This window comes from Mustelus asterias, chromosome 16, assembly GCF_964213995.1.
Source record: "Mustelus asterias chromosome 16, sMusAst1.hap1.1, whole genome shotgun sequence".
Taxonomy (NCBI): Eukaryota; Metazoa; Chordata; class Chondrichthyes; order Carcharhiniformes; family Triakidae; genus Mustelus; species Mustelus asterias.
The window spans coordinates 94,360,327-94,648,684 of NC_135816.1; the positions used below are offsets into that span (position 1 = coordinate 94,360,327).

Sequence of the window (288,358 nt, forward strand, 5' to 3'; positions counted from 1 at the left end):
CTAACACTTTACCCCCAACTACGTGTACCTTAATCTTCTGCAGCAATCTTTTGTGAGGCACCTTATCGAACGCCTTCTGGAAATTGCTCCGGTTTCCTCCCACAGTCCAAAGATGTGCGGGTTAGGTTGATTGGCCATGCTAAAATTGCCCCTTAGTGTCCTGAGATGGGTAGGTTAGAGGGATTAGCGGGTACAATATGTAGGGATATGGGGGTAGGGCCTGGGTGGGATTGTGGTCGGTGCGGACTCGATGGGCCGAATGGCCTCTTTCTGTACTGCAGGGTTTCTATGACCTATGAATACATAACAACGTGCACAGGAAACGATTGCCCTGCGGTTGATCACATTTGAAGGAACGATTACCTCCATCAGCATTTCGGCTCCAAGCTGTCTGCGAATGTCCAGAAAATACAATCCCACCGACACATCCGACCTTCGGGAATTTCACTCTTCAATTAGATTTGTTTGGCTGCTGTTTGGATTTAAGTCTCTGGCACAGGACAACATTGAGCCTTCAACTGCTGGTGGGCAATTTGATTGTCCAGAGTTCTGCAGGTCAAATAGCAGTAGACAACATCAGAACTGAAGTCACTCCAGTGACTCCCTTTCCCAGGATTCCAAGGACGTTTGAAGCGTCTCAGAATTGGGAGTGTAGGGAAGACCAGGGTGTGGTGAATGCGTGGAGATTCGGATTCACAAGGATTGGCAGGGTGGGAGCGAAGCTCCGAAGCCATAGGACATAAAGGGGCGGAGAGTGGATGTACACTGAAGTATAAATGGGGCATTCTAATGGAGCCGACCAAGCCCCCTTTCTGACTGAGGTCCTAAACCGTTTATTTTCAGGATTCTGACTCATCTGGGCAATTCTCTGAAAGGCTAAATATCGCGGAAACGCGGGAAAGGTGCCTTAATTTGCCTCAAACGGCCATCCATCCCCCCTCCCCCCACCTTTACACACACACACACACACACACAGACACACACACACACACACGCACACACACACATGCACGCACACACACACACAAAAACAGTTTTGTAAATCGCATGGATAACTTTTATACTTGTTGGAGCATAAGTAGACTATTCGACCCATCGACTCTCCTGCGCTATTCAACTAAGTCATGACTGATTTGATATGACAGTTTGCAATTCAATTTTCTTGCCTTATCCACATAAGCCTTCATTCCTTACTGATTAAAAAAAACTTTAGTCATAGCCATTAATATACAGAACGTCCAAGTTTGTGCAAACCCTATGATAAAGAATTCCGCAGACACTGCCACTGAGAGAATAAATTCCGACTCATCCGGCTATCAAATTTGCGAATCCATACTCTGAGATTATGCCCTATGGTCCTAGACTCGCCAACGAACCTCCTCTCAGCGCCTGCACTTTCAAGCCGCCTGGGAATCATATGTGTTTTTAAAAAAAAATTCTCCTGTCTTTTTTCTGAACAACAATGTGTAGATGCCCGAGGTACCCAAACTCTCCTCTCAAGAAAATCCCTCCATTCCCGCGATCCACGCAGTGAACATTTGCTGAACTGCCTCCAAAATCAGAATATTTTTTCCTTAGACAAGGGAGGGGGGCGGGGGTTGGGGGAGGGGGGGAGGCAGAACTCTTTAGAATATTCCAATGACGTCTGTATATTCTACATTCTGTATTTAGTTTCGCCCAGACATTACTATTCTTAATTCTGTTCTCTTTGAAATAATTGTCAATAATCAATATGTTTTCAGAAGTAACTCCTGAATTTGCTTGCCAGTTTTTTTGTGATCCTTGCTCAAGGTCCCTGAACTTCTTCTGTGTTACAGTTTTCTGTTTTGAACAGTCTTCCTCATTTTATGTAATGTTTGACCTCCTCTTGCTAAAAAATGCATATCTTCATATTGTCTTATATTATATTCCATCTTTTGTACTCCCTTAACCTGTCTATATCAATCAGTGGATTCCACATATTATCCTCACAATTTGCCACAGTGTCATTAGTTTGCGTTACAATCGTATATTCTCCTCTCTCGTTCTATTAATTATTATATATTGTAACTATTTGCAGCCCCGGAACGGATTTCTGTGGCACTCCAGTGTTGCCATCCTGAAAATGCCCCTCCTCTACTAAAAAAATATTTGGTGGCGTTATCTCAGTGCTATAAGCTTTTTCCCTCATTCTTAAACTATGATCGTTAGTTCTTTCCTTCCCCATCATCGGGAGAATTCTTTCTGAATCTACCCTGAATTTTATGAGTTGTTTTGAAATCTCCTCTTACTCTTCTAAACTCCACTGAATATTATCGTAACCAACTTAGTTTCTGCTCATATTACAGACCTGCTCACCCAGCAATCAGACTGGTAAACCTTTGCTGCACTCCCCCCACAGCAAGAACGTCCGTCCTCCGTTAAGAAACTGAAAGGGCATACAAATGGAATTTTATGGGGAGGAGAGGGCATAGTTGTTTTATGGCTAGGCTACCAATCCAGAAATTCAACTAATGTTCTGGAGAATTGGCAAATGGTAGAATCCGAATTAAATAAAACAAATCTGGAATTAGGAATCGACTCATGACCATGGAACCCTTGGCGATTATCGGACAAAAACCCATCTGGTTCGCTGATTTCCTTTCGGCAAGGAAATCTACCATCCTTGCCCGGTCTGACCTACATGGAACTCCAGAGCAACAGCAATGTGGTTGACTCAACTTGCCTCTGAAAAAGGGACAACTAGGTATAGACAATAAGTGTTGGATTGCCGGATGTTTCACGAATGAGTAGCAAAAAACCATACTCCAGGCGTGCCTCATCAATGCCCTGTACAGTTGCAATGAAACATCGCTATCCCTATACACAAATCATTTCGCTATGAAGGCCAACAGACCAGCTGCCTTCTTTAATGCCTGCTGTCCCTGCATGTTTGCTTGAGGTGACTGATGGATTAAGACACCGAGGTATCGCTGAGTATCAACCTCTCTCAAATTACACACATGCAACTAACAATCTGCCTTTTTATTATTGTTACTGAAGTGGACAATCTCACATTTTTCCGTATTTTACTGCATCTGCAATGCAGGACCCCACATACTCAGCCTGTCCAAATCACGCTGAAACATCATTGCATCCTCCGAACAGCTCATCCCCCTCAGAAAAAAAAAATCACTTTTTATCATCTACAGCTTTGGCGATAATACATTTAGTTACCTCTTTCAAATCATTAAGATGGAATGCGAACATTTCGAGTCCTACCACATGTCTCTGCGGTACCTCACTAGTCACAGACTGTCAATCGGTAAACCGACCCAATTATTATAACTCTTTGTTTCCTGCCTTTAACTATGAAGAATGACGAAAAATATTTATAACTCATCTGCCATTTCTGTTTTCCCAATATTATTTCCTGTCAGAATGGTGGGATGAGGGGTGGTGGGGCGGGGGGAGGGGAGTGGGGGGCGGGGGCAGCACAGCTCGGTCCTCGCGAGATGAGAGTGGAATCTATGGGCATAAGAGAGCGGGGCTTGCGAAGATGGGAGAGTGGTGCGAGGGCAATTTGTGTGTCTACCTTTTGGGGAGGATGAGCGTGCATGTGAGTGCAAACGACTGTGTGCATTTCTGTATGTGATTGAAGATGGGTGCATGTTTGAGCGTGAGGATGAGTGTTAGTGTGAGGATGAATGTATGAGTGCAAGAGGGATGAATGAGTGGTGCGTGTATATAGTAAACAGCATTCTTTCCATCTAAAAAAATTCTCACAGTCCTAAGCACTTTAATTTTACCGAGTGAAAACTTGTCGAAAGTCTTCTGAACGTGCAAATAGAACAGATGCACTGGTTCTCTCTGATGAACTCTACGAGTTACATTCTCAAAGAGTTCCAATAGATTCTTTAAAAAAAAACCGTTTCCCCTTTGTAAAATCCATAGTTTTTCTGATTATACAACAGCTTTCCAGATGCAGAGCAACATAATACTCAATAATGGACGCTAGCAAACTCCCCACCACTGGCGTTAGGTTCACTGTAGTTTCCTTTTTTTCGCTCTCTTAATTTTTGAATAACGGGCTTAATATTAGCTACTCTCCCAACTATCGGAACCAGTCCAGAGTTCAAATACGTATGCAAAATGCCAAGAAAATGCAGTGGTGGGATTAATCTCAAGTCCCCGTAACAGTCGCTATATTGCAGAATTGAGAACACATCAGAGATAATACAGGTATGCAAAAAGGAAATATATTTATCTTGGCTGAATTTCATCTTCATATGGATGGTGGCGATTAAATTGGCAGAAATGGACTTGAATGAAAATTAATAGAAATTTTTCAATGCAGCTTCCTCGTAAAGGATTTAACAAGCTTTTCTTACCACTTAAATTATTGACTTCTCAAGAACACCGAATGAACTACTGAGAAACATCAGTGTGTTGAAGATGAAAACGACAGAGAAGAGGATTATTTTTCATGCGATAAGAACAAAATGTGAATGTATGATTTCTGAAATTATTTTTATTTCTTATAGGTGTACATTCACTTTATATATATTTTCAAAAATATATATGATTGAAAATACGCTTTGTACCTACGTTATTCATTTGCTGCTTGAATGATGGTTTCCCTCACACAGACTCAACCTCACAAATATACATACACCACCCACTCATCCCTCTTTCAAACATACACTCATCCACACACGAACACTCATCCTCACACTCAAACACTCACCCATCTTCAATCGCATTCAGACATACACACAGTCATTTGCACTCACATACACGCTCATCTTCCCCAAAAGATAGACACACATATTACTCTCGCACCACTCTCCCATCCTCACAATCCCTGCTCTCTTACGCCCATAGATTCTACTCTCATCTCGCGAAGACTGACCAGTGCCGTCCCCATCCCGCCATTCCGATAGGAAAAAACATTGCGAAACCAGAAATGGCAGATGAGTACTTTTCGTTATTCTTCAGAGTTGAAGACCGTATCAGCAATTTTGAAATGAATGATCAACGGGAAAAGAAGGGGGGAAATAACTACATGAATGATCACAACGAAATATTACCTGATAATCAAATGGGCCAAAATCCCTGTCAGCTCCCGAGACTCGATATGTTGTTTCCTATGATATTAATGAGAATTGTTACAGAGGTACTGAAGGCACGAATCGGAATCTTGCAAGAATCATTACATTTTGGAATACTCCTACAGCATTCGAAAGGTATCAATGCAACCATCTTATTCAGAATATGAGGGAGACAAAATATCAAGCCAGTTAGCTTAATATCTGTGATTCGACACAAAATGATACAGTCCACTATAAAGTATTTAGACATGCATATAATAATCAGGCAGAGGCTTAGTGAATGGAAAGTCAAGCCTGAAAAAAATATGATAATCACTTGAGATGGTAGCGAGCAGGATAGACCAAGGAAACTTCTAGTTGTAATATATGTATATGAATGGATTTCCAAAAAGCGTCTGGTAAGATACCACACGAAAACGTCAACTTAATAAGGCAAGAAGCATGGTGTTGGGGAATATATTAGCATGCATAGGAGGATTGGCTATGTATTAGAAGATTATTTTTTTAGTAGAAGAGGGGCATTTTCAGGATGGCAACACTGGAGTGCCACAGAGAGCCGTTCTGGGGCTGCAAATATTTACAATATATAATAATTAATAGAACGAGAGAGGGGAATATACGATTGCTACACTAAACGAATGACACTGTGGCAAATTGTGAGCATAATGTGTGGAATCTACTGATTGATATAGACAGGTTAAGGGAGTACACAAGATGGAACATAATATAAGACAATATGAAGATATGCATTTTTTAGGAAGAGGAAGTCGAACATTACATAAAATGAGGAAGACCGCTGAAAACAGAAAACTGCAACACAGAAGACGTTGAGGGACCTTGAGCATGGATCACAAAAAAACTGGCAAGCAAATTCAGCAGTTACTTCTAAAAAGATATTGATTATTGGCATGTATTTCAAAGATAATGGAATTAAGAATAGAAATGTCTGGGCGAAACTACATACAGAATGTAGAATATACAGACAACATTGGAATATTGTAAACAGTTCTGCCCCCCTCCTCCCCCCCCCCCCCCCCCCTTATCTAAGGAAAAAACATTCTGACCTTGGAGGCAGTTCAGCAAAGGTTCACTGCAACGATCGCGGGAATGGAGGAATTTTCTTGGGAGGAGGGTTTGGGTAGGTCGGGCATCTACACATTGTGGTTGAGAAAAAAGACAGGAAATCTTTGTTTTGAAACACCTATGATTCCCAGGCGGCTTGAAAGTGCAGACGCTGAGAGGAGGTTCGCCCTCGTTGGCGAGTCTAGGACCATAGGGCATAATCTCAGGGTATGGATTTTCAAAATGGAGAGCCGGAATGTATTCTCTCATTGGCAGTGTCTGCGTAATCCTTTATCACAGGAGTTGCTCAGATTCGGACATTCTGTATGTTAATGGTTGTGATTAAAGATTTTCTTTAATCAGTAAGGAATGAAGGCTTATGTGGATAAGGCACGAAAAATGAATTGAAAACTGTCATATCAAATCAGTCATGACTTAATTGAATGGCGCAGGAGAGTCGATGGGTCGAGTAGTCTACTTATGCTCCAACAGGTATAAAAGTTATCGATCCGATTTACAGGAATATGTGTGTGTGTGTGTGTGTGTCTAAAGGGTTGGGGGTGGGGGGGAGGGGGGATGGATGGCAGTTCGGGGCAAATTAAGGCACCTTTCCCGCGATTCCTTGACATTTAGCCTTTCAGAAAATTGCCCAGATAAGTCAGAATCCTGAATTAAACGGTTTAGGACCTCAGTCAGAACGGGGGCTTGGTCGGCTCCTTGAGAATGCCCCATTTATACTTCAGTGTACATCCACTCTCCGCCCCTTTATGACCTATGGCTTCGGAGCTTCTCTCCCACCCTGCCAATCCTCGTGAATCCGAATCTCCACGCATTCACCACACCCTGGTCTTCCCTACACTCCCAATTCTGAGACGCTTCAAACGTCCCTGGAATCCTGGGAAAGGGAGTCACTGGAGTGACTTCAGTTCTGATGTTGTCTACTGCTATTCGACCTGCAGGACTCTGGACAATCAAATTGCCCACCAGCAGTTGAAGGCTCAATATTGTCCTGCGCTAGGAACGTAAGTCCAAACAGCAGCCAAGTAAATCTCATTGAAGAGTGAAATTCCCGAAGGTAGGCCGTGCCGGTGGGATTGTATTTTCTGACATTCACAGACAACTTGGAGCCGAAATGCTGATGGAGGTCATCGGTCCTTCAAATGTGATCAACCGCAGGGCAATCGTTTCGTGTACACTTTGTTATGTATTATTGGTTATACTGCATCGAGCCATCATTAAGCGCAAGCTATTTCATCTGCGCCGCCATTAAATATAATGACATTATTTGTATTTTATCACCGTATTGATAAAGGTAAAGCTTTAACTTCCTTCAATGGGTTGAATGCTGGCCGGTTCTGTGCGTCAGGTACAATGAACATTTTAAAATAACGACTGTTGCAAGCTAAGCAGGTAAAACATGTGTGGTGATACAGGCAGACAGTTTGCCCCATATAAGAATCTCTTGTTCGACGAATAAGTCCATATTTTCATCGTAGATATATGCTTATGATTGTGCCAAAAGATATAATTTCGGTGATATTAACTACAACTTGATAGAAGTTCCCGTTAACATGGAGAGTGAAGAAATTGGACCTGAAATTAGGGGACTAAGACTAAACATAGGAAACTATGAAGGAATAATGCGTCAGTAGACTTGTTTAGATTGGGGAAATTTATTTGAAATTTATTTGAAGACATGACAATGGATAACGCAGGACAGTTTTGTCTTGTTAATATTAACATTTAATTTGACGTTTAGTTGGAGTACCTGTCTAAAAATCACAGTATGTCAAACCAGTATGACTTCATTCTAATTTTGTGACACAAACTCATCACATGACTTGGCCTTCGCATCACTCCTAAAATTGGCAATCGAGTAAGAAAATCATATCGCCCTTGAAGCTTCTGACGCAAGGCATCCCGATTGAACAATTACTGGTGTCAAACTGTCCACATCCCTCCCAATTTGAAATTATGAACTCCATTCCCAAAATTCAATATACTGCTATGCAAATAAACCAAGAATTAAACCGTCATCGGTGTGCATTTTAACTGAGATACTTAGAGGAAGCCACTTGTAAAACTTCATTTACCCATCTTTGACACGGCATGTTTAGATTTAATCAAGAAAATAACTTACACATTTACCCAATATAAAAGAAAGATGCATTAACAATTCTCAGCAAAGCGGAATCCATTATCCTTTCGAAGAAAACGCGAATGTCAAGAGGAATCGATCAACCACTGTCCTGTCGAAAGGTGGAGCAGGCCAGAGGGACCGAAATGCTACCTCCTGCTCCTATTTCGTATGGTCTTATGGACGGTTGAGACTATGGTCAACCGACAACGTCACTGAATAGAACGGTTCTCATGTTCTGGGGACACCTCAGTTCTGCAGACATGGATTCAAGTGCCATGTTGGCAGCTGGTCGGAATTGAATGAAGTATGTGAGATAGACATTAAATGTAGGGTCAGTAATATTATCCATTGGACCTATCAGCTACAGTTTTAAAATCAAACGATCTCGCTCACTAACGCCTTGTTTGAAATAAAGGTTGCATCCTTACTGTGTTTGGCATACAGGAAGAGGATAGTTAAGGAAAGGATAGGTCCACTCAAGGATAGTGGAGGGAATTTGTGTGGAGCCAGATGTGGTGGGTGAGGTTGTCAACAAATACTTTGCATCAGTACTCACCAAATAGAAGTGTATGGTGGATAGTGAGTGCAGAAAGAAGGATGTTGACATTCTAGGGTATGCTGAGATAAAAATGGAGGATGTATTGAAGGTTTTGAAAAACATTAAGGCGGACCAGTACCAGGGCCAGATAGGGTCTATCCCAGAACACAGAGAGGCGAGGGCATTAATTACAGAAGCCTTGGCTGAAATCTTATGTCCTCTTTAGCTACGAGAGAGGCACCAGAGCATTGGAGAGTAGCTAACATTGTTCCTCGTGTAAGAAGTGCAGAAGAGACAATCTGGGAAATTAGCGGCCTGTGAGCCTTAGATCAGTTGTCGGGACATTATTAAAGAAGATTCATAGGGAAAGGATGTATTAGATCTGGAAGGGAATAGGCTTATCATAGAATCCCGACCGTGCAGATGGAGATTATTTGGTCCATTGAGTCTGCATCGAACACAACACCACTGATGCCCTATTCCTGTAATCCCACAGATTTAACCTACTATTTCCCCTGACACTAAGGGACAATTTAGTACGGCCAATCAGCCTAGCCTGCAATATTTAGAGTGTGGGTGGAACTGGTGCACCTGGAGGAAATGCATGCAGACACGAGGAGAACGTGCAGGCTCCGCTCAGACTGTGACCCGAGACCAGAATTGAACCCAGGTCGCTGGCGCTGTGAGTCACTGCTATCCACTGTGCTACCATGCACTTATGCCGCATTTACAGATAGACAACATGCTTTTGTGAAGGTGAGGTCATATCTCACAAACTTGATTGAGTTCATTGCTCAAGTGACAAAACATTGACCAGCACCGGGCAGCGGATAGTGGACATTAGGGTTCCTCATGACAAGCTGATAAGGAAGGTGAATTCATATGGGATCCGAGGTAAGCTGGTAAAATGCATACAAAGCTGGCTTGGACACAGAAAGCAAAGAGTAGCAGTGCTAACTTTGCTAACTGGAGGTATGTGATGAGCGTTGTTCTACAAGGATCAGTGCAGGGGGCTCTGTTGTTTGCCATGTAAATATATGATCTGGAGGAAAATGTAGTTGGTCTGATTCGTAAATTTGCAGTTGATACAAATAGAGGGGGACTAGTGGGTAGTGAGGAGGGTTCTCACAGCAGGACATTAATCTGCTGGTGACCTGCACCAAAAGATGATAGACCGAAATTAAACCCGACAAATGTGAGGTGAAGCGATTCGAAGGTCCAATGCAGAAAGAAAGCATAGAGTAAATGGTAGAGCTCTTAGAAATATTAGAATACAGAGGGATCGAGGCATGCAGATCCACAGTTCCCTGGAGGTGCCAACTCAGATTGGCAAACTGGTCAAGAAAGCGTCTGGCATGCGAACGTGCATTGGTCCAGCTGCTGAATATAATAATTGGAAAATCATGTTGCAGCTGCATAAGGCTTCGGGTAGGCTGCATTTGGAGTATTGTGTACAATTCTGACCGCCACACTGCCGGGAGGATGTAGATGTTTTCGAAAGGGTTCAGAAGAGAATTACGAGGTTGCTGCCTGATCTGCAGGATATGGACTCGGAAAGAAAAAGTTAATCAAACTTGAATTGTTTTCATTGGAGCGTCGGACGATAAGGGGAAATACGATAAATTTTACAAGATTATGAACACGCTTGGATGGAGTGGATAGTCAGCGTCTTTTTCCCAGGGTCGAAGAGCCAATTAATGGAGGGAATAGTTTGAAAGCGACAGCGGGAAAGCTTAACAAAGATGTCCGGGGCAAGTTTTTCGCACAGAGGGTAGGAAATGCTTTGGACGCGCTGTCGTTGGAGGTGGTGGAAGCAGATTCTATAACAGCATTCAAGAGGCATCTGGGTAGATACATCAAAAGTGAGCGAATAGCGAGATATGGGACGTAGTGGCACGAAAGTATTAGAATAGAGAGGCATCTGATTCGGTACAGACTTGGTGGGCCGAAGAACCTGTTCCTGTGCTGTACTGTTCTTAGTTCTTTATTGTTTATTTCATTACAATACAGCAATGTCGCTATCGCTTTCCTGATCGCAGTCATGGACGACAAGGACATTCTGCTCCCGAACAAAATAAGGATGGACAAATCATGGCATTGTCAGCGGCGTACACAAATTAAATTGTTGAATATTGCAATGCATCTGTTAATGGGAAAGAAATTCATTCGGCCACTCTGCTAATTGTTGTACGTGGAAATATTAACATTAGGATTTAAAAATACATGGATTTTACACTACTTGCACACCTTAATATTTTATTTTATTTATGCCGGGTTGGTCTTTCTATAATTCTTTAATTATTTTTGCTTGGGCGATCAATTTCCTTTGGTGTTGAATACGTTTCATCATTTAGGTTTACAAACCTCCTTCATCTTACATTTTAGCGTTGCTTAAGCTCGGTTAATCTGCGAATGAAGTGCAGACTCAACCCTAACGTTAACAAGGCACATTAACATATCAATAACCTTCCCAACGACTCAGATTTCCTAATGTTTCTGGAATTCTCTGTCTGAAAGTGATTCAATAATTAAATACACGATGAAGTGTGTTTCTCCGTCCCACCGCACAGATAAAAATATATAATGCAATTCAGCAACATAGGCTTCATAAAACCTGGGGAAATGGTGGTCAGCGCATCAGAGTTCTGTGGTTTGTTAAAAAAAAAGTGATATCGTTGATACATGATTTAGGTCTTCAAATTTTGAAAATTGTTGAACAGAAACTCTCAATTGCAGCAGTTCATTATGACAGAATGGATGTAAGTTAAGAATTGCTACTCTGTTAACTGGTAGTGCTGATAATAAGCTGTATTCTATAGAAAAGCTAAATGCAATAAATGTTCACCTACTCCGTGGCACATGAGATAATTTTTGCAATTTATCAAACTACACCACTCTGGCGATGTTCCAGTCGAATGCATTGAGATAAGAACTTTGAACACAATAAATCCTCGACTCTTATCTTTAGTTGCTGCTCTTAAAGTGAAGTTCATGTGGCTTGAGTAAGTTAGCTGCGTGTTCTGCAATCAAATAGACGTGTTGTTAAACTCACCCTAGTTAAAGATCAGTTAATCATATCAGTCATGATTTCGACCTTCAGACACAGATAGAGCGTAATTCTCGGCCCTGTTATCCATTGAAAATGTCAACGCCAATTACACATGGCCTCAAAAATTGGGGCAAAAAGAATGATTTGGTATTTTTTGCATTAAATGAAATATTGTCCACTGTTATTATATGTCGGCTTCTCCTTCCATGATTGCTTAAGATGTGCCCTTATCTAAATTTCGTTGTGTAATGGCAGTTAGCTCCCTATCAATCATTCAGTTTTATTGCTGACCAGAAATGCTCTTTATTATTGACTGTAAGGAGTACTGATGGAAAGAAACAAAACGAAAAAAAAATAAGCTGGAGCATGTAAACCAACTTTTATCTTCTGCCTTTAAATTAGTAAATCAAATATTTTCGTGTTAAAAAAAAACTTGTTCCATAGCTCTGTTGGTTGAAATGAGGTATTAAACATTCTACTTAAACGGCAATGGACCCAAACGGATTGCTTCTGCATCAAAGATTGTTTGGATTGGCATTCTTTTTCAGAAGCAAGTTAATGGTCTGTGTTTGTGTGTGGTGGGAGGGCCAGAGAAAAGAATGAAAGTTGTCCTAATGTGACAATCGTGGGCATGATACTTTTGAATGGTGGAGCAGGCTGTAAGAGTCGAATGACCTACTGTACTCCAGTACCCACCATTCAAAGGACATATTCAGATCCGCCATTCCCAGTAGCGAGATTTGCAGGCATTTAAACAGAATCACGTGTAAATTGTTTAATTAGTATGAAACAGTTTACTTGAACCACGAATACACAAATTGAGGTACACACATGGAAATTTCTAGAACCAATGAAGTTGAGAGATGAAGGGAGCTAAATAAACGGAATGAATGATCAAATGGAAAAAACAATGGTATATATGCGAGCACCCTCAGAAAGTGGTTGAGCAATTTAGATCTCATGGTTTATATGTAAGCGCCTGAGCGGCTAGTCCACAACTCACGGCCAGTAGGCCAGGCCAGTATATAAGACTGGACGAGGAATATAATTTCCCAAACCAGGTGGTCAGCTCTGTACTGTGCAGTATCTATAAACTGCATTTCACAGATAGTTTCATTTCATTGTTCAAGTCCTTGTTCAAGATTCTCTTACGTTAACGTGCAGGTTTAGTCGGAAGTTAGGATGGAAAATTCAATGTTAGCATTCATGTGAGAGGGCTAGAATATAAGAGCAGTGATGTACTTCTGAGGCTGTATAAGGCTCGGGTCAGACCCCATTTGGAGTATTGTCAGCGGTTTCGGGCCCCGTATCTAAGGAATGATGTGCTGGCATTGAAAAGGGTCCAGAAGACAGATCCCTAGGAAGAAGAGCTTGTCATATGAGGAACGGTTGAGGGCTCTGGTTCTGTACTCGTTGGAGGTTAGGGGGATGAAGGGGGGTCTTATTGAAACTTATTTGAAACTGTGAGGCCTGGATAGAGTGGATGTCGAGAAGATGTTTCCACTCGCAGGAAAAAACAATTAGAACCCGAGGGCATAAAGTCAGGCTAAAGGGACGATCCTTTAAAACAAAGATGAGGAGGAATTTCTACAGCCAGAGTGTATGAATCTGTGGAACTCTTTGCCGCAGAAGGCTGTGGAGGCCAGGTCACTGAGTCTTTAAGACAGAGATATATATGTTCTTGATTAATAAGGGGATCGGGGGTTATTGGGAAAAGGCAGCAGAAAGGGGATGATAAAAATATCAGATGGAATGGTGGAGCAAACTTGATGGGACGAATGGCCTAATTCTGCTCCCATGTATTATGTCTTATTTGGATGCTGCTTGGGTGTGAAATGCAGTATCAGACTCCCAAGTAGTATTAAGGGGTGGAGGTTTTGTGGAAATATTTTTGACCAAGGAGTGATTTCTACATAATCTGTGTGTGTGTGAATTTAGTGACTTGCGTTTGTACGTACCTTGAACATTGTAGTCCTCTTCCTGTGTACTTTTCTTCGTAAAAAAAAATTCCTGAATACTCTGTAATAATTGCTATAGAATGACTGGGTTGGTTATTCTCACTGGGACTTCATACTGCCTCCTCACTCCATTCCACAAACTAAGCTATGCAACACCACGAGCCAGCTTTGCAAGTTGGCATACCGTTGCAGTAAACTTTACCATTGTTTGTGACACTTTTGTCTCTCCAAACTTGGGCAACAGCATAGAGACCATCATATTCCCTCTCACGTTCACGAAGATTGATGGGCCCAAAATGTTGAATGTCTGCTTTTTTGGCATTATTTTGGGGGCCAATCGTTTATTACCTAGGAAGTTGATCATGGAGGCAATCCAGCCAACGTGCACTGGCTCGGGAACATCCCAGTATCCAGCAAATTCGTAAAGCTACATTGTTACATCGTTTGCTTGGACAGTAATGTTTATTTTGCAAAGGGTCTCAAATTCCAGTTTTCAAAAAGCACTACTTACATACATTATAATACATATATTCTCGTCGAAATGTTCCTCAAACCCCACTAGAAACCTTAACATTCTTTGTTAATATGGGATTGGTTTGTATCTATAAAGGCATGAACATTTAAATATCTTGGGTAGAGATTAGTTTAGCTGGGACGTAGTTTGGTTTGGCAATGTGATTAGGAGGGGTGGTGAGTGGGATGCGCAAAGTGGGTACTTTGATTGGCTGCACATTACGAGCAGCATTTTGTATTAAGTTTAATTCATTTTTTAGGGATTGTGTATCAGGCATTGAGTAAAATGACCGACTGAGGCCTGTTTTCGCGTCCAGCTGCGAAAAAAGCATTTAACTTTTTGTAGAAAAACACTGATCCTATGAATGGTTAAGTCTTAAATCTTGCAATGTCTCTGTATAGGTGCATAAAAATTAACGATTGATTTTTCCCCCGTGAGCCATTAAAGCACTCTGAAAAAGAATCAAAAGGACTTCCGTTGTTAATTCTGTTTCTCTTCACGGATGTTGCCAGACCTGTTGATGTCTTCCAGGGTTTTCTGTTATTATTATTTTCAGTAAAACACAAACTACTTTCCATGCATGCAACTTTATAAAAAAATAGCTGCTTTTTATTCGGAATCCACGGAGTCTAAACGAGAATGTATAGTGGGTTCACAGTTTCCACCAAACTGTCACCGAAAACTACATCAGCATATCTGGTCTCGTTCCCCAGTCATAGGGAATAGCCCTCGACCTTAATTAAGCACAACCTCTTAAAAGGGACATGTTTTGTTAATAATTCATCCGAATACTTCACCATTTTCTGCATGAAATAAATGTTTTTTTTGTATAATCCTATATAATATTCTGCCGACAGGAAATGGAAATTGCACTCTGCGGTTGGAGTCAGCTCCACATTTAAAATTCGATTTTTCTTATCTACATAGATAATATGGGACTATGACAAAAACACACAGATGGCAAAGGGCAAACCTTGCTATCTGGCAGTTTGGAACAAATGCCACAGGAAAGCATAAGGAGGAAAACTTTATTTACCAAGTAAATTGAGATCAATTTTCATATTAATACTGTTCTGAATCCCCACTGGAGCTTATATAATTTGGTAATCTATCACATTGGGAAGTAAACAAGACAGCCAGAAGGAGAGGTCATTTTTCCCACCATGCAAAAAACCCATAACGAATCACAACCACGAATCTATCCATCCATTTTTTTTTCTTTTTGCACAACCGCTAAAACATTGCGGAAGAAAGTTGCATCTTTCTAAGTTTTTAAGCATAAAATTGGCATAGCCCAGAGAGATGCTTTGGACGACAGATTTCCAGGTGTTGGTTGCAATCTGTGTGAATGTGCCCTCTCAATGGATATACGGTCTGTCCAATTTTCTACAGCAGGATAAAATTAATTATCGATATTTGATTTCTAGAATTACACCGAATATTGCACGCAAAATTAGATATTTTTCATATTGTTTCTCAACAGCTGTTGATATTTCTTATAGATTGCCCCCAATTTCATGAGATTTAAGCAACTCATGAGGTATTAGTATCTCTTAATCAGTTAATCCTCTGTCTAATTTCCTTCCAAAACAGTCCTAACGTCATGGGTTTGCACAGTGACTTTGGAGAGAGATTGTGCTGGAAACCATTTGATAATTTCAGTACACGCCAGTGTATCTATCTGACACTGCAAGCTACTTCTCCGATGTCAACTTTCGAAGTTATGTCAAACGCATTGTTTAAGTCTATTATCACCCCACTCCAAGGCAGTGTATATTAGGAAATTATTACGTGCTGAATAATAGAACTTTTCATCATATTCCTCTTGTTCAGCCTTCAAGTTGCATTACCTAGACTTAGGTTATCATAAATTTGAAAGTTTACATTTTTAATATTTTAAAGTATAAAGTTTATCGATTAGTGTTTGAAGTAGGCTTACGTCAATACTGCAATTAAGCTACTGTGAAAATAGTTTGTAGTCGTGTAGCATTCTTTTTCTTCAAACGCTAAGGCTGCTAAAATACCAGCCATGCATCGCCAAAGAAACTTTCAGCCAATCTCAATTCATTGTTTCATTCCGCATATGCCTCTCTGCACCCAAAGTAAAACCCTCACATACTGCGGACGTGACTTCACTAGCATTGGACTCAATTCTGTCGTTGTCGCCTTACCACAATTTTAAGAAACTTGATGCAAGTACTCAGCTTCTATTCCCATTTATTCCATTCATAGCCAGACATCGTTATACATTGGAATTGCCACCTCACTACGTTTTGTCACCTACAAAACATTATGTGCATGTTCCTTCCTGGCTCTTCTGTCCCTGGCATTCTTTAGAACTGTGTCAGTATGGAGGCATTGTCTCCCCTATACTTTCTGTCATGTTGCACTGCAGTGACATAGAAGAACATGTTTTGGAGAATGGTGCCACATTTGCACTATTATTTTCTGTTATTCAAATATCAGGACAACTGTACTATTTTGGAAAGCATATCTGCTATCTCCAAATGTTTTGTTTTGCACCTTCAGATACAACGTTTCATGACTGTTTGAGTTATTAACTCTAAGCGTAGCTGGGATCCCTATTAAACTTCGGAAATTAATTCCACCCCATCCATTGCTACTGGCATTCTGCGTCGGCTGGACGTTTACCGACATTTTTTTTTCTTCCAAAACAATGGTACAGAAGGTTTCATTAAACGTAATCGTCTTACACTCTTAAGCTAATGAGAATTTCCCCTGCTTGTTCAGAGCAGAATCTCAACTACCACTTACTGCACATTAGACGTTGACTGCTGGCGAATGCTTGTGATTGTTTTTGATGTGATTTACAAATCTACTTTCATGTGCTGCCTCTGCCAGTTTTATTTTCCCCTTCTGTTTTCGCCCAAAACGTGTTTTACTTTGCCTACTTTCCGCTTGCAAAACGGTCCTCTGGCCAATCGTTGTGTCATGGTGATATTTCCTTCCATTATATGTGAATACACGATCAAGGAGCAAAGGTAGGGCATTCGGTCTTTCCAGGATGCTCCACTATTTAATAAAAGTTATGCTTAATTTGATACTAACCTTATGTCTGAAACTCGCCCACATTCGCTAACCTATCGCCCCTTTTACTAATCGAACAAACATTGACTTCTGCCTTGAACATAATCAAGGACCCTGCTTCAACCACGTTTCCAGGAAGTGATTTGCAAAGCCTGATGAAATTCGGAAAGAAAAAGAAAGCCACATTTCTCCTTCATTGTGCCAACGCCTATTTCATAACACTGACATCGAGTTCTAGACTTTCCTATAAGAGTATAAACCCACTACGTGTTAACCCCTGAAGGCCCCTCCGGAACTGTTATGTTTCAATCATGTCACAACTTATGTTTCTAAAGTCCTGCGTATATATTAGTCAAGCCTATCCAACAATTCCTCATAAGCGAAAGCGCCCATTCGGGATATTAACCTGGTACACATTATCTCAACTGCCCTAAACGAACTAACGTTTTTCCTTAACGGGACCAAAACAATATATCGACTCCAAATTTGCTTTCTTTGGTGCTCTGTTTAACTGAATCATGACATTGAGGTCTATCCAGTGCCACTTTCAGTAACAGTTAACGATTCTATTATCGTTTTGCGGTAAATTGTCGATACTGCATAGTAGCCTTTTTTCCGATTTGTGCACTACGATAGCCAATCCCTATTCGTCTCAGAGCTCTACGATCTCCCACGAGTTAGCTAACATGCTTCTCGTTCATTCTTCCAGCCAAAATCGACAATTCCTCATTTTCAAACGTTACACCGAATTCTACAGTTCATTAACACTACATAAGAAATATTTAAGATATTTGGACGTCACTGGCTAAGCCAATATTTATTGCCCATCCAAAATTTCCCTGGAAAAGCTGGTAGTGACCTCACTTGTCCAACGGCTGCAGGCCCTGTAGTCACAACCACAATAACATTTGGGAGGGTTATTCAGGATATCCATCCAGAGATCGTAAAGTAAAGGGTACATAGCTCTCAGCCATGATGTTGAGTGCTTTGAAAATGACTTTGCAAGAAATTATTTTCCAATACATCTGCTGCCTTGGCACTTGTAAATGGTAGTTCTCGTGGATTCCAAAGGTGCTGTTGAGTTTTGGCAGTGTATCTTTCCTGATGAGGCAGACTTCTACGACTCTTCTGCCGTGGTGGCGAGAGTGCATTTTGAGGAATGCGTGCTAATCAAGCCGGATGTTTTATTCTGAAACGTATTTAGCTTCTTGAGATTTGTCGCATCTGCACTCCTCCAGACAAGGGTATAATTTTCTACTATGCTGCTGACGTGTGCCTTGTAGTCTATAGACATGTTTGGCGAGTTAGGTTGTATTTTAGTCTCTGCAGAATTCCTATTACCTGGCGTGCTTCTGAAGACACTATTATTATAAGGCTAGTTCTGTTGAGATTTTCATCAATTGTAACCCCAGGATGTCGATAGTGGGGGAATGAGCGAAGGTAATCTCATTCAATTTTAAGGAATAGAGCTTGGATTCTCTGTTGTTGGGCAGCGTCATTGGCAGGTCCTTGTAAGGTGCGAATTTTGTTGTGCACATGTCAAGAGATGCTTGGACATTGTCCACATTGTGCTCTATTTGGACATGGACTGCTGTAATGTCTGAGGATCCGCGAAAGCCGCTGAACATAGTGCAAACATTAGATAGCATGACTGCTTCAATCTTATTATAGAAGGAAGGTAATTCATGATGCACATGAGTATAGTTGGGCCTACGACACGTCCTGATGTACCACCTGGTCCCGTACGCTCAACTGTTTCATAAGTAATCCTCCATCTTGAGCAGCGCATGAAAAAAAGTATTAAGGGGCGGGGAGCGGGGAGCGGGGCGGGGGGGAGGGGGAGGGGAGACGGTGTGGTTGGGCAAGGATGAAGAATGCTGTATAGATTGAGAATTGAATGTTTATGAGTAAAAATGGTTCTTCTACAGAACAGGCTGACGGGGGTCCGAAAGACATCGCTGCCATCTGATGTCTGCCACAGGTGGTCAGCTAATCAGCACGAGGGATAAACATACTTAAACACGTCCTCATCAACCTGAATGCTTCAAATGCATCAGTTCATGATAGTATCGTTAGTAATGCACATTGCATAGCCATGGTGGAGAGGAAGTTCATTCTTGACATCGAGGATATTTTCTATCGGTTGTACGATAATGCCACTATGCTCAGTACATCAACGCACAAAAAAGGCTGAGGCATTTGTTGCAATCTTCACCTTGAAGTTCAGAGTGCGTGATCCACCTCGGCTTCCTCTAGAATTCCCCAGCGTCACAGATAACAGTCTTCAACTGATCCTTTTTACTCCACAAGATATTGTCAAAATAATGAATGCACTGAATAATGCTCCGTTGACTTAAGACCGCAATAAAGCTTGTCGATACTTTGTTTAAAATAAGGTTTTTTAACTAACTAGATAACGGAGTTGACCAAGAGCGAAACTTAATGAAACAGAAACAACAATGACTATTGAAACAGGAGCAAATAGCACACAGATCTTGCTTGCAGAACATCTCCTTGCAGACTGAAAAGCACGCCAAAGCCCACACATTGTTAGACTGCTCATCAGACGGCAGTAAATCAATTACATTGGAGAAAAGTCTTGTAAGAGCACGCTGTTTTAGAAATGACATACGATAACAGCAAAAGGCTGAGCATCTAAATAATATTCCATTATTTGTACTGAAGATGAGGGCTGCAGTATCCTTAGCTGAGTTTTCATGGGCTGCAGTATCCTTAGCTGAGTTGTTTCATTACAGCTGCAACTGGCAGCTGCAATTGTCGAGCGGTGTTCATTCATCCGTTGTCTTAGCGTCTGGTACATTGGGGAAACCATGCAGACGCTACGACAACGGATGAATGAACACCGCTCGACAATCACCAGGCAAGACTGTTCTCTTCCTGTGGGGGAGCACGTCAGCAATCACGGGCATTTAGCCTTGGATCTTCAGGTCAGGGTTCTCCAAGGCGGCCTTCACAACATACGACAGCGCAGAGTCGCTGAGCAGAAACTGATAGCCAAGTTCAGCACACATGAGGATGGCCTAAACCGGGATGTTGGATTTATGTCACATTATCAGTAACCCCCACAGCTCGCCACAGCTTTCCCCTGATCTTGCATAATATCAGTAGCTGTTCTGTCTGGAGACAATACACATCTCTTTAACCTGTGTTTAATGTTCCCTCCACCCATATTATCTGTACCTTTTAAGACCTGGCTGACTGTAGAGATTTGCATTCTAATTAGTATTCTGTAACTTGATTTCTGTGTCTGTGTACTGTTGGAGAACCGATAACTACTCCATCTGACGAAGGGGCATCGCTCCGAAAGCTTATGGTATTTGCTACCAAATAAACCTGTTGGACTTTAACCTGGTGTTGTGAGACTTCTGACAGTAAAATGTACAGCACCATTCACAACTGCTCGGACACAGAACTAGTTAATGTAACCAAATGCAGCAAAGCCGAGGCAATATCCAGGCGTGGACTGAAACGTCACACGTAACACGAGTGCTGTATAAGCGCCAGCCAAGGAGCACCTCCAACAAGAAAACATCTAACAATTACCCCTTGCTTTCAAATGCATTACGACTACTGAATCGTCCTCAACATCCCGGGCTTTCCATTCAGCGGAAAATGAACTGAACAAGCCATATAAATACTGTGGCTACAAAGGCAGGTCAGAGGCTCAGAAGCCTGTAATGAGTAATCCATCTTCTGTTTCCCCAGTGCCAATCCACAACCAACGAGGCACAAGTCAGAGTTCAAATTCAGTCCTCTCCAGTTGACTGGATGAGCGCATTTCCAACAATTCACCAAAAGTTTGATAAATGTTAGATTTAGCAGTGGGCTTGAGTGTCATCCCTTCTACCTCCCATCTAATGAATAGTGCAGCATTAAAGGAGTTCGTCAAGGTTCCTTAAACAGCACTCTCCACGCCCTGGCCCAAAAGCATCGAGAAGGACAAGTGCAGCAGATACATGGGAAAGCCACGACCTCTAAGATCAATTGACAATCACCCACCATTGTTACTTGGAATCATATTGCCGTTCCTTCACGATTAGTTGGTCAAAATGCTGGAAATCCATTTTTCAACAGAACTGTGGGTGTATCTAAAACACATCAAATGCAGCGGTTCAAGAAAGATGCTCACCAAAATGGGCAATAAGTATTGGTCGAACTGGCGAAGCGCACATTCGACGAATGAATTGAAAATATGAAATGTATCTTCCTATTTCAGCATACACTACCCCTTCCCCAATGTTTACTGTTCGCTCTTGCCTCATCTGTATTCAGTATTGTGAATCAATGGCCTACATATCTTCAACTGGCCGCCATTTTCTGCTTCTTCTAATGCTACGTGACCATTTTAGCGTGACGCCCATCATATGGTCATTAAGAATCCTGATCATTTTACAAAAAACACTGAGGCAGTTACTTCAATCACTGCAGGCTCTACGAGTGCCCAATTTTTACTTCACTGTGGGGATGGAAATGCATCCGCATTACTTTCTGACCATCTATTTATGGGCTCTATTTCATGTTCATGTTTTCTTGCTAACAGAATTGTTATTTTTCACTGATTCAGTTTCATGTAAATCAAAATTTTAGACACTTCCAGTGGATTATGTTTAACGTTCCACGCCAGCTTTGCCGTCTAAATTGATATTCAATCAATTTACTCTGTGCCGAGTGTCACAAGAAAACAATTCACAAGATACGGCTCCATCATTTAACCCATCGAACCTGCAACGCTAATGCCATGAATGGGTGGGTTGTCTTTTGAGGAAAGACTTGGTGAGGTTAGGTGTGATTCCACTAGAATTTAGGAGAGTAAGATGCGATTTCATCGAAATGTTAAAGATCCTGTGGGATATTGACATGTTGAATGTGGAGCCGATGTCCGAGAATTTACAACTCGGGATTAAAGATTAAAAATAATTGATCGCTCACTTCAAAGAGGTAAAGAGATTTTGTTTTTTTCTCAGAAATTCGTGAGACTCCGTAAAATGCTTCCTCGAAACACAGTGGAAGTAGAGTTTTTGCATATTTCTTTGTTTAAAAAAGAGTTAGATTACCCCTTGATTAACAAGAGGGAGAAAGGTTATCAAGAGCATGCTGGAATGTGGTATTGAGGTTAAAATTCGATCATTCCTGACCTCATTTAACAGCACAGTATGTTGAAAGGGGAGAGTAGCATTTTCCAGTAAAAATCGTCCTTGTTTGTTCAAAGTATGTTGTTTTCCGATACGAGACCAGTTTTCCTCCGTAACCATTCCACTACTTAACTGTCATTATCAATCTCTCCTTAAGAAAAAAATATCCTCAGATATCACTGCAACTCTTACTCAGCAGGTAACATTTGTGTTCATTATTCGTTGAATGTTCAGCTCAGTGATCTGCCTCATTTGTTGTTTCTTACGTAAATGTCACGTTACTTTACCCTTCCATGTAATGAACTGGCAGCGTCCTCAGTTATAAAATAAATAATCCCAGTTTCTTCCAAATAACCTGGGAACATTAATCCCCTCTGAACGGAACCATCTGGCAAATCGCCTATGCAACCTCTTGAGGAAGCACGGATCTTTTCTGAATAATGAAGACGAGAACTTGCACAAGGTCTCGTCAGAGATAGGATGTACGCGCATTTAGAAAGGAATAAACTCATTAACGAGAGTCAGCATGGTTTTGTGAGAGGGAGGTCATGCCTCACTAACCTGGTGGAGTTTTTTGAAGAAGTGACCAGAATGGTTGACGAGGGAAGGGCCGTGGATGTCGTCTATATGGACTTTAGTAAAGCGTTTGACAAAGTCCCTCATGGTAGGCTGGTGAAAAAGGTTGGATCTCATGGGATAAAGGGGGAGGTGGCTAGATGGGTGGAGAACTGGCTTTGTCACAGAAGACAGAGGGTGATAGTGGAAGGGTCTTTTTCCGGCTGGAGGCCTGTGACTACTGGTGTTCTGCAGGGCTCTGTATTGGGACATCTGCTGTTTGTGATTTATATAAACGATCTGGAAGAAGGTGTAACTGGGCTGATCAAGAAGTTTGCGGATGACACAAAACTGGCAGGACTTGCAGATAGTGAGGAGCATTGTCAGAAGCTACAGAAGGATATAGATAGGCTGGAAATTTGGGCAAAGAAATGGCAGATGGAGTTCAATCCTGATGAATGCGAAGTGATGCATTTTGGTAGAAATAACGTAGGGAGGAGCTATACGATAAATGGCAGAACCATAAAGGGTGTAGATACGCAGAGGGACCTGGGTGTGCAAGTCCACAGATCCTTGAAGGTGACGTCACAGGTGGAGAAGGTGGTGAAGAAGGCCTATGGCATGCTTGCCTTTATAGGACGGGGCATAGAGTATAAAAGTTGGGGTCTGATGTTGCAGATGTATAGAACGTTGGTTCGGCCACATTTGGAATACTGCGTCCAGTTCTGGTCGCCACACTACCAGAAGGACGTGGAGGCTTTGGAGAGAGTACAGAGGAGGTTTACCAGGATGTTGCCTGGTATGGAGGGGCTTAGTTATGAGGAGAGATTGGGTAAACTGGGATTGTTCTCCCGGGAAAGACGGAGGATGAGGGGAGACCTTATAGAGGTGTATAAAATTATGAAAGGCATAGATAGGGTGAACGGTGGGAAGCTTTTCCCCAGGTCGGTGGTGACGTTCACGAGGGGTCATAGGTTCAAGGTGAAGGGGGGGAGGTTTAACACAGATATCAGAAGGACATATTTTACACAGAGTGTGGTGGGGGCCTGGAATGCGCTGCCAGGCAAGGTGGTGGAGGCAGACACAGTGGGAACGTTTAAGACTTATCTGGATAGCAATATGAACGGAGTGGGAAAGGAGGCATACAAAAGAATGGTCTAGTTTGGACCAGGGAACGGCACAGGCTTGGGGGGCCGAAGGGCCTGTTCCCGTGCTGTATTGTTCTTTGTTCTAAGGCCTACTTTAGAGTATTAGTGGATCTTTAGATATCTTGAGCAAATATACCCTGCTTTCCTACTTGATGAAACTATTCAGGAAGCCCATATCCCATATTCTAATGAATCTCAATATATTTCGCAAAACGCCAATGATTTCTGCATGTGCATCTCCTTCTGTTCATTGTAACTCATTCATCAGGTTCATGTTTTCTGTCCTGGTCACTTCTTTCAAAACGCAATAAATCCAGTACCTCTCTATCTAATTGTATCAGCCAAATGCGTTCTGTTTCCTCGCCAATTTAGGTAACGTTGCAACCCCCACACTTTTTTTTAATACCGCTAAGCTTGGTATCCTCAGACATAACGGAGTTTTACTCTGCATTATTCAGAGACAAATCCGCCTTAATTGGAAAAAAATGTTGAGGTTCCAGCAGTGAGAGGTTAGGAGCACCAGAGTCTACACAAATGAAACGCCATTTTAACGTGGTGAACAGTGACTCCCCCTATTCAGAAAAGCCTCATTTGTTTAGCCAGAATTCTTGTCAAGAATTTTCATAAGATAATGAATTATCACTTCCGCCACGAACTAGGGCCATTCTCCCTTACTTACACATTCTACAGTATTTTAATATCTTTTGTTTAGGTTAGGGTCCAAAACAATCAATTGTTTCTCCAATAATCTAATCATTATTCCATGTGAAGTTAACATAATGCCTTTACTTTCATTTCTTCTTCACATTCACTTTTCTAATCGAAAGCAGGTGCTTCCAAATTATTCGACTCAGAACACTTAAACACAGATACGCAGCAATGGAGGAAGAGAGACCCGAAACAATGTCAACTGGAACTGCCGCAGGGATTTCGTTCTGTTGGCATCAAACTGATCCAGTGCAGAGCTGTCTATGCAGCTCAAGACCCTGAATTCCCACTTTGAACCGTCCAAACTCCCCAAACTCCACGCTCCTCATCACCAACATTTCCTTTTACGTTTCATTGGAAAGGGAGTTACCAATATTTTCAGCTCCATTTGCTATTTCATTTCCGATATTCCGCCATGCGCAGCCATCCCACGCAAACCTCTATCACCAAGGCATTGGCGATTTTTTTGCTTCCCCCTTAATTCTGTCACTTCATATATTTCCTGTTTCTGTATTTCATTGATTACGTACGTACCCATTGTACACATTTTCTATTCACACATTGAAATATGATTAAAATTTCGTCGTTGATAAAAATATTGTCCCGTTTATATTTGGTTAGGTTAATGCAAATACGCTGAATTAATGAATTACAGCATTGCCAGGACTAAGGCAGATACACAAACACATTTTCTTTCCCTACAATCGCAAAACAATAGTTCACCATAAGAATTGATTTCGATGTTAGCGACTTATGTTATCCTGGCGAAATCTTGAATCCTCTAAAATAAATCATTTTATTCAAACTTTAATTTATTAGGTATTGCGCTTTTATTTTGGGTTAATTGGTTTGTGACCACATATGTTTGCATCTTTCCTTTCATTTTCCAAAGTTATTTTCGAAAAATTATTTTCTGTTGAACACACCTATAATAAACTGTTCAGGAAGTTTCCACAATGAGCTAACATTTTAAACACATAAGTAGTATTGGAGTCATGGAGTCGTAGAGGCCCTTCAGCCCAACTTGTCCATGCCGCCTTTTTTAAAAGAATAACTAAGCTAGTCCAAATTTCCTGTGCTTGGCCCATATCCCTCAATACTCATCTTACCCTTGTAACTGTGTAAATGCATTTGAAGAAAAAAAATGTACCCACCTCTATTGCTACATCTGGCACCTCTTTCCAGATCCTAACCACCCTCTATGTGAAAGCACTGTCCCTCTGGATCCTATTGTTTCTCTCCCCTCTCACCTATGAACTCTAGTTTTTGACTTCCTACCTTTGGGAAATGATATTGACTATCTACAATACCTGTGCTCCTCATTATTTTACAGACCTCTATAAGATCACCCCTAAGCCTCCTATGCTCCAGGGGGAAAATGTCTCAATCTATGGATCCTCTCCTTATAACTCAAACAACCAAGTCCCGGTAACATTCCAGTATCTTTTCTGTACTCTTTCTAGTTTAATAATAGCCTTCCTATAATAAGGTGACCACAACTTCATACAGTATTCGAAATGTGGCCTGACCAATGTCTTGTACAACTTCAGCAAGATGTCCTAACTTCTGTATTCAATGTTCAGGCCAAACGAAACGAAGCATGCCGAATGCCTTCTTCACCAACCTATTCACCTGAAACACCACTTTGAAGGAGCTATGAAATTGTAACCCTAGATTTCTTTGTTCAATAGCTCTCCCCAAAGTCCTATCATTAAGTGAATAAGTCCTGCCCTGGTTCGATATACCAAAATGCATTACCTGACCTTTATCCAAATTATACTGCATCTGCCATTCATCGGCCCACTGGCCCACTTGATCACTTATTCACTATGCACTATGCCACCAATCTCGGTGTCATCTATAAATGTACTAACCATGATTGCTGACTTCTCATCCAAATGATTAATATCAATAAATGATTAATATCCATCTCCTATACCTGAGGCACACCGCTGGGTACTCGCCCCAGTTTGAAAAACAACCCTCTACAAACATCCTCTGTCTTCTGTCATCAAGCCAATTTTGTATCCAATTAGCGGCCTGCCGCTGGATCCCGTGAGATTTAACCTTTTGCAACAACCTGCCATCTGATACTTTGTCAAATGCCTTGCGAAAGTCCATGCAGACAACGTCAACTGCAGTAATCTCATCTACATTCTTGGTTACTCCTTCAAAAAACTCAATCACATTCGTCAGACATGATTTGCCACTCACAAGCCACGTTGGCTGTTTCTAATCAGTCCTTGCCTCTCTAAATGTTTGTAGATCCTATCTCTCAGAACAACTTCAAATAACTTACCCACTACACATGTTAGCGTCACAGGACTGTAGTTCCCACATATTTCCTTGCAGCCCTTCTTGAACAAAAGCACATTGGCCATCCTCCAATCTTCAGGCACCTCACCTGTGCCTGTAGGTGATTGAAATATCCATGCAATTTCGTCCCTCGCCTCCCACAACGTCCTGGGACAGACTTAATCAGGTATTGGGGATTTATCTACCTTGATGCGCTTTAGGACTGCCAGAACCTCGTTCTCTGTAATATTTACGCTCCTCAAGACATCGCTGTTTTTCCCCAGTTTCCCTAACATCCAGCCTTTCTAAACAGTAAATACTGATGAGAAATATTTATTTCGGATGTCATCCATCTTTTGTCGATATGCACACAGATGACCTCGTTGATCCTAAGAGACTCTACTTTCTCTCTACTTACTAGTGTGCCCTTTATGCATCTCTGGATTCTCCTTTGCTTTATCCGTCAAAGCAATTTAGTCGAATATCTGTTCACAGAAGCTGCCTCAATGAGTTTACATTTTAAACACATGATTTCATCAAAACGTTTTAATGGAAATTGTTGCACTGATAATCGATGATTGCCACACTGTAATACAATAGAACATAATAATTGTGCTCGTACAATCCAACTCCTACCTTCTGCCACAGCGTGCAATTGAGGATCAAAATCTTCTGTGCAAATCAGTGTTCTGACTCGAGCTGCTGAATGATCAATTACTGTGTAAAGGTAAATTATCACATATAATTATAAAGGCGACTTTCAGACTACTCTGTGAAGCAACTCTTCGCACACCGGCAGCTTTTATTGATAACGATCTGAATTAACCACATCCTCAACAGATAGACTTTTTTTTAAACAACATTTTCATAAAGCACTATACCATTCGGACGGAAGTGCACAACATTGTTATTCTCACTTGAATGCCCGATTAATTTGAAACTGTTTTAAACTGTACCTGCAGTTCAAACCGGTTCCTAACTTCACAGAACCTGCATGAGACATTGTAAAAGTTGTTTATTAACCGACTGCAAAAAAGTCACAGATAGCAAGGGAACAAAGATTGCTCTTGGTTTATTTCACAAAAAGAAACAACCATCCCATTTTAAATTGACAATGAACAATCCGAATTGTTCACTCAATTATGTTAATTGATTTACTTGCATTTGTCCTGCTTATTCATCAGGATAATTCCAACTCTGAAAACTTTACATTTTGGGAGTTGGGAAAATGTACACAAGGCCAGTTCAACCTTGTTTCCCCTTAAATATCATCATGGTTAAACTGTCGCATTATTTTGCTTTTTCGTCGAATTCGTTCCATGATAATTGAGTTAATTTCCAAACAAAAAAAATGCTCATGAGTCTTGAACGGCACTGTATGACAACGGGAAAAATAATCTGGTCGAAAGATTTCAACAATTGTTTTCGACTTACCTTGTAAGATATGGCTCTAGTCTTAATATGAGGACGATGCAAGGAGGCTTCACGGTGAATTAGTAAGGTGATTGAGTGGGCAAGCGCATGGCAAACATTTGGCTAAATAAGAAGCAATACAATTTGTGAAAGATGAACCGAAGACTATTCTTTAAATGGTGGAGAACTGTTGATGTGTAATGGGGTTTCGCTTTCCTTTTGGAGCTGTAAATGAACATGGAGAGGCCGATGCTTCAAACATTTTTTTATTCATTCTTGGGATATGGGTATCGCTGGTCAGCATTTTCTGCCTATCACTCGTTGCCGGAGGGCAGTTGAGAGTTAAGTGCATTGCTATGGCTCTGGAGTCACTGGTAGGCCAGGCAAGGTAAGGATGCAGGATCTTGTTCCCGAAAGGATTTTAGCTCAGAAGTAAGGATGTCTTACTACAATTGTATAGGGCATTTCTGAGCGCACAGAAAATCATAGAAAATCATAGAAACCCTACAGTGCAGGAAGAGGCCATTCGGCCCATTGAGTCTGCACCGACCACAATCCCACTCAGGCCCTCCCCCCATATCCCTACATATTTTTACCCGCTAATCTACACATCCCAGGACACTAAGGGGCAATTTTACAATGGCCAATCAACCTAACCCGCACATCTTTGGACTGTGGGAGGAAACCGGAGCACCCGGAGGAAACCCACGCAGACACGAGGAGAATGCACAAACTCCACACAGACAGTGACCCGAGCCGGGAATCGAACCCAGGTCCCTGGAGCTGTGAAGCAGCAGTGCTAACCACTGTGCTACCGTGCCGCCCTAAATTATTCACAGCTGGAGTATTGGGCGCAGTTTTGGTCTCCGAACAGGAAGGATATACTTTACTTACAGCGAGTGCAGCGTAAGTTGACTTGGAGATACTGAGGTTGGCTCATTTGATCTCGGAGGATAAATTTGTTCATCTGGATCTGTATTCACTGGAATTTAGAATAATATGAGGAGAACTGATTAAAATGTATACCATTCAAGAAGGACTGGTCAAACCAGCTGCAGGGCGAATGTGTTCCCTGTTTGAGGAATTTAGACCCGGGGACACAGTATCAAGATTTGCGATAGACAATTTGGACTGAGATGAAGAAAAAACATTTTAACTCAAAGGGTAGTGAACATATGACATTCTCTTCAACAGAAGGCTTTGCAGGCCAAATCACGGAATATAGTCAAGGAAAAGTAAAATGAATATTTAGATTGTATTGACATCAGAGCATATGATACAGAAAACAGGGACCTGGCATTGAGATCGATAATCTGCCATGACATTCAATGACAGAGTAGCCTCAAAGGGCCGAATGGCCTATTCCTCTTTCAATTCTCTATGTTGTATGTTTCTAGGAAAAGGTGCATAGATGTGCAGGTAAATCAGTGAGTAGGTAGTTTATGAGCTACGTGGGTGGGTTGCATGCAGTAATTGGTCAATTGTGTCGGGTAGGTTAAGTTGGTAGCTGGTTGAAAAATTGATTATCTTAAGATTGTAGGTGGATTGACTGGCATATGGCTGAGATGATCGATTTTTAGGTTACCAAGTTGGCGACGTAGTTGGTGGATGAGTCAGTTGATGGATGAATGCGAAGTGATGCATTTTGGAAGAAATAATGTAGGGAGGAGTTATACAATAAATGACAGAGTCATCAGGTGTATAGAAACACAGAGGGACCTAGGGGTGCAAGTCCACAAATCCTTGAAGGTGGCAACACAGGTGGAGAAGGTGGTGAAGAAGGCATATGGTATGCTTGCCTTTATAGGACGGGGTATAGAGTATAAAAGCTGGACTCTGATGCTGCAGCTGTATAGAACGCTGGTTAGGCCACATTTGGAGTACTGCGTCCAGTTCTGGTCGCCGCACTACCAGAAGGACGTGGAGGCGTTAGAGAGAGTGCAGAGAAGGTTTACCAGGATGTTGCCTGGTATGGAGGGTCTTAGCTATGAGGAGAGATTGGGTAGACTGGGGTTGTTCTCCTTGGAAAGACGGAGAATGAGGGGAGATCTAATAGAGGTGTACAAGATTATGAAGGGGATAGATAGGGTGAACAGTGGGAAGCTTTTTCCCAGGTCGGACGTGACGATCACGAGGGGTCACGGGCTCAAGCTGAGAGGGGCGAAGTATAACTCAGACATCAGAGGGACGTTTTTTACACAGAGGGTGGTGGGGGCCTGGAATGCGCTACCAAGTAGGGTGTTGGAGGCAGGCACGCTGACATCGTTCAAGACTTACCTGGATAGTCACATGAGCAGCCTGGGAATGGAGGGATACAAACGATTGGTCTAGTTGGACCAAGGAGCGGCACAGGCTTGGAGGGCCGAAGGGCCTGTTTCCTATGCTGTTCTTTGTTCTTTGTTTGTTCTAGTGGTGCGTCCTTCGGGGCTGAAGTGGGTGAGATAGTAGGTCGGATGTGCGCTGGATTGTAGCGAAGGCAGATAAGTGTCAAATGAGGAGCAATGTGGATTTGGGATAGTATCATGACAAGGTCTATGGAAGAAATCATATTTTGAGAGCGGGCCGCTTGTATCAGTTGCCAACGGAAAGGACTGAGGCATTAGCATGTGATTGGAATTCAGTTCTTGAGTATCCAAGGATTTAGACTATGGATTTCCTGTCTAACCTACCCTATCCAAGTATTAAGCTAAGTTGCAAGGGACTGCGTTAAGTCTTCGGCTTAAGCTCAGTGCCGGAGACTTATGTGGAGGCCAGGATGAAGCATGGAAATTGTCCTTCATACTTTCAAACTTACTGGGCAATTATGAAGGTGGTCAGCCCATTGTGACGTCCACAGCATGCTTGTTTGCAACTTGGTTGTTTGTCTGCTCGCAGATGTTTGGGAGATCAGACAATCGTGGCATGAAGGGAGAAAGATAGGGAATATTTGAAAGTGGAAGCAAGTCTACTGTTTAGGTATGTCGGAAGTGATGATATAGCACATAGCAAGAGATCGGTTTTTAGTTTAAAAACATTTCACATTGTTTAAAATGGTAAGAGATACTTGGTCAATTATTATGTTCATCTCTGAACGTTGCAGAAATTTACTGGGCCAACCGTTGAAGGGGTTACAATAAAACTGTTGCATGCATCTATGTCAACGATCAGTTATGATTTCATTGATTTGGTAATAGATTCAAAAAAGTAAATGGTCTCTTAATTTTGCAAGCTTTAATTAGAAAAAAAAACCATATAATTCACAGGGACCTAAAGAAGAATAAATTGAGTATTTACGAATGAACTGAAGTTAGAAGTGAATTATTTGGCACACATACTTGCAAACGGAAATGATTGTGCAGATGTTCCAATTTATGAATAAAAACCACCGAATGTGACACTGAGCTCTTGAAATATAACTCATGGCAAATATAATGTACGTTCTGAATTAGTGATTTGCTTGTAACTACCTCTTCAGATGGTGAAAGGTTATCCGTTTTGCTGCTCTGAATCCCAAAATCTCTTGGTGCACCGAGCTGACGAGCAATAGAAAGCTGGAGTTCTTTACCTCATTTTTTCCTTGCTTTAATATCGTAATTCGCGGTAAAACTGAGAGCATATTTTGATCCGTTGTCATTCAGATGTCGGTTGACAGGCAAAAGGATCTGAACGGATTCAAAAACTCAAAGTTTTTCTTCACCAATTCATGTATGTAACTCAGTTTCTGACTGTATTTTGATTTACTCGCCTTGTACATTATTATTTAATCTGAAAAATCTGCACTTAATAACTTAACTTCATGAACACAATCAGAAAGTATAAAATATTGATTTATCAGATTATCAAAGCGAGTTGCAGCTTTTCCGACTGCATTTGGAAAGATGCACATAGGGCCGGGTCATAAAGTGGCTACAAAAGCAGATCAGTCACCAGGCATTCGCTGGAAATAAACTCATCATTTGAGTCCCCCAAATCTGCACACGATTTGCAAAACATATGTCAGGACGATGGAGGAATAGTCTGGGTGCGATCAGCAATAACACAAGAAACTGGCACCACCCTGGAGAAAGCATCTCGCGGAATTGGCGTCTTACCCAACACGTTAAATATTCACTCCGCTAGATGGACATCATCAGGTATGTATACCATTTACGTTAGCGCATCATTCGGCAGCAGCTTCCAAACTAATGACTCTTCCACCGCGTGCAATCACGACAGCGATACTAACACCAGGTATATCCTTTCCAAGTTGCGCAGTGGCCAGGCATTGACGTATATCACCGTTCACTGTCAATGGGTCAACATTCAGAAATATCTGATTGCTAACATCGTTGATCGAGTTGTGCAAACAAAAGTGTTGCAAAGATCCAAGAAGGTGGCACACGATCAAATTTGTAAGGCCAATTTCCGATGGGTAATAGATGCTGGACCAGACAGAGATGCCCAGAAACAGTGCTGGCCGAGACAGAAACACCTAAAATTAGTGAACAAACTTAGAAGGAGAAAAACACACAAGTGCCCCCATCACAATCCATATGTAATTCGTCCACCCAAATATTCATTTGGACATTGCATTTTTCTTTGTTTCTCATCTATGTATTCATTCAGATATAATACGGTACATAAACACGTTGCAGTCGCTGTTGACGTTGGATGGCACGCGATTGTCTGATAAGCGTCTTGTCCAGTTTTGTTATTCCTAACCATTTCCACGTTCATTTAGCAGTATTTACAAGTAAGAATATAAGAACATAAGAACTAGTAGCAGGAGTACGCTATCTGCCCCTCGAGCCTGCACCGCTATTCAATAAGATCATAGCTGATTTTTTCCTGGTCTCAGCTCCACTCACCCGTCCGCTCAAAATAACTCTCAATAACTTTACGATTCAAAAATGTATCTATCCTTGCCATAAAAATATTCAACGAAGTAGCATCAGCTGCTTCGCTGGGCGGGGAATTCCACAGATTCACAACCCTTTGGGTGAAGATGTTCCTCCTCAAACCATTCCGAAAACTGCTCCCATATTTTGAGGCCATGCTCCCTATTTCTAGCTTCACATGCCTGAGGAACTAACCCCCGCTTCTATCTTATTTGTTCCCTTCTTAATTGTATATGTTCCTAAAGTTCACAGCCCATTCTTCTAAATTCCAATGAGTATAGTCCCAGTCTACTCAAACTTTCCTCAGAAGCCAAACATCTCAACTCCAGAATCAAGTCAGTGAATCTGCTCGGCATCCCCTCCAGTGCCAGTACCTCATTTCTCAAGTAAGGAGACCAAAACTGTGTACAGTACTCCAGGTGAGTTCTCACCAGCACCTGATACAGCTGCAACATAACCGACGTATTTTTGACTCCATCGCTCGAGCAATGCAGGACACAATTCCATTTTCCTTCTTAATTAACTATTTGCTTTGGTTATCCATGGGACATTGTATATACGCATGTGGGGCAGTAAAAAAAAATGCCATTGCGGATTATGATTCCGCTGTCTAAATTTGTGCAAAGGTGTGCAAAGAGAAAAAAAATGACAAAGTGAATGCAGACCTCTTATAGTAAGAAACGGGAGATTTTATAATGGGGAATAAAGAAATGGCCGAGGAATTAAATTATTACTTGGTTTCAGTCTTCACAAAAGATGTCATGAATCATGTGCCAGAGGTACAAAAAGAAACAAGTATTAATGTGGAGCTCAGGAAATAAGCATTAGCAGAAAAATCGCTTTGGGGAAATGGATGGGATTGGAGGTAGATAAATCTCTAAATCCTGAAAATCTTAATTCTTCGATCCATTGGTGGTTAGTTTCCTAAATTCTTTGCAATCTGAACGAGTTGCTACAGATGTGAGGGTAGCTAAAGAAATCCCGCTATTCAAAACCGGAGGTAGAGAGAAAACAGGGGACTATACACCAGTGAACCTAACGTCAGTTCTGCGGAAGTCACCAGAGTCTGATATCAAGGATTTCATAACTCAACATTAGGAAGGAGATGGTATATAAAGACAAGGAATGCATTGATTTACAGAAGGAAAATCATGCTTGACCAATCTAGTGGAATTCTTCAAGGTTGTAACTAATAGATTTGACTAAGGAGAACCAGTTGATGTGATTTATTTAAACTTACAGAAGGCTTTCGACAATATCTCACCGAACAGACGACTATGTAAAGTTGAAGCACATGGGATTGCATGAAATGTCTTGAGATTGATAGAGATCTGATGAGCAGATGGGAAGCATAGAGTTGGCATAAATGGTTCTTTTTCACATTGACAGCCAGTGACTAGTGGGTTCCGCATGGATCTGTGCTTGCATCCCAACGATTCACGTTATATATTAACGTATAGAAGATGTCTTATCTCCAAATTTTAGAATGATAAAAAGTTGGGGGGAGGGTGAGCTGTGAGGAGGATGCAAAGATGTTTCAGCGTGATTTGGACAGGCTGCATGAGTGGGCATATGCTTGGCAGATGCACTATAATGTGGATGAATGTGAGGTCATCCACTTTGGTAGCAACAATAGGATGACAAATTATTACTTGAATAGTTGTACGTTCAGAGATTTGGGTACTCAGCGTGTCCTTGGTGCCTTTGTGCATCAGTCGCTGAAAGTAAGCATGGTGATACTGCAGGCAATAAAGATGGTATGCTGGCCTACATAGCGAGAGGATTTGAGTATAGGGATAGGGATGTCTTGCTGCAATTGTGTAATGCAGTGGTGAAGCCACACCAGGAGTACTGTGTACAGTTTTGGTGTCCTTATCTGAGGAATAATGTTTTTGTTATAGATGGAGTACAGCGAAGATTTACCAGGCTGATGCCTGGGACGATAACTCTGTCATATGAGGAGACGTTGTGTTCGTTAGGAATATATACACTACAGTTTAGAAGAGTGGGAAGGGATCTCACAAGAACATGTAAAATTATAACACGGTTCGACAAGGTAGATTCAGAAAGAATGTTCCCAATATTGGGGGAGTCCACAACTATGGGTCATAGTGTGAGAATAAGGGGTAAACGTGTTAGATCTGAGGTCAGGAAAAATGTCTTCACCCTCAGGGTGGTGAATGTGTTTAATTCAGTACTACATATTGTAATTGAGTCCAAAACCTTGCCTGATTTCAAGAAGAAAATACATATATCACTAAGTGCTGAAGGGGTCATGGGATATGGGCGGAAGTTGGGAATCAGGATTTTGAATTCGATGATCAACCCACCTCAAACTGATTGGCGGTGTAATTTCGAAGGGCCTAATGGCTTACTCCTGCTTCCAGTTTCTATGTTTCTTTGTTTAATGGAAACGAAAAGTAGGTGGATGTTTAATCTGGCAATTTAAGTTTATCACCCTATTCCTGACGCTGACACGTTAAAGTAAGCACAATGTTATATCCATTTTGGAGATTGCTATTTTTCGAAAATGTTTATATGAGCTAACCTATTCGGTTTCCTTTGACAACAGCGCATTTAACAAACAAAATTCGAGACGAATGACACTGGAAACAGTCTCTCATTATCAGGCAACTTTTTTCAAAGCAAATTGAACATTTCTAATGTTTGCAACCGTTTGGTGGATTTAGGTCCTGACTGTGCGGCTGCTTTGAAAATAAAAATGTAATTTGTGTTTTATTTAGTGGTGACTTGCCGCCCATGACTGTATGGCCACTTATATAAAATGAATGAGTATTTTCATGACACATACTTTTGTTGACTCAACTAGTCTGGAAGACATTTTAACGACCACTATTGGAGACAGGTCAAGTCGAAAGTCTTAAATTGATAACATTGGAGAATAAATAAATAATCAACTGATGCATTGGGGAGGCTGCTAATTTAACGTCGAACACAAAGTCTGTAATTGTTTATGTCATTACACCTAAATAAGTCTTGATTTAAAATGAAACATTTCATATACCATTTCATGAACCATGACAATTGTAAAAGTGTGCCTCGGCTGCCAGCCCGGAGAGAACGTGTGCTAATATAGAAACCTTGGCGAGTTGCATTATGGTTCCGAAAGAATCAGACATTATACAACGTTTTTTTGTTTTCGAGTAGCCCATTATATGAGACCAACATAAGGTAAGTGAGTCAGACGTCAATTGTAGAACTGCAGACAGTTATGTCAACAAATTTTTGTTCTACGCTTTGACTAATTCGAAAAAGGACATTTTTGAAGGGCAAAAAGCGAAGGTATTAAGTAAGCAGCCATTCTTTGACAAGTGATTCAACTTTTTTGGTTACAAAATCATTCTTCGGCCTGATCGCCGAATATCAGTTCTGAGCAGTCTCTTCAATTGCTCAAAATAAGCATTCGCCTCTCACTGTTAGCACATGCAAATTACTTGTAATTGTCATTAGGTGAAACACGCGCTGAAGGGAACGAAACACAGCACAATCAGCGAACGTAGCTCCTTCTGACCTTATATTGGAGAGGGGATAGTGGGCGAAGAATCTAAATATGATCGGGAGTAGAACACTTTCAACCAAACTCCAGCAGCAATTGCCTAATGACCATATGATTGATCTGTAACCGTAACCACCACCTGCCTTGATGCAAGGCAATTCAACCCCGGTGGCCAGAAAATGTTTCACATCAACTCGAATTGAATTAGTTCAGCATTATTGAAGCTGATCACCAAATGGTGTTTTATGCAGATTTTGCATCGTTGCCTTCGACATGTGCCCTATGCGTCTGCAATTGAATTGCAGCACGCCATATGAATCTTACTCTACATTCCAAAATTGTCCGGAGAGCTTGAAATTTCGTGCACATATAAACTGAGACGGTCTCCATTATTGCATACAATGATTAACATTGCCTTTTGTTCAAAATTTTACTTTCCAATTGTTCACTTGAAGTCTTGTCAGTTATATTAACTGAGATAGTCTGAAATAAAGTGTCGAGGGACCACGAGATATCCACCTTCTATCTATCTTTCTATCTATCTATCTATCTATCTATCTATCTATCTATCTATCTATCTATCTATCTATCTATCTATCTATCTATCTATCTATCTATCTATCTATCTATCTATCTACCTACCTATCTATCAATCTGTCTGTCTGTCTCTCAGTCTGCCTCTCTGTCTTTGTATCTGTGTGCCTCTCTGTCTCTGTATCTGTCCATCTGCCTTCCTGTCGACCTGTTTATCTTTGTGTGCCTGTCTGTTTATCTGTCTGTCTATCTGTATGCCCATCTATTGGCCCATTCTAACATAGTTATGATTATGATGATACATGATAACGTAATCAATTGATTTTAAAATATGAACGTATTTCAATGAGTAGCTGTGGAACCTGCGTTACCTCTTGTGAGCACGATTAACAACAAGATACAATTTATAAACATTAATACCAGAACATCAAGCAAATGGTTGAATATAATTATGTCAGCAAGTGGAGGTGAGAATTCACACCTGACAACACAGGATTTCGTCGAGTGGAATAAAATGCAGGCTTGTATATGACTCAAGTTTACAATATATAGTAGAAAGACTTTGGAGACTTTTTCGAATATATTGGACGTGAACCATTGCAAAAAAAAAACATGAACAGAATATGAATTCAAGAATAGGCGAATGAATCCGAATAACCTAATTATTCCGTCCAAATTACATATTTTCAAGCGCATTTGTTTCCTTTGTTTCCTTCTTCATACCATAATCAAATCACTTGCCCTGCGGCGAAGCAGAAAACAAACCCAAGCAGAACGGAATCGGAATGGAGGTCAAAATATTTGCAATGGGAGCGTCATTCCACAGAACGTTTACCAAAGAGCAGCAAATGATATTGTGTTCAGGGGAAATTTCGCGAAATCAAGAAGATCCACAATCAACAGTCTGATAATTCAGAATCATTGTTATCTTAAAAGTAATTGTTGATAAAGAAAGACAGGATGACATCAGCGACCATATGAAAACTGATTCTCTGTTTTGGGGATGATGAGACCGAGTTGGTATGCATATGAGCACCATTGTCTCTTTGAGGGAGGTAAGGCTCATTAATTCCACAATGGTCAGATAAGCCTATGCAAGTGACCAAATTACTATGCCTAGATGGACAGGAACCGAAGCAGCCACTGCAGTGCCAGGACATCAGATGACAGTTCAGAGTAAAGCATCTGTAGTCAAAAGTTTCATCTATATCATATATGGCTATAAGGAAGATGAAGAATAGCCAGTCGGTGAAACAGTCAACAACATAACATCTGTGCCATTTTAAGAGGCACTTCCACATCGCAGCAGGAGATGAAACTAGAGTAGAATGTTCAAGTAGACATATGGAAGTGCGGGCTTTGGGTTGGTAAGAAACGTCAGGCTGAAAACAGTCGGAAAGGAAAGCGTTTTTATAAATTGGTGACATTTGCTAGAAGGATTGGATGAGAACTCTTTGAATTCGACTAGTGCCAGGATTGTAGATATAAATCAGTGATGGTACCTCAGGATATTCCAGTCTCCTCACCATTTCTCCGATAAAGGGTCATCTAGACTCTAAACGTTGGCTCTATGCTCTCTCCACAAATGCTGTCAGACCTGCTGAGATTTTCCTGCATTTTATGTTTCTGTTTCAGATTCCAGCATATGCTCTTCTCATGACCTCCCTCGCAGACCATGCATAGAAATTACAATTCACTGTGATAACGCGATTTCAAATTCTAATTTAAAATGCCTGTTCTCAGGGTAAAATTGCTGCTCGGCCTTTCAATATAAAAGTTTCAGTTTGGGCTCTCTATGTAATTGAATTTTTCTAAATCACTAAGCACAGAAAAAGCAGCACATTTTAAGGGGAACACGCAAATACTTTTCCACCGAGCATTTTACAATTTTCGAATTATACAAATACCAAATTCTAACATCTTACCACCCAACACCACAACACTATCTCGTTCACCAAAGTCCTGTTTGGAAGTAGGCCGACCGTCTTTACTCGATCTGGATTACATCTCACTCTAGAAACATTGCAATTTCGTGGACGATTAACTGACCTCTGCAACGGACCAGCAAACGATTTGTTCAAGGGAACTTCAGGATGCATAACAAATAATAGCATTGCCAGAGATGTAGAAGCCCAAATTCACTTTGATGCATAACACGACAAAACAGTTTTCAGTCATTCATAGGAACAGATCCAGTTTGATCATTCTCTTTGTTGCAGTATGTGCAAATATTGACATGTAAAATCTGAACTGTTAGGTTTCTGCTCTTTTTTGCTCTTTACTTCTCTGAATACATTGCACGTGTTCCTTTAATTTTTCTATAATCTTTCAAGCCATTTCGAGGAACGTTTTTTTTTGTTGATATATAGTTTGGATCGACCAGCATCATAAATGTACCTTCTCTGTACATTTTGGCGCAGCGTGACTGAAATGGACCTTTTGGTTTATACTGATAAAAATAGATGGCCAGCAATACAAAAACCAACACATGAAGCATAACTTCATGAAATAAATGTTCTATTTATGAATCATCTTAAATTGATGCCCAAATGAAGAGCTGACTCAAACACCGCATCAACAAGTCACATGAACCAGTCAATGAAGTGCCCAACGGCGCTCGGTTACATATCTTTTCCGAGATTATCTGTCTGAAAATCATTCAAAAGTTCAATTGTCAACAGTAAGATAAAATGTCACTATGACCCATCGGAAAGAAGGTACAGTATGAAACAATTCGGGAACCCGGACACCCAATAAACTGAGAGAAATGTTGGCAACCACATTAGCGTCCAAATGTAATGAAAAAAATAAACATCCCAGCATTTCATTTTTGGAAATTATTCAACTACAACTACAAATAATAACTTAGAGGTGGGGAGGGCTATAAACAAGCAAATAATGGATCCGTGCAAAAACGGAACGGCAATAATCATGGGGAATTCTAACCTGCATATTGATTGGTCAATTCAAATTGGACGTGAAGGGCTTGAGGAAGAGTTCTTAGAATGCTGTCGGGATAGTTTCATTGAACAGTATGTTACAGAACTTACGAGAGACCGAGTTATCTTAGATCTGGTACTGTGTAATGAGACAGGTAGAATTAAGGATCTTCTTGTGAGGGATCCTCTTGGGTTGAGTGATCATAACATGGTTGAATTTCTGATACAGATGGATGGTGAGAAAGTAGGGTCCCAAACCAGTGTCCTCTGCTTGAACAGAGGGGAGTACGATAGGGTGAGGACGGAATTGGCTAATGTAGACTGGGCGAGCAGACTGGTAGGTAGGACAGCTGAGGAACAGTGGAGGATTTTTAAGGAGATTTTTTAAAGTACTCAGCAAAAATATATCCCGGTGACAAAGAAGGACTGTAAGAAAAGGGATAACCAGACATAGATAACGAAGGAAATAAAGGAGAGTATTAAAATAAAAACAGATGCGTACAGAGTGGCCAAAAATAGTGGAGAATTAGTGGATTGCGAAAGCTATAAAAAAAACAAAGAACGACTAGGAAAGCGATTAAGAAAGGAAAGATAGATTATGAAACTAAAATGGCTCAAAATATAAAAAATGATCGTAAAGGTTTTTACAAAAAGGAATAGAGTGGCTAGAGTGAATGTTGGACCCTTGGAGGACGAGAGGGGGGATTTAATAGTGGAAAATATTGAAATGGCTGACACTTTAAATAAGTTCTTTGTGTCGGTCTTCACAGTTGAAGACACAAATAGTTTACCGAATATTAAAGATCGAGAGTTGGTGGGAGGTGAGGTCCTTAATACAATTACTGTTACTAAAGAGGTAGTGCTTGGTAGACTAATGGGACAAAAGGTAGACAAGTCTCTGGGCCCGGATGGAATGCATCCCAGGGTACTGAAAGAAATGGCTGCGGTAATAGCAGATGCGTTAGTAGTTAATTATCAAAATTCGCTGGAGTCTGGGGTCGTGCCGGCCGATTGGAAAACAGCTACTGTTACACCGCTGTTTAAAAAAGGAAGTGGACAAAAGGCGGGTAACTACAGGCCGGTTAGCTTAATGTCCGTAGTTGGGAAGGTGCTGGAGTCCATCATTAAAGAGGAAATAGCAGAGCACCTGGATAAGAATGGTTCGATCAAGCAGACGCAACATGGATTCATGAACGGAAAGTCGTGTTTGATGAATTTACTGGATTTGTATGAAGATGCGACTAGTGCGGTTGACAGAGGGGAACCAATGGATGTGGCGTTTTTAGATTTCCAGAAGGCATTCGATAAGGTGCCTCACAAAAGGTTGCTGCAGAAGATTGGGGTACACGGAGTTGGGGGTAAGGTGTTTGCATGGATTGGGGATTGGCTATCTAACAGGAAGCAGAGGGTTGGAATAAATGGGTGCTCATCTGGTTGGCAGTTGATGACCAGTGGCGTGCCACAAGGATCGGTGCTGGGGCCTCAACTGTTCAGCATTTTCATAGATGATCTGGAGGAGGGGACTGAGTGTAGAGTATCAAAGTTTGCTAATGACACGAAGATGAGTGGGAAAGTGAATTGCATGGAGGACGCGGAATGTCTGCAGAGAGATTTGGATAGGCTGAGCGAGTGGGCGAGGATCTGGCAGATGGAATATAACGTTGGCAACTGTGAGGTTATCCACTTTGGAAGAAATAATAGTAAATAGGAATATTATTTAAATGGAGAAAAATTACATCATGCTACTGTGCAGAGGGACCTGGGGGTCCTTGTGCACGAATCGCAAAAACTCAGTCTGCAAGTGCAGTAGGTGATCAAGAAGTTGAATGGAATGTTGGCCTTTATCGCGAGGGGGATAGAATATAAAAACAGGCAGGTCTTGCTGCAACTAGACAAGGCACTGGTGAGGCTGCAACTGGAGTACTGTGCGCAGTTTTGGTCCCCTTATTTGTGAAAGGATATATTAGCCTTGGAGGGTGTGCAGAGAAGGTTCACCAGGTCGATACCGGAGATGAGGGGTGTAGCTTATGAGGAGAGATTGAACAGATTCGATTTGTACTCGTTGGAGTTTGGAAGGTTGAGGGGTGATCTTATAGAGACATAGCGGATAATGAAGGGTCTGGATATAGTAGAGGTAGAGAGATTCTTTCCACTTAGAAGGGAAACCAGAACTAGAGGGCACAGCGTCAAAATAAGTGGGGGCCGGTTCAGAGCCGAGTTGAGGGGGAACTTCTTCTCTCAGAGGGTAGTGAATCTCCGGAATTCTCTGCCCATTGAAGTGGTGGAGGCTACCTCGTTGAATACGTTTAAATCACGGGTAGATAGATTTCTGATCGATAAGGGTATTAAGGATATGGGGACCAGGCGGGTAATTGGAACTGATTCGCTTCAGATCAGCCATGATCTTGTTGAATGGCGGGGCAGGCTCGAGGGGCTAGATGGCCTACTCCTGCTCCTATTTCTTATGTTCTTATGTTCTTCTGTTTAACTCCAAATTGAAGATAAATTTTTGATCAATTGCATGTCGGCTTAGAATTGACAATATTTTAAGGGACAATGTTGGGAACAGATTAATTGTCGACTAAAATCATTGCATGCAATTGTCGTTGATTTTGTCCATGGCATATTCGAGAACGGAAGAATGTTGTTGACATAATGGCTAACTAGCTGGCGGTTTTCGTGGATACAATAAGCCAAACAGTTCGAAAAACCTATGTTCCAGATTTGTTGCTATTGTTGTTGCTCCTGCATTTGAATTCAGGGCTTTTCATTTCTTTCACATTGTACGTTCAAATTTTCGGTGAACGAATCGTTAAATAAACACTGGGTAAGGTTGAGTTCACTTCACAGTCATAAACGTGACCTTCACATTAAGCAATCACATCGGTCCCCACTCAATAGTCATTGGCACAGTCATTGAGGAAGCATTTGAAGATGGTTGGGCCGTGGAAACTACCCTGAGGGACTATTGACGGAATGTCCTGGTGCTGAGATTAATGACACTCGGCAACCACAACCACCTTCTTATGTGTCAGTAATAACGCCATCCAGCGGGGAGATTATCCCTTGGTACCAATTCTTCTGATGCTCCTTGATGGAACAATCGGTCGAAAGCGGCCTTGAAGTCAAGGGCTGTCACTTTCTCCTCAGCTCTGTTATACAGCATTTTTTGGCCATGTTTGAACCAAGGCTGCATTGAGGTCGGCAGCTGAGTGACCCTGGCGAAATCCAAACTGGGAGTCGCTGAGCAGGTTATTGCAGAGCAGGTGCTGCTTGATGGCACTGTTGATGGCCCCTTCCATCACTTCACTGATGATCGCGAGTAGACTGATGTGGAGCTAATTGGCTGGTTTAGATTTGTCCTTTCTTTTTGTGCACAGGACATACCCAGTCAATATTCAACATTGTGGGATAGATGACAAAGTTGTAACTGTACTGGAAGAGCTTATTCCGGGGGCAAAAGTTCTGGAGCGCAAGTGTTCAGCACGATTAAATTTAATACATTTTCCACTAAAAAAACATATATTAATCTCAGGTTTTCAATTAGCAAAGACCCAACATAAACTTTGCTGGAGCGAATTTCAGATCTGTGCACGCATTTAAATTAAAGATCTGCTTTATGACATTGATCATCGGTAAATTACCTTAATGTCTCTGCAGTGATGGTTGTTTTACATGGTGAATAATGATATGAATATACCTATAAATAACAAGTGCTACTGCACTTGCCACGTCTTCTTGCATCACACAACCTGATTGCAGTTCAATCGACCATAAACGTAATGAAATCGCATGCAACAAATTTACTCTCGTATTCTTCGAATTTCTGATTGGGAGGATGCAATCCCTCTGTCTCAACTAATACCCGTTTGAGTAGCGTCTACAATGTTTTTTTTTTCTCTGTGAATTAGAATTCCGTTTTTTAACTTAGAGTGTTCTAAAAACCCTTGGATTATCTATGGGCACGTTCAAGTTTGAACACAAGTGAAAACATGTCGCCCACATTTATTCTGTCTGACTGTTAATCATTGTACATATGCCTGTCATGTCACCTCTAATTATACTATTTTTAAGCGGAAATTGTTTAATGTATGTCTACAGTTATAATCTATCAGATCTGATAACACTTTTCTGTATTTCTGCAATTAATTATCAGGCTAATGAATAAAATGTAGCTTCAGAGCTGCAAGTAGAATTGGACATGCGAGGGTGCCAGAATTTTCTGGCACCCCACACGCTGACCTAACAAGGGGAATGTAGTCTGGGATATTGAAATGCCTTGCATAATCTAGGACATAATTCCTTAAAATGCTTCAAATATGTTGCTAACTGGACATTCAGATAATATCAAGGTTACGCAGCGAGTAGAGTGTCAGAGCAGCCTATAGTTATCAAGGCCTTAATAACAAAGAGCTTCTAGATGATTACAATAACACGGTGCCCAAATAAATTTGGCTGTCAGATTATTCAATGCTATTCGTTGAATAGGGTCAGATATGAGGAACTTAAATATTTATAGTAAAAGTATATAATCCTAAACATAATGCCGTGACATTTTGGATTCTAAATCATCCAGAGTACATTCTGATACTTTGCCTATGAACGGATATTTGGATAAAAGACGGTCTAAGTGCACAGATATATGAAAAATGTGTCAATTTGTTCAGTTAATGCTTGGTTTAACTCTGGCTATCCATAGGCCAGGCGCTCTGGACAACCAGAATGCATGGATATGCTGTGATACTGGTCCTTTTGACTTGCTGGATATTTTGGCTCATTTATCAGTCAAAGGATGCACTTTTCTAAATCCAGTGAATCTGCAGAATTACATGGCAACTAAGATAAGATCATGTACGTGGCATTTTTGGACGATTGACGGGAAAATATAGATGACAGAGTACGTAATCTCTTTTACGTCCAGGGTTTTTGCATCGCATAGACTTCAAAACTGTGAATAGCGATGTGTGATAAATTTGGATGAGGCTAACAGTAAACTTCACATTTTGACATATAAAGTGCTGGGTAAAACTGACCTTTTTGCCTGGACAGGTGTATGATGCAGTGGTTGTTTGATAGTTTTGCGTTTGACAGTACCCTGAGCTCTTGGCTCTAATAAAGCACATATTATCGGAAAGCCAGTTGCATTAAACTATCTTTGAGCTTCTCAGTCCATGAAGTGTCTATCAAATTATCGTCAGAAACAGAAACGTTCCTAGTGCCTTTGGTTTTAGGACCATTAGAGCAATAGACATGGTACCCACCCAGGACCAGTGAATGAAGGTCGCATTTTAAGATGTGGAGTTCTCAAGGTCCAAACATTAAGTTATTTAAGGGGGGTCACCCAGTCTGTTGAATTTGCCATGCAATACAATATCCTGCAGGGTGCACAATTTCAGAACGCCTTGTTCTTGTGCTTGCAGGCAATCAGTGGCTGTATTATCCTGAGCTGGACAACAAATTCTGAATCACAATGCAAAATATGCAGGCATGGAAGATATTATAAAATATCCTTTTAGCTTGTCTAGCAATAAGGAACATATTGGAAACCAAGTTTAACGGCAGACTCTGTCCCCTAAGTAGGTGACATATTAGTGCACCCCCCGTGGACAAGAGAAACTGTCATAAATTGATGAATATAACTTTCGATAAGAAAATGGGAACCCGTTCATACCTCAGTCCGAATCATCGCAAATTCATCGCGCGCCCCTTAAGACAATTGGGAGAAAAAGTCTCCTCATCTTGTCCAATCAAAATGCGATAACATCGCTGAACATACAGTGCGTTCTGAATTCGGAAGAGATGTTAAGTAGCGGCTTTCACTGACCAAGTGAGCCATCGCCTTTGAAAGTGACGTGTGCAGAATCGGACGTAAACACCAAGAAAGTGGTGAGGGGGATATAACAGCGACTGAGTACCAAATTGTGTTCAGAGATTAAACAGGAAGCATGAATCATACGACGTCAGTGTACTCATGACCTGTTTTCGTGCGTATTAATTACAGCTGAGAAGAGCTCCAGTCCGAAGCTCCCAGCTACTGGATTTGAACTCTGCAGCTATCAGGAACGTTGTTTCAGCGTATACCCAAACAAGTCCCTACTGAACGTTGTTGATTTCAATGAATTCGCCTCTCCTTCGAAGTAATATAATATAAGCCCACATTATCTAACCTCTCGGCATACAACAGTGATTTCATCCAGGGAGATATCTAAAGAACCTCCGGTGTAACGTTTCCAATGCGATTTTTTTCCTCAGCTAAACCTTGAAACCAGCAGTGCACGTCGTCTTCCAGATGAGTTCACCCCAAAACCCTGTGCCATTGCTGCACGTTTTGTTCTTTGGAATTCCCTTAAAAGAAATACGTAACTTGCATTCCTAATCCTTTGATGCACCAGCAAGCTGAGTATCTGCATTATTTGTACAAGCAAACTCAAGTGACTTGAAGCAACCATTTTCTATTCTATTAGAAGATTAACTTCGTACTTTCGTAAACTGTACCCCATCTGCTACCTCCTAATTTAGCCTGCATTTCTCTTCTTGAATTCTCTCCATGTTCGCCCGTCAGCTTAGTTTCCGAAACAAAAATAGAAAATGATGGAAACACTCAGTCGGTCTCAGCGCATCAGTGGAGAGTGAATAGAGACAAAGTTTCGAGCCTGCATGCTCCTTTGTCAGAGTTTAGGAACGGTAATCCGGGCTTCAAACTTTGGTTATATTCTCTCTCTACATCTGTGTTGGTCACAGTGAAATGTTCCAACATTTTCTGTTTCATATTCCAGCATTCGCAATAGTTTTGCCTTGAGCTTAGTTGACCAGCCAGCTTTGTATTGTCAGCAAGGTTTGATGCATTATTTACTCTCCTTCCGTGATCATAATTTTTGACTGTAATGAACGGAAACACTGGAACGGATATTTGTGGCGTTTCATTATTCGCCGCCTGCTAATATAAACAGCCAAATACTATGTTTCATCCTGTTAACCAATCATACAGCATTCTCAAATGTGACCCCAGATCAGGAGCACATAAGTTGCTCTATTTAAGCTTCTAACATTGCTACTGAACAGAAGGATGCCATTCAGCCCATCGAGCCTGCAACGACTCTCTGACAGAGCATCGTACGTACTTCCACCACCACCCCACCCCACCCCCCCCCCCCGCTCCCCTCCCCCCCGCCCCCACTCCCTGTGCCCGTAATCTCGTTTATGTACCACGCTAATCCCCCTGCCTTACATTTCTTGGAACAAAAGTGTCAATTTAGCAGGGCCAATGCACCTGATCTGCACATCTTTTGTACTTATTGAATAAAATTTCGAAATCCAGCTCTCCTATAGCTACCAATGTCCTTTCATCGAAACGAGTAGCTACATCATCAATCAAATCCAATACATTGCAAACCAGGCTTCCCTATTATCAAAATCATGAAACCATGCTCCAATTAGGCTATTCTTTCATGAGTGAAGATCCAATAATTCCTTAAGAATTAATTGCAGCGTTTTCCCAAAAGGTGCCCTTTGCCAAACCTATACACAATTGGCGATGTTCCCCATTTTAGTGAATGATGGAAAATCGCATTCGGTGCAACCGTTTCTTCAGATGCAATGTCTCACAACACCCAAGGTAGTGGAGTAACTATTTCACGGATTTCTTTTCGGACTGCACTCCATTAATGTTTGTCAATAACTTTTCCCGTTGATAACGAGCCCCGCTTAACTTTTTTAGGGCCCAACATGTTTTTGAACTCGATCTCAATGCATTTGTTCATAAAACTTACCACAACATGTACTTGTATACAGCTCTACTTTATTAGGGGACAGAGGGTAGTGGTCGAAGGGTCTTTTTCCGGCTGGAGGTCTGTGACCAGTGGTGTTCCGCAGGGCTCTGTACTGGGACCTCGGCTATTTGTGATATATATAAATGATTTGGAAGAAGGTGTAACTGGTGTAATCAGCAAGTTTGTGGATGACACGAAGATGGCTGGACTTGCGGATAGCGAAGAGCATTGTCGGGCAATACAGCAGGATATAGATAGGCTGGAAAATTGGGTGGAGAGGTGGCAGATGGAGCTTAATCCGGATAAATGCGAAGTGATGCATTTTGGAAGAAATAATGTAGGGAGGAGTTATGCAATAAATGGCAGAGTCATCAGGTGTATAGAAACAAAGAGGGACCTAGGTGTGCAAGTCCACAAATCCTTGAAGGTGGCAACACAGGTGGAGAAGGTGGTGAAGAAGGCATATGGTATGCTTGCCTTTATAGGACGGGGTATAGAGTATAAAAGCTGGACTCTGATGCTGCAGCTGTATAGAACGCTGGTTAGGCCACATTTGGAGTACTGCGTCCAGTTCTGGTCGCCGCACTACCAGAAGGACGTGGAGGCGTTAGAGAGAGTGCAGAGAAGGTTTTCCAGGATGTTGCCTGGTATGGAGGGTCTTAGCTATGAGGAGAGATTGGGTAGACTGGGGTTGTTCTCCTTGGAAAGACGGAGAATGAGGGGAGATCTAATAGAGGTGTACAAGATTATGAAGGGGATAGATAGGGTGAACAGTGGGAAGCTTTTTCCCAGGTCGGAGGTGACGGTCACGAGAGGTCACGGGCTCAAGGTGAGAGGGGCGAAGTATAACTCAGATATCAGAGGGACGTTTTTTACACAGAGGGTGGTGGGGGCCTGGAATGCGCTGCCAAGTAGGGTGGTGGAGGCAGGCACGCTGACATCGTTTAAGACTTACCTGGATAGTCACATGAGCAGCCTGGGAATGGAGGGATACAAACGATTGGTCTAGTTGGACCAAGGAGTGGCACAGGCTTGGAGGGCCGAAGGGCCTGTTTCCTGTGCTGTACTGTACTGTTCTTTGTTCTATTTCTTAAGTTTATTTGTTTCAGTATTTTTCATGTTGTTGGTGCCGCTCTGTATTAACTCTGTATCAATATATAATCCTTGCTATCTCGAGCGAACTACGATTATTATTAACTGCTAAATTTTGTTCATCTTGTAATGCATTTTGTTTAAAATTTGGATGAGCTCCCTCCCGCACACTGCTCCTTTACCTCCATGTATTTTAGTCCGTTTCTTCAATTGACTACAATCAGTTCTCCACTCATTCTTCTATAGTTGGTGTTATTCATGCTGCTGCTTATCGCTTTCAAAATTAATATGGATTTCACGAGTGTTTGAAGCACTATTCTCAAATGGATTTTTATATTCCCCCATTGGAATATATGAGCTAAGGCACATTAATGCTTGAAAGTTTACACTACTTATTTAACCAAGAAACTTCCATTAAATAATCTGCAATCTCATCACCGAAACCAATTTTGCCAATTCCGTTGTCATGATTTATAAATATAGGCTAAATTTCCCCACGATTAATACATTTCCATTTGTATACGCCCCGATAAACTCCTGCTTGATAATCTGTAAAACAATATAACTATAATGAGTGGGCAGTAAACTACTACTAACTATGGTTTTCCAACTCTTGCTGTTCTTATTTTGCAAATTCATTAATAATCACTTTGAAACCATGCCAGGAGATCAGGAATTAATGATCAACAGACAATACCACAAAAGCATGTCTTCTAGAGGGGAACAGATTTCGGAATTGATCTGTGATGCACAGCAGTCCAACGTGCTTAAGGCGTTTGAAAAGCGGTAGGCGTTTCAAATCGGTAGCCGTTGCATTCCCCTGTGTTATGTGGGACGACTGAATCATATGTTAAATGTTTGCTTCACGATACTCAGAAAGTTTGGGGCATTGGCGTAGTATATTGCCTGAGAATGCCGTTAACATTGTGCACATGTATATTCAGAGCAACCTTGTCTCTGCAACAGCTCAACAAAATCGCAGTTGTTCAACATGCGCAGTGCCCGAGATAAGTGATGCTGTCCTTGCATCTGGTCACGCCTCACTGGGGACACTTCCTAGTGCATGTTTCTCTGTAAAAAGACAGAACATTGTGGGTTAAGCGGGCAACCAAATTGAGTGTGTTCTCCTTTCAAATCAGCATTAAATGACTTTCGTCCAGAACAATCGAAAGCAAATCTTACTAGGCTTCTAAGCTTCTTAGCGTCAAATGAATCAGAGTTATTTCGTAATAGGCTGATTTTCCGTAGCTGGAGGAACAAACTAAATGTCTTTTAATATATATTTTCTTGTGACACTCTGTTGGTCAGTCTTCGAAATTAAAGGTTAAAGAGGCAAATGTGGCAGCATTATACAGACTTGTTTCACTGCTCTTCATGACTCTGCTAAAAATACTGTCCTTCATTCTGGTAATATTACCGGAAGCATTTTGTTCTGCTAAGAAGGTAGATGTGATCTTACACAAACATATCAGAGACAATGGCACTTCAGAAAGACCACGGCTGTATCCATATTGTGGTGAAATGAAGATATCCCTCTTGCAATGTATATTCCTACAATGGAATGGTGGTGAACTCGTCTCCGAGACACTTCGGCTACATGAAACACAGAGGTGCAATCTGGGCAACGAAAGGTCGGTGCAAACCCATTATGACCCCCCAACTGTTACTTTAGCCTCTCGCGGAAAGTGGCGATTGAAGACACCAATCTAAATACATGATTGTACTGAGTTGTGCACATATGGTTATATTCTTTACAGTGGAAGAGTATTTCCCTTCTTAAAAAGGGCAAAACAGATGGAACAATACGCGCAGGAGTTCTGGAAATAGCAATACAGCACCAAACACATCAACCCTTTCAACACGAAAGCGATATTTGATTTTTTTTCTTCAGCACTGAAGGCGAATATATATTTAAGAGATAAACGGGGAGGTGAGGACGTAGACCACTGAATATTTGAGTAAGGATGGAACGAAGAAGATGTTAAGTCATGACATTTATTTTGGACAATGGACAAATATACTGCTAATGATTTCTGTGAAGCAGAAAAGCTCTTGTGCAGAGCGTAGATGTTAGCGTACAGAGGACCATTGTCAAAACGCGAAACAAAAATAGATTTGAAGCTGAAGGCAAGAAAAAAAAGTAAATGAAATGTGGAACGGTTGTCCTGGTCTGTAATTCTTTAATTCGTTTCTAGTCAATAAACTTCATACTGATTTTTGGGTAGTGGAGCTGCTATTCCTTGTCGATGCATTGAATATCACTGCAATGCAATGGCGTGTTGTGGGCAGAAATTTAAGGACGCGTTGACGGCAGTGGATTAATTTCGCATGAAGAAGGCATTTCTGAATCAGCTTTGGACGCAGCAAAGCTATTTGAGGACTTTTTTAAACAAACAATATTAATTCATCTTAATGTAGCTGAGAGGAAATTGCAAGTAGCAAATGCAGTTCCGTGAATTAAAGTGTAAAGTTTACTCATTGCTTCACATCAAATTAATGTGTGTGATCATTCGCTGCGAAAACTTAGGAGCGGATGTGGAAAGTGACACAGCTCCTGATAATGCACGGAAATTAGACATGGTCCTTGGACTATGAAGCAGGTTATCCTAAAGGTACTAGTCCTTCGGAATTGAAAGAGGGTATGGGAAGATGTGTTTTGTTGTTCCATGGTTCAGGTACCGCGGTAAGTGGTGAAAGTTTTTTTTTCACAAGTCGCACACTGTTGGGCTGACATTTTTCGACGTAGGTGACATTATCGATTTTTTCATAAAAAAGGGACAGAATGAGAAGCGTAAAACAAAGCAAAGAATTTTGCTTTGCTTTTGGTACAAATCCAGTCGATGATATGAACAGACGGAAATATTGCATAATGGAACCCTCGCTCAAAACGTAACTTCTACTTAATTGACAAAATGAATGGGAAGAATCACAAGATGGTTAATATGATTTAACAGCAAGAAAATAACGTAAAAAGCTATGATACAATACTCTTATACTTCTCTTTTTAATACACAAATGCACACGAATTTAGAGGTTAACATGAATTGCAAACTGTTTCTCAATTATAATTACAAACTTTTGTCCAGGATGAATCCAGCAAGCAGTTGTTTCCCTTGCTTCCATGGAAAGTTAAGTCAAACTTGTTTCAACTATACTCAATTGTAAATGTTTTACAGTACATTAGGAATCCCAACAAAAACAATGCTTTCTTTGAAGAAACATGGATTCAAAGAAGTGGTATTGCAGACCATTGCATTGTCAAAACACATGGGATTAAGATGAACCAATTTGACTGATATAATGGAGAATTTACAAAACATAGATTGTGAGAAATTGTAACCGAGGTGGCAGGGGGCGTCACTGGATTAATATGATAGGCATTTGGAAGGCTATCCTCAGAGAAGCAGAGATAGAAGTCTCTGAAGAAAAGGGGATTGTCGAATGTAGACGATGCGATTGTAAAGAATTCTGTACAAATTGGAAGCTATTTGAGTTATTCAAGTATCAGGAGCACAACGGAAAATACACCGATCAGTTAATCTGAAACATTTTTTTGGCCAAGTGGGACTTTGGTCAAAATCGGTGAAAAGAAGAATACTCCACTAATCATACCACTAAACAGCCATAACTAATATCCAGGCTGCTACTTGTAGAGACATTTTAATATAGAAGAAATAAGACCATCTAAATAACAAATCTCCGATGAGATAGCACATTATGTTAGATGAGGGCGAGTGCTGGTGAGGGAGGGGGTGAAATTTGTTGGGCCTCTGTTCAAGGACCTGTAATTCGCAAAATTATGTCAGCACTGAAACTGGTCAATCAACGATATAATCGGTTTTCCTTTCAATGTTGTTTTAAATCATTAACAAAAAATATGGCTTTGCACTATTTTAATCTCGCTTTACAAAGACATTACATTATCCATTCTGTGTTCAGATTTCTGATATATACATCGATATCGATATTGCAACGATGTTACATATATTAAAAGATTATTTCAAATAATTATAATCCATCAGACAATGATATCGGCAGACAAATGATTAGTAACATTTGCGTTATCACAAATTAGCATTAACATTAAATTGAACAAACAGTGCCGAAATGACAAGATTCCTTGACGAATTCTATCAAACCGCTCGATTAGCTCAACTCCATTGCAGCACTTCAAAATTGTTATATCGTCCTTTCCCAATTATCTTCAGTTGTGGAAGGCGACAGGAAATGTTAAACCTAATTTACGGCTCTTGTACGTTGAGACAAAATCGGGAAATGTAACTTTGTTGCACAAGAGCACGACATTTACAGCGCTTTTTGAGAAACCTGAAACATTGGTCACGGTCTCAGCTTACTGAGCGATTGCAAAGTGCCAAATCAACAGTTGCGCCGCTGAGACTTTCACATTGATTGAACTACTTTCTAATATACAAGGTTGTGACTGGCATGGAATCAGCAATTAACTCAGCAACATTTCGCCAATTACATCTTTGGTGTCCGGGCATCTCAAGAAGATCTTGCCATGATCAGAAACAAAACAATGATAAGGAAATCGAAATACTGGCATATTAGTTTTCCAAGTTATCTGTGTATATGTAGCGATGTACAATTTTAAGGATTGGAGTCAACATGCAAAAGTTGCATCTAATAAGCCTGCCAGACTGTGTTTATTGTGTAACTAAAACTAAAGTATCCGATAAATGGAACGACTTGAGAATGAGTTGTCCTTCTGGCGAAAATTGATTGTGAATCAACCTGAAATATATCGTTGCAAAATGATTAATGAATAAATATAGAGTCCATTCTAGTGATTATTCTGAACAGTGATAATGCTGTATTTAAAATTGGTATGTTCATTCTTCTTTTAGCAGAAAAGCTCGGCAGTGAACTGATGCTACATTCCCTCGTGCATTGTCTTCGGTAACACCTTGACAAGTCACGCGGCTCTTGTCAACCAGTAACCACTGTCCTCTCATATGTTATAGATTTTTGTTTACTGTGAATTGCACATTCTTGTGAACTGGTGCTGAAGAATGCAAGGCGAGAACCTTCCACAGCACACAGCACATCTCATACCTCAACAATAATGAAGTTCATAACTAGCAAGCAGGCGTATCCACTTGTATATCATTTATTTCATAATTCCACTAATACAGAGTTACAAATTAATTAAGGAGTTGTTGATTACCTTGATTGCCTGCACCTAAACTCTTCCTGGCAGGATGATGCATTGTCTCGTCAATTTTCCTCTCATACACAAACACCAAGAGTGGAAGGGCGAAAAAACCTCAATCTCATCAATTAAGCTTTAGAATTTGCAGTTTCCCATAACATAATTTCCGGGAGAAACGGGCGTATGATCCATGCCTTATCGATGCCCTTTCTCGTATTTTCTGTCACTGCCAACTGACAAAAAGGGAGAGACCAATAGAAGCTGTCACAACTCAAAACTAAGAATAGTTCGCGTCTTATTGTCTATTGATTCCGCAGAAATTTCGTCAACAAAAATGTGAATGTCTCAGTCTCCAGAGGTCTCACAGTATAGATTTTGTCACCAAAAATAGCGGTGACACACATGTTTGTCTTTTGCTCTATTATTCCAGACAATCAAAGAAATTAGGAGATATCCCAATATGAAGGCTATGATCATAATTTTTCTGATTTCAATTTTCTAATAGTGCATCCGTCGTAACTATAGGCAACTGGTATATTTAATGCATAGAGAACCATTGAATCCCAACAGTAATGAAAGAGGTAATTCTGCCCAACGAGACTGCACCGGTGTTCTCGAACAGCACACTTCTTCGGCCCACCGTTCTGCGCTATCCTGCAAACTGACGCATGGATCATTGCCAACGCCCCTATCCTGCATATTTGTTGTCACCAAGAGGCAATTTAGCACGGTAAATCCACTTAAATTGCAAATGTTTGACCTGTGGGAGGAAGGTGGATGACTCTGAGGAAAATCACGTAGATACGGGGAGGATGAGCAAACTACACACAGGCATTCAACCACGGCCAGAATCAAACACACGTCCCTGGCGCTGTGAGGCAGCAGTGGTAACCAGTGTGGCCCTGTGCCACCCAACACGAGATTTCATAAAAGTCTCACCCGCAGTCAGTACACTAACTATGAAGCAACTACAGTTACATAAATGGTGAGTTAATATTTTAGAGATTGCAGCCTTCGTATTGGAATATCTCCTATTTTCTTTGACTGTCTGGAATAATACAGCAAAAGCCAACCATGTGTGTCACCACTATTTTTGGTTACAAAGTCTATATTGTGAGACGTCTGGAGAATGAGACATTCATATTTTTGTTGAAGAAATTTCTGCTGATTCAATAGCCAATAAGACGCTAACTATTATTAGTTTTGAGTTGTGAGAGCTTCTATTGGTCTCTCCCTTTTTGTAAGTTTGCCAGTCCTGGACAATACGAGAAAGAGTATCAATAAGGCATGGATCACACGGCCGTTTGTCCCGCAACTTTTGTTATGGGTAACTGCAAATTCCAGAGCTTAACTGATGAGGTTGAGGTTTAGTAGCCCTTCCACTCTTGTTATTTATCTCCCCACTTGCTGACGTTCCAGTCAGGTAAATATGCCATTACAACTGAACCAGAACGTTAATAGCATGATGCACATTAGCATTTCCTATTTGGAGGTAATATCTGACATTCAACTAGAAATTTCCGCTCCAAGCATTGTTCCACAGAAATGCGTACTTATCAACTAATATAAGGGAACAGTCCTGCAGTGGTATTGTAATTAGACTGGCTCCCTATATGACCAGAATAACACTATAAGAAGACAAGTTCGAGTTCCACCTTGGAAGCTTGGAAGTTCAAATTGAGACCTTACATCTGCAAATTCAAAGCTAGTCACATTCACAGGCATGATAAAACTATCATCAATTTTGTAAAAAGCCATCTGGTTTGCGACTGTCCTTAGGGAACAAAATCCGTCTTCTTTCCCGTAATGGCCTATATATGATGCAAAATCCGTATTCTCCTGAGTGCCCGCTGAAATACTCAAGGACGTCATTGCGTTCAGTAACAATAAGAAATGGGTAAAATGCTGACCTTGTAAATAAGAAAGACATTTCACGAAAATAAAACAGGTTCGAAATATTGCATTTGTCGATGCCAATGCCAATGTTTCACCAGATAGCTGGCTAATTCATGGGAGCATCATCAGCTTGCCCTCCCTAATCACCACAAGTGTATATGTTAGCACATTTGTTGGGACTGAAATGCAAGTGGTTCCGGACATAACCCAGGTTTGGAAATGGTGGACATTTGTACATTCGTTATATGATCAATTTCCTTAGATGGTTGTACCATATGTTCAGTGAGTAGTACGGTTATCTGTCTAACTGTTCATTTATGAACGTTTTGGATAGTTTTACTTCTTTGGGGACAAGCACCATTGCGTTACAGAAAATTTATTAGTGTCTCTAAAGATTTATCTCGTCAGTTTGCATTTGCGGCATTGATACAAATAAATGTTAAGCTAGGCTAACTGTATGTGAGGACAGATTGCAGGACTCTGTCTTAAGTTATGCAACACGATAGCGAGTGCAGATACCTCATGGGGTACCTCCCATGAGGGAAAGTATTAGAACAGTGAGTTTCTTGTTTTTTTTTTTGTTTCGAATAACATGAAGTGCTCTGATATTTTTCTTTATGTTTCAGAACTTCACGTTTAATTTTGTTTTTATTAATTCCAACTTATTTGGTGTGATGCTATCCCAGAACCACTGCACCTTCAAGTTTAGTCAGGCAGCATTAGCACTACGATCTTCATCCGGTAAGCAAATTCATCAGGAAGTAATGGAAATTTCTGTCGAAAAGCTGGAATGATCATGAAACAGAATATGATCGAGTTTAGAACAGCATGGAAATAACAAATAGGTAATGACAGAACGCACCTGATTTCTTTGAGAACCGCGTTATTCTGGCTGAGCCCCTGCAGTGCAGAAATACATTTGTCAGTCAGCAAGTTAGCCTGTTCGGCAATCGAACTATCGTTACTCAGGTCCAGTTTTATCAATGAACGGTTAACACGGAGAGCAGAGACCAGGTGTTGTACACTGACATCTGTAAGTTTGTTAGATTTCAACCTGTTGTGAAGACAGAAACATTTATTGGGTTTTCATCAAGGACAAACTCAGGAAAATTTTATGGTATTAATAAGTAATTGTTTTGAATTTGGAAAAATCACAGGAAAATGTACATATTGAGCGGACATTTTCTTCAGTGTCTAAATAATTGCTGTCCTAATGTAAACCAAGAACAGTTATTCTGATTTATTCATACGGCCGTCTATTATTTATTAAATCGTATTGATCAGGTACTGTATTGGGCTTCTGGAATTTAAAAAAAAATACTCACTCTAGTATCTGCGTTTTGCAAGCCTCGTTTTTCAGAGCAGCAGAGAGCATTTTCACTCCTGAATCTCCAGTTTTAGTTTCGTTCAATCTGGTCATAAATTTTTTAAAAATCAAAAATTAAGGATAAATAAATTCTTCAGTTAAATTTAACAAAGGTCTGTCATCCAGAAGTGAACATAATACTGTAACTCATGCTGATCTATTAATCCACATAACGTTCACATCTTTGGACTTGAGGAGGAAACTGAAGCACCCGCAGAAAACCCATGTATTCACGAGGAGAACGTGCAGCCTCCTCACAGAAGAATGGCCGAAATTGAACCCAAGTCCCTGGAGCTGTGAGGCAACAGAGACAAGCAGTGTACCAGGTGCCTCTCATCTTTGTGAGTATGAAGAAAATATAATTTCCTTTATCAAGAATTGAGCCATAAAGATCAAGGTGCAGGGTCTAATTGCTTCGATATGGCACTTTAACTCAGGGAATATTGTTCGTAGGGGAATTGAAAGTAATGACCCTCAGTTTGGCTCATTTTAAAAGTATGCATGTGTCCGATTTTGTGAGTAAATTGAGTTAAGATCTGGATACGAATCAAGGGCTGATAAATCAGACAGGGGATGAGATGAGCTCTGAAGATGTTTGCGAAAATTGTAAGCTGTGATCTCAGATGACAGCAGATCATTAACTCGCAGGTTAGATATTATTTTTTCCACTGTCAAAATTAACATAATACGTTACCTTGGCGCCCTCGAAATTAAGGTGCAGCTCAACTAGCATAAGGGAGTTAAATGCAGGTCACAGGGATAAACCTGAGACTTACTAGGAGTATTAGTTCAGAACAGCTGTCAATTTTGATTATTGGCATATATCAGGTACCAAGCAAATTACATAAGAAAGCAACTGATTTACATATTAGATCATGAATGACAACGTTGCCCTTCTCCTTTCAATCGATTGGGATATTGAGGGCCTCAGAACACGGCGGGTGCCTTCGAAAACCATGTTTAGCACATGTGGCATCTGTACAAAATTCTTTAATTCTGAGGCAGCGTTTCATACTCTGAAGAAACATTGCCGAACTTCAGTTAAGATCGTTGTTCACGAGATTGTACTTTTCTTGACGAAGTTACACCACGGACAACTAAACATTGTAATCATTGTTTGGCAAACGTATGGAGCAGCTGGAAATAGCTTACGTTCGAGGCAACTTCGGGGTCATGTGCAACTCTCAATCTAGCAATCAGGGCGAGGTTTCTCTGCGAGCGGTTGTGTTCTGAAGAGGTATAGTCTAGCCCTAAACAGTAATGAGTGAGATAGTGTACAGGTACGAAAGAATCGGAGTAGGGAAGATTTCAGAGAAAACAGTTAAAAATCAGTGGTTATGAACGATGGCTCTTATGGGAACGAACAACCATTTTGTGTCCGTCATCGTGAAAACATTTGATCTGCTACCTCCTGAGTACCAGGATTCATATCAACACATGTATTGCACTGAATATTATTGGAGGCAAGGCAGTGATGACAAAGTCATGCTGCACGGCATATCTTACTTAAGGAGAGAATTTATGCCGTTGTTCAAAAATCGCATTTTATGGAGCTCCCCAGGAAGATAAGAAATGAAGATTAAGGAAAAAATACACATCAGTCTCTTGATTACGTCCATTGCCAGACAAAACAGAGACTAAAATATCAATATTAATATGGCAGTGTGTCTCCAGATGAATGGTGTAGAAAGAGTGCCAAGATGTTCAGAAAATCAGAATCGGATCTCGCACAGGAGTTATGGAATGCAACTGAACATTAAATGACCCAAGCTGCGCACAGTGAAGACCACGAGTGTGAATTCTGAATGATCACATTTGCAAGCGACGCAGGACCATTATATCGAAGTCAAATAGAGGAATGCATGGAATACGTGAATGGGACTGTTGAGTAGTATTTGATTAGCAAATAGCAGATGTACACGGGGCACGATAAGAAATTGAAATACATATTTTCAATGAATTAACTGATAGACGAAAAGTGATTGTTTTTGAGGGATTAGAAGAAAAACAATTTGGGTTACTATTGACCAGAAATTCAATTGGGCTCACGACATAAACACAATGGGGACAGAGGTCAGAGTCTAGGAATACTGTGGCGGCAAACTCACCTCTTGTATCCACAAAGCCTATCCACCATCTAAAAGGCACAAGTCAGGAGTTTGATGGAATGCTCCCCACTTGCCTGGATGGGTGCAGCTTCAACAACACTCAAGAAGCGTGACACCATCCAGGACAAAGTACCCCGTTTGATACGCACCATATCTAGCAGCATTCAATCCCTACACCGACAAACCTCAGTTGCAGCAGTGTGTGCGATCTACAAGATGCGCTGCAACAATTCACCAAAGATCCTTAGACAGCACCTTTCAAATTCATGACCACTTCCATCCAGATGGACAAGGGCAGCAGATACATGGGAACACCACCACCTGCAAATTCCCCTCCAAGCCAATCACCATCCTGCCTTGGAAATATATCACCGCAGTGGCAGGGTCGAAATCCTGGAATTCCCTCCCTAACGGCATTGTGGGTCAACCTGCAGCACGTGGACTGGAGCGATTCAAAAAAGCAGCTCACCACCACCTTCCCGAGGACAACTAGGGATGCGCAATAAATGCTGGCCAGCCAGATTCGCCCATGTCCAACGAATGAGCAAAACAATAAAAATGTCTACAAATACGATTTAGGGCAATCTCTAAAATAGGTGATACACCAAAAATAAAGTAGACAATAAAGGTTCAATCTTGTGATGAGTTCGGTCGAGAGCTATGCCAATGGAAACTTGGGAGACTCGATACTTGTTTTGGAAATGCAAAATATCGTTCAGAATTGCGTCGAGAAAAAGAGGACACGACTCGAGAAATCCTGTATTACTCGGTTGGAAAAATTATATTTTTCAGAGCGAATCAGCTGTGATATCAGAAATCCTCTCGGGGACATTCACAGTGGTGATGAATAGACATGGTTCATTTCCAAATATCGATCCAAATCCTGCTATGGCAAAGTGTCTGGAAGATTAAGATTTCCCTCGATGTGCCCAAGAAAGCTCATTTCACCAATATATTATTTTTAAAGCGAAAAAAAAAGAGTGTAAAAAATAATTGGGGCTGGGAGTTGATACAAGCGAACTGGATAATAAGGCTATGAGGGAACATTCTGTTAACAAGTGAGTTGTATCATAAGGCTTCGATTGAAGTATAATGGAGCTGGTTAAAAAAATCAAAGTAAGAAATTGGAGGTGCAGTGAATTCAATATGGAAGGCCGTCATTCAGCATGGTTAAAATAGAAATACAACTTTGCACAATTCCTGATATTCGGACGGGGAAGAAAAGTGATTGTGGCACAGGACATGTTTCAACTGCAGGTTATCGAGGTTGTAAAGCACTATCCTTGAGGAACTTGTAAAAATCATTTAGATAGATACATGGGTCCGATGGGTCTCGAGGGATATGGGCCAAATGCGGGCAATTGTGAGTAGATTAGGATTCTTTTTTAAAGGGCGGCATGGACAAGTTGGGCCGAAGGGCCTGTTTCCATGCTGTAAACCTCTCTGACTCTCTAACTGTAGTCGGTATTCACTTAATGATGGTGCGGCAAAAAATATCCTAAATCAGCAAAAAAAGATCAGCCAATAATAAATTCAAGGAAACCAACCTCAAAAGGAATAACCTTAGAAAGGAGGTGAACCTAAAAAATACAGCAAAAGTAAGAACAGTAAGTGCTTATATTTGGGAAAAGCATAGCTCCAAAAGCATGGTGATGTAAGACCAAAATAGAATGCACAATGGGGTATTTTCATTTTGATTTACAAGGTAAGATGAAACATAGTATCTGTAGAGGCAGAGTGCGAACAGATAAGGGGGGGTGGGGGGCGGAACAGCAGAGAGGAATGTTGCGCTGAAATTATTTTCTTTCCCTTCACAGAACACGTACAGCATTCAGTCTGGCTTACTTCCGGTGTGATTTAAAAAGCTCTGAACTTTGAGGCCACCGGCCTTCTTACAATTTTCCCCGAAAACAAAGTATTTGGAAGAAGCAGAAATATTTATTTTCACGAATGTTGTTAATACAGTTGCAAGGATTTAACGGCCTCTCAGTGCAACTACGTTTTTCCGTGACACATGTCAGATATTACTCAGTGGAGAACACAGTTCTAGTTCCACAACTTTCGGTTGATTAATTAATGATCTGCCTTCTATCGTAAGGACATTAATGGGGACGTACATTGATTATTGCGGCACGTTCTGACACTGAATCTGTCAAATATTCAGGCACAGTGCACAATTGGCAAATAAGAGTCAGATCACACAGCTGGCAGGTATTTAAATTCTCCTGCAAGGGAGAATCTACCCATGAAACTTTCTGACATTGTCAGTTCAGAATAACCCACTAACAACATTCTGGCCGTTGCCATTGATCAGGAACGGAACTGGACGAGCCAGATAAATGAGCGGCGGAAAATAGCAGATGACAGTTTAGGAATCATGTAGTAAAAACTCACTTCCTAACTCCAGAGATTCCTTCCACTGCCTACAAGTATAATTCAGGAAAGCGATAGAAGACAGGATCAGAATAGATTCAAGAGTACTTAAACAAGTTATGCAAATTGAGCGGCACGGTGCCACAATGGCAAGCAATGCTGCCTCACAGGGACACTGGTTCAATTCCGGCCTCGGTTTACTGTCTGTGTGGAGTTTGCATGATCTCCCAGAGTCTGCATAGGTTTCCTCTGGGTGCTCTTGCTTCCTCTCACAGTTCAAAGATGTGCGGATTAGGTAGATTGGCATTGCTAAAGTACCCCTTTTTGTCAAGGTGACTGGCAGGGTAAATACGTAGGGTTAAGGTTAGGGCCTGGGTGAGATTTTTCTGGGTGTACGTTCGATGGACCCAAAGGTGTCTTTCTGCATTTAGGTTCTGTGATTTTGTCATCAAGGAATAACGCACCCGCTTATTGGTAACTTGTCCACCAATATTACGCCCTGTACAAACGATGCAAAGTAGTAGCAATGTCTGCCATCAACAAGAAGCACGATAGCAACTCAACAGTACTCCTTCGAGAACAAATTCAGAAAGAACAATCGTTAACATCCCGAACCAGACCAACAGACACATGTGAAATCATTTCCTGGAATTATGCTCCGCACCTGCCACTCTCCCGAGTTCGAAAAGCATTGCCATTCCTTGACAGTGGTTTAAATAAAATCGTGGAAGTCCCTCACCAACAGAACTGTGGCTGTGTCTACAGGATCTGCATGGCAATGTTCAAGAAAGCAGGTGACTACCACTTTGTGGCAAGCATTAATGATGGGTAATAAATGCTTGCCTATCCAGAGTAGTCGACATTATGGGGAAGAAATAAACAGATCTGTAGTTGGAGCAGTTGCAGCACGTGAAAGATAATCAGTATGGATTTATATAATCTGTATGCTGTTTGAATGAGTTACTTGTATTATGTCGTGAAAGAACTTCAGGAATCCCATAGACTAACGGGCACTTGCAACCACTGTGCATATGGCCGAGCAACTTCATTTTCTGGCCAATGTTAACGGCCAAAATACTTATAGCTTCGGATTCAGCGAAGACAATTGCAGTCAATTTCACTTTGTCAGCGTTCTTCAGACAATGTACCGCCTCCATACTAGAATCGTCCCATGAGCATTTCAACAAACTCATCTTGAATCAGCTGCTATTGCTTTCCTTGGATATGGTGAAAAATGAGTGCAGATATTGTAAAGTGGAAATGTAATGGCAGCTTTTGATATAGTAAATCCGGAGACAGTGTTCCGATGAGTTGATTCTTAAGGGTCAAGTGTGCACAAATTATTGTTTTTTTTCTATGGGAATGTGAAGTAGAAGATCGGTCTCCGACAAGGAAAAATTATGACCTATAACAAACTTCTTCCCTGTCAAGGGTCGATGACTCAGTCAAAAGGAATTAAACAGTGAGGTAGAGATAAAACAAGACACTGTAGACTACTGAGCCTAATGTCCGTTCTGGGGAAGACGCAAGTTTTTGCTATCAAGGATTCATAACTTGGCATTTGAAAGGCAGTTATATAATCTGACGAAGTCAACATGCAGTTACAAAACGGAAATCATGTTTGACAAATTTATTGGATTTCTTTGAGGATGCAACCAGTAGAGTTGACCGAGGAGAACCAATGGATGTGATTAATTTAGACTTCCAGAAGGTTTTCGACAAGGCCTCACACAACAGACTGGCATGTAAACTTAAAGCATATACGATTGCAGGTAATGTCTTGAGATGGATAGAAAGCCCGTTAGTAGATAGGATGGAAAGATTTGGCATAAATGGCTAATTTCCTGTTTGATAGACAGTGACTAGTGGGGTTCCACAGGGATCTGTGCTAGACCCCAACTATTCACATTATATATTCATGATTTGGAAGAGGGAACTGAATGTATTGTCTCCAAATCTGCAAATGATACGAAGTGGGGTGGGAGGGTGAGTTGAGAGGAGGATGCCGAGATGCTTCACAGTGATTTGGACAAGCTGAGTGTGTTGGCATGCGCATGGCAGCTGCAGTATAATGTGGATAAATGTGAGGTTATCCACTTTGGTAACAATAATCGGATTACAGATTATTACTTGAATGAATGTAGATTGAGAGAGGTGGATACTCAACGAGATAATGGAGTCCGTGTGCATCATTCACTGAAAGTATGCACGCAGGTACAGCAAGCACTAAAGCCGATTTGACAATAGGGATATTTATATTCTGCTGCAATCGTATAGGACATTGGTGAGGTCATGTCTGGAGTATTGAACACAGTAAGAGTTTTAACAACGCCAGGTTAAAGCCCAACGGGTTTATTTTGCAGCAAATGCCATTAGCTTTCGGAGCGCTGCTCCTTCGTCAGATGGAGTGGATATCTGCTCTCAAACAGGGCATACAGAGACACAGGATTTTGTGTCTCTGTATGTCCTGTTTAAGAGCAGATATCCACTCCATCTGACGAAGGAGTAGCGCTCGGAAAGCTAATGGCATTTGCTGCCAAATAAAACTGTTGGACTTTAACCTGGTGTTGTTAAAACTCTTACTGTGTTTATCCCAGTCCACCGCCGGCATCTCCACATCTGGAGTATTGAATGCAGCTTTTGTGTCCTTATCGGAGAACTATATAGGGAGTACAATGAAGATATACAAAGCTATTTTTTGGAATGGCAGGTATGTCTTATGACGAGAGACTCAATCGGTTAGTGTCATATTCACTGGAGTTTCGAAGAGTGAGAGGGAATCTCAAATAAACTTACAAAATTCTAACAGGTTGAGACTTGATAGATTCAGAAAGATGTATCCAATGCTTGGGGAGTCCAGAACTAAGGGGCATAGTTTGAAGATAAGCGGCAAACCTTTAAAAATTGAGATGAGGAGAAATTTCTTCACCCAGAGGGTAGTGAAACTGTGGAATTCATTACCACAGGATACAGTTGAGGCCAAAAAGTTGTCTGATTTCGGGAAGAAATTAGATATCGCTGTAGGGGCTAAAGGGATCAAGGGATACGTGAGAAAGGGGGATCAGGATATTGAATTCGATTATCAGCCATGATCAAAATGAATGATTGAACATGCATGAAGAGCCGAATACCCGATTCCTGTTTCCAGTTTACATGTTTTTAATAAGCATTTTATTGAAATAAACGTCGCTAGGAATAGGTAACGACAGATATAAGCAACTTATTTGATTGAATTTAAGAGCTGACGTGGAAAATATGGAACAAATAATCTCCTTCGGAGCTTGATGAATTTGTGATTGCGATTTTGGATGGTAGTTTCTCAGTTTATGCCGTGACATTGTAGTTTGAAATGCTCTATCTGAAAGTGTACTGTAAAATCATTCAATACATTTTGAAATGCATTTGAACGAATGGCCGAAAGAGGAAAAGTTTATTTGCTGTGGAAACACTAAATGGAGTAATACCTTCAATGTGCTGAAAAGCACAGGATTGATTGCCTCCGTCTGGGCAGTCGGAGGCCGCAATTCTGCTATATACATGTTTTAAAATAAATTCTAATGTGCTTTGATTAAGGCAAAGTGGAATACATAGCAGTTTTTTCCAAAGGTACATGGGACATAAATATACACAAGATTCAGAAGTGATGTTCCCAACATGCAATCAGCTATGTTAAAAATGGGTGAGAGTTTCTTCAGGTATTATTCGAACATTCACGTTGATGTATGTTCTTACCCTTCAATTTAGCAGGAGCTAGCATGGCAGAAAATATCACAAAACCGGTAACACAGTTATTGATTAAATGTTAGTTAGCTGAATTACCTGAGATTTTTGATTTTATGCAGGACATCTTTTAGCTGCTTGATACCCTCGAGGTTTACATCACAAGTGCTGAGGTTAAGCTCTTCAATGATGTCAATGTCCATTAGTGACCTTGACAGAGCTGCATAATCAAATGGTTGAAGGTGACACTTTGTGAATTGCATACACTTTAACTGTGATAATGCGCCAATCGTCGTATTTCTCTCTCCAAATTCAAGAAGACAATGCAATAATTCTAAGAGCATTAATTGGCTTCGCTCATCTTGCAATTTATCTTCTAATTGTTTGCAGGTTTCTTGGAGCCAATTCGACGTAAGCGACTGTATTTCAACGGGCAAATCATTCAAGGGAGTCTCAAAAACATGAACAGAATGCCATGATGAGAGAGCAACAAGAAAGCGTAAAACCACCTGAAATCTGTCGTCGGTGCAATTTTGCCAGTCCTGCAGCAGCCGTATATGGCTATTTCCTGTTGCATTTCGAATTTTCATTAGTGCCGCAAAAAAGCCCTGCAAAACGGAATGTGCGAAAGCATACACAAAGTTACCTGGATGTTTGCCTGGAATCTGTATCATAATAACTGGGCTCAAAAGAGAATCTTGGAGATTGTGCTGCTTCAGTTGTCCTTCTTGAAATACAACAACAGTATTGCAAATTCCTTCGTAGGCCAATTCCCCAAATTTTAGAAATTCGCTCCATGAATCCTTTGTGGCATAGCTGCATCTCTCGAAAAGGCATGTGATGAAGGAGGAGAATACCTGTGCACTACGTACGAGTGGTGGCGTCGCAGCTCCTTTTGGCATGGGTTTTGCTGGTAAAGAACAAAGGAATGTGCAGTATAGAGGATTGAAGCAGAGGGCGTGCAACATTTCGTTATTCTCAATAGATTTCAATACTTCTGCAGCACAGTGTTCATCGCCAAAATACCGTTGAACAAATTGCGTTGTCTCATTGAAGCTGAATCCAAGGATTTCGGCAGTTAGATTTATTTGCGCCTTTGCTAACCTTTCTAGTTTCCAAGGTTGACTTGTAACCAGCATTGAACACCCTTTCAGCAACTGCCCCTTTAGAAGGCAGCGAAGGAGGTCAGATATTTTGCCATAGCACTTTGGGTGGAAATATTGATTTTGGGGATCTCTATCTCTTTCTGCATCGGTAAAATCGATGGTTGGCTGAATTTCATGAAAGTCATCAAATATAAACAAAATATTTCCTGGTTCGGACCACACATATTCCAGTTGGTTTTCCAAGTACGGGAATGAATTAAGTATCAGAGTATTCAGACATGTTTTTTCATCAATTGAATTCAATTGTCGCAGCTTAAAAGGAAAAACAAATTTATATTGTTGGTATATTTTCCCAATGGACCAGTCATGGATAATCTTCTGTAACATAGTACTTTTCCCAATTCCGATCGCACCAAATACGAAGGTGATGTCAGAGCATTCCGTTTTGGAGGATCTACTTCTCATTAACTGAGAGAGCTGAATTTCTTCGAGATCGTTCTTCAAGTTAACCTTCTGCAATTCTTCACGTTCTCTCCCTCGGGCTCTCAGTTCATTTTCCATAAGTTTTTGCGCACGAAGTGAAGAAACAATCGTGAGTTTAGTATACTTTTCATCTAAGAAATGGCTTCTGAATTCTTCTGTTCCTGTGGTTTTCATGATCATGATTCTGTTCCTTTTGCGAAGGCAGTATCTGTGCATTAGTTCTTCATCTTAAATAAATATAAACAACGTTATTGGTCTTGGTATGCTATTTTTAAAGAAAGAAAAACATCAACAAAAGTCTTCTACAGAACAAGCAAATAACATTGCATAACAAATGTTTAAAGCCATTTGCAAAAAAGAGGACGAGAATATGTATTCATCACTGTCTGGCACAACGTGCCAAAATAATATGGGCTATTGTAGTATTTGGAGTCGATGGTAGCCATGATGTGGAGATGCTGGCGTTGGACTGGGGTGGGCACAGTAAGAAGTCTCACAACATTAACTTCAGACTTACCTGATGAAGGAGCATCAGTCCGAAACCTTGTGATTCCAAATAAACGTTTTGGATTTTAACCTGTTGTTGTGAGATTGCTTAATGTACTATTAGGAAGCAGTGTTTTAATTTCAACGTATCATTTTTAACATTTCAGAATCAATTATTGTATATTACATAGCATAGACACAGGGAACCTTAGTTTCTTAAACAGGCCTAACATTGTTACAGCACGGAAATGCAATGGAACTGGAATACTGAAGATGATTGAAAATCCTCCATTTAAATCCAGAGACTGCGGGTAATTGTTGCATTTTATCAGCACCCTCTCTAAAATGAACGCTAGTTTTGAAAGAAAACGTTGGCAACTCTTGCAAGTGCTTCCATTTTCCACCATTTTTGCGTACTAGAAAGATAACATACAAATGAACGCTCATAAGCAATTATTACGATTGCAGAATGATTTCTAAAAATAATAAGAATACGTTAGAAATAGTCAAACTAGTTATTTTTTAACATTAGTTGCGGAGTAAGACATAAAGTTAACGCGTGTGCTCTATTGAACCTTCATCACAATAGTTAAACGTTTGACGTGTCATAGGTTTGAGAATATAAAAGGGGCGACAGTAGGAGGAATCGAACGGGAGAATCTATGAAAGCGTGGGATGCAGAGCGTGTAACTGACAAACAATTCCATGTGCAATGCCAAGTGTTCCGTGCTATAAAAGTTAACAAACAGCATGCGTGCCTGACCGGCAGTAAAGCAACATCCTGAGTGCATGGTATTTGAAAGAGAAAAGAAGGAAGACGACAGAATAGCAATGAAGGAATGAAATAGGGGCTGATAACATCGGTTTAAAATCACGAAAATGGGCTGAATTCAGAAATGATAGTGTTCCCAGTCGAATTACGAAACATTCCTCGTTCCTTAAAATCGTGGCAAAGGAATACGTGGAATATTTCACCAACTAAAGTCAGAAAAGAGAGGAAAGGAAGCATTTAGGGGTGGATATGAAAGGTAGGATAGCTCTAGGATCTGTAGAAATAGTAAAGGAAAGAGTTTATAAAGGCAGACGTGAGTACAATATGGCAGGAGCATATGCATCGTCAAACTTGGCATTACGTTTATGGAATTAATCCTGAGATAAAAGTACGAATTTAGTAGAAGTCTTACTTTGACGTTGGAGCTCATTGCGGGAAGATCGGCCAAGAGACAATACTCCTGAAATCCCTACAAAGAATAATCCGATGCTAATTAGTTGGGTCACGTTCAAGGACTGAAGTATGAGGTGGGAGGAAGCATCAGAGAGCACGCTCTCTGCATCTCCGAGTTAGAGTTTGGCATATCAGTCCGCAATGGCATTGCCATGATCAACATGCGTCACGATGATAATGAGAGGGGTTGAACTGGAAAACGGCAGTGAACTGTCGTTCCTTCACTGTCATTTTGCCAAGCATTTTGTAGCATGCTTCTTAAAAGCATTCTCGAAATAACTGCACCAGGCGGGCTGCAAACGGTTCTACTATGGCATCAAGGAATGGATGAATGTATTTCTTTAAAAAAAACGAAACATTGGAAGCATTAGAAACGGCAGCCCACCATGTTAGAATGAACAGATCGGGGCCAACATCGCTTGTTATGAAGGTTACATAACTATTTCCACGAATGTACATACACATCCGTCAGTAACAGAAAAAAAGTCCTTCAAAGCCGACATCCCAGGACTTTCCTTCATCGGTGAAAAAGAGTTTCCCGTTTTAGCGCTCCCCATTCAGCTGTAACATCGTCCCGCTGAAGCTTCCAGGACTAATGGAGCCGCTGGCCAGTTGGATTGCCCTGCTTTAGCAGATAGCGGGATCTCTGCACAGTGTGATGAAGCCTCATGCGCCCTTCCGTGCTTAAACGTCGACCAGTCGATTTCCTCCTTCCGGATTATTTTTTCTCATGCGACATTCGTCAGCCCCGTTGCCCTGCTCTCAGTATTGTTCAAGACAGGAAGTGGAAGGTCGTGTATGTGAAAATTCACCGAAACGGCAAACATTGACAGCAGTGATAGGATAGAGGAAACAAAGGCAAAGAAGGATTCAAATAAATGCGAGTACAAATTATCTTCCATACGTGCAACGGGATAAAAATATACAGAAAATTGTATTTTTTAGCGCTTCGTCATTAAATGGTATGTTGATGGGAGCAGGTTTCTTTCGACCAACTTATCCCGACTTTCATCAGCTTTCTTTTTCCAGTGATGCATCTATTAACCTATGCATTGCCAGAAGCCCCACAACGCTTTTTCAAACTAACATCCTAACAAACGTGTTCAATATTAGGACCTTCCTATAATGCGGTGAGCAGAATTGGATCCAGTATTCGGGTTTAAAATAAAATCTTGTTCACTTGTCGAATAATCCCGCTTTCGTGTACAAAAACATATATATCGGAAATGTAAGATCACGCACACATTGGTAACCGACATTTGAATATGTGCTCTGAAAGAACTGTGCAGATGATGCCCGTTCAGTCTTTCCTTACATGCTCATATGTGAATTATTATTTATCCATTTCCGGTCCCTTCCGTTCGACAATGTGCATTGCAAGGCACATCGCTGGAACGCATTCAAACATATGCATCATTCCCTATCTTCGACGCTGCATGATATTTTGAATATTCACAGGTGGAATGTGGCAAAATGACATTAATTGTCCAGCCGCAGTTGCTATTGAGAAGGTCGTAGTGAGCTACATTCTTAAACAGTAGTGGTCCCTAAGGTGTCTGTACACGTTCAGTGCAGCGAGGGAAGGAGGCCCAGACGTTTGAACCTACGGTATTTAAGGAACGGTGTTATGTTTCGAACTCAGGAAGATGAATGACTTGGAAGGGAAGCTCCAGGTGGTGGCGTTCTCAAGGATCTTCTGTTCTTGTCGTTCAAAGTGATAATGGTCGTGGATTTTGAAGGTGCTGCCTGAGGAATCTTGGTGAATTCCTGCATTGCATCTTGTACATAGATCATAGAACATAGAACATAGAACAGTACAGCACAGAACAAGCCCTTCGGCCCACGATGTTGTGCCGAGCTTTATCTGAAACCAAGATCAAGCTATCCCACTCCCTATCATCCTGGTGTGGTCCATGTGCCTATCCAATAACCGCTTAAATGTTCCTAAAGTGTCTGACTCCACTATCACTGCAGGCAGTCCATTCCACACCCCAACCACTCGCTGCGTAAAGAACCTACCTCTGATATCCTTCCTGTATCTCCCACCACGAACCCTATAGTTATGCCCCCTTGTAATAGCTCCATCCACCCGAGGAAATAGTCTTTGAACGTTCACTCTATCTATCCCCTTCATCATTTTATAAACCTCTATTAAGTCTCCCCTCAGCCTCCTCCGCTCCAGAGAGAACAGCCCTAGCTCCCTCAACCTTTCCTCATAAGACCTACCCTCCAAACCAGGCAGCATCCTGGTAAATCTCCTCTGCACTCTTTCCAGCGCTTCCACATCCTTCTTATAGTGAGGTGACCAGAACTGCACACAATATTCCAAATGTGGCCTCACCAAGGTCCTGTACAGTTGCAGCATAACCCCACGGCTCTTAAACTCCAACCCCCTGTTAATAAAAGCTAACACACTACAGGCCTTCTTCACAGCTCTATCCACTTGAGTGGCAACCTTTAGAGATCTGCGGATATGGACCCCAAGATCTCTCTGTTCCTCCACAGTCTTCAGAACCCTACCTTTGACCCTGTAATCCACATTTAAATTAGTCCCACCAAAATGAATCATCTCACATTTATCAGGATTAAACTCCATTTGCCATTTTTCAGCCCAGCTTTGCATCCTATCTATGTCTCTTTGCAGCCTACGACAGCCCTCCACCTCATCCACTACTCCACCAATCTTGGTGTCATCAGCAAATTTACTGATCCACCCTTCAGCCCCCTCCTCTAAGTCATTAATAAAAATCACAAAGAGCAGAGGACCAAGCACTGATCCCTGCGGCACTCCGCTAGCAACCTGCCTCCAATCCGAAAATTTTCCATCCACCACCACCCTCTGTCTTCGATCAGACAGCCAGTTACCTATCCAATCGGCCAACTTTCCCTCTATCCCAAAACTCCTCACTTTCATCATAAGCCGACCATGGGGGACCTTATCAAACGCCTTACTAAAATCCATGTATATGACATCAACTGCCCTACCTTCATCAACACACTTAGTTACCTCCTCAAAAAATTCTATCAAATTTGTGAGGCACGACTTGCCCTTCACGAATCCGTGCTGACTATCCCGGATTAATCCGCATCTTTCTAAATGGTCGTAAATCCCATCACTAAAGACCTTTTCCAGCAATTTACCAACCACCGAAGTAAGACTAACCGGTCTATAATTACCAGGGTCATTTCTATTCCCTTTCTTAAACAGAGGAACAACATTCGCCATTCTCCAGTCCTCAGGCACCATCCCCGTGGACAACGAGGACCCAAATATCAAAGCCAAAGGCTCTGCAATCTCATCCCTTGCCTCCCAAAGAATCCTAGGATACATTTCATCAGGCCCAGGGGACTTATCGACCATCAGTTTATTCAAAACTGCCAGGACATCCTCCCTCCGAACATCTATTTCCTCCAGCCTATCAGCCTGTAACACCTTCTCTTCCTCAAAAACATGGCCCCTCTCCTTGGTGAACACTGAAGAAAAGTATTCATTCATCACCTCGCCTATCTCTACTGACTCCATACACAAGTTCCCACTACTGTCCTTGACCGGCCCTAACCTCACCCTGGTCATTCTTTTATTCCTCACATAAGAGTAAAGAGCCTTGGGGTTTTCCTTGATCCGACCCGCCAAGGACTTCTCGTGTCCCCTCCTAGCTCTCCTAAGCCCCTTTTTCAGCTCATTCCTTGCTAACTTGTAACCCTCAATCGAGCCATCTGAACCTTATTTTCTCATCCTTGTAGCTAACACACACAGCTGCCGCGGGCGGTTTGGAGGTCCTGCGAGTGATTTTGTTTTGTAAAAAAGTAGCAATCGAACGGGCAGCTTTGCACTGGATTGTGTCAAGCCTCTCGAGTTCTGCTGAAGCTGCACTCATCCAGGCAAGTTGACAGAAGTCCATTACACTACTGAATTGTGCCTAGCAGAATGTGGAGAGGATTTGGGGAGTCAGAGGTTAGTTACTCGCTGCAGGATTCCGAGACATTGACCTGCTCTGGAAGCCAGACTGTTATATGGCAAGATCAGTTTAGTTTCTTGTGAATGGAACCCGCAGGATGTTGATGGTACATAACTCATCGATTATAATGCCACTGCATGTTAAGGGGTTATCGTTGGATCATTACATTTCGGAGATGGCCGTTGCATGGACATGTGCGCCCACCGTGAATGTTAAGTATCACTTGCCACTCCGTACCAGGCTATTGTCCAGGTTTTGCTGCATTTGGACATGGATTGCTTCAGTATCTAAGGCGTCACGAATGATATTCTGCTTTGTGCCATCATCAGCGAATATTTCCACTTCTGATATAGCGTCATCGATGAAGCAGCTGAAGATGTTTGGGTCCAGACCACTAACCAGGAATTTCTGCAATGATGTCCTGCAGGTATAATGATTGGTCTCCGTTTACCACAAACATCTTTCTTTGTGTCATGTATGACTCCCATCAGCGGAGGGTTTTTCCACCGAAACCAATTGACTAGTTTTCCTAGGGCTCCATTCGGTAAGATGATGTCAAATGTTGTTTCGATGTCATTGACATTGACTCTTACCTCACCTCTGGCATTTAGCTCTTTTCTCAATTTTTGAGGCAAATCTTCAGTGAAGTATGGATCTGAGTGACACTGGGGGAAGTGAAACAGTACGTCTTTGTGCAGTTTATTGCTGAGGAAATGTTTATAGCATTGCTGATGACTCTTTCCATCATTTTCCTGATGATCGAGTGTAGACTGATTGTGTGATAATTTGCCAGGTTGCATTCACCTGTCTCTTGTGTACATTAGATACCTGGACAATGTTCCACAATGTCGGGAAAATGTCACTATTGTCGTTGTACTGGAACAGCTTGGTTAGGGGCGTGGAAAATTGTGGAGCACAAGCAGTCAGTACTGTTCCCGGAATATTTTCAGTTTCCACGGGCGTTGTAATATCCAGAGCGTTCAGGCGTTCCGATATATGGTGTGGAGTCAAGCAAATTAGCTGAAGACTCACATCAGATCCTAACTGCATATGATATGGGAGCAGACTTAGGTCATTCGGCCCATCGAGCCTGTGTGACCATTCAATCATGGCTGATAATTTCTCAACCACATTTTTACGTTTTCTTTACCCCTAAGCCATGGTGCCTTCGCTAATCAAGATCCTATCTTCTCTGTCTTAAATTCATTCAATGGTCTGGCCTCCACAGCCTTTTTTGGCAATGAATTCCAAAGATTTACTATCCGCTGGCTGAATGAATTCCTCCTCATCCCAGCTCTACAGGGTCATCCCTTTTCTCTGAGGCTTTGCCCTCCAGTTCCAGTCTCTTCGACTAATGGACACATCTTCACAGGCCCACTCTATCCAGGCATTTCACTGTTCTGTAAGTTTAAATGAGATCCATGCTCCCTCCATCTTTCTATACTCCACAGAGTACAAACCCAGAGTCCTCATATGTTCCTGATACGTCAAGATTTTCATTCCTCACATCATTCTTGTTATCCTCCTCTGTGCATTATCCAAGCACTGCAGAGTTTCCTTACATACGCCAAAATGCTCGCAATATTCTAAATGTGGTCTCACCAGAGCCTTGTAAAGACTAAGCAGTGCATCACTGCATTTATATTCAAGTCCACTCAAAATGAATGTTAATATTGCATTTGCTTTCCTTACTACCACATCAACCTGCAAGTCAACCACAAGGGAATACTGAGCTGAAACTTGCAATATCCTTTGTCCTTCCGATTTCTGAATTCTCTCCCTTTTTTTTAGAAAATATTCGACGCCTCTATTCTTCCTACCAAAGTAGATTACCTCATACTTTCCAACACTGTATTCCATCTGACACTTCATTGCTCACTCTCCTAATCTATCCATGCCCTTCCGCAGCCTCTCCACCTCTTCAATATCACCCGTCCATCTACCTGTCTTTTTTATTATTTGAAAACTAGCCGCAATGCCCCCAGCTAATTCACATTGATCATCCATGTAGAGTGAAATGTTGTGATCCCAACACTGACCCCTGAAGAACTGCACTAATCACCGGCTGCCATTCTGAAAAAGAACCATTTATCTCCACTCTACCAGTCAGCCAATCTTCTATCCATGCTGGTACCTTGCCGTTGACACCATTGACTCTTATTTTACTCAGCAGCCTCCTGTATTGCACTTTCTCAAAGGACTTCTCGAAATTGAAGTAGGTAACACCCATTTACTCTCCTTCTGCTAACCCGCTCGTTACCTCCTCAAATAATCTTAAACGACCTGACAGGCATGACTGCCGCTTGACTTCGTCCCATCTTACCATGTACTCCCAAATATTCTGAAATCTCATCCTTAATAATGGACTGTAAAATCATACCAACGATCGACGTCATATTTACCAGCCTCCAATTTCCCGTTTTTTAAAAACCTTTTTGTCTTTTATCTAACATCGGTGTTACATTAATGAGTATTCAGTCCTTTGCGACCCTCCCTGACTCCAGTGATTCTCGAAAGATCACCACTACGGCCTCCACTATAGCTTCAGCCATCTCCTTCAGAACTCTGGATTCAGAACTCTGGAGTGAAGTCCATCTGCTCCTGGAAATTTATCCATCTTCTGATCATTCAACTTCCCGAGCAACTTCGCCTTTGTAATGGACACCATGCACAATTCTGACCCCTGAATCTCTTGAAGTTTTGCGATGTTATTGGTGTCTTCCAGCGTGAAGACTGATACAAGGTACCTATTCAGATCCTCCAGTATTTATTTATTCTCCATTATTAGCTCTTCAGCGTCATTTTTCAGCGATCCAATGCCCACTCTTGCCTTTCACAAAGCAGGTCCCTTAATTATTTTTTATTTGTCCTCTGTTGGTTTTTATAGGCTTCCGATTCCCCGGATTTCCCAGTAATTGTCGCTACAATGCATGCTTTCTCTTTTGCTTTTGTGTTATCATTGGATTCACTCGTCAGCCATGGTTGCCTCATCCTCCCTTCTTCTTCATGGGATAACATTTTGCTGTGTTTCCTGAACTACTCCTTGAACGTTCGCCATTGCTATTGCACCGTCTTCCTGCTAGGCTTCTCTCCCAGTCAAATCTGGCTCGCTCCTCCCTCATTTCTCTGTACTCGCCTCCAGTCAACTGTAACCTTTTACATCTGATTCCAACGTCTCTTTCTTAAACTGCAAGGTTAATCCCATCAGATTATGGTTATTACCACCCAAGGGAACGTTCACATTAAGATCCCTTATCAAGGCTGCCTCACTACACATCAGCAAATCCAGCATTGCCTGTTCTGTAATAGGCTCCACCACAAGCTGCTCCAAAAATGCATCTCGTTTTCATTCCAGGAATTCATTTTCTTCGGCTCCACGAACAGCATGATTTACCCAGATCACTTTAAACATGCATTTCTTGCACACATTTTTTACCTTCTGGTTCATCTGATGCCCCACATCCTGAGTACTGCCTAGTGGGGCTGCACATAACTCCCATTGCGGTATGTTTATCTTTGCGGTTCCTCAACCTTACCCACACCTTCTATTTTCTTTTTTTTGGACCCTACAATGCTTATTGCTATCGATTTCAGTTCATGTCTTACTAACAAGGCAACCCCACCCCCCTGCCCATCTGTCTGTCTTCGATAGGAGGTGTATCATTGGATGTTTAGCTACCTGCCCCGATCCTCCTGCAGCCACGTCTCTGGGACGCCCACAACATTGTACCTGTCAATTTCAATCTGTGCTGCCAGTTCGTTTGCCATATCAAGCATATGATTGGAAATGAATTATTATGTAAACATACAATTTATTGTCCTATCTTGGCTCTTGCACCGTACTTTAAGAGAGTTCAAATTTATTGCGCTGTTCTGTAATTTTCGAAATAGGTGTGTTACTGATAGGTATGAGTGTGATTTTGAATTCACCGGGACAATGAGGCTTTTTATTTCCAAAAATGCCAAATCTCAGTAATCCATATGGTTAGCCTGCAACCCTCAATGTTATTGCTGGCGAGGTTAACCTGACAAAATAATTGTAGCAGTTTTATGGCCATCATGATACCCATCCCATTGTCCAGACTGTGAAGAATCCATCGCAGATTTTTACGGTGTTTAAGTAGAGGAACCTGCAAATGGCAGGCAGTGAATACGATATCCAAAACAGACATTTGAAGGAAAATTAATCAGACATTTTAGAACACATTTGAAATGTTAGAATTCAGACAGTTGAACTTTAAAACGCATTTCATATAATCATGTTAAGGGGAGCCCTTGCAATGTCACCAAGAGAAACTGTTCAATCTTTAGATAAAAAGAACAAGTAATAATGTTAGCTCTGCTGTATGCAATAGATAATTCGTTTATATTTTCTCAATGTTGTCTATTGGTAGTTTCTAATCAACAAAAATATTGCTGGATAATGTTTGTTTTTTGCTTTAATTTTCAGTGGAAATACTAAAGACAATGGAGGCTATCGGATCGTTATGACTTCCAATTTCATCGCAGATTTTGTGTCATGACGTCAAATTTCTCCTCAGGTTTTGTAGGAAAAAAGGTTATGGACTAGAATGGTGACCATCACACCACCTCGCCTTGGAGACCGACGCAAGGGACATTTGTTATCGGGAAAATTACTCACTGCGGACACCATAGACATCCAGTGTTCGTTTCCAAATTATCACAATAAACAAGTGTTTTGTTTTAATTGAACAGCCCAGGGAATCAACAGATAGATATATTTGTGGAGCAATAAACGGGCTATTGTTTTGAGAGGAGGATGATTTGCTGTGGTATTCACAAACAAGCTGCGTGTCAGAGTTAGTTTTTGTTCTAAATCAAAGATTGCAATGGAACGGGAATATTTCATATCTGAGGAGCAGAACAACATAGTTGTGGGCCTTGCTGGTAATAAACACATATGATGTGCTAGGGTTAGGGGATTGATTTTCTGACCACAGAAAATGTTAAACACGTTTGGCATGAATTGGTTAATCTGGTGGGGAGCCACATGTAACTCTGGACCTGTTCTTGCGATGCACCCCTCAGTGACAGCATGTGCGGATTAAGTGCATTGGCCATGTTAAATCGCCCCTTTTTGTCCGGGGATAGGTAGGTTAGAGGGCTTTTTGCTGAGTAAATGCATTTGTTTGCGGGGATAGGGCCGAGGGGGGATTGTTGTCGGTGCAGCATCGATGGGCTGAATGACCTCCTGCTGCGCTGTAGAGACTTGGGAGCTACTTCTCGATTGTGCCTGCCGATCAATGCAAAAGCAACCTGTATTTCGTTTGGTGTTCCATTTTAATTAATGTTTAATTTGTGTGAAAATCAATTGATTCCTTGCTGAATATGTCCTGTAACGTTAAGTATTGAGCTGTGATATTTTTCTTCCACAGCGGAAGACTTCATCCATTTATAAAGCTTATCGGTTTTTCTTCTATGGTGACATCAAAAACAATTGCAAATACATTTGCGACTGTCATTTTCCTGTGAAATCTGTAAGATATTTCGCAGTGGGCCAAGATGTGTTCGGCTACGTGCAGGGTTTTACTGTTTAACAAAATGTTTCCCCATGCATAACTCAATTCCTAATCTGCATTTCTTGAATTTTCTGAAATTCACAAGCACTGTAGTTTTACTGACAGTACATCGACAAATTGTGTATCTGTATGAGCAAGGCATTGATATAATTCACGTGGCCGAGGCGTTCATACAGTTTAACGCTCATATCGAGCATGCACAGTATTTTACAGTTAATCGTCCTACATGTAGATTTGCACATTTAAAACATAGCATGGTTGGGTGCATAGGGTGATCGGTTTAAACTCAAAACGTCTCGCAATATGAATGATGATAGTTTCGCTTTGAAGTAGATGAACACATAATGAGATCCAAAAAGAGGCGAGGCTAATGAAGCTGGGGCTGTTTCCCTTCGATCAAGAAAACGGGTTTAAGAGGAACCCGACAGAGCTGCACAAAATTATAAGCGACGGGCAAAGGGTAGATGGGACGAAATAGTTATCTTTAGCAGTTGGGTCAAAAACAAAATGGCTTCAATTTGCGATGAGCGATATGGTATTTAGTGGGGGTTTTAGGAATGATCCTTTTCACTTCCCGGTTGATGGGAAACTGGAACTCGTTGTCTGAAATTCATGTAGGGGCCGGAAATCTCACAACTCTTCAGAATCACTGAGCTGAATACTATAAACGGTATCACAACAAGGCTACCGACCAAGTGCTGGAAATTAGGATCGGAATGCATAGGCGATTAATGGAAGGTGCAGACCCGATTGGCCACAGTGCTTACGTTTGTGCTGTAAAACTCGATGACTCGACGACTCTAATGCAAAGGGCACAAAATATTATTCCACCTCTCCAGTCACATTGAAATATCGGAAGGGAATCTTAATTTGATCACATAACGGAGAATCGTGTGAAAACACCACTTATGAAATTGACCTAAAAGTGAATTGCTTTTTTGATTGCTTATAACAAGTCCTATCGAATATTCATAAAAGCAAATTACTGCAGATGCTGGAGCCTGAAAACAAAACTGAAAACGCTGGAAAATCTCAGCAGGCCTGGAAGGATTTAAAAGAGCTGGTGCTTCGAGACCAGATGACTCTTTGACACAGCTGAAAGGCATAGAAAGTGGAAAAACTTTATACCGTAGGGTGAGGGAATGAAAGATGCACCTTCACCACAGAAAGAAGGAGAAAGGCTACTAATGGGATTCCATAGAGATTGTAGAAGGTGTGAATGGCCAAACGGCAGAGGAACTGAAATTAGAGGGTAGGCTGTGACCGATGAAGATGCTGCGGAGGTGGGGCGGGGGCGGCGGGGGGGTTAGATGGGTGGGAGAGAATTACAATTTACAAAAAAGTGGAAAGGAGAAGCAAAGGGAGGGGAAAGGTAAGGGAATTGGGTAAGATGGGGGAAAGAGTGGGGGGGGGTGCGGAAGTAGAGAAAGACAATAAATAAACGTAGAAAATAGTTAAAAATGAAATGAAATGAAAACAAACTGTTCGAGATGAGGTGGAGCTAATAGTTTGAAGTTATTGAATTCGATGTTGAGACCGGAAGGCTGCAACGTGCCGAGCCATGCTCCTGCAGTTTGCGTTGAACATTGCAGCAGGCCAAAGACAGACATACGGGCATGGGAATAGGATCGTATTTTAAAATGGCAAGCAACGGGAAAGTCAGGGTCCTGATTGCGCACAGACCGAAGGTGCTCAGCAAAGTGATCACCCAGTGCACGTTTGGCCTCTCTTATATGAAGCAGAACACGTTGGGAGCAGCAAATGCAATAGACCAAACTGAAAGAGGGGCAAGTGTAACGCTGTTTAACTTGGAATGAGTGATTTGGACCTTGGATGGTAAGCATGGAAGAGGTAAAGGGACAATGTTACAGCTCCTGCGACTGCATGGGAAAGTGTCATCGGTGATGGGAGAGATATTGGGTATTGTGGAGGAATAGACTCGGACTGGACATCGAATATTCAGTGGCACGTACTTCAATGCATTTTATGTATTCCTGTTGCTACTTTTTGGTTATCACATACCGCTTTTCTCTTCTCCTACGTCATATATTTCGCGCAATGCAGCATTCAGTTGTGGTTTGCTGATCTGCCATTCAAGAAATATTCTCCAGATTTTTCTTTGTTCCCGAGGTCCCTTTTCCAACAGCGTATTGAAAATAAACTGGCAAACCTCTTTTCTTCGATTACGTCCAAGAAGTTCACGGATTTTCTGAAGATCAAAGATATTATTTTCGTGATTAGAATAATAATGCAGAAATTTGAACCGAACAGATTCTCTCTCTCTTTCTCTTTCAATTTCTCTCTCTCTCTCTCTCCCTCTCCTTCTCTTGCGCTCAAACTCTCTCGCTCCCTTCTTCTCATTTAACGAAACATGAACAGTTAAGCCTTGAGGATACACCAACCATGTTCAAAATTCAGGAAGAAAGCAAAATCATAATTGATTTACTTATTGAGATTTTAGAAGATATGCTTGTATGTTTTATACAACTCCAGATTTTTCATGCATTGTTTTGTGGGCATTTTTTACTTCTGCTCCCGATAATGCCTCACTATGTTCTTCAGTCCACTGCACCTTGCTGCTTTCCTATCAATGCTAGGATTTCGACAATAGCTCCATTCATATGTTTGCATGCCCTTCTGCTTTCAGAGGCTGAACAAACTGAGACACGAATCACTTCGGCTTTAACGGGTTTGCCACCTTTCGATTTATTATTTTTAGTAATTTACACCTGTGGTCTGGCCACCATTCATTGCCCATCACGAACTGCGTTTGGGAAGATGCTGAGGAACTGTCTTCTTGAACCGCTCAAGACTATGAAATTTTGGTATACCCACGAACAGTAAGTCTCGGTGGATCTCCGAAATGTCCACACAGCGAAGCTGGAGGAACAACGATGTATTTTCAAGTCAGGATGGTGAGTCAATGGGAAGGGAAGTGACAAGTAGTGCTGTTTTCAAATATTGCCTGCTCTGTCCTTCGAGAAAGTAGTTGTCCTGGGTTTGGAAGGTGATATCTAAGGAGCCTTGGTGAGTTTCTGCAGTGCTGTTTGTTGATAGCGCAAACAAGCGTTACTGTGCATCGACCCTGGAGGGAGGGCATTTTTGAGAAAATCAGAGGTAATTCTTCAGCTTAGCTCCACAACTCATGCAAAGTTATTTCACAAATGATGCTGCCATTAATTCTCAAGAAGAGCTCATTAAACATAATCAGATCAATACTGGGGCGGCACGGTGCAATAGTGGGTGGCACTGCTGCCTCACAGCGCCAGGGGCCCGGGTTCAATTCCCGGCTTAGGCCACTGTCTGTGTGGAGTTTGCACGTTCTCCCCGTGTCTACGATTTCCTCCTACATTCTGAAAGATGTGCTTGGTAGATGCATTGACCCGAACAGCGGCTGGACTGTGGCGACTAAGGGAATTCTACAGTAACTTCATTGCAGTGTTAGTGTAAGCCTTACTTGTGACGAATAAATAAAATTTAAAACTTTTTACTGTTATTTTTCCGTTAAAAAATCACGGACAAAAGCAATTTATTGTTTATTGGTCCAAGCTGGATTGTTTTGTCACAATTGAAGTACAATCAGAATGTGTAGTGTGATGTGTTCTATTTGTACAGACACCAGACGTAGCAACATGAAAAACAAGCACTCGTTGAAGGACGAGATTAGAATGATCAATGGATCCCGAATCAGAGTTGATATTTCAACCCAATAGTAGTTCTTCAAAACTTAATTGTGCATGGTGATGCGCGATTAATTCACTCGGGAGGCTGGATCGTACCCGGAAAATAAAGGCTTTTATTTGTAACAAGAATGGAGCATACGGCTTAACAATACAATGCCAGACTAAAGGGTCACTAGGCAGTGCAGTGACCTTTATACTCCTGTAGGTAGGCGGAGCCAACTGGAGTGTACCACAGAACAATACCAACAGGTGGAACATCCCTACCCTAACCCCAACAGTAACAAGAGTAACATATGTACAAGTTCCCATAGTGATAACCATCTATGGTTCACCACACATGGTATATGATCTTTCGTTTCTGGTTGAAAAAATATAGGGCGTGATAGGGAGAAGATAAGTTAAAACCATGTCGAGGTTGTAGTCGGTTATAGTGTATATGTGGTTGGATGCGGGGTCAAAAATCCCATGGAATACGTCGAAAATTGAGCAACTATAGTTGTTTCCAGCCGCAAAGCATTCTTCCATAATAGGCGTTAATAGCCACCAGAATTAAAATAGCAGAATATGTTAATCATCACCATTTCAAAGTTAAACTGAGTCACAGAATTGTTAAGGTACAGATGGAGACCATTGGGCCCATTTGATGTCGGCTCCATCTCTTCCAAAGGAGCATTATGATTCAATGCCATTCCACTGCCTTTTCCCCTCAATCCTGAATACTTCTCAATATCGGGATTGATGTCCGAATCCGAGTATTTACCAGAGTGTCTGGGGAAGTTTAAACATAGATTGGCAGAGGGATTCTAAACTATGCAAGCTGACACGGGACAGAGAAACAATGACAGTGATGAATGTGAGAACAAAAAACGCAAACACGGTAGATAGGGTGATCAAGAGAGAAATGTGAATAGTGTCACAGTGCAAAGGAAAGTTGAGATGAATACAAATTGTGAAAACGAATGAATAAAGGCACTGCATCTTACTGCATGAAACATTTGGAATAAGGTCAAAGAACTGGCATAGCAAATTGAGGTAAATGATACAATCTCATCGACACTACGGAGACATGGCTTAAAGAAGATAAAAAGTGGAAACTTAATATCGAGGTACATTTGAGCATCTGGAAGCTCAGGAATGAATGAAAAACGTGTTGGACAGCACTGATGGTGACAGACGAACTTAGGTCAATTATGCCAGATGAAATAAACTCGCATGACGTGGAATCAATTTTGTTGTGATGATGAACAGTAAGGGATAAAAGAATCATAATTAACCCCCAAACAGTAGCCATAATATGCTAAAGTGGATAAATCAGCAAATAATACGGGCATGAACAAATAACTGACTGATACATATCGTTGACATTAATATTCATTATGCTTGAGGCAATCACGTTAGAAAGGGTAGCGAAGGTAACGAATTGAACAAGTGCATTCAGGATAGCCGGATAGAGCAAGATTTAATGGAGCCAACAAAAGAACAGACTAGATTGGAACTTGTAATGGTTTCTGAGACAGGTTTAATATATGGCTTCAAAGTAAAGGATCATCTTGGAATTAGTGATCGTGACATGGTACTATTTAATACAAAGCTGCAATTGAGAAAATTGCGTTAGAAATAATTGTGTTCAATTTAATTAAAGAGAATTACAATGAAATGTGGTTAGAGTTAGCTAAAGAGGACTGAGTGGATAGCATGAAAGACAGTAAGCAACCAGTGGCAGATATTTTAGGAGGCAATTCGCGACTCTCTACTAAAAAATATGCCAAAGAAAGAAAGGATTGTAGGAGAGGTAGAAACGAACCATAACTGAATAAAGAAGTAGAGTATGAATTTGAAGAAAAAATACTTATGTAGGAATAGGTCAGTGATATTCCCAAAGACTGGGATGAATTCAGAATCCAGTGAAGCAGGACTGAAAAGATATTGAAGGGAGAGAACATAAATTATGAGGGCAAACTACCAAGGAAAATTAAAAAAAACTGAACATAACACCTTATCTCATATATCCAAAGGAACACAGGGAACACACCCCATTAGAGAATCGATCTGTGGGAGATGGCCATGGGGAAACAAGTAAATGGCAGAGAGGTTAAATAGACGTTTTGCATCATTCTTTACGGTCTAAAATACTAAATTATATGGGGAGGAACTGAGTTACATAACCGTCATGATATAAGAGGCATTAGACAAACCGGTGGGGCAAAAGGCAGCTAAGTAAAGTGGCCCTCATGACTTACATCCTGAAACCCTGCAAGAAGTAATGCCAGTGATAATGGTTGCATTCGTCGTAATTTTACAAAATTCATTGAGTTTGTTTTCGACACCCCTATCAAAAATGGAGGGGGGCAAAAACTGCTAACCGGAGGTCGATTATGTGAACATCCATTTGCTTGGAAATGTCGAAATCAGTTGTTGGGGAAGTAATAGCAGAACAACTGGAAAGTCATAATCCAATCAACAAAACCAGCATGACTTCATGGAAGGGAAATCATGTCTGACGAATTTGTTCGAGGTTTTTTTGAGAAGTTTCAAAGAGTGAGGATAGAGGGGAACAAGTAGATGTGTTGTATTTTGACTTCCAGACGCATTCGACAAGGTGCATCACAATGGTTCAGTCATATAATAAGATGCTATAATGTGGAAAGTAATACAAAAACATGGATGGAAAATTGACACATGGGGAGGAAAATATGCGCGTGATAAGTGGACCTTTTTCAGGTCGATGAACTGTAACCACTGCGGCTGCACAAGCATCTGTATATGGACTGCAATTTTTTACAATATATATTAAAGACTTGGCAAACGGAAGCAAATGTACTGAAGCCAAATTTGCGGATCATATAAAAATGAGAGGAAAGTCAAGCTGTGAGTGGTACAAACGGATTAAAAATGGATATTCATAATATAAGTTGGCAGGTAAAAGGTTGGCAAATGAAATATAATGTGGCGAAGTTTGAAGTTGTTAATTGTAGAAGGGAGAATAAAAGAGCAGGTCATTTTTTTAAATGTAGAGAAACTGCAGAAAGCTGCATCTGTGCAACACAGGGAGACTTTGGGGCATTGTGCGAGAAACACAGAAAACTAGTCATCAGGGGCAGCAAGTAATCAGGAGGGCTAATGGAATATTGACCCTTATTCCAAGGGGATTGGTGTATAAGAGTGGGAAAACCAAGGTACTGTACACGATACTGGTGAGGCTACATGGAGAGTACCGTAAAAAATTTCGTGCCACTGTTTGAATGGGCCTATGTCGCATTGAGTTGACGTTTCTCTGCACGCTAACTCTGATTGTAACATTACATCCTGCACGATCTCCTTTCCTTCTCTATGAATGGAATGCTTTCGCTGGATGGTGCGCAATAAACAATATTTTGCACTGTATACTAATACATGTGACAATAATAAATCAAATCAAATCAAATTTAAGAAATGTACTCTTTTATTAGAGACCGTTTCAGAATTTCACAAGGATATTCCTCGGTATGGAGCAATTGCATCATGAGGAAAGAATAAAGAGTTTGGGATTGTACTGACTGGAATCCAAAGAAATGAGAAGTCATCGCATTGAAAAATATTTCATTTTTCAGGGGTTTGACGGAAAAAATGTGGAGAGAATGTTTGCATTCTTTGGAGTGTATCGGACCAAAAGGCATAGTCCTAGAAGAAAGGAGATAATTTTAAGAATGAGATGAGGAAGTATTTTTTCTCTCAAACGACTGTAAGTGTTCAGAATTCTTTGCTATGTAGAGCTGTGGGAGCAGAGTGTTTGTCCATATTTAAGGCTGAACTAGAAATATATTTGTTCAGTAAAGGAATCAAGGATTACGGAGTAAGTGCAGGAAGTTTGATTGAGGAATGTCCAATTAACAATGACATTTCTGAATGGCGGAGTAGGTTAGATAAGACGAACGGTCGACATTCGTTCCTCATTTTCTGGCATTATGGTATCGCACAAGTAATCATCTGATGCCCTCTTAAATGCTTCAACTGACCCTGCCTCCAACACATTTGCGGGCAGTGTATCCAAGAGACAAACCACTGAAAATGAGTCAATTTTCTCATCTGTTATTTGGTTCCTTTGCAAATCATTTTAAACATGCACCCTTTCGTTCTCGATCGTTTAACGAGTGGATGTTATCCCCATCGCTATTGCGTTCGGCGCCCTCCTGATTTTGAATCTATACATCAAATCCCTTCTTATAATTCTTGGCTGAAGGGAAACAGGCCCAACTTTTGACTTCTTCATCAATATGGCCCCCTCCAAGGATTGTAACTTTGTTGTTGGTGGAGGGGCTCGTGCACTTCAGTGCACACTCGTGATATGTTGACGGGAACATTGTGTCTCTCTTGGCGTACTGGACTGAGAGAAGAGACCAGACATAAAGCGATCCAAAATAAGCTGCCATGCCGGTTCAGTTAAATAATATTTGAACCTTACCAGGGAGCTCTGGGGGCAGACCTGCGGTGTTGCATCTGTCGGGGAAGGTCTACTGCCTTGACCAGCAATGAAACCCGTCCAAGCGCTTCTGACATTGCGATCTGGAACCAGCATGTGGGTTCACCACTCGCAAAGCGAAAGCGTGGGGGTCGGGTGTGATGTCATTTGCGCGAAAGACATGCACGGGAGAGATTCAGATGGACTATAGATTGACAATGGAGATTGGCTTTAGGGACGTGGAATGTCACAGTAATGGTGGGGATTGATCCGACGCTGTGTGGATGGTGGAGAAATGCTGAAAAGGTATAGTCTGTCTCACGTGCATGCACAGCCTCGGATCTGGAACTAGACTTCGCGATCGGAAGAATCCTCTCTCTTGTGCTTGAGCTGCCACTCGTGAAAGGCCCGGAGGGGTTGTGTGGACAGTCACAAGCGCGTGGCATGATGCAGTACATAGAACATAGAACATAGAACATAGAACATTACAGCGCAGAACAGGCCCTTCGGCCCACGATGTTGCACCGACCAGTTAAAAAAAAACTGTGACCCTCCTACCTAAACCAATTTCTTTTCGTCCATGAACCTATCTACGGATCTCTTAAACGCCCCCAAACTAGGCGCATTTACTACTGATGCTGGCAGGGCATTCCAATCCCTCACCACCCTCTGGGTAAAGAACCTACCCCTGACATCGGTTCTATAACTACCCCCCCTCAATTTAAAGCCATGCCCCCTCGTGCTGGATTTCTCCATCAGAGGAAAAAGGCTATCACTATCCACCCTATCTAAACCTCTAATCATCTTATATGTTTCAATAAGATCCCCTCTTAGCCGCCGCCTTTCCAGCGAAAACAATCCCAAATCCCTCAGCCTCTCCTCATAGGATCTCCCCTCCATACCAGGCAACATCCTGGTAAACCTCCTCTGCACCCTCTCCAAAGCCTCCACATCCTTCCTGTAATGTGGGGACCAGAACTGCACACAGTACTCCAAGTGCGGCCGCACCAGAGTTGTGTACAGTTGCAACATAACGCTACGACTCCTAAATTCAATCCCCCTACCAATAAACGCCAAGACACCATATGCCTTCTTAACAACCTACCGTTGGGGTTTGTCCCAGTGGATGCGAGTGTCGCCTCAATGTGACAATGAATTGTACAGAGAAAAACTTTGACTCTTGTTTGTGCATATGTGCCAAACAACTGTTCAGATTATTTTGACTTCTGAGAGAGAGTGGGTGCTGTACTCGATAGAATGCCGCCTCCTGCCTCTGTAGTCCAACCGTGAAACTTCAACGCTCGAGTGGGGAATGTTACACATGCGTGGAGGGACATCATTGCCAGAAACTGTCTCCCTGACCAGAAGCCGAGTGGGGAGTTGTTATTAGACTTCTGAGCCGAGCATTAATTGTCCATAACAAACACAATGTTCGAACAAAATGGGACTCACAAATGTACCCGGTATCAGAGCAACTTGGAAGAAGATCGATGAGTGACTTTGTGGTGGTGTAATTGGAGCAAAGGCAAATATGGACATTTTGCACCTGTGTTGACAATGTAGGATGAAATAGGGTGGTGCACTCTTATACAATTGAACGCATCCGCATTCGCAGGTCGGTGATGTCAGTGATTTTAGCGTGAATCGCCAGGAGCTGTATTAAGAAAGGCAGGAGATTGCAGGGTGTCTTATGGCAATTTTCTAATCCAGTCTGGCCGCAGGAGAGGTGATAGAGGACGGGCGCACATGTAGTGTGGTTTCATTATTCAAGAAGGAAAGTGTGGAGAAAACAAGGTCATTCAAAGCCATCAAGGCTAACGTCAGTGGTAGGGATGTTATAGCAAAACAATCTGATTCGAGCAATTTCCAATTGGAGAGGCAAGGATTAATCAAGGATAGTCATGGCTCTGTCAATGTGGTGGTGGTGGGTAGAGGCTGAGGGCAAGAGCTGTGATCATGCCTGCCAAATTTGATCGACGTTTTCAAGGAGGTGACAAGGTATGTAGGTGAGGGCGCTGCAGTTAATATAGGCTTCATGGACTGTAGTATGCTGTTTCACCATTGGAGACTGATCAGAAAGGTAAGAAGTTGTGGGATCCAGGTCAAATTTGCAAAGTGGACCGAAATTGGATAACTGATGATGGTCGAAGTTTGCAATCTCAGTTGAAATCCTGTCTCACAGGAACTGGTGAGGGATCCCTTCCTGATTGCAGTTTCCATCAGTGATCTAGTCTTGAATGTGGAAATGTGATCAGTAACTTTGCAGATGTCATGAGAATTTGTGGTGTTACAAATAATGAGGAAGAAAGTCTTACATTACAGGACAATATAGACAGGATGTTCATATAGGCAGAATAGTGGCAAACATAATCTAAATTTTGAAAGTTGGAAATGACGCTTTTTGGGAAAGGGGACAAGGGAAGGGAATGCGTATTGAAAGGTACAAGACAAGAAAGGTACAAGAAAACAGGACCAGAATTACGTTGGTGTGTATGCCCACAGATCGCTGACGGCAGCAGGGCAGATAGGCCAATATGTTAACAAAGCAAATAGGACACTTGCCTTCATTTTGATTTGATTTGATTTGATTTGATTTATTATTGTCACATGTATTAACATACGGTGAAAAGTATTGTTTCTTGCACGCTATACATACAAAATATACCATTCATGGAGAAGGAAACGAGAGAGTGCAGAATGTAGTGTTATAGTCATAGCTAAGGTGTAGAGAAAGATCAACTTAATCCAAGGTAAGTCCAATCAAAAGTGTGACAGCTGCACGGAAGAAGCTGTTCTTGAGTCGGTTAGTACGTGGCCTCAGACTTTTGTATCTTTTTCAGAAGGAAGAAGGTGGATGAGAAAATGCCCGGGGTGCGTGGGGTCTGTAATTATGCTGGCTGCTTTGCCGAGGCAGCGGGAAGTGTAGACACAGTCAATGGATGGGAGGCTGGTTTGCGTGATGGATTGGGCTACATTCACGATCTTTTGTACTTCCTTGCGGTTTTGGGCAGAGCAGGAACCATACCACACTGTGAGACAAACGGAAATAATCTTTTCTATGGTGCATCTGGAAAAGTTGGTGAGAGTCATGACTGGAGGCAGAGACTATAAGAACAGGGGGCTTATGATGTAACTGCAGCAAATACTCCGAGGCCACAGCTGGAGAATTGCGTTCAATTCTGGTTGCCACACTATAGGAAGGATGTGATTGTCCTAAGTAGGTTACACAGAGGAGATTCATCATTAAACCAAGGATGTTGTCTGTGCTGGACCATTTCAACTATGAAGAAAGCGTCCTTGGACTGTTTTAGTATTCATTAGAAGAGAAGACTGAAGGGAGATTTGACTCTGTTCGACAAAATGATGGGGGACAGGGATAGGGTAGACAGGAAGAAATATTTCACCTTAGACGGGTCAATTACCAAGGGGCATATGTATATATTAAGGTTCAGAAAATTTAGAGGGGAATTGTGTAAAACCATTATCACAGAGAGGGTGTTGGGAATCTGGAACCGATTGCTAGAAAGGTTGGTGAGACCGAACCCCTGCCGTAATTAGGAAGCATTTAGGCGCCAGGGTGTGGCGACTCGGGGAATTTTACCGTAACCTCATTGCAGTGTTAATGCAAGCATTACTTGTGACTAACAAATTAACTTTAAATGTGTGTTCATGTTGTGTATTGGTATGCAAAGAACAGGAACCTGTTTATTCATATATCTAAATTTCAGTGCATAGAAAGAAGCCACACTTCGAGGCTGACTGAAGATGTTAACTCTGTTGTCAGCTTTATTCACACTCTGAACTAATTAGCAAATATGGACCAATCACGGTATTACGTCTAATTCTGCGCATTGTGCTCTAAATTATGCACACAGGCCGATTGCTTAAGGTGCCAGCTCACCCCGGTCCCTGTATATTACGACTGCCCCTGGAACTGAAACTTTTTCGACTAAAATGGCCAGATGTTTTTACAATGATTCTTATACCATTCTCGAGTAAGAGTGCCAGGATTGCCCTGTCCGATAATCTAGCTCATGCTCATTATCTAGGGAAGTTTTGAGATTCATGGCACGTCCTCTCGTTTCTTTTTTCACGTCCACGTCCTTTATCAGCATCGGAATCCAACTGTCCTTATGAGTTATGCACACAAGAGAAATATGCATGCTGTTCAGATCATCGTACCAATTAATTTTCTTTATTGCCTTCTTGCCGGACAACAGTCGTACAGCATCCTCTTTGTCAATTAAGATCATTAGGTGATTCCTAATAGACATTCGGCAATTGATCCATGCCTTTGATATGGCAGAATATATCATCACTAACCAACGTTAAGCGGAATATTGGCATTGATTTTCAATTTGCATTCGGATTTCAGATTATTGATTTCATTCCAATATCAAATCCCATTCTACTTAGATAATTTCCTTGAACGTCGTATTCCCCTCTTCACTTCCTCTTTCAAGTTTTCTATTTGTTCTGGACATCGCATGAATCAATCACCTCAGTGGCATGATGCGTTTGCTTTCCCTATTTGAACATGTTATCCATCTCTGATATCATCCAACAATTTATTATTTGCACTCTAGTCCTGATTCCTTCTAGAAAGATCACTTCTTTGAATTGAAACATGTCCTGCTTCAGTCAGCAATTGATAATTGTTTCAATTTCAACCAGGTTTTCGCCCCTCTCATGCTGGTGGGGTTGTTTCAGTCCCAAGCTAAATTGTTTCATCGAGATAGATTTTGACGTTCTACCATTTTTTAAGTATAAATTTTAAATGCAAAGTCTTCTCTAAAGTGAGAGTTTGATCAATAATACGCCGTTGAATTCCTTCAGTTTGCCAAATCATCACTAATGATTTAACACATTAACTGATGTATTGCGGGAATCACTGGCTGGGCCAACATTTATTGACCAGCCCTAATTGCACTTGGCAAACTGGCAGAACGCTGCCTTCATGAACTCATGAATTTTCGGCGGTTCAGAAACATCTATAGTACTGTTGGGATGTGAGTTGCAAGATGTTGAACAAGCGGCAATGATGGAACGGCAACATAGATTCAAGTCATGATGGTGGTTGGCTTCGGAGTGGACAGCCAGTTGGAGTTGCTTTCATTTACCCGATGACCATCTTTTACCAAATTATATTGGCCTTGGGTTTAGAAGCAGCTGCCGAAGAATAATTGGTGAATATTCCACTGCATCTTGTAGATGGCACACACTGCTGTTATTGTGTGTTGGTGCGGAGGGAATTAACGTTTGTGGATGGGGTGCCAGTCAGTTGGAATGTTTTGCCCTGGATGCTGTCAAACATCTTGATTGTTCTTAGAGCTCCAGTAAACTCGGCAATTCATCGGAAACGAAAAGATATTAGTTAGAATCGCTTTTATCAGAGAAGATCATTGTCTGCCACGTATGCTGGCGCAAATATCACTTGTTTTTCCTCAGCCGAAGCCTTGCAATTGTTGAGGGCTTGATGAATTGTGGCATGTGCCGTTTCAGTACTTGTGAAGGTGGAAATTGTGCAGAATATTGTGTATTCATAGGTGAATGGCCCAGCTATGACCTTTCCATGGAATTACTTCTTTTGATGAAATAGTTAATGATGGTTGTTTGGAAAACGTTTTCCTGGTGAACTCCTGCAATAATATCCTGTGGATGCAATGTACGACTTCCAGCAAGCACAACCATCTTCTATTTTTGCTAGTTATGACAAATCAATGGAGGGTATTCCCACTGATTCCCGTCGATTTCAGTTTTAATATGAATCCACTTTCCCAGCAAATTCTGCTTTATGACAAATGCACTCAATCTCACATCACATCTGAAATTAATCTGATGATCAGATGATGTTGGCAACAAGGCTGCAATAAGTTAAAGAGGTGAGTGACTCTTTCAAAAAGCAAACGGGGTTTCAGTGCTTCAGCTATTGCTACACAATTGTCCCTTGATTGCAGAGTGGATGACGCTTTCTACCACGTTTGTGATGATCAATAGTAAACTGCTAGGGCGGTAACAAACTGATCCAACAACCTCTTTTTTGTGCACACGGCAAACCTGTGCAGTTGTCCGTATTGCCGGCAAAATACCAGTAAATACTGAACTAACTTTCTCCAAGATTAATCGAGATTATACTGGTCAAGTAAACTCCTACCCATATTTACCTTTTGTTCCAATATTATACCAATCGTCGCTGGCAAGTCAGCGACTGTAAATCTCACCATTATTTGAATCTCGTGCAATATCTTGTGTCACCTGCAAATTTGCTGTTCTACTACTCTTACTTTTGGTAGACATATTGAATAAACACATCAACGTTATCTTTCCCATTACACTTCACAAGTCTAAATTGATCAGAGACGCGTTGATGTATCTGGAACGCCATGAAACTATTAATGCAAAGGGATCAAATCCCAATATGACCCCTAGTCTAACTTAGATTTATATAAATATCAATAATGTTAGTCATGAAACAATCCTATTTGGCACTCATCCAGTGCACTGATGCCCTTCAGTGAATGGAACCTGCTGCATTACTTGCTCTGTCCCACACATTAATCTAGACAAATAGCTTTGTTGATCACTTTAACATCCACTTGAAATGGGCGAGCGCACTACTCCGTGGCAACTGCTCTAATGTCTAAATGGAACGAAATATCCTGGACCATAGCGTTCTGGGAACGCCAAGAACAAATCCTGCACTAATAACTCTGCAAAGTCCGTCCTCCGTTGTCCAAAGTTGGTTTTGTCAAACAGACCATTTAGGATGCATTGTGACAGACTCTTACGAAGTTGTATCTTTTGCAGAAAATGTCCCACTCAAAGCCATCAGCAAGACATGCCGTGACTCTCTCAGAATGAATGTCCACGAGGTGTGGAACCAGAGCAATGTGTAGTTGAAAAACAATTGGTGTGATTACCCTCCATTCGACCAAGGTTTCTTCGATTTCTCATGGCATCAGGTTAAGACCGGGGAAGTAATAATTCATTTTTGTCATCACTTACCCATTTGGATAAATATTTGCTACTGCTCCACGTTTAAATTTGGGAGTGGAGGTGGCACAGGAAATCAAGTTCCATCACTCAAAATTGCTCGGTTGTGTCGACGGAGCTGACTTATACAAAGAAAGGTGTTTTCTATGAAACTGAGAGCTCGTGTGGAGACCAAAATGTCGCAATATAACATATATGCCGGTGCACTCGGGAATCGACCTGCTGCATTTGTATCCATCCATGAGCACAATTCCTATGGCAACTACGTTTTATTTATTAATTTCTATTTCTAAGGGCATTTAATAGTCAAGCACACATAGACCATACCCGGTGACAGCAGCATATTTCCTTCCCTAAAAGGCATTGGTGATGGATTATTACAGCATTGGACTTTTAATTCCAGCTTATCTTGTTTTAAGATACAAATTTCACCTCTGCTCTTTTCTGGTGAGATTTGACCCAAGTCCCCAGAACATTGCCTGAGTCGTGAGAACTTATCATTACACTACTGCCTCCACGGTATGAGGCAATGGTCTTTTATTGAGCATTCCATCCTTCACTTATATGCTACCGTCACTGTGCTAAACAGGTTAGAACTCACAACTGGCCACAAATAAGATGCTGTTGTTCATCAGAACGAACATGTTTTAAATAATAATCACTATGTCCAGCTTTGCATAATTCCAACCTTTTACCTTCCATGACGATCATCAAGCCTCAATAGATTGAAATTGCTGTACAAGATGGCAGGCACAAGAGCAGATATGAAAATTAGAAATTTGGCTTCGAAAAAAACACCATTAGACCATAATATATAGGAGCAGAATTAGGCCACTCAGCCGATCGAGTCAGCTCCGTATTTCAATCATGGCTGATCGTTTTATCATCTCCATTCTCCTGCCTTTTTCCCCTTAGCCCCGAACTCCTTATTAATCGATAAACGACATATCTCTGTCTTAAAAACATTCAATGATCTGACCTCCACAGCCTTCTGCAGCAAAGTCTTATACAGATTCAGCACCATCTGGCTGAACAAATTCCTCCTCATCTCTGTTTTAAAGGATTGTCTCTTTAGCCTGAGGTTGTGCCCTTTGGTTCTAGTTTGCCCTACTAGTGGAAACATCCACTCGACGGTCACTCTATCCAGGTATCACAGTATGCTCTAAGTTTCAAGAAGATCCCCCTCAACCTCGAATGAGTACAGACCCAGAGTCCTCAACCATTCGTCTTATGACACGCTCTTCATTCCAGGGATCATGCTTGTCAACTTCCTCTGGCCCCTTTCCAAGGTCAGCACATCTTCATTCTTACGGGACCCAAAACCGCTCACAATACTCCAAATGGGCCTTGAACAGCCTCAGAATTATACCCCTGCTCTTGTATTCTAGCCCTCTCGACATGAATGCTAACATTGCATTAGCCTTCCTAACTGCCAACTGAATCTGCACGTTAATCTTAAGAGAATCTTGAACAAGGACTCCCAAGTTCCTTCGTGCTTCTGATTTCCTAATCAATTCCCCATTTAGATGATAGTCTGTGCCTGCATTTCTCCTTCCAAAGTGCATGACCCTGACACGTTTCCACATTGTATTCCATTTGCCACTTCTTTGCCCACTCTCCTGACCTGTCCAAGTCCTTCTGCAGCCGACCACACCCCTGCTTCCTCAATACTATTTGTCCCTCTACATATCTTTGTATCATCTGCAAACTTCGCAACAGTGCCTTCAGTCTTTCTTCCAAATCGTTAATGTATATTGTGAAACGTTGTCGTCCCAGCAACGACATCTGAGGCACACCACTAGTCAGCAGCTGCCATCCTGAAAAGACCCCTTTATCCCCACTCTCTGCTTTCGGCCAGTCGATCAATCCTCTACGCACGCCAAGATCTTACCCTTCACACAATGGGCTCTTAACTTGTTCAACAGTCTTCTATGCGGCACCTTCTCAAGGGCCTTCTGGAAATCTAAATCAATGACGTCCAGTATTTCTCCTTTATCTAACTTCCTTGTTACGTCCTCAAAGAATCAGAATGCATGCATGCCAAGCCATTAAGACAGCATGAGAATCAGAATTAAGCAATCCAACAATCACAATTTCAGGCTGAAGCTCTTCAATTCTATCACATATATTCATTACTGACGATGAACAATTAAACAGGAAAGGGAGATCGATAAACATCCTCTACAACATTGATGGGGAGACCGTCAATTTGTCATAAAAGGCAAACCTGGATTATTTGCAACCATTCAGGCATAAATGAGAGTTAAATTACTTGTCCGAATCTCTTTGGGGTTTCATTATCACATATATCAGCCTTAAACCAATTCTATTAACTACACCAATACAAGGCTGAAGGCATCAAAAGCTCCAAACTATGTGGCTTTGACAACATATCTGCAATGTTGTGAAGACCTGTAATCTAAAACTAGTTGTCTCCATAGCCAAGCTGCTCCAAAACAGCTGCGGTGCCCGCATTTATACAACAGGTGTTAAATGTCGTAGCCTACACAACGGACGCATCCAATTCAGCCGACGAGCACAGTGTTGTCTGCTCACAATCATCAAAGCAAATGGCAAGACATGTCATGAATTAGCCACCAAGTGGCACTTATTCAGCAAACACACGTCGTGGAAGCTCCGTTTTCCTTCCAACAAGCGAACCAGTTGTCAATGCAATTGGAAAATTGACCAAAAGATTGATAAAGTAGAGCCAAAATCAGTAGGTTTGTTGCGAGTGATTTCCATGACATGATGGCATTATTTTACAGGCTCTGACTTCAAGGAGCTCAAGAGAGGCAGAAGTCAACGGGAATAGGGGAAGGTGTTGGCATTGTTTGATTCATGTCGAGAAGGATAGAAGATGCCTGATGTTGTTGGACTTCAATTAAGCCGGTTCAGGAAAACAAAGTTCAGGTTTTACTCGTGGCAGAGCCATTGGCTCACCCAAATTCACCTATATGAGTTGTTGTCCCACATAAATTCTGAAGTGGAAATGTATGGCGAAGATTTCACAAAAATGTCTACCATTCCAGATTCCACAGATAATGAATCAGTCTATGTCCATATGCAGAAAGCCCATGGCAATGTTCATGTGTGGGCTGATACGAGGCATAAACGGATAACAGTGATGGGCATCGCACTCAACAAACCTCAACCTTCGAAGATCTTATTTTCGCTGCATAACTAAAACACCCTGTGATTGAACGCTTACCACAAATGAACAGAAACAGCCACAAAAATACAGCTGACATAAAGAAGATCCGACATGAGGAACCATGATGTGGTACCTCAATATTGTTCATCATCTACAAGACACAGGTAAGTGATATAATGGAATATTCTTTAATTATCTGGAATATTACAGCTGCAAAACACAAAATAAAATCCAGACCATTGAGGGAAAATAGTGCCCTCAATTGAGAACTCAAGCACCACCTTCACATTCAATCAGGGCACCACAGACGCAAAATAACAACGGTGTTCAGTAGCTGAAAAATGCACCGCAAATGCGCTTGTAAGTTTCCAACCACATCGCACACACAATTCTAAATCGGAGATAGATCTTCACGTCGTTGAAAGGTATACAGAATTGAATCAGGGTCCCTGGCACTGTGAGGCAGCTTTGATAACCAGAAGGCAATGAATACAATAGAATGAACGGATGCAACATAGTGGAATGCACCACCTGCCTGATCCATGAATTTATCAGTGTTACCTCCATCAGACTTGTGATTGAAGTGGAACTGGCAGCTTGGACGTTGACTCGGACTTCTGGTTTGCATTTTTTTAAATGTCACCATCTATTCAAATTATGGGGTTAAGCGCATTGCGTTCACCTGGGAACCACATTATGTTGCTGTTATGGAAAAATAAAATGCCATTTAGTGCCGACTTGTGCCCCGAAGACTTACGCACTGAACTTCTACGTTTTCCTTGGGAAACGCTTACAAGATTAATGAACACATTAACTTCAAATTAAAGAACACATGTTTTTGCATGAAATGTATCGCAAAGGACTGAGGCATATTCTTAATATTCGCAACGAATGTATGCTATGCTTCAGTCTTCAATTAATATCAGTATAGCATAAACGTTGACGACACTCTTTTTTGGTCAAAGACGACATTCGGTGTAAACATGCAATCATTTTGTTTGTATATCAGTATATAATTCCAAAATATATATAACATACCTCATTCTCTGCGTCAGTAAACACGGTTGCATCGTTAATCATCTGGCTGACATCCTCTACAATGTCTTCAATTGACAGTTCCAATCTTTGCCGATGGCGATCAATGATGCTGTGCAGCTGTGCATCTGTGCAGCTTGCGAGATCCAATTGCAGTTTGATATCTGCGTTTTCTGTCAAGTTATAAATCACAGAATCATAAAATCGTAGAAACCCTACAGTGCAGAAAGAGGCCATCTGGCCCATCGATTCTGCACCGACACAATCCCACGCCGGCCCTACCCCCATATCCCTACACATTTACCCGCTAATCTCCGCATCTCAAGACACTAAAGAGCAATTTTAACATGGCCAATCAACCTAACTCGCACATCATTGGACTGTGGGGGGAAACTGGAGCATCCGGAGAAAATCTACGCAGACACGAGGAGCATGTGCAAACTCCACACAGAGAGTGACCCAAGCCGGGAATCGAACCCAGATCCCTAGAGCTGTGAAGCAGTAGTGCGAAGCATTGTGCTACCGTCACGGTAGCACATGAGAACTATTTTAATTAAATCCATTAATTAAACAGTGATTACTCTGATGAAACTCTTTTGATAATAGAATAGTTTAAATCTTTCAAGCTGTGACAAAACTAGTGAACCTTGCAACGGATGAATTCAATATGAAGATTGCATCTTCTTGGCATAGTAAGGTTAGATATTTGGGTCTTTCCGTCACTTAAACGTGTTACAAAAACATCAGTAGAGTGAAGCCGTTAGGAAGAACCTTCCAGACTGTCATCTTGAAACTTCTGACTGCTGACCGGAACACTTTATTAAACTTAGTGAAAACTTAAAATCGAGTGACGTAGCGTGGGAATAACAGAGGAATTGTGCAAAAACTGCTAACATCAAGCTTGGAAATATGGAGGCATTCATAACTGAGCATGACGAGTACGTTAATTACAAATAACTGGAACGAGGCAAGGATTTGTATTCATGCTGTCGATCTGCAATAACCTATAGATTCGTACAAGAACCTTCCAAAATGTCCTCCATCATTAAACAGAGCAAAGCAGCAGATGCATGGCAGTAACACAAGCAGTGTTTTACACCCCAAGATACACACAGTCCTAACTTGCAAGCTGAAGCGGTGTTATTTTGCTACCGCTATGTCGAAGTCTGGTTTCTTTCAATGCAACGTACCTCTCCGAATTGCGACATGAAAAAGAATGCAATACTTTAAGAATGTGGTGCACCATCACTTTTTCAGGAAGAAAAAGATATGGGCGATGGATACTCATCCAGAAACGAGGCCTGCATCATGGAGGCATAAATAAGAACTACTCCTTGAACGTTCGCCATTGCTATTGCACCGTCTTCCTGCTAGGCTTCTCTCCCAGTCAAATCTGGCTCGCTCCTCCCTCATTTCTCTGTACTCCCCTCCAGTCAACTGTAACCTTTTACATCTGATTCCAACGTCTCTTTCTTAAACTGCAAGGTTAATCCCATCAGATTATGGTTATTACCACCCAAGGGAACGTTCACACTAAGATCCCTTATCAAGGTTGCCTCACTACACATCAGCAAATCCAGCATTGCCTGTTCTGTAATAGGCTCCACCACAAGCTGCTCCAAAAATGCATCTCGTTTTCATTCCAGGAATTCATTTTCTTCGGCTCCACGAACAGCATGATTTACCCAGATCACTTTAAACATGCATTTCTTGCACACATTTTTTACCTTCTGGTTCATCTGATGCCCCACATCCTGAGTACTGCCTAGTGGGGCTGCACGTAACTCCCATTACGGTATGTTTATCTTTGCGGTTCCTCAACCTTACCCACACCTTCTATTTTCTTTTTTTGGGACCCTACAATGCTTATTGCTATCGATTTCAGTTCATGTCTTACTAACAAGGCAACCCCACCCCCCTGCCCATCTGTCTGTCTTCGATAGGAGGTGTATCATTGGATGTTTAGCTACCAACCCCGATCCTCCTGCAGACACGTCTCTGGGACGCCCACAACATTGTACCTGTCAATTTCAATCTGTGCTGCCAGCTCGTTTGCCATATCAAGCATATGATTGGAAGTGAATTATTATGTAAACATATAATTTATTGTCCTATCTTGGCTCTTGCACCGTACTTTAAGAGAGTTCAAATTTATTGCGCTGTTCTGTAATTTTCGAAATAGGTGTGTTACTGATAGGTATGAGTGTGATTTTGAATTCACCGGGACAATGAGGCTTTTTATTTCCAAAAATGCCAAATTTCAGTAATCCATGTGGTTAGCCTGCAACCCTCAATGTTATTGCTGGCGAGGTTAACCTGACAAAATAATTGTAGCAGTTTTATGGCCATCATGATACCCATCCCATTGTCCAGACTGTGAAGAATCCATCGCAGACTTTTACGGTGTTTAAGTAGAAGAACCTGCAAATGGCAGGCAGTGAATACGATATGCAAAACAGACATTTGAAGGAAAATTAATCAGACATTTTAGAACACATTTGAAATGTTAGAATTCAGACAGTTGAACTTTAAAACGCATTTCATATAATCATGTTAAGGGGAGCCCTTGCAACGTCACCAAGAGAAACTATTCAATCTTTAGATAAAAAGAACAAGTAATAATGTTAGCTCTGCTGTATGCAATAGATAATTCGTTTATATTTTCTCAATGTTGTCTATTGGTAGTTTCTAATCAACAAAAATATTGCTGGATAATGTTTGTTTTTTGCTTTAATTTTCAGTGGAAATACTAAAGACAATGGAGGCTATCGGATCGTTATGGCTTCCAATTTCATCGCAGATTTTGTGTCATGACTTCAAATTTCTCCTCAGGTTTTGTAGGAAAAAAGGTTATGGACTAGAATGGTGACCATCACACCACCTCGCCTTGGAGACCGACGCAAGGGACATTTGTTACCGGGAAAATTACTCACTGCGGACACCATAGACATCCAGTGTTCGTTTCCAAATTATCACAATAAACAGGTGTTTTGTTTTAATTGAAAAGCCCAGCGAATCAACAGGTAGATATATTTGTGGAGCAATAAACGGGCTATTGTTTTGAGAGGGGAATGATTTGCTGTGGTATTCACAAACAAGCTGCGTGTCAGAGTTAGTTTTTGTTCTAAATCAAAGATTGTAATGGAATGGGAATATTGCATATCTGAGGAGCAGAACAACATAGTTGTGGGCCTTGCTGGTAATAAACACATATGATGTGCTCGGGTTAGCGGATTGATTTTCTGACCACAGAAAATGTTAAACACGTTTGGCATGAATTGGTTAATCTGGTGGGGAGCCACATGTAACTCTGGACCTGTTCTTGCGATGCACCCCTCAGTGACAGCATGTGCGAATTAAGTGCATTGGCCATGTTAAATCGCCCCTTTTTGTCCGGGGATAGGTAGGTTAGAGGGCTTTTTGCTGAGTAAATGCATTTGTTTGCGGGGATAGGGCCGAGGGGGGATTGTTGTCGGTGCAGCATCGATGGGCTGAATGACCTCCTGCTGCGCTGTAGAGACTTCATGATTCTATGCTGAACAGCAAAAATAGTTGGGAGCTACTTCTCGATTGTGCCTGCCGATCAATGCAAAAGCAACTTGTATTTCGTTTGGTGTTCCATTTTAATTAATGTTTAATTTGTGTGAAATTCAATTGAATCCTTGCTGAATATGTCCTGTAACGTTAAGTATTGAGCTGTGATAGTTTTCTTCCACAGCGGAAGACTTCATCCACTTATAAAGCTTATCGGTTTTTCTTCTATGGTGACATCAAAAACAATTGCAAATACATTTGCGACTGTCATTTTCCTGTGAAATCTGTAAGATATTTCGCAGTGGGCCAAGATGTGTTCGGCTACGTGCAGGGTTTTACTGTTTAACAAAATGTTTCCCCATGCATAACTCAATTCCTAATCTGCATTTCTTGAATTTTCTGAAATTCACAAGCACTGTAGTTTTACTGACAGTACATCGACAAATTGTGTATCTGTATGAGCAAGGCATTGATATAATTCACGTGGCCGAGGCGTTCATACAGTTTAACGCTCATATCGAGCATGCACAGTATTTTACAGTTAATCGTCCTACATGTAGATTTGCACATATAAAACATAGCATGGTTGGGTGCATAGGGTGATCGGTTTAAACTCAAAACGTCTCGCAATATGAATGATGATAGTTTCGCTTTGAAGTAGATGAACACATAATGAGATCCAAAAAGAATCCGAGGCGAGGCTAATGAAGCTGGGGTTGTTTCCCTTCGATCAAGAAAACGGGTTTAAGAGGAACCTGACAGAGCTGCACAAAATTATAAGCGACGGGCAAAGGGTAGATGGGACGAAATAGTTATCTTTAGCAGATGGGTCAAAACAAAATGGATTCATTTTGCGATGAGCGATATGGTATTTAGTGGGGGTTTTAGGAATGATCCTTTTCACTTCCAGGTTGATGGGAAACTGGAACTCGTTGTCTGAAATTCATGTAGGGGCCGGAAATCTCACAACTCTTCAGAATCACTGAGCTGAATACTATAAACGCTATCACAACAAGGCGACCGACCAAGTGCTGGAAAGTAGGATCGGAATGCATAGGCGATTATTGGAAGGTGCAGACCCGATTGGCCACAGTGCTTACGTTTGTGCTGTAAAACTCGATGACTCGACGACTCTAATGCAAAGGGCACAAAATATTATTCCACCTCTCCAGTCACCTTGAAATATCGGAAGGGAATCTTAATTTGATCACATAAAAGCAAATTACTGCAGATGCTGGAGCCCGAAAACAAAACTGAAAACGCTGGAAAATCTCAGCAGGCCTGGAAGGATTTAAAAGAGCTGGTGCTTCGAGACCAGATGACTCTTTGATAAAGCTGAAAGGCATAGAAAGTGGAAAAACTTTATACTGTAGGGTGAGGGAATGAAAGATGCACCTTCACCACAGAAAGAAGGAGAAAGGCTACTAATGTGATTCCATAGAGATTTAGAAGGTGTGAATGGCCAAACGGCAGAGGAACTAAAATTAGAGGGTAGGCTGTGACCGATGAAGATGCTGGGGAGGTGGGGCGGGGGCGGCGGGGGGGTTAGATGGGTGGGAGAGAATTAAAATTTACAAAAAAGTGGAAAGGAGAAGCAAAGGGAGGGGAAAGGTAAGGGAATTGGGTAAGATGGGGGAAAGAGTGGGGGGGGGTGCGGAAGTAGAGAAAGACAATAAATAAACGTAGAAAATAGTTAAAAATGAAAGGAAATGAAAACAAACTGTTCGTGGTGAGGTGGAGCTAATAGTTTGAAGTTATTGAATTCGATGTTGAGACCGGAAGGCTGCAACGTGCCTAGTCATGCTCCTGCAGTTTGCGTTGAACATTGCAGCAGGCCAAAGACAGACATATGGGCATGGGAATAGGATCGTATTTTAAAATGGCAAGCAACGGGAAATTCAGGGTCCTGATTGCGCACAGACCGAAGGTGCTCAGCAAAGTGATCACCCAGTGCACGTTTGGCCTCTCTTATATGAAGCAGAACACGTTGGGAGCAGCAAATGCAATAGACCAAACTGAAAGAGGGGCAAGTGTAACGCTGTTTAACTTGGAATGAGTGATTTGGACCTTGGATGGTAAGCATGGAAAAGGTAAAGGGACAATGTTACAGCTCCTGCGACTGCATGGGAAAGTGTCATCGGTGATGGGAGAGATATTGGGTATTGTGGAGGAATAGACTCGGACTGGACATCGAATATTCAGTGGCACGGACTTCAATGCATTTTATGTATTCCTGTTGCTACTTTTTGGTTATCACATACCGCTTATCTCTTCTCCTACGTCATGTATTTCGCGCAATGCAGCATTCAGTTGTGGTTTGCTGGTCTGCCATTCAAGAAATATTCTCCAGATTTTTCTTTGTTCCCGAGGTCCCTTTTCCAACAGCGTATTGAAAATAAACTGGCAAACCTCTTTTCTTCGATTACGTCCAAGAAGTTCACGGATTTTCTGAAGATCAAAGATAGTATTTTCGTGATTAGAATAATAATGCAGAAATTTGAACCGAACAGATTCTCTCTCTCTTTCTCTTTCAATTTCTCTCTCTCTCTCTCTCCCTCTCCTTCTCTTGCGCTCAAACTCTCTCGCTCCCTTCTTCTCATTTAACGAAACATGAACAGTTAAGCCTTGAGGATACACCAACCATGTTCAAAATTCAGGAAGAAAGCAAAATCATAATTGATTTACTTATTGAGATTTTAGAAGATATGTTTGTATGTTTTATACAACTCCAGATTTTTCATGCATTGTTTTGTGGGCATTTTTTACTTCTGCTCCCGATAATGCCTCACTATGTTCTTCAGTCCACTGCACCTTGCTGCTTTCCTATCAATGCTAGGATTTCGACAATAGCTCCATTCATATGTTTGCATGCCCTTCTGCTTTCAGAGGCTGAACAAACTGAGACACGAATCACTTCGGCTTTAAGGGGTTTGCCACCTTTCGATTTATTATTATTAGTAATTTGCACTTGTGGTCTGGCCACCATTCATTGCCCATCACGAACTGCGTTTGGGAAGATGCTGAGGAACTGTCTTCTTGAACCGCTCAAGACTATGAAGTTTTGGTATACCCACGAACAGCAAGTCTCGGTGGATCTCCGAAATGTCCACACAGCGAAGCTGGAGGAACAACGATGTATTTTCAAGTCAGGATGGTGAGTCAATGGGAAGGGAAGTGACAAGTAGTGCTGTTTTCAAATATTGCCTGCTCTGTCCTTCGAGAAAGTAGTTGTCCTGGGTTTGGAAGGTGATATCTAAGGAGCCTTGGTGAGTTTCTGCAGTGCTGTTTGTTGATAGCGCAAACAAGCGTTACTGTGCATCGACCCTGGAGGGAGGGCATTTTTGAGAAAATCAGAGGTAATTCTTCAGCTTAGCTCCACAACTCATGCAAAGTTATTTCACAAATGATGCTGCCATTAATTCTCAAGAAGAGCTCATTAAACATAATCAGATCAAAGAACAAAGAACAAAGAACAATACAGCACAGGAACAGGCCCTTCGGCCCTCCAAGCCCGCGCCGCTCCCCGGTCCAGGATTGAATCCTGAATCCAGGATCCCCGCCCAATTTTCCAGCCTATCTACATACCAATATCCTATCCACCGAGCTGTCCCCCACAGCTACGATGCTTTGTTCATTACAACCTATTAACTCACCCCCACCCCCCCATTACAGACCATGTGATCTCCAGGGAGAGGCGAAAACCCAGAGTGAAAAACCCCAGTGCCAATATGGGGAAAAAAAAATCTGGGAAATTCCTCTCCGACCCCCTGAGGCGATCGAAACGAGTCCAGGAGATCACAATGGCCCTGATCGGAAAATGCTTCCCAACCCTAGTCATTTCCACTTCCCCGAGAAACAAGGAACAATTAGCCCGCGCCGCTCCCTGGTCCAAACTAGACCACTCTTTTGTATCCCTCCATTCCCACTCCGTTCATATAGCTGTCTAGATAAGTCTTAAACGTTCCCAGTGTGTCCGCCTCCACCACCTTGCCCGGCAACACATTCCAGGCCCCCACGACCCTCTGTGTGAAATATGTCCTTCTGATATCTGTGTTAAACCTCCCCCCCTTCACCTTGAACCTATGACCCCTCGCGAACGTCACCACCGACCCGGGGAAAAGCTTCCCACCGTTCACCCTATCTATGCCTTTCATAATTTTATACACCTCTATTAAGTCTCCCCTCATCCTCCGTCTTTCCAAGGAGAACAACCCCAGTTTCCCCAATCTCTCCTCATAACCAAGCCCCTCCATACCAGGCAACATCCTGGTAAACCTCCTCTGTACTCTCTCCAAAGCCTCTACGTCCTTCTGGTAGTGTGGCGACCAGAACTGGACGCAGTGTTCCAAATGCGGCCGAACCAACGTTCTATACATCTGCAACATCAGACCCCAACTTTTATACTCTATGCCCCGTCCTATGAAGGCAAGCATGCCATATGCCTTCTTCACCACCTTCTCCACCTGTGACGTCACCTTCAAAGATCTGTGGACTTGCACACCCAGGTCCCTCTGCGTCTCTACACCCTTTATGGTTCTTCCATTTATCGTGTAGCTCCTCCTTACATTATTCCCACCAAAATGCATCACTTCGCATTTATCAGGATTGAACTCCATCTGCCATTTCCTTGCCCAAATTTCCAGCCTATCTATATCCTTCTGTAGCCTCTGACAATGTTCCTCACTATCTGCAAGTCCTGCCAGTTTTGTGTCATCCTCAAACTTACTGATCACCCCAGTTACTCCTTCTTCCAGATCATTTATATAAATCACAAACAGCAGAGGTCCCAATACAGAGCCCTGCGGTACACCACTAGTCACAGGCCTCCAGCCGGAAAAAGACCCTTCCACTACCACCCTCTGTCTTCTATGACCAAGCCAGTTCTCCACCCATCTGGCCACCTCCCCCTTTATCCCATGGGATCCAACCTTTTTCACTAGCCTACCATGAGGGATCAATACTGGGGCGGCACGGTGTAATAGTGGGTGGCACTGCTGCCTCACAGTGCCAGGGACCCGGGTTCGATTCCCGGCTTAGGTCACTGCCTGTGTGGAGTTTGCACGTTCTCCCCGTGTCTACGTGGGTTTCCTCCGGGTGCTCCGGTTTCCTCCCACATTCTGAAAGATGTGCTGGGTAGATGCATTGACCCGAACAGCTGCTGGACTCTGGCGACTAAGGGAATTCTACAGTAACTTCATTGCAGTGTTAGTGTAAGCCTTTCTTGTGACGAATAAATAAAATTTAAAACTTTTTACTGTTATTTGTCGGTTAAAAAATCATGGACAAAAGCAATTTATTGTTTATTGGTCCAAGCTGGATTGTTTTGTCACAATTAAAGTGCAATCAGAATGTGTAGAGTGATGTGTTCTATTTGTACGGACACCAGACGTAGCAACATAAAAAAACAAGCACTCGTTAAAGGACGAGATTAGAATGATCAATGGATCCCGAATTAGAGTTGATATTTCAACCCAATAGTAGTTCTTCAAAACTTAATTGTGCATGGTGATGCGCGATTAATTCACTCGGGAGGCTGGATCGTACCCGGAAAATAAAGGCTTTTATTTGTAGCAAGAATGGAGCATACGGCTTAACAATACAATCCCAGACTCAAGGGTCACTAGGCAGTGCAGTGACCTTTATACTCCTATAGGTAGGCGGAGCCAACCGGAGTGTACCACAGAACAATACCAACAGGTGGAACATCCCTACCCTAACCCCAACAGTAACAAGAGTAACAAAAGTACAAGTTCCCATAGTGATAACCATCTATGGTTCAGTACCCATAGTGGTAACCATCTATGGTTCACCACACATGGTATATGATCTTTCGTTTCTGGTTGAAAAAATATAGGGCGTGATAGGGAGAAGATAAGTCAAAACCATGTCGAGGTTGTAGTCGGTTATAGTGTATATGTGGCTGGATGCGGGTTCAAAAATCCCATGGAATACGTCGAAAATTGAGCAACTATAGTTGTTTCCAGCCGCAAAGCATTCTTCCATAATAGGCGTTAATAGCCACCAGAATTAAAATAGCAGAATATGTTAATCATCACCATTTCAAAGTTAAACTGAGTCACAGAATTGTTAAGGTACAGATGGAGACCATTGGGCCCATTTGATGTCGGCTCCAGCTCTCCCAAAGGAGCATTATGATTCAATGCCATTCCACTGCCTTTTCCCCTCAATCCTGAATACTTCTCAATATCGGGATTGATGTCCGAATCCGAGTATTTACCAGAGTGTCTGGGGAAGTTTTAACATAGATTGGCAGAGGGATTCTAAACTATGCAAGCTGACACGGGACAGAGAAACAATGACAGTGATGAATGTGAGAACAAAAAACGCAAACACGGTAGATAGGGTGATCAAGAGAGAAATGTGAATAGTGTCACAGTGCAAAGGAAAGTTGAGATGAATACAAATTGTGAAAACGAATGAATAAAGGCACTGCATCTTACTGCATGAAACATTTGGAATAAGGTCAAAGAACTGGCATAGCAAATTGAGGTCAATGATACAATCTCATCGACACTACGGAGACATGGCTTAAAGAAGATAAAAAGTGGAAACTTAATATCGAGGTACATTTGAGCATCTGGACACTCAGGAATGAATGAATGAAAAACGTGGGACAGCACTGATGGTGACAGACGAACTTAGGTCAATTATGCCAGATGAAATAAACGCGCATGACGTGGAATCAATTTTGTTGTGATGATGAACAGTAAGGGATAAAAGAATCATAATTAACCCCCAAACAGTAGCCATAATATGCTAAAGTGTATAAATCAGCAAATAATACGGGCATGAACAAATAACTGACTGATACATATCGTTGACATTAATATTCATTATGCTTGAGGCAATCACGTTAGAAAGGGTAGCGAAGGTAACGAATTGAACAAGTGCATTCAGGATAGCCGGATAGAGCAAGATTTAATGGAGCCAACAAAAGAACAGACTAGATTGGAACTTGTAATGGTTTCTGAGACAGGTTTAATATATGGCTTCAAAGTAAAGGATCATCTTGGAATTAGTGATCGTGACATGGTACTATTTAATACAAAGCTGCAATTGAGAAAATTGCGTTAGAAATAATTGTGTTCAATTTAATTAGAGAGAAATACAATGAAATGTGGTTAGAGTTAGCTAAAGAGGACTGAGTGGATAGCATGAAAGACAGTAAGCAACCAGTGGCAGATATTTTAGGAGGCAATTCGCGACTCTCTACTAAAAAATATGCCAAAGAAAGAAAGGATTGTAGGAGAGGTAGAAACGAACCATAACTGAATAAAGAAGTAGAGTATGAATTTGAAGAAAAAATACTTATGTAGGAATAGGTCAGTGATATTCCCAAAGACTGGGATGAATTCAGAATCCAGTGAAGCAGGACTGAAAAGATATTGAAGGGAGAGAACATAAATTATGAGGGCAAACTACCAAGGAAAATTTTAAAAAAACTGAACATAACGCCTTATCTCATATATCCAAAGGAACACAGGGAACACACCCCATTAGAGAATCGATCTGTGGGAGATGGCCATGGGGAAACAAATAAATGGCAGAGAGGTTAAATAGACGTTTTGCATCATTCTTTACGGTCTAAAATACTAAATTATATGGGGAGGAACTGAGTTACATAACCGTCATGATATAAGAGGCATTAGACAAACCGGTGGGGCAAAAGGCAGCTAAGTAAAGTGGGCCTCATGACTTACATCCTGAAACCCTGCAAGAAGTAATGCCAGTGATAATGGTTGCATTCGTCGTAATTTTACAAAATTCATTGAGTTTGTTTTCGACACCCCTATCAAAAATGGAGGGGGGCAAAAACTGCTAACCGGAGGTCGATTATGTGAACATCCATTTGCTTGGAAATGTCGAAATCAGTTGTTGGGGAAGTAATAGCAGAACAACTGGAAAGTCATAATCCAATCAACAAAACCAGCATGACTTCATGGAAGGGAAATCATGTCTGACGAATTTGTTCGAGGTTTTTTTTGAGAAGTTTCAAAGAGTGAGGATAGAGGGGAACAAGTAGATGTGTTGTATTTTGACTTCCAGACGCATTCAACAAGGTGCATCACAATGGTTCAGTCATATAATAAGATGCTATAATGTGGAAAGTAATACAAAAACATGGATGGAAAATTGACACATGGGGAGGAAAATATGCGCGTGATAAGTGGACCTTTTTCAGGTCGATGAACTGTAACCACTGCGGCTGCACATGCATCTGTAAATGGACTGCAATTTTTTACAATATATATTAAAGACTTGGCAAACGGAAGCAAATGTACTGAAGCCAAATTTGCGGATCATATAAAAATGAGAGGAAAGTCAAGCTGTGAGTGGTACAAACGGTTTAAAAATGGATATTCATAATATAAGTTGGCAGGTAAAAGGTTGCCAAATGAAATATAATGTGGCGAAGTTTGAAGTTGTTAATTGTAGAAGGGAGAATAAAAGAGCAGGTCATTTTTTAAATGTAGAGGAACTGCAGAAAGCTGCATCTGTGCAACACAGGGAGACTTTGGGGCATTGTGCGAGAAACACAGAAAACTAGTCATCAGGGGCAGCAAGTAATCAGGAGGGCTAATGGAATATTGACCCTTATTCCAAGGGGATTGGTGTATAAGAGTGGGAAAACCAAGGTACTGTACACGATACTGGTGAGGCTACATGGAGAGTACCGTAAAAAATTTCGTGCCACTGTTTGAATGGGCCTATGTCGCACTGAGTTGACGTTTCTCTGCACGCTAACTCTGATTGTAACATTACATCCTGCACGATCTCCTTTCCTTCTCTATGAATGGAATGCTTTCGCTGGATGGTGCGCAATAAACAATATTTTGCTCTGTATACTAATACATGTGACAATAATAAATCAAATCAAATCAAATTTAAGAAATGTACTCTTTTATTAGAGACCGTTTCAGAATTTCACAAGGATATTCCTCGGTATGGAGCAATTGCATCATGAGGAAAGAATAAAGAGTTTGGGATTGTACTGACTGGAATCCAAAGAAATGAGAAGTCATCGCATTGAAAAATATTTCATTTTTCAGGGGTTTGACGGAAAAAATGTGGAGAGAATGTTTGCATTCTTTGGAGTGTATCGGACCAAAAGGCATAGTCCTAGAAGAAAGGAGATAATTTTAAGAATGAGATGAGGAAGTATTTTTTCTCTCAAACGACTGTAAGTGTTCAGAATTCTTTGCTATGTAGAGCTGTGGGAGCAGAGTGTTTGTCCATATTTAAGGCTGAAATAGAAATATATTTGTTCAGTAAAGGAATCAAGGATTACGGAGGAAGTGCAGGAAGTTTGATTGAGGAATGTCCAATCAACAATGACATTTCTGAATGGCGGAGTAGGTTAGATAAGACGAACGGTCGACATTCGTTCCTCATTTTCTGGCATTATGGTATCGCACAAGTAATCATCTGATGCCCTCTTAAATGCTTCAACTGACCCTGCCTCCAACACATTTGCGGGCAGTGTATCCAAGAGACAAACCACTGAAAATGAGTCAATTTTCTCATCTGTTATTTGGTTCCTTTGCAAATCATTTTAAACATGCACCCTTTCGTTCTCGATCGTTTAACGAGTGGATGTTATCCCCCTCGCTATTGCGTTCGGCGCCCTCCTGATTTTGAATCTATACATCAAATCCCTTCTTATAATTCTTGGCTGAAGGGAAACAGGCCCAACTTTTGACTTCTTCATCAATATGGCCCCCTCCAAGGATTGTAACTTTGTTGTTGGTGGAGGGGCTCGTGCACTTCAGTGCACACTCGTGATATGTTGACGGGAACATTGTGTCTCTCTTGGCGTACTGGACTGAGAGAAGAGACCAGACATAAAGCGATCCAAAATAAGCTGCCATGCCGGTTCAGTTAAATAATATTTGAACCTTACCAGGGAGCTCTGGGGCCAGACCTGCGGTGTTGCATCTGTTGGGGAAGGTCTACTGTCTTGACCAGCAATGAAACCCGTCCAAGCGCTTCTGATATTGCGATCTGGAACCAGCATGTGGGTTCACCACTCGCAAAGCGAAAGCGTGGGGGTCGGGTGTGATGTCATTTGCGCGAAAGACATGCACGGGAGAGATTCAGATGGACTATAGATTGACAATGGAGATTGGCTTTAGGGACTTGGAATGTCACAGTAATGGTGGGGATTGATCCGACGCGGTGTGGATGGTGGAGAAATGCTGAAAAGGTATAGTCTGTTTCACGTGCATGCACAGCCTCGGATCTGGAACTAGACTTCGCGATCGGAAGAATCCTCTGTCTTGTGCTTGAGCTGCCACTCGTGAAAGGCCCGGAGGGGTTGTGTGGACAGTCACAAGCGCGTGGCATGATGCAGTACCGTTGGGGCTTGTCCCAGTGGATGCGAGTGTCGCCTCAATGTGACAATGAATTGTACAGAGAAAAACTTTGACTCTTGTTTGTGCATATGTGCCAAACAACTGTTCAGATTATTTTGACTTCTGAGAGAGAGTGGGTGCTGTACTCGATAGAATGCCGCCTCCTGCCTCTGTAGTCCAACCCTGAAACTTCAACGCTCGAGTGGGGAATGTTACACATGCGTGGAGGGACATCATTGCCAGAAACTGTCTCCCTGACCAGAAGCCGAGTGGGGAGTTGTTATTAGACGTCTGAGCCGAGCATTAATTGTCCATAACAAACACAATGTTCGAACAAAATGGGACTCACAAATGTACCCGGTATCAGAGCAACTTGGAAGAAGATCGATGAGTGACTTTGTGGTGGTGTAATTGGAGCAAAGGCAAATATGGACATTTTGCACCTGTGTTGACAATGGAGGATGAAATAGGGTGGTGCACTCTGATAGAATTGAACGCATCCGCATTCGCAGGTAGGTCATGTCAGTGATTTTAGCGTGAATCGCCAGGAGCTGTATTAAGAAAGGCAGGAGATTGCAGGGTGTCTTATGGCAATTTTCTAATCCAGTCTGGCCGCAGGAGAGGTGATAGAGGGCGGGAGCACATGTAGTGTGGTTTCATTATTCAAGAAGGAAAGTGTGGAGAAAACAAGGTCATTCAAAGCCATCAAGGCTAACGTCAGTGGTAGGGATGTTATAGCAAAACATTCTGATTCGATCAATTTCCAATTGGAGAGGCAAGGATTAATCAAGGATAGCCATGGCTCTGTCAATGTGGTGGTGGTGGGTAGAGGCTGAGGGCGAGAGCTGTGATCATGTTTGCCAAATTTGATCGACGTTTTCGAGGAGGTGACAAGGTATGTAGGTGAGGGCGCTGCAGTTAATATAGGCTTCATGGACTGTAGTATGCTGTTTCACCATTGGAGACTGATCAGAAAGGTAAGAAGTTGTGGGATCCAGGTCAAATTTGCAAAGTGGACCGAAATTGGATAACTGATGATGGTCGAAGTTTGCAATCTCAGTTGAAATCCTGTCTCACAGGAACTGCTGAGGGATCCCTTCCTGATTGCAGTTTCCATCAGTGATCTAGTCTTGAATGTGGAAATGTGATCAGTAACTTTGCAGAAGTCATGAGAATTTGTGGTGTTCCAAATAATGAGGAAGAAAGTCTTACATTACAGGACAATATAGACAGGATGTTCATATAGGCAGAACAGTGGCAAACATAATCTAAATTTTGAAAGTTGGAAATGACGCTTTTTGGGAAAGGGGACAAGGGAAGGGAATGCGTATTGAACGGTACAAGTCAAGAAAGGTACAAGACAACAGGACCAGAATTACGTTGGTGTGTATGCCCACAGATCGCTGACGGCAGCAGGGCAGATAGGCCAATATGTTAACAAAGCAAATAGGACACTTGCCTTCATTTTGATTTGATTTGATTTGATTTATTATTGTCACATGTATTAACATACGGTGAAAAGTATTGTTTCTTGCACGCTATACATACAAAATATACCATTCATGAAGAAGGAAACGAGAGAGTGCAGAATGTAGTGTTATAGTCATAGCTAAGGTGTAGAGAAAGATCAACTTAATCCAAGGTAAGTCCAATCAAAAGTGTGACAGCTGCACGGAAGAAGCTGTTCTTGAGTCGGTTAGTACGTGGCCTCAGACTTTTGTATCTTTTTCAGAAGGAAGAAGGTGGATGAGAAAATGCCTGGGGTGCGTGGGGTCTGTAATTATGCTGGCTGCTTTGCCGAGGCAGCGGGAAGTGTAGACAGAGTCAATGGATGGGAGGCTGGTTTGCGTGATGGATTGGGCTACATTCACGATCTTTTGTACTTCCTTGCGGTTTTGGGCAGAGCAGGAACCATGCCACACTGTGAGACAAACAGAAATAATCTTTTCTATGGTGCATCTGGAAAATTTGGTGAGAGTCATGACTGGAGGCAGAGACTATAAGAACAGGGGGCTTATGATGTAACTGCAGCAAATACTCCGAGGCCACAGCTGGAGAATTGCGTTCAATTCTGGTTGCCACACTATAGGAAGGATGTGATTGTCCTAAGTAGGTTACACAGAGGAGATTCATCATTAAACCAAGGATGTTGTCTGTGCTAGACCATTTCAACTATGAAGAAAGCGTCCTTGGACTGTTTTAGTATTCATTAGAAGAGAAGACTGAAGGGAGATTTGATTCTGTTCGACAAAATGATGGGGGAAAGAGATAGGGTCGATAGGAAGAAATATTTCACCTTAGACGGGTCAATTACCAAGGGGCACATGTATATATTAAGGTTCAGAAAATTTAGAGGGGAATTGTGTAAAACCATTATCACAGAGAGGGTGTTGGGAATCTGGAACCGACTGCTGGAAAGGTTGGTGAGACCGAACCCCTGCCGTAATTAGGAAGCATTTAGGCGCCAGGGTGTGGCGACTCGGGGAATTTTACAGTAACCTCATTGCAGTGTTAATGCAAGCATTACTTGTAACTAATAAATTAACTTTAAATGTGTGTTCATGTTGTGTATTGGTATGCAAAGAACTGGAACCTGTTTATTCATATATCTAAATTTCAGTGCATAGAAAGAAGCCACACTTCGAGGCTGACTGAAAATGTTAACTCGGTTGTCAGCTTTATTCACACTCTGAACTAATTAGCAAATATGGACCAATCATGGTATTACGTCTAATTCTGCGCATTGTGCTCTAAATTATGCAAACACAGGCCGATTGCTTAAGGTGCCAGCTCACCCCGGTCCCTGTATATTACGACTGCCCCTGGAACTGAAACTTTTTCGACTAAAATGGCCAGATGTTTTTACAATGATTCTTATACCATTCTCGAGTAAGAGTGCCAGGATTGCCCTGTCCGATAATCTAGCTCATGCTCATTATCTAGGGAAGTTTTGAGATTCATGGCACGTCCTCTCGTTTCTTTTTTCACGTCCACGTCCTTTATCAGCATCGGAATCCAACTGTCCTTTTGAGTTATGCACACAAGAGAAATATGCATGCTGTTCAGATCATCGTACCAATTAATTTTCTTTATTGCCTTCTTGCCGGACAACAGTCGTACAGCATCCTCTTTGTCAATTAACATCATTAGGTGATTCCTAATAAACATTCGGCAATTGATCCATGCCTTTGATATGGCAGATTATATCATCACTAACCAACGTTAAGCGGAATATTGACATTGATTTTCAATTTGCATTCGGATTTCAGATTATTGATTTCACTTCAATATCAAATCCCATTCTATTTAGATAATTTCCTTGAACGTCGTATTCCCCTCTTCACTTCCTCTTTCAAGTTTTCTATTTGTTCTGGACATCGCATGAATCAATCACCTCAGTGGCATGATGCGCTTCCTTTCCCTATTTGAACATGTTATCCATCTCTGATATCATTCAACAATTTATTATTTGCACTCTAGTCCTGATTCCTTCTAGAAAGATCACTTCTTTGAATTGAAACATGTCCTGCTTCAGTCAGCAATTGATAATTGTTTCAATTTCAACCAGGTTTTCGCCCCTCTCATGCTGGTTGGGTTGTTTCAGTCCCAAGCTAAATTGTTTCACCGAGATAGATTTTGACGTTCTACCATTTTTTAAGTATAAATTTTAAATGCAAAGTCTTCTCTAAAGTGAGAGTTTGATCAATAATAAGCCGTTGAATTCCTTCAGTTTGCCAAATCATCACTAATGATTTAACACATTAACTGATGTATTGCGGGAATCACTGGCTGGGCCAACATTTATTGACTATCCCTAATTGCACTTGGCAAACTGGTAGAACGCTGCCTTCATGAACTCATGAATTTTCGGCGGTTCAGAAACATCTATAGTACTGTTGGGATGTGAGTTGCAAGATTTTGAACAAGCGGCAATGATGGAACGGCAATATAGATTCAAGTCATGATGTTGGTTGGCTTCGGAGTGGACAGCCAGTTGGAGTTGCTTTCATTTACCCGCTGACCATCTTTCACCAAATTATATTGGCCTTGGGTTTAGAAGCAGCTGCCGAAGAATAATTGGTGAATATTCCACTGCATCTTGTAGATGGCACACACTGCTGTTATTGTGTGTTGGTGTGGAGGGAATTAACGTTTGTGGATGGGGTGCCAGTCAGTTGGAATGTTTTGCCCTGGATGCTGTCAAACATCTTGATTGTTGTTAGACCTCCAGTAAACTCGGCAATTCATCGGAAACGAAAAGATATTAGTTAGAATCGCTTTTATCAGAGAAGGTCATTGTCTGCCACGTATGCTGGCGCAAATATCACTTGTTTTTCCTCAGCCGAAGCCTTGCAATTGTTGAGGGCTTGATGAATTGTGGCATGTACCGTTTCAGTACTTGTGAAGGTGGAAATTGTGCAGAATATTGTGTATTCACAGGTGAATGTCCCCAGCTATGACCGTTCCATGGAATTACATCTTTTGATGAAATAGTTAATGATGGTTGTTTGGAAAACGTTTTCCTGGTGAACTCTTGCAATAATATCCTGTGAATGCAATGTACGACTTCCAGCAAGCACAACCATCTTCTATTTTGGCTAGTTATGACAAATCAATGGAGGGTATTCCCACTGATTCCCGTCGATTTCAGTTTTAATATGAATCCACTTTCCCAGCTAATTCTGCTTTATGACAAATGCACTCAATCTCACATCACATCTGAAATTAATCTGATGATCAGATGATGTTGGCAACAAGGCTGCAATAAGTTAAAGAGGTGAGTGACTCTTTCAAAAAGCAAACGGGGTTTCAGTGCTTCAGCTATTGCTACACAATTGTCCCTTGATTGCAGAGTGGATGACGCTTTCTACCTCGTTTGTGATGATCAATAGTAAACTGCTAGGGCGTTAACAAACTGATCCAACAACCTCTTTTTTGTGCACAGGGCAAACCTGTGCAGTTGTCCGTCTTGCCGGCAAAATACCAGTAAATACTGAACTAACTTTCTCCAAGATTAATCGAGATTATACTGGTCAGGTAAACTCCTACCCATATTTACCTTTTGTTCCAATATTATACCAATCGTCGCTGGCAAGTCAGCGACTGTAAATCTCACCATTATTTGAATCTCGTGCAATATCTTGTGTCACCTGCAAATTTGCTACTCTACTACTCTTTCTTTTGGTAGACATATTGAATAAACACATCAACGTTATCTTTCCCATTACACTTCACAAGTCTAAATTGATCAGAGACGCGTTGATGTATCTGGAACGCCATGAAACTATTAATGCAAAGGGATCAAATCCCAATATGACCCCTAGTCTAACTTAGATTTATATAAATATCAATAATGTTAGTCATGAAACAATCCTATTTGGCACTCATCCAGTGCACTGATGCCCTTCAGTGAATGGAACCTGCTGCATTACTTGCTCTGTCCCACACATTAATCTAGACAAATAGCTTTGTTGATCACTTTAACATCCACTTGAAATGGGCGAGCGCACTACTCCGTGGCAACTGCTCTAATGTCTAAATGGAACGAAATATCCTGGACCATAGCGTTCTGGGAACGCCAAGAACAAATCCTGCACTAATAACTCTGCAAGGTCCGTCCTCCGTTGTCCAAAGTTGGTTTTGTCAAACAGACCATTCAGGATGCATTGTGACAGACTCTTACGAAGTTGTATCTTTTGCAGAAAATGTCCCACTCAAAGCCATCAACAAGACATGCCGTGACTCTCTCAGAATGAATGTCCACGAGGTGTGGAACCAGAGCAATGTGTAGTTGAAAAACAATTGGTGTGATTACCCTCCATTCGACCAAGGTCTCTTCGATTTCTCATGGCATCAGGTTAAGACCGGGGAAGTAATAATTCATTTTTGTCATCACTTACCCATTTGGATAAATAATTGCTACTGCTCCACGTTTAAATTTGTGAGTGGAGGTGGCACAGGAAATCAAGTTCCATCACTCAAAATTGCTCGGTTGTGTCGACGGAGCTGACTTATACAAAGAAAGGTGTTTTCTATGAAACTGAGAGCTCGTGTGGAGACCAAAATGTCGCAATATAACATATATGCCGGTGTACTCGGGAATCGACCTGCTGCATTTGTATCCATCCATGACAGCATTTATTGGAGTTATCTGAGCACAATTCCTATGGCAACTAAGTTTTATTTATTAATTTCTATTTCTAAGGGCATTTAATAGTCAAGCACACATAGACCATACCCGGTGACAGCAGCATATTTCCTTCCCTAAAAGGCATTGGTGATGGATTATTACAGCATTGGACTTTTAATTCCAGCTTATCTTGTTTTAAGATTCAAATTTCACCTCTGCTCTTTTCTGGTGAGATTTGACCCAAGTCCCCAGAACATTGCCTGAGTCGTGAGAAATTATCATTACACTACTGCCTCCACGGTATGAGGCAATGGTCTTTTATTGAGCATTCCATCCTTCACTTATATGCTACCGTCACTGTGCTAAACAGGTTAGAACTCACAACTGGCCACAAATAAGATGCTGTTGTTCATCAGAACGAACATGTTTTAAATAATAATCACCATGTCCAGCTTTGCATAATTCCAACCTTTTACCTTCCGTGACGATCATCAAGCCTCAATAGATTGAAATTGCTGTACAAGATGGCAGGCACAAGAGCAGATATGAAAATTAGACATTTGGCTTCGACAAAAACACCATTAGACCATAATATATAGGAGCAGAATTAGGCCACTCAGCCGATCGAGTCAGCTCCGTATTTCAATCATGGCTGATAGTTTTATCATCTCCATTCTCCTGCCTTTTCCCCTTAGCCCCGAACTCCTTACTAATCGATAAACTACTTATCTCTGTCTTAAAAACATTCAATGATCTGACCTCCACAGCCTTCTGCAGCAAAGTCTTATACAGATTCAGCACCATCTGGCTGAACAAATTCCTCCTCATCTCTGTTTTAAAGGATTGTCTCTTTAGCCTGAGGTTGTGCCCTTTGGTTCTAGTTTGCCCTACTAGTGGAAACATCCACTCCACGGTCACTCTATCCAGGTATCACAGTATGCTCTAAGTTTCAAGAAGATCCCCCTCAACCTCTAATGAGTACAGACCCAGAGTCCTCAACCATTCGTCTTATGACACGCTCTTCATTCCAGGGATCATGCTTGTCAACTTCCTCTGGCCCCTTTCCAAGGTCAGCACATCTTCATTCTTACGGGACCCAAAACGGCTCACAATACTCCAAATGGGCCTTAAACAGCCTCAGAATTATACCCCTTCTCTTGTATTCTAGCCCTCTCGACATGAATGCTAACAGTGCATTAGCCTTCCTAACTGCCAACTGAATCTGCACGTTAATCTTAAGAGAATCTTGAACAAGGACTCCCAAGTTCCTTCGTGCTTCTGATTTCCTAATCAATTCCCCATTTAGATGATAGTCTGTGCCTGCATTTCTCCTTCCAAAGTGCATAACCCTGACACGTTTCCACATTGTATTCCATTTGCCACTTCTTTGCCCACTCTCCTGACCTGTCCAAGTCCTTCTGCAGCCGACCACACCCCTGCTTCCTCAATACTATCTGTCCCTCTACATATCTTTGTATCATCTGAAAACTTCGCAACAGTGCCTTCACTCTTTCTTCCAAATCGTTAATGTATATTGTGAAACGTTGTCGTCCCAGCAACGACATCTGAGGCACACCACTAGTCAGCAGCTGCCATCCTGAAAAGACCCCTTTATCCCCACTCTGCATTCTGCCAGTCGACCAATCCTCTACGCATGCCAAGATCTTACCCTTCACACAATGGGCTCTTAACTTGCTCAACAGTCTTCTATGCGGCACCTTCTCAAGGGCCTTCTGGAAATCTAAATCAATGACGTCCAGTATTTCTCCTTTATCTAGCTTCCTTGTTACGTCCTCAAAGAATCAGAATGCATGCATGCCAAGCCATTAAGACAGCATGAGAATCAGAATTAAGCAATCCAACAATCACAATTTCAGGCTGAAGCTCTTCAATTCTATCACATATATTCATTACTGACGATGAACAAGTAAACAGGAAAGGGAGATCGACAAACATCCTCTACAACATTGATGGGAGACCGTCAATTTGTCATAAAAGGCAAACCTGGATTATTTGCAACCATTCAGGCATAAATCAGAGTTAAATTACTTGTCCGAATCTCTTTAGGGTTTCACTATCACAGATATCAGCCTTAAACCAATTCTATTAACTACACCAATACAAGGCTGAAGGCATCAAAAGCTCCAAACTATGTGGCTTTGGCAACATATCTGCAATGTTGTGAAGACCTGTAATCTAAAACTAGTTGTCTCCATAGCCAAGCTGCTCCAAAACAGCTGCGGTGCTCGCATTTATACAACAGGTTTTAAATGTCGTAGCCTACACAACGGACACATCCAATTCAGCCGACGAGCACACTGTTGTCTGCTCACAATCATCAAAGCAAATGGCAAGACATGTCATGAATTAGCCACCAAGTGGCACTTATTCAGCAAACACACGTCGTGGAAGCTCCGTTTTCCTTCCACCAAGCGAACCAGTTGTCAATGCAATTGGAAAATTGACCAAAAGATTGATAAAGTAGAGCCAAAATCAGTAGGTTTGTTGCGAGTGATTTCCATGACATGATGGCATTATTTTACAGGCTCTGACTTCAAGGAGCTCAAGAGAGGCAGAAGTCAACGGGAATAGGGGAAGGTGTTGGCATTGTTTGATTTATGTCGAGAAGGATAGAAGATGCCTGATGTTGTTGGACTTCAATTAAGCCGGTTCAGGAAAACAAAGTTCAGGTTTTACTCGTGGCAGAGCCATTGGCTCACCCAAATTCACCTATATGAGTTGTTGTCCCACATAAATTCTGAGGTGGAAATGTATGGCGAAGATTTCACAAAAATGTCTACCATTCCAGATTCCACAGATAATGAATCAGTCTATGTCCATATGCAGAAAGCCCATGGCAATGTTCATGTGTGGGCAGATACGAGGCATAAACGGATAACAGTGATGGGCATCGCACTCAACAAACCTCAACCTTCGAAGATCTTATTTTCGCTGCATAACTAAAACACCCTGTGATTGAACGCTTACCAGAAATGAACAGAAACAGCCACAAAAATACAGCTGATATAAAGAAGGTCCGACATGAGGAACCATGATGTGGTACCTCAATATTGTTCATCATCTACAAGACACAGGTAAGTGATATAATGGAATATTCTTTAATTATCTGGAATATTACAGCTGCAAAACACAAAATAAAATCCAGACCATTGAGGGAAAATAGTGCCCTCAATTGAGAACTCAAGCACCACCTTCACATTCAATCAGGGCACCACAGACGCAAAATAACAACGGTGTTCAGTAGCTGAAAAATGCACCGCAAATGCGCTTGTAAGTTTCCAACCACATCGCACACACAATTCTAAATCGGAGATAGATCTTCACGTTGTTGAAAGGTATACAGAATTGAATCAGGCTCCCTGGCACTGTGAGGCAGCTTTGATAACCAGAAGGCAATGAATACAATAGGATGAACGGATGCAACATAGTGGAATGCACCACCTGCCTGATCCATGAATTTATCAGTGTTACCTCCATCAGACTTGTGATTGAAGTGGAACTGGCAGCTTGGACGTTGACTCGGACTTCTGGTTTGCATTTTTAAAAATGTCACCATCTATTCAAATTATGGGGTTAAGCGCATTGCGTTCACCTGGGAACCACATTATGTTGCTGTTATGGAAAAATAAAATGCCATTTAGTGCCGACTTGTGCCCCGAAGACTTACGCACTGAACCTCTACGTTTTCCTTGGGAAACGCTTACAAGATTAATTAACACATTAACTTCAAATTAAAGAACGCATGTTTTTGCATGAAATGTATCGCAAAGGACTGAGGCATATTCTTAATATTCGCAACGAATGTATGCTATGCTTCAGTCTTCAATTAATATCAGTATAGCATAAACGTTGACGACACTCTTTTTTGGTCAAAGACGACATTCGGTGTAAACATGCAATCATTTTGTTTGTATATCAGTATATAATTCCAAAATATATATAACATACCTCATTCTCTGCGTCAGTAAACACGGTTGCATCGTTAATCATCTGGCTGACGCTGACATCCTCTACAATGTCTTCAATTGACAGTTCCAATCTTTGCCGATGGCGATCAATGATGCTGTGCAGCTGGGCATCTGTGCAGCTTGCGAGATCCAATTGCAGTTTGATATCTGCGTTTTCTGACAAGTTATAAATCACAGAATCATAAAATCGTAGAAACCCTACAGTGCAGAAAGAGGCCATCTGGCCCATCGATTCTGCACCGACACAATCCCACGCCGGCCCTACCCCCATATCCCTACACATTTACCCGCTAATCTCCGCATCTCAAGACACTAAAGAGCAATTTGAACATGGCCAATCAACCTAACTCGCACATCATTGGACTGTGGGGGGAAACTGGAGCATCCGGAGAAAACCTACGCAGACACGAGGAGCATGTGCAAACTCCACACAGAGAGTGACCCAAGCCGGGAATCGAACCCAGGTCCCTGGAGCTGTGAAGCAGTAGTGCGAAGCATTGTGCTACCGTCACGGTAGCACATGAGAACTATTTTATTTAAATCCATTAATTAAACAGTGATTACTCTGATGAAACTCTTTTGATAATAGAATCGTTTAAATCTTTCAAGCTGTGACAAAACTAGTGAACCTTGCAACGAATGAATTCAATATGAAGATTGCATCTTCTTGGCATAGTAAGGTTAGATATTTGGGTCTTTCCGTCACTTAAACGTGTTACAAAAACATCAGTAGAGTGAAGCCGTTAGGAAGAACCTTCCAGACTGTCATCTTGAAACTTCTGACTGCTGACCGGAAGACTTTATTAAACTTAGTGAAAACTTAAAATCGAGTGACGTAGCGTGGGAATAACAGAGGAATTGTGCAAAAACTGCTAACATCAAGCTTGGAAATATGTAGGCATTCATAACTGAGCATGACGAGTACGTTAATTACAAATAACTGGAACGAGGCAAGGATTTGTATTCATGCTGTAGATCTGCAATAACCTATAGATTCGTACAACAACCTTCCAAAATGTCCTCCATCATTAAACAGAGCAAAGCAGCAGATGCATGGCAGTAACACAAGCAGTGTTTTACACCCCAAGACACACACAGTCCTAACTTGCAAGCTGAAGCGGTGTTATTTTGCTACCGCTATGTCAATGTCTGGTTTCTTTCAATGCAACGTACCTCTCCGAATTGCGACATGAAAAAGAATGCAATACTTTAAGAATGTGGTGCACCATTACTTTTTCAGGAAGAAAAAGATATGGGCGATGGATACTCATCCAGAAACGAGGCCTGCATCATGGAGGCATAAATAAGAACTACTCCTTGAACGTTCGCCATTGCTATTGCACCGCCTTCCTGCTAGGCTTCTCTCCCAGTCAAATCTGGCTCGCTCCTCCCTCATTTCTCTGTACTCCCCTCCAGTCAACTGTAACCTTTTACATCTGATTCCAACGTCTCTTTCTTAAACTGCAAGGTTAATCCCATCAGATTATAGTTATTACCACCCAAGGGAACGTTCACACTAAGATCCCTTATCAAGGTTGCCTCACTACACATCAGCAAATCCAGCATTGCCTGTTCTGTAATAGGCTCCACCACAAGCTGCTCCAAAAATGCATCTCGTTTTCATTCCAGGAATTCATTTTCTTCGGCTCCACGAACAGCATGATTTACCCAGATCACTTTAAACATGCATTTCTTGCACACATTTTTTACCTTCTGGTTCATCTGATGCCCCACATCCTGAGTACTGCCTAGTGGGGCTGCACTTAACTCCCATTACGGTATGCTTATCTTTGCGGTTCCTCAACCTTACCCACACCTTCTATTTTCTTTTTTTGGGACCCTACAATGCTTATTGCTATCGATTTCAGTTCATGTCTTACTAACAAGGCAACCCCACCCCGCTGCCCATCTGTCTGTCTTCGATAGGAGGTGTATCATTGGATGTTTAGGTACCAGCCCCGATCCTCCTGCAGACACGTCTCTGGGACGCCCACAACATTGTACCTGTCAATTTCAATCTGTGCTGCCAGCTCGTTTGCCATATCAAGCATATGATTGGAAGTGAATTATTATGTAAACATATAATTTATTGTCCTATCTTGGCTCTTGCACCGTACTTTAAGAGAGTTCAAATTTATTGCGCTGTTCTGTAATTTTCGAAATAGGTGTGTTACTGATAGGTATGAGTGTGATTTTGAATTCACCGGGACAATGAGGCTTTTTATTTCCAAAAATGCCAAATCTCAGTAATCCATGTGGTTAGCCTGCAACCCTCAATGTTATTGCTGGCGAGGTTAACCTGACAAAATAATTGTAGCAGTTTTATGGCCATCATGATACCCATCCCATTGTCCAGACTGTGAAGAATCCATCGCAGACTTTTACGGTGTTTAAGTAGAGGAACCTGCAAATGGCAGGCAGTGAATACGATATGCAAAACAGACATTTGAAGGAAAATTAATCAGACATTTTAGAACACATTTGAAATGTTAGAATTCAGACAGTTGAACTTTAAAACGCATTTCATATAATCATGTTAAGGGGAGCCCTTGCAATGTCACCAAGAGAAACTATTCAATCTTTAGATAAAAAGAACAAGTAATAATGTTAGCTCTGCTGTATGCAATAGATAATTCGTTTATATTTTCTCAATGTTGTCTATTGGTAGTTTCTAATCAACAAAAATATTGCTGGATAATGTTTGTTTTTTGCTTTAATTTTCAGTGGAAATACTAAAGACAATGGAGGCTATCGGATCGTTATGACTTCCAATTTCATCGCAGATTTTGTGTCATGACTTCAAATTTCTCCTCAGGTTTTGTAGGAAAAAAGGTTATGGACTAGAATGGTGACCATCACACCACCTCGCCTTGGAGACCGACGCAAGGGACATTTGTTACCGGGAAAATTACTCACTGCGGACACCATAGACATCCAGTGTTCGTTTCCAAATTATCACAATAAACAGGTGTTTTGTTTTAATTGAAAAGCCCAGCGAATCAACAGGTAGATATATTTGTGGAGCAATAAACGGGCTATTGTTTTGAGAGGGGGATGATTTGCTGTGGTATTCACAAACAAGCTGCGTGTCAGAGTTAGTTTTTGTTCTCAATCAAAGATTGTAATGGAATGGGAATATTGCATATCTGAGGAGCAGAACAACATAGTTGTGGGCCTTGCTGGTAATAAACACATATGATGTGCTAGGGTTAGCGGATTGATTTTCTGACCACAGAAAATGTTAAACACGTTTGGCATGAATTGGTTAATCTGGTGGGGAGCCACATGTAGCTCTGGACCTGTTCTTGCGATGCACCCCTCAGTGTCAGCATGTGCGGATTAAGTGCATTGGCCATGTTAAATCGCCCCTTTTTGTCCGGGGATAGGTAGGTTAGAGGGCTTTTTGCTGAGTAAATGCATTTGTTTGCGGGGATAGGGCCGAGGGGGGATTGTTGTCGGTGCAGCATCGATGGGCTGAATGACCTCCTGCTGCGCTGTAGAGACTTCATGATTCTATGCTGAACAGCAAAAATAGTTGGGAGCTACTTCTCGATTGTGCCTGCCGATCAATGCAAAAGCAACTTGTATTTCGTTTGGTGTTCCATTTTAATTAATGTTTAATTTGTGTGAAATTCAATTGAATCCTTGCTGAATATGTCCTGTAACGTTAAGTATTGAGCTGTGATAGTTTTCTTCCACAGCGGAAGACTTCATCCACTTATAAAGCTTATCGGTTTTTCTTCTATGGTGACATCAAAAACAATTGCAAATACATTTGCGACTGTCATTTTCCTGTGAAATCTGTAAGATATTTCGCAGTGGGCCAAGATGTGTTCGGCTACGTGCAGGGTTTTACTGTTTAACAAAATGTTTCCCCATGCATAACTCAATTCCTAATCTGCATTTCTTGAATTTTCTGAAATTCACAAGCACTGTAGTTTTACTGACAGTACATCGACAAATTGTGTATCTGTATGAGCAAGGCATTGATATAATTCACGTGGCCGAGGCGTTCATACAGTTTAACGCTCATATCGAGCATGCACAGTATTTTACAGTTAATCGTCCTACATGTAGATTTGCACATTTAAAACATAGCATGGTTGGGTGCATAGGGTGATCGGTTTAAACTCAAAACGTCTCGCAATATGAATGATGATAGTTTCGCTTTGAAGTAGATGAACACATAATGAGATCCAAAAAGAATCCGAGGCGAGGCTAATGAAGCTGGGGTTGTTTCCCTTCGATCAAGAAAACGGGTTTAAGAGGAACCTGACAGAGCTGCACAAAATTATAAGCGACGGGCAAAGGGTAGATGGGACGAAATAGTTATCTTTAGCAGATGGGTCAAAACAAAATGGCTTCAATTTGCGATGAGCGATATGGTATTTAGTGGGGGTTTTAGGAATGATCCTTTTCACTTCCAGGTTGATGGGAAACTGGAACTCGTTGTCTGAAATTCATGTAGGGGCCGGAAATCTCACAACTCTTCAGAATCACTGAGCTGAATACTATAAACGCTATCACAACAAGGCTACCGACCAAGTGCTGGAAATTAGGATCGGAATGCATAGGCGATTATTGGAAGGTGCAGACCCGATTGGCCACAGTGCTTACGTTTGTGCTGTAAAACTCGATGACTCGACGACTCTAATGCAAAGGGCACAAAATATTATTCCACCTCTCCAGTCACCTTGAAATATCGGAAGGGAATCTTAATTTGATCACATAAAAGCAAATTACTGCAGATGCTGGAGCCCGAAAACAAAACTGAAAACGCTGGAAAATCTCAGCAGGCCTGGAAGGATTTAAAAGAGCTGGTGCTTCGAGAGCACATGACTCTTTGGTAAAGCTGAAAGGCATAGAAAGTGGAAAAACTTTATACTGTAGGGTGAGGGAATGAAAGATGCACCTACACCACAGAAAGAAGGAGAAAGGCTACTAATGTGATTCCATAGAGATTTAGAAGGTGTGAATGGCCAAACGGCAGAGGAACTGAAATTAGAGGGTAGGCTGTGACCGATGAAGATGCTGGGGAGGTGGGGCGGGGGCGGCGGGGGGGTTAGATGGGTGGGAGAGAATTAAAATTTACAACAAAGTGGAAAGGAGAAGCAAAGGGAGGGGAAAGGTAAGGGAATTGGGTAAGATGGGGGAAAGAGTGGGGGGGGGGGTGCGGAAGTAGAGAAAGACAATAAATAAACGTAGAAAATAGTAAAAAATGAAACGAAATGAAAACAAACTGTTCGAGGTGAGGTGGAGCTAATAGTTTGAAGTTATTGAATTCGATGTTGAGACCGGAAGGCTGCAACGTGCCTAGTCATGCTCCTGCAGTTTGCGTTGAACATTGCAGCAGGCCAAAGACAGACATATGGGCATGGGAATAGGATCGTATTTTAAAATGGCAAGCAACGGGAAATTCAGGGTCCTGATTGCGCACAGACCGAAGGTGCTCAGCAAAGTGATCACCCAGTGCACGTTTGGCCTCTCTTATATGAAGCAGAACACGTTGGGAGCAGCAAATGCAATAGACCAAACTGAAAGAGGGGCAAGTGTAACGCTGTTTAACTTGGAATGAGTGATTTGGACCTTGGATGGTAAGCATGGAAGAGGTAAAGGGACAATGTTACAGCTCCTGCGACTGCATGGGAAAGTGTCATCGGTGATGGGAGAGATATTGGGTCCTGTGGAGGAATAGACTCGGACTGGACATCGAATATTCAGTGGCACGTACTTCAATGCATTTTATGTTTTCCTGTTGCTACTTTTTGGTTATCACATACCGCTTTTCTCTTCTCCTACGTCATGTATTTCGCGCAATGCAGCATTCAGTTGTGGTTTGCTGGTCTGCCATTCAAGAAATATTCTCCAGATTTTTCTTTGTTCCCGAGGTCCCTTTTCCAACAGCGTATTGAAAATAAACTGGCAAACCTCTTTTCTTCGATTACATCCAAGAAGTTCACGGATTTTCTGAAGATCAAAGATAGTATTTTCGTGATTAGAATAATAATGCAGAAATTTGAACCGAACAGATTCTCTCTCTCTTTCTCTTTCAATTTCTCTCTCTCTCTCTCCCTCTCCTTCTCTTGCGCTCAAACTCTCTCGCTCCCTTCTTCTCATTTAACGAAACATGAACAGTTAAGCCTTGAGGATATACCAACCATGTTCAAAATTCAGGAAGAAAGCAAAATCATAATTGATTTACTTATTGAGATTTTAGAAGATATGTTTGTTTGTTTTATACAACTCCAGATTTTTCATGCATTGTTTTGTGGGCATTTTTTACTTCTGCTCCCGATAATGCCTCACTATGTTCTTCAGTCCACTGCACCTTGCTGCTTTCCTATCAATGCTAGGATTTCGACAATAGCTCCATTCATATGTTTGCATGCCCTTCTGCTTTCAGAGGCTGAACAAACTGAGACACGAATCACTTCGGCTTTAAGGGGTTTGCCACCTTTCGATTTATTATTATTAGTAATTTGCACTTGTGGTCTGGCCACCATTCATTGCCCATCACGAACTGCGTTTGGGAAGATGCTGAGGAACTGTCTTCTTGAACCGCTCAAGACTATGAAGTTTTGGTATACCCACGAACAGTAAGTCTCGGTGGAGCTCCGAAATGTCCACACAGCGAAGCTGGAGGAACAACGATGTATTTTCAAGTCAGGATGGTGAGTCAATGGGAAGGGAAGTGACAAGTAGTGCTGTTTTCAAATATTGCCTGCTCTGTCCTTCGAGAAAGTAGTTGTCCTGGGTTTGGAAGGTGATATCTAAGGAGCCTTGGTGAGTTTCTGCAGTGCTGTTTGTTGATAGCGCAAACAAGCGTTACTGTGCATCGACCCTGGAGGGAGGGCATTTTTGAGAAAATCAGAGGTAATTCTTCAGCTTAGCTCCACAACTCATGCAAAGTTATTTCACAAATGATGCTGCCATTAATTCTCAAGAAGAGCTCATTAAACATAATCAGATCAATACTGGGGCGGCACGGTGCAATAGTGGGTGGCACTGCTGCCTCACAGCGCCAGGGGCCCGGGTTCAATTCCCGGCTTAGGCCACTGTCTGTGTGGAGTTTGCACGTTCTCCCCGTGTCTACGATTTCCTCCTACATTCTGAAAGATGTGCTTGGTAGATGCATTGACCCGAACAGCCGCTGGACTGTGGCGACTAAGGGAATTCTACAGTAACTTCATTGCAGTGTTAGTGTAAGCCTTACTTGTGACGAATAAATAAAATTTAAAACTTTTTACTGTTATTTTTCCGTTAAAAAGTCACGGACAAAAGCAATTTATTGTTTATTGGTCCAAGCTGGATTGTTTTGTCACAATAGAAGTACAATCAGAATGTGTAGTGTGATGTGTTCTATTTGTACAGACACCAGACGTAGCAACATAAAAAACAAGCACTCGTTGAAGGACGAGATTAGAATGATCAATGGATCCCGAATCAGAGTTGATATTTCAACCCAATAGTAGTTCTTCAAAACTTAATTGTGCATGGTGATGCGCGATTAATTCACTCGGGAGGCTGGATCGTACCCGGAAAATAAAGGCTTTTATTTGTAACAAGAATGGAGCATACGGCTTAACAATACAATCCCAGACTAAAGGGTCACTAGGCAGTGCAGTGACCTTTATACTCCTATAGGTAGGCGGAGCCAACTGGAGTGTACCACAGAACAATACCAACAGGTGGAACATCCCAACCCTAACCCCAACAGTAACAAGAGTAACATATGTACAAGTTCCCATAGTGATAACCACCTATGGTTCACCACACATGGTATATGATCTTTCGTTTCTGGTTGAAAAAATATAGGGCGTGATAGGGAGAAGATAAGTTAAAACCATGTCGAGGTTGTAGTCGGTTATAGTGTATATGTGGTTGGATGCGGGGTCAAAAATCCCATGGAATACGTCGAAAATTGAGCAACTATAGTTGTTTCCAGCCGCAAAGCATTCTTCCATAATAGGCGTTAATAGCCACCAGAATTAAAATAGCAGAATATGTTAATCATCACCATTTCAAAGTTAAACTGAGTCACAGAATTGTTAAGGTACAGATGGAGACCATTGGGCCCATTTGATGTCGGCTCCATCTCTTCCAAAGGAGCATTATGATTCAATGCCATTCCACTGCCTTTTCCCCTCAATCCTGAATACTTCTCAATATCGGGATTGATGTCAGAATCCGAGTATTTACCAGAGTGTCTGGGGAAGTTTTAATATAGATTGGCAGAGGGATTCTAAACTATGCAAGCTGACACGGGACAGAGAAACAATGACAGTGATGAATGTGAGAACAAAAAACGCAAACACGGTAGATAGGGTGATCAAGAGAGAAATGTGAATAGTGTCACAGTGCAAAGGAAAGTTGAGATGAATACAAATTGTGAAAACGAATGAATAAAGGCACTGCATCTTACTGCATGAAACATTTGGAATAAGGTCAAAGAACTGGCATAGCAAATTGAGGTAAATGATACAATCTCATCGACACTACGGAGACATGGCTTAAAGAAGATAAAAAGTGGAAACTTAATATCGAGGTACATTTGAGCATCTGGAAGCTCAGGAATGAATGAAAAACGTGTTGGACAGCACTGATGGTGACAGACGAACTTAGGTCAATTATGCCAGATGAAATAAACTCGCATGAGTGGAATCAATTTTGTTGTGATGATGAACAGCAAGGGAAAAAAGAATCATAATTAACCCCCAAACAGTAGCCATAATATGCTAAAGTGTATAAATCAGCAAATAATACGGGCATGAACAAATAACTGACTGATACATATCGTTGACATTAATATTCATTATGCTTGAGACAATCACGTTAGAAAGGGTAGCGAAGGTAACGAATTGAACAAGTGCATTCAGGATAGCCGGATAGAGCAAGATTTAATGGAGCCAATAAAAGAACAGACTAGATTGGAACTTGTAATGGTTTCTGAGACAGGTTTAATATATGGCTTCAAAGTAAAGGATCATCTTGGAATTAGTGATCGTGACATGGTACTATTCAATACAAAGCTGCGATTGAGAAAATTGCGTTAGAAATAATTGTGTTCAATTTAATTAAAGAGAATTACAATGAAATGTGGTCAGAGTTAGCTAAAGAGGACTGAGTGGACAGCATGAAAGACAGTAAGCAACCAGTGGCAGATATTTTAGGAGGCAATTCGCGACCCTCTACTAAAAAATATGCCAAAGAAAGAAAGGATTGTAGGAGAGGTGCAAACGAACCATAACTGAATAGAGAAGTAGAGTATGAATTTGAAGAAAAAATACTTATGTAGGAATAGGTCAGTGATATTCCCAAAGACTGGGATGAATTCAGAATCCAGTGAAGCAGGACTGAAAAGATATTGAAGGGAGAGAACATAAATTATGAGGGCAAACTACCAAGGAAAATAAAAAAAACTGAACATAACACCTTATCTCATATATCCAAAGGAACACAGTGAACACACCCCATTAGAGAATCGATCTGTGGGAGATGGCCACGGGGAAACAAATAAATGGCAGAGAGGTTAAATAGGCGTTTTGCATCATTCTTTACGGTCTAAAATACTAAATTATAAGGGGAGGAACTGAGTTACATAACCGTCATGATATAAGTGGCATTCGACAAACCGGTGGGGCAGAAGGCAGCTAAGTAAAGTGGCCCTCATGACTTACATCCTGAAACCCTGCAAGAAGTAATGCCAGTGATAATGGTTGCATTCGTCGTAATTTTACAAAAATCATTGAGTTTGTTTTCGACACCCCTATCAAAAATGGAGGGGGGCAAAAACTGGTAACCGGAGGTCGATTATGTGAACATCCATTTGCTTGGAAATGTCGAAATCAGTTGTTGGGGAAGTAATAGCAGAACAACTGGAAAGTCATAATCCAATCAACAAAACCAGCATGACTTCATGGAAGGGAAATCATGTCTGACGAATTTGTTCGAGGTTTTTTTTGAGAAGTTTCAAAGAGTGAGGATAGAGGGGAACAAGTATATGTGTTGTATTTTGACTTCCAGATGCATTCGACAAGGTGCATCACAATGGTTCAGTCATATAATAAGATGCTATAATGTGGAAAGTAATACAAAAACATGGATGGAAAATTGACACATGGGGAGGAAAATATGCGCGTGATAAGTGGACCTTTTTCAGGTCGATGAACTGTAACCACTGCGGCTGCACATGCATCTGTATATGGACTGCAAATGTTTACAATATATATTAAAGACTTGGCAAACGGAAGCAAATGTACTGAAGCCAAAATTGCGGATCATATAAAAATGAGAGGAAAGTCAAGCTGTGAGTGGTACAAACAGTTTACAAATGGATATTCATAATATAAGTTGGCAGGTAAAAGGTTGGCAAATGAAATATAATGTGGCGAAGTTTGAAGTTGTTCATTGTAGAAGGGAGAATAAAAGAGCAGGTCATTTTTTAAATGTAGAGAAACTGCAGAAAGCTGCATCTGTGCAACACAGGGAGACTTTGGGGCATTGTGCGAGAAACACAGAAAACTAGTCATCAGGGGCAGCAAGTAATCAGGAGGGCTAATGGAATATTGACCCTTATTCCAAGGGGATTGGTGTATAAGAGTGGGAAAACCAAGGTACTGTACACGATACTGGTGAGGCTACATGGAGAGTACCGTAAAAAATTTCGTGCCACTGTTTGAATGGGCCTATGTCGCACTGAGTTGACGTTTCTCTGCACGCTAACTCTGATTGTAACATTACATCCTGCACGATCTCCTTTCCTTCTCTATGAATGGAATGCTTTCGCTGGATGGTGCGCAATAAACAATATTTTGCACTGTATACTAATACATGTGACAATAATAAATCAAATCAAATCAAATTTAAGAAATGTACTCTTTTATTAGAGACCGTTTCAGAATTTCACAAGGATATTCCTCGGTATGGAGCAATTGCATCATGAGGAAAGAATAAAGAGTTTGGGATTGTACTGACTGGAATCCAAAGAAATGAGAAGTCATCGCATTGAAAAATATTTCATTTTTCAGGGGTTTGACGGAGAAAATGTGGAGAGAATGTTTGCATTCTTTGGAGTGTATAGGACCAAAAGGCATAGTCCTAGAAGAAAGGAGATAATTTTAAGAATGAGATGAGGAAGTATTTTTTCTCTCAAACAACTGTAAGTGTTCAGAATTCTTTGCTATGTAGAGCTGTGGGAGCAGAGTGTTTGTCCATATTTAAGGCTGAAATAGAAATATATTTGTTCAGTAAAGGAATCAAGGATTACGGAGTAAGTGCAGGAAGTTTGATTGAGGAATGTCCAATCAACAATGACATTTCTGAATGGCGGAGTAGGTTCGATAAGACGAACGGTCGACATTCGTTCCTCATTTTCTGGCATTATGGTATCGCACAAGTAATCATCTGATGCCCTCTTAAATGCTTCAACTGACCCTGCCTCCAACACATTTGCGGGCAGTGTATCCAAGAGACAAACCACTGAAAATGAGTCAATTTTCTCATCTGTTATTTGGTTCCTTTGCAAATCATTTTAAACATGCACCCTTTCGTTCTCGATCGTATAACGAGTGGATGTTATCCCCCTCGCTATTGCGTTCGGCGCCCTCCTGATTTTGAATCTATACATCAAATCCCTTCTTATAATTCTTGGCTGAAGGGAAACAGGCCCAACTTTTGACTTCTTCATCAATATGGCCCCCTCCAAGGATTGTAACTTTGTTGTTGGTGGAGGGGCTCGTGCACTTCAGTGCACACTCGTGATATGTTGACGGGAACATTGTGTCTCTCTTGGCGTACTGGACTGAGAGAAGAGACCAGACATAAAGCGATCCAAAATAAGCTGCCATGCCGGTTCAGTTAAATAATATTTGAACCTTACCAGGGAGCTCTGGGGCCAGACCTGCGGTGTTGCATCTGTTGGGGAAGGTCTACTGTCTTGACCAGCAATGAAACCCGTCCAAGCGCTTCTGACATTGCGATCTGGAACCAGCATGTGGGTTCACCACTCGCAAAGCGAAAGCGTGGGGGTCGGGTGTGATGTCATTTGCGCGAAAGACATGCACGGGAGAGATTCAGATGGACTATAGATTGACAATGGAGATTGGCTTTAGGGACTTGGAATGTCACAGTAATGCTGGGGATTGATCCGACGCGGTGTGGATGGTGGAGAAATGCTGAAAAGGTATAGTCTGTCTCACGTGCATGCACAGCCTCGGATCTGGAACTAGACTTCGCGATCGGAAGAATCCTCTCTCTTGTGCTTGAGCTGCCACTCGTGAAAGGCCCGGAGGGGTTGTGTGGACAGTCACAAGCGCGTGGCATGATGCAGTACCGTTGGGGTTTGTCCCAGTGGATGCGAGTGTCGCCTCAATGTGACAATGAATTGTACAGAGAAATACTTTGACTCTTGTTTGTGCATATGTGCCAAACAACTGTTCAGATTATTTTGACTTCTGAGAGAGAGTGGGTGCTGTACTCGATAGAATGCCGCCTCCTGCCTCTGTAGTCCAACCGTGAAACTTCAACGCTCGAGTGGGGAATGTTACACATGCGTGGAGGGACATCATTGCCAGAAACTGTCTCCCTGACCAGAAGCCGAGTGGGGAGTTGTTATTAGACTTCTGAGCCGAGCATTAATTGTCCATAACAAACACAATGTTCGAACAAAATGGGACTCACAAATGTACCCGGTATCAGAGCAACTTGGAAGAAGATCGATGAGTGACTTTGTGGTGGTGTAATTGGAGCAAAGGCAAATATGGACATTTTGCACCTGTGTTGACAATGGAGGATGAAATAGGGTGGTGCACTCTGATAGAATTGAACACATCCGCATTCGCAGGTAGGTCATGTCAGTGATTTTAGCGTGAATCGCCAGGAGCTGTATTAAGAAAGGCAGGAGATTGCAGGGTGTCTTATGGCAATTTTCTAATCCAGTCTGGCCGCAGGAGAGGTGATAGAGGACGGGAGCACATGTAGTGTGGTTTCATTATTCAAGAAGGAAAGTGTGGAGAAAACAAGGTCATTCAAAGCCATCAAGGCTAACGTCAGTGGTAGGGATGTTATAGCAAAACAATCTGATTCGAGCAATTTCCAATTGGAGAGGCAAGGATTAATCAAGGATAGTCATGGCTCTGTCAATGTGGTGGTGGTGGGTAGAGGCTGAGGGCAAGAGCTGTGATCATGCCTGCCAAATTTGATCGACGTTTTCAAGGAGGTGACAAGGTATGTAGGTGAGGGCGCTGCAGTTAATATAGGCTTCATGGACTGTAGTATGCTGTTTCACCATTGGAGACTGATCAGAAAGGTAAGAAGTTGTGGGATCCAGGTCAAATTTGCAAAGTGGACCGAAATTGGATAACTGATGATGGTCGAAGTTTGCAATCTCAGTTGAAATCCTGTCTCACAGGAACTGGTGAGGGATCCCTTCCTGATTGCAGTTTCCATCAGTGATCTAATCTTGAATGTGGAATTGTGATCAGTAACTTTGCAGATGTCATGGGAATTTGTGGTGTTACAAATAATGAGGAAGAAAGTCTTACATTACAGGACAATATAGACATGATGTTCATATAGGCAGAATAGTGGCAAACATAATCTAAATTTTGAAAGTTGGAAATGACGCTTTTTGGGAAAGGGGACAAGGGAAGGGAATGCGTATTGAAAGGTACAAGACAAGAAAGGTACAAGAAAACAGGACCAGAATTACGTTGGTGTGTATGCCCACAGATCGCTGACGGCAGCAGGGCAGATAGGCCAATATGTTAACAAAGCAAATAGGACACTTGCCTTCATTTTGATTTGATTTGATTTATTATTGTCACATGTATTAACATACGGTGAAAAGTATTGTTTCTTGCACGCTATACATACAAAATATACCATTCATGGAGAAGGAAACGAGTGCAGAATGTAGTGTTATAGTCATAGCTAAGGTGTAGAGAAAGATCAACTTAATCCAAGGTAAGTCCAATCAAAAGTGTGACAGCTGCACGGAAGAAGCTGTTCTTGAGTCGGTTAGTACGTGGCCTCAGACTTTTGTATCTTTTTCAGAAGGAAGAAGGTGGATGAGAAAATGCCCGGGGTGCGTGGGGTCTGTAATTATGTTGGCTGCTTTGCCGAGGCAGCGGGAAGTGTAGACACAGTCAATGGATGGGAGGCTGGTTTGCGTGATGGATTGGGCTACATTCACGACCTTTTGTACTTCCTTGCGGTTTTGGGCAGAGCAGGAACCATACCACACTGTGAGACAAACAGAAATAATCTTTTCTATGGTGCATCTGGAAAAGTTGGTGAGAGTCATGACTGGAGGCAGAGACTATAAGAACAGGGGGCTTATGATGTAACTGCAGCAAATACTCCGAGGCCACAGCTGGAGAATTGCGTTCAATTCTGGTTGCCACACTATAGGAAGGATGTGATTGTCCTAAGTAGGTTACACAGAGGAGATTCATCATTAAACCAAGGATGTTGTCTGTGCTGGACCATTTCAACTATGAAGAAAGCGTCCTTGGACTGTTTTAGTATTCATTAGAAGAGAAGACTGAAGGGAGATTTGATTCTGTTCGACAAAATGATGGGGGACAGAGATAGGGTAGACAGGAAGAAATATTTCACCTTAGACGGGTCAATTACCAAGGGGCATATGTATATATTAAGGTTCAGAAAATTTAGAGGGGAATTGTGTAAAACCATTATCACAGAGAGGGTGTTGGGAATCTGGAACCGATTGCTAGAAAGGTTGGTGAGACCGAACCCCTGCCGTAATTAGGAAGCATTTAGGCGCCAGGGTGTGGCGACTCGGGGAATTTTACCGTAACCTCATTGCAGTGTTAATGCAAGCATTACTTGTGACTAATAAATTAACTTTAAATGTGTGTTCATGTTGTGTATTGGTATGCAAAGAACAGGAACCTGTTTATTCATATATCTAAATTTCAGTGCATAGAAAGAAGCCACACTTCGAGGCTGACTGAAAATGTTAACTCTGTTGTCAGCTTTATTCACACTCTGAACTAATTAGCAAATATGGACCAATCACGGTATTACGTCTAATTCTGCGCATTGTGCTCTAAATTATGCAAACACAGGCCGATTGCTTAAGGTGCCAGCTCACCCCGGTCCCTGTATATTACGACTGCCCCTGGAACTGAAACTTTTTCGACTAAAATGGCCAGATGTTTTTACAATGATTCTTATACCATTCTCGAGTAAGAGTGCCAGGATTGCCCTGTCCGATAATCTAGCTCATGCTCATTATCTAGGGAAGTTTTGAGATTCATGGCACGTCCTCTCGTTTCTTTTTTCACGTCCACGTCCTTTATCAGCATCGGAATCCAACTGTCCTTATGAGTTATGCACACAAGAGAAATATGCATGCTGTTCAGATCATCGTACCAATTAATTTTCTTTATTGCCTTCTTGCCGGACAACAGTCGTACAGCATCCTCTTTGTCAATTAACATCATTAGGTGATTCCTAATAGACATTCGGCAATTGATCCATGCCTTTGATATGGCAGATTATATCATCACTAACCAACGTTAAGCGGAATATTGGCATTGATTTTCAATTTGCATTCGGATTTCAGATTATTGATTTCACTCCAATATCAAATCCCATTCTACTTAGATAATTTCCTTGAACGTCGTATTCCCCTCTTCACTTCCTCTTTCAAGTTTTCTATTTGTTCTGGACATCGCATGAATCAATCACCTCAGTGGCATGATGCGTTTGCTTTCCCTATTTGAACATGTTATCCATCTCTGATATCATCCAACAATTTATTATTTGCACTCTAGTCCTGATTCCTTCTAGAAAGATCACTTCTTTGAATTGAAACATGTCTTGCTTCAGTCAGCAATTGATAATTGTTTCAATTTCAACCAGGTTTTCGCCCCTCTCATGCTGGTGGGGTTGTTTCAGTCCCAAGCTAAATTGTTTCATCGAGATAGATTTTGACGTTCTACCATTTTTTAAGTATAAATTTTAAATGCAAAGTCTTCTCTAAAGTGAGAGTTTGATCAATAATACGCCGTTGAATTCCTTCAGTTTGCCAAATCATCACTAATGATTTAACACATTAACTGATGTTTTGCGGGAATCACTGGCTGGGCTAACATTTATTGACCAGCCCTAATTGCACTTGGCAAACTGGTAGAACGCTGCCTTCATGAACTCATGAATTTTCGGCGGTTCAGAAACATCTATAGTACTGTTGGGATGTGAGTTGCAAGATGTTGAACAAGCGGCAATGATGGAACGGCAATACAGATTCAAGTCATGATGGTGGTTGGCTTCGGAGTGGACAGCCAGTTGGAGTTGCTTTCATTTACCCGATGACCATCTTTTACCAAATTATATTGGCCTTGGGTTTAGAAGCAGCTGGCGAAGAATAATTGGTGAATATTCCACTGCATCTTGTAGATGGCACACACTGCTGTTATTGTGTGTTGGTGTGGAGGGAATTAACGTTTGTGGATGGGGTGCCAGTCAGTTGGAATGTTTTGCCCTGGATGCTGTCAAACATCTTGATTGTTGTTAGAGCTCCAGTAAACTCGGCAATTCATCGGAAACGAAAAGATATTAGTTAGAATCGCTTTTATCAGAGAAGGTCATTGTCTGCCACGTATGCTGGCGCAAATATCACTTGTTTTTCCTCAGCCGAAGCCTTGCAATTGTTGAGGGCTTGATGAATTGTGGCATGTGCCGTTTCAGTACTTGTGAAGGTGGAAATTGTGCAGAATATTGTGTATTCATAGGTGAATGTCCCCAGCTATGACCTTTCCATGGAATTACTTCTTTTGATGAAATAGTTAATGATGGTTGTTTGGAAAACGTTTTCCTGGTGAACTCTTGCAATAATATCCTGTGAATGCAATGTACGACTTCCAGCAAGCACAACCATCTTCTATTTTTGCTAGTTATGACAAATCAATGGAGGGTATTCCCACTGATTCCCGTCGATTCCAGTTTTAATATGAATCCACTTTCCCAGCTAATTCTGCTTTATGACAAATGCACTCAATCTCACATCACATCTGAAATTAATCTGATGATCAGATGATGTTCGCAACAAGGCTGCAATAAGTTAAAGAGGTGAGTGACTCTTTCAAAAAGCAAACGGGGTTTCAGTGCTTCAGCTATTGCTACCCAATTGTCCCTTGATTGCAGAGTGGATGACGCTTTCTACCTCGTTTGTGATGATCAATAGTAAACTGCTAGGGCGGTAACAAACTGATCCAACAACCTCTTTTTTGCGCACAGGGCAAACCTGTGCAGTTGTCCGTATTGCCGGCAAAATACCAGTAAATACTGAACTAACCTTCTCCAAGATTAATCGAGATTATACTGGTCAAGTAAACTCCTACCCATATTTATCTTTTGTTCCAATATTATACCAATCGTCGCTGGCAAGTCAGCGACTGTAAATCTCACCATTATTTGAATCTCGTGCAATATCTTGTGTCACCTGCAAATTTGCTATTCTACTACTCTTACTTTTGGTAGACATATTGAATAAACACATCAACGTTATCTTTCCCATTACACTTCACAAGTCTAAATTGATCAGAGACGCGTTGATGTATCTGGAACGCCATGAATCTATTAATGCAAAGGGATCAAATCCCAATATGACCCCTAGTCTAACTTAGATTTATATAAATATCAATAATGTTAGTCATGAAACAATCCTATTTGGCACTCATCCAGTGCACTGATGCCCTTCAGTGAATGGAACCTGCTGCATTACTTGCTCTGTCCCACACATTAATCTAGACAAATAGCTTTGTTGATCACTTTAACATCCACTTGAAATGGGCGAGCGCACTACTCCGTGGCAATTGCTCTCATGTCTAAATGGAACGAAATATCCTGGACCATAGCGTTCTGGGAACGCCAAGAACAAATCCTGCACTAATAACTCTGCAAGGTCCGTCCTCCGTTGTCCAAAGTTGGTTTTGTCAAAAAGACCATTCAGGATGCATTGTGACAGACTCTTACGAAGTTGTATCTTTTGCAGAAAATGTCCCACTCAAATCTATCACCAAGACATGCCGTGACTCTCTCAGAATGAATGTCCACGAGGTGTGGAACCAGAGCAATGTGTAGTTGAAAAACAATTGGTGTGATTACCCTCCATTCGACCAAGGTCTCTTCGATTTCTCATGGCATCAGGTTACGACCGGGGAAGTAATAATTCATTTTTGTCATCACTTACCCATTTGGATAAATAATTGCTACTGCTCCACGTTTAAATTTGGGAGTGGAGGTGGCACAGGAAATCAAGTTCCATCACTCAAAATTGCTCCGTTGTGTCGACGGAGCTGACTTATACAAAGAAAGGTGTTTTCTATGAAACTGAGAGCTCGTGTGGAGACCAAAATGTCGCAATATAACATACATGCCGGTGTACTCGGGAATCGACCTGCTGCATTTGTATCCATCCATGACAGCATTTATTGGAGTTATCTGAGCACAATTCCTATGGCAACTAAGTTTTATTTATTAATTTCTATTTCTAAGGGCATTTAATAGTCAAGCACACATAGACCATACCCGGTGACAGCAGCATATTTCCTTCCCGAAAAGGCATTGGTGATGGATTATTACAGCATTGGACTTTTAATTCCAGCTTATCTTGTTTTAAGATTCAAATTTCACCTCTGCTCTTTTCTGGTGAGATTTGACCCAAGTCCCCAGAACATTGCCTGAGTCGTGAGAAATTATCATTACACTACTGCCTCCACGGTATGAGGCAATGGTCTTTTATTGAGCGTTCCATCCTTCACTTATATGCTACCGTCACTGTGCTAAACAGGTTAGAACTCACAACTGGCCACAAATAAGATGCTGTTGTTCATCAGAACGAACATGTTTTAAATAATAATCACCATGTCCAGTTTTGCATAATTCCAACCTTTTACCTTCCGTGACGATCATCAAGCCTCAATAGATTGAAATTGCAAATTGTACAAGATGGCAGGCACAAGAGCAGATATGAAAATTAGAAATTTGGCTTCGAAAAAACACCATAAGACCATAATATATAGGAGCAGAATTAGGCCACTCAGCCGATCGAGTCAGCTCCGTATTTCAATCATGGCTGATAGTTTTATCATCTCCATTCTCCTGCCTTTTCCCCTTAGCCCCGAACTCCTTATTAATCGATAAACTACATATCTCTGTCTTAAAAACATTCAATGATCTGACCTCCACAGCCTTCTGCAGCAAAGTCTTATACAGATTCAGCACCATCTGGCTGAACAAATTCCTCCTCATCTCTGTTTTAAAGGATTGTCTCTTTAGCCTGAGGTTGTGCCCTTTGGTTCTAGTTTGCCCTACTAGTGGAAACATCCACTCCACGGTCACTCTATCCAGGTATCACAGTATGCTCTAAGTTTCAAGAAGATCCCCCTCAACCTCTAATGAGTACAGACCCAGAGTCCTCAACCATTCGTCTTATGACACGCTCTTCATTCCAGGGATCATGCTTGTCAACTTCCTCTGGCCCCTTTCCAAGGTCAGCACATCTTCATTCTTACGGGACCCAAAACCGCTCACAATACTCCAAATGGGCCTTGAACAGCCTCAGAATTATAACCCTGCTCTTGTATTCTAGCCCTCTCGACATGAATGCTAGCATTGCATTAGCCTTCCTAACTGCCAACTGAATCTGCACGTTAATCTTAAGAGAATCTTGAACAAGGACTCCCAAGTTCCTTCGTGCTTCTGATTTCCTAATCAATTCCCCATTTAGATGATAGTCTGTGCCTGCATTTCTCCTTCCAAAGTGCATAGCCCTGACACGTTTCCACATTGTATTCCATTTGCCACTTCTTTGCCCACTCTCCTGACCTGTCCAAGTCCTTCTGCAGCCGACCACACCCCTGCTTCCTCAATACTATTTGTCCCTCTACATATCTTTGTATCATCTGCAAACTTCGCAACAGTGCCTTCAGTCTTTCTTCCAAATCGTTAATGTATGTTGTGAAACGTTGTCGTCCCAGCAACGACATCTGAGGCACACCACTAGTCAGCAGCTGCCATCCTGAAAAGACCCCTTTATCCCCACTCTCTGCTTTCTGCCAGTCGATCAATCCTCTACGCATGCCAAGATCTTACCCTTCACACAATGGGCTCTTAACTTGTTCAACAGTCTTCTATGCGGCACTTTCTCAAGGGCCTTCTGGAAATCTAAATCAATGACGTCCAGTATTTCTCCTTTATCTAACTTCCTTGTTACGTCCTCAAAGAATCAGAATGCATGCATGCCAAGCCATTAAGACAGCATGAGAATCAGAATTAAGCAATCCAACAATCAAAATTTCAGGCTGAAGCTCTTCAATTCTATCACATATATTCATTACTGACGATGAAAATTAAACAGGAAAGGGAGATCGACAAACATCCTCTACAACATTGATGGGGAGACCGTCAATTTGTCATAAAAGGCAAACCTGGATTATTTGCAACCATTCAGGCATAAATGAGAGTTAAATTACTTGTCCGAATCTCTTTCGGGTTTCATTATCACAGATATCAGCCTTAAACCAATTCTATTAACTACACCAATACAAGGCTGAAGGCATCAAAAGCTCCAAACTATGTGGCTTTGACAACATATCTGCAATGTTGTGAAGACCTGTAATCTAAAACTAGTTGTCTCCATAGCCAAGCTGCTCCAAAACAGCTGCGGTGCTCGCATTTATACAACAGGTGTTAAATGTCGCAGCCTACACAACGGACACATCCAATTCAGCCGACGAGCACACTGTTTGCTCACAATCATCAAAGCAAATGGCAAGACATGTCATGAATTAGCCACCAAGTGGCACTTATTCAGCAAACACACGTCGTGGAAGCTCCGTTTTCCTTCCAACAAGCGAACCAGTTGTCAATGCAATTGGAAAATTGACCAAAAGATTGATAAAGTAGAGCCAAAATCAGTAGGTTTGTTGCGAGTGATTTCCATGACATGATGGCATTATTTTACAGGCTCTGACTTCAAGGAGCTCAAGAGAGGCAGAAGTCAACGGGAATAGGGGAAGGTGTTGGCATTGTTTGATTCATGTCGAGAAGGATAGAAGATGCCTGATGTTGTTGGACTTCAATTAAGCCGGTTCAGGAAAACAAAGTTCAGGTTTTACTCGTGGCAGAGCCATTGGCTCACCCAAATTCACCTATATGAGTTGTTGTCCCACATAAATTCTGAAGTGGAAATGTATGGCGAAGATTTCACAAAAATGTCTACCATTCCAGATTCCACAGATAATGAATCAGTCTATGTCCATATGCAGAAAGCCCATGGCAATGTTCATGTGTGGGCTGATACGAGGCATAAACGGATAACAGTGATGGGCATCGCACTCAACAAACCTCAACCTTCGAAGATCTTATTTTCGCTGCATAACTAAAACACCCTGTGATTGAACGCTTACCACAAATGAACAGAAACAGCCACAAAAATACAGCTGACATAAAGAAGATCCGACATGAGGACCCATGATGTGGTACCTCAATATTGTTCATCATCTACAAGACACAGGTAAGTGATATAATGGAATATTCTTTAATTATCTGGAATATTGCAGCTGCAAAACACAAAATAAAATCCAGACCATTGAGGGAAAATAGTGCCCTCAATTGAGAACTCAAGCACCACCTTCACATTCAATCAGGGCACCACAGACGCAAAATAACAACGGTGTTCAGTAGCTGAAAAATGCACCGCAAATGCGCTTGTAAGTTTCCAACCACATCGCACACACAATTCTAAATCGGAGATAGATCTTCACGTTGTTGAAAGGTATACAGAATTGAATCAGGGTCCCTGGCACTGTGAGGCAGCTTTGATAACCAGAAGGCAATGAATACAATAGAATGAACGGATGCAACATAGTGGAATGCACCACCTGCCTGATCCATGAATTTATCAGTGTTACCTCCATCAGACTTGTGATTGAAGTGGAACTGGCAGCTTGGACGTTGACTCGGACTTCTGGTTTGCATTTTTTTAAATGTCACCATCTATTCAAATTATGGGGTTAAGCGCATTGCGTTCACCTGGGAACCACATTATGTTGCTGTTATGGAAAAATAAAATGCCATTTAGTGCCGACTTGTGCCCCGAAGACTTACGCACTGAACTTCTACGTTTTCCTTGGGAAACGCTTACAAGATTAATGAACACATTAACTTCAAATTAAAGAACACATGTTTTTGCATGAAATGTATCGCAAAGGACTGAGGCATATTCTTAATATTCGCAACGAATGTATGCTATGCTTCAGTCTTCAATTAATATCAGTATAGCATAAACGTTGACGACACTCTTTTTTGGTCAAAGACGACATTCGGTGTAAACATGCAATCATTTTGTTTGTATATCAGTATATAATTCCAAAATATATATAACATACCTCATTCTCTGCGTCAGTAAACACGGTTGCATCGTTAATCATCTGGCTGACATCCTCTACAATGTCTTCAATTGACAGTTCCAATCTTTGCCGATGGCGATCAATGATGCTGTGCAGCTGTGCATCTGTGCAGCTTGCGAGATCCAATTGCAGTTTGATATCTGCGTTTTCTGTCAAGTTATAAATCACAGAATCATAAAATCGTAGAAACCCTACAGTGCAGAAAGAGGCCATCTGGCCCATCGATTCTGCACCGACACAATCCCACGCCGGCCCTACCCCCATATCCCTACACATTTACCCGCTAATCTCCGCATCTCAAGACACTAAAGAGCAATTTTAACATGGCCAATCAACCTAACTCGCACATCATTTGACTGTGGGGGGAAACTGGAGCATCCGGAGAAAACCTACGCAGACACGAGGAGCATGTGCAAACTCCACACAGAGAGTGACCCAAGCCGGGAATCGAACCCAGATCCCTAGAGCTGTGAAGCAGTAGTGCGAAGCATTGTGCTACCGTCACGGTAGCACATGAGAACTATTTTATTTAAATCCATTAATTAAACAGTGGTTACTCTGATGAAACTCTTTTGATAATAGAATAGTTTAAATCTTTCAAGCTGTGACAAAACTAGTGAACCTTGCAACGGATGAATTCAATATGAAGATTGCATCTTCTTGGCATAGTAAGGTTAGATATTTGGGTCTTTCCGTCACTTAAACGTGTTACAAAAACATCAGTAGAGTGAAGCCGTTAGGAAGAACCTTCCAGACTGTCATCTTGAAACTTCTGACTGCTGACCGGAACACTTTATTAAACTTAGTGAAAACTTAAAATCGAGTGACGTAGCGTGGGAATAACAGAGGAATTGTGCAAAAACTGCTAACATCAAGCTTGGAAATATGGAGGCATTCATAACTGAGCATGACGAGTACGTTAATTACAAATAACTGGAACTGTATTCATGCTGTAGATCTGCAATAACCTATAGATTCGTACAAGAACCTTCCAAAATGTCCTCCATCATTAAACAGAGCAAAGCAGCAGATGCATGGCAGTAACACAAGCAGTGTTTTACACCCCAAGACACACACAGTCCTAACTTGCAAGCTGAAGCGGTGTTATTTTGCGACCGCTATATCAAAGTCTGGTTTCTTTCAATGCAACGTACCTCTCCGAATTGCGACATTAAACTGAATGCAATACTTTAAGAATGTGTTGCACCATCACTTTTTCAGGAGGAAAAAGATATGGGCGATGGATACTCATCCAGAAACGAGGCCTGCATCATGGAGGCATAAATAATAATGAGTGAAGAAGAATCGCACTCAAAAATAAAGCATGTTCTTGCATTTTTGCTCTTTTGTTTTGTTTCAAATACTTTCATGATTTCGAGTGGACGTTTTTTTTTCAGGCGGCCTTCGTCTGAATTGTTTTTGCTATCTTTGTTCTTCTCCAAATAAACTCACCATTTGTCAAATTTTGCGCATTCTTTGGCCATCATGCATGACGATTTGTATTAATCAATCCGCTGTTATTCATGGGAATATTGATACTATAGTGATACACGTAGTGATATTATTTTTTTTAACAGTTATTCTGTATTTCATCTTAACTCAAGGGAACTCATCTTTTTCTGTATGTTTTTTCTTGAATTCCAGACTTCTAGCCTTGGAAACGTTGCTTAAGCTTTAACTTCCATCTCCGATAAATGTGTCTTAAAATGTTAAAGAGCTTTCCGACAATCATATTATCCACACATCACTTTATTCTGTGGCCCATTTCCAAATTTTCCTTGCGGACTATCCTAAGTAATTAATTTTAGATTAAATAATCTGCCAGTTTCTATTTTCCAATTTGTATTGTGGGCAGAACAAAACAATAAGAATGTCATAAAACTCTTCTATCCGAGCCCAAAATGATATGATCTCTCCGCTGATCTGCAACCTAACTCCATCCAACAGCCATTGATAGATACATATTAATACAGTATGTTTAAGAATTCCGACACATAGAGGAGGCAATGGGAAAGTGGTTCAGAATTCCACCAAGAAATATTGTGAAATGTACTTATTTTTAAATAAAAATTATATCGAAGTTAAAGTCAATTATGACCATTGAAATAATGCGGAATTTCATAACTTACAAATGTTTCAATAATATCATAAGGAAACGTCTTGCCAATTCTTCGTCGAGTCTTCATGTTATTTTAGATCCAAGACAATGTGGGTGGCTCTTAAAACGCACTTATTTGATTGCAAAGGTACAATTAGGTCTGGACATGTAATCCTGGCAAGTATGGTCGTCAATTGCAAACCTGACTCTTGGCCTGACGTTTTCAAGTAGGAATGTTAATATCAAATTCTCATACGTGACGAGGCACGTGATTAACGAAGAACAATCACATCAATATGGTGTCAGTTCATTCGAAAGGATAAATTACCATACACAACATGAAAACATAATGTTCAGAATTCCACGGGCAGCAACTCAATAGATTGCAATATCCTTCCATATTTTCAGCAAATATTTACAGACGCACGGATCGGATCTAGCAGTGGAGTCACATTGTAATCATCGCATCAAATACGCAGATCATGGCGATGGTTATTTGCGGACAAAATGTATTCAAATGTGCGGTGCCCAATACTGTGCATATCCTCAAAGCGCGATCTATAACGCCTCGCCTTGCTTCGCCCAATAGTAACAGAGATGTTGAGGAGCAGATGGGGAAACAGATCCTGGAGAGATGTAGGAATAACAGAGTTGTCGTGATGGGAGATTTTAATTTCCCAAACATAGATTGGAATATCCCTAGGGCTAGGGGTTTGGATGGAGAGGAGTTTGTTAGGTGTGTCCAGGAGAGTTTCCTGACACAGTATGTGGATAAGCCTACTAGAGGAGAGGCTGTACTTGATCTGGTGCTGGCTAATGAACCTGGACAGGTGGAGGATCTCTCGGTGGGTGAGCATCTTGGGGATAGCGATCATAATTCTATCTCCTTCACGATAGCATTGGAAAGAGATAGGATCAGGCAGGCTAGGAAAGTGTTTCTCTGGAGTAAAGGGAAATACAGTGTCATCAGGGAGGAAATTAGACGGGTAAATTGGAAGGAGGCATTCTTGGGGAAAAGTACCGAAGGAAAGTGGAGGATTTTCAAGGAATGTTTGTCTGGAGCTCTGCATGACAACGTTCCGATGAGACAGGGGGGTGTTGGTAGGGTACGGGAACCGTAGTGCACGAAGGTTGTGATGAACCTGGTGAATAAGAAAAGAGAGGCGTACAGAACGTTCAGAGAGCTAGGAGGTGTTAAGGATTTAGAGGAGTATACGGGATGTAGGAAGGAGCTTAAGAAGGAAATTAGGAGAGCGAGAAGGGGTCATGAGAAGACCTTGGCGGGTAAGATTAAGGAGAATCCCAAGGCTTTCTACAAATATGTCAAGAGTAAAAGGATGAGATGTGAAGGCATAGGACCCTTAAAAGGTGAAGGGGGAAAAGTTTGTGCGGAACCGTTAGAAATGGCGGAGGTGCTTAATGAATACTTTACCTCGGTATTCACGGTGGAAAGGGATCTGGGTGGTTGTACTGCTGGTTTGCGGTGGACAGAAAGGATCGAGCATGTGGGCATAAAGAAAGAGGATGTGTTGGAACTATCGAATGGCATCAAGGTTGGTAAGTCGCCGGGACCGGATGGGATGTACCCCAGGTTACTGTGGGAGGCGAGGGAGGAGATTGCGGAGCCTTTGGCGATGATCTTTGCATCGTCGATGGAGACGGGAGAGGTTCCGGAGGATTGGAGGATTGCAGATGTGGTCCCTATATTCAAGAAAGGGAACAGGGACAGCCCGGGAAATTACCGACCGGTGAGTCTAACCTCAGTGGTTGGTAGGTTGATGGAGAGGATCCTGAGAGACAGGATTTATGATCATCTAGAGAAGTTTAGTATGATCAAAAGTAGTCAGCACGGCTTTGTCAAGGGCAGGTCGTGCCTTACGAGCCTGGTTGAGTTCTTTGAAAATGTGACCAAACACATTGACGAAGGAAGAGCGGTGGATGTGGTCTATATGGACTTCAGCAAGGCGTTCGATAAGGTCCCCCATGCAAGACTTCTTGAGAAAGTGAGAGGGCATGGGATCCAAGGGGCTGTTGCCTTGTGGATCCAGAACTGGCTTGCCTGCAGAAGGCAGAGAGTGGCTGTGGAGGGGTCTTTCTCTGCATGGAGGTCAGTGACCAGTGGAGTGCCCCAGGGATCTGTTCTGGGACCCTTGCTGTTTGTCATTTTCATAAATGACCTGGATGAGGAAGTGGAGGGATGGGTTGGTAAGTTTGCTGACGACACCAAGGTAGGTGGTGTTGTGGATAGTTTGGAGGGATGTCAGAAGTTACAGCGAGACATAGATAGAATGCAAGACTGGGCGGAGAAGTGGCAGATGGACTTCAACCCGGATTAGTGTGTAGTGATCCATTTTGGCAGATCCAATGGGATGAAGCAGCAGTATAATATGAAGGGTACCATTCTTAGCAGTGTAGAGGATCAGAAGGACCTTGGGGTCCGGGTCCATAGGACTCTTAAATCGGCCTCGCAGGTGGAGGATGCGGTCAAGAAGGCGTACGGCGTACTAGCCTTCATTAATCGAGGGATTGAGTTTAGGAGTCGGGAGATAATGCTGCAGCTTTATAGGACCCTGGTTAGACCCCACTTGGAGTACTGCGCGCAGTTCTGGTCACCTCATTACAGGAAAGATGTTGAAGCCATTGAAAGGGTGCAGAGGAGATTTACAAGGATGTTGCCTGGATTGGGGGGCATGCCTTATGAGGATAGGTTGAGGGAGCTTGGTCAGTTTTCCCTGGAGAGACGAAGGATGAGAGGTGACCTGATAGAGGTTTACAAGATGTTGAGAGGTCTGGATAGGGTAGACTCTCAGAGGCTATTTCCAAGGGCTGAAATGGTTGCTACGAGAGGACACAGGTTTAAGGTGCTGGGGGGTAGGTACAGAGGAGATGTCAGGGGTAAGTTTTTCACTCAGAGGGTGGTGGGTGAGTGGAATCGGCTGACGTCGGTGGTGGTGGAGGCAAACTCGTTGGGGTCTTTTAAGAGACTTCTGGATGAGTACATGGGATTTAATGGGATTGAGGGCTATAGATAGGCCTAGAGGTAGGGATATGATCAGCGCAACTTGTGGGCCGAAGGGTCTGTTTGTGCTGTGGCTTTCTATGTAACTCCACGTCACCTGTTAATATTCAGTTTTCTCAATTAATTTGTATTTCTATTATTAACATTGCAATCATCACTTTCATCATCATCATTATATACGTGTTGTTTTGACGACAATATATCAGCGATATGATTCTTTGAGCCGGGCTGGCTTTTCGAAATTTAATTACTTTTTCAATAATTTAGTCCCCTCCGCCACCCCATTCCAGATGACCGCCGATTTTTTGCAATTCGAGATCTGCACTGATTTTCCCGAACAATGTGATTGACTGCGTGTAGTTTTGATCTGCTTCCACCTCGTTGGCTTATAATACAATCATTTTTGTACTACGAAAAAAATGCATAGCCCTCGATTGTTTTCTTTCGACCATTAGGAGGGCGTGTCTGTCTGAAAACAGAAGCCTGTAACTCACTATGAAACAGCTATTCCCTCGATGTGTTATGAATGAAAATCTCGGTGCCTTCTCAAGGAACCTAACTTGCATACTAAATTGCAAATTTGCTTGTTACTGTCTAACCAAATCATTATGCATTTCAAACCAATCTTCGTGTTTTTTATACTCAATACATCTAGCTTTTCGATACAGGATTCAATATGGCTCAAAGTGTGCTCTGTCACAGATCTGTGTATGATATTCATGCTTCCCCAACCTCGATTATATAATCCGTTTTCCTAACACTGTCATTCAGAAGCACCAATCCTATCATCCTCCAAACTGAAAGGTAACAATTTACCATGACTCTATGTGGCACGGTAGCACAGTGGTTAGCACTGCTGCTTCACAGCTCCAGGGTCCCGGGTTCGATTCCCGGCTCGGGTCACTGTCTGTGTGGAGTTTGCACATTCTCCTCGTGTCTGCGTGGGTTTTCTCCGGGTGCTCCGGTTTCCTCCCACAGTCCAAAGATGTGCGGGTTAGGTTGATTGGCCAGGTTAAAAATTGTCCCTTAGTGTCCTGAGATGTGTAGGTTAGAGGGATTAGTGGGTAAAATGTGTGGGGGTAGGGCCTGGGTGGGATTGTGGTCGGTGCAGACTCGATGGGCCGAATGGCCTCCTTCTGCACTGTATGATTTCTTTCTATGATTAACGTCATAAAGCCATTTTTAATAATTCCACAGATTTTCCCATTGCTTCTGCGGTAATTATATTCATCGTCATTTCATGTTGCACCTTTTGAAATGAGCAATTAAAATTCACAAAAAGAGCACAAACTACATTAACGTCTTGAACCCTTTCATTTCCTTCATTAGAATCAATTTGAATAGACGAACAGGTTGAGAGTTTTAATGATTCTCTAAGTGTGCTGAATTTCCTTAACTTATTGAAAACTTTCAATTATTTGTCCCCCACCCCCCATTCCCTTGATTATTGTTCAGCAATACTTAAAATTACTGACGTTAACCAAGCATAAGTTATTTGTAGTCCAGTTGCGGCCACACATCGCATATGTTGCTAATAAGAGACACACCAGCATGTTATTTTACATTTCGTATAAGTTTGTCAGTAAAATATCTGAGTTTTTTAAAAAGTTTGCTGCCAATTCTATTGTCCACTTTGTTTCCCTCTCAACCTTTTTTTGGCTTTGCTATGATTTTCCTCGAATAACTCACCAGAATTACCAGTTGTGCTTTCTCCCAAAAGCTCGTTGTAACTTCTTCTCCGCTTATACTTAACTTTCATAAAACAGCAGGTTCCAACGACACTGATTATTCCCACAGATACCAGAACGATGGCAGTTACTACAAGCTCTTTCGTGCATGTTTTTTCCATTTTTTCGGTTACTTCATTCACTGTAAGATAATCAAAACATTTTGAGCTGCCAGTGTTCAAGTATTTATTGAAGCTTAAAATGTTTTAGTCTACGATAAGCTATTTGAAAATTGGTCTACTATATCTGTTTTAATTCTACTTCTTCTCGACATTTCTGTTTGCATTTATAGATCTCTGTCGTATTTGTTGTTTGTGTTAGATGTGGTATCTATTTGTAATCGTCTTTGCTTCTTCACCTTGCTTTCGGCACAGGCTGATGAGTTGTAGACATTTTTGTTTCGTCAAAAATGATGCCAAATGTTAGCTATACCTATGATGTAATTGGCATGTTCTATTGCGTAAACACGTATGCATGTTTGAACAACTCTATCTAAATGTGCCCAAGACATCATATGGTTGTACAAAACCATATCTCCCCACCGATATGTTACATAATTAGGTTCTTCCATTATATTCATATCACAAAAAAACTAAACGTAATGCAGTGACAGTAAGAAAGTGTTCTTCTTCGCTTTTTATTCACGATTTTAGGTTGCCATTCATTCTGAAACGAACGGTGACTGATGGGGAGGTGATTGGTCATGTTTGGATTTGCCTGTTCTTCTCATACAGGACACACAATTTTCCACATAGTCCAGTGGATGCCGGTGTTGTAACTGTACAGGAAGAGCTGGAATATCCAAAATGATTGCTGAAATTCAACAAAGTGGCACTTGAATTTCTGTTGTCTATCAATGAACTCAACTTTATATAGAGGGATCCGGTGGAATATTTAGATAAACAAGTGATTCAAGTAAAAATATATATACTTTTTAAAAAATCACAGAATGCAAGAACACTCGCGAATGTAAAATATTAATACTGAAGTGGTCAAGAGATCAGAAAACTTCCATAACATCATTCCAGAGTTGTGCAATCCAGCTCATTATGGTGAGAACAGACAGAACCATGAAATTTGCAATAAAAAATGACCACCAATTTCAGAATTAATAATAATTTCCGAGAGTGGATGACAGTAAACGTGCTGCGACAGGTGAAATTGTCGTCACAATAATATACTAGATATTATAATTTGTTAATCGAGGCTTATAAAGTAAGATCAAGGATGTGTGGTACAGGGAAAAGTAACAATAATTGGCTTCAACGTGCGTATTGAATGCAGTTATATCCATCACTTCCCTGTAAGGATCTGATTTCATCAATGATTATACAAGAGATTGCCTGGAAGATGACAACAAAGCTGGAAAATTCTGGCCACACTATTTGGCAAGATTTTCCTTGTGAAATGTGACTCTGACGGAAGATTCAGTTGACATAAAAAATCCTGTCATATGGATTAGATACAGTGCAGACAAAAATCCGTTGCAGTCAGCACTGAGGCATTCAGTAAGGGGAACTAATTATTTTTAAGCAGTTGCTTCAAAACTGAAGCTGAACTAGAGGGGATGCGTTATGATGCAAACATTGGCGAGGGTCTGGAAATCATGCACTGAACGGGTGTCTCACTTTATTCTTCACTTTTCCGATAGTTCTGGCAAATTAATTCAACATTACAGATGGTTGTTTCTGCACGGTTAAATATTGATTTTGACATGCACTGCGATTTCATAAAGCTATGTTTCAGGTAAAAGATCTTCTGACATGATTTTGAATCTAGAAAAACGCAGTGTTTCCAACGATTTTAATAAGCAATTATCTTTAAAATTGCTCACGGACAACACGATACGTTGAAAAGAGCGGGAAAAATTAAGTTCTTGTGAATTTACGACGTTCATATCACAAAAAAACTAAACGTAATCCAGTGACAGAAAGAAAGTGTTCTTCTTCGCTTTTTGATGCAAATTTGTACCGTGTATGTATATGTATCAGAATATTGAAATCAGAGTCAATTATTGTGCACATAAACATATTTTGGTACAAGTTTCTCAGCAATGCAAAAGTAACCACTCAAACATATAGTTTCATTATGAATGTATCTGGGGAACCAGACATATACAGATGTGTATAGGAGGTGTAGGAGTAGAGTGAAGAGAGAAATCAGGAGGGCAAAAAGGGGACACGAGATTGTTTTGGCAGATAAGGCAAAGGAGAATCCAAAGAGCGTCTGCAAATACATAAAGTGCAAAAGAGTAACAATGGAGATAGTAGGACCTCTTAAGGATCAACAGAGTCATCTATGTGCGGATCCACAAGAGATGGGTGAGATCCTAAATGAATATTTCTCATCAGTATTTACTGTTGAGAAATGCCTGGATGTTAGGGAACTTGGGGAAATAAAGAGTGATGTCTTGAGGAGTGTACATATTACAGATAAGGAGGTGCTGGAAGTCTTAAAGCGCATCAAGGTAGATAAATCCCCGGGACCTGATCAAGTGTATCCCAGGACATTATGGGAGGCTAGGTAGGAAATTGCGCTTCCCGTAGCAGAGATATTTGAATCATCGATAGCAACGGGTGAGGTGCCTGTAGATTGGAGAGTGGCAAATGTTGTACCGTTGTTAAAAAGGGCTACAGGGAACTACAGACCAATGAACCTCACATCTGTGGTAGGTGAATTGTTGGAAGGTTTTTTGAGAAACAGGATCTCCAGGCATTTAGAGAAGCAAGTACTGATTAGGGACAGTCAGCATGGCTTTGTGAGTGGAAAATCATGTCTCACAAATTTGATTGAGTTTTTCGAACGTGTAACCAAGAAGGTAGATGAGGGCAGTGCAGTTGATGTTGTCTACATGGACTTTAGCAAGGCCTTTGACAAGGTATCGCATGGTAGATTGTTGCATCAGGTTAAATCTCACGGGAGCGAGGGTGAGGTATCTAAATGGATACAAAATTGGCTTCTTGACAGAAACCAGAAGGTGGTTGTAGAGAGTTGTTTTTCAAACTGGAGGCCTGTGACCAGTGGTGTGCCTCAGCGATCAGTGCTGGGTCCACTGTTATTTGTCACTTACATTAATGATTTGGATGAGAATATAAGGGGCAAGTTTGCAGATGACACCAAGATTGGTGGCATAGTGGACAGTGAAAAAAGTCATCTCCAATTGCAACGGGATCTTGATCAATTGGGCCAGTGGACTGGCGAATGGCAGATGGAGTTTAATTTGGACAAATGCGAGGTGATGCATTTTGGTAGATTGAACCAGGGCAGGACTTACTCAGTTAATGGTAGGGCGTTGGGGAGAGTTACAGAACAAAGAGTTCTAGGGGTACATGTTCATAGCTCCTTGAAACTGGAGTCACAGGTGGACAGATGGCATGCTTGGTTTCATAGGTCAGAACATTGAATACAGAAGTTGGGACGTCCAGTTGAAGTTGTACAAGACATTGGTGAGGCCACACTTAGAATACTGCGCGCAATTCTGGTCACCCTATTACAGCAAGGATATTATTAAACTAGAAATAGTGCAGAAAAGATTTACTAGGATGCTACCGGGACTTGATGGATTGAGTTATAAGGAGAGGCTGGATTGACTGGGACTTTTTTCTCTGGAGCGTAGGAGGCTGAGGGGTGATCTTATAGAGGTGTATAAAATAATGAGGGGTACAGATCAGCTAGATAGTCAATATCGTTTCCCAAAGGTAGGGTAGTTCTAAACTAGAGGGCATAGGTTGAAAGTGAGAGGGCAGAGATTCAAAAGTGTTCAGAGGGTCAACTTTTTTCACACAGAGGGTGGTGAGTGTCTGGAACAAGCTGCCAGAGGTAGCAGTAGAGGCGGACACAATTTTGTCTTTCATTAAACATTTAGATAGTTACATGGGTACGATCGGCATAGACGGATATGGGCCAAATGCGGGCCATTGGGATTATCTGAGGGGTTTTAAAAAATTGTCGGCATGGACAAGTTGGGCCGATGGGCCTGTTTCCATGCTGTAAACCGTTATGACTCTTTGACGCTAAGCGCGAAAACTGAATTCAAAGAAGACTATTCCACCTTTTTGAGACGGTATGGGAACCTTGACCGTTCTATCTTTCGATTAAAGTGACAATTTGAATATCTTGCCGTGAGAATTTAACGAGAAAAACTAACCGCACATGCCAAATAATGTTCAATGAACTAAATTAAAAACAGTAAGTAGTTGTGTTCAGATAGATCCAACGAAGACTTGAGTTAACTGAAACTTGCATTAAGTCTGTGTCAGTGGATTTGAACTGATGATAAATGTATTTGAGGAGTTCTGGTTAATATATAGTTCATGAAGAGAATCGACATGCCTTCCCATTACGACGCGAAATGTAACTAATTTTAGATAGTATCTACCTTTTGCTTGAAGTGTCAAACAGTCTGTCGTGTTATCCAATGCGTCATGAAAGTCACACTTGTATCCACTGGAATTTCCAAACGAACCAATGAGCAATCCAAACAGAAAAGAAAGGATCATTCCATACCCCCAACGTCCAAATCTGAACCGTCTTGGCAATGTTGTTGCAACACCAATCGCTGCACGAGAAGGAAACTGACATGAATATTTTTATTGCACTGTATCTTGAAATATCCTGAATGTGTTAAGACATTGAATTTATTTTGTTCATTCCTTTCAATATATATCGTCAGTTACATTGCTGTTCATTCCTAGCTGACCCCCATATTGTGCACTCGAGGCGTTTTCTTCTTTAAACCAAAGAAATGATGTGGATCACACATTCGTCAGCGCAAAAATGCGCGTTGTGTTTGCATAGCTTGTCAGGGCAGAATATTCTATTCAAACAATCGACAACCGGAGATAATAGGACACTTTAGACACAATGGAAGGAGAGGAAAGGCACTTTTCTTCCGCCCTTTTAAGTAAGGAACAGAAATGTCATGAATCGTTTAGTTTTAAAAAGCACATGAGATGGCTTTAATGCCAACATGCGTTGGTGCTGCAGCAGTGAAATTCAAGATATGTAAATACTCATCAGTTAAGAACCATATGTGAGTCAGCAGTTGAATCATTGATGCCCATGAATTCTCACTGGAAATTTTAAAGGACCTTAAATTCACAAATTATACAAATTTTGGTCAAAGTATTGTTAGGAGACTAAAGGTAGTTTAAAGGGCTCAAGATTTGAATTGGTAAGACTTCACTGCAATTTCTAAAACATTGTTTGAAATACTGCAGCAAATCAGCGGCTGGATATCGCAGATTCGATGGAGGGCTTTACGACAAAGAAGTGCGAATAGGGTTGTGGTAAAATCCTGGTTTGGATTCACTGTTAATTTGGAGTGGACAATGTGGTTGAAAGTGTCTTCTGTAAAACCTGGACTAGATTTATAACCGTAAACTGCAAAGCAAAATGTGCATTTTGAGAGAGGGTTTGAACGCATGTTTTGTGAGTAGAGTTCAGAATCTCCCAAATGACAAACATCTGTAGGCATTCTGAGGAGAAAATCATGGGCATTCACTTGGAGTTCAGCGTGAAGTGTGTATTTTCGGTATTCATCTAGTGTACTTAAAATAGATTTTGTGTATTAACAAGACCTTTGTAGCTTTTAATGTACTTTGCAATCTTTGTTCATCTTAAATTCTGTGCGTACTTGTTAAGCTAAGAGGGAGTAAAGCATCATTTTGCATAATCCAAGTTTTCATGATTGAGTTTTCTTTTCCTGTTTTTATAATTAATTAGTGGTCTCGTGGCTCTGTTCTGCCACGTTTTATAAAAGCAACTTAGACTTTGTGGCAGGAGTCAGCCACATTCCCATTCCGTGATCTTCCCATCCAGTTAGAACGTCAACTGGAAATGTAGCAAAATTGGAAGTTCTTTCGGAATTTCAAACCGTAGAGAAAGGGTGATTGGACGTTGACCAATAAAATATTAAAAATGCGAGACAGATTGCATGAATGGCGCATTATTAGAAAGTGGTCCTCCGAACCGTTTGTGTTTCCACAATCATTTAAGCATGAGAAGGATAAAAGGTGATAATATCAAAGAAAAACGTATTCAGGAAAGAGATTGGATAGTTTGCACTGGTCACTCGATTTCATCTCGTATCAAAAATTAAGATGCTGTGGTTAGAAGAGACATTCTGAGGCAAAGGTATTTCCATCGCAACAATCGTGACATATTAGGGCAAGTGGTTTGAAATTAAATGGAAAGAAGGGTTGTAGTAGTAGGAAAGGAAACATTTCATAAGGAAATTGACGATTTTTCTGCCGCAATGGTGCAGCTGAAACGTGCTATTTCGGCATCAAAGAGCGAGGGGTATAGTTCTCAAGATATTGGAAATAATTATTCCAGTATTGGTGATAGGAAGTCAGGCTACTGGAGGTTTCAGAAGTTTTATGCTTAAATATGTTTTCACTTTCTCATCTAACAAAATAAGTAAGCAAATTAAAATTTGATAGGTGCAGAAGCAAAATAATAATAGATGGTAGATGATGAAAAAAAGGTCCACCAATTTTTTTAAGGAAAACAGATTGGTGAGAAGCATTAATAGGAGGGTTGGTTCTTTGCATGGCGTTAATTTAAGGCGTACGTTTGTAAATTAATTTCGTACAGTGGGAATTTTTCATAAATTATCAATCGGCGGAATTCATTTCATCCTACGTAATGGTTTGGCTTATGGAGACAGTAATCTGCTTAGTAACAGGCAGTTGATCACGATGATCTTCACAAGATATGCAAACTCCTGTAGAAAAAAAATCTAATGACTCACGTTGAAGATAACAAGGGATTCAAGCAGAACAGATCAAAACATGAAATGTACTTTCACAATTGAAAGAGGGAGTTTACAATGAAAAAGAAGAGAACTGATTCGAACAATTCAGAATCTTTCAGTGAAGGTGGAATATCTCAGTTAGAATTTGCACTGTCGAGAGAAAAACATAAAAAATTACACATTTAGTAAAGGTTAATGCCCCGATAAAAATGACGAATTTGAAGCATCCGTAATTATTTATCAAGTATCGTATAAAATGTTTGGAGAAGGAAAAATAATTTGCAGTCACCCAGTATAATTGATGAATGGATAACTGAAACGTTAAACTACCGAATAGTTAGAACTTCGTCTGGCAAAAGGCAATGAGGTTTCCGAACTAGAATGTAAAATGGAAAAAAAAGTGAAGCAATTCGATGGAGGGTGGATATTCGAAAGTTATTCCTTTGAATAAAATCCATTGTTCAATAGTGATCGAGTTGATCGAAGATCTGACTCAAGTAATTTCGCTCATCAGCAAAATGAATAATGGACAATCGGGAAAAAAACTGAAGTACATGCAATACTGGAAAATGTGAATTGTCATGGAGAAATTCTGAAGTTAAAAAAGTGAACTTTATGACTCAACGAATGGAGGCTGTGATTTTAGAATGTCTGCCAGTGATGTATTTGTTGAAAGAACAGTTTGCCAATATTCATTCAAACTCTACTGAGAACTACTATGGCAGTACATAAATTTTGCAAAATGGTTGAATGATTGAGAAAAAAATGAAACTTCAAAGAGAGGAGTTGATTGGCATGGCTTAAACAGAATTCAAAATAACTCATTTGGAATGGGATTAGGTGACATGATCACGAAAATTTCAAATAAAAGAAGAATGCAAAACCATGAGAAGGAGGTTATCAACATTCTTAAAGCGGCAGAAAGAGATGTAAGCGAGAGGAGAAATGAAATTTAAATGAACAAAATTGCATTTTGACTGTGGTATAATGAAATGCAAACTTACCACGTGTTAACTTGGCAAGTGGCCTTGAGAATGGAACCATGTCTAAAAGTTATGAAACGGAAAATTGTATTTCAACATTAATCTGAACCATTTTTGATTTGAAAACTGGAAATCCGAAATAAAAGAATGGCAGGACTTGAGTTACGATAATGCCACAATTTATAGAGTCTGATACTGCTGTTATAAGTATTGTCCTGAATTTTGTCACGACATTGAAACGATATAGTTTGTCATGTTTAATTGTGGACAAAGTAATCAACAGTTACATGATGTTTTAAAACATGCGGGCATATAATTGTTATGTTAAATTTGTGTAAAGTAAATGTGTAAGAGTCATTTATTTCAAAAGAGGACGTCTTGGGAAAACAATATTTGTCGTCAGCCATGTATTCGAACTGGTAAACATTAGGTATAACTTTAACTGTGTTATTTCAGTGTTTCTGCGGCTGGAAGGATAAGACCATTATTCGGATTCATTGTGGGCAAAGGGGGTTGCAAGTATGGGGTTTGGATAGTTTCCAGCCGTGTATCTGCAGTGCTTAGAAAGGTCTATGTTTTGTAAAATAAGGATTTGGCTATCCTTAGCAACAGGAAGCCTACTTCCCAGAGGCAAGGATTAGTTCTTTTTGTTATTGTTTTTAGCTGGTAGCTAGGGCATTTGGAGATGTGGAGGGGCCAAGAATTTAACTCTGACAGCTTTGCTAGAAGCAATTGGTTCTGGAGAGAAAAAGGGGAAAGATCACTGTCAGAGTTTCGAGACGAATAGCCGCACTATGATGTCATGGTTATCTGAATTCAAGCACAGAACAGAGGAAATTTGGAGCAATAATAGATTACTGTTCAGTAAAGTCACAAATAATCGAACAGGCATTGGAACCTGAGAGCCCAGAAAGGCAACTGTAGTTGTACTAACGTTCACAAGATATTACTGCAATTTGTGATGGATAATATGAAATAATCAAGTAAATGCATGGCCGGAACTCGGAGTTTGTGTAGGAGGCCATAAGAGAAGTAAATTGCAAAGGTGTTGCTGTAACATTCTGGATTTGGATTATCTGTCTAAAACGGAGGTAACTCTTTCTTAATAGTGTCATTTGTTAAACTTTAGAATGGAAACAACTAATGGAATGCCTTATTCTGAGAGAGGATTCGAAAGTGTGTTTGGAAGTGGAATTCGGAATCCCTCATATGACAAGAATCTGGGGGAAGTCTGCAGAGACATCCACAGGCATTGACATGACGTTCACTCCGATCTTATATGCTTAAAATTGACTTTGCGTACAAATGAGAATATTGCAATTGACAATGTACTTTGAAATCGGTGTCAATCATCGTCTTTTTTTCATTTGTTAAGCTAAAGGGGTGATAAAGGAGGAATGTGTAATCATCCAACTTACTGTGTTCATTAAATGTTGTTTGTCTTGTTTCATTGACTCAGTACCTTAACATTGTATAAAGATACAAGTAAAATCTACCGTCATTTTAGACAGGGTTTTATTCAGCGACCTTCAGTCCAGAAATGTCATCAACCGAGATCGTAAAAGTAGCAGCTCATCATGGAATCCCTCAGTCCAGAATGAGACCATTCAGCCGATCAAGTCTGCAACGACTGTAAGATGATGTATATTCCCCAGGATTTCTCCATGTTACACTGCTCATTTACCAGGGCTCATCCACCTCATTTACCAGGGCTCATACACGTCTTTAAACTGGGTGAGCAAGCCCATGCAGACACGAGAAGAATGAATAAACTGCACGCAGTCATCCAAAGTTGGAATCGAACCTGGGAAGTATTTACTTTTCAAGTGGTGCATTGATTTGCTATGACTTGGGATAATCCACGCAGCTACTGCAATACAATTGCTGGAAATTGTAATTCACTTGAATGTACGAGTTCATCCTCCCATGGGATTCAATGAGCCTGATATCACGAAGTAAAGAAAAACTACCTCAACGTCAGTCAGTACTGTGTGAATTTCAGGTAAGTTCAGCAGGAAAACGTCTCCGAAAAACACTCTAAATACGGTTGGTCACAGAGAATTAAAAGCAGCTTTCAACCATTTGAGTAACTATATGAAGCTAATGACACAAGCCTATGTTCCACAGTTTCTGAAGTAAAATAATAATAATTTGATTTACGATGGTGAGCTGCACAATGGTTTTGACAACGTTGTCTTGGGTCTGACTCTGAAGTTCTCACATGTGAAAATGAAATACTTATTAGCACTATCGGTGAGGATAAACAGGATTTAGCAGACATTTGAATATGATTTACTACATAAAGATGACATTGATATGTTTAAGTCTTTTCCGTACAATGCCACAATTCCTAGGTTGCACCTCTGGCAGCAATTTAAGAGAACACGCATGGCTAGAAGACGTTGTGCCCTATTTTCGCTACGATATAAACACAACTGTTCGATTTGATCTATTTTATTTTCATTTCATCAAAGCACGATAAACTTTAGCAAATTGTTGTCATAAAAGAATACAATTTGGCGCAATTATTTATTATACGTGCAAATTAAAACTTAGTAATTAATTTACCAGACAAACTATATCCCTCTGCACGTCTGAATACTACTGTTGTCTCATAAATTTGACGAGGACATAGAGAAAATGGTACAAACCTATAGAATAAGCCAGGAAAACCAGAAGGCACCACCGGTAGCTTCCCTACATCCTTCGGAAGTGGCCATGGGTTAGGATAATTACGCACTTTGCAGGGCAATTTATGGGTTCCATGTTTGTGTTATTTATTAAAGCCCATTCTCAGTGAATGAAGGTGCAGCAGTTAACGTTCACCACGATACCTTACGACAATATTTTAGTAACCATGAAATGCCATAAGTTTTACTGAAGGACAGCAGTTGCCAAGAGTGAATTTAAGGCATTTACAGGATCAAACGGAATTCAACATGTCCGCACAACTTCTTATCACCAACCATTGAACGAATTAGCAGACCAGGTTGTCTAAATGTTAAAAGGGGAATGAAGAAAAACAGACAAGATGTTTTGGGGACACCAAGGTGGCAAGTCTTCTCTTGACTTATACAATGATGCCACGTGTAATGACAGGTGTAGCCACGGCCGACTTACTTATGGACAGACGCCTATAGGCAATGCCAAAACATACATTCGCAAACATGAAGGGAAGGGAGGAAGATAATCAAAGAACGCCAAAAAGGGGCCATGGCAAAATAAAATCGATATTTTCGGAAGGACAAATGGTCATTGTGAAAATTTGGATGCAACACCCAATGGACGGCAGGAATAATTCTCTTCGAAACAGGGCCAGTGTCCTACATGGTAAACATCACAAAGAAAAGACTTGCACCACCTAAAAAGTCGGGAACCATGAACAGAAGAATCCAAGTCAGCGAGCATGTTATTGCAGACCCTAAGTACATACAGGAAGGACATAATTCTTCTACCAACGGGAGGCAGCGAAACGCCTCAGGAGACGTCCGACCCTAAAATGGAGACAGAAACATTACAAGGCCAGCAATAAGTCATCGGTTAGGAAGAACCACCTCCAATGATAACTCGTTAATTGTCAAGAAAAGGGCACTCGTTGATCTGCGATAAACAACGTGACAAGGCGAAAAAATGAAGTGGAAAAAGGCTAATGGGCAAAAGGCAAAGGAGGCCCTGGCGCCCAAGGAGCGGCAACTCAGACTTGGAGGGGGAGGGTTATGATAACCCACATGATTTGCATTGGGGCTGGCTAATTGGCCTTCCAATTGGGCTCTATGAATACGAGCTTCCTTGGGATTGGTAATTAGCCAAGGAAGTAGAGCTCGAATACCGAACACTGTGTTGAGCAAACCCTGAGATGGTACAATAACATTTTTTTCCGGTTCGGACCTGTTGTTTTTACCACAGGCTTGTGGTTACTGTTTGTTTTCATTGTGTGCAAGATAAGCACTGTTATTCCGTAGCTAACTTCTGGAGTTATTATAATACTCCATCAGCCAGATATTTTCCGATCTATCCTAGTCTCATCTGTACATGTGGATACCGTACATTCAATCCACAATACTCTTATTGATATTTATCATTCCCAACTGAGGCCAGAACAGAGGCTCCTGTTCGACTGAAGTCTTCATGGCCAACAAATCAGACGAAAAACCTTTAAACTTATCGGATTTTTTTCTAACAACAAACCATTCTTCTTTTCATGGCAATATGTAACCCAGAACATCACGAGATTTCATTTTCCACAATGACGTTTGACAGCTCACTTTATCAGATATATTCCAGAAGTCCAAGACCAAACCATTTCTATTTATCTACGGCCCATGTTACTCATTGAAATCAGTCCAATACATTTTATACAATACCGTTCTGAATCTTCCAGATTAACTTAATTTGCCTAAATGCCTAGCTATAAACTCCTTAATGATCAATTCTATCAGATTCCACTCTGTCAGGAAAATGTCAGGAAAATTGTCAAGGGATTTATGCAATTTTTTGTTAATTATTAATAATATGGTATTATTAAATCGATTAAAATCAGTGTTTTCTTTAAGAAAGCGCCTGTTTGAAAACGTTGCTTATACTTATGGAGTTCATCTCACTTAAAATTGTGCTTCTATTCTGCTTCCAAATGTTACACCGTGAAAAAAGAAAGAAATGCTTAGAAGCATTCATATCCGCAGTCATTATTTAGGTCAGATGGCTCTTTGAGTTTCGTGTTTAGCTGCATATGTTGCAGTTGAAACAAAGAAGTTGCAGAACTAGCATCCTACAGCTCTGCCAGGAGTAAGCTGGGGAATGGTGGCATAGTGGCAATCCCATTGAGCTGCTTTTCAGAAGTTCAGCTAATGCTCTGGGACACTGGGTTCAACTCCTGACATGGCAGGTGGTGGAATTTAAAGGCGGCACGGTGGCACAGTGGCACATTGGTGCCTCACAGCTCAAGGGACCAGGGTTCCATTAATGGCTTGGGTCACTGTCAATGTGGAGTTGGCAGATTCTCCCCGTGTCTGCGTGGGTTTCCACCTGGTGCTCCGGTTTCCTCCCACAGTCCAAAGATGTGCGTGTTAGGTTGTTTAGTCATGCTAAATTGGCCCTAGTTTCGGGGATGGGGGGAGGGAGAGTTATCAGGGTAAATATGTGGGGTTACGGGAACAGGGCCTGAGTGGGATTGTGTTTGGTGCAGACTCGATTGACAGATTGGCCTCCTTGTGCAATGTAGGGATTCTATGAATCTATGAAACCGGAGCTGCAAAATGACAAACTTGACCAGAAACAGCGAACGATCAGACACCATGGAAGTAGGGAGGAAAGAATGACGTAGGAAGAACAGAAACCAAGAAGTTGAACAATGTAGTTACCAGGAGAATTTAATGGATTTTTCTGAGGTTGAGCAATTTGTTGGGCGCTGCTGCCTCACAGCTCAAGGGACCGGGGTTCTGTTTCAGCCTCTGTTAGCTGCCTGAGTCGAGTTTCCAGGTCCTCTCCTAGGTTTTTGCTACCTTAGCCCAAATCCGTGCTGTATCAGTTAATTGGACATGCTAACGTTTCCCTTGGTCTGTTTGCCAGTATGAGTGTGTGCCTTGCGATGGACAGGCGTGCTGCCGTGTGTTAATGCTGCCTAACGCCCAGAAGTCTCCTCTAACTCCCGGTAACCGTGAATTGGCGCAAGCAGTCAGTGAAACATCCAGCTCGGAAACTAGAGCTAATGTGGGTAAGCAAATATCAGAGGTATATCAAAAGCTTGTTGCCATCCACATTTAAATCAGTTGTGAAGAGTATGTGCAACAGTCAACGTTAAGACCTACTGAGTAGGGATATTTAAAACCTGCAAGCGAAACCTTGATGGAAGCAGCAGAGGGAAACCATTGCCTTCTGGAAGTGGAATTTGAAATCGATTCGAAAAGAAGGCGGAGCTCAGTGTGACAATTTGGTTCATGGAATACAAATTATCTCGAGGAATTATGAGCAGAAATCCACAGAAATTCAATCGCTTTCAGATTGAAATATGCCTTCCAAAAGCCAGTCTACGTGTTTGAAGGGAATGGGTCTTACCAATGTCATTATTGGTTCCGATCTATTCTGTAACCATGTTAGAATATGTATATTGGTGAAGATGCGGTGTAAAATGCATTGTGACAAAATAAAGTTTTCATGTTATTTTCCTCTCACTGTTAAAATAATTAGCGATCCTGTGAAATTGTTCATCAATCACCCCTCTCCCCATTGCCTCGAAGAAATTTCATTTTTTGAGCAAAGGTTCGATTTCACTTCCCATCTAATTACAACATGAACTGTGTTCGTAGCAATAGACGTCAGGATAACAGCGGATTTTTGATTTTCACCTCATCAGTTTCTGAACAGTACAGAGTTATCTACTCTATCATCTGATGGAAGCCTTCCAGAATCAAGTGATTTTCGGAAAATTAGTAACAAATCATCACGTGCTGCATGAATCAATGACAATATGATAGGGGAAAAAAGTAAAACAGGACGTAATCCTGACTCTCTTCAGTTTTGATGTGGAGATGCCGGCGTTGGACTGGGGTAAACACAGTAATCAGTTTAACAACACCATGTTAAAGTCCAACAGGTTTATTTGGTAGCAAAAGCCACACATGCTTTCGGAGCTCTTAGCCCCTTTTCAGGTGAGTGGGAATTCTGTTCACAAACAGAGCTTATAAAGACACAGACTCAATTTACATGAATAATGGTTGGAATGCAAATACTTCCAACTAATCAAGTCTTTAAGAGATGAAACAATGTGAGTGGAGAGAGCATCAAGACAGGCTAAAAAGATGTGTATTGTCTCCAGACAAGACAGCCAGTGAAACTCTGCAGGTCCACGCAACTGTGGGAGTTACAAATAGTGTGACATGAACCCAATATCCCGGTTGAGGCCGTCCTCGTGTGTACGGAACTTGGCTATCAGTTTCTGCTCAGCGACTCTGCGCTGTCGTGTGTCGCGAAGGCCGCCTTGGAGAACGCTTACCCGAATATCAGAGGCCGAATGCCCGTGACCGCTGAAGTGCTCCCCAACAGGAAGAGAACAGTCTTGCCTGGTGATTGTCGAGCGGTGTTCATTCATCCGTTGTCGCAGCGTCTGCATAGTTTCCCCAATGGACCATGCCTCGGGACATCCTTTCTTGTAGCGTATCAGGTAGACAACGTTGGCCGAATTGCAAGAGTATGTACCGTGTACCTGGTGGATGGTGTTCTCACGTGAGATGATGGCATCTGTGTCGATGATCCGGCACGTCTTGCAGAGGTTGCTGTGGCAGCGTTGTGTGGTGTCATGGTCACTGTTCTCCTGAAGGCTGGGTAGTTTGCTGCGGACAATGGTCTGTTTGAGGTTGTGCGGTTGTTTGAAGGCAAGAAGTGGGGGTGTGGGGATGGCCTTGGCGAGATGTTCGTCTTCATCAATGACATGTTGAAGGCTCCGGAGGAGATGCCGTAGCTTCTCCGCTCCGGGGAAGTACTGGACAACGAAGGGTACTCTGTCCACTGTGTCCCGTGTTTGTCGTCTGAGGAGGTCGGTGCGGTTTTTCGCTGTGGCACGTTGGAACTGTTGATCAATGAGTCTAGCGCCATATCCTGTTCTTATGAGGACATCTTTCAGCGTCTGGAGGTGTCTGTTGCGATCCTCCTCATCCGAGCAGATCCTGTGTATACGGAGGGCGTGTCCGTAGGGGATGGCTTCTTTAACGTGTTTAGGGTGGAAGCTGGAGAAGTGGAGCATCGTGAGGTTATCCGTGGGCTTGCGGTACAGTGAGGTGCTGAGGTGACCGTCCTTAATGGAGATGCGTGTGTCCAAGAATGCAACCGGTTCCGGTGAGTAGTCTATGGTGAGCCTGATGGTGGGATGGAACTTGTTGATGTCATCATAGAGTTGTTTCAGTGATTGCTCACCATGACTCCAAAGGAAGAAAATGTCATCGATGTATCTCGTGTATAGCATCGGTTGAAGGTCCCGTGCGGTGAAGAAGTCTTGTTCGAACCTGTGCATGAAGATGTTGGCATATTGAGGTGCGAATTTGGTCCCCATGGCTGTTCCGTGTGTCTGGATGAAGAACTGGTTGTTGAAGGTGAAGATATTGTGGTCCAGGATGAAGCGGATGAGATGTAAAATTGCATCTGGAAACTGGCAGTTGTTGGCACTGAGCACTGAGGCCGTTGCAGCAATGCCATCGTCATGGGGGATGCTGGTGTAGAGTGCTGAGACATCCATTGTGACGAGGAGCGCTCCTGGTTCAACTGCTCCATGTGTGCCGAGTTTCTGTAGGAAGTCCGTCGTGTCGCGACAAAAGCTGGGGGTTCTTTGTACAATGGGTTGCAGGATGCCCTCGACATAGCCGGAGAGGTTCTCGCACAGGGTCCCATTGCCCGATACGATGGGACGGCCGGGTGTGTTTGCCTTGTGTATCTTCGGGAGGCAGTAGAGATCTCCAACGCGGGGAGTACGTGGGATGAGAGCACGGAGGGTGTTCTGAAGATCCGGATCAAAGGTCTTGATCAGAGTGTTGAGTTGACGGGTGTGTTCTTTGGTCGGATCTGCAGGTAACTGTCTGTAGTGTTCCTCGTTGTTGAGTTGTCGGTACACTTCTTTGCAGTAATCCGTTCTGTTCAGTATGACGATGGCCCTTCCTTTGTCTGCTGGTTTGATGACAATGTTGCGGTTGGTTCCACGCTCTCAAGACCAACCGCAACATTGTCATCAAACCAGCAGACAAAGGAGGGGCCATCGTCATACTGAACAGAACGGATTACTGCAAAGAAGTGTACCGACAACTCAACAACGAGGAACACTACAGACAGTTACCTGCAGATCCGACCAAAGAACACACCCGTCAACTCAACACTCTGATCAAGACCTTTGATCCGGATCTTCAGAACACCCTCCGTGCTCTCATCCCACGTACTCCCCGCGTTGGAGATCTCTACTGCCTCCCGAAGATACACAAGGCAAACACACCCGGCCGTCCCATCGTATCGGGCAATGGGACCCTGTGCGAGAACCTCTCCAGCTATGTCGAGGGCATCCTGCAACCCATTGTACAAAGAACCCCCAGCTTTTGTCGCGACACGACGGACTTCCTACAGAAACTCGGCACACATGGAGCAGTTGAACCAGGAGCGCTCCTCGTCACAATGGATGTCTCAGCACTCTACACCAGCATCCCCCATGACGATGGCATTGCTGCAACGGCCTCAGTGCTCAGTGCCAACAACTGCCAGTTTCCAGATGCAATTTTACATCTCATCCGCTTCATCCTGGACCACAATATCTTCACCTTCAACAACCAGTTCTTCATCCAGACACACGGAACAGCCATGGGGACCAAATTCGCACCTCAATATGCCAACATCTTCATGCACAGGTTCGAACAAGACTTCTTCACCGCACGGGACCTTCAACCGATGCTATACACGAGATACACCGATGACATTTTCTTCCTTTGAAGTCATGGTGAGCAATCACTGAAACAACTCTATGATGACATCAACAAGTTCCATCCCACCATCAGGCTCACCATAGACTACTCTCCGGAATCGGTTGCATTCTTGGACACACGCATCTCCATTAAGGACGGTCACCTCAGCACCTCACTGTACCGCAAGCCCACGGATAACCTCACGATGCTCCACTTCTCCAGCTTCCACCCTAAACACGTTAAAGAAGCCATCCCCTACGGACACGCCCTCCGTATACACAGGATCTGCTCAGATGAGGAGGATCGCAACAGACACCTCCAGACGCTGAAAGATGTCCTCATAAGAACAGGACATGGCGCTAGACTCATTGATCAACAGTTCCAACGCGCCACAGCGAAAAACCGCACCGACCTCCTCAGAAGACAAACACGGGACACAGTGGACAGAGTACCCTTCGTTGTCCAGTACTTCCCCGGAGCGGAGAAGCTACGGCATCTCCTCCGGAGCCTTCAACATGTCATTGATGAAGACGAACATCTCGCCAAGGCCATCCCCACACCCCCACTTCTTGCCTTCAAACAACCGCACAACCTCAAACAGACCATTGTCCGCAGCAAACTACCCAGCCTTCAGGAGAACAGTGACCATGACACCACACAACCCTGCCACAGCAACCTCTGCAAGACGTGCCGGATCATCGACGCAGATGCCATCATCTCACGTGAGAACACCATCCACCAGGTACACGGTACATACTCTTGCAATTCGGCCAACGTTGTCTACCTGATACGCTGCAAGAAAGGATGTCCCGAGGCATGGTACATTGGGGAAACTATGCAGACGCTGCGACAACGGATGAATGAAAACCGCTCGACAATCACCAGGCAAGACTGTTCTCTTCCTGTTGGGGAGCACTTCAGCAGTCACGGGCATTCGGCCTCTGATATTCGGGTAAGTGTTCTCCAAGGCGGCCTTCGCGACACACGACAGTGCAGAGTCGCTGAGCAGAAACTGATAGCCAAGTTCCGCACACACGAGGACGGCCTCAACCGGGATATTGGATTCATGTCACACTATTTGTAACTCCCACAGTTGCGTGGACCTGCAGAGTTTCACTGGCTGTCTTGTCTGGAGACAATACACATCTTTTTAGCCTGTCTTGATGCTCTCTCCGCTCACATTGTTTCGTCTCTTAAAGACTTGATTAGTTGTAAGTATTTGCATTCCAACCATTATTCATGTAAATTGAGTCTGTGTCTTTATAAGCTCTGTTTGTGAACAGAATTCCCACTCACCTGAAGAAGGGGCTAAGAGCTCCGAAAGCTTGTGTGGCTTTTGCTACCAAAAAAACCTGTTGGACTTTAACCTGGTGTTGTTAAACTTCTTACTCTCTTCAGTTTGCTCAGGACTGCTTGCCTTGTGATTGCAATTTCCCCATGTTCTTCTTTCTCTTACCTCCAGTTTCACACGTCTTAATGAAATATTGTGTGTCCCCTAAAGGAAGAGAGACGCAAGATTTGTGTCTGTTTCATCCGCTAAGTCCATATATCTGTTACTTTCTGCCGTTTCCTTGCACTTTATTTCATAGTGCCTGTTTGTCATCAATTTTCCATTACGAGCTACATCCTAACATACACGTAATGCTTGCTTTTGATTAACTATTTAGGAATTGTCTGCATTTCTTTACATTTTGACCATAACATCTGAACTGCCTTTCATCTTTATAAATTTATATGATTTTACATTATTGCCAATCGTTGTCGGTCGGTTTTGATTTTCTTTTCTCCTTAACGGTGGGAATTTACATAGTCCAAGTTTGCTGACAGGTCCTTTCAAATGTGCGCCATGGTTTCTCTATTGTTCGACCATTGGACCTCATCTAGACTGGAAAAGCACCCAATGGAGTAAGCAATAACAATATGATTCAATTTTGACTGTCCAAGTTCAGCATTTTAAAATTGTAAAACCAACCCCGTGAGCCAGTTTCCTAATTTTTGGACTATCTAGATGTTATTAACAATATATTTATATTGTCGACTTTATGAGTTTATCATTGCCATTTCCGATGCCTCAGTTGATCCCGGTTATAACTCTGCTCTGTTCTTTTTGATGTGGAGTGGCCGGCGTTGGACTGAGGTAGGCACAATAAGTCGTCTCACAACACCAGGTTGAAGTCCAAAAGGCTTATTTGGTAGCACAAACTTTCGGCGAGTCACTCCTTCATCAGGTGATGAAGGAGCAACGCTCCGGAGCGACGCTCTGAAAGATTGTGCTGGCAAATAAACCTGTTGGACTTTAACGTGGTGTTGTGAGACTACTTACTGTGCCTGTTCCTTTTAGATACTTTCACAGTTTCAAGCTGTTATATTTCATCCGTGATTTGCAAGATCCAATTGTACTGCATAGCTTTTCATCCAACACATACATTTTTACACATCCAGTTAATCAAAGTTTCCATCGTAAACATTGCCACATAGTGCAGTTTCCTTTTTTGCATTTTTTTAAAGGAAGCACTGGAATAGCAAGGCCTCAGACTATACTAATATAGAAATATCAATGACCGTCACAAAGAGTAACTTGGGAGCAACAATGTTGAACTGGATGGCGGTGTCCACATAAATGGTGAGAAAACTAACAAGTAGTAAAAAATCTCCTTGTTATCAACTCCCTGCCACAGATGTAAATAGGCATAGAGGTAACCGTAGAAGTGGCCACAGCACAACAATTTTAGATTCAAAGTCTAGGTTTCGCACTGTGAACCTGTTCCATGGTGTTGTGTGGGAGGGCCAACGTTCCAATCTAGGAATTCAGCTTTCCTCATGTATGAGGCGACGTGGCCGATTCACAGCGGCAGAATGTACAAGCACAATGTACAACCTCATGACTCGGCATAGTCCCCAGTCTACCATAACCTGAGAGAGTGTAAGCACACTATTTCCTTCGGACTGTAATTGGTCATGGTAGTGATAGCATGCAGCTCCCACACTTAATATCAATCAGCAACCGGGTGAAACAACGGAAATGACTAGTCGGCTTCAACGTATCATAGATACCACGTGCTGGACCTTGCCATGCAATTCTAAATCCAGCAGGTCAAGTGTAAGCTGTGCAACCCTGCCATATATAATCAAGTATGCTGGGGGGTCAATTGCCTCCGCCCAGCTAACTTAGCTGGAAGGCGCTGTTCATGAGGCATAATTAATCTGAGGTTATTATGAAGGAGAGATCAGGGCAGGTTATATCATAACGTAGAGAAGTTGAGCTTCGGAAGGTTCACTTGTTTAATTCATCTGGCTATTTCCTGAAAGACACCTTAGTTTCAGATGGACCTCATATAGTTTCCAGCTCACTGAGAAAGGGTTCACAAAGAAAATCTTTCTTAGTTAGACGTACCCTATAATTGAAGTAAGACGGTATATCTCTAATTGGCGCTTCAAAATGAGACTTAATCTCAGGTTAAGGAGGAAAAGGGAATGGGAGATTGATGTCGTGGGAAAATCTACAGTGGGCCTTATCGTGTCGTAATGCAAAGGAAAATGAGCAGCTGAATTAGATTCGAGATTTGGAAAAGTAACAACGAAGAAAGGATTTTGGTGTACAGTCAATAGATAGTAAAATAAAGTTCTGCTTCGAGAAGAGCTGAATTTGAGCAAAATTTGCAATGGGGTTGCTAAATATTTTTATGTTCGTTATTGATGCTTATTTTTGCAAGTTATCCATGGCACATGGGCATCGCTTGCCGGTCAGTGTTTACTGTCCTTCGCTATTTTCTCGAGGGCAGTTCAGAGTGAACCACATTGATGTGGCTTTGGAGTCACATGGAGGCCCGACCAGGCAAGGACGCAGATTTGCTTCCGTAAAGGACATTAATGAACCAGATGGGGTTTTTTGACAATGGGCAATCGTATCATCATCATGTAGATTCCGAACTTAACATTCTTTCTTATTGAATTTAAATTCCACCATCAGCTGTGGCAGTATTCGAACCTGTATGTCAGAACACTAGCTGAGTTTTTTTTCGATTAGTTGTCCAGTGGCAATACTATTAGTCCATCTCGTGAGCTTTCTCATTATCCACCAGGATTCTCGGCTTCATGATGCAGGATGCAAAGCTGAGAACTGATCTGTAGGTTATGGGTTATGGAATCAATTATATCTGTCCTTTACTTGCTGATTACGATATCTGGCACACATATTGTCCTGAGTTGCAGCATCAACAGATGAACACCTCATTTTTAAGCATGCCAGTTTTGCTTCTAGTCTGCCCTCCTGAATTCTATATTGAATCAGAGTTGATCCCAGAGATTGGTGATAATCGTGCATTGGGTATCTGCCGAGCTACGTTGTTGTACATCGTGGTTGAGTACACATTTCCTGCTGATGATGGCCCACATCGCCACATGGATGTCTACGCTTGGGGTAGTAGGTCCCTTCGAAGGCAATCCAATTTGGATGATTGAAAACACGTTAGAAGGTTCATTATCCTCCTATTTATGCAGCTTGTAGGTCAAACTAACAGCACCAGTAAACCGGTTAGGAACCGAAGTTTTGTTGGAAAACATATGCTAAGAAAGGAGAAAAGTATCCGAGTCTTTTGAAGCTACGAAATGATGTGTCTTGCTTCTGTGTCTTTCCAAAGCTAAAACAGAAGATGAAGAGGCTATGGGGTATGCACCGAATCCCAAAAATAGAATCTTATCCATGCTTAATCCACTGCCCTACCTCCGTTACACCGTTCATTTGAAGCAGCTATTCCATGTAGCTTGCATATCTCTGGACGTGAGACGAAATTGGATCACGCGGGAAGTACACCACATACAGTTCACCCAAATCACGGAATCGAATATAGGACCTGGCTCTGTGAGGCAACATTACTGACAACTATATCGCCACAGCGCCCATATTTTACGAAACATGTTTTATTGAGAAAATAAGAACTAGGAGCAGGAGGCGGCCATCTGTCCCCTCGAGCCAGCTCCGCCATTCAATAAGACCATGGCTGATCTTTTCATGGAGTCAGCTCCACGTATCCGTCCACTCACCATAACCATTAAAATTCCTTTACTGTTCAAAAATGTATCTATGCTTGCCTGAAAAACATTCCATGAGGTAGCCTTAAGTGATGCAATGGGCAGAGAATTCCACAGATTCACAAACGTCTGCGTGAAGAAGTTCCTCCTCAACTAAGTCATAAATCTGTTCCCCCTTGTTTTGAGGCCATTCCCTTAGTTCTAGTTTTACTCGCCAGTGGAAACAACTTCACTGCTTCTATCTTATCTGTTCCCTTCATTATCGTATATGTTTCTTTAAGGTCTCTCATCATTCTTCTGAATTCCAATGAGTATAGCTCCAATCTACTCAGTCTCTCCTCACAATCCAACCCTCCTAACTTCGGAATCAACCTCGTGAATCTCCTGTGCATCCAGTCCAGTGCCAGTATATCCTTTCTCAAGTAAGGAGAACAAAACTGTACACAGTACTCCAGGTGTGGCCTCACCAGCACCTTATATAGCTGCAACATAACCTCCCTGTTTTTAAGCTCCATCCTTCTAGCAATGAAGGAAATAATTCTATTTGCCTTCTTAATTATCTGCTGCACTTGCAAATCACTGGGGACCAATGATCAAATGCTGAGAAAGGAAAACATGCAATTATTCAATTCGACGAGCATCAAGTCAGGCACATCACGTTATTTACAAAAATTGGGAATCCTTTACCTCTTGTGATGGTACTGTGCATTTAAGAAATGCATTTTTTCATGTTTCTTTGCAGGATGTTTCTTGGGATTTCACCGGAGATGCAGTATCTACAATGGTATCCTCTATTCTTACTGAATCCGTATAATTAATGTAATGCTTGTTTCAATCAGAGCGAATACAACGTTCTGTTGTGTTCGTGTTCCCCTCGGATTGCAGAGTAGAGCCAGACAAGGATAATTGACTGGTCAATATATACGAAAGGAAACTTCTCGGCTCAGTAGTTATTTCAGTTGTGGTTTGGAGGTGGACAGAGAATAGATTCTCTTTTTTCCCTTCTCTACAGTTTGAGATTCTGCTGTGTGAAAGGTGCTGCTTTGGAAGCTGCAGAGAGGGAGAGGCATATGTTTTGTCTGTGTCTGAAGTTGATCAGTTGATCATACATGGAATTGGACTTCTTATGCTCAACAATGCAAACACCAATGTCAAATTTAGTGTCTAGGTAACTTCAAAAAAACTTTGGAGCTTTTGGCACGGGCCTGAAAAATTGGGGACTTTTTCCGGGATTAAAGTGTATGTTGCTTGTTTGGTTTGGGATTATTTGACTCAAAAACACTGACCAGTGAGTATATTTTTATTTCGTTGTTGCGTTCGATTTAAGAGAGCGTGCCTTGTGGAACAATGGTTCTTTCAGCGGTTAAAACGTTCCTGCGTGTGGAAGAAGTCACTCCGGGTTTTTTAACCACAGTTGGCTAAAGCATATCTTTGGGAATTGGCAAACAAGCTGAAGCTGCAATTACCTGAAAGGTCGAGGAAGGCAGAGGTTAATGCCATGTTAGCTCAGCATTTCTGCCAGAAACGCAGTCAGATTAATTGAAAATGGGTAAATTTCAATTTCAAATGGAACAACCAGAATTAAAAGCCAAAAAAAAGGTTAAAAAAAAGCAAACGAGAGTGAGACAATTGCAGCAGAAAAGAAAAGAGAACTAGAGGAACAAAGAATAAAATTGAATCTGCTTGAACTGCAGGCAAGGGAAAAACAAAGGGAAATAATAGCGCTGGCAGAGGAAAAAAATAGAGAGAAAATTAGCGTCAGAAACTGGCACTGAAAAGTGAACATCAACTTAAAACGATGGAGGTAACGTACAGTCTGGGAGTGATGATAATGAAAGTGAGGAAGAGCGGACCCATCATAGTCAAATGCCTGGTTGGGATTCGTTTAAATATGTGTAAGCCCTTCTAAAGTTTCATAAGGAGATTGCAGAAGCCTTTTTATTGCATTAGAGAAAGTAGATAAACAAATAAAATGACTGCTGACCATGTCGTTATAACTGAATCAAACAACGTTGGCCGGTAGGGCGAGTGAGATGTTTGCCTCAGTGTCAGAAGATATGTATAGGGATTATGGTAATTTGAAACAAAAACTTATCTGCGTTTGAACTACCGTCAAAGGAAGGAAGGAAGGAAGCTGGTCAATCGTATATATAATTTGAAAGGATCCAACAAAGTAGTTTGGCAGGTGGATAAGGGTCTTCGAAAATAGACCAGACATGTGAGGCTATTTTTGGAGGAGTTAAAAATTCACTTGGCGAAAATATGCGAAATCAAGTGGCAAATGAGAGCGTTGAGACTGCCAGATTAGCAAATGAAATAGAAGATAATTATGAGTTTGGAGTTTGCACATTCTCCCCTTGTCGGCATAGTTTCCTCCAGGTTTCTGGTTTCCTCCTGCAGTCCAAAAATGTGGAGATTAGACGGATTGGCCATGGTAAATTCATCTTCAGTGTCAGCGGTACTAGCTCGGGTAAATTCATGCGGTTGTGGGAATAGGGCCTGTGGGATTGTGGTTGGTGCCGACTCGATGGGCCGAATGGCCTTCTTCTGAACTGTAGGGATTCTATAGGATTCTATGAGTTACTTCATAAATCGAAACTTGGTTTCTGACACAATTTTCAGTCTGTGGGGTGTGGCGGGGGTGGGAGTTTGGGGTGGTAAGAGGGTTTGGTGAGAAGCTGGGGAAACTATACACAGGTATAATATAGGTCAAGGCAAAAGAGATCTCATGGGATACAGTAAATACAGCATACCTCAGGTTAAAAAGGAAATGCATGAGGGTGGAAGAGAAATAAATCACCTCAGATGTTTTCACTCCAATAAAGTAGGACACGCAGAGTCGGAATGCTGGTGGTTTATGAGAATCACTGGGAAAACAGACGTGGTAAAACAGGACAAGCCATTCAACGTTGATTAAGGAAACATTATTTGAGGCTAAAAAAAGTGTACTAATACACAGACACACACACACGTGAGTTTTGTGTGTGTGTGTGTGTGTGTGTGTGTGTGTGTGTGTGTGCGTGTGTGTACTAGTAGTGCGACAATAAAAGATTTTGAAAAATAAATAAAACTTTATTAACGGTGCACTTTTTTTCTTAAAGGTGAATATGTGCTGATACTGCGCCTTTAAGAAATGTATTTTAATCATGTTTCTCTGCAGGATGTTTTCAGCACTGCCCTGCATTTCATGAGAGCGATTTCGTCTGCAACTGATATCCTCTTTTGGTACTGAAGCAGCATAATTGATACAATATTTGTCCCGAACTGAACTGAGGCAGTGTTTTCTTTTTTTAGTGTTCCCTTTAGATTGAAGAGTAGAGCTTGATTGGGATTATTGACACGTCAGGCTCTATGACTGGGGACAGCTGAGCTTTTACAAATTAAAGCTCAGTTGTTTTTTCCATATGCTGTTTGGAGTTGTAGAGAGAGAGAACAATCTCTTTGTCGCTCTCTCTGTTGTTGGAGATTCTGCTGTCTGAATGCTGTTGTTTTGGAAGCTGCAGAGAGAGTGAAGTATCTGTGTCTGTCTCTGTTGTCTGATGACTGGAAGCTGCTAGAGAGTAGTTTGAATAACCAGTTTTGCTGCTGCCCTGAGGATATATTCTTCTCTGATAATTCTGAAAGCTGGATTTATGCTCATAGTTGTTAAAAGCTGTAAAACTGGTATCACATGAGCATACTTGTTTGAGTGTTAACACTTTCTGAAAAAGGTTGTAGGTCTATGGGATATTGTTTTAAAATGCAACGACATCGATAGATAGCTGTTAAGAATTATACAGTGTCATGTTTCAGTTTTGTAAATTGGTGAAAAGTATGCTAATATTTTTTTCTTTATTCTAACGGTGTTCTTAAATGCACTTTCTTTGCCTGAAAACTTCGTGGAGGGTGATTTGAAAGATGATTGGAGTGAAATACCTTGTGCTCATTAATACCAAAATCAAGCGTTAAACTTCGGGTCCAAGTTAACTTCACAAAACAACTTCTGGTTTCTGACCTGGGCCTTAACAGTCGCCACAGAACCCTTACATCCTTGCGGTGTTCCAGCATTTTCTGTTTCTACTTTTATTACTATTGTTATTAAATTGCACGTTTTTTCCGTGCATGTCAATTCTTTTTGTTATGTTCAGCTACCTTTTGCTCTGGATCTAGGGAGTCTGAAGAAGCTGTGTTGTGGGTTATACATTTTATACCATTCGAGAGTCATAGCGCCACACCTAGCCATATCGGCTTATCTGGTCCCCTTCCGATGTTTACCAGAACATTTCTCGACATTAATCAAACTCAAACTCTTAAAACTCCATATGAATATTCCAGGCAAATATTTGATTCTTTTCCAGGATCAAGTGGCCACAATCTCGTAATCCTATGTATTATTCAATTGAGAGCAAATCGAAACTTTACTCAGCAGATGGAATCAGCCCCACATCCTCTATTCGAGCTTTATTATCCTCTTAAAACTTGTTTATTACGCGATTATAAATAACATACAGATGGACAAGGACACCTGTCACTTTCTGATCATTTTTGGTACAAAGGGCAGAGGGAACTGTAATTCATAAAACATGATTTAATGCTTACATTTAAATACATGAATGTATTTTCTGATGATTGCTGGGTTTTTTTTCTTTCCTCAGGTTATAACCTCTGGGCATTTATCACATTGCGAACGAAACTAACTTGCTGGAAGGAGACAGTCATTGCATCCATCCGGACTGATCAAACATACAAACAACCCCTGACTTATTTCCAACAATAATTTGTCTATCCCCATTTTGCACCGAACCACGAATAATAACCCTGTGGAAGAAGGGCTCTTCCTTGACAGTTTTAAAGCATTTAGTTGGCATCGCTCAAGGATAACTTTCTCGGTGAAAGAAAATCGAGCTTTCTGTTGCAATCTGTGTGAAGACAGATAAAGCATGTACGTTCTGTCCAATGTTTGATTTATCAAATTGCACTAACCTAGAGTGCAACATTAGTCCTCGTGGATCGAAACGGGCGGAGATGCAACGCAAATGTGGACCTTCTGCAAAGGCATTAATTCAAGGTAGAAATCGAACCCGAGTTCCCTGCACTATGAATCAGCAGCACTAACCACTGTGAAAACGTCCCACGCTTAGCTGGATGGGAATCAGTCTTTAGGCGTAGCTATCTCTTTTCCGCTGAAGCTTTTGTTTAATTTCCTAGTCCATGGCGTCATCATACAATTATTGTGCAAGAGAACATTTGATAATTTCAGCCAATGACTGCCATTGAGGCAGGTAAAGGGATCCAGGATGTAAGGCTGCAGAACAGTCAACCGCTGTGCTTGACCAACACATGCGTGATTCTTGCTACTTATGTTGAGGAAATATGGGACCGCAGGAAGAGTATGAACAAATTGACCAGAACACCGTTTTTCAGGGAGTCCTCGGGGAGAAAACACAAATGTAGTCGCATTTGGGAATGACATTGTTAGCCGAGTATACACAGTTCTCTGCAACCAGCATGAAGGTTGTTCAAGGCTGAGTGGCCTGCCCAGTGTAATGGTTTGGGACAGCTGCTCTGGGTTGGAGAGGCATGGGGTGAATGGAAGTTGGGATTAAATGGCCGTGGTGCATGTAGGCACGAACGACATGGGTAGAACGAGAAGGAGGATTATGTCGGGCGTTTGGGAAGTTTAGCACTAAATTAAAGAACAAACTACAGGATTATAATCTTTGGACTTTTACCTGAGAAACGAACAAATTGGCAAAAATATGCAAAATTCGGGACATGAATGGATCGCTAATAAATTGGTGTGGGACCGTTGGCACAGAATAGAGAAGGGGAACTTGATTCCAATAGAGTTACAGGCCGATGAAGGAAACATAAACAAAAAAATGGAACACAGAGCAAATCCAGATATGTACACATCTGTGAAGTATCAAAGCTCCATGGACTTCACCTGAATTCCTAGCACATTTGCAACAGGACAGATTAGTTGAAAGCAAAAAAATACAACATGTGAGCATAATATATTAACTACTGCAGAAACGAGGTTAGAGGTTGACCAGAGCTGGGGATGCAACATGACAGGCGATACAGTATTCGAAAAGAAGAGGCCAAAGGGTGAAAGAGGTGAGATAGTTTTTTTCATCATGGGAGGTTTCAGAGCAGTGTTGAGTTGTGATATAATGACAGTGGATAGTGATGTCAAATTATTTTGCTTTGAGTAATGAACTGTAGGAGAAGGAAGACAAGGGTGGAAGTAATCTATAAAATTTAATAAGTCAGAGCATAAATAGGGAAAATCAAGAGCGTGTTTGTAGTGAACTGAAATTATCATGGGAGATATTTATCTACATATTGGGGCGGCACGGTAGCACAGTGGTTAGCACTGCTGCTTCACAGCTCCAGGGACCTGGGTTCGATTCCCGGCTTGGGTCACCGTCTGTGTGGAGTTTGCACATTCTTCCTGTGTCTGCGTGGGTTTCCTCCGGGTGCTGCGGTTTCCTCCCACAGTCCAAAGATGTGCGGGTTAGGTTAATTGGCCATTCTAAATTGCCCCTTAGTCTCCCGGGGTGCGTAGGTTAGAGGGATTAGCGGGTAAATATGTAGGGATATGGGGATAGTGCCTGGGTGGGATCGTGGTCGATGCAGACTCGATGGGCCGAATGGCCTCTTTCTGCACTGTAGTGTTTCTATGATTTCTATATTGATTGGAGAAACCAAACCAGCAAGTCTGGGAAGAATTTGTAGAGTACATCAGGTATTGCTTTTTAGAGCAGTAGGTTATGGAACCTCCCAGGGCACAGGTTACTTTGGATGTGTTTGGTCGAAAGAGCAAATATTAATCAGGGATCTTGTTATTGTGGATCCCCGAGGATTTAACGATCAGAATATCACATAATTCCAGACCGGATTGTTGGTGAACGCCTCAGGACCATAAGCAGTGTCTTCAAATTAAATAAGGGCAATTTTAGTGGTATGGGGGAGGAGTCGTCTAAATTGAACATATTAAATATGTTAAGATACATGTTAGTAGAGGAGCAGTGACAGATATTCAAAATGTTGAGTAGGAGTTGATCCCAGTCAGAAAGAGTGATTTTACGAGAAAGACGCAACATCCATGGCTAACCAAGGACGCCAAGGATAATGTTAAATTAAGAAGCATGATATAATAAGTGGCAAGAGATAATGGCAGAAGAGAAGACTAGGAATGCCTTTACAATCAGCAGCCACATAACAACAACTTTATAAGAGGGGAGAAAATAAATTCTGGTAGAAAACTTGCATGCAGCCTTTAAAAAAAAATGCGTTTCAGTAGGTATCTTATTAAGAAGCCGGTCGCAAAGAGAAATGTGGGACAACTACCGATCAGGTGGGTGAATTTATAACAACAAACAAATAATGGACAGATATGCTATATCTTTTTCATCAGTCTTCGCCGTGGAATATGTTACAATTATCCCTGAGTGATCAGACTGTCCGATTGCGAATAACATGGCAGAACATATCAACATTCTTACCAGAACTTACCAAACCCCTAAGTGGATTCGGCAACTGAGTTTATATGGGGAGAACTGAGAAATTAGAAGGGAGAAATCACTTTGACAGGATTGTACTATAAGCCCCCAAATAGTCTGCGGGAAATTGAAGAGCAAATATGTAAGGAGATTACATGTAGCTCCACGGAAAATAGGGTAGTAAGAGTAAGGGATTTTAACTTTCCCAATTTTGACTGACACAGCCATTGTATTAGAAGGTTGGATGGAGGTTGAAGGTTGAGTGTATTCAGGAGGAATTTCTCGTTCAGCATGTGGATGGCCCGACTAGCGAGGGGGCAAATCTTAACCTCCTCTTAGGAAATAAGGAAAGGCAGGTGACAGAAGTTTTAGTGAGGAATCACTTTGGGACCAGTGACCATAATTCTATTAGATTTAGGATAGCTATGGAGAATGATAAATCTGGCCCAAAAGTTAAAATTCTAAATTGGGGCAAGGCCAATTGTGAAGGTATCCAACAGGAACTATCAACAGTTAATTGGGAGGTCTGTGTGAAGGCAAAGGGGCGTCTGGTAAGTGGGAGGCTTTCAAAAGTGCATTAACTTGGAATCATGGTAAGCACATTCCTCTTAGAGTGAAAGGCATGACTGCTGGAAGTAGGGAACCCTGGATGACTCGAGATATTGAGGCCCTAGTCAAGAAGAAGAAGGAGGCCCATGGCATGCATAGGCAGCTGTGATAAAGCGGATCTCTTGAAGAACATAGATGGTGCAGTCGTAGAGTTAAGAGAGACACCAGGAAGGCAAATAGGGGACACGAGATTGTTTTGGCAGATAAGGCAAAGGAGAATCCAAAGATCTTCTACAAATGCATAACGGGCAAAAGATTAAGTAGGGAGATAGTAGGACCTCTTAAGTAACAACAAGGTCATCTATATGCGGATCCACAAGGGGTGGGTGAGATCCTAAATGAATATTTCTGATCAGTATTCAATGTTGAGAAAAGCATGGATGCTAGGGAACTTGGGGAAAATAAATAGCGATGTCTTGTGGAGTGTACATATAACAGAGAAGGAGGTGTTGTAAGTCTTAAAGTGCATCAAGTTAGTTAAATCCCAAGGGCCTGATGAAGTGTATCTCAGGGAATTGTGGGAGGAGAGGGAGGAAATTCCGGGCCCCCAAGCAGAGAAATTTGTATCATCGATAGTCACAGGTGAGCTGCCTGAAGATTGGAGGGTGGCAAATGTTATGCCTTTGGTTAAGATGGGCTGCAGTGAAAATGAGGCTTCTTGTGAGACTTCTTACTGCAGTGAAAAGACAGGAACTACAGGCCGGTGAGCCTCACATCTGTAGTGGGTAGGTTGTGAGCAGATATTTGGAGCGACAGAATGGACAGATATTTAGAGACGCAAAGAATGATTTGGGACAGTCAGGATGGTTTTGTCAGTGGAAAGCCAGGTCTCAAAAATTTGAGTTTTCTGAAGGGGTAATCAAGAAGGTAGATGAGGGCAGTGCAGTTGATGTTGTCTCCATGAATTTTAACAAGGCATTTGATAAGGTATCACATGCTAGGTTGTTGCATCAGGTTAAATCTCACGGGATCCAGGGTAAGGTAACCAAATGGATACAAAATTGGCTTGGTGGCAGAAGATAGAGGGTGCTTGTCGAGAGTTGTTTTTCACACTGGAGGCCTGTTGCCAGCAGGGTGCCTCAGGGATTGGTGCTTGGTCCACTCTTATTTGGCATTCATATTGAGTTGGATGAGAATTTATTGGACATAGTTAGTAAGCTTGCAGATGATATCAAGATTGGTGGCAGGGTGGACAGTGAAGAAGCTTATCTACTATTGCAACGGGAACTTGATCAATTGGGCCAGTGGGCTGACAAATGGCAGATGGAGTTTATTATAGATAAATGTGAGGTGATGCATTTTGGTGGCAAGACGTGGTTAATGCTCGGGAGTTGTGGAGAGCTACAGAACCAAGAGATCTCGGGGTACAGGTTTATAGCTCCTTGAAGTGGAGTCACAGGTGGAAAGAGCGATGAAGAAGGCATTTGGCATGCTTCGTTTCATTGGTCAGAATATTGAATACAGGAGTTGCGACGTCTTGTTGAACTTGTACGAGGCATTGGTAAGGGCACACTTGGAATACTGTGTACAGTCCTGGTCACCCTATTATAGAACGGATATTATTAAACCAGAAAGAGTGCAGAAAGGATTTACTAGGATGCTACCCCGACTGGAAAGACTGGGACTTCTTTCTCTGTTTTGTCGGAGACTTGGGGGTGATCTTATCGAGGTCTATAAAGAATGAGGGGCATAGATCAGCTAGATAGTCAATATATTTTCCGAAAGCTAAGGGAGTCTATAACTAGAAGGCATAGGTTAACGGTGAGAGGGGAGAGATGAAAAGGGTCCAGACGGGCAATGTTTTTCACCAGGGTGGTGAGTGTCTGGAAACAAGCTGCTAGAGGTAGTAGTAGAGGCGGGAACAATTTTGTCTTTTAGACAGTTACATGGGTAAAATGGGTATGGAGGGATATGGGCAGAAGGCGTGCAATTGGACTAGCTTCGTGGTTAAAAGGGGGGCGGCATTGAACAGATGAGCCGATGGGCCTGTTTCCATGCGGTAAATCTCTATTACTCTGTGACTCTACTTGCAATCATAGAGTATAGTGTATTAGAGAAACTCAATGTGCCACAGGTTGACAAGTCACTTGGATTCAATGAACTGCACCCTTGCTTTTTATGGAAATGGTTGCAGAGCAAGTGGGCCCATTGGTTGAAAATTTTCTTAACTCGCTAAACTCATATATGGTAATACCAAATTGGAGAACTGTCAATGTAACGGCCTTTTTCAAAAAAGAATGAAAAGCAGAAGGCGGCAAACTGCATGTGAGTTAGTTTAACATCGATTTTGGGAGATGCTGGGGCCAATAATCAAAGAAGAAATAACGAATCATACAGGAAAAGTAAATGTAATCAAACCTCGTCAATCTTTGATCAATGAAAGTTAAATAATGCTGGACAACTTTCGTGAGTTTTTTGTGGATGTAATAAGGATTGAAGATTGGGGTGAACTTGTACATGTAGGTAAATGTTAGACGTTCAAGAGACATTTGACAAAGTAAAAGCCCCTGCAATTGGAGGAAGTGGGTTAGCATTAATTGAAAACTGGCTCCAGCATGGAAAACAAAGAGTTGTAAAAAATAAATCTGTTTCAAAGTGGAAAGCTCTAACTGGTGGAGTACGGCAAAAAAAACGGTTTTTTTCCACAACAGTTTACTATTTACATTAATGACCTCGCGAAGGAACAGAATGTAACTTTTCAAAGTTTGTCGATGGTATGGAGATAAGTGAAATGGCATGTTGTGATGAGGATATTGTGATTCTGTACGAGATGCAGATAGATTGTTTGATTGTGCGAAATCTTGGCAAATGGTGTTTAATATTGGGAAGTGTGCGTGCACTTTGGGAGGAAGAATCATGAGGCAGAATATTATCTAAATGATTAGAGACTGCAACTGTGTGATGTACGGATGTAGCTAAGTGTTCCAGTACATCGATCACAAAAAGCTAGCAGCCTTTTAAAAAGCAGTTCAGGAGTCATTCTGGCCTCCATTGCCAAGGGTTTACAGTTTTAAAATTGGGAGGTATTGTTGCAATTGTACAGGGCATTAGTGAGCAATGGTACAGAAGTTCGCATTAACGTACCAGTCTTGCCCTTTAGCACTCAGTATAAATCATCCTGCTTGTTCCAGACAGGTTCCTAGCTGTTGCTTCTTGTCCATTTATCATTTACAGTTGCCAAGATTTCGGATGTTTTGTTATGTCATTTGAAATTGTCGTTTCATTTTCTCATTGTGGATGTATTCTTTTCTGCTCCCCCCCCCCCCCCCAAAGTATACATTTTCCCTCATTTGTGCTTGCAAAGCCTTCATCTCGTGAATTGCTTCGCCCCTTTGCTACCAAGCCAATATCCACTTCTGTCTTGAAAACAATAAAATGTCTCAGCTTCCATCAACTTTTCAGGACTTGAGTTACAAAGACAAACGACATTCCGAGGGACAAAAACGTCCTCATTCGCCCTTTAAGTGCTTGAATTCTAGATTATCCCATAAGTGAAAACATCCCCTCCAGATTCATGCTGGAAAGATTGCTCAGGATACATTCTGATGTTATCGCGTCACATTGTCTTCATCTAAACTCCTGCAGATACAAACCTAGCCTATCCAACCGGCCAAAAAAGGACAACACAACCATCCTAGGTATTATGTGGTAAAGCTACTCTGAACTCCCTCCAAAGCATTGACATCCTGCCATAGATGAGGGAGATGTGGTATATTTGTTGCTGCTGTTAACTGAACCAAAACATTTGGATTCCACAGCACTCTCAATAACATATAATATTCTATTAGCCGCCCCAATTTCTCGCTAAACCTACATCGTAGATTATTCCCATCCATGCACTACAATAACAAGACATCGCTTGATCTGAGAGCTCCGCAATCTCCCGCCATTCGTTCAATATGCTTCTCGTTGATTCTCCCAGCAAAATGGACAATTTCACATTTCCAGCTAGTACATCTCATGCTACAAATCACTCAAAATATTTTTTTTAATATACGGCATGTGGACGCCCCTGGCTAAGCCGGCATGCATTGCCTATCCCACATGTCCCCGGAGAAGGCTGTTGTGACCCGCATTCTGAAAAGTTTGCACTCCCTGGCATGTACATCTATCCCAAATCTGGTTTGCTGGGGACCTCAGGATGCTGACGTACCGACTTTGAATGAACAGCGATATAATTCTAAGCCAGGATTTTGATTGACTTGCAAATGAATACGCATGACATAATGCTGCAATGAATCTGCTGAACTTGCACTCTTAAATTGTTGTGGCCGTTGATTTGAAAGATGGTGTCATTGCAATTTGATTGAGTTTCTGCATCGCATCTTGTCGAAGGTACACATTACTACAAACTTTGTTTGTATGTTGATGGAAGGTGTGCCAATCAAGCGGGTAATATTTTTCTGAATGGTGTGAAGCTTCTTGAGTTTTTTTTTGCAGCTGCACTGCTACGAGCAAGGGCAACTATTTCTATGAAATGTGACTTGTCGTCTGTGCACAACATTGGATGGTGCTTAATCTCTGCAGAATTCCTCGCATCTCATCTGCTCCTGGAGTCACACCTTTCATAAAGATAGTGCAGTTGAGTTTCCTATCAATTGCAACTCCAGGATGTTGATAGTGGGGGATTGAGTGAAGATAATCCCATCGGATGTCAAGGACAGATGATTAGATTCTCTCCTGTTGGAAATAGTCACTGCCACATGTGAGGCGCTAGATTTGCTGCACACTGACTTCAGGCACTTGCATATCTTTCAAGTCGTGTTGCGTTTGGATGTGGACTGTTCCATTATATGACGAGGAGTGAATGGTGCTGAACAATGTGCAACCATGAAATAACATCACCACTTCTCATCTTTTGACAAATGGAAGGTCATTGATAACGCAGCTGAATATTGCTGTGCCTAGGGCACCTCCTGATAATAGGCACACAGTTCCGGCCCCTTATACTCAGCTACTTAATAAGTTGTGCACGGCAAGCAGGAATCATGAAGGATCCCAAGGGCGCAGAATTTAGTTTGGATTGGAGAAATCAATGCCCATCAGCAAACGTTGTTCAGTAGGAGCACTACAGAACAGTCTGACTGAAGTTGAAATGACATCGCCATTCGAATATATGTTCACCAGGTGGTGAGCTAAGCAACACGAGGGAAGCCCTACTTGAAAACATCCACATGAACCTGAGTTGCAGAAATCTGTGAGTACATAATAGCATCGATATTGTTCGACCATTTGACCTCATCTCGAGTGGAAAAGCACCCAATGGAGTAAGCAATAACAATATGATTCCATTTTGCCTGTCCAAGTTCAGCATTTTAAAATTGTAAAACCAACCCCGTTAGCCAGTTTCCTAATTTTTCGACTATCTAGATGGAATTAAAAGTATATTTATATTGTCGACTTTATGAGTTTATCATTGCCATTTCCGATGCCTCAGTTGATCCCGGTTATAACTCTGACCTGTTCTTTTTGATGTGGAGTGGCCGGCGTTGGACTGAGGTAGGCACAATAAGTAGTCTCACAACACCAGGTTGAAGTCCAAAAGGCTTATTTGGTAGCACGAGCTTTCGGCGAGTCACTCCTTCATCAGGTGATGAAGGAGCAACGCTCCGGAGCGACGCTCCGGAGCGACGCTCTGAAAGATTGTGCTGGCAAATAAACCTGTTGGACTTTAACGTGGTGTTGTGAGACTACTTACTGTGCCTGTTCCTTTTAGATACTTTCACAGTTTCAAGCTGTTATATTTCATCCGTGATTTGCAAGATCCAATTGTACTGCATAGTTGTTCATCCAGCACATACATTTTTACACATCCAGTTAACCACAATTTCCATCGTAAATATTGCCACATAGTGCAGTTTCCTTTTTTGCATTTTTTTAACGGAAGCACTGGAATAGCAAGGCCTCAGACTATACTAATATAGAAATATCAATGACCGTCACAAAGTGTAACTTGGGAGCAACAATGTTGAACTGGATGGCGGGGTCCACATAAATGGTGAGAAAACTAACAAGGAGTAAAAAATCTCCTTGTTATCAACTCCCTGCCACTGATGTAAATAGGCATAGAGGTAACCGTAGAAGTGGCCACAGCACAACAATTTTAGATTCAAAGTCTAGGTTTCGCACTGAGAACCTGTTCCATGGTGTTGTGTGGGAGGACCACCGTTCCAATCTAGGAATTCAGCTTTCCTCATGTATGAGGCTACGTGGCCGATTCACAGCGGCAGAGTGTACAAGCACAATGTACAACCTCATGACTCGGCATAGTCCCCAGTCTACCATAACCTGAGAGAGTGTAAGCACACTATTTCCTTCGGAGTGTAATTGGTCATGGTAGTGATAGCATGCAGCTCCAACACTTAATATCAATCAGCAACTGGGTGAAACAACGGAAATGACTAGTTGGCTTCAAAGCATCATAGATACCACTGCTGGATCTTGCCATGCAATTCTAAATCAAGCAGGTCAAGTGTAAGCTGTGCAACCCTGCCATATAAAATCAAGTATGCTGGGGGGTCAATTGCCTCCACCCAGCTAACTTAGCTGGAAGGCGTTGTTAATGAGGCATAATTAATCTGAGGTTATTATGAAGGAGAGATCAGGGCAGGTTATATCATAACGTAGAGAAGTTGAGCTTCGGAAGGTTCAATTGTTTAATTCATCTGGCTATTTCCTGAAAGACACCTTAGTTTCAGATGGACCTCATATAGTTTCCAGCTCACTGAGAAAGGGTTCACAAAGAAAATCTTTCTTAGTTAGACGTACCCTATAATTGAAGTAAGACGATATATCTCTAATTGGCGCTTCAAAATGAGACTTAATCTGAGGTTAAGTACTATGGAGGAAAAGGGAATGGGAGATTGATGTCTTGGAAAATCTACAGTGGGCCTTATCGTGTCGTAATGCAAAGGAAAATGAGCAGCTGAATTAGATTCGAGATTTGGAAAAGTAACAACGAAGAAAGGATTTTGGTGTACAGTCAATAGATAGTAAAATAAAGTTCTGCTTCGAGAAGAACTGAATTTGAGCAAAATTTGCAATGGGGTTGCTAATTATTTTTATGTTCGTTATTGATGCTTTTTTTTGCAAGTTATCCATGGGACATGGGCATCGCTTGCCAGTCTGTGTTTATTGCCCTTCTCTATTTTCTCGAGGGCAGTTCAGATTGAACCACATTGATGTGGCTTTGGAGGCACATGTAGGCCCGACCAGGCAAGGACGCAGATTTCCTTCCGTAAATGACATTAATGGGTCAGATGGGGTTTTTTGACAATGGGCAATCGTATCATCGTCATGTAGATTCCGAACTTAAGATTCTTTCTTATTGAATTTAAATTCCACCATCAGCTGTGGCAGTATTCGAACCTGTATGTCAGAACACTAGCTGAGTTTTTTTTTTCGATTAGTTGTCCAGTGGCAATACTATTAGTCCAACTCGTGAGCTTTCTCATTATCCACCAGGATTCTCGGCTTCATGATGCAGGATGCAAAGCTGAGAACTGATCTGTAGGTTATGGGTTCTGGAATCAATTATATCTGTCCTTTACTTGCTGATTACGATATCTGGCACACAAATTGTCCTGAGTTGCAGCATCAACAGATGAACACCTCATTTTTAAGCATGCCAGTTTTGCTTCTAGTATGCCCTCCTGAATTATACATTGAATCAGAGTTGATCCCAGAGATTGGTGATAATCGTGCATTGGGTATCTGCCGAGCTACGTTGTTGTACATTGTGGTTGACTACACTTCTCCTGCTGATGATGGCCCACATCGCCTCATGGATGTCTAAACATGAGTTAGTAGGTCCCTTCGAAGGCAATCCAATTTGGATGATTGAAAACACGTTAGAAGGTTCATTATCCTCCTATTTCTGCAGCTTGTAGGTCAAACTAACAGCACCAGTAAACCGGTTAGGAAGCGGAGTTTCGTTGGATAAAATATGCTAAGAACGGAGAAAAGTATCCGAGTTTTTTGAAGCTACGAAATGATGTGTCTTGCTTCTGTGTCTTTCCAAAGCTAAAACAGAAGATGAAGAGGCTATGGAGTATGCACCGTCTCCCCAAAATAGAATCTTATCCATGCTTAATCCACTGCCCTACCTCCGTTACACCGTTCATTTGATGCAGCTAATCCATGTAGCTTGCATATCTCTGGACGTGAGACGAAATTGGATCACGCGGGAAGTACACCACATACAGTTCACCCAAATCACGGAATCGAATATAGGACCTGGCTCTGTGAGGCAACTTTACTGACAACTATATCGCCACAGCGCCCATATTTTACGAAACATGTTTTATTAAGAAAATAAGAACTAGGAGCAGGAGGCGGCCATCTGCCCCCTCGAGCCAGCTCCGCCATTCAATAAGACCATGGCTGATCTTTTCATGGAGTCAGCTCCACTTATCCGTCCACTCACCATAACCATTAAAATTCCTTTACTGTTCAAAAATGTATCTATGCTTGCCTGAAAAACATTGCATGAGGTAGCCTTAACTGATGCACTGGGCAGGGAATTCCACAGATTCACAACCCTCTGCGTGAAGAAGTTCCTCCTCAACTAAGTCATAAATCTGTTCCCCCTTATTTTGAGCCCATTCCCTATAGTTCTAGTTTTACCCACCAGTGGAAACAACTTCACTGCTTCTATCTTATCTGTTCCCTTCATTATCTTATATGTTTCTATAAGGTCTCTCCTCATTCTTCTGAATTCCAATGAGTATAGCCCCAATCTACTCAGTCTCTCCTCACAATCCAACCCTCTCAACTTCGGAATCAACCTCGTGAATCTCCTGTGCATCCAGTCCAGTGCCAGTATATCCTTTCTCAAGTAAGGAGAACAAAACTGTACACAGTACTCCAGGTGTGGCCTCACGAGCACCTTATATAGCTGCAACATAACCTCCCTGTTTTTAAACTCCATCCCTCTAACAATGAAGGAAATAATTCTATTTGCCTTCTGAATTATCTGCTGTACCTGCAAACCAATGGGGACCAATGATCAAATGTTGAGAAAGGAAAACATGCAATTATTCAATTCGACGAGCATCAAGTCAGGCACATCACATTATTTACCAAAATTGGGAATCCTTTACCTCTTGTGATGGTACTGTGCATTTAAGAAATGCATTTTGTCATGTTTCTTTGCAGGATGTTTCTTGGGATTTAACCGGAGATGCAGTATCTACAATGGTATCCTCTATTCTTACTGAATCCGTATATTTAATGTAATGCTTGTTTCAATCAGAGCGAATACAACGTTCTGTTGTGCTCGTGTTCCCCTCGGATTGCAGAATAGAGCCAGACGAGGATAATTGACTGGTCAATATATACGAAAGGAAACTTCTCGGCTCAGTAGTTATTTCAGTTGTTGTTTGGAGGTGTACAGAGAATGGTTTATCTTTTTTCCCTTCTCTACAGTTTGAGATTCTGCTGTGTGAATGGTGCTGCTTTGGAAGCTGCAGAGAGGGAGAGGCATATGTTTTGTCTTTGTCTGAAGTGGATCACTTGATCACACATGGAATTGGACTTCTTATGCTAAACAATGCAAACACCAATGTCAAATTTAGTGTCCAGGTAACTTCAAAAAAACTTTGGAGCTTTTGGCATGGGCCTGAAAAATTGGGGACTTTTTCCGGGATTAAAGTGTATGTTGCTTGTTTGGTTTGAGATTATTTGACTCAAAAACACTGACCAGTGAGTATATTTTTATTTCGTTGTTGCGTTCGATTTAAGAGAGCGTGCCTTGTGGAACAATGGTTCTTTCAGCGGGTAAAACGATCCTGCGTGTGGAAGAAGTCACTCCGGGTTTTTTTTAACCACAGTTGGCTAAAGCATATCTTTGGGAATTGGCAAACAAGCTCCAGCTGCAATTACCCGAAAGGTCGAGGAAGGCAGAGGTTAATGCCATGTTAGCTCAGCATTTCTGCCAGAAACGCAGTCAGATTAATTGAAAATGGGTAAATTTCAATTTCAAATGGAACAGCCAGAATTAAAAGCAAAAAAAAAAGGTTAAAAAAAAGCAAACGAGAGTGAGACAATTGCAGCAGAAAAGATAAGAGAAATAGAGGAACAAAGAATAAAATTGAATATGCTTGAACTCCAGGCAAGGGAAAAACAACGGGAAATAATAGCGCTGGCAGAGGAAAAAAATAGAGAGAAAATTAACGTCAGAAACTGGCACTGAAAAGTGAACATCACCTTAAAACGATAGAGGTAACGTACAGTCTGGAACTGATGATAATGAAAGTGAGGAAGAGCGGACCCATCATAGTCAAATGCCTGGTTGGGATTCGTTTAAATATGTGTAAGCCCTTCTAAAGTTTCATAAGGAGATTGCAGAAGCCTTTTTATTGCATTAGAGAAAGTAGATAAACAAATAAAATGACTGCTGACCATGTCGTTATAACTGAACCAAACAACGTTGGCCGGTAGGACGAATGAGATGTTTGCCTCAGTGTCAGAAGATATGTATAGGGATTATGGTAATTTGAAAAAAGAATTTATCTGCGTTTGAAGTACCGTCAAAGGAAGGAAGGAAGGAAGCTGGTCAATCGTATATATAATTTGAAAGGATCCAACAAAGTAGTTTGGCAGGTGGATAATGGTCTTCGAAAATAGACTAGACATGTGAGGCTATTTTTGGAGGAGTTAAAAATTCACTTTGCAAAGATATGCGAACTCAAGTGGCAAAAGAGAATGTTGAGACTGCCAGATTAGCAAAAGAAATAGAAGATAATTATGAGTTTGGAGTTTGCACATTCTCCCCTTGTCTGCATAGTTTCCTCCAGGTTTCTGGTTTCCTCCTGCAGTCCACAAATGTGGAGATTAGACGGATTGGCCATGCTAAATTTATCTTCAGTGTCAGCGGGACTTGCTAGGGTAAATACATGCGGTTGTGGGAATAGGGCCTGGGGGATTGTGGTTGGTGCCGACTCGATGGGCCGAATGGCCTTCTTCTGAACGGTAGGGATTCTATAGGATTCTATGAGTTACTTCATAAATCGAAACTTGGTTTCTGACACAATTTTCAGTCTGTGGGGTGTGGCGGGGGTGGGAGTTTGGGGTGCTGAGAGGGTTTGGTGAGAAGCTGGGGAAACTATACATAGGTATAATATAGGTCAAGGCAAAAGAGATCTCATGGGATACAGTAAAAACAGCATACCTCAGGTTAAAAAGGAAATGCATGAGGGTGGAAGAGAAATAAATCACCTCAGATGTTTTCACTCTAATAAAGTAGGACACGCAGAGTCGCAATGCTGGTGGTTTATGAGAATCACTGGGAAAACAGACGTGGTAAAACAGGACAAGCCACTCAACGTTGATTAAGGAAACATTATTTGAGGCTAAAAAAAGTGTACTAATACACAGACACACACACACGTGAGTTTAGTGTGTGTGTGTGTGTGTGTGTGTGTGCGTGTCTGTGTGTGTGTGTGCGTGTGTGTACTAGTAGTGCGACAATAAAAGATTTTGAAAAATAAATAAAACTTTATTAACGGTGCACTTTTTTTCTTAAAGGTGAATATGTGCTGATACTGCGCCTTTAAGAAATGTATTTTAATCATGTTTCTCTGCAGGATGTTTCCAGCACTGCCCTGCATTTCATGAGAGCGATTTCGTCTGCAACTGATATCCTCTTTTGGTACTGAAGCAGCATAATTGATACAATATTTGTCCCGAACTGAACTGAGGCAGTGTTTTCTTTTTTTAGTGTTCCCTTTAGATTGAAAAGTAGAGCTTGATTGGGATTATTGACACGTCAGGCTCTATGACTGGGGACAGCTGAGCTTTCACAAATTAAAGCTCAGTTGTTTTTTCCAGATGCTGTTTGGAGTTGTAGAGAGAGAGAACAATCTCTTTGTCGCTCTCTCTGTTGTTGGAGATTCTGCTGTCTGAATGCTGTTGTTTTGGAAGCTGCAGAGAGAGTGAAGTATCTGTGTCTGTCTCTGTTGTCTGATGACTGGAAGCTGCTAGAGAGTAGTTTCAATAACCAGTTTTGCTGCTGCCCTGAGGATATATTCTTCTCTGATAATTCTGAAAGCTGGATTTATGCTCATAGTTGTTAAAAGCTGTAAAACTGGTATCACATGAGCATACTTGTTTGAGTGTTAACACTTTCTGAAAAAGGTTGTAGGTCTATGGGATATTGTTTTAAAATGCAACGACATCGATAGATAGCTGTTAAGAATTATACAATGTCATGTTTCAGTTTTGTAAATTGGTGAAAAGTATGCTAATATTTTTTTCTTTATTCTAACGGTGTTCTTAAATGCACTTTCTTTGCCTGAAAACTTCGTGGAGGGTGATTTGAAAGATGATTGGAGTGAAATACCTTGTGCTCATTAATACCAAAATCAAGCGTTAAACTTCGGGTCCAAGTTAACTTCACAAAACAACTTCTGGTTTCTGACCTGGCCCTTAACAGTCGCCACAGAACCCTTACATCCTTGCGGTGTTCCAGCATTTTCTGTTTCTACTTTTATTACTATTGTTATTAAATTGCACGTTTTTTCTGTGCATGTCAATTCTTTTTGTTATGTTCAGCTACCTTTTGCTCTGGGTCTAGGGAGTCTGAAGAAGCTGTGTTGTGGGTTATACATTTTATACCATTCGAGAGTCATAGCGCCACACCTAGCCATATCGGCTTATCTGGTCCCCTTCCGATGTTTACCAGAACATTTCTCGACATTAATCAAACGCAAACTCTTAAAACTCCATATGAATATTCCAGGCAAATATTTGATTCTTTTCCAGGATCAAGTGGCCACAATCTCGTAATCCTATGTATTATTCAATTGAGAGCAAATCGAAACTTTACTCAGCAGATGGAATCAGCCCCACATCCTCTATTCGAGCTTTATTATCCTCTTAAAACTTGTTTATTACGCGATTATAAATAACATACAGATGGACAAGGACACCTGTCACTTTCTGATCATTTTTGGTACAAAGGGCAGAGGGAACTGTAATTCATAAAACATGATTTAATGCTTACATTTAAATACATGAATGTATTTTCTGATGATTGCTGGGTTTTTTTTCTTTCCTCAGGTTATAACCTCTGGGCATTTATCACATTGCGAACGAAACTAACTTGCTGGAAGGAGACAGTCATTGCATCCATCCGGACTGATCAAACATACAAACAACCCCTGACTTATTTCCAACAATAATTTGTCTATCCCCATTTTGCACCGAACCACGAATAATAACCCTGTGGAAGAAGGGCTCTTCCTTGACAGTTTTAAAGCATTTAGTTGGCATCGCTCAAGGATTACTTTCTCGGTGAAAAAAAATCGAGCTTTCTGTTGCAATCTGTGTGAAGACAGATAAAGCATATACGTTCTGTCCAATGTTTGATTTATCAAATTGCACTAACCTAGAGTGCAATATTAGTCCTCGTGGATCGAAACGGGCGGAGATGCAACGCAAATGTGGACCTTCTGCACAGGCATTAATTCAAGGTAGAAATCGAACCCGAGTTCCCGGCAATATGAATCAGCAGCACTAACCACTGTGAAAACGTCCCACGCTTAGCTGGATGGGAATCAGTCTTTAGGCGTAGCTATCTGTTTTTCGCTGAAGCTTTTGTTTAATTTCCTAGTCCATGGCGTCATCATACAATTATTGTGCAAGAGAACATTTGATAATTTCAGCCAATGACTGTCATTGAGGCAGGTAAAGGGATCCAGGATGTAAGGTTGCAGAAGAGTCAACAGCTGTGCTTGACCAACACATGCGTGATTCTTGCTAATTATGTTGAGGAAATATGGGACCGCAGGAAGAGTGTGAACAAATTGACCAGAACACCGTTTTTCAGGGAGTCCTCGGGGAGAAAACACAAATGTAGTCGCATTTGGGAATAACATTGTTAGCCGAGTATACATAGTTCTCTGCAACCAGCATGGAGGTTGTTCAAGGCTGAGTTGCCTGCCCAGTGTAGTGGTTTGGGACAGCTGCTCTGGGTTGGAGAGGCATGGGGTGAATGGAAGGTGGAATTAAATGGCCGTGGTGCATGTAGGCACGAACGACATGGGTAGAACGAGAAGGAGGATTATGTCGGGCGTTTGGGAAGTTTAGCACTAAATTAAAGAACAAACTACAAGATTATAATCTTTGGACTTTTACCTGAGAAACGAACAAATTGGCAAAAATATGCAAAATTCGGGACATGAATGGATCGCTAATAAATTGGTGTGGGACCGTTGGCACAGAATAGAGAAGGGGAACTTGATTCCAATAGAGTTACAGGCCGATGAAGGAAACATAAACAAAAAAATGGAACACAGAGCAAATCCAGATATGTACACATCTGTGAAATATCAAAGCTCCATGGACTTCACCTGAATTCCTAGCACATTTGCAACAGGACAGATTAGTTGAAAGCAAAAAAATACAACATGTGAGCATAATGTATTAACTACTGCAGAAACGAGGTTAGAGGTTGACCAGAGCTGGGTATGCAACATGACAGGCGATACAGTATTCGAAAAGAAGAGGCCAAAGGGTGAAAGAGGTGAGATAGGTTTTTTCATCATGGGAGGTGTCAGAGCAGTGTTGAGTTGTGATATAATGACAGTGGATAGTGATGTCAAATTATTTTGCTTTGAATAATGAACTGTAGGCGAAGGAAGACAAGGGTGGAAGTAATCTATATAATTTAATAAGTCAGAGCATAAATAGGGAAAATCAAGAGCGTGTTTGTAGTGAACTGAAATTATCATGGGAGGTATTTATCTACATATTGGGGCGGCAAGGTAGCACAGTGGTTAGCACTGCTGCTTCGCAGCTCCAGGGACCTGGGTTCGATTCCTGGCTTGGGTCATTGTCTGTGTGGAGTTTGCACATTCTTCCTGTGTCTGCGTGGGTTTCCTCCGGGTGCTCCGGTTTCCTCCCACAGTCCAAAGATGTGCGGGTTAGGTTAATTGGCCATTCTAAATTGCCCCTTAGTCTCCCGGGATGCGTAGGTTAGAGGGATTAGCGGGTAAATATGTATGGATATGGGGATAGTGCCTGGGTGGGATCGTGGTCGATGCAGACTCGATGGGCCGAATGGCCTCTTTCTGCACTGTAGTGTTTCTATGATTTCTATATTGATTGGAGAAACCAAACCAGCAAGTCTAGGAAGAATTTGTAGAGTACATCAGGTATTGCATTTTAGAGCAGTACGTTATGGAACCTCCCAGGGCACAGGTTACTTTGGATGTGTTTGGTCGAATGAGCAAATATTAATCAGGGATCTTGGTATTGTGGATCCCGAGGATATAACGATCAGAATATCACATAATTCCATACCGGATGGTTGGTGAACGCCTCAGGACCATAAGCAGTGTCTTCAAATTAAATAAGGGCAATTTTCGTGGTATGGGGAAGGAGTCGTCTAAATTGAACATATTAAGTATGTTAAGATACATGTTAGTAGAGGAGCAGTGACAGATATTCAAAATGTTGAGTAGGAGTTGATCCCAGTCAGAAAGAGTGATTTTACGAGAAAGACGCAACATCCATGGCTAACCAAGGACGCCAAGGATAATGTTAAATTAAGAAGCATGATATAATAAGTGGCAAGAGATAATGGCAGAAGAGAAGACTAGGAATGCTTTTACAATCAGCAGCCACATAACAACAACTTTATAAGAGGGGAGAAAATAAATTCTGGTAGAAAACTTGCATGCAGCCTTTAAAAAAAAACGCGTTTCAGTAGGTATCTTATTAAGAAGCCGGTCGCAAAGAGAAATGTGGGACAACTACTGATCAGGTGGGTGAATTTATAACAACAAACAAATAATGGACAGATATGCTATATCTTTTTCATCAGTCTTCGCTGTGGAATATGTTACAATTATCCCTGAGTGATCAGACTGTCCGATTGCGAATAACATGGCAGAACATATCAACATTCTTACCAGAACTTACCAAACCCCTAAGTGGATTCGGCAACTGAGATTACATGGGTAGAACTGAGAAATTAGAAGGGAGAAATCACTTTGACAAGATTGTACTCTAAGCCCCCAAATAGTCTGCGGGAAATTGAAGAGCAAATATGTAAGGAGATTACATGTAGCTCCACGGAAAATAGCGTAGTAAGAGTATGGCATTTTAACTTTCCCAATTTTGACTGACACAGCCATAGTATTAGAAGGTTGGATGGAGGTTGAAGGTTGAGTGTATTCAGGAGGAATTCCTCGTTCAGCATGTGGATGGCCCGACTAGCGAGGGGGCAAAACCTAACCTCCTCTTAGGAAATAAGGAAAGGCAGGTGACAGAAGTTTTAGTGAGGAATCACTTTGGGACCAGTGACCATAATTCTGTTAGATTTAAGATAGCTATGGAGAATGAATAATCTGGCCCAAAAGTTAAAATTCTAAATTGGGGCAAGGCCAATTGTGAAGGTATCAAACAGGAACTATCAACAGTTAATTGGGGGAGTCTGTGTGAAGGCAAAGGGGCGTCTGGTAAGTGGGAGGCTTTGAAAAGTGCATTAACTTGGAATCATGGTAAGCACATTCCTCTTAGAGTGAAAGGCATGGCTGCTGGAAGTAGGGAACCCTGTATGACTCGAGATATTGAGGCCCTAGTCAAGAAGAAGAAGGAGGCTCATGGCATGCATAGGCAGCTGTGATAAAGCGGATCTCTTGAAGAATATAGATGGTGCAGGCGTAGAGTTAAGAGAGACACCAGGAAGGCAAATAGGGGACACGAGATTGTTTTGGCAGATAAGGCAAAGGAGAATCCAAAGATCTTCTACAAATGCATAACGAGCAAAAGATTAAGTAGGGAGATAGTAGGATCTCTTATGTAACAACAAGGTCACCTATATGCGCATCCACAAGGGGTGGGTGAGATCCTAAATGAATATTTCTAATCAGTATTCACTGTTGAGAAAAGCATGGATGCTAGGGAACTTGGGGAAAATAAATAGCGATGTCTTGTGGAGTGTACATATAACAGAGAAGGAGTTGTTGTAAGTCTTAAAGTGCATCAAGTTAGATAAATCCCAAGGGCCTGATGAAGTGTATCTCAGGGAATTGTGGGAGGAGAGGCAGGAAATTCCGGGCCCCCAAGCAGAGAAATTTGTATCATCGATAGTCACAGGTGAGCTGCCTGAAGATTGGAGGGTGGCAAATGTTATGCCTTTGGTTAAGATGGGCTGCAGTGAAAATGAGACTTCTTGTGAGACTTCGTACTGCAGTAAAAGCCAGGAACTACAAGCCGGTGAGCCTCACATCTGTAGTGGGTAGGTTGTGAGCAGATATTTGGAGCGACAGCATGGACAGGTATTTAGAGACGCAAAGAATGATTTGAGACAGTCAGGATGGTTTTGTGAGTGGAAAGCCAGGTCTCAAAAATTTGAGTTTTCTGAAGGGGTAATCAAGAAGGAAGATGAGGGCAGTGCAGTTGATGTTGTCTACATGAACTTTAACAAGGCATTTGATAATAATTTGGGCGGCACGGTAGCACAGTGGTGAGCACTGCTGCTTCACAGCTCCAGGGTCCCGGGTTCGATTCCTGGCTTGGGTCACTGTCTGTGTGGAGTTTGCACATTCTCCTCGTGTCTGCGTGGGTTTCCTCCGGGTGCTCCGGTTTCCTCCCACAGTCCAAAGATGTGCGGGTTAGGTTGATTGGCCAGGTTAATAATTGCCCTTAGAGCCCTGGGATGTGTAGGTTAGAGGGATTAGCGGGTAAAAATATGTGGGGATAGGGCCTGGGTGGGATTGTGGCCGGTGCAGACTCGATGGGCCAAATGGCCTCCTTCTGCACTGTAGGGTTTCTATGATTCTATGATAAGGTATCACATGCTAGGTTGTTGCATGAGGTTAAATCTCACGGGTTCCAGGGTGAGGTAACCAAATGGATACAAAATTGGCTTGGTGGCAGAAGATAGAGGGTGCTTGTCGAGAGTTGTGTTTCACACTGGAGGCCTGTTGCCAGCACTGTGCCTCAGGGATTGGTGCTTGGTCCACTCTTATTTGGCATTCATATTAACGAGTTGGATGAGAATTTATTAGACATAGTTAGTAAGCTTGCAGATGATATCAAGATTGGTGGCAGGGTGGACAGTGAAGAAGCTTATCTACGATTGCAACGGGAACTTGATCAATTGGGCCAGTGGGCTGACAAATGGCAGATGGAGTTTATTATAGATAAATGTGAGGTGATGCATTTTGGTGGCAAGACGTCGTTAATGCTGGGGAGTTGTGGAGAGCTACAGAACAAAGAGATCTCGGGGTACAGGTTTATAGCTCCTTGAAGTGGAGTCACAGGTGGAAAGAGTGATGAAGAAGGCATTTGGCATGCTTCGTTTCATTGGTCAGAATATTGAATACAGGAGTTGGGACGTCTTGTTGAATTTGCACAAGGCATTGGTAAGGGCACACTTGGAATACTGTGTACAGTCCTGGTCACCCTATTATAGAACGGATATTATTAAACCAGAAAGAGTACAGAAAGGATTTACTAGGATGCCACCCGGACTTAATGGTTTGGTTTGTAAGGAGCGACTGGAAAGATTGGGACTTCTTTCTCTGTTTTGTCGGAGACTTGGGGGTGATCTTATCGAGGTCTATAAAGAATGAGGGGCATAGATCAGCTAGATAGTCAATATATTTTCCGAAAGCTAAGGGAGTCTATAACTAGGAGGCATAGGTTAACGGTGAGAGGGGAGAGATGAAAAGGGTCCAGACGGGTAATGTTTTTCACCAGGGTGGTGAGTGTCTGGAAACAAGCTGCTAGAGGTAGTAGTAGGGGCGGGAACAATTTTGTCTTTAAGACAGTAACATGGGTAAAATGGGTATAGAGGGATATGGGCAGAAGGCGGGCAATTGGACTAGCTTAGGGGTTAAAAAGGGGGCGGCATTGAACAGATGAGCCGAAGGGCCTGTTTCCATGCGGTAAATCTCTATTACTGTGTGACTCTACTTGCAATCATAGAGTATAGTGTATTCGAGAAACTCAATGTGCTACAGGTTGACAAGTCACTTGGATTCAATGAACTGCACCTTTGCTTTTTATGGAAATGGCTGCAGAGTTAGTGGGACCATTGGTTGAAAATTTTCTTAACTCGCTAAACTCAGGTATGGTAATACCAAATCGGAGAACTGTCAATGTAACAGCCTTTTTCAAAAAAGAATGAAAAGCAGAAGGCGGGAAACTACATGTGAGTTAGTTTAACATCGATTTTGGGAGATGCTGGGGCCAATAATCAAAGAAGAAATAACTAATCATACAGGAAAAGTAAATGTAATCAAACCTAGTCAATCTTTGATTAATGAAAGTTAAATAATGCTGGACAACTTTCGTGAGTTTTTTTGTGGATGTAATAAGGATTGAAGATTGGGGTGAACCTGTACATGGAGGTAAATGTTAGACGTTCAAGAGACATTTTACAACTTGACACAAAAGAGCCTGGTGCGTAAACTAAAAGCCCATGCAATTGGAGGAAGTGGGTTATCATAAACTGAAAACTGGCTCCAGCATGGAAAACAAAGAGTTGTAAAAAATAGATCTGTTTCAAAGTGGAAAGCTCTAACTGGTGGAGTACGGCAAAAAATCGTTCTTTTTTTCCACAACAGTTTACTATTTACATTAATGACCTCGCGAAGGAACAGAATGTAACTTTTCAAAGTTGTTCGATGGTATGGAGATAAGTGAAATGGCATGTTGTGATGAGGATATTGTGATTCTGTACGAGATGCAGATAGATTGTTTGATTGTGTGAAATCTTGGCAAATGGTGTTTAATATTGGGAAGTGTGCGTGCACTTTGGGAGGAAGAATCATGAGGCAGAATATTATCTAAATGAAGAGAGACTGCAACTGTGTAATGTACGGATGTAGCTCAGTGTTCCAGTACATCGATCACAAAAAGCTAGCAGTCATTTAAAAAGCAGCTCAGGAGTCATTCTGGCCTCCATTGCCAAGGGTTTACAGTTTTAAAATTGGGAGGTATTGTTGCAATTGTACAGGGCATTAGTGAGCAATGGTATAGAAGTTCGCATTAACGTACCAGTCTTGCCCTTTAGCACTCAGTATAAATCATCCTGCTTGTTCCAGACAGGTTCCTAGCTGTTGCTTCTTGTCCATTTATCATTTACAGTTGCCAAGATTTCGGATGTTTTGTTATGTCATTTGAAATTGTCGTTTCATTTTCTCATTGTGGATGTATTCTTTTCTGCTTCCCCCCCAAAAGTATACATTTTCCCTAATGTGTGCTTGCAAAGCCTTCGTCTCGTGAATTGCTTCGCCCCTTTGCTACCAAGCAACTATCCACTTCTGTCTTGAAAATAATAAAATGTCTCAGCTTCCATCAACTTTTCAGGACTTGAGTTACAAAGACAAACGACATTCCGAGGGACAAAAACGTCCTCATCTGCCCTTTAAGTGCTTGAATTCTAGATTCTCCCATAAGTGAAAACATCCCCTCCAGATTCATGCTGTAAAGATTGCTCAGGATACATTCTGATGTTATCGCGTCACATTGTCTTCATCTAAACTCCAGCAGATACAAACCTAGCCTATCCAACCGGCCAAAAAAGGACAACACAACCATCCTAGGTATTATGTGGTAAAGCTACTCTGAACTCGCGCCAAAGCATTGACATCCTGCCATAGATGAGGGAGATGTGGTATATTTGTTGCTGCTGTTAACTGAACCAAAACATTTGGATTCCACAGCACTCTCAATAACATATAATATTCTATTAGCCGCCCCAATTTCTCGCTAAACCTACATCGTAGGTTATTCCCATCCATGCACTACAATAACAAGATATCTCATGATCTGAGAGCTCCGCAATCTCCCGCCATTCATTCAATATGCTTCTCGTTGATTCTCCCAGCAAGATGGACAATTTCACATTTCCAGCTAGTACATTTCATGCGACAGATCACTCAAAATATTTTTTAAAATATACGGCATGTGGACGCCCCTGGCTAAGTCGGCATGCATTGCCTATCCCACATGTCCCCGGAGAAGGCTGTTGTGACCCGCATTCTTAAAAGTTTGCACTCCCTGGCATGTACATCTATCCCAAATCTGGTTTGCTGGGGACCTCAGGATGCTGACGTACCGACTTTGAATGAACAGCGATATGATTCTAAGCCAGGATATTGATTGACTTGCAAATGAATACGCATGACATAATGCTGCAATGAATCTGCTGAACTTGCACTCTTAAATTGTTGTGGCCGTTGATTTGAAAGATGGTGTCATTGCAATTTGATTGAGTTTCTGCATCGCATCTTGTCGAAGGTACACATTACTTCAAACTTTGTTTGTATGTTGATGGAAGGTGTGCCAATCAAGCGGGTAATATTTTTCTGAATGGTGTGAAGCTTCTTGAGTTTTTTTTTGCAGCTGCACTGCTACGAGCAAGGGCAACTATTTCTATGAAATGTGACTTGTCGTCTGTGCACAACATTGGATGGTGCTTAATCTCTGCAGAATTCCTCGCATCTCATCTGCTCCTGGAGTCACACTTTTCATAAAGATAGTGCAGTTGAGTTTCCTATCAATTGCAACTCCAGGATGTTGATAGTGGGGGATTGAGTGAAGATAATCCCATCGGATGTCAAGGACAGATGATTAGATTCTCTCCTGTTGGAAATAGTCACTGCCACATGTGAGGCGCTAGATTTGCTGCACACTGACTTCAGGCACTTGAATATCTTTCAAGTAGTGTTGCGTTTGGATGTGGACTGTTCCATTATATGACGAGGAGTGAATGGCGCTGAACAATGTGCAACCATGAAATAACATCACCACTTCTGATCTTTTGACAGATGGAAGGTCATTGATAACGCAGCTGAATATTGCTGTGCCGAGGGCACCTCCTGATAATAGGCACACAGTTCCAGCCCCTTATACTCAGCTATTTAATAAGTTGTGCACGGCAAGCAGGAATCATGAAGGATCCCAAGGGCGCAGAATTTAGTTTGAATTGGAGAAATCAATGCCCATCAGCAAACGTTGTTCAGTAGGAGCACTACAGAACAGTCTGACTGAAGTTGAAATGACATCGCCATTTGAATATATGTTCACCGGGTGGTGAGCTAGCCAACACGAGGGAAACCCTACTTGAAAACATCCACATGAACCTGAGTTGCAGAAATCTGTGAGTACATAATAGCATCGATATTGTTCGACCATTTGAGCTCATCTAGAGTGGAAATGCACCCAATGGAGTAAGCAATAACAATATGATTCAATTTTGACTGTCCAAGTTCAGCATTTTAAAATTGTAAAACCAACCCCGTGAGCCAGTTTCCTAATTTTTGGACTATCTAGATGGTATTAAAAATATATTTATATTGTCGACTTTATGAGTTTATGATTGCCATTTCCGATGCCTCAGTTGATCCCGGTTATAACTCTGCTCTGTTCTTTTTGATGTGGAGTGGCCGGCGTTGGACTGAGGTAGGCACAATAAGTAGTCTCACAACACCAGGTTGAAGTCCAAAAGGCTTATTTGGTAGCACGAGCTTTCGGCGAGTCACTCCTTCATCAGGTGATGAAGGAGCAACGATCCGGCGCGACGCTCTGAAAGATTGTGCTAGCAAATAAACCTGTTGGACTTTAACGTGGTGTTGCGTGACTACTTACTGTGCCTGTTCCTTTTAGATACTTTCACAGTTTCAAGCTGTTACATTTCATCCGTGATTTGCAAGATCCAATTGTACTGCATAGTTTTTCATCCAGCACATACATTTTTACACATCCAGTTAACCAAAATTTCCATCGTAAACATTGCCACATAGTGCAGTTTCCTTTTTTGCTTTTTTTTAAAGGAAGCACTGGAATAGCAAGGCCTCAGACTATACTAATATAGAAATATCAATGACCGTCACAAAGTGTAACTTGGGAGCAACAATGTTGAACTGGATGGCGGTGTCCACATAAATGTTGAGAAAACTATCAAGTAGTAAAAAATCTCCTTGTTATCAACTCCCTGCCACAGATGTAAATAGGCATAGAGGTAACCGTAGAAGTGGCCACAGCACAACAATTTTAGATTCAAAGTCTAGGTTTCGCACTGAGAACCTGTTCCATGGTGTTGTGTGGGAGGGCCACCGTTCCAATCTAGGAATTCAGCTTTCCTCATGTATGAGGCGACGTGGCCGATTCACAGCGGCAGAATGTACAAGCACAATGTACAACCTCATGACTCGGCATAGTCCCCAGTCTACCATAACCTGAGAGAGTGTAAGCACACTATTTCCTTCGGAGTGTAATTGGTCATGGTAGTGATAGCATGCAGCTCCTACACTTAATATCAATCAGCAACCCAGTGAAACAACGGAAATGACTTGTTGGCTTCAAAGCATCATAGATACCACGTGCTGGACCTTGCCATGCAATTCTAAATCCAGCAGGTCAAGTGTAAGCTGTGCAACCCTGACATATATAATCAAGTATGCTGGGGGGTCAATTGCCTCCGCCCAGCTAACTTAGCTGGAAGGCGCTGTTAATGAGGCATAATTAATCTGAGGTTATTATGAAGGAGAAATCAGGGCAGGTTATATCATAACGTAGAGAAGTTGAGCTTCGGAAGGTTCACTTGTTTAATTCATCTGGCTATTTCCTGAAAGACACCTTAGTTTCAGATGGACCTCAGATAGTTTCCAGCTCACTGAGAAAGGGGTCACAAAGAAAATCTTTCTTAGTTAGACGTACCCTATAATTGAAGTAAGACGATATATCTCTAATTGGCGTTTCAAAATGAGACTTAATCTCAGGTTAAGTAGTATGGAGGAAAAGGGAATGGGAGATTGATGTCGTGGGGAAATCTACAGTGGGCCTTATAGTGTCGTAATGCAAAGGAAAATGAGCAGCTGAATTAGATTCGAGATTTGGAAAAGTAACAACGAAGAAAGGATTTTGGTGTACAGTCAATCGATAGTAAAATAAAGTTCTGCTTCGAGAAGAGCTGAATTTCAGCAAAATTTGCAATGGGGTTGCTAAATATTTTTATGTTCGTTATTGATGCTTATTTTTGCAAGTTATCCATGGCACATGGGCATCGCTTGCCGGTCAGTGTTTACTGCCCTTCTCTATTTTCTCGAGGGCAGTTCAGAGTGAACCACATTGATGTGGCTTTGGATTCACATGTCGGCCCGACCAGGCAAGGACGCAGATTTGCTTCCGTAAAGGACATTAATGAACCAGATGGGCTTTTTTGACAATGGGCAATCGTATCATCGTCAGGTAGATTCCGAACTTAAGATTCTTTCTTATTGAATTTAAATTCCACCATCAGCTGTGGCAGTATTCGAACCTGTATGTCAGAACACTAGCTGAGTTTTTTTCGATTAGTTGTCCAGTGGCAATACTATTAGTCCATCTCGTGAGCTTTCTCATTATCCACCAGGATTCTCGGCTTCATGATGCAGGATGCAAAGCTTAGAACTGATCTGTAGGTTATGGGTTATGGAATCAATTATATCTGTCCTGTACTTGCTGATTACGATATCTGGCACACAAATTGTCCTGAGTTGCAGCATCAACAGAAGAACACCTCATTTTTAAGCATGCCAGTTTTGCTTCTAGTATGCCCTCCTGAATTCTGCATTGAATCAGAGTTGATCCCAGAGATTGGTGATAATCGTGCATTGGGTATCTGCCGAGCTACGTTGTTGTACATTGTGGTTGAGTACACATTTCCTGCTGATGATGGCCCACATCGCCTCATGGATGTCTAAACTTGAGTTAGTAGGTCCCTTCGAAGGCAATCCAATTTGGATGATTGAAAACACGTTAGAAGGTTCATTATCCTACTATTTATGCAGCTTGTAGGTCAAACTAACAGCACCAGTAAACCGGTTACGAAGCGGAGTTTCGTTGGATAAAATATGCTAAGAACGGAGAAAAGTATCCGAGTTTTTTGAAGCTACGAAATGATGTGTCTTGCTTCTGTGTCTTTCCAAAGCTAAAACAGAAGATGAAGAGGCTATGGAGTATGCACCGTCTCCCCAAAATAGAATCTTATCCATGCTTAATCCACTGCCCTACCTCCGTTACACCGTTCATTTGACGCAGCTAATCCATGTAGCTTGCATATCTCTGGACGTGAGACGAAATTGGATCACGCGGGAAGTACACCACATACAGTTCACCCAAATCACGGAATCGAATATAGGACCTGGCTCTGTGAGGCAACTTTACTGACAACTATATCGCCACAGCGCCCATATTTTACGAAACATGTTTTATTAAGAAAATAAGAACTAGGAGCAGGAGGCGGCCATCTGCCCCCTCGAGCCAGCTCCGCCATTCAATAAGACCATGGCTGATCTTTTCATGGAGTCAGCTCCACTTATCCGTCCACTCACCATAACCATTAAAATTCCTTTACTGTTCAAAAATGTATCTATGCTTGCCTGAAAAACATTGCATGAGGTAGCCTTAACTGATGCACTGGGCAGGGAATTCCACAGATTCACAACCCTCTGCGTGAAGAAGTTCCTCCTCAACTAAGTCATAAATCTGTTCCCCCTTATTTTGAGGCCATTCCCTATAGTTCTAGTTTTTCCCACCAGTGGAAACAACTTCACTGCTTCTATCTTATCTGTTCCCTTCATTATCTTATATGTTTCTATAAGGTCTCTCCTCATTCTTCTGAATTCCAATGAGTATAGCCCCAATCTACTCAGTCTCTCCTCACAATCCAACCCTCTCAAATTCGGAATCAACCTCGTGAATCTCCTCTGCATCCAGTCCAGTGCCAGTATATCCTTTCTCAAGTAAAGAGAACAAAACTGTACACAGTACTCCAGGTGTGGCCTCACGAGCACCTTATATAGCTGCAACATAACCTCCCTGTTTTTAAACTCCATCCCTCTAGCAATGAAGGAAATAATTCTATTTGCCTTCTTAATTATCTGCTGTACCTGCAAACCAATGGGGACCAATGATCAAATGCTGAGAAAGGAAAACATGCAATTATTCAATTCGACGAGCATCAAGTCAGGCACATCACATTATTTACCAAAATTGGGAATCCTTTACCTCTTGTGATGGTACTGTGCATTTAAGAAATGCATTTTGTCATGTTTCTTTGCAGGATGTTTCTTGGGATTTAACCGGAGATGCAGTATCTACAATGGTATCCTCTATTCTTACTGAATCCGTACAATTAATGTAATGCTTGTTTCAATCAGAGCGAATACAACGTTCTGTTGTGTTCGTGTTCCCCTCGGATTGCAGAGTAGAGCCAGACAAGGATAATTGACTGGTCAATATATACGAAAGGAAACTTCTCGGCTCAGTAGTTATTTCAGTTGTTGTTTGGAGGTGTACAGAGAATGGTTTCTCTTTTTTCCCTTCTCTACAGTTTGAGATTCTGCTGTGTGAATGGTGCTGCTTTGGAAGCTGCAGAGAGGGAGAGGCATATGTTTTGTCTTTGTCTGAAGTGGATCACTTGATCACACATGGAATTGGACTTCTTATGCTCAACAATGCAAACACCAATGTCAAATTTAGTGTCCTGGTGACTTCAAAAAAACTTTGGAGCTTTTGGCATGGGCCTGAAAAATTGGGGACTTTTTCCGGGATTAAAGTGTATGTTGCTTGTTTAGTTTGAGATTATTTGACTCAAAAACACTGACCAGTGAGTATATTTTTATTTCGTTGCTGCGTTCGATTTAAGAGAGCGTGCCTTGTGGAACAATGGTTCTTTCAGCGGTTAAAACGTTCCTGCGTGTGGAAGAAGTCACTCCGGGTTTTTTTTTAACCACAGTTGGCTAAAGCATATCTTTGGGAATTGGCAAACAAGCTGAAGCTGCAATTACCTGAAAGGTCGAGGAAGGCAGAGGTTAATGCCATGTTAGCTCAGCATTTCTGCCAGAAACGCAGTCAGATTAATTGAAAATGGGTAAATTTCAATTTCAAATGGAACAGCCAGAATTAAAAGCAAAAAAAAAGAGGTTAAGAAAAAGCAAACGAGAGTGAGACAATTGCAGCAGAAAAGATAAGAGAAATAGAGGAACAAAGAATAAAATTGAATATGCTTGAACTACAGGCAAGGGAAAAACAAAGGGAAATAATAGCGCTGGCAGAGGAAAAAAATAGAGAGAAAATTAACGTCAGAAACTGGCACTGAAAAGTGAACATCAACTTAAAACGATGGAGGTAACGTACAGTCTGGGACTGATGATAATGAAAGTGAGGAAGAGCGGACCCATCATAGTCAAATGCCTGGTTGGGATTCGTTTAATTCTGTGCAAGCCCTTCTAAAGTTTCATAAGGAGATTGCAGAAGCCTTTTTATTGCATTAGAGAAAGTAGATAAACAAATAAAATGACTGCTGACCATGTCGTTATAACTGAATCAAACAACGTTGGCCGGTAGGGCGAGTGAGATGTTTGCCTCAGTGTCAGAAGATATGTATAGGGATTATGGTAATTTGAAAAAAGAACTTATCTGCGTTTGATGTACCGTCAAAGGAAGGAAGGAAGGAAGCTGGTCAATCGTATATATAATTTGAAAGGATCCAACAAAGTAGTTTGGCAGGTGGATAAGGGTCTTCGAAAATAGACCAGACATGTGAGGCTATTTTTGGAGGAGGTAAAAATTCACTTGGCGAAGATATGCGAACTCAAGTGGCAAAAGAGAATGTTGAGACTGCCAGATTAGCAAAAGAAATAGAAGATAATTATGAGTTTGGAGTTTGCACATTCTCCCCTTGTCTGCATAGTTTCCTCCAGGTTTCTGGTTTCCTCCTGCAGTCCACAAATGTGGAGATTAGACGGATTGGCCATGCTAAATTCATCTTCAGTGTCAGCGGGACTAGCTAGGGTAAATACATGCGGTTGTGGGAATAGGGCCTGTGGGATTGTGGTTGGTGCCGACTCGATGGGCCGAATGGCCTTCTTCTGCACTGTAGGGATTCTATAGGATTCTATGAGTTACTTCATAAATCGAAACTTGGTTTCTGACACAATTTTCAGTCTGGCGGGGGTGGGAGTTCGGGGTGGTGAGAGGGTTTGGTGAGAAGCTGGGGAAACTATACATAGGTATAATATAGGTAAAGGCAAAAGAGATCTCATGGGATACAGTAAATACAGCATACCTCAGGTTAAAAAGGAAATGCATGCGGGTGGAAGAGAAATAAATCACCTCAGATGTTTTCACTCTAATAAAGTAGGACACGCAGAGTCGTAATGCTGGTGGTTTATGAGAATCACTGGGAAAACAGACGTGGTAAAACAGGACAAGCCACTCAACGTTGATTAAGGAAACATTATTTGAGGCTAAAAAAAGTGTACTAATACACAGACACACACACACGAGAGTTTTGTGTGTGTGTGTGTGTGTCTGTGTGTGCGTGTGTGTACAAGTAGTGCGAAAATAAAAGATTTTGAAAAATAAATAAAACTTTATTAACGGTGCACTTTTTTTCTTAAAGGTGAATATGTGCTGATACTGCGCCTTTAAGAAATGTATTTTAATCATGTTTCTCTGCAGGATGTTTTCAGCACTGCCCTGCATTTCATGAGAGCGATTTCGTCTGCAACTGATATCCTCTTTTGGTACTGAAGCAGCATAATTGATACAATATTTGTCCCGAACTGAACTGAGGCAGTGTTTTCTTTTTTTAGTGTTCCCTTTAGATTGAAGAGTAGAGCTTGATTGGGATTATTGACACGTCAGGCTCTATGACTGGGGACAGCTGAGCTTTCACAAATTAAAGCTCAGTTGTTTTTTCCAGATGCTGTTTGGAGTTGTCGAGAGAGAGAACAATCTCTTTGTCGCTCTCTCTGTTGTTGGAGATTCTGCTGTCTGAATGCTGTTGTTTTGGAAGCTGCAGAGAGAGTGAAGTATCTGTGTCTGTCTCTGTTGTCTGATGACTGGAAGCTGCTGGAGAGTAGTTTTAATAACCAGTTTTGCTGCTGCCCTGAGGATATATTCTTCTCTGAAAATTCTGAAAGCTGGATTTATGCTCATAGTTGTTAAAAGCTGTAAAACTGGTATCACATGAGCATACTTGTTTGAGTGTTAACACTTTCTGAAAAAGGTTGTAGGTCTATGGGATATTGTTTCAAAATGCAACGACATCGATAGATAGCTGTTAAGAATTATACAGTTTCATGTTTCAGTTTTGTAAATTGGTGAAAAGTATGCTAATATTTTTTCTTTATTCTAACGGGGTTCTTAAATGCACTTTCTTTGCCTGAAAACTTCGTGGAGGGTGATTTGAAAGATGATTGGAGTGAAATACCTTGTGCTCATTAATACCAAAATCAAGCGTTAAACTTAGGGTCCAAGTTAACTTCACAAAACAACTTCTGGTTTATGACCTGGGCCTTAACAGTCGCCACAGAACCCTTACATCCTTGCGTTGTTCCAGCATTTTCTGTTTCTACTTTTATTACTATTGTTATTAAATTGCACGTTTTTTCCGTGCATGTCAATTCTTTTTGTTATGTTCAGCTACCTTTTGCTCTGGATCTGGGGAGTCTGAAGAAGCTGTGTTGTGGGTTATACATTTTATACCATTCGAGAGTCATAGCGCCACACCTAGCCATATCGGCTTATCTGGTCCCCTTCCGATGTTTACCAGAACATTTCTCGACATTAATCAAACACAAACTCTTAAAACTCCATATGAATATTCCAGGCAAATATTTGATTCTTTTCCAGGATCAAGTGGCCACAATCTCGTAATCCTATGCACTATTCAATTGAGAGCAAATCGAAACTTTAGTCAGCAGATGGAATCAGCCCCACATCCTCTATTCGAGCTTTATTATCCTCTTAAAACTGGTTTATTACGCGATTATAAATAACATACAGATGGACAAGGACACCTGTCACTTTCTGATCATTTTTGGTACAAAGGGCAGAGGGAACTGTAATTCATAAAACATGATTTAATGCTTACATTTAAATACATGAATGTATTTTCTGATGATTGCTGTTTTTTTTTTCCTCAGGTTATAACCTCTGGGCATTTATCACATTGCGAACGAAACTAACTTGCTGGAAGGAGACAGTCATTGCATCCATCCGGACTGATCAAACATACAAACAACCCCTGACTTATTTCCAACAATAATTTGTCTATCCCCATTTTGCACCGAACCACGAATAATAACCCTGTGGAAGAAGGGCTCTTCCTTGACAGTTTTAAAGCATTTAGTTGGCATCGCTCAAGGATTACTTTCTCGGTGAAAAAAAATCGAGCTTTCTGTTGCAATCTGTGTGAAGACAGATAAAGCATATACGTTCTGTCCAATGTTTGATTTATCAAATTGCACTAACCTAGAGTGCAATATTAGTCCTCGTGGATCGAAACGGGCGGAGATGCAACGCAAATGTGGACCTTCTGCACAGGTATTAATTCAAGGTAGAAATCGAACCCGAGTTCCTGGCATTATGAATCAGCAGCACTAACCACTGTGAAAACGTCCCACGCTTAGCTGGATGGGAATCAGTCTTTAGGCGTAGCTATCTCTTTTTCGCTGAAGCTTTTGTTTAATTTCCTAGTCCATGGCGTCATCATACAATTATTGTGCAAGAGAACATTTGATAATTTCAGCCAATGACTGTCATTGACGCAGGTAAAGGGATCCAGGATGTAAGGTTGCAGAAGAGTCAACAGCTGTGCTTGACCAACACATGCGTGATTCTTGCTACTTATGTTGAGGAAATATGGGACCGCAGGAAGAGTATGAACAAATTGACCAGAACACCGTTTTTCAGGGAGTCCTCGGGGAGAAAACACAAATGTAGTCGCATTTGGGAATTACATTGTTAGCCGAGTATACACAGTTCTCTGCAACCAGCATGGAGGTTGTTCAAGGCTGAGTTGCCTGCCCAGTGTAATGGTTTGGGACAGCTGCTCTGGGATGGAGAGGCATGGGGTGAATGGACGGTGGGATTAAATGGCCGTGGTGCATTTAGGCACGAACGACATGGGTAGAACGAGAAGGAGGATTATGTCGGGCGTTTGGGAAGTTTAGCACTAAATTAAAGAACAAACTACAAGATTATAATCTTTGGACTTTTACCTGAGAAACGAACAAATTGGCAAAAATATGCAAAATTCGGGACATGAATGGATCGCTAATAAATTGGTGTGGGACCGTTGGCACAGAATACAGAAGGGGAACTTGATTCCAATAGAGTTACAGGCCGATGAAGGAAACATAAACAAAAAAATGGAACACAGAGCAAATCCAGATATGTACACATCTGTGAAATATCAAAGCTCCATGGACTTCACTTGAATTCCTAGCACATTTGCAACAGGACAGATTAGTTGAAAGCAAAAAAATACAACATGTGAGCATAATATATTAACTACTGCAGAAACGACGTTAGAGGTTGACCAGAGCTGGGTATGCAACATGACAGGCGATACAGTATTCGAAAAGAAGAGGCCAAAGGGTGAGATAGTTTTTTTCATCATGGGAGGTGTCAGAGCAGTGTTGAGTTGTGATATAATGACAGTGGATAGTGGTGTCAAATTATTTTGCTTTGAATAATGAACTGTAGGAGAAGGAAGCCAAGGGTGGAAGTAATCTATAACATTTAATAAGTCAGAGCATAAATAGGGAAAATCAAGAGCCTGTTTGTAGTGAACTGAAATTATCATGGGAGACATTTATCTACATATTGGGGCGGCACGGTAGCACAGTGGTTAGCACTGCTGCTTCACAGCTCCAGGGACCTGGGTTCGATTCCCGGCTTGGGTCACCGTCTGTGTGGAGTTTGCACATTCTTCCTGTGTCTGCGTGGGTTTCCTCCGGGTGCTGCGGTTTCCTCCCACAGTCCAAAGATGTGCGGGTTAGGTTAATTGGCCATTCTAAATTGCCCCTTAGTCTCCCGGGATGCGTAGGTTAGAGGGATTAGCGGGTAAATATGTAGGGATATGGGGATAGTGCCTGGGTGGGATCGTGGTCGATGCAGACTCGATCGGCCGAATGGCCTCTTTCTGCACTGTAGTGTTTCTACGATTTCTATATTGATTGGAGAAACCAAACCAGCAAGTCTGGGAAGAATTTGTAGAGTGCATCAGGTATTGCTTTTTCGAGCAGTAGGTTATGGAACCTCCCAGGGCACAGGTTACTTTGGATGTGTTTGGTCGAATGATCAAACATTAATCAGGGATCTTGTTATTGTGGATCCCCGAGGATTTAACGATCAGAATATCACATAATTCCAGACCGGATTGTTGGTGAACGCCTCAGGACCATAAGCAGTGTCTTCAAATTAAATAAGGGCAATTTTAGTGGTATGGGGGAGGAGTCGTCTAAATTGAACATATTAAATATGTTAAGATACATGTTAGTAGAGGAGCAGTGATAGATATTCAAAATGTTGAGTCGGAGTTGATCCCAGGCAGAAAGAGTGATTTTACGAGAAAGAGGCAACATCCATGGCTAACGAAGGACGCCAAGGATAATGTTAAATTAAGAAGCATGATATAAAAAGTGGCAAGAGATAATGGCAGAAGGGAAGACTAGGAATGCCTTTACAATCAGCAGCCACATAACAACAGCTTTATAAGAAGGGAGAAAATAAATTCTGGTAGAAAACTTGCATGCAGCCTTTAAAAAAAAACGCGTTTCAGTAGGTATCTTATTGAGAAGCCGGTCGCAAAGAGAAATGTGGAACAACTACTGATGAGGTGGGTGAATTCATAACAACAAACAAATAATGGACAGATATGCTATATCTTTTTCATCAGTCTTCGCCGTGGAATATGTTACAATTATCCCTGAGTGATCAGACTGTCCGATTGCGAATAACATGGCAGAACATATCAACATTCTTACCGGAACTTACCAAACCCCTAAGTGGATTCGGCAACTGAGTTTATATGGGTAGAACTGAGAAATTAGAAGGGAGAAATCACTTTAACAGGATTGTGCTAAATGCCCCCAAATAGTCTGCGGGAAATTGAAGAGCAAATATGTAAGGAGATTACAGGTAGCTCCACGGAAAATAGGGTAGTAAGAGTAAGGGATTTTAACTTTCCCAATTTTGACTGACACAGCCATAGTATTAGAAGGTTGGATGGAGGTTGAAGGTTGAGTGTATTCAGGAGGAATTCCTCGTTCAGCATGTGGATGGCCCGGCTAGCGAGGGGGCAAAACCTAACCTCCTCTTGGAAATAAGGAAAGGCAGGTGACAGACGTTTTAGTGAGGAATCACTTTGGGACCAATGACCATAATTCTATTAGATTTAAGATAGCTATGGAGAATGATAAATCTGGCCCAAAAGTTAAAATTCTAAATTGGGGCAAGGCCAATTGTGAAGGTATCAAACAGGAACTATCAACAGTTAATTGGGGGAGTCTGTGTGAAGGCAAACGGGCGTCTGGTAAGTGGGAGGCTTTCTAAAGTGCATTAACTTGCGTTCAGGGTAAGCACATTCCTCTTAGAGTGAAAGGCATGACTGCTGGAAGTAGGGAACCCTGTATGACTCGAGATATTGAGGCCCTAGTCAAGAAGAAGAAGGAGGCTCATGGCATGCATAGGCAGCTGTGATAAAGCGGATCTCTTGAAGAATATAGATGGTGCAGGCGTAGAGTTAGGAGAGACACGAGGAGGGCAAATAGGGGACACGAGATTGTTTTGGCAGATAAGGCAAAGGAGAATCCAAAGATCTTCTACAAATGCATAACGGGCAAAAGATTAAGTAGGGAGATAGTAGGACCTCTTAAGTAACAACAAGGTCATCTATATGCGGATCCACAAGGGGTGGGTGAGATCCTAAATGAATATTTCTAATCAGTATTCACTGTTGAGAAAAGCATGGATGCTAGGGAACTTGGAGAAAATAAATAGCGATGTCTTGTGGAGTGTACATATAACAGAGAAGGAGGTGTTGTAAGTCTTAAAGTGCATCAAGTTAGATAAATCCCAAGGGCCTGATGAAGTGTATCTCAGGGAATTGTGGGAGGAGAGGGAGGAAATTCCGGGCCCCCAAGCAGAGAAATTTGTATCATCGATAGTCACAGGTGAGCTGCCTGAAGATTGGAGGGTGGCAAATGTTATGCCTTTGGTTAAGATGGGCTGCAGTGAAAATGAGACTTCTTGTGAGACTTCGTACTGCAGTGAAAAGCCAGGAACTACAGGCCGGTGAGCCTCACATCTGTAGTGGGTAGGTTGTGAGCAGATATTTGGAGCGACAGAATGGACAGGTATTTAGAGACGCAAAGAATGATTTGGGACAGTCAGGATAGTTTTGTGAGTGGAAAGCCAGGTCTCAAAAATTTGAGTTTTCTGAAGGGGTAATCAAGAAGGTAGATGAGGGCAGTGCAGTTGATGTTGTCTACATGAACTTTAACAAGGCATTTGATAAGTTATCACATGCTAGGTTGTTGCATGAGGTTAAATCTCACAGGTTCCAGGGTGAGGTAACCAAATAGATACAAAATTGGCTTGGCGGCAGAAGATAGAGGGTGCTTGTCGAGAGTTGTTTTTAACACTGGAGGCCTGTTGCCAGCAGTGTGCCTCAGGGATTGGTGCTTGGTCCACTCTTATTTGGCATTCATATTAACGAGTTGGATGAGAATTTATTAGACATGGTTAGTAAGCTTGCAGATGATATCAAGATTGGTGGCAGGGTGGACAGTGAAGAAGTTTATCTACGATTGCAACGGGAACTTGATCAATTGGACCAGTGGGCTGACAAATGGCAGATGGAGTTTATTATAGATAAATGTGAGGTGATGCATTTTGGTGGCAAGACGTAGTTAATGCGCGGGAGCTGGGAGAGCTACAGAACAAAGAGATCTCGGGGTACAGGTTTATAGCTCCTTGAACTGGAGTCACAGGTGGAAAGAGTGATGAAGAAGGCATTTGGCATGCTTCGTTTCATTGGTCAGAATATTGAATACAGAAGTTGGGACGTCTTGTTGAACTTGTGCGAGGCATTGGTAAGGGCACACTTGGAATATTGTGTACAGCCCTGGTCACCCTATTATAGAACGGATATTATTAAACCAGAAAGAGTGCAGAAAGTATTTACTTGGATGCCACCCGACTGGAAAGACTGGGACTTCTTTCTCTGTTTTGTCGGAGACTTGGGGGTGATCTTATCGAGGTCTATAAAGAATGAGGGGCATAGATCAGCTAGATAGTCAATATATTCTCCGAAAGCTAAGGGAGTCTATAACTAGAAGGCATAGGTTAACGGTGAGAGGGGAGAGATGAAAAGGGTCCAGACGGGTAATGTTTTTCACCAGGGTGGTGAGTGTCTGGAAACAAGCTGCTAGAGGTAGTAGTAGAGGCGGGAACAATTTTGTCTTTTAGACAGTTACATGGGTAAAATGGGTATAGAGGGATATGGGCAGAAGGCGGGCAATTGGACTAGCTTAGGGGTTAAAAAGAGGGTGGCATTGAACAGATGAGCCGAAGGGCCTGTTTCCATGCGGTAAATCTCTATTACTCTGTGACTCTACTTGCAATCATAGAGTACAGTGTATTAGAGAAACTCAATGTACTACAGGTTGACAAGTCACTTTGATTCAATGAACTGCACCCTTGCTTTTTATGGAAATGGCTGCAGAGTTAGTGGGCCCATTGGTTGAAAATTTTCTGGACTCGCTAAACTCAGGTATGGTAATACCAAATTGGAGAACTGTCAATGTAACAGCCTTTTTCAAAAAAGAATGAAAAGCAGAAGGCGGGAAACTACATGTGAGTTCGATTAACATCGATTTTGGGAGATGCTGGGGCCAATAATCAAAGAAGAAATAACTAATCATAAAGGAAAGGTAAATGTAATCAAACCTAGTCAATCTTTGATCAATGAAAGTTAAATAATGCTGGACAACTTTCGTGAGTTTTTTTGTGGATGTAATAAGGATTGAAGATTGGGATGAACCTGTACATGGAGGTAAATGTTAGACGTTCAAGAGACATTTGACAACTTGACACATAAGAGCCTGGTGCGTAAAGTAAAAGGCCATGCAATTGGAGGAAGTTGGTTAGCATAAATTGAAAACTGGCTCCAGCATGGAAAACAAAGAGTTGTAAAAAATAGATCTGTTTCAAAGTGGAAAGCTCTAACTGGTGGAGTACGGCAAAAATTCGTTTTTTCTTTCCACAACAGTTTACTATTTACATTAATGACCTCGCGAAGGAACAGAATGTAACATTTCAAAGTTGTTCGATGGTATGGAGATAAGTGAAATTGCATGTTGTGATGAGGATATTGTGATTCTGTACGAGATGCAGATAGATTGTTTGATTGTGCGAAATCTTGGCAAATGGTGTTTAATATTGGGAAGTGTGCGTGCACTTTGGGTGGAAGAATCATGAGGCAGAATATTATCTAAATGAAGAGAGACTGCAACTGTGTGATGTACGGATGGAGCTCAGTGTTCCAGTACATCGATCACAAAAAGCTACCAGTCATTTAAAAAGCAGTTCAGGAGTCATTCTGGCCTCCATTGCCAAGGGTTTACAGTTTTAAAATTGGGAGGTATTGTTGCAATTGTACAGGGCATTAATGAGCAATGGTACAGAAGTTCGCATTAACGTACCAGTCGTGCCCTTTAGCACTCAGTATAAATCATCCTGCTTGTTCCAGACAGGTTCCTAGCTGTTGCTTCTTGTCCATTTATCATTTACAGTTGCCAAGATTTCGGTCGTTTTGTTATGTGATTTGAAATTGTCGTTTCATTTTCTCATTGTGGATGTATTCTTTTCTGCTTCCCCCACCCCCCACCCCCAAAAGTATACATTTTCCCTCATTTGTGCTTGCAAAGCCTTCGTCTCGTGAATTGCTTCGCCCCTTTGCTACCAAGCAAATATCCACTTCTGTCTTGAAAATAATAAAATGTCTCAGCTTCCATCAACTTTTCAGAACTTGAGTTACAAAGACAAACGACATTCCGAGGGACAAAAACGTCCTCATCTGCCCTTTAAGTGCTTGAATTCTAGATTCTCCCATAAGTGAAAACATCCCCTCAAGATTCATGCTGTAAAGATTGCTCAGGATACATTCTGATGTTATCGCGTCACATTGTCTTCATCTAAACTCCTGCAGATACAAACCTAGCCTATCCAACCGGCCAAAAAAGGACAACACAACCATCCTATGTATTATGTGGTAAAGCTACTCTGAACTCCCTCCAAAGCATTGACATCCTGCCATAGATGAGGGAGATGTGGTATATTTGTTGCTGCTGTTAACTGAACCAAAACATTTGGATTCCACAGCACTCTCAATAACATATGATATTCTATTAGCCGCCCCAATTTCTCGCTAAACCTACATCGTAGATTATTCCCATCCATGCACTACAATAACAAGATATCTCTTGATCTGAGAGCTCCGCAATCTCCCGCCATTCATTCAATATGCTTCTCGTTGATTCTCCCAGCAAAATGGACAATTTCACATTTCCAGCCAGTACATCTCATGCTACAAATCACTCAAAATATTTTTTTAAATATACGGCATGTGGACGCCCCTGGCTAAGCCGGCATGCATTGCCTATCCCACATGTCCCCGTAGAAGGCTGTTGTGACCCGCATTCTTAAAAGTTTGCACTCCCTGGCATGTACATCTATCCCAAATCTGGTTTGCTGGGGATCTCAGAATGCTGACGTACCGACTTTGAATGAACAGCGATATAATTCTAAGCCAGGATTTTGATTGACTTGCAAATGAATACGCATGACATAATGCTGCAATGAATCAGCTGAACTTGCACTCTTAAATTGTTGTGGCCGTTGATTTGAAAGATGGTGTCATTGCAATTTGATTGAGTTTCTGCATCGCATCTTGTCGAAGGTACACATTACTACAAACTTTGTTTGTATGTTGATGGAAGGTGTGCCAATCAAGCGGGTAATATTTTTCTGTATGGTGTGAAGCTTCTTGAGTTTTTTTTGCAGCTGCACTGCTACGAGCAAGGGCAACTATTTCTATGAAATGTGACTTGTCGTCTGTGCACAACATTGGATGGTGCTTAATCTCTGCAGAATTCCTCGCATCTCATCTGCTCCTGGAGTCACACTTTTCATAAAGATAGTGCAGTTGAGTTTCCTATCAATTGTTACTCCAGGATGTTGATAGTGGGGGATTGATTGAAGATAATCCCATCGGATGTCAAGGACAAATGATTAGATTCTCTCCTGTTGGAAATAGTCACTGCCACATGTGAGGCGCTAGATTTGCTGCACACTGACTTCAGGCACTTGAATATCTTTCAAGTCGTGTTGCGTTTGGATGTGGACTGTTCCATTATATGACGAGGAGTGAATGGTGCTGAACAATGTGCAACCATGAAATAACATCACCACTTCTGATCTTTTGACAGATGGAAGGTCATTGATAACGCAGCTGAATATTGCTGTGCCTAGGGCACCTAGGGCACCTCCTGATAATAGGCACACAGTTCCGGCCCCTTATACTCAGCTATTTAATAAGTTGTGCACGGCAAGCAGGAATCATGAAGGATCCCAAGGGCGCAGAATTTAGTTTGGATTGGAGAAATCAATGCCCATCAGCAAACGTTGTTCAGTAGGAGCACTACAGAACAGTCTGACTGAAGTTGAAATGACATCGCCATTCGAATATATGTTCACCAGGTGGTGAGCTAAGCAACACGAGGGAAAACCTACTTGAAAACATCCACATGAACCTGAGTTGCAGAAATCTGTGAGTACATAATAGCATCGATATGAGTCTCAATCGCACTGTCGTTAAGAGTAAGATCTATCATCACATTACATATGTCTCCCATGGTATTTTCTGGCATTACCACCATAGTAAATGGGATATATTTCGAAAATATCTAGCAACTTAAATTTGCAAGTCATGAGGTACTGTGCGTCACCACCAGTGTCAGCAGAATTAAATTCAGCAACAATCTGCAACTGCTTTTCTTGGCATATCCCTTAACCTGTCACAAACACTAAGACAGAAGATCCAACCTAAAAAAAATGAAGTGCCAGTATAGTGAAACATGAATACATGACTATTTCAGTGTCAACCAGCATAAGAGTCAAGTGATACTGACAGTGAACCAAGTCACAAAGAACGGATCAGATCTGCAGTCCTGCCACATCCAGCTATTAATTGTAGTGGACAATTAAATAACTAACTTGAGAAGGAAGCTCCACAGATTTCTAGACTCAATTATGTGGGCGCCGAGCACATCAGTGCAAAAGATAATCTGAGGCATTTGATGCAATTTTTACCCAGCGGTCCAGACTGGATGATCCATATTGGCCTGTGGAAGTCTCCAGAATCGCAGATGCCGGTGTTCAACCTATTTGTTCATTGGAATGACCAGTGCATCTGACCAACACATCTTTTGGAGTTGTGGGAGGAAATTCGAGCACCCAGAGGAAACCCACGCAGACACGGGGAGAACCTGCAGCTTCCGCAAATACAGTGAATGAAGCCGTGTTCCTGGTGTTGTGAAGCAGCAGAGCGAACCACTGTGCCACCGTACCGCTCTTCACTTCACTTTACTTCACTTTACTTCACTTCACATCACTTCACTTGACGTAATATCGATCAAATCATGAAAACAATCAATATTGCTGCGGTAATTTGAGACCACAGTAAAATTATTCGAACCCGTTACTTAAATTATGGAAATCTTTTGGTAAATAAATACCCAACTTTAAAAAATACAGTAATTAGACTGACCTCAAATAACATGAACAACTGGTACACAAGCCTTGCTTGCAGAAGACGTTCTTGAAGACTTAAATGCCCGCTGAAAGCTTATAACATAAAAGGTGTATAACAAGACTCCGTACTCGATATGAAACTCTGTTGCAACTATAAAAATGTGTAGGGCCCAAACAACATTCCAGTAATAGTACTGAAGGCTTATTGCCCTAGCTAAGTCCTCCAATTGCAAGTAAAACAGTTGAATTCCCTGGCAGATCTGAGAGAAGAGTGACTTGATATCAAAACCGTGATTGACCCAATATGACATCAAGGTGCCATGGCAAAACAGGGGTTAATGGAAATCGGGGGAACGCTCCTCGCTGGTTAGAGTGATTTGTTGCACAACAAAACATCTTTGTTCTTGATGCAAGTAACTCGGTCGACTCCAGAAATAATTTATGGAGTTCACAGTAGGAGTTACAGGCCCAAACCTCTTCAGCTTCTTCATTTCAGATCATAATTGTTTGCTCTTCTCTGGTGGTGGCAACATGTTTTAGAATTATAGCACCCCTACAGTGCAGAAGAAGGCCATTCGGCCCATCGAGTCTGCACCAACCACAATCCCACTCTGGCCCAATCCCCGTCACCCCAGATATTTGCCCTGCTAATCTCCTGACACTAGGGTCAATTTAGCACGGCCAATCCACCTAACCCGCATATCTCTGGACCATGGGATGAAACCGGAGCACCCGGAGGAAAGCCACGCGGATACGGGGAGAATGTGCAAGTTCCACACATATAGTGACCCAAAACCTGAATCGCACCCAGGTCCCTGACGCTGTGAGGCAGCAGTGCTAACCACTGTGCCACCCCTGTGACCTCCACTTGTCCATGATGTGGAGATGCCTACACTACATGTGTGCTTGATGCTTTTTTTCATGACAGATAAGATCATACTTAATTCGATATGCTCTGCTGAAGCCAATGCTCGGTGTACGTGGATTACTTTCTGTGCCTTGGAAATCTTTCATTAACTCCATATTTTCAGTCTTCATCGCATCTTCCTGAATGCAGCAAATCCCGCTCCTCTTTACCTAATATTATCTGCCAAATGCTTGCCCATATTACCAGTCAATGCATATTCCGTTGCGACCTCCTAACTTGTTGCAACTCCTGGCAATGACGGCATGATCTGATATTTAGGAATTTTATGCTGCATTCCAAGATTCAGCTCAGTCATAGAGAGAATAAAACTTTGTGGTCTGAAGAAAAATCCATTCGGAGCACCACACTATACACCCACATTAACCGTAACACATATTTTTTCCTCTCTAAAACCATTTTATTCTGGAAAACATGGTGTTTCCTCTTCCATGAGCCATCATTTTGTGAGCCTGAATTCTTATCAAGTGTGTTCATAAAAGCATTAGCGGCCACTTCCATCACCAATCACAGCGATTTGTGCAAATACTATTTTGCTCTCTCTTTTCCAGTAGCTTTATATCAATTATGTAGGATAGGGACCAAAACAATATAGCGTTTCTTCAATAACCTGAGCATCATTATAAGCAATGTTTAAAATGCATCTATATTCAAATCTTTGTCTCCTTCAGTTTTCTGTACGAAGGCAGGTATTTACAAAATAGTTGACTCATTACGCCTAAGTACCCTATTACACGGTGGCACAGTGGTGCAGTGGGTAGCTCCGCTGCCTCTCAGTTCCAGGAACTCTGGTTCGATTTCCTGCTTGGGACACTGTCTGTGCGGAGTCTGCACGTTCTTCTCGTGTCTGTGCGGGTTTCCTTTGGGTGCTCCGGTTTCCTCCCACAGTCCGAAAGACATATTGGTTAGGTGCATTGGCCATTCTAAATTCTCCCTCAGAGTACCCGAACAGGCCCGGAGTGTGCCGACTTTGAAATTTTTACAAGAACTTTATTGCAGTGTTAATCCTATTTGTGACACTAATAAATAAACTTTAAACACGTCAATGGTGAAAAGGATTCCATGTATATATATATTGACAGAAACAGTTGCAGGAACTCCGTGCTGTTGCAATGAATTTGAGCCAACTCCCAGCCATCATTAGAGCCTATCTCTCTCCCTGAAGCCCCACCCCAGCACCAGCCTAACATCCAATCTCCGAATCGCTAATATTTCCTTTTTATGTTTCGCTGGAAAGAAACTTAGCAATGTTTAGAGTTTCATCTGATTTTGTGATTTATGTAAGTTTTCTAATTGGTTTAGTTAAATATATCAACAAATATTGCTCATCAGTATTTACTGTTGAGAAAAGCATGGATCATAGGGAACTTGGGGGAATAAATAGTGATGTCTTGAGGAGTGTGGATATTACAGAGAAAGAGGTGCTGGAACTCTTAAAGTGCATCAAGGTAGATAAATCCCCGAGACCTGATGAAGAGTACGCCAGGACATTGTTGGAGGATAGGGAGGAAATTGCGGGTCCCCTAGCAGAGATATTTGAATCATAGATAGTCACGGGTGAGGTGCCTGAACATTGGAGGGTGGCAAATATTGTGCCTTTGTTTAAGAAGGGCTGCAGAGAAAAGCGTGGGAACTGCAGGCCAGTGAGCCTCACCTCATTGTTCCACAGGAGCAGGCTGAGGGTAAGGGACCTTGTTTGTGCACTAATTTATTTAATTATTTTTCAGTTAAATTTGTGACAAAATCGGAGGTTTTTTTTCTAAACAGGAAATAGGCCCAGCAGCAGCCTGGGAAGGTTTTGGAGGGTTTAAAGGTGCTTAACTTGGAGGTTTCAGCCTCATTGTTCCACAGGAGCAGGCTGAGGGTAAGGGAGCTTGTTTGTGCACTAATTTATTTCATTATTTTTCAGTTAAATTTGTGAAAAAATCGGAGGTTTTTTTTCTAAACAGGAAATAGGCCCAGCAGCAGCCTGGGAAGGTTTTGGAGGGTTTAAAAGTAGGCCGCACCTTTGAGCGGGCAGCGTCATTAGCGGGCAATGGAGTGAGCAGGGGACAGAGTGAGAGCTATAAGGGCTTTGGCTCACAGGGCTTCGGCGAGGAAGGTTGTTTGTTTGTTTTTCTTCGGTTACACCCCCTTTTTGTTTTATCTCCCAAAAACTAAAAAGGACATGGCTGGTATGAGTGGGAGGCCAATATACTGCATTCGGTGTGGGATGTGGGAGTTCCAGGAGACAACCTGCCTCCCGGAAGTCCATATCTGTGCCAGATGTGTGGAACTGCAACTCCTGAAGGATCGTGTAAGGGAGCTGGAGCTGAGGCTCGATGAACTCAGTTTAGTTACGGAAAATGAGAGAGTAATAGATAAAAGTTATAGTTAGGTAGTGACACCAGGGTCTCGGAAGGAAGGCACGTGGGTCACGGTTAGGAGGGGTAATAGTCAGAAGGGTGATGTGCCAGAAAGTACCCCAGTGGCAGTCTCCCATAAAAGAAAGGGGTGGGCAACAGATGGGAGAAGGGAAGGGAGTGAGCAGTCTGTGGAGGGATCCCCTGTGGTTGTCCCCCTCCAAAATAGGTATATTGTTTTGGATTCTGTGGAGGGGGATGACCCTCCAGGGGTAAGCCACGAGGACCAGATCGCCTCCACGGAGACAGGCTCAGGGGTCCGGAAGGGAAAGAAGGGGTTTAGGAGAGCGATAGTTGTGGGGGACGCCATGGTTAGAGGCACGGACAGGCGCTTCTGTGGGACTGAACGAGAATCCAGGATGGTAGTCTGCCTCCCTGGTGCGGGGGTACTGGATGTCTCCGAGAGGGTAGGAAGCATATTTAAAAAGGAAGGTAGTCAAACTGATGTGATTGTACACATTGGGTAGGTAGGAAGAGCAGGGGGGTCATACGAGAGAAATTCAGGGAGTTGGGTGCTCGGCGAAAAAGTAAGACCTCCAGGGTGGCAATCTCTGGACTGCTCCCGGTGTCTAGTGCAAGTGAGGCTCGGAACAGGGAGATTCTACAGTTGAACGCGTGGCTAAAGGACTGGTGCAAGAGGGAGGGTTTTAAATACATAGATAACTGGGAAATCTTCAAGTCAGGATGGCAACTGTATGGAAAGGATGGGTTACACCTTAACTGGAAGGGAGCAAATATCCTGGCTGGGAGTTTTGCTAGACTGTTTCGGCAGGATTTAAACTAGTGTGCCAGGGGGGTGGGGAACAAAACAGGAGGTCAGTAAATACTGAGGCTGGGGTTGAGCTTGGGGCCAGGGCAAGGCTCGCTAAGAAGAGGAGCACTCTGGAGGAGGAGGACCTGACTGGGCCTGGAGGTCTGGAGTGCATCTGCTTCAATGCGAGGAGTGTAACGGGTAAAACAGACGAACTTAGGGCCTTAATGCTTATGCGGAATTTGGATGTGGTTGCGGTGACGGAAACTTGGTTAAAAGAAGGACAGGACTGGCAGCTGAATATTCCGGGGTATAAGTGTTTTTGGCGAGACAGAGGAGGGGCTAAAAAAGGTGGGGGAGTAGCGATATTAGTTAAGGAGCATATTACCGCGGTGCAGAGGGTAGACAACTTAGAGGGGTCATGTACTGAGTCGCTGTGGGTGGAACTCAGAAACAGGAAGGGTGCAGTCACTATGCTGGGGGTGTACTACAGACCACCCAACAGCCCACGGGAAGTGGAGGAAAGGATATGTCAGGAGATTCTGAATAGGTGCAGAAAACATAGGGTTGTTGTAGTGGGGGACTTTAATTTCCCTGGCACAGACTGGAAAGTGCTTAGAGCTGGGGGTCCGGACGGGGAGGAATTTGTAAAATGCGTACTGGAAGGTTCTTTGGAACAGTATGTAGATAGCCCGACTAGAGAGGGGGCTATACTGGACCTAGTTCTGAGAAATGAGCCCGGTCAGGTCGTCAAAATTTCGGTAGGGGAACATGTGGCAAATAGTGACCACAACTCTGTTAACTTTAGGATAGTAATGGACAAGGATGAGTGCTGTCCTACGGGCAGGGTGCTAAATTGGGGGAAGGCTGACTATAGCCGGATTAGGCACGAATTGGTGGATGTTGATTGGGAGAGGATGTTCGAGGGTAAGTCCGCGTCTGGCATGTGGGAGTCTTTTAAGGAACTATTGATAAGGCTGCAGGATAGGCATGTGCCTTAAAAAGGAAAGATAGGAAAGGTAGGATTCGAGAGCCGTGGATAACCAGGGAAATTGAGGATCTGATTAAAATGAAAAGGGAGGCGTACGTTAAGTCCAGGCAACTGAAAACAGATGGAGCTCTGGAGGAATACAGAGAGAGTAGGAAAGAACTCAAACGGGGAGTTAGAAGGGCAAAAAGAGGTCACGAGATGTTCTTGGCAGGCAGGGTTAAGGAGAATCCTAAGGCATTCTATCCATACGTTAGGAACAAAAGAGTTGTCAGGGAGAAAATCGGACCTCTCAGGGACAAAGGAGGGGAATTATGCTTAGAACCCAAGGGAATAGGGGAGATCCTAAATGAATACTTTGCATTGGTATTCACAAAGGAGAGGGGCGTGTTAACCGGGAGTGTCTCGGAGGGAGGTGTTGACCCGTTAGAGAAAATCTCCATTACAAGAGAGGAAGTGTTAGGTTTTTTAGGGAACATTAAAACTGACAAAGCCCCAGGGCCTGATGGCATCTATCCTCGACTGCTCAGGGAGACGAGAGATGAAATTGCTGGGCCTCTAACGGAAATCGTTGTCGCTTCTTTGGACACGGGTGAGGTCCCTGAGGATTGGAGGATAGCGAATGTGGTCCCGTTGTTTAAGAAGGGTAGCAGGGATAACCCAGGAAATTATACGCCTGTGAGTTTGACGTCCGTGGTAGGGAAGTTGTTGGAGAGGATTCTTAGAGGCAGGATGTATGTGCATTTAGAACGGAACAATCTCATTAGTGACAGACAGCATGGTTTTGTAAGAGGGAGATCGTGCCTTACAAATTTGGTGGAGTTATTTGAGGAAGTGACAAAAACGGTTGATGAAGGAAGGGCCATGGATGTCGTCTATATGGATTTCAGTAAGGCATTTGACAAAGTCCCACATGGCAGGTTGGTTCAGAAGGTTAAGGCTCATGGGATACCAGGGGAAGTGGCAAGGTGGGTGGAGAACTGGCTTGGCCATAGGAGACAGAGGGTAGTGGTCGAAGGATCTTTTTCCGGCTGGAGGTCTGTGACCAGTGGTGTTCCACAGGGCTCTGTACTGGGACCTCTGCTATTTGTGATATATATAAATGATTTGGAAGAAGATGTAACTGGTGTAATCAGCAAGTTTGTGGATGACACGAAGATGGCTGGAATTGCGGATAGCGAAGAGCATTGTCGGGCAATACAGCAGGATATAGATAGGCTGGAAAATTGGGTGGAGAGGTGGCAGATGGAGTTTAATCCGGATAAATGCGAAGCGATGCATTTTGGAAGAAATAATGTAGGGAGGAGTTATACGATAAATGGCAGAGTCATCAGGAGTATAGAAACACAGAGGGACCTAGGTGTGCAAGTCCACAAATCCTTGAAGGTGGCAACACAGGTGGAGAAGGTGGTGAAGAAGGCATATGGTATGCTTGCCTTTATAGGACGGGGTATAGAGTATAAAAGCTGGAGTCTGATGATGCAGCTGTATAGAACGCTGGTTAGGCCACATTTGGAGTACTGTGTCCAGTTCTGGTCGCCGCACTACCAGAAGGACGTGGAGGCATTGGAGAGAGTGCAGAGAAGGTTTACCAGGATGTTGCCTGGTATGGAGGGTCTTAGCTATGAGGAGAGATTGGGTAGACTCAGGTTGTTCTCCTTGGAAAGACGGAGAATGAGGGGAGATCTAATAGAGGTATACAAGATTATGAAGGGTATAGATAGGGTGAACAGTGGGAAGCTTTTTCCCAGGTCGGAGGTGACGATCACGAGGGGTCACGGGCTCAAGCTGAGAGGGGCGAAGTATAACTCAGACATCAGAGGGGCGTTTTTTACACAGAGGGTGGTGGGGGCCTGGAATGCGCTGCCAAGTAGGGTGGTGGAGGCAGGCACGCTGACATCGTTTAAGACTTACCTGGATAGTCACATGAGCAGCCTGGGAATGGAGGGATACAAACGATTGGTCTAGTTGGACCAAGGAGCGGCACAGGCTTGGAGGGCCGAAGGGCCTGTTTCCTGTGCTGTACTGTTCTTTGTTCTTTGTTCTTCTTTGTTCTCTGTGGTGGGTTAGTTGTTGGAAGGTCTTTTGCGAGATAGGACCTACAGGCATTTAGAGACGCAAGTCAGCAATGCTTTATGAGTGGAAAATCATGTCTCATAAATTTGATTGAGTTTTTTGAAGGGGTAACCAAGAAGGTAGAGGAGGGCCGTGCAGTTGACGTTGACTACACGGACTTCAGCAAGGCCTTTGACAAGGTACCGCATGGTAGGTTATTGCATGAGGTTAAATCTCATGCGATCCAGGGTGAGGTATCTAAATGAATACAAAATTGGCTTCCTGACAGAAGCCGGAGTGCGGTTGTAGAGGGTTATTTTTTCAAACTGGAGGCCTGTGGCCAACGGTTTATCTCAGGGATCAGTGCTGGGTCCACTGTTATTTGTAATTTATATAAACGATTTGAATGGTAATATAGGAGGCCTGGTTAGTAAGTTTGCAGACGACACAAAGATTGGTGGCATAGTGGACAGTGACGAAAGTTATCTCCGATTGCAACGGGTTCTTGATGATTTGGGCCAGTGGGCTGGCGAATGGCAGATTGAGTTTAATTTAGATAAATGCCAGGTGATGCATTTTGGTCGATCGAACCAGGGCAGGACTTACTCAATCAATGGCAGGCGGTGGGGAGAGTTCTATAACAAAGAGATCCAGGGGTGCAGTTTCATAGCTCCTTGAAAGTGGACTCACAGGTGGCAAGAGTGGTGAAGAAGGCATTCAGCATGCTTGGTTTCATTGGTCAGAACATTCAATACAGGAGTTGGGACGTCTTGTTGAAGTTGTACAAGACATTGGTAAGGCCACACTTGGAATAATGTGTACAGTCTTTGTCACCCTATTATAGAAAGCATATTATTCAACTAAAAAGAGTGCAGACAAGAGTTTCTAAGGACAGACTGGATAGACTGGGACTTTTTTCGCTGAAGCGTAGAAGGCTTAGTGGTGATCTTATCGAGGTCTATAAAATAATGAGGGGCACAGATCAGCTCGATAGTCAATATATTTTCCCAAAGGTAAGGGAGTCTAAAACTAGACGGCATAGGTTTAACGTGAGAGGGGGGAGATACAAAAGTGTCCAGAGGGGCAATTGTTTCATACAGAGGGTGGCAAGTGTCTGGAACAAGCTGCCAGAAATAGTAGTAGAGGCAGATACAATTTTGTCTTTCAAAAAGCATTTAGAAAGCTACATGGGTAAGATGGGTATCGAGGGATATGGACCAAATGCGGGCAATGGGAATAGCTTAGGGGTTTTTAAAAAGGCGGCATGAGCAGGTTGGGCCAAGGGCCTGTTTCCATGCTGTAAACCTCTATGACTCTCTGACTCCAATTTCAGTTCATTTATAAACCCGTCCTGAGCCCCTGTCTTAAAGGTGTATTCGATCTTCCTTTCTTCTCCACTCCTACCTTTTTCACTTCATACAGTTCCTGGTTTTTCCTGCTATTTAACTACACCGTCAGCACGCTTTCTATGGACAAATTGAAATTGCATATGAGACTTGCTGGAAATATTGTCGAATTTGGTGTCACCTGAAAGGCTGATATTTGCTTAGTTGTTTACTAAAGTCGATGCAATAAATGAAGTGCAGCTTTCCAGAACTTAGGCAGATGCAAAAAAAATTATATTTTCCTGAAATCGGAAAACATTGTTTCACCATATACCTTGCTTTCAATGTGAGCTATAATTTTATTTCGTCAAACCCTTCTATATAATTCAGGTAGTTTTCATTTTCTTTATATCAAATTAGTTTTATGTGCGTATAATTCGTCTGTGACGAGAGAAGCTTGCATCTTTCACTTTACTGTACAATTATTTTTTAGTTGTATTCTATTGAGTACAGAGTTGTAATTATAATCGTTTTTAAAATATATATATCTGAAGGAGTCACCGTCCAAGCGAGGAAATCCATGGTAATCAGGCTGCAGATTTCAATGCGACGAAACAATCCCTCTAATTCTAAATACGAGATATTACAGATATGATACACTTACAGTCAGAAAACTTATTTACTCTTTTCAGTGAAATGCAGAAATGAGTTTGCAATTTAAGCGTCTGATCGATGCAATTCAACATAATTTTTCATGTTTGCATTTGAACTTAAGAAAATTGTTGCATCAATAATCGGCGATTGACACTCGATAGCACTTAAAATCATACCAAATATATTAAATACCTTATTCGACTGCGGCCAATGCCGGTTCAAGATCGTCTGTGTAAATTGCTGCTCCTGTTTCAGTTGCAAAATTAACACACACTGGGTAAAGTTCAATCACGGAATATGGTCAGAAGGACGACCTTCAGACTCCCTCCACACAGGCACGTTTAAGTGATAACGATCTCAATGAAATGCAACTTCTCAACTTGAAAGTTACTGATTTTTTATACAATTCTTCTGATAAAGCACAATGCCATTCAGATGAAAGAAATTGTTATGTTTCCATTGCCGGAAGAATCTCTGATTAAGCCGATAGTACACAATGACCTGCATCTGCAGCTGGAATATGTCCCCAGTTTCAGAGAAACTACATTAGTCATTGCAAAAGTTGATCATTAACCTAATTTGGAAGGGTGCAGATACCAAAGGGCAAAAATTACTCTTGCTTTATTTAAGGAAATAAAACATCTATCCCTGATAAGGTTGTCAATGAACTGTGCAAATTGACATGTTACTTCATTTTAATTGTTTTCTGAACATTTGTTTTCTGATGTTTTAATCAGGCTCATTCCAACTCTGAACAACTGACACTTTGGGAGATTTTAAAAAGATACAGAAGGCCAGTGAGAGATAATTCCCCATTCAATGTTGTCACAGCGAGTCTGTCGCACCCCTCTGTTTATCAATCGATTTCGTTCCATGATAGTTAATTTACTTGCTGAACAAAAATCTATACCTGTGAGGTTTGAATATCATTTTAACGCCAACGACAAAACAGATAGCTGTGCGTAAGAATTCAGGATTTCAGTGTTCTTTGCATGGAGACGTAGTGTCCGACTAAAATTGTAAGATCTAGCTCGACTCTTAATGGCCTGCTCCCTTTATCTGAATAATCGTTGTGGAATTAGAAATGTTTGCTTAGATCAATAGAATTACGTGCACCATCTATACTGCAATATGCAAAATTGTCAATGTACGTCCTCATCGAAAAAAATGGGAAATGTAGTGGGTTGAAATAATCTTCAAAACGGTCTTCACTCAGGATAATGAGGATGAATGTATTGGGTTCAAGGTGAAAGGGACTGCGAGGTCATTATTGTATGCATACACCTGCACCTGTAATTGGAATTTGTCACCAGCTTCAGAGATTTACAGCGTTAGTCACTGTAAACGTTGCTCATTAACCTACTTTAAAAGGGTGCGGATACCAAAGGACAAAGATTAGTTTTGATTAATTTACGAAAATAAGACAACTATCCCTGATTATGGTCACAATGAGCTGTTTGAATTGACATGGTACTTCATTTTAATTGCTTTCTTTGCCTTTGTTTACTGCTACTTTACTCAGGCACATCCCAACTCTGAATAACTGACCTTTTGAGAGATTTTTTAAAGGTGCAAAAGTCTAGTGAGACATAATTCCTCAGTCAATGTTATCACAACTAACTTGCAGCGTCCTGTTTATCAATCGATTTCATTTCATGATCATTAATTTTCCTGCTGAACAACAATCTATACCTACGGAATTTGCTTATCATTTTCAGGACAACGACAAAACAAAAATCTGGGCGCAAGAATTCAGGATTTTGGTGTTCTTTGCATGGAGACGTAGTTGTCGATTCAAATTGTAAGATCTAGCTCTACTCTTAATGACTTGCTCCTTTCTTTTTAAATAATCACGCAAGAAGTAGAATCGTTCGGTTATATCAATAGAATTACGTCCACCAACTACCCCGCAATATGGAACATTGTCCATGTATGGCCTCGACGAAAAAAAGAGAAATGTAGTGGGTTGAACGAATCTTCAAAACTGTCTTCACTCAGGAGAATGAGGACGAAGGCATTAAATTCAAAGTGAGCGTGACCGTGACGTCATTATGGCACACATTGACCTGCACCTGCAGTTGGAATCTGTCCCCAGCTTCAAAGAACTACATGAGTAACTGGCAATCTAACAAGAAGCAGAGAGTTGGAATAAATGGGTGCTTTTCTGGTTGGCAGTTGGTGAATAGTGGCGTGCTGCAAGGTGCTTGGGCCTCAACTGTTTACCATATACATGGATGAAGTGGAGGAGGGGACCGAGTGTAGGGTAACAAAGTTTGCGGATGACACAAAGATGAGTGGAAAAGCGAATTGCGTATAGGATGCGGAAAGTCTGCAGAGAGATTTGGATAGGCTAAGTGAGTGGGCGAGGATCGGGCAGATGGAGTACAACGTTGACCAGTGTGAGGTTAACCGCTTTGGAAGGAATAACAGAAAAATGAACTATTATTTAAATGGTGGAAAATTACAACATGCTACTGTGCAGAGGGACCTGGGGGTCCTTGTGCATGAATCGTAAAACTCAGTTCTCAGGTGCAGCAGGTGATCAAGAAGGCAAATGGAATGTTGGCCTTTATCGCAAAGGGATGGAGTATTAAAACAGAGAGGTCTTGCTGCAATTGTACACGGTACTGGTGAGGCCGCAACTCGTGTACTGTGTGCAATTTTGGTCCCCTTATTTGGGGAAGGATATATTGGCCTTGGAGGGAGTACAGAGAAGGTTCACCAGGTTGATACCGGAGATCAGGGGGTTAGCTTATGAGGAGAGATTGAGTAGATTGGGCCTGTACTCGCTGGAGTATAGAAGGCTGAGGGGACGTCTTCTCGAGACATATAAGATAATGAAGGGGCTAGACAGATTAGAGGCAGAGAGATTCTTTCCACTTCGAAAGGAAACAAGAACTAGAGGACACAGCCTCAAAGTAAGGGGGAGTCAGTTTAGAACAGAGTTGAGGAGGAACATCTTCTCTCAGAAGGTGGTGAATCTCTGGAATTCTCTGCCCATTGAAGCAGTGGAGGCTACCTCGTTAAACATGTTTCAGTCACAGTTAGAAAGATTTCTGATCAATAAGGGAATTAAGGTTATGGGGAGCGGGCGGGTAAGTGGAACTAAACCAATATCAGATCAGCCATGATTTACTGAATGGCGGGGCAGGCTTGAGGGGCTAGATGGCCTACTCCTGCTCCTATTTCTTATGTTCTTATGTTCTTATAATTGTAAAAGTTGCATATTAACCTAATTTAAAAGGATGTGGATACTAAAGGACAAAGATTACTCTGAATTAATTGACGAAAATATAACAACTATCCCTGAATAAGTTGACAATGAACTAGACAAATTGGCATGTTACATCATTTTAATTGTTTTCTTTACAGTTGTTTTTTGCTACTTTACTCAGGCACATTCCGACTCTGAATCACTGACATTTTGGGATATTTTAAAAAGGTTCAGAAGGCCAGTGAGACATAATTCCCCATCCAATGCAATCACAACTAATCTGGAGCATCCTTCTATTAAACAATCGATTTCCTTCCATAATAGTTAATTAACTTGCTGACCAAAAATCTATACCTGAGAGATTTGAATACTATTTTAATGACAACGACAAAACGGACACCTGGGCGCAAGAATTCAGGATTTCGGTGTTTTTTGCATGGAGTTGCCGACTCAAATTGCCAGATCTACCTCTACTCTTAATGGCCTGCCCCCTTTTACTGAATAGTCGTGGTAGAATTGCAATTGCTTGGTTATGTCAATAGGATTACATGCACCATCTAGCCGCAACATGGCAAACTGTCCTTTACGTCTTCAACAAAACAAAATGACAAATGCAGTGGGTTGAACGAATCTCCAAAACCGGCTTCACTCAAGAGAACGAGGATATGAAATTTAAGTTGAGAGAGACTGTGAGGTTATTGAGCAACCTGACATGGGGAAGGACAAGGTATCGGAGATGCTGGCAGGCTGCTGTAGGAGGCAAGGATGGAGATTTCAGAGGGACTGACCCAGATTTCGAATTTTTCTCTGGCCATGGGGCCATTCCAGAGGGCAGAATAACAGCTAATGCGATTTCGCTGATCATGGAGATTGTGGAAATGAGCCAGAGAACGACAGACCAGTGAGTCTCACGTTATTGGTAGGGAAAGGATGAGAGTTGTTTTGCAAGATAGCATCTGTCTCCACTTGGAAGGGACAACTTTGATGTGTGATAGTCAGCATGGCATTGTCAGCTAAAGGATACGGCTAACAAATGTGTTTTTTTGTTTGCGGAGGTGACCAGGAGTGTCGATCAGAGTGTAGCTTATATGGATTTCAGCAAAGCCTTTCCCAAGTTCCACATGGGACATTTATAAAGATGGCAAATATACATGGTATACAGGCTAATATGATAAAGTGGATTGAAATTGTCCAAGTTGTAGGAGAAGGACTGTGATGACAGAACGCTACTTTAGTGACTGGAAGCCAGTGTCCACTCTGCTTATTTGTCTTCCTTGAAACAAACAGCATATATTATTTAGGCGGTGGGAAAATTAGTTAGTTTGCAGATGACGCAAAGATTGCGCATGTGGTTAACTGTGAGGCAGGGTGTCTTGGGCTACAAGAAAATAGAGTCGGGATGGTCAAATTATCAGTAAGTGGTAGATCGAATGTAACCCCGAAAAGTGTCACGTGATACCCTTTGGAAGGAGCAAATTTACAAGGAAGTATTCAATGAACGGCATGACACTAGGATGTTATATGAAACAAAGTGACCTTGGTGTGTTTATCTATCGATTCCTGAAGGTGGAATAGACTGTTAGTATGGTGGCGAAAAAGGCATACGTGTCAATTGCCTTTATCAAGCTTGGTTTGGATTGCAAAAGCAGGGAAACCAAGATGCAGTTGTAATGAACAATGGTGAGGCCACAGCTAGGATGTGCAGGTCTGGTTACCACATTATTACAGAAATGTGATAGCACTGGATGGGGTGCAGGGGAGTTTCACCAGAATGCTGCCTGTGATGGAACATTTAAGTTATCAAGTGAGGTTGCAAATTCTTTTATTGATTTCGTTGGAGCAGGGCGACCTGATTGATGTGTACAAGATTATGAGGGGCATGGACAGAATGGATAAGGAACAGTTGCCCCTCTTAGTTGCACGGCCAATCATGAGGGGATTTAGGTCCATGTTAAGGGGCAAGAAGTTAAGGGGACGTGGGGAAAGTTTTTTTTAACCAATAGTGTAGTGACATTCTGGAATACGCTGCCTGGGAGATTAGTAGAGATAGGTTGCTTACATATCCTTTAAAAAGTACTTAGATGGTCACTCAGCACATCCTAACATTCAAGGCTATGAGGCAAATGCTCGTAAAGGTGATTAGGTGTTTCTCATGTGACGGTGCAGACTCGATGGGCCGAATGGCCTCTTCTGCATATGAATCTATGATTCTTAATCTAAAACGGCGAACTACCAATTCATCTATCTCCTCGCCGACTTCCTGCAAAATGACGAAAGTTATCATCAGCACTGCCTTTGAATTTAATATGCAAAGCAATGATCTCATAACAGATGCACAGTTTGTGGTCCGCCAAGGCCACTCAGATACTGATAATATTACTGTTTTGGCTTAAACGTGGACAAAGGAGCTGAACTGCAGTTGTGAGGTGAGAGTGGCTGCCCTTGACATCAGGAACAGCATTTGACTGAGTGTGATATCAATGAGTCTGAGCAAAACTTGAGACAATGTTAATTATGTGGAAAAGAAAACAACTGTAGCTTGAAGTTATGCCTTTCACTATGCAAGATCGCTCTTGTTGAAGGTTAATTATCTCAGTCGCAGTCATCAATGCAGGTGTTTTTCATTTTGGTATCGAGGGCCAAGTGCATTGTCCGTATATTTCCCTCCACCTTAATTTCAGAAGTTGGGATCTTCGGTGATGATGGGACATGTTTTCTCATTATTCGGGACTCAGCAGATGCTGTCCAACTGCAGCAAGACCCGGAAGGTATACAACCTTCGGCAGATACATGGCCAATAACATTTGAACCAGACGCACGCCAGTAATGACCATCTCCAACAAGGGATATTCTAAGTTTGACCCTTGACATTCAGTGGCATCACCATCAACGACTACCCTGCTTTCAACATTTTGGATGTTACCATGGGCAACTGACCAGGACTAGTCATAAACATACCTTGGCTACAACAGCATGTCAGAATCTAGGGATGCTGCTGCCGTTATGTAATCATATGAATGCCATATAACCTCTCAACATTTGCACGGCAAAAGTCAGGAATTTCAGAGAATATTCTTCCCTTCCTTACAGAAGTGCTGCTGAAGAAACTCAGGAAAATTGGCAAAGGACCCGCTTGATTGGCAAGTACTCCACAGATTTTCACTCCCTTCAGCACAGACGCACAGTCGCCGATGTTTACATCATCAACGAAGTGCACCACTGGAGCACACCACACCACAGAAAATAACGCCTTCAAAACCCACGGCCACGGTCATCTAGAAATATAAAGGCAGCTGACAATGTGAAACATCATCAAACAATTACCTATTTAATCATTCATTTTATCATCACAGGGAAATTAGGAGCGGTGGGGAGACCCAGTAAGTTAAGTGGTCTCCCACGTGTAATATAATATGTTTTCATTTCTTCAAATGATAAATGTACCAAGTTAGATAGATCCACAGAATTGTCCTCTAGGTCATTCATCATCCCCACATCTGAATATCTCGCCCTCTTTCACTGTCACTGCAACTCCCTCTGTAGCAACATTATAGACGGCAGCGGCATAGAATCGAGCTCAAACCTCCCTCCTGACTGATGTGCAGGCCTAGCCACTGAAAAAAAAACGACAAATGTCGGCTTTTCTGCATATTTACTCGATTATCTTTTATACTATGCTCAACAAGACCCTACTCCCATAGTACGTCATAAGTCGACTTTCAGCCATGAAATAATATTACCAGTGTTCTCCTGCCTCGACCCATTCTCTTTCCAAAATGTAAAAGCTATTTGCTTGATGATCTTCCATTATAGCAAGCTGTAAAACTCTTACCACATTCTGAGTAAAAGAGGAATGTTGCATATCTAACCAACTGATTTTACTACTTGCTGTTGTTCATAATTCTAGGGTATGCCTAAAGATGGTGGGCATCAGCAAAGAAATAAATGTGATGCAATTATTAATTTTATCATCACATAAAAATTAGGAGCTGTTTGGGAGACAAAATAAGTGAAGTGGCCTCCCGCTTATAATTGAATTAAATATGTACTAATTTAGTGCCTGGTCAAAGCGACAAGCAAAGTCGTTTTCTGTGGATATCTGACGTATTGAAGGAAACAATTCTAGTCAGCTGCAGTTCTCCACAACGTTTGGATAACATTAAGATAAGGGATGATATAAGAAAAAAGTCGAGCAAACTGCTAAGTGTCACATAACATTGTTTTGCTTTCAGTAAAAGAGAAAAATAAAAATTTGTTCTTCCTCAGATAATATATTCAGAGAACTATTCGGGGCAAGTTCCTCTCTAACAACATACAACTTGGCCATGCCCCCTGATGCACTTGGACTGCTTGCAACGATGACGTGGCAGACCGAACTGATATCCGGACACACTGGCTTACAGTCAAGAGGGAATTGCCCTGGGAGTGAACAACTAAGAGACTTGCCCCATGAAATCCCTTGGCATCAGGTCAAGCATGGGCAAGGAAGAATCCTAAATGGTCGAGGCCCAAAGGACATCGTTTCATCAAATGAATCTGTGCAGTTCCATAAACAACCATCGGAGAGAAACAAAAACATTCTTGACCTTACCTGCAACAACTAACATGGCGCAGCTGCATCAATCCATGGCAATATCTCTATGAGTTGCCAGTGCAGTCCTTGTGGAGACGAAATTGCAACTTCTTTTCGAGGACAGCATCAACTCAATTCTGTGGCACTAACACCATGTTATCTGGAATAGATATGGAACAGACCAAACAACTCAATGCCGGGCAAGTATGAGACATTCTCGCCAAAATGATGAACTATACAAATGTTGAAGCAGTTTGTGTTTAAATGCTCCAACATCTGGTCGAAATTCAGTCCAGGACTGACTCGTGGCAAGTGACATTCGCACCAGATAAGTACCATACTGTTAGTGTCACTAAGGAGACACAATCTTACCATGGTCATGGTAATTGACATTGACATTGCATGGCACAAGCATTGGATAATCCCATGCTACCAAAATTCTGGGGCTGGCAATTGACCAAAACTGAACTGAACAAGTAATTAGGGTAGCCATAATAGTAGGTCAGAAACTCGGAATCCAGCGACCAATAACTCACCTCTTGACTCCTCAACTTATTTCCATCATCTACCCAGACAAGTGTCAGTAGAGTGTTGGAATACTCTCCACTTGGCTGGAAATTGCAGCTCCAATAAAATTGACGAAGTTTCACGCCATCCAAGATCAGGCAATGATCGATACTGGCATGCCTATCTGAAAGTATTCATTCACTTCGTTATTAACACAGTGCCGTAGTGGTGTTCATCGTTGTTGTGGGAGATTGACAGATATTCGAATGAAGTGCATCTCATTTCTCGTAACTGACTAGGCTACAGAGAGTCATAGAATCATACAGCACAGGCACATACTCTTTGGCAAAACATGTCAATGCCGGCCATAAAATACCAGTTTATAACCTTAGGAGCACTTGACCAATAGCCTCCTAAGCCTAAGCAAATTATGTGCTCGCCGAGATGCACCTTAAATTTTGCGAGAATAACAGCATCCACCATCCCCTCAGGCAGCACTTTCCATATTTCCGCTTCCCACTGGGTGAAAGGAAAACCATCATATCAGATCTAAATCATTTACTTCTCTCCTTATAACTATACACTCTTCACTGAGACATCTCTGACATAGGGAAAGAATTGTTGCGATCTAGCCTATCTGTACCTCTCATAATTTTGTATCCTTCCATCAGATCCCCCTCAGCCTCCTCTGCTCCAGGGCAAGCAAACCTAGCCTATCCAGTCACTCCTCACAGCTGATGCTTTCCACAGCATGCACCATCCTCTGCACCCTTCCCAATGTAATCATATTCTTCTGATAGTGCAGCGACCAGGACTGCACAAAATATTCTACCCAGTGCCTGGTGGGCAGTGGCAGGGTGGCCGTTGGGCAATGCCACAATGCCAGGCTGGAAATGCCGTGGTTTCAGACTGGCACTGCCAAACTGCCACCACACATGCCCCACGAATTACCGGGTGGCCTCAATGGCCTTGGGGTCTACAAGTGATGTCAGCAAGTCTCTTTTCCGTTGGTGGGGAGCATCTGTGGCCCAAAAAATGTCTTATGAAGTTGCACCAAGATCTCAATCTTCTATCTTTCATTCTCTGGCAAATGAAGGGAATCATTCCATCTGTATTATTCACCACCATACCAACCTGTGCAGCCAGCTTCATTGATCTGTTGACGTTTACATTAAGGACAAATTTTGATCCTGAATATTCCCGATGTGCCAATTGTTCATTGTACATATTTTTTCAATGAAACAAAATGCATCACCTCATAATGATCAGGTTAAAATTTCATTTGTCATTGCTCTGCCCAGCATACCAGGTGATCAATATCGATCTCCAGCCTAAGACTGTCCACAGCAGAATCAACAGCATCAATAATGACCGTGCCATCTGCAAACTCACTCATTATAACTGCTCCATTTATATCCAAGGTGTTATTGTGCAGAACAAACATCAAGAGGGTGATATTGTGATTAACTAAAGCTCAGTCCAGAACGAGCACAAAAGCAGAAAGATACAGAGCGGTATTATTGGCGAGGCCAAATCTCGAATTTGATGCAATTAATGCAAACAAATGCTAAAAATAGTTTCTCGCCTGTAAGGGGCGATTGAGGGGCAGGAATCGCTAGAAAGCCGGCTGATGGCAGCAGAGAAAGCAATTGTGCTGGTACAGGTCTCTCTGTTCTGAGCAACAGAGAAGCCTTTAAGTCACTGCAGCTTTCAACTGGCCTCCGGGGCCCAAATCAGGCCCCATCCACGAGGCACCATTGGCCTACACGACATTTTGCGAGCCCCCTCCCGCCCAGAAAGTTTGACCCCTCCCCCCCCAAGCCCAGAAAAATCTATCCTGCCAGCCGCTCCACACAGATCGAAAGATACATTCCGAGTCCGAGCGACCCGACTGATCCCACCTTACCACCGCCAATCGCCGTTGCAGAGGAGCTGGCTCCCTCCCTGCCCCATGAATTGCAGAGTACACAGCGGCACCCACCCTCAGTGATTGACCCGCCCCCAGTATGTCCCTCCAGGGTCCGGCTCTGTTTGCACTACTCAGCGACAGGGTGCCCGGCGGGCAGTGCCAGAATACCAGCCCAGCAATGCCGTAGTTTCAGGTTGCCACTGCCGAAGGGTGACCACACATGTCCACGACTTCTATGGGCTCAATTACCTCCCTGTCTACCAGCGAGGTCAGCAAATCTCTTCGCCGTCGTTGGGAAGCAGCAGAGATCTTCCATCGGGGAAGGCCACAATTCAAGTCAGCCCAGACAATTTAGACCCGGGCTCGCTGCATTTGTTGAAGTCGTATTTCTATTAAATTGTCAACAAATAAGTACATCAGGGTGGGGTGAGAAATCAACAAAGAAATAAATGATGCACGTTAATATGGTACAGCAATTATCATGAGGGATTTTAATCTGCATATCGCTTCATCAACCGAGGTCGGTCAAGGCAGCCTCGAGGAGGAGTTCATAGAATGTATCCGTCATAGTTTCCTTGAACAGTGCATAATGGAACTTACGACGGAGCAAGCTATTCTCGATCTGGTCCTGTTTAATCAGACAGGAATAATTAATTCTCTTAGTCAGGGAACCTCTCAGAAGAAGAGATCACAGTATGGTTGAATTTAGAATACAGATGGAGCTTGAGAAGGTAAAGTCCAATACTAGTGTATTGTGCTTCAACAAAGGAGACTATAATGGGATGAGGGAGGAATTGCTAAGGTAGAAAGAGAGCAAAACATTATGGTGGGACAATTGTTGAAGAGTGGAGGACTTTCAAAGCGATCTCTTGCAGTGCTCAGCAAAAGTATGTACCAATGGTAAGGAAGGAATGTAGAAAAATATATGATCAGCCACGGTTATCTCAAGAAATAAAGGAGAGTATCAAATTGAAAGAAAATGCATACACAGTGCTAAAGATTAGTGGGAGACTAGAGGACTGGGAAATCTTTAAACAGAGAGCCACGAACAAAGCAATAAAGAAAAGTAAGATGGATTCTGAGAGTAAAACAAATAGCAAACGTTACTACAAATATATAAAACGAAAAGGAGTGGCTAAAGTAAACATTGATCCTTTGCAGAATGAGAAGGGGCATGTAATAACTGGAAATGAGGAAATCACCGAGGCTTTGAACAGATATTTTGTGTCTGTCTTCACAGTGGAAGACACAAATAACATGCCAAAAATTGATGACAAGAAGGCTATGCCAGGTGAAGACCTTTCAACTATCATTATTATTAAAGAGGTAGTGTCGGGCAATCTAATCGGGGTAAAGTTAGACCAGTCTCCTGGCCCTGATGGAATGCATCCCAGGGTAGTAAAAGAGATTAGGGGGAAATAGCAAATGCACTAGTGGTAATTTACCAAAACTTGCTGGACTCTGGGGTTGTTCCCGCAGATTGGAAAACACCAAATGTGACACCACTCTTCAAAAACGAGGTAGACAAAAGGCAGGTATCTATAGGCTGGTTAGGTTAACTTCTGCAGGAGGGAAAATGCTTCAATCTACCATCAAGGAAGAAATAGCGTGACATCTGGATATACATTGTGCCATCGGAAAGATGCAACATGAGTGCATGAAGGGCAGGTTATGTTTGACAGACTGAGAACATTACATGCGCGGTGGACATTGGGAAACCTGTGGATATGATGTACCCGGATTTCCAGAAGGCATTTGACAAAGTGCCACACCAAAGGCTACTGAATCAGATAAAGGTGCACGGAGTTACATGTAATGTATTAGCATGGACAGAGGGTCGGTTAATTTACAGAAATCAAAGATTGTGGTTATATGGGTGTTTTGTTCACTATTTGACGATCAGTGACTAGCAGCTTGCCTCAGGGATCAATATTGGGACCACAATTGTTTACAGTTTGCTTGGATGAAATGGAGTTGGGGACCAAGTGTAGTGTGTCAGAATTCTCAGATGACACTAAGATGAGTGGTAGAGCAAAGTATGCAGAGGACACTGAAGGTCTGCGAACAGATATAGATAGTGTAAGTGAGCGGGCAAGGGAATGGCAAATGGAGTACAATGTTGGCAAATGTGACGTGATCTATTTTGGTAGGAATAAAATCAAAATGGACTATTTCTTAAATTGTAAAAATTCAGCATGCTGCTATGCAGAGGGAGCTGGGCGTCCTTGTGCATGTATCACAAAAAAGAAATGGAGTTTAAACACAGGGAGGTTATGTTGTAGCGGTATAAGGTGCTGCTGGGGCCACCCCTGGAGTACTGTGTACACTTTTGGTCTTCTTACTTGAGAAAGAATACACTAGCACTGGTGAGTGTGCAGAAGAGATTCATAAGGTGATTCCGGAGTTGACAGTGTTGGTTTATGAGGAGAGACTGAGCAGACTGGGACTATACTCATTAGAATTCTGAAGAATGAGGGTAGATTTATAGAAAATATAAGATTATGAAGGGAACAGATAATATGGAAGCAGGGAGGTTGTTTCCACTGGCAGGTGAACTACATCTCGGGGGCATGGCCTCAAAGTAAGCTGGAGCATATTTAGGATTGAGTTGAGGAGGAACGTCATCACCAAAAGGGTTGTGAATCTGAGGATTTCCCTGCCCAGTGCAGCAGTTGAGGCTGACTCATTGAATATTTTTAAGGCAAGGATTGATAAATTGTTGAACAGCAAAGCAATTAAGGGTTATGGTGAGCGGGCGCGTAAGCGGACCTGAGTCGACAAAAAGATCAGCCATATTCCTTATTGAATGGCGGAGCAGGCTCGAGGGGCCAGACGGCCTACTCCTGCTCCGAATTCTAATGTTCTTATGCTCTTAAATTATTTATTCAAACTATTGCCGGAAATGGGCGTGTGGTGATCCCGCTGGATATCCAGTGCCAATAAGAATGCAAGAGGCGAGGACTCTTGAGTGATGCTGATTTCTCGGCTCTTAAACTTTCTTACCGGCTCGACGTGCCCATTAGCCAGATGGGCGAGATGCTAAGATCGCCACACAGGAGTCCCACTGCCAATCCCTGAAGTATACCAATGGTCATTATCTTCCAGTCACAAAAGCAAGCATTCAATATCAGCCTTTGCCTCATTTTAACAAATTGATTTTGGATCACATTTACTAACTTGCCTTGGATCTCCTGTGTATACTTTGGACTTCCATGATGGAATGTTGCCAAAGAACTGGTGAGTGTCAATGAGAACCAAATATATTGAGTGATCTTCTCAAAAAACTCAGTTAATTTAGTTTGAAAGGACCTCCGACCATCAAATCGTACTGACTATCTCTGATCTGTCATTGCATTTCAAATGTTGATTAATCTGATCCCTTAGAATTTCCCAATTATTTCCCCTGCATTGACGTTAGATTAACTGGCCTCAGATTACCTCGCTTATCCCTGCTGCCCTTCTTGAAGAAGACATCACAATAGCTCTCCTCAAGTTAACTGTCACTTTAGCTGTGGCCAGATTTTAATATCTGCTGCAGGGACACACAATATCATCCTTGCATCTCATAGCAGCTGGTTGGCAGTTGGTGACCAGTGGCGTGCCGCAGGGATCGGTGCTGGGGCCTCAATTGTTTACCATTTACATAGATGATCTGGAGGAGGGGACTGAATCTAGGGTATTCAAGTTTGCTGATGACACGAAGGTGAGTGGGAAAGCGAATTGCGTGGAGGACGCGGAAAGTCTGCAGAGAGATTTGGATATGCTGAGCGAGTGGGCGAGGTTCTGGCAGATGGAATATAACGTTAGCAAATGTGAGGTTATCCACTGTGGAAGAAATAATAGTAAATTGGAATATTATTTAAATGGAGAAAAATTACAACGTGCGACTGTGCAGAGGGACCTGGGGGTCCTTGCGCACGAATCGCAAAAACTCAGTCTGCAGGTGCAGCAGGTGATCAAGAAGTCGAATGGAATGTTGGCCTTTATCGCGAGGGGGATAGAATATAAAAGCAGGGAGGTCTTGCTGCAACTGTGCAAGGCACTGGTGAGGCCGCAACTGGAGTACTGTGTGCAGTTTTGGTCCCCTTATTTGCGAAAGGATATATTGGCCTTGGAGGGAGTGCAGAGAATGTTCACCAGGTTGATACCGGAGATGAGGGCTTATGAGGAGAGATTGAACAGATTGGGTCTGTACTCGTTGGAGTTTAGAAGGATGAGGGGTGATCTTATAGAGACATATAAGATAATGAAGGGGCTGGATAGGGTAGAGGTGGAGAGATTCTTTCCACTTAGAAGGGAAACCAGAACTAGAGGGTACAACCTCAAAATAAGGGGGGGCCGGTTCAGAACAAAGTTGAGGGGGAACTTCTTCTCTCAGAGGGTAGTGAATCTCTGGAATTCTCTGCCCATTGAAGTGGTGGAGGCTTCCTCGTTGAATATGTTTAAATCACGGGTAGATAGTTTTCTGATTGATAAGGGAATTAGGGGATATGGGGAGCAGGCGGGTAAGTGGAACTGACTCGCTTCAGATCAGCCATGATCTTGTTGAATGGCGGGTCAGGCTCGAAGGGCCAGATGGCCTACTCCTGCTCCTATTTCTTATGTTCTTATGTTATGTTCTTTGGATAAATCTCATCAGGCCCAATGTATTTATGCACCTTTATGCCGCTGAAACATTTAATACCTGCGCCTTAGTAATCTTAACGAACTCCAGAACTTCACCATCCTAACTGAAATCTCCAGATAAATAACCTTTCTACCACTGAACATAGACCTCCCTTTCCTTTTTCGTCCTCTTTCTTCTAATATACTTTTGAATAGCCATGGCTTTTGCTTCATCTTCTTCATCTTACCAGCAAAATGATATTTTATGGACGCTCTTTGACCGCAAATTATTTTTAAGCAGCCTACTACACTCTCTATACACCTGAATGTCTCCCTTTATTTTTAGTGTTACATCCCTTCCAAATATTGATTTTTATTCATTTGCCTTAGATATCCCACACATAATTCAAGGTCAAGGTTTTTGAGCTACAGCAAGGGAAACATCTTCCGAGCATATGTTTTACAGACTCTCTAAACTATCACAATGGGAATTACAGCTTCAGGCTCATTTGGAAGTGACACAGCTGAATCAATATACCCGTTTATGGTACTCGACATACATAATTTCAGTTTACCAGTCATATCATCAATGCACTTGGCTAATTACAATATCCGAACATTAAAATTGCAGGTCCACATAATTTGCTATTCGATTCTTAGTGAAGCAATTATTTGATGTTCTTGATGGCCTGTAAATGTTACTTAAGCAATGGCTTGACCACCCCCTCCCCCCCGTCTGTTACCAAAGCTGATGTCTGTGTCCAATATATTACTTTATGTGCAGTCACAGCTGCTTCAAAAGAAATCCTTGCAGCATGTATGGTATTTTGAACACATTATTCCATCTACATGATGAACTGCAACAACTCACTAAGCCTCCACATATAGCACCTTACATAGCCACGACCGGCAGTACCTTAAAGGGCAGCGTCGAAGCCACATGTGCTTGGGTCACTGACTGTGCAGAGTTTTCAAGTTCTCCCCGTATCTGTTTATGTTTCCTCCAGATGCTCCAGTTCTGCCACTCGTCCAAAAGAAGTGCTGGTTAAGTGCATTGACCACGCAAAATTCTCCCTCATCATATCCTAGCAGGCATCAGAGTGAGGCGACTGGGAGATTTTTACAGTGATTGCATTGCAATGTTCATGTGAACTTACATGGGATACTAATCAAATGAACTAAAAATAAAACAGCAGAACACTATCGCATGCGAGTTCCCTCCACCATCCTGGCCTTCAAAAATATCGCCATTTTTTCACCGTTGCTGGTTCAAAATCTTGGAAATCCCCGTTGGTTGACATTAACCACTTTGACTTTTGTGGTTGAGGACGGCAGCTCAATGCTTTTCAAGGGAATATAAGAATGGGCCTTAAAAGCTGGAGGCTTGGGGAGGGGGGGGGGGGGTGCGGCTGCGGGGGAGGGAATAATTTGGCTAGGGGTGGGGGGATCCTGTGGCGTACTGGGTAACATCCCCGCCTCTGAACCAAAATCACTGGGAACCTTTTCCTCCCCAGGATTGATGGCCAAGGAAGACGCCATGTAAAGTAATAATTCCAACACGTCAATGTTTAACACTCAGAGCAGAAAAGGCACTTGGCGAGTCACACTTGATGTGGATGTCGCCCTACAATCTACAAGCCTCAGTCTTCTGACGAGTTAACTGTGCCGGGAAATGTGCAATACTGAAACACAGAAAATTGTGTCTTCGTGCACCAATAGGGACGGGAAGGTAATTTCAATGCAAATCAGCACTACTTTATCTTTAACCTTGTAACTCATTGATCTCCATGTGCCTTCACCTATCGACAAAATCATCACTTGGGTAGAACGAAGAACCTGGGAAGCTCTGAAGGACGACCCCATTGGACTCTTGACTCAGCTCAAGTCAACCAAAAAGTCATTTTATTCTCTGGAGATACATAGAAACATAAAAAACATAAAAGGTCGGAGCAGGAGGAGGCCATTTGACCCTTCAAACCTGCTCCATCATTTTGTACGATCATGGCTGATCTTCGAACTCAATAGCCAAATCCTGTTTTCCTCCATAACCTTTGATCCCATTCGTCCCACGTGCTAAATCCAGCCGCCTCTTGAATACATTCAATGAGTTGGCATCAACTACTTCCTTTGGCAATGAATTCCACAGGCTCACCACTCGTTGGGTGAAGGAATGTCTCCTCACCTCCGTTCTGAATGGTCTACCCTGTATCCTCAGACTGTGACCTCTGCTTCTGGACTCACCCACCATTTAGAATACCCTCCTTGAATCTACCTTGTCTAGTCCTCTTATAATTATCTACGTCTCTATGAGTTCCCCCCCCCCCCCCACACCGCCCCCCCAACACCCTCAACCGCCCCCCCCCCCCTCCATTCCTCTGAACTCCAGCGAAAACAATTATAACTTGGACAATCTCTTGTCATACATAAGTCTCACCATCCCGGAATCAGTCTGGCAAACATTTGCTGCACTCCCTCGAGACCAAGAGCATCCTTCCTAAGAAAAGAAGACCAGGCCTGCACACAATACTCTAGGTGTGACCTCATGAAGGCCCTCTATAATTGCAACAACACATCCCTGCTCCTGCAATCAAATCCTCTCGCAATGAAGGCCAACGTGCCATTTGCCTTCTATAACGCCTGCTGCACCGGCATTCTTCCCGTCAGTGACTGGTGATCAAGGACATCCATGTCTCACTGCATACTTCCCCCTCCCAATTTACAGCCATTCAGATAATAATCTGCCTTCTTGTTTTGGCTTCCAAAGTGAATAACCTCACATTTATCCAAATTATGGTGCATCGGCCATTGATTTGCCCACTCACCCAGCTTGTGCAGTTCATTCCGAAGGATCTCTGCACCCTCGTCACTTGTCACTCACCCAATCAACTTGGCATCATCTGCAAACATTGAGATTTTAAATGTTGTTCCCTCATCCAAATCATTGATATGTATTGTGAACAGCTTGGGTCCCAACTCCGATGCCTGTGGCATCCCACTAGTTACTGCCTGCGAATATCTTGTTTAATGACTCTTCATCAGAGCGGACGACAATTGGAAAAAGGATAAGATTTGAGTGGGTTGTTTGCTCTACCTCTGGAGGCTGGATGAAAGGTCAGGGACAGGTGGAGCCAACAGGAGGATGGACAAAAGTGCTAAGGGGATATAAATGTGCTCATTTTGTCGAAGAAGGGTGCTGAAAATACAGATTAAATAATCAGACTGTGCTAAATGTAGGACAAAGGTAATAAGTGAGTCAAACTACAACATGAAACAGGTGGAAAATATTCCTATTGGGTTGGGGGACGGGAGACAGTGGGAAGGGAACAAAACAGATGGAACTAACTGTTTGCAAATGGGAGGAAATTCAAAGTTAATCAAATGGATGAAATAGAAAGAAATACAAATAACAATACGTAAGTGGAAAATCTAATAAATCAATAAATACGGAAATAAAGGACAATTTGATGTAAATGGTGTGAAGGTGGAGGTGAGACTGCATGGTATGAAGTTGTTGCCTTTAATATAAAGTCTGGAAGCCTGCAAAATGCATGATCAGAAGATGAGGTTCCTCCTGTTTGTGTGGGCCTTCACTGAAACATTTCAACCGGCCGAACAAGAAGCTTGGCATAAAGGACTGTTGATAATAAATAGCAGATTTTTAATGAAATCAATTCATGACTTACAACACAGGTCTACCCCAGAGAGGAAGAAGGATTTTTAGATGGGCATAAAACAACCAATGTTAACGAAGGAAGTATGGAATAATGCTAACATTGTTGGAGAAAACAAATCACAATGTCTCAATGATTAAGGTTAATGGTATGCTGATGGATGGAAAGGTCTCAATAGCAACAAAATCTGACAAATAATAATAACCTTGACGTGATTGTGGGAGGTATGACAGTAAATTCGCAGAGGACATGAGAATTAGTTAATTGGTGAATGAGGAGGAAGAAAATCTTAGAATACAGGGTGATACAGGTGGATAGGTAAGAACGCTGAACAGCGACAAATTGAAGTTAACGCTGAAAATTGTGAGATGCTGCTTCAGGGAGGAAAAGCAAACCGAAATAATACACACATGAAGATAGGACTTAAGAAGCACAGATCAGAGAGATCATGGGATGTATGCCCAAAGACCACTGAAGGAAGCAGGAAAGGCAGACAAAATGATTAGGAATCCAAGCGGGATTGTTGCCTTTATTAGTTGGAGCATAGAATATAAGAGCAGGGAGGTTTTGCTGGAGCTGTAAAACTGCTCGTTGTGCCACAGCTGAAGTATTCTGCTCATTTCTGTTCGTCACACGAGAGAAAATATGTAATTGCACTAAAAATGGTGCAGAGGAAAATTCGTCAGTGTGTGGTTGGGTTGGAGAGTGTCAGCGATGAAGAGACCCTGGTCAGGCTGGGTTGTTTACCTTGAGCACTGATGGCTGAGGGGGGTCCAGAAGGAAGTATACAAAATTACGAGGGATATAGATATGACGGATAGGTTGAAACGCTGTCCCTTGCTCGAGGGGTCAATAAAACAGGGGAATGCATTTAAGGTAAGTGGCAGGAAATTTCGAGGCAATTTGAGAAAAGCCGTTTTCTTCCAGACAGATGTGGGGATCTGCCACTCACTGCCTGAAAGGGCAGTAAAGGTGGGAACTGTCACAACATTTAATAAATACTTAGTTGATCACTTCAAAGGCCACAACATAGATGACTACGGACAAATTGCTCGAAAAGCTGGAAAAGTGCTGGAAGAGTTTGATGCTCGGTGGGCGACACACACAGAATGGAATGATGAGTGTATTCCTCTCCTGTAAAACTCCATAACTCTACGACACTTCAGCTAGTAACTACAGAGAAAGTCGATCCACTTCTCCTTTAACAAGCATGCTTAAATTCTGGAAAAAAGTCCGAGAGGATTGTAAAAATGCTAATGTGACACATTTATTCCTAAAGAGAGAGAGAGAAAGAAACATTTATTTATAGGCCAATTGGCTAGACATCTCTCAATGGGAAAATGTTGAAGTCCATTATTACGGGTACAATAACAGAGCATATAGAAGGAAATGCTGTAATGAACCAGAGACAACATGGCTTCAAGAAGGGAAAATCAAGCCTGGCATATTTTTTAGAATATTCTGAGGTGGTAAAAAGCGGCTTATTTAAAGCAAAAGACTCAGTTGTTATGCTAGGATTTCCAAAAGGCATTTGATAATGTTTCACACAAAATGCTACTTTATAACAAACAACCTTTGCTGTAGCTGGTGGGAAATTGGCTTGGACAGAGGATTGGTTCAATGACAAAAGAGAGTTGTTATAAGAGAGGCCTATTCAAGATGGCAACCTATAAATATTGGCACAAGGATCAGTGCTCGGGCCTCAATTTTTGCAGCATATATTAAAGACTTGGAAGAGGGAAGTAAGTGCACTAATGCAAAGTTTGCACATGACAAAAGAAAAGGTGTTTATCGACGTGATAAGGATAACACAAAAAGTCTATAGCGGGTGTTGCACAGGTTAAGTAAGTCTTAATATAATCTTAATCTTAATATAATTAGGAAAATGTGAAATTATGCATTTTGGAAGGAAGTATAAAGGAACTGAGTATTATATTTAAAAACAGGAAGACTGCAACACGGATGAATATAGGGTTCCTCGTGTATGAATTAGAAAAAGTTAGCCGCAGGTACATCAGTTCATAGTGAATGTCATTGTGATGGTGGCCTTAATTTCAAATGGAGTAGGACATTGGAAAGAGGGAAGTTTTGCGAAATTTATGAACGGCACCAGTTAGACCACGCATCTGATGTTGTAAACTGTTTTTTCCTTAACTAAATAAAACATATTGAAATTGTCTGCAATTCTGAGAATTTTCGCTGGCTTAATCCCGGGAAAGTTGGATTTTCTTGTAAGATGCTGAGTCGGTTGTTCCTATCATCGGAAGAGTTGAGAAGAGGCAGAGGCAAGATTATTGAATCATATTCGATTTTCAGAGGACTTGAAATTGTAGTTGCAGAGAGGATGTTTCAGCTTTTGAGGGAAGGAGGGCATAATATCGGACTAAGCATTCGCCCTTTTAAGCTGCAGAGGAAGTTAAATTTCTACTTTCATTGGTAATCAACCTGCGGAATTGTTTACCACGGAGGCCTATGGAAGTTGTGCCGTTAAGTATTACAGAATCACAGAATACTATAGTGCGGAAGAGGCTCTTCGGCCCATCGAGTCTGCACCGACACATGAAATACCTGACCTACCCACTTAATCCCACTTGTCAACAGTTGGCCCATAGCTTTGAATGTAATGGCGTGCCATGTACTTTTCCAGGTTTTCTTTTACAGGATGTGAGGCAAGCCGCATCCACAACCCTCACAGGCAGCGCATTCCCAGACCGTCACCACCCTGTGAGCATTTAAAAAACTTTTCCTCAAGTCCCCCCTAATCCTCACATCCATCACTTTTGGACATTGCAGATGTAGAATGATTCTTGATGAACAAGGTTTTGAAATGCACAATCTATTCAATTCTCTGACAGGTGCAAACTCATGTAACTTATATATGCCTCTTTGTAGTCGTTTTATTTGCTCTTCAGTACTTTCTTTCCTGCATATCCATGGGGCAATGTCAAATTTAGCAAACATATCTTCGGTCCGTTTACAAATTTAATTCGCATACATTGCAAAAGATGAGATTACTCCACAACACATGACATACAATTCGTTGTATCATTTCATCAAGAAAAACATCCACTTATGTGTCACTGCAGTTTGCTGTTGGCCATTTACTGCAGACACGAAAGTGTAAACAGGCCGAAAATATTTTAGCAAAGGAATTACAGGATTTTGGTCCAATGACAGTGAAGGAACGGCGATATATAGGCACGTCAGAATGGTGAGTGAATTGGAGAAATCTTCCAAGTGGTGATGTCCCCAGGCCTTTTCTTGCATCTAGGTGTTGTTAAGTGATGCATCAAGATGGGTAAAGTGGTGAGTTGCACCAGATCACCTTGTAGATGTTGCACACTTTTGCACAGTGCAAGGCTGTGGAAGGTGCAACAATCATGCGGGCTGCTTTTTATTTGATGGTGACCAGCATCTTGAGTGTTGTCGGAGCTTTATTTACTTATTAGTGTCACAAGTAGGCTTCCATTAACAATGCAACAAAGTTACGGTGAAAGTCCCCGAGTCGCCACACGCTGGTACTTGTTTGGGTACACTAGGGAGAAATTAGCATGACCAATACACATAACCACCACGTTATTTGGACTGTGGGAGGAAACAGGTGTACCAGGAGGAAACCCACAAGACACGGGGAGAACATGCAGACACCGCCCAGACAGTGATCCAAGCCCGGAATTGAACATGTGTCTCACATTACATGAGGCAGCATTGGTAACCACTGTGCCACCCTGCCACCACACGGGCACATCCACACAATTTGGGAGTGTTCCATCACACTTCTGATTCGTGCTTTGTCGCCGAATTTCTCGACATCGACTTGCTCTTGTCGGCATAATGTTCACATGGCTAGTCAAGTTTGTCTTCTAGTCAATTTTAATCAGTAGGATGTTGATTGTGTCAGATTCGGTGATGGTATTGTCATTTAATCTAAATTGCTGGTGGATAGATCCTCTGTTGTTGGAAGCATTCGTTGCCTGAAAATTGTATAGCGCGAATGTTACTTTCCACTGTTTCCTCTTTATGCACAGCACGTGTGACTTTCTCGAAAAAAAATAATAAATTGATTGAACATATTTCAATTGCACAAAACTATCTTGACTTTGCCTGTTTACGTTGAACTGTGGTAAACGTCCAGGAAAAACGCATTTAATAATAAATTCTTAGATTTCAATATGACAGATGTTTTGCATAACAAAACATAAATCTTATCAGTTGGTTGTGGGATTGATTTCCTCTGTCAAACAATTGCTCTTTATGCTGTTTGGCTTGCAAGTATTCCTGTTTGGTGGCTTCAAAATATTGACACTTCATTTTTAGGTATGCCTGGTAGTGCTCCTGGCATTCTATCCAGAACACTGCATTGAACCAGGGTTGATCCCCTGGCTTGATGGTAATGGTTAGAATCATAGAATCGTTGCAGTCATTGATAATACTGAGTGGCTTGCGAGCAATTTCAGAGGGCAGTTGAGAGGCAACCACGTTCCAATGCCTCTGTAGTCAAATGTAGTCTAGATCAAGACAGCAGATTTCCTTCCGTTAAGAGCATTAGTGAACCAGAAATTATTTTTTCCATCAATCGAAAAGGGTTTGATGGTCATCAGTACATACATAATTCCAGTTAAATTTATTGAATTCAAATTTAATCAGCTGCCATGGCAGGATTCGAATCCGTGTTTCCAGAACTTTTGTTGTGTTTGTGGATTAATAGTCTAGCGGTAAAACCATTAACCATCGCTTCCCCTTACCCAAACCCACGACCACTTCCATCTAGAAGGACAAGGACAGCGGATATATGGGAACACCACCACTGCAATTTCGCTGCAAGGCAATAATCATCCTGCCTTGGAAACATATCGCGGTTCCTTCACATTCACTGCTTCAAAATCTTTGATTTCCCTCCCTAACGGCATTGTGGGTAAATCCACAACACCTGGACTGCAGCAAATCAAGAAGGCAACTAACCACCACCTGCTGAAGAGCACTAGGAATGGGCAATAACTGCTGGGCAGCCAGGGACACCCATGTCCCAAAAATGAATAAAAATAAACTTGCCTGTGGTTAATTGCTTTCTAATTCCTTCAATTTTTGAAAAAATAGCTTAAATTAGTCATTTTCTAATCCAATGGAGCTGTCCTGCATCATAAACTAATGCATCAATGATCTCAACAGGCCCTGCGGATTTGTCAACCCGCAGCGACAAAGTTGTTCCGCACTAATGCAGATGTGGTGATTGTAATTTTCCAGATTTTCTCCCTTACGTCCAATCCCTATTCACAGCTATTTTGGGGATTTTATCATATCCTATATTTTTAATTAACCAGATATGACGGATTCGCTACTTACATTGCTTTGTTTCTCATTGGATTGCATACCTGTAAACGGCTGCCATTGCATGTCTATTCATCTGCCTTTATCCTGATTTGCTTATTATTTTTAACTTCTCCTCCATTCATATCCTAATAATGTTGCTTATTTGTGTTTACAATGCAAATGAGCACCATTATGTTCAGCTCAAACTGAACGCAAACAGTAATTATAATTTGATCGCTGCTACCAAGTAAAGTTTTCACCATGAGTTCATTAAGTAATCTGGTATCATTGTGCAATATACGTATAGTATACCCCGTTGTCTTGCAGGCTACAGAACACACCCTTCTCAGAGACTGGCTCTAAAATATGTTATGAACTTTCCATCAAAAGTAGCTTTTCCACTAAGATATTTCCATTGAATACCGAGATTTCAATGCCCCCGTCATGAACGGCATATTATTTTTGTCTGAAAACCTTACATCATGACTAGCAATATAACTGGCTGTCCGTTTGTTTACTATTAGGGGTCATATTAGTAAGCCAAGTGATCTAATGTTCTTTTTCCCATTTCTCATAACCACCCGATCCATTCCGGTTTGCTGAGCTTATGAAATATTTGATAAAAATATCGTTAATTAATAAAATCAACAATTTTCATTTTCATAGCTTTGTTTTCATCCTAATTGTAATGCACTCTTCTGTATTGAGGTACTATGCTTCCCCACATTCTTCTCTTTGCGGAACCACCCAAACCCCCCCCCCCTCAACGCCCCCCCCCCGCCCCCTCCCCCCCACCCCCCATCGCCCCCCCCCCCCCCCCCCACACACACACACACACACACACACACACACACACGTACCGTGTCAGATTGCTACCTTCTCGAAAATAGGAAAAAGGTTAAATTTGGAATGCCACAACAGTCACAGAAAAGTTTACCGGTGACTGTCCAGAAGGAAGAATTGCAATTCATAACATGATGTGTCAGGACTACAAATTTATAATCACCACTCCAAGAGACCAGCTTCCCTGTTGATGTACAGCAGGCGGAACAAACAGTGAAATATGCATTATACTGTAAGAGGAAATCTGACAGCAACCCTTGTGCCCATGAAGTTCGGTTGCCATCAGGGATGTGATGGTGGACGTAATGCCAGTATTCTGCAATTCTATAAGTGCAAAGCTCGTGACAAATCACACACAGTTCAGCCGCATTATACCATCGTCAGCGTTGCTTATAGTTTGAATGTTGACTCCAATGAAACGTTTGAGTTAAAATGTTCTTAAAATGACAATGTCCTCACCATGGTACCAAATCAAGAAAAAAGGCTGCCCAAAATGAATCACTTGGGCTTTCTGAGAAGCGAGCTCGAAGATCAAACCACTGAACTGTTGACTGAGAGCTTTGCGGCTGATATGCCTGAACCCCACTGGTCCAGAAACAAAATATCAACGGATCTGGGAACATTATTTGAGGATCTTGGAGGTACTGCCTACCGCAGATCATGAATAAATTGCCTCCATACAACTTCACTGCAGTTGATTTGCCGCAGGTTTTGCACTTATAGCATTGCAGAATACGACCAGTACACCCAAGATCAAATCCCTGATGGCAACCGTACATCACAGAACTTGCTGTCAAATTTCGTCTCACGGTTTAAGACATATATCAGTGCTTGCTCCTCCTGCAGTACGTCCTGAGGGAATCCGGTTGAATATTAATGGATTGGGCCAGCGATTAGTTTGAACATCTTCAGTTGAAGATGTAGTTGAGTTTCAAAAACACATTCCCAACAATATTTATTTCAACACCGAAAGCATGCCGCTGGAATTTTGCAAGGAATTTTATTTGAAGATTCAGATGTGGAATACTACAATAAATAATATTAATAATAGACATGGAGTTAGATTTCCTTCTTCTCCTGCTGTCTGTTGCACTATGCATATATACACTGCTCATCTGGCAAGCATATCTACCTGCATTTTGGTGGATCCCCTCATGCAATGGGAGAGCACAGATTGAAAAGACTAAATATGACGTCCTTGAGCATTTAACAGGCATTTGCGAGACATGTGTGTAGACAGTTGTGGTTGTCTATTGTAAAATGAGAGTGTAGATATCATGCTACTATTGATGTCTTTTAGGGGACGTCGGCACACTGACTATACTCGCTCCATGATTGAAATAAACATTTCATACTTTCATTTTATTCAAGATCCTCAGTTAGTTTTCACCACAATATTTTCTCATGGGAAACATCTACTGGTGACTAACAACAAGTGCACACAGATAGCATACACTAGTTGCAATGCATTTGTATTCATTTATGGGATGTGATGATTGTTAGCTATGTCAGCATGTGTTACCCATCCCGAATTGCCCTTGAGAAGAGGTCCATGACCTTTTGTGGTGAATGTCTGCCTTCACCATGAGACAGATACAACCATGGTGCTTTTAAGGAGTGAGTTCCAGCATTTTCCGAAGGGACATAAGAGGCAACTGATATATTTCCAAGTTAGGATGGTAAATAACATGGAGTGGCACCTGCAGGTGGTGGCTTTCCTATGTGCCGCTGCCCAGCACCTTCAAGATCGTCGCAGTCGTGGGCTTGATAGTTGCCTCGTAAGGAGTCAGTGTGTGTTCCAATAGAACACCTTGTAAATAGATTCATATATTCGTACAGCGTAGAAATGCCCCTTCAACACAACTACATACTCTGCTGCATTCTGCTGGTCCTGTTGGTCGGTGGTGGAGGAAGGGAATATTTGTGGAAAGGATGTCGTTCGTGCAGGCTGCTATGTTCTGAACAGTCTCGATCTGCTTGATTGTTTTTGGAGCTACACTCAATCAACCAGGTGCAGAGCAGCCGAATAGAATTATCATTTGTTCCATGTCGAATGTGGACCGAATTTGGAAAGTCAAAGTGTCAGTTGCTTGCAGGAGGATCCCTCGCCTCTGACTTGCTCTTTGATGTATTTTATTAATTTTTGACCTATGACAGGCCCATAGATGGAGGTAAACTCACAGTGCTCTTCAGAGGTATTTCCAGGGTGTTAACGCAGTTACAGTGAAGGAGCAGCGATACATTTCAAAGTCAGAATGGAATCACTTAGACGGGAACTTCCAAGTGGTGCTGTTGCCACGTGTATACTGCTCCTGTATTTCTAGGTCGTAGTGATCGAGGGTTTTGTATGAGGACCGAGGCAAGTGGAAGGCATTGCTTTTGATGTGTGCCTTTTTGAGTATGGGCAGACATTATGGGTAGAGTTACAAAGTGAGTTCCTCACCAGAAGATTCTTAAATGTGGGCCTGTGCTGGTAGCTATTGTATTCCTGTGCCTAGTCCAGTTCAGTTTCTTGTCAACATTAATCTGCAGGTGTTGATAATGGGGGATTCTACTATGGTAATGCGATGATTATGTCATTTTTGGTTGGAGATGAACATTGCCTGTCACTTACGTAGCGCTAACGTGACATGCCACTTCTCAGCTCAGCGAGATATTGTCCAGCTCTTGCTGAATTCTGACAGACATTGCTTTGGTGTCTGACGAGTCGCCCATGGAAGATAATTAAAATTGTGCAGTCATCATTGAATGTCTCCTGATCTGATCTTATGAGGGAAGGAAGTTTATTGGAGCAGAGGCACTTTGGAATTAGGCGCTGAAGTAGGCAAATTCCGCCCTTCGAACTTGCTCAGCCGTACATTCAGACCATGGGTGATCTCCCCCTGGTCTGACATCCACCTTCCTCCTGATCTCAGCTTCCCTTTATCACTTTTTTAAAAAATTACAAATATATCTTCGTGAAACTATATAGTCATTCCGTCTCCACCACGCTATCAGGCAGTGAGTTCCACAAACTCAATACCATCGGCGAGAGGTAGTTCATCTTCATCTCAATTTCAAATCTACTGTCTCTCAATCTATAGGTATGAACTCTTGTTAGAAACATAAAGGATCATATAATTCTTGCAGTGCAGGAGGAGGCTATTCCACCCAATGTGTCTGCACGGATCACAATCCCACCCAGGCCCTATTCCTGTAAACCCTTATATTTATCCTGCTAATCCCCCTGACAGTCCGATTAATGTAGCCTAGCCAATCAACGTCACCCGCAAATTTTTGGACTGTGGGAGGAAACCAGTGCACCTGAAGGAAACCCACGCACGCACGGGGAAAATGGCAAAATCCACACAGGGAGTGGATGCCTGGGTTGTGAGGCAGCAGTGCTAATCACTGTGCCACCGTGCCATCATGCCGTGCTGTGTTCCAGATTTCCCAAAAGAAGAAGCATTTGCTCTATATTTACTCTATCAATCCCTTTTAGAATGTTGTATACCTCGATCAGATCCCCTTATCCTTATCAATTCCAGTCGGAATTAGTCCAAACTGTTCAATCACTCCCTATACTTCTTGCATCCTTGGTAAAAAAGCTGTACATGGTTGGGCCTAGGGCATTTCATAAAGGTCCTCCTGCAGATATATCCTGGAGCTATAAAGACTGGCCTCCAAACATCAACAATATATTTCTTTGTGCCACGTATTACTCCAGCCTGCAGAGGGCCATCCCATTGATTTCCTTTGACTGCAGTTTTGCAAGGGCTCCTTCAATTTTCGCAAGGTAAAATGTTGTCTGATGTGAAGGGCAATCACTTACACTTCACTTCTATCACTCCACTTTTTTGGCCGTGTCTGAACCACGGTGGTAAGGAGGTCAGGAGCTGAGAGACGCTGGCCAATACAAATTGAGCGTCCGTGATCAGATTATTGCTCACAAGGTGTGGTTTAAAGCACGGTTGATGCCTTATATCACTTTGATGATGATTGAGAGAAGACTGAGAGGGCCGTTGGATTTGACCAGTTTCTTGTGTACAGGACATACGTGGGCAAGTTCCCACATTGCTGGTTAGAAACCAATTAACTACATGTACTAGAACAGCTTGGGTAGTGAGCAACAGGTTCTGGAACACAAGTATTCAGTATTATTTCCGGAATAGTGTCAGAGCCTGTATCTCTTGTAAGATTCAATGCATTCAGGGACTTCTTGGTATCAAGTGGAGAGACCGTAGTGATGAAAGGGACATCTGGAAGAGGCTCAGAAGGATCATCCACCAGACATTTCAGGCTGAATATAATTGTGAATGCTGCACGAATATGCTGCGCTCTTCCATCATTGAGGATAGGGATATTTGTGGAGCCTGCTCCTCCAGCAAGCTGCTTTATTGACCAGCACTGTTCACGGTCAGATTTGGCAGGACTGTGGAGCATAGGCCTGTTCCATTAGATGTAGCCTCGATAGCTAGATGGCAAGTCCAGTTCAGTTTCCTGACAACTGTTAACCTGCGATGGAGCCTTCGATATTAGATCTTGCTGTTGGGCAAAAGGGATCAAGGTATATGGTGTGGGTGTGAGGGTGGTGTGGGGATGGGGGGATGGAGATAGGGTCAGTGTATTGAATTTGATGATCAGCCATGTTTATAATGAATCGCGGAGCAGCCTCGAAGAGCAAATTGGCCCACTACTGCTTTTGTTTTCTGTTTATGACTCTGTGTGTTGATTGTGGGGGATTTGGCGATGATAGATAGCATAGAAATTTAAGGGGTGATGATTAGATTATCGATTGCTACTGGTCCTGCACTTGTGTGGGAAGTACGGTTCCCACACAAGTTATTCCAAGCCAAGACAACATCCTTTTTTTCTGCATTTGGACATGTACTACTTAATTATCACAGTATTTGCCAATGGTACTGAATATTGTAAAGGCATTCGAGAACATCCCCACTCCTGACACCATGATGAATTTGATAGCATTACTGAAAGAGCTGAAGGTGGTTAAGGCTCACGCACCAATGAATAATTCCTGAACTTGTGTCCCGAAACTAAGATTTTTGACCTCCAACTATCAAAATAATCTTCCTCTGTTCCAGAAATGTCTCCAAACTGCGGAGATTATGTCCCCTGATTCCCATTGACTTCAGTTTTACTGGGCTACTTGATGTAACTTTAGGTGAAATGCTGAAATGATATCAGGAGCAGCCGCTCTCATCTCACCTGTGGAAATATGCTCCTTTGTCCATGTTTGTACCAAAGCTGCGATACTGCCATGGGCTTAATTGAACATGCCAATCGAAAGCTAAGCATCTCAAAGCCGAATGTTGCTAAGCAACTGCCGCTGAATAGTACCATTGATGATTCGTTGCATTACTTAACAGATGAAGGAGAATAGATTGATGGAGTGGCAGTTGAGTGGGTTGATTTAAGAACATAAGAACGTAAGAAATAGGAGCAGGAGTAGGCCATCTAGCCCCTCGGGCCTGCCCCGCCATTCAACAAGATCATGGCTGATCTGAGGCGAATCAGTTCCACTTACCCGCCTGCTCCCCATATCCCTTAATTCCTTATGGATCAGAAATCTATCTACCCGTGATTTAAACATATTCAACGAGGAAGCCTCCACTACTTCAATGGGCAGAGAATTCCAGAGATTCACTACCCTCTGAGAGAAGAAGTTCCCCCTCAACTCTGTTCTGAACCGGCCCCCACTTATTTTGAGGCTGTACCCTCTAGTTCTGGTTTCCCTTCTAAGTGGAAAGAATCTCTCTACCTCTACGCTATCCAGCCACTTCGTTATCTTATATGTCTCTATAAGATCACCCCTCAGCCTTCTAAGCTCCAACGAGTACAGAGCCAATCTGTTCAATCTCTCCTCATCAGCTACACCCCTCATCTCCGGTATCAGCCTGGTGAACCTTCTCTGCACTCCCTCCAAGGCCAATACATCCTTTCGCAAATAAGGGGACCAAAACTGCACACAGTACTCCAGTTGTGGCCTCACCAGTGCCTTGTATAGTTGCAGCAAGACCTACCTGCTTTTATATTCTATCCCCCTCGTGATAAAGGCCAACATTCCATTCGCCTTCTTGATCACCTGCTGCACCTGCAGACTGAGTTTTTGCGATTCGTGCACAAGGACCCCCAGGTCCCTCTGCACAGTAGCATGATTTAATTTGTCTCCATTTAAATAATATTCCAATTTACTGTTATTTCTTCTGAAGTGGATAACCTCACATTTGCCAACGTTATATTCCATCTGCCAGATCCTCGCCCACTCGCTCTGCCTATGTAAATCTCTCTGCAGACTTTCCGCATCCTCCACGCAATTCGCTTTCCCACTCATCTTCGTGCCTTCAGCAAACTTTGATACCCTACACTCGGTCCCCTCCTCCAGATCATCTATGTAAATGGTAAACAGTTGAGGCCCCAGCAACGATCCCTGCGGCACGCCACTGGTCACCAGCTGCCAACCAGGAAAGCACCCATTTATTCCAACTCTCTGCATCCTGTTAGATAGCCAATCCCCAATCCACGCCAACACCTTACCCCCAACTCGTGTACCCCAATCTTCTGCAGCAACCTTTTGTGAGGCACCTTATCGAATGCCTTCTGGAAATCTAAAAATGATTTCTCCAGCGCTTTGGTTTGTAATGTACATAGACAATGTTGGGCATTACCTGGTACATAGAGTCATATTCAATGAGTCATGGAGTCTGACAGTTCAGAAAATATCCTTCCGCGATCCATTTGGTACCGAAAATATCTACCACTGAAGGTGCCCTAATCCAATTTCCTTAGTTTTGTTCCCATATCCTTGAATATTTTCATATTTCACGCGTTGATCCAAATATATTTTGAATGTTTCAGTTTGCCGGCTGCGACTACCTTCACCGGCAGACCATTCCAAATTACCACAACACTCTGAGAGAATAAGTATTTTCTCGAATCCCCTCTGAATCTCCAGCCTTAGACTAAAACTATGCCCCCCTAATAACTGATCCCTCAACCATGGGAAACACTGCTCCTTACTCTCCCTGTCCATACCCCTCAACATCTTATGCACCTCAGTCCTATCCCCCTTTAATTTTGCCCTGCTCTACAGAGAACAATCCAAGCCGAGTATGCGAAACTATCAGTGCTCTGGGGCAGGTCCATTTCTGGTGCATGAGTAATCAGAACTCTTGCCAGAAAATTATTAGTCCCCATGCATTTTGCAGTATTCGTTGCCTTCAGACTTTGAATTAATCACATGGTTTGAATCGATTGTGGGACTTTGGTAAGGATTAAACAGTTGATTATGTTACTTAGCGAGATGCTGTTCGATTAGATTTTCAGCTCTGTATATTTCCACCATTAACCTTTGTAATGAACACCTGGTCTGGTTACCGATAAACGTGGGAGATAAGATAATGATTGTGAAAAAGGTAGACTCTGGTTGCATCAGGAATAGCGTCTAGGCAGGTAGTTTTGTTTTCTCTTCGAATTTCTTGCTCAACTAATTACAGTTACTGATTAAGCTTCGATAACTGAAGTTCTCTCCTGCATGCTTGCAATATGTTTGTCCGAATTAAGCTTGTTTTGAGATTAGTCTTGCTGAAGAGAACTAGAATGACAATAGCAGTGCAAGTATAAACGTATTGCTATTAGTTATGCAGCCCATAAATAAGCTTTCCATTAATAAGAAAAATATACCATATTACTGTCATTGTATTTGCTTCAGTGAAACGTTATACGAACTGGAATTAAAACAAGCCAAAATTGTATTTGGTTAAAATTTAGAGACCACTAAATGTTGCATTATATCCAACTACATTAATTGTAATATCGTGCAGAGTGATAAACTGGGGAACAATATATTGACGGTTGTTTTACGATATTGTCCATGGCACACAAAAGAAATGCATACACCGTTTTTAGCAGCTGTATCCAGGACAAAGCAGACCACTTGATGACTACCCCTTTCACAAAAAATCACTCTATCCACAACCGACGGACAGTGACATACGTGTTTACTATCTACAAGATGCAATGCAGTAATTTATCGAGGTTCTTTCGGTAGCAACTGCAAAACCCACGATGACTACCTTCCCTAGACAAGCGCAGTAGGTATGGAGCATCACGACACGGAATTTCCCCTCCAAGTCAGTCACCATCCTGACTTGGAAATATGTTGCCACTGTCTCACTATCGCTGACTCAAAATCCTAGAATCTCCTTCCACGAGCACTGTGGGTGTGTCAAAACCTCGGGGACTGCAGAGGTTCAAAGAAGGCTGCTCAGTACCAGTTTCCGAAAGGTAACTCAGTATGGGCAACAAAATGTGACCTTGCCATTGGTGCACACATCCATAAAAAAGAGTTCAGATAATCTACTAAGCATTTACTATGTCGTTCCCGATTAATCTGATGATCAGCCATGATCCGAAAGAATGGCAGTGCAGCTTTGCGGTACCGAATGGCTTACTACTGCTGCTAATTTCTATGTTTCTAAGAAATTCAGTCCCAATTTAGTTGCCTTACCCAAGCCAGCAGAGGGCGAAAATATAAAGCTTCAATTTACATTGCAGCACAAATTTAATTGCGATACTTTTAATTTAGTGGTATTACATGTCGGGGTGAAACGGCAGCGTCTTTTTTGTGCGTGCACCAGATAAGATTATTATGCATGTAATGCTAAAAATGTTGCAAAGGAAAATCAGCGAATGTTTTTATTGGACATAATTTATTCATGATTGTGCATTTGGCTGCGAATAAATATATCACAAACTTATACACTGTCAGTCAAAAACGTATTTACGAAATAATTATTAAGAAAAAAAAACAATTGTCGCTAATTGAAGAATGAGCTGCAAAAATAAAATATTAATTTCATAGCAGGTCCACGTTAAACAACTTTCAGACATACAGCAGACTGTCTGGGATAATAACAATATGTAAACAATTGCATCTTCAGAATCGGATTATGTTGGATTGTGAGGCGTGCTCTCGAGCCCAACAATCGATCCTCTTACACATCAACCAGCATAGAAATTCAGCTGTTATTTATCTGTCTGACCTTCAGTTGATTGGAGATCAGGGACGCTTAAAAGATTTCAACACTAAAAGTCAATAAACATAGTATGGCGCTAGCCAGCAAAAGGGTAACATGTTTTACCAGTCCTTGGCATTCCTCGATGTGGCATTTCAGCATAAGGGACACATTTTCCAAATAAGATGCTAAGGCAGGCAGATTTCGATCAACGGTTCAGATTATATATCACTTTTCACTCATTATATGGGCACATCACTGTAACAAGAACGAATACAAAGAAAGTATTCAGTGTCCAGCAATTGGCAAAATTATTCCAAATACAGACAATTACAGATGTAAGGCTGTAAGATGCAAAGATCCGCTGGTCTTTCACAGCATGTAGTGGCAACGAAAACGATTAAACATAATGGAAACTGGAGGAACAAAACGTCATCTTGTGATGCGGCACACAGCCTTCTGTATTCAACACTGAGTTCAGCAACTTTCGCATTTGAACTTTTATTTTCTTCTACTTGACCATATAGTTGTGTTTATTCCAACACATATTTCCAACGTTCATCTGTTCCTGCCTCTATAATATTGCTTTGACTCTTCGGATTTGAAGAAGATTTGAAGAAGAGCCATTCACACTCGAATCGTCAACCCAGATTATTTCTCCACAGAGGAGGAAGAGGAGGAGGAGGAGGAGGAGGATGGGGAGAGGGAGGGGGAGGAGGAGGAGGAGGAGGATGAGGAGGAGGAGGGGGAAGGGGAGGAGGAGGAGGAGGGGGAAGGGGGGGGAGGAGGAGGATGAGGAGGAGGAGGAGGAGGAAGAAGAAGAAGAAGAAGGAGGAAGAGGAGGAGGAGGAGGAGCAGGAGAAGAAGAAGAAGAAGAAGTAGAAGAAGAGTGGCAGCGTGTCTGGCTTCCAGGTGCTGAGTGGCCACTATGATACTTCTGCCTACGTTTTCCACTTTGATTTGTGGACAGCACGTTGGTACAGTGATCAGCATTGCTGCCCACAGATCCAGGGACCCTGGTTCAATCCTGGCCTTGGGTGATTGACTGCTGAGAGTTGGCACATTCTCCACCTGTCTGCATGGGTTTCCTCCAGGTGATCCGGTTTTCTCCCACAGTGCAAACACGAACAGGTTAGGGGTATTTGTCATTGCCAAATTGTTTTATTGACCCAAGATGTAGAGATCAGATGGGTTAGCCTTGCTAATGTGTGGGCTTATGAGGATAGGGCAGGGTAGAAGGGCTGGTAGGTTATTCTATCTGAGAATCGGTGCAGGCTGGATGGGCCAAATTGCCTCTTCCACACGTTAGGGATTCTATGATTGAAACGCACACGTTTCTCAAAGGGGTCGTCTTCTCAGACGCTGAGTGATTGTTTCTGCTGGTTGGGTAATCTAGGTCATATAGCAGTCGCAGGATAAGGCCACGATTATTTCTGATTGAAGAAGATCTCCAAGAACACTGCCCTGATGAAGGAGCAACGCTCAAAAAGCACGTGATTCCAAATAAACCTGTTGGGTTTTAACCTGGTGTTCTGAGACTTATTCCAATTTCGGATTGAGTTGACTGGAAATTAATTCCTCAAAGAACAGTGTTTTTTCTTCAATTCACTGTCTAAGAGAGTTGCTCATGCTCCAAAAAATAATATACATGGGGGTGACATACCAAGAGTTTGCTCTCCCAGGTAAGTTCTCATATGTAGAACGGACAGGGAACTGGGTGTGGAGCAGAGGATTAGGCACGATGTCATTAGATGGCATGACAGTCACAATGGACCTGAGGGGCTACTCCTCAAAGCTTTCCTTTATCAAGTCGATAGTGTCGAGCCAAAACTATCACAATTCTATCACGTCATAACTGTTTATCAACTCTCCTTCTTGTGTTTTCTTTTTACAAGCGGAATCAACTCGCAAACGAAATTAAAAGAAAAAGCAAAATAAGTAATCAAGAAGAAAAAATGCTTCACTCGTTCAGTTGTTACCAATTACATTATCCATCCTTGAGACAATGCTATGATGTAACATTTTTTTTCCAGACTATAAATTGAAAATGTTTCCATTCTAAGAACAAATAAATTCAAAAATGAAGAAACAATATTTACCCTGATTGGATTTCAATACGTCGTTTTTTACTGAGTTTCTTGAGCTGAACAACTGACTTTTCGCTAAAACAATTAATTCTGTCGCCCGCTTTTTCTGATGAATATATTTGCAAATGCTTCAGCGATTTGTTCTTGGAGATTGCCGAGCAGAGTCCATCTATACAAGCGTCTGTGAGACTGTTGTTGGCCAACCTATGTTACAAATTGTGCAAAGGTAACATTGTGATTGAGAAAATGTTTTAGTTTCTCTTGAAAAAAAAGCTTGAGTTAGCAAAAGCACAAAATAACAACGACTCGATAAAATTGCAGATGGCAATAAAATAATTTCCATGTTTACGATTCATGATTGAACATTTGAACCGAAATTCAGCAACAATTTACTTACTCCAATGTTTCTATTTTGCACTTGGTGATTTCCAATGTTTTAAGTAATTGATGCACTCCAGAATCCTTCAAATGATTGTCTGTAAGTCTGAAGGCAGAAAATCGCAATGTAACAATTGCCCTTAGAAATCATCATTGTTGGATGTTGCTCTCTTGCGATAAGTTGTTTTAAATTGTTTTGTGCCCAAGCTATTCACAGTCTCCTTGGATATCTTTGATTTAAACTTGATCCTTGATCTGATTGTATGTCTGTGCATAGACCAAATCTAGCAAAGAAAAAAGTAATTCCTCTATAATTCTTTTAGCTTTGATATTGCGTACTGGAATTGTCTCTGAAATCTATTAGACACATCAACTATGGTCAATAGATTTTGAATCCCACATTTCGTTTTAAGAAAGGGTCCTACGAATTCAATTAAGACCCTTGCAAATTTCCTCAAATGCTCGTATTGGCAATAAGGGTGCTGGTTTTATCACCACATTAGGTTTCGCCATTATCTGACGTGCATGAATTATCACTACACCGGGTTAAAGTTATTTGGAATCACGAGCTTTCGGAGCGCTTCTCCTTCATTAAATGAGTAGAGGTTAGTTCATAAACACGGCATATATAGGCCAAGACGCAATTGCAAGATAGTGATACGTTGCATTGTGAATAATGTTTGGAATGCGAGTCTTTACAATTAATCAAGTATTTACAGGTGTGAAGAGTGTGAGTGGAGAGAAGAATAATCACAGGTTAAAGAGTTGTGAACTGTCTCAAGCGAGGACGGTAGGATTTTGCAAACCAAGGTAGTATGATGGGGGTTACAAGTAACGTGACATGAACCCAAGATCCCGCTTGAGGCCGTCCTCATGCGAGCGGAACTTGGCTATCAGTTTATGCTCGGAGATTCTACATTGTCGTGTGTCTTGAAAGCTGCCTTGGAGCACGCTTTCCAGAAGTTCGAAGACTGAGTGCCCTTGACTGTTCAAGTGCTCCCCCACTGGAAGGAAGCACTCCTGTCCGGCGATTATTGCATGGTGTCCATGCATCCATTGTTGTATTGTCTTCATGGCTTCGCCGATGTACCACGCCTCGGGGCATCCTTTCCTACAGTGTATGAGATAGAGAACGCTGGTCGAGTTGCATGAGTATCGACCATGTACCTGCGAGGTGGTTTTCAAGTGTGATGGTGATATCCACGTCGTTGATCCGGCACATCTTGCAGAGGTTGCCGTGGCAGAGTTGTGTGGTGCCACGGTCACTAATCAGACGCATATGACATGACTGGAAAATTTGAACCACATCTTTATGCAGTCCAGGCCAATAAAAAGTTTTTCTATTTTTGTTAGTATTTTCCTCCTATTGGTACCTCATGTGCTACCTGCAAAAACTATAATCTATACCCGATTGGCAATACTACTTGATGAGCAACTGCCCATTTCCCGTCCAAATGAATAAGCAGGGGTCTCCATTTTTTCTCACTATGACGTCACTCTAAAGGTTATAACATATCGGTATACACTCAGATTCCTCTTCCATGTATGTTCTCCGACACAGCTGTTTTGTCTCTTTATTGAATACAGGAGTTGGGACGTCTTGTTGAAGTTGTACAGGACATTGGTAACGCCACACTTGGAATACTCTGTGCAATTCTGGTCACCCTATTATAGAAAGGATATTATTAAACTAGAAAGAGTGCAGAAAAGATTTAATAGGATGCTACCGGGACTTGATGGATTGAGTTATAAGGAGAGGCTGAAGAGACTGGGACTTTTTTCTCTGGACCATAGGAGGGTGAGGGGTGACTTTATAGAGGTCTATAAAATAATGAGGGGCAGAGACAAGGTAGATAGTCAATATCTTTTCCCAAAGGTAGGGGACTCTAAAACTAGAGGGCATAGGTTTAAGGTGAGAGGGGAGAGATACAAAAGTGTCCAGAGGGGCATTTTTTTCACACAGTGGGTGATGAGAGTCTGGAACAAGCTGCCAGAGGTAGTAGTAGAGGCAGGTACAATTTTATCTTTTAAAAAGCATTTAAATAGTTACATGGGTGCGATTGGTATAGAGGAATATGGGCCAAATGTTGGCAATTGGTCTTAGTTTAGCGATTTTAAAAAAAGTAAGGGTGGCATGGACACGTTGAGCCAAAGGCCTGTTTCCATGCTGTAAACTCTATGACTCTATGATTCTATCTTTCTGTTAAACATATTTTAATTCTCCTTTTGAATCTATGTCAAATTTTAGCAGTGTGGTTGCTACACTGACTGACTTGCTGAAGAAGATTCTCACATTTCAATGTACGGTCGAGTGTCAAATTTGACGGCCTGAAGTCTGTGTTAACTACCGTCCCTTTGTTTGATACACCAAATTATGGATATCATTCAAGGTGGCCTTCGATGCGAGGGAAGTAGACGTCGCTGCCATGCTATTACAAGAAGTTGACAAAAAATTGCAGTGGCCTATTGAGTATTTTTCGCTGAAAGCTGAATCATCATCCGAAGTAATATTCAGCTTTTAAGAAATTTACCTTGATTGGTGCTGGCGTGGCAAAATTTTAACATTCCTGTTGCCAGAAATTCACCTGAGGCAATTGTAAATACTGAACACAATCCATGGATGTTTCTGTATAAATTTATGAATAAATAATCAAGGCATTCGATGGAGGCTATTACTGCAACAATTTAATTTAAATATATATTATCGCAGGGAGATATTACTTGATTGTCAGTGCTTTGTCACGATTATGCTGAAAGGAGAAAGAGTGTTCGGTGGTGGAATTCAAGGTCTGAAATTAGTTACTTTACTGTTATGTTTGCAACTTTTGATTTTGTGAAATGTATGTACGTTTATTCTGGAGTACTAGTAGTGTGGAACTGAAAGGTTTTGAACAATGAAACCATCGTTTAATATTGATGCTTCATTTTGCAAGGGCGGAGGATGCCACTGTGCCTTTCAGAAATATATTTGCATAGTGTTTCTCTGCAGTTATTTTAAGAGTGTCTGGCTTTTTGTCATTGTTACCGTATCTCATGCCTGGAGTGTAACATCTTATGCCTGTGCAAATTCAAAGTGCAATACCTATGGTCTAGGATGATTTCATAAGAAGATTTAGGAGTTTTTGACCTGGATGATAACATTACCATTGACCAGGAACTTAACTGGACTCGCCACATATTAACAAAATCTGCAAGAACAAGTCAGATGCTGGGAATACTGTGGTGAGTTATTCAGCGCCTGCCTCTTCAATGTCTGTCCATCATCGACAAGACTCAAGTCAGGAGTGTGAAGGAATGCTTCCCACTTGCCGGACTGAATGCAACTCCAACAACACTCAATAAATTTGATACCATCCAATACAAAGAAGCCCACTTGAATGCCACAACATCTGCAAACATCCACTCCTTCCATCATCAATGCACAGTAGCAGCAGGGAGTGCTATCTGCAAGATGCACGGTAGAAGTTAACCAACGATCCTTAGACAGCACCTGTCAAATCCAAGACCATTTCCATCTAGAAGGACAAGGGCAACAGATACAAGGGAATATCACCACTTGCAAGTTATCCTTTAAACCACTCTCCATCCTGTCTTAAAGTTTAACTTTATTTATTAGTGTCAAAAGTAGGTTTAATTTAACACTGCAATTAAGTTACTATGAAAGTCGCTGAGTTGCAAAACTCTGGCGCATGTCTGGGTGCACTGACGGGGAAATTAGCATGGCCAGTGCACCTATTCAGCACGTTTTTAGGACTTTGGCAGGAAACCTGAGCACTGGGACGAAAGCACACAGACACCGCGGGAGAGGGGGGGGGGAGTTGTGGGGGGGGGGGGGGGGGGGGCGGATTACCGGACATTCAGACTATGCACAAACAGTGCTCTATGTCCAGAATAGAGCCCGGGTCCCTGATTCTGTGAGGCAGCTATTCCAGCCACTTCGATAAATATCGAAGTTCCTTCACAGTCGCTGCTTCAAAATTCTAGAATTGCCTCAGTAATGGTATTGTGGGTCAATCCACAGCACGTGAACTGTCGCGTTTCAAGAAGGCAGCTCACCATCACCTTCACAAATGCAAATCGGGATGATCAATAAGTGTTGGCCAGCCAACGTCGCCCTGAATAAAATAAATCATAGTATTATGAAATTCGTGAAAAAGGGTCAGGCACACGTTGAAATTATGATGGTAACGGTTAGATATTGCGAGATTTGTTCAAAGTGGCACGCAAAAACATGAAACTGCAACATAGAATTTACATGAAGGACATAGAAAGGGGCAAAAAAAGGTTAAACATTAATAAAATGCAACATATTAAAATTATTTAACTATGACACAGAGAAATTAGTATATACCTAAAAAAAAGCATTACTGCATAACATACCATGGAGCAGGATAACTATTGCCTCGACATAACGATAAAATCAAATGAAAAACAATGTGATTTCTCAGCCATTTGCTCTTTCCCCAGTGCCCTGTGATAGCTTTTCTGCATGCATATCCTGTTCCATTTTGAAAGATTTTACTGAATTATAGTCGTTTAAATTTCCAATAGGATCCCACTCCCCATCATGGCAGAACAGTAATAATAATGATCATAATAATCTTAATTTTTGTTCTTTTTTAACATCAATTCCGAGTTCCAGGGCTATACTAGAAAACAAATTACGACACACTTCTAGAGTTGCTGCCCTTTGAAATTAGTGTTAAACTGTGACTCTGTCTGCCCCTCAAGACATGTAGCATATTATAATGCACTCATTTTAAGAAGAAAAATGGTAAATGACCTTCACAAATAATTATCTGTCCATTTTAGAAGTGCTAGCTGGGATTATAACTTTAACTAATAGATAAGCAGCTCTTATGTTGCAAAAATGATGCACGTTGAAAGATTTTTAAAATGTATTCTTCCATGTAATGCAAATAGCAGATTTAAACCGGGCAGCTATACTTGCACACCCACAGGCTAAAAATAACTAATTAAAGTGTCCAGCCAGCATGACGTCCATTACAACTTGCATGATTTTGTCATCCTCCCGGAGAGCGTTGCAGCAAACTCCATACATTGCTTATCCTAAGACCCCAGAAATGATTTGTAGTTTATTGCGCTCATCGTCTAATTCACGGTTTGAAAAGTCCAGAACCTCATGATTTAGCAACGAAGAACAGAATTCCTGAGCACGGCTACAGAATTATTTGCATATAAAGTGTCCCTCATTTAAGTGGTGATGCCGAATATTCTTGTATCCTTGAATTTGCATGGAGTTGGGCGGACCACGGTAGGGGAAAATCATACTGAGGACTGAAATGTTGTGCATGTGAATCATGGAAGGTTAAAAAAAAATACGAAACTGTGATATAAGAGTGCGGCTTTTAAATTGTCAGGTCATTTTATGTCATAGAGTCAGAGAGATTCACAGCGTGGAAACAGGCCCTTCAGCCCAACTTGTCCATGCCGCTCTTTTTTTTTAAACCCCTCAGCTAATCCCAATTGTCTGCATTTGGCCCATATCAGTCCATACCCATCATACCCATGTAACTATCTAAATGCTTTTTAAAATACAAAATTGTACCCGCCTCTACCACTATCTCTGGCAGCTTGTTCCAGACACTCACAACATCTGTGTGAAATGACTTGCCCCTCTGGACACTTTTATCTCTCACCCCTCTCACCTTAAACCTATGCCCTCAGGTTTTAGACTCCCCTACCTTTAGGAAACGATATTGACTATCTGGCTGATCTATGCCCCTCATTATTTTATCGACCTCTATAAGATCAACCCTCGGCCTTCTACGCTCCAGAGAAAAAATCCCACTCTATGCAGCCTCCCCTTATGACTCAAGTCCCGGTAGCATCTTTTCTGCGCTCTTTCTAGTTGAATAATATCCCTTCTATAATAGGGTGACCAGAACTGTACACAGTATTCCAAGTGTGGCCTTCCCAACGTCTTGTACAACTTCAACAAGACGTCCCAACTCCTGCATTCAATGTTCTGACCAATGAAACCAAGCATGCTGAATGCCTTCTTCACCACTCTGTCCACATGTGACTCCACTTTCAAGGAGCTATGAACATGTACTCCTGGATCTCTTTGTTCTGTAACTCTCCCCAACGCCCTACCATTAACTGAGTAAGTCCTGCCCTGGTTCAATCTACCAAAATGCATCACCTCGCATTTATCTCAATTAAACTCCATCTGCCATTCGTCAGCCCACTGGCCCAATTGATCAAGATCCCGTTGCAATCAGAGAAAACTTTCTTCACTGTCCACTGTGCATCGTCTTCTTTCAATTCAGGAGAAGGACATAACGGTATAGAGAAATTGTTATTTCCAAGTAGAAAACATCACTATTCCCCGCTGCTTGATCCTCCAGCTCAGCATTCACTGGCGAGGCAGAAAATCAACCTCGCGATACAGGTCCTTGAACCCCATGACAAATATGTAATATTTCAGAATTACCGTCGCAGAAGTATCAATAACTTGGAAAAAAAACTCTTTACCAATTCTTCTCAAGAATAAACGGACGTATATGGGACCAGGGTGTGGGTGGGGGGTAGGGGCAGGTGGGTGGTGGAGGAGGTTCTCGTCACCCAATTAGCCAATAAGAAACACATTAATTCACCTGCGTGCCAATATAAGTTAAAAACAGTTCTTTGATGGTGCTAATTACAATAAATCAGGAGCGTACTGCTATTGAAATAATGAATCTCGTCACGAAAATTTGAAGAGAAAAATGCCATTGAAGAGGCCTTGGGAAAATTGGTGGCATAAAATGATCCGCAAATAATAGGAATATGTCGATAATAATTTGCACAAATTCGCACATTCTTTTCAGAGAAATTTAAGTGCCATTGTAAAACAACGTGCAGTCGTTGTTTTTTTCTTCGTGGGGGAGTGGGGCGGTGGAGGGGGTGGGGCGATGGCGATGATAATTCCGTGTTACACTCCATAGGGTTTTTAATCACTGGCTAATTGTCTCTCAGTTTGGGTGAATCGAAAATCTTCAAATTCTAATACGTGAATTACCACTGATGGGTTTCGCCCCATCAATGTACCTGATCATAACATTTGGTATTTTGAACTGGTTCAGGGAAGTAGCCTAAAAATATAAGTCACAGCTGGGAATTAAATTCGTAATGGCCGCCTCAAAAATACGGGTCGAATCATATTTATTCAATTTTATGAGGTGTCCACAGTTCCATTCTGGGACCGTGAATCAGACAGCTTACATTTTGGAATGTATCGTGCAATAAGAATTAAAATCCTTCTGACTTGCCTGCCCAGTTACGTCTCAATACCATCCGCTCGCAATATCAAGGCTGGAATTCTCCGATCCCGCCTGCAACTGAAATTTTAGTGGGTGGTTTGCGTACAATGTGAAACCCCATTAACAGTGGGGCGGGAATTACCGGCTTTTAGAACAGCATGGCCAAATAATTCAAAAACAAGAATGGACTAACGAATTATCCAGAAACGTGCATACCTGAGTATTTTGCATTTATGAAACACCGGTAAAAGCCTCGCAATGTGTTCAGTATCCATGTGACAGTAAACTAAGTTCATCTCTCCGATAACACCACTGTGCTCCAGGACAGTAGCCAATACACGACAGTCCAAAACGTTCAAGGAAACACCGTTAAAGTCAGTTTTCCTCATTGATTCGAAAATTTCTTGCATGAATTGTGTGTCCTGAGATTCAAATAGAAGGTAGAACGTGTTCAGCAGTTTTTTCTTGCTGCCCTCACTGTACGCGTTTTTGAAGTCCTCATCCAGACGCTCCCTCAGCCAAACTTTTACCTCCCTAGTAGCATTTGGAGGAAAGTCACTCAGATCATTTTGCAGTTGTTCAGCTGAAGATGAAGCAGAGAGGCCAACGAGAAATCGCAGAAATATTTCATAGCGACCATCACTGTTACTGTACGCTTCATTCAGAGTGGATTTAATATCCTGTGGTGCTTTACTCAGAAGGATTGAGAGAGCTGCGAGAAATTCTTGGATGGTGAGGTGAGAGAACGTGTGGACAGCATACATGGTAGACGGATCTTTCTCCAACATTTCCATCATAAATCCTGAGGTGAACTGTGAAGGTTTGAGACCATGGCGACTGAAATCATCATCATAAAATATCAGTTTTTTCTTGCCTATACCCTCATAAGCCATAGCGCCAATTTTTAGCAAAAGTTCACGTCGATTCGCTATATCACCACCCCACCGATTTAATAGGCTGGCTATGTAGCTGGAAAACAGCGCTGTAACAGTTTTAGGCAGCGCCATTTCTTCCTTCTCGTCATTTACGAAGTATGGCCGAAGTGTAGAACAGATGACCCGACAGTAACAAGGGTTAAAACAAAGAGTGTATAAGATGTCATCCTGCTCGACGTAGGAAAATACCTTCGCTGCAATTTCTTCATTTTGGAAAAATCTCTGGAAAAATGTTTTTCTTTCTTCCTTAAAGAACCCCAGGACCTCCGCCCAGAGATTAATTCCAGCTTCATCCAATGACTCCAGGGCGGTGGGTCGACTTGTGATCAGCATGGAGCAGTCCTTCAATAATTTCTCTTGTACTAGACAGCGGACAATATCATATACTTCACATTGACAGTTGGGGTCGAAGCAATGATACTCATTAGCTGTGTTTCGTAATTGATCACCGAAATCAATAGTTTCTTTGAATTCATCCAATCCATCAAGTATTATCAGTATACGATTTGGTTCTTTCCAAACATCCTGAATGTAGTCCTGGAGATAAGGATATAAACTGACGGCGATTTGATTAAGGCTTGTCCTGCCTGTTATCGAATTGAAGTCCCGAAATTTGAAAAGAAATACGAAGTTGAACTGTTGATAGATTTTTCCTGCAGCCCAGTCATGAACAATTTTGTGCACCACGGTGGTTTTACCAATTCCAGCAACACCTGTTAACACGGAGGTTCCAGAAAGGCTGGTTCGACCAAAACTGCTTCGGAATAATTGATCAATCCGAACTTTCTCCAGCGATTCCTTCAGGTGTCGTTTTTGCCACTTTTCATGCTCTTTGCCTCTGGACAGCTGTTCGTGTTCAACAAGTGAGCGTTGACGAGGGGAAGATATAATGTGCAAGTCTGTGTACTCCTCAAGAGTAAAGTTTGTTTCATTTGCCACTGTCAGCCTCACAGATCGCTTGCGAAGCGTTTCCTTGTGTTGCCTGTAAATGTCTTTAAAAAAATAAAAGTTTCCAAAATACTGAAATGTATTAAATTATATACACGAGTTGAATAATTAAGACGTGTTGTAGAAAATAAAATTCTAATTAGCGTAAGTTAAATGATTTATTGTGTAAATAAATGGATGGAGGCTTGCTAGGTAAGAATTTATTGTACATTTTCCCTTTCCTTGAGCAGAATGGATAGGAGTTTTTAAAAAGCGATCCAACATTCAGCTGTGGTTCTCTAAGGCCAACTAGGAAACCAAATATTCCTTATTAACGTCACTGAGTCAGATCTTGCCTTTTTTAGAATGACATTTCCATGATCACACGCTTGCACATACTGGATCTTTATTCAATATTGACTTCATTAAATACATTTTCCCAGCAGCAAAAATGATGAAATAATGGCTATGGATTAGTCGTACAGTCCTTTGGTGTACTTGGCCGGTAAGTTACCTAACCTGCTATGATATTCAACAATGAGTGTTGACTCCAGCAGAAAACTAAATTTAAAAAGTTTACTTCTTCTGGATTTTTTCCCCTGATGCTTACGAAATACTTTATGATTAGCTATCTTTATTTTCATTATTCATGTTTTAAACTAGTTGGCATTTGGGTATTTCATGCATTGTGAAAAGGGAGCCAAGTTACAAAGCATCACTATATGGGCGGCACGGTAGCACAGTGCTTCACAGCTCCAGGGTCCTGGGTTCGATTCCCTGCTCAGGTCACTGTCTGTGTGGAGTTTGCACATTCTCCTCGTGTCTGCGTGGGTTTCCTCCGGGTGCTCCGGTTTCCTCCCACAGTCCAAAGATGTGTGGGTTAGGTTGATTGGCCAGGTTAAAAATTGCCCCTTAGAGTCCTGGGATGCGTAGGTTAGAGGGATTAGCGGGTAAAAAAAAAGGGATTAGCGGGTAGGGCCTGGGTGGGATTGTAGTCGGTGCAGACTCGATGGGCCCCTTTGAAATCGCAGTCATTTGATACCTGGAAAGAAAGACTGACTGTATACAATGTTTTAACAAAGAATTAATGTTGATTTTCTAATTGACAAAGTATTATTTATCGTATTAATATTATTTAGATATTCTGTTGAAGAATAGTGACGAGGCCGACAGTTTTTACCTTGTATTAAGAACAGCGTACCATTATTTAGACATTATTATACAAAAAAAGATTTGAAATAGTTTGTAATTCCTCATAATTGTGCAACGTCCCCCATTATGTTTTTTTTCTGCATTTAGTCCAATCACCCAGACTTACCTGTCGTTAATGGCTACACCGTCAGAAAGTTATATTATTTCCTTATTTATTCCAGTCCATCTCATGAACTAGAGAGATACAAGTATATTGAACATGCAGGACGAAAGGGAATGTGTAAAGAAATTGGAAATGGACATCGAAGTCAACATTATTCTTGTGTTTTAAAAATATGTTCGCTAAATGACAGTGTGATCATGCAAAATGATCATTAAAAACTAACAACCGTTATTCCATATATTTCTAAGTAAAACAATGAAATGTTGTCCATGCTGAGTTATTAAGTTGCTTAGCTATTTAAAATACATACTGAATATCCTCGGAGTAAATTATGATCGCCGAATATCAAATATTGATGTACTTACTGAAATTAATATGTTCATCTGTTGAAATCTTTCTAAACTATCATTGGGCTTCATAAGATAGACAGGGGAAATTCATTGCTTCATTTGGGGAGGTCAGTAACTTGAGACATCGTAAGAGTAAAACCAATCAGAGGAAAATTGGAAGCTACTTATACAAGAAAATGTAAATTCTTCCTTATCAATCGGTCACTATAACTGTGATTCATGCTTTTCTTTTAAACTGTGACATTCAATTACTATTGGAAATATGGTTTCATTTTCGAAGTCCTTGATGAACCAAGAATGAATATCTATGTTGACAATTCCCTGTTCCGATCAAGTCAATTATCATGCTTGTTCTATAATTAGGTAGGTTTTCTGCCATCATCTACCAACATTTCCTCGTTATCACTATTTATCTATCCGTTACTTGCACAATTGTCTCGGATTAACAGGGTTGTGTATTCAAAAGTACTCCGGGATTTCAGTACAAACTCAATGCTACATCTGAACTATAGTTATGAAACTTAGAAAGAAACTTAGAAACCCTACAGCACAGAAAGAGGCCATTCGGCCCATCGAGTCTGCACCGACCACAATCCCACCCAGGCCCTACCCCCCAATCCCTACATATTTACCCACTAATCCCTCTAACCTACACATCCCAGGACACTAAGGGCAACTTAGCATGGCCAATCAACCTAACCAAACATCTTTGGACTGATATCTTGATTTTCTGCAAGTTAGAGGCGCTGCCTTTCGATGACATATCAAAACTATACCCCATTCTCATTTCACTCTCCTCTCAGGCAGAATTTAAAAATCTCTGTCATTTTGTCTCAAAGGCCGAGTGCAGTAATGTCACTGTCCTGAAAATTATTTATCGATCCATCCAAGAAATTATAAACAACGGATTATCTGACCATTAATTTTAAAGCCGTAAATATGTTCAGTTAGTTTAATAACAAAAGTGTTTAATTAATATATAAGCAGTTTTAATGAAATAAAGGTACCTTCCATATAATTTGGTACTTTTGATGCAACGCGGCTCCACATTACTTCCTTGGCCAAATTGCAACCTGTTGATAAATGTGTGTATCATAAAAGTCACGAATAGGAGAGCATCAATAATATGAACAAATTCAAGTACTGAACGTGGATAAAGTACCTTTTTCTTGTATTTCTTTCAGTATTCCTCTCAACTTTGGCTTTGTGCTTTGCATTTTCACAAGAACTTCCCACAACGCTCTTCCTGCTTTTGCTCCCCGTTCGAAAACGACATTGAGAAGTTCGCTCGTTGCTGTTGTGCGATCGTCTACATCTACTCGTTGTCTGATGCACTGTAAACAAAATGCAAGCATTTTCAACCCACGTCCTTGTATTGTGGATCAATTACATGTGAGCATTGCCGGAAAAATGCACACAGAAATTGATCTGAACTCTGGAAAGGGAAGTACAATTTCAAACTGGGAGACAAAAATGAATACGGATGATAACCACAAAAAAAAGTGTGAAACACAGTAAAATGTTTTGAAGGACCATGCTTAATGGATGGTTCAGTGACAAAGCAATTCAAATGTAAAATGTTGTGAAATAGTTTGTTTTGGTAAAATAATAACGAGCTGCAGAAGTTTCTGAGGCAATGCTGTATCATAGAGAACTATGTAATGAAAGAGATGGAATGCATAAAAGTAAGGAAAATATTTATGCGTCCACAAACATTTTAATAAGACACCAGATCACTCAAAGTAGGCTCAAGTAAGACGATTGGCGTTTTGTACGCTGGCAAAAGAGGGACACACACGCACGCACACACACACACACACACACACACACACACACACACACACACACACACACACACACACACACATTAAAGACGCCCTATACAGAAAGAAGAAAATTGCCAAGTGATACTAGCCAATGAGGAAACTATAAGTCACTGAATCTCATCTCAGCTTCACCACATTGAAAACCAAAGGGAAAACAAATTTTATGTCTTCGATATAGAAACAGATATGAGAATTTGACACATGTATGTTATTAAAATAGGCTGTCAGAACAAGAAACATCTTGTGAAACATTGATATAAGCGCAGCACTTAATGACAAATGGATTAGCATTGGCCGCATTCTAGAATGGGATCACCATCTACTTATTCAGATTAAAGGGATTACTGTTGACATGAATTTCATTCTCTCTTATGATTAGTATTTTTGCGCACGATACCTAAGTCCATAAATTGCCAGAGCTATTTGTAGTTAACGTGAAAAGTTTGGATATTTGAACTGAAAGGCTTAGATCTGCAATTGGCAATCATGGCTGAAACTTCTAAAGATAGGTCCTACCCTATTATTAACAACATTCCGAATCAAATTGAATTCTGAAGTGCAAAATCAACTTTTCGACGCTGGAAGTAATTGGAATGGGGGAAATAAAGGTGAGATAAATAAAATAATCATTAAACCAATTGAAAATATCGAGAATAATATGCACCGTGGTTGAATGGTGCTGCGAAATTACATTAATATGCATATATCTAATTAATTAGAACTTGCAACCTAATGGGTAATTTGTCCGATTTGATCTGGCGCTATGTTACATATCACACCAGGTTCCTCGTATCTTATATCATGCCTGCTTACCAGGCTAAATCACGTTATTTTCTCATTCTCCATCTGCCCGCTAATCACAGCCGCTCTACTGGTGTCCAGTATCATTATGATAAACTGTTACACAGTCGTACAGATAACATTAACGCAGTTTTTTTTTCTGGTTAAAATTGACCCAATTTTCGAAATTAACAAAGAAAAGACTCAATAAAAGCTGTGAAAGTAACGTTAGGGCAAGCAGGATGCCGGCATTGTTATAAGAGAATGATCAAAATGTAGTTCTTTGGAAGGTGGTTCCAAACATCTGAGAACTACAATCTAAGGAGCGATTGTGCAGCTAATTAAGTGGAGAATGAAAAGAGAAACTAATGATGAGTAGTAAATAAGCCAGATGGAACAGATTAATCACATCACTGCCTCAATCATTATCCGGACTCACTGAACATCAGGAACTTGTTCAAAGGGTTAGAAAACATGTTTCGGACTGATGTAAGGAAGCGTTGCACACATAAAATCATCTAGTAGTTGCAAAACAGCTTAGTAGGCATGCATAAATAGCTGCTTTGTTCAGAAGCACGTGCTATGGATAACTGCACCATTTGCTGCCCATGGATTAATTTGCGAAGTTAAAAAAGCTAGATGTTCATAATTTTCATTGGCATCGCAAGGCCATAGTTTAGAAAAAAACAAAAAGTAAATCGAATGCAAACAGTACGTTACAACATGTCATGTATATTCTCAAATACGATAGTATTCTGTACATAACATCGATCAGGAAAGCGAACCGTTATCTCGCAACAGAAATATAGATACTTAGATTAGAAAGAATGCTTCTGAAACATTAGAATCATTTCTGGAAATATAAAGGTTAGGAAATAAAATGCTTTATTTTTCAAGTAGATATTGTGAATATCCCCACGTCATTAATATACGTCACCTGATAGTCCTGAGAACTAAGCATGTTGTCCGTCAGTAATGCCAAAGCAACAGTGTCAGCAAAGGCTTCAATGGCGTCTTCCAATCTCGGACGGTAGAAATCTGTGATTCTCCGGAGTTCCTTGTCGTTGATGTTCGACAGAAACGCCCTCATTTGAGTCTCAGCATCTACAAACGAAAGAGAAAGGAGAAACAGTTAATCAATGATATAAACTATGATAATGGCAATGGCTTTATATTTGTTCATGGGACGTTTGGGTCGCTGGCTGGGCCAATATTTATTTCCCATCAATGAGGGCAGTCAACCATCAACTACACTGCTGAGGATCTAGTGTCACATGTGGGCCAGATCAGGTGAGCACAAGGGATTTCCTCCCCTAAAGTGAACAATTTGGTTATATTAGACTTTCGATCCATAGTTTTCATTAGGTTTTTTCTGCCAAATTTTTCACATATTGAATTCAAGTGCCACCACCCGCAATGATGGGTTTCGAGCCAATGTCCCAAAACAGTAGCCTGCATCTCTGGATTACTATATGCTGATTTTTTTAATTGCAGAAAAAAACAGATTTTTCTATATTAGGCCACAGTGTGGTGCGTGCTTTTCTCAATATTAATATTAAATGCACATTGTACGTCAAGTAATATAGAACAGAGGATGCAAATAATTTGTTAAGCGGTTATTAAAGGGGAATCAAGAGGAAATTTGGAGGGAGAGATGCTTTGACAATTTTGTCGATTAAAGTTGCATATGACTTTGAAGCTGAGGCGTACTTTGGGGGATGGATCCAACGGAATGTTTTCTGCTATTATGGTAAAACGTTTGCATTTGCGACAGAAAACGCAGTTCCAACATGTGATTAGCCCTGGCATTTTGGTTCTCTTTTTAAAATCAGAATAACTTCAACGAACACTTTGTTTTAAATTGCCTCTAATTTTGTCATGCTTTTGCTCGTTTGATGTTTCCAAACGGTGTTCATTGGAATCAGCCGTACTTTCTTCACTCAGCTTACCATAAGGTTCAGGCAATCGTTGTGTTATTTCATCATTGTCTCTTTCTTGGGATTGCACAAATTGATGCTGATCCAATACGTTACGGGCCGGCCAAGTTTCTGTTTGTAAAAAAAAAACTTGATTTGTTGATCAGAATTATTCGTTGCAATGATTTTTCTCGAATGCACATGTATAATGAATAATGCACCAGATGTTCTGAGAGAAACCAGTCTTAGTGAGTAGCTGAAGGGAATGAGCATTCATAGAGTAATGTTTCTCGGCAAATTGATCGGATTGAAGGTGGATAAATCTCCAAGTGGCGCTGGAAACAGGTGATCCATTGGGAGCTGCATTCCAAATTCCTTTGGACTCTGAACTGTTTCCTGCAGATTGGAGCGTAGCTACGATAAGTCCGCTATTCAGAAAGGGAGGTAGAGATAAAACAGGGAAATATAGACCCGTGAGCGTAACGTCGGTGGGGAAGTTGCTACAGTCCATTATCCAGGATTTTATAACTCAGCATTTGGAAGGCAGTGGCATAATCAGACAAAGTCAGCATGGATTTACAAAGGGCAAATCATGCTTGACGAATATACTGATTTTTTTAGAGGATGTCGCTAGTAAAGTTCACCGAGGTGAACCAGTGGATGGAGTCTATTTAGACGTTAAGAAAGCTTTCATACGCATCTCACATAACAGTCTACCAAGGAAAGTTAAAGCACATGGTATTTCAGGTAATGTCGTGAGTTGAATAAAAACTGATTAGCAGATAGGAAGCAGGGCATTGGCATAAATGGATCTTTTACTGCTTGGCAGTCAATACCAATTGAAGTTTTATAGGGATCTGTGATAGGACCCCAACTTTCTGAGTCATAGTTTAGTGACGTGGAACAGGGAACTGAGATATTATCCCAAATTTTGCAGATGATACAAATTTGGGTGGGAAGATGAGCTGTGAGGAGGATGAAGAGATACATTAACGTGAATTGAACAGGCTGAGTGTGTGGACTATATTTATGACAGATGCAGTAAAATGTGGATGAAGGTGCGATTATTCATTTTGTTAGCATTAATAGGGAGACCAATTATTGCTTGAATGGGTGTAAATTGAGATAGGTGGATACTCAGCGAGACCTTGCTGTCCTCCCGCATCAGTCACTGGAAGTAAGTGTGCAGGTCAAGCAGGCAATAAAGAAGGCATATGGTATGTAACGAGAGAGTTTGAGTATAGGAATAGAGATATTTAATGCAATTGCACTGCGCATTGCAGAGGCCACATCTGGAGTAGCGTGTGCAGTTTTGGTGTCTTTATCTGAGGAAGAATGTCCTTGCTACAGAGGGAGTACAGCGAATTTTTACCAGGCTGATTCTTGGGATGGCAGGTCTGTCACATGAGGGGAGACTTAGTTCGTTATCATTACATTCATTGGTGTTTCGAAGAGTGAAAGGCGTCTGATAGAACCTATAAAATTCTAACAGGGTTAGACAGGGTAGATTCAGAAAGAATGTTTTCAATGGTGGGGCAGTCCACGACTAGGGGCATAATGTGAGGGTAAAGGGTTAACCTTTTAGAACAGAGGTGAGGAGAAATGTCCTGACCCAGAGGGTGGTAAATGTGTGGAATTCATTAGCACAGGAAGCAATTGAGGCTATAACGTTGTTTGATTTCAAGAAAACATTCTATATAGCACTTGGGGCTAACGAGATGAAGGAATATGGGGGGAACGGGCGATCAGGATATTTAATTCGAAGTTCAGCCATGATCAAAATGAATGGCGGAGCAGCTTGATGGGCTGAATTGCCTACTCTTGTTTCTACTTTCTATGTTTGTATGTTGAGATGAATGCTCCTGCGTTGGATATAGTTAATCGAATATCTAAAGTACTCCAAATGTTCGTTATTGTACCATTGTTATGATCTCTCGTGGAATATAGTCTCAACGTTTAGGCTTATCAAATTGTTGAATTTCGCAATCATCTGTTTAGGAACGACTAGTTTCGGATACGAAAGGGTCCCTATTTATAGCCTTTGTTCAAACATCGAACAAAGAGCTCATCTCGAGTCTTGAGGTGAGGCTGGCTGTCCTTCACATCAAGGCAGAATTTCGCCATAATTTGAGATCAAGGAGTGCATGCCAAGTGGGAGTTGATGCGTAACAGGTAGGAAACTCTACGCTGGTTGGAGATGCATTGGGCTCATGGAAAGATTTTCCAAGCTGTTTGAAGCCACGCATTGCATGCTCAGAACATCAATGTCTGATTATTTCCTGGTATTACCCGAGGCAGCCATCTTCAATTGTTTTATTATATTTTGTGATTACCTTCTCTAATTATTCAGTCAAATGTCAGTTTCCCTTCATCAACACATTTTATTGTGCCCCATGGGAAGGGCTCAAACCGTGGCTTGCAATTAGTAATGAGGTAGTCACCACCCCGGGGCGGACAACAACAGCCCGGGTAGACTAAAAGTTTAAGAAAACCCCATCATTCTATTCCTATTGGTTGAGCCTCCGCTCACTCCATGAAACAAGCCGTACTGCACTGTTGTTGCTGCAGCTGTCTGATCAAAACCGTGTTTCTTTTAGTCCAAACTAATTCGGTGTTCTGTTGTTTTAGTATTTCCCTTATGTTGCAGAGTAATGTTTGATTGCGATGAATGACAGGTCAGTTCGTATGACTGTGGACAGCTATGCTTTCACAGAGAATTCGACCTTATATTTTGTTTCAGATGCTGCTTGCAGTTGGAGACAGAGCAATGTCTCTTTTTTTTAATCCCCTCTCTGAAGTTGTAGATTTTGCTTTCAGCTGTTTTTGAAGCTACAGATGGGAAGGTATCCTCCCTGTCTCTGAAGTCTGAAGACTGGAAGGTGCTAGAAACTAAGTTTACTTCTGTGTTTTGCTGTCTGGAAAATAAACCCTTCCCTAAAAACTGCTTTATAGATTTTAGTCCATAAATGCTAAAAGCTGAAAACATAATATTGTATGATCATACGTGTTTAATGCTAATTAATTTTGCAGACGAGTGTATGACTGTGCCTTTTAATTGGAACAACAGATATAGCCAGCTGATAAGAATTACACTGTTTTCTGTTTTAGCCTTCTAATTGGTAAGAAAACTATGTTAATTCTTTTTGTTATATTCTAAACGTGTTCTGGAATAAGATTTGTCTGATGAAAACTTCAATCATCCCTGGAGTGCAACACTTTCTGCTCACCAATGTCAAACTCAAGTGTAAAACTTAGGGTCTAGGCTCACTTCACAAAACATATTAGTGTTTTTGGCCTGGGCCTGAAATGGATAGATGGACAGACAGACAGACGGACGGACGGGCGGACGGACGGACGGACGGATGGATGGATGGATGGATGGATGGATGGATGGAAACGAATACGTATAAGTATTGGCATATGCAGAAAATTGTGTATGATTCAATTCAACGTCAGACATAATATTTGGAGGCAAACATGAGCTTTACCTTTCAGCCGTGGATGGAAATCATGTTCCAGGTTGCCTGTGGGACTCATGCCGCTAGTGATGAAGCTGTGAATCTGATTCACTTGAAGAGAATGCTCCTCTTGTTTCTGAGAATTTATGTCAGTATCTAAGCCAATTATATTGTCCTTCGAATGTAGATTCGGGTATGATGCACTCGAGGTGGGAGTACTTCCGTCACCTTCTTTGTGTGCGGCGTCAACCTTCTCACAACGTGCCACAGTGCTTATGGTTTCTTCATGGACTGTAACTTGGCTTCGGTGCTTTTCATTTCTGCCTTTATTGGCTTTGAAAAAGGAGGATACATTCCTAGCCACCTGTCTCATTGCAAAAATTGTTTTGCCACCTGCTCGCCTCCTGCATTCATCAGCCTTGTTGCCGACATCTTCGCGGTTCTCACAAGGATGAGAATCCTCACATTTACTCGAGAATGTATCCGTCTTCTTAGCCATGCTATGTCCACACAGAGGGACTTCTGTCTGTAAAAGGACAATCCAGACACAAGCAGCAATGTCAAACGAGTAACCTTCATAAGCCTGCCCGCCACAAACTTAAAGGTAGGCATAATATTTTGCAGTATTCTGTGCTCTCCATGTGTGAGTTAAGGTACACGGTGGTTCAAATTAGCCAATAGGAAGCATAACTGAGATAATTGAGCCCAGAATGCAGCTGGGCATGTCCAACTAAGAGAGAACACCTGGACAACAATGACACCTATGTCAGACTCCTATTCATTAACTACGGCTCAGCCTTCAACACCATTATTCCCACCAAACGTATCTTCAAACTCCTGGCCTGGGCCTCCGCACCTCCCTTTGCGACTGGATCTCCAACTTCCCAACTCACAGACCACAATCAGTAAGGATAGGCAACAACACCTCCTCCATGATCAGCCTCACCACCGGCACCCCACAAGGCTGTGTTCCCCGCCCCCTAAAATGCTCCTTAGACATCTGTGAAAGTGTGGCCAAATTACCCCCCAATTCGATTTTCAAGTTTGTTGACGACACCACCGTAGTGGGTTCGATCTCAAAAAATGATGAGACAGAGCACAGGAATGAGTTCGAGGATCTGATGAACTGGTGCAGCAACAATAATCTCTCCCTCAATGTCAACAAAACGAAGGAGATTGTCATCGACTTCAGGAAGCGTAAAGGATTACATGCCCCTGTCTACATCAACGGGGACGAAATAGAAAGGGTCGAAAGCTTCCAGTTTTTAGGTATCCAGATCACCAACAACATGCCGACACTATAGTTAAGAAAGCCCACCAACGCCTCTACTTTCTCAAAAGACTGAGGAAATTTGGCATGTCAGCTACGACTCTCACCAACCTTTACAGAAAGCATTCTTTCTGGTTTTATCATAGCTTGGTATGGCTCCTGCTCTGCCCAAGACCACAAGGAACTACAAAACGTCGTGAATGTAGCCCAATCCTTCACGCAAACCAGCCTCCCATCCATTGACTCTGTCTACACTTCCCGCTGGACAAAGCATCCAGAATAATTAAGGAACCCCACGCACTCTGGATACTCTCTCTTCCACCTTCTTCCGTCGGGAAAAAGATATAAAAGTCTGAGCTCAGGTACCAACCGACTCAAGAACTCAAGAACCGACTCAAGAACAGCTTCTTCCCTGCTGCTGTCAGATTTTTGAATGAACTTACCTTGCATTAAGTTGATCTTTCTCTACACCCTAGCTATGACTGTAACATTACATTCTGCACTCTCATTTCCTTCTCCATGAACGGCATGCTTTGCCTGTGGAGCGCGCAAGAAAAAATACTTTTCATTTTATGGTAATACATGTGACAATAATAAATCAAGTCAGATCAAATCAAACAAAGGCAATGAGGCAGATTGAAATCTGGTTTTGGATACCTTAAATGACATTGTACATCAAGAATGGTATCACAATCAAAAGGGGGATGTTTGTTTGGGTTAATAAAACACTGTTGCGTGAAACATGTTAATGCCTGTTAATGCATGTATCCATGTGCGTGTCCAATTGTGGACTGTTTTACATTTACCAGCGTCATCCTGCATTGGCCACCTATCGGCCCACTCTCTCAACTTGTCAATCACACTGAAGCCCCTTAACGTCCTCCTCATGGCTCACCTAGCAAATTTTGAATCATTACTTCCGCCATGCAAATTACCAACATATATTGTGAATAGCTCGGCCCCAAGAGCTGATCACTGCCAGATCCCAATGGTCTGTGCCTGTCTCTTCGGAAACAACACATTCATTCTAGTCGTTGTTACCTGCCTGTTTATTAATTCTCAGGCCATGCCAAACTAATTATCAATACAGCCATGGACTAAAACCTGCCGTCATTTGCCTGCTTTGCAAATCAATTCCTCACTTAATTGAAAAAAAAAAGATCAGAATGAATTGTGAGTAATGCAGTTGCTATCACGAAGTATCAATCATTCGCTGTGCAAAGTCTATTGATAGCGTGTTAGCTTGTACCCTTCTCAAGCAATAAACAGTTTATTTTTGTTTTTATGACATGCCTTTGATAGCTAGATTAAAATGACACATCCTGTTTAGGTTGTCTGGATGCTAAGTCACTGTCAAGCTCGAGTGAAGCACATCAGACCCAATGCGTGAAAATGTCTCTCTCCAGCAGGCGCCATTTTCTTTTCACCTATCAATCTCTGAAGGCCAGAACCAAGTTATTACCGTAAAGTTATAGAGAGGCAGACAACGACATTTCCAAAACCTACGATAAAAAATATTTTGAGACTGCCAGAAACGCCACCCCAATATAGCATTGTTCACCATTATTTATCAGTTTGCATACATAGGTATTTTACCTTCCAGTGAATTTGTTTTATTCTAAATTCAGTGCAACATTGAGTAAATGGTTCTGGGTGTGACCCAAATAAAAGAGAAATTTGTCCACCAAGTTGAACAGTTCCATGCCATGCCCTATAAAATGAAAGTCAAAAGGTTTAGAATTGCAAGCAACACATTCTTCACGATTATAATCAATGTTCCTCGTGATT

At 41.8% G+C, this 288,358-nt stretch overlaps 2 protein-coding genes across 2 annotated transcripts in view; both read right to left on the bottom strand.

Annotated features, from left to right (window-relative positions):
* Nucleotides 1-53,235: 53,235 nt before the first annotated feature.
* LOC144505304 (NACHT, LRR and PYD domains-containing protein 3-like) lies at nucleotides 53,236-230,674 on the bottom strand. The gene is made up of 15 exons (XM_078231414.1): nucleotides 230,610-230,674; nucleotides 228,298-228,482; nucleotides 159,169-159,210; nucleotides 155,786-155,965; nucleotides 151,370-151,549; nucleotides 144,543-144,712; nucleotides 127,902-128,088; nucleotides 122,102-122,277; nucleotides 103,891-104,077; nucleotides 98,099-98,268; nucleotides 80,815-81,001; nucleotides 66,093-67,809; nucleotides 57,752-57,838; nucleotides 57,289-57,480; nucleotides 53,236-54,112 (listed from the first exon to the last, which is right to left on the bottom strand). The coding sequence occupies exons 3-15, from the start codon at nucleotides 159,206-159,208 to the stop codon at nucleotides 54,025-54,027; spliced, it is 3,561 nt and encodes a 1,186-aa protein (XP_078087540.1). The 5' UTR covers nucleotides 159,209-159,210; nucleotides 228,298-228,482; nucleotides 230,610-230,674; the 3' UTR covers nucleotides 53,236-54,024.
* Nucleotides 230,675-263,731: 33,057 nt separating this feature from the next.
* LOC144505305 (NACHT, LRR and PYD domains-containing protein 3-like) overlaps nucleotides 263,732-288,358 on the bottom strand; it is a 32,084-nt gene continuing 7,457 nt past the window's right edge. The window contains exons 2-10 of the mRNA XM_078231415.1: nucleotides 285,331-285,826; nucleotides 281,876-281,974; nucleotides 280,864-281,030; nucleotides 278,483-278,654; nucleotides 278,328-278,393; nucleotides 274,010-275,720; nucleotides 266,548-266,634; nucleotides 266,163-266,354; nucleotides 263,732-264,321 (exon numbers count right to left, since the gene is read on the bottom strand). Of these exons, the coding sequence (XP_078087541.1) occupies nucleotides 264,306-264,321; nucleotides 266,163-266,354; nucleotides 266,548-266,634; nucleotides 274,010-275,720; nucleotides 278,328-278,393; nucleotides 278,483-278,654; nucleotides 280,864-281,030; nucleotides 281,876-281,974; nucleotides 285,331-285,799 (2,979 nt within the window). The 5' untranslated portion in view covers nucleotides 285,800-285,826 and the 3' untranslated portion in view covers nucleotides 263,732-264,305. The remainder of the gene's footprint in view (nucleotides 264,322-266,162; nucleotides 266,355-266,547; nucleotides 266,635-274,009; nucleotides 275,721-278,327; nucleotides 278,394-278,482; nucleotides 278,655-280,863; nucleotides 281,031-281,875; nucleotides 281,975-285,330; nucleotides 285,827-288,358) is intronic.

Coding starts and splice junctions, on each gene's coding strand:
- LOC144505304 (XM_078231414.1), bottom strand. CDS start 159,208: ATGGTTCCATTCTCAAGGCCACTTGCCAAGTTAACACGTG. Junction 151,550..155,785: donor TTTGACACTTCAAGCAAAAG/GTAGATACTATC, acceptor ATTATCTTACAG/TGAATGAAGTAACCGAAAAA. Junction 54,113..57,288: donor GCGGTTCTCAAAGAAATCAG/GTGCGTTCTGTC, acceptor GATATATTTCAG/GTTGATTCACAATCAATTTT.